Raw genomic sequence first — 253899 nt, 5'->3', positions numbered from 1 at the left:
ACTGGAAAGTGGTCTCAGGTTAAGGGCAAGAAGGTAAAGCAGGAGGTGAACTGGACCTACACAATGCAGAGTCCAGCTGAAGCCTGGTTGTGGGTGAAAATTGGATTCTTCTAGCACCAGATTTTTTGAGCTGCACTTTATTCTAAATTTTGTAAAATGCAATTTTCCATTTCAAACTGGCTGTTGCCCACTCTGCACCCTTTACAATATTTGTAGGATGTCAACTGTCTAAGCTAAAAAGCTTCAGGGATTAAAAGGTGGAAGCTTAAATTGAAACACATGGAAACTGGCTTCTACCAATCAAGGTGACATCCTGGGATATTGCTGACTAGTGAGTCTCCCCTGACATTTCTGCTCTTCCCAAACCTATTGCTTTCTACTACCTTCAACCCTAAAACTCTAAAAGGCAGGTGCAGTATTCCTGGATTTAAATTTGTACGGTGGTACCTCTAGTTACGAACTTAATTCATTAAATGCGGACTAGACAATGCTACCATTCAGTGGATTTGTAACTGGCTGACTGACCGAACCCAAAGGGTGTTCATCAATGGCTTCTCTTCATCCTGGAGAGAAGTGACTAGTGGGGTGCTACAGGGTTCTGTCTTGGGCCCAGTCTTATTCAACATCTTTATCAATGACTTGGATGATGGGCTTGAGGGCATCCTGAGCAAGTTTGCAGATGACACCAAATTGGGAGGGGTGGCTAATACCCCAGAGGACAGGATCACACTTCAAAATGACCTTAATAGATTAGACAACTGGGCCAAAGCAAACAAGATGAATTTTAACAGGGAGAAATGTACTACACTTGGGCAAAAAAAATGAAAGGCACAAATACAGGATGGGAGACACCTGGCTTGAGAGCAGTACATGTGAAAAGGATCTAGGAGTCTTGGTAGACCACAAACTTGACATGAGTCAACAGTGTGATGCAGCAGCTAAAAAAGCCAATGCAATTCTGGGCTGCATCAATAGGAGTATAGCATCTAGATCAAGGGAAGTAATAGTACCACTGTATTCTGCTCCGGTCAGACCTCACCTGGAGTACTGTGTCCAGTTCTGGGCACCACAGTTCAAGAAGGATACAGACAAGCTGGAACGTGTCCAGAAGAGGGCAACCAAAATGGTCAAAGGCCTGGAAACGATGCCTTATGAGGAACGGCTTAGGGAGCTGGGTATGTTTAGCCTGGAGAAGAGAAGGTTAAGGGGCGATATGATAGCCATGTTCAAATATATAAAAGGATGTCATATAGAACTCCAGAGAAGTGGACACGGAGCAATGGATTCAGACTACAAGAAAGAAGATTCCACCTAAACATTAGGAAGAACTTCCTGACAGTAAGAGCTGTTCGGCAGTGGAATTTGCTACCAAGAAGTGTGGTGGAGTCTCCTTCTTTGGAGGTCTTTAAGCAGAGGCTTGACAGGCATATGTCAAGAATGCTTTGATGGTGTTTCCTGCTTGGCAGGGGGTTGGACTGGATGGCCCTTGTGGTCTCTTCCAACTCTATGATTCTATGATTCTGGAGGTCTGTTCTTAACCTGAAACTGTTCTTAACTAGAGGCATGTTTTTGCTAATGGGGCCTCTTGCTGCTGCTGCACCGCTGGCACACGATTTCCATTCTCATCCTGGGGCAAAGTTCTCCTTAATGACTGTCAGTCTTGCAGAGGAAAGTTTTGCCAGGCAAACAACCAAGAATGATCCTAGCACAGGGGTCAGCAAACTTTTTCAGCAGGGGGCCGGTCCACTCTCTCTCAGACCTTGTGGGAGGCCGGACTGTATTTTTTTAAAAAAATGAACGAATTCCTATGCCCCACAAATAACCCAGAGATGCATTTTAAATAAAAGGACACATTCTACTCATGTAAAAACAACAGGCAGGCCCCACAAATAACCCAGAGATGCATTTTAAATAAAAGGACACATTCTACTCATGTAAAAACATGCTGATTCCCGGACAGTCCGCGAGCCGGATTTAGAAGGCGATTGGGCTGCATCTGGCCCCCGGGCCTTAGTTTGGGGACCCCTGTCCTAGCAGATGGGCAACACAGCATTGCTGAGAAATGAGTTCTAGCACAACACTGGGCAAAAAGATTTGCAGGCAGCTGGAGTGGATGAGCCTTGTGGTCCCTTCCAACTCTAATCTGTGATTCTATTCTATGATTCCATAGATGATGGTCATAGAAAGCTGATTTATGGTGAGCTCAGACCATTTACCTACCTAACGCCATATTTAGTACTTGACCTGCAGCAGCTCTTTATGGCTTCCCCAACTCTGGTGCCTTCCTACTTTGAACTTCAACTTCCAGCAGCCCCAACCAACATGGCTGTGCTGGTCGGGGCTGATGGAAGTTGTAGTCCGAAACAGCTGGAGGGTACCCAGACAGGAAAGACTGCTGTTTGGTCTGAAGCAGCTCTCTTACCACCTGTCCTTCACCTTTTTAATGGGGAGATAGGAGATCCTGAGGTTGACGGACTTGTTGTTGTTTAGTCGTTTAGTCGTGTCCGACTCTTCGTGACCCCATGGACCAGAGCACGCCGGGCACTCCTGTCTTCCACTGCCTCCCACAGTTTGGTCAGACTCATCTTGGTGGCTTCGAGAACATTGTCCAACCATCTCGTCCTCTCTGCTTTTTAAGATGCTGTTGACGGACTACAACTCATCCCTGACAATTGGCCATGCTGACTGGGGATGATGGGAATTGGGGTCTTGACAGCTGGAGAGCCACAGGTCCCCACCACTTCTTTTAAACAGAGGTGGTAGGAATTGAACCTGTGACCTTTTTTATAGGAACTACACATTTCAACCTACATGCTAATCTTTCATTGGTTTATTAGATGAATTGGAGAAGGCATAAATGGAGGCTGCTTCAGACTGTGAACTTGCCGGTATGGGGGCAGCAATTCAACCATTGAACATACTTGCACATTGTTGTCGTTTAGTCGTTTAGTCGTGTCCGACTCTTCGTGACCCCATGGACCAGAGCACGCCAGGCACTCCTGTCTTCCACTGCCTCCTGCAGTTTGGTCAAACTCATGTTCGTAGCTTCGAGAACACTGTCCAACCATCTCGTCCTCTGTTGTCCCCTTCTCCTTATGCCCTCAATCTTTCCCAACATCAGGGTCTTTTCCAGGGAGTCTTCTCTTCTCATGAGGTGGCCAAAGTATTGGAGTCTCAGCTTCAGGATCTGTCCTTCCAATGAGCACTCAGGGCTGATCTCCTTCAGAATGGACAGGTTTGATCTTCTTGCAGTCCATGGGACTCTCAAGAGTCTCCTCCAGCACCAGAATTCAAAAGCATCCATTATTCGGCGATCAGCCTTCTTTTATGGTCCAGCTCTCACTTCCATCCATCACTACTGGGAAAACCATAGCTTTAACTATACAGACCTTTGTCGGCAAGGTGATGTCTCTGCTTTTTAAGATGCTGTCTAGGTTTGTCATTGCTTTTCTCCCAAGAAGCAGGCGTCTTTTAATTTCGTGACTGCTGTCACCATCTGCAGTGATCAAGGAGCCCAAGAAAGTAAAATCTCTCACTGCCTCCATTTATTCCCCTTCTATTTGCCAGGAGGTGATGGGACCAGTGGCCATGATCTTGGTTTTTTTGATGTTGAGCTTCAGACTATATTTTGTGCTCTCCTCTTTCACCCTCATTAAAAGGTTCTTTAATTCCTCCTCACTTTCTGCCATCAAGGTTGTGTCATCAGCATATCTGAGGTTGTTGATATTTCTTCCGGCAATCTTAATTCCGGCTTGGGATTCATCTAGTCCAGCCTTTCGCATGATGAATTCTGCATATAAGTTAAATAAGCAGGAAGACAATATACAACCTTGTCGTACTCCTTTCCCAATTTTGAACCAATCAGTTGTTCCATATCCAGTTCTAACTGTAGCTTCTTGTCCCACATAGAGATTTCTCAGGAGACAGATGAGGTGATCAGGCACTCCCATTTCTTTAAGAACTTGCCATAGTTTGCTGTGGTCGACACAGTCAAAGGCTTTTGCATAGTCAATGAAGCAGAAGTAGACGTTTTTCTGGAACTCTCTAGCTTTCTCCATAATCCAGCGCATGTTTGCTATTTGGTCTCTGGTTCCTCTGCCCCTTCGAAATCCAGCTTGCACTTCTGGGAGGTCTCGGTCCACATACTGCTTTAACCTGCCTTGTAGAATTTTAAGCATAACCTTGCTAGCATGTGAAATGAGTGCAATTGTGTGGTAGTTGGAGCATTCTTTGGCACTGCCCTTCTTTGGAATTGGGATGTAGACTGATCTTCTCCAATCCTCTGGCCATTGTCGAGTTTTCCAAACTTGCTGGCATATTGGGTGTAGCACCTTAACAGCATCATCTTTTAAAATTTTAAATAGTTCAGCTGGAATATCATCACTTCCACTGGCCTTGTTATTAGCAGTGCTTTCTAAGGCCCATTTGACTTCACTCCAGGTCTTGTTTTTTCTGACTGTATAGAGCTTCTCCATCTTTGGCTGCAGAGAATATAATTAATCTGATTTTGATGCTGCCCATTTGGTGATATCCATGTGTAGAGTCGTCTCTTGTGTTGTTGGAAAAGAGTGTTTGTGATGACCAGCTTGTTCTCTTGACAGAACTCTATTAGCCTTTGCCCTGCTTCATTTTGAACTCCAAGGCCAAACTTGCCAGTTGTTCCTTTTATCTCTTGATTCCCTACTTTAGCATTCCAATCCCCTGTAATGAGAAGAACATCCTTCTTTGGTGTCATTTCTAAAAGGTGTTGTAAGTCTTCATAGAATTGGTCATTTTCACTTTCTTCAGTAGTTGGTGCATAAACTTGGATTACTGTGATGTTAAAAGGTCTGCCTTGGATTCGTATCGAGATCATTCTGTCATTTTTGAGATTGCATCCCAGTACAGCTTTTGCCACTCTTTTGTTGACTATGAGGGCCACTCCATTTCTTCTACGGGATTCTTGCCCACAGTAGTAGATATGATAGTCATCCAAACTGAATTTGCCCATTCCCTTCTAGTTCACTGATGCCCAGGATGTCAATATTAATTCTTGCCATCTCATTTTTGACCACATCCAGCTTACCATTATCCATGGTTCTTACATTCCAGGTTCCTATGCAATATTTTTCTTTACAGCATTGGACTTTCCTTTCGCTTCCAGGAATATCCGCAACTGAGTGACCTTTCGGCTTTGGCCCAGCCGCTTCATCAGCTCTGAATCTACTTGTACTTATCCTCCGCTCTTCCTCAGTAGCATGTTGGATGCCTTCTGACCTGAGGGGCTCATCTTCCAGCGTCATAACTTTTATATGCCTGTTGTCTTTGTCCATGGAGTTTTCTTGGCAGGGATACTGGAGTGGCTTGCCAGTTCCTGCTCCAGGTGGATCACGTTTAGTCAAAACTCTCCACTATGACCTGTCCATCTTGGGTGGCCCTGCATGGCATAGCTCATAGCTTCTCTGAGTTATTCAAGCCCCTTCACCACGACAAGGCATTGATCCATGAAGGGGACTTGCACATTAGTTCTAGGGAATAAAAAGAATCTGTAACCCAAAGCCTAGAGAGTGGGAATAAGCATGTGCTACAGGTCCACACCGAAAAGAAGGAGGAGGTGGGGAAAGATCTCTAGAGCAAAGCAGAGCACAAAGTCAGGGATAGGACACCTGTCCTATCTCTGACAATTAAACTTTAGAATCCTGTGCCAAGAAGGCAAGAGTCTCACCTGTTCCTTGGTTTGTGATCCAGCAAGGCGTGGGGTTAGAATCATAGAAGGGATCCATGGGTCATCTAGTCCAACCCCCTCTCAGCTAAAGCACCCATGACAGATGGCCATCCAACCTCTGTTTAAAAACCTCCAAGGAAGGAGAGTCCATAACCTCCTGAGGGAAGGCAGAAGAAAGTGGGAATATTTCTTCCCTTGATCTGAGCACTGTATGTCTGTTGATGCAGCCTAGAATAGTGTTAGGTTTTTGTGCTGCTGCTGGATCACACTGTTGACTCATGTTAAGCTCGTGGTACCTTTTCACAGGTACTGCTGGTGTCCCCCATCCTATATTTGTGCATCTGGTTCTTCCTGTTGGGTTTCTTGAATGATCAAAGTTGCTTTTGAGCCGGTCTAATGTCAATGCTGTCTGTTTAAGAAAAACAGGTGCTGGTAATTTCTGTTTAATTGCTCACAGGCGTGGGCTCTACTCCATGTATATAAGGCTCTGTTGGAAAGCATTTTGTGTGGTAGTTGTGTGGGAGTATGGAGGGAGGTTTGAAGGGTTGGACTGTGGGTATGTAAAGTTGCTGGGAGAGAGCGTTTATCTTTAGTTTAAAGTCTCTTCCAAGTCTGTTTGTTTTTCTGTTAAAGAAAGCCAACCTTTTGTTTTTCTTCTGTATACTTTAAACAGTATTCTGCTAGTCAGGGGTTTCATGCTAGGTTGGGAAAGTCTTTAAACTCTTGGTGGTTTATTTTAGCTAAGTCAACTTCTGTTTGCGTATTTTGTTTTTCTATAAACTCTGCGTGAAGCGTACTTTGAAGGGCCACTGGGAAACTGGGGTATATGATTTATGTTAGCACTCTTAATACCCAGTTTTTCCCAATATTATTTTGTGATACTTCCTGCCTAAGTGCAGAACCTTACATTTGTCCCTATTGGAATTCCTTTAGTTAGCTTGTGCCCAGTTTTCCAATCTGTTAAGGTCATTTTGAATTCTGATTCTGTCTTCTGGGGCATTGGCTTCGTCTCCCAGTTTCTTCACATTGCCCTTTTAGAACTCAGCAGAAGACAGATGGGGACCAAGCTAGATTAGTTGGCACGGCCTGTTTCTGGCGCCTACTATGGGCAAAGCAGACATCTTGGGGGCGACTGTTGATCTGGCCAGTTCCAAGTACAAATATTGATGCCCATTTTCACACTGTTTCACCACAGAATGGCAGAATAAGCATAGCTCTAGAGGGGCAGCATGATTTGTGGTTCCATCCATGTTATTAAAGTTCACACTGGAGAGGAGGAGAAATAGCAGCCATTCCTGGCTTACACGAAAGAATAATAAGAATAAAAAACCAGGGGAATTATGCCTAACAAATGGCTGGCTCTGTTCTGTACGGTGCTTAAGGCCACACACATGATCAACGTGCAAACAGGGTTGGCCTAAAAGTATGAGGCTTGGCAACCGAAAGCAACCTCAGCTAGTGAGCAAGCCAGACGAGAGAACAAACTGCACTGCTCAGCAACACTTTTAAACACTAGGTGGAGGCAACATTTCAATAACTGAACATTCCCCATTGCTTTTTATAACATTTTCCACTTTCTTCTTTTGGAGTCTTTGCAGAAGCACATTTCTTTCTGATTCTAATTCAAAGTCATGGTTTTGCATTTTTTTTTTAATCCCACATGGTCCAGGGTATCTGAAGGACAGTTTTATGATACTTTCTGCCCATTCTGATGGGGGGATGGGCTGGGCTGGCAGAGTCTGACCATTTCCTGCCATTGAAAGTAAGTTGGTTGCTACATAGGATCGGGCTTTCTCTGTGGATGTTTTCTCCAGATGTATGTTTGGCCCCTCTGGTTTCCTTGCTGGATGGAGGGGTAAACCCCCCCATGCCCAAACCCAGTTCTAGTAGGCTTTCATTGACTATTGAGCCATTATCCAGCCCCTGATGTTTGTCTATCTCCTGTTTTGGGATGTCAGTATTTAATCATCTTTTAATTTGCTTGGTTGTATTTGGTTTCATTTCCCACTTATGGGTTATGTCTCGTGATAGTCCTGCTTAAAAAGTAGATTGACTGAAATCAATAGACACAGCTAACTTAACTCTCAGCAGCCTTAATGACAATGTAGTCCCCAGGATTTTGGAGAAGAAGCCATGACTGTTTAAAGTGGGATGATACTGATTTAAATTAGTGTGAATGGAGCCTAAAGCATGATCGGATTTGCAGCCAGGCAAAAACACTCAAGGAAGCAGGGCTTGGGAGGGGTGCAGCTCAGGAAGGAATGTAGCCTGGGAAGAGTCCTGAGGGCCAGGTAGAAGGCTACTTTGGTCCCCGAGCCTTAAAAAACCCAACTTTTATCTACTTGCTCAGTTGATAGGAAGATACAAGTCTCTGGTGATTCATCTGTCTTGTGCCATTCACACATGTTTGAGGCCACGTTGGGCAAACGTTTCCTGCATTGCAGGGGATTGGACAAGATGAGCCTCATAGTCGATTCTATGACTGTAGGTCATTCCTTGATGGGTCAGTGATTGATGAGCCCATATGTGTGAACCAACTCTCAAGTGAAAAGGCATCACACAACCTTCCTGGGTTGCATTGTCCATTGCTGAACCGTTTCTGTACTTACAAAGCGATAAATAACAGCCGCTGGCCTTCCATATGTGTGCAAACAGCACAAAATCATTCTTTCTTTAAAAAATACCTGTTTTTAAAGGTTCAAAAGACAAATCTAAAGCCACTTCATTTTTATGCACCTTTTGTTTCCTTTTTCCACTTTATCTTGTTTAACCAAAATATTTTCAGTATTTTTTTAAAAAAATCTAAAGTCACTTCCAATGAACAGTAAAATCTAAATGCAACCCTGCAATATTAAACAATTAAATATAATCAAACAGTAACAAAGTAGATAACAGAGAGGCGAGAATAGCAAATTAAGGCACATCCTCAAAAACGTGCAGGAACATGAAAGCCTCACACACCTTTGCAAATGCATGTAGTGGCAAAGGTTGGCAGGTTGGGTTGTGGAGCCGGTTCCATCCCACTGCTGAGAGGGGCCTGTCCCATCAGCTCATAGACTGAGCTCCCTTCAGAGACCATCTGTCTTCTGTTATGCTCATGAAGAGGTTCCTTTCTCCTGCCTTTCTCATATTTCCCCAGTGGCTGCTGGCAGGCTGCGCTGCCCTGGACCTTGGTGGGATGGCAATATTGAGCAACTGGGCCAAGTCCTGCATCAGCAGGAGAGGTGGGAAGCAGGCAGGGCTCATGCCATCAGCTTTGCCAAAAGACCAGCTCCACCAGGCACCTTCTCCCACTGAACTGTGCTGGCTGGCCAGTATAAGAGCAACTGTTAAAAAAATTGTGCCTGCATTTGATCCCCACTCTGCTTTTCTCCCTATCCCTTTTCTCTGGTGTGTTGTGTCTTTTTAGATTGTAAGCCAGTGGCCAGGGACTGCCTTGTTTTAATGGAAGCCTGTTTTGCTGAAGCGTGGGATACAAATGCTCCAAACCAGCCAACCAACAACAAGTTCTGACTCTGTTGCATAAAGTGCTAGACAACTTGGGACCAAGATACCTGAAAGGTCATCTCACCACACATATACCTCTGGAGGTGGGAGGGTCTCCTGGAGGTACAGTGGCCCCTTGGTTCTCAAACACCTTGGTACTCAAACAACTTGGAACCCAAACACTGCAAACCCGGAAGTGTTCCGGTTTGCAAACTTTTTTCGGAAGCTGAACATGCTCCGTTTTTAGTGTTCCGCTTCCGATTTGAGTGTTACGCTGCGTTCTGCCTGTTTTTGCTATTTATTTTGTGGTTTTGTTTTTGTGACACTGTGGGACCCAGTTCAGCTACTGATTGATTCTGTGATTGCAGTACATTGTTTATTGCTTTCATTTTATGGATCAATGGTCTCGTTAGATAGTAAAATTCATGTTAAATTGCTGTTTTAGGGGTTGTTTTTAAAAGTCTAGAACGGATTAATCCATTTTGTATTACTTTCTATGGGAAAGCGCGCCTTGGTTTTGGAATGTTTTGAAACGGACTTCCGGAATGGATTAAGTTTGAGAACCAAGGTACCACTGTACCAACTTATCAGGCGGTCTGTTCCACAAAATGCAGGACTTGGGCCTTGAGTGTTGTGGCATCTGCCCTTTGGAATGCCCTCCCCTTGAAGATTGTGGGACGCGGGTGGTGCTGTGGTCTAAACCACAGAGCCTAGGGCTTGCCGATCAGAAGGTTGGCGGTTCAAATCCCTGCGATGGGGTGAGCTCCCGTTGCTCGGTCCCAGCTCCTGCCAACCTACGGTAGCAGTTCGAAAGCATGCAGTGCAAGTAGATAAATAGGTAGGAAGGTAAATACAGCAGGAAGGTAAACGGCATTTCTGTGCGCTGCTCTGGTTCACCAGAAGTGGCTTGGTCATGCTGGTCACATGACCCGGAAGCTGTACACCAGCTCCCTCAGCCAGTAAAGCAAGATGAGTGCCGCAACCCCAGAGTCGTCTGCTATTGGACCTAATGGTCAGGGCTACCTTTACCTTCACCCCTTGAAGATTAGGCAGGTGCTGCCTCTGTTGCCTTTTCAGCTCCTGCTGAAGACCTTCCTCTTCCCACAAACCTTTTCTGTAGAGATCTTTCACAGTCTGCACCTGTATTGGAATTGATTTAAATATTTTTAATTTTTTCATCACTCTTGTGTTTGCTGTCCTGGGCTCATCTGGGAGAAGGATGGGATAGAAATTTAAGAGGCAGGCAGGCAGGCAGGCAGGCAGGCAGACAAACAAACAAACAGTAACATTGACATTGACATTGAGATTTTAGCAGTAAATACTGTGGTTAAACCACTGAGCCTAGGGCTTGCTGTTCAGAAGGTCGGCAGTTCGAATCCCTGTGACGGGGTGAGCTCCCGTTGCTTGGTTCCAGCCCCTGCCAACCTAGCAGTTCGAAAGCATGTCAAAAATGCAAGTAGATAAATAGGAATCGCTATAGCGGGAAGGTAAAAGGCGTTTCCACGTGCTGCTCTGGTTTGCCAGAAGCGGCTTTGTCATGCTGGCCACGACCTGGAAGCTATACACCGGCTCCCTTGGCCAATAATGCGAGATGAGCGCGCAACCCCAGAGTCGGTCACGACTGGACCTAATGGTCAGGGGTCCCTTTACCTTTACCTTTTTACTGTGCCTGTCCTTCCTAACTGAGTGTATGAATGGATATTTCCCCAGTATTTTCCCCACAATAGCAGGAGTGAAGAACCTTGTTGAGCCCCACAGGCACATATTCCTTCATGGGCAACTTTCTGGGGGCCGCACACCAGTGGTGGGTGTAGCCAGAGGCAAAAGTGGGTGTAGCAACAAATGTGACTCTTAGTTTTGTACTATAGGCTACATTCCAAACACACAAAAATCCGCAGCTTTACACTTGCTGTTAAGCATAGTTCAACAATAAAGCAACAAAGCACCCGATGTCAGTGGAGTTAACTTTTTATTCAAATAAACAAAACTGCTCAGTCCTAGTGGTCACAGCAGCACCCCTTCCCAGTAGGTCTTGCCCCAGTGAGGCAGTTGTGAGGACTGCCAGTTCCTGCCTTCCCACCACTCTCTAAGTCTCCTCCTCCCCTGGGTCCTTCTCAAGCAATCTGAGACTGTCCATGTGTCTCTCTCTGCTCTGCCACCTTCTTGCCTCTTCTGGTCCTGGGAGACTGGGGGGGGGGAGGGGAGCTGGTCACAGCAGGAGGGGGAGACCCCCCAGATTCTTCACCAGCCTGCCTCTTTGTCTCCTGGTCCCTCTCCTCTCCTGTCTCTTTCTGCTTACTAAACCCTGTGGCTGCAAGAAGCTGTCAGCAGGGGACAGCAACCACACGCTTCAACTGGCTGGCTAAACCAGATGATGTTAGCCGATGGGTCTCATACCCTCGTGAGTGAGGGACTTCCCCTGCCTGCAAAGACTGGCTCAGGCAGATTGAGTGCACAAGGCCAAGAGTGGATCTAATGGTCAAGAAGGCAGTTTCTGCACATGCTGTAGAGGGAAGTTAGGGGCAGATAGGGCTTGTCATCCCCTTCATGGATCACTGCCTTGTTGTGGTGAAGGGGCTTGAATAACTCCAAGAAGCTATGAGCTATGCCGGACAGGTCATAGCCGATAATTTAGACTAAATGGAGAAGGAACTGGCAAACCACTCCAGTATTTTACCAAGAAAACTCCATGGACATAAAAAAGGAGAAGCTTTGAGAAGAAAGTGAGATTTTCCAAGGCATGCTCTAGTTCATGGGGTCACGGAGAGTTGAACACGACTAAGACGACTAAACAACAACAACAACAACAAGGGCTTGTCATGGTGGGATGGTAGCCTGTCTAGAAGAAGGAAAACACTGATCCTAAACTCCCTCTGTCTTGCAGGGTATCTTTGCGAGATGAAAAGTCCCTAAGAGGGTTGGATGGCACCATGAATGCCTCCTTCCAGCAACTTCCGCAGCCAAGATTGTGCCAAAGGTATTGCTTTACTTTCCCTTGGAAAAACCAGCAAGGCCGAGAGCAGGGTCTGGGCAACCCAGGACCTCCAAACATACTGCCCAGGCTTGCACCCTGGGGAGGTCACTTCGTTTGTTGCTATTTCAGCGGTGTGGCTTCATTCCGGAGACGTACTCCATGGTCTCTCCAGACAGATGGATTCCAACAGCATGTAGGCATCCATGATGCCTTTGTATAATTGGTTGCAGCTGGGGTGGAGTAAATCATTGTAGAATGCAATGGCTTTAGGGCCGTGGTCAAGTGATCCTATGCTCTGGGTAAGCCTACTTGCCCATTCAACCCAGGACCATCCACTCCCTTGGGCAGTGCCTCTCTAGCATCTCAGCCAGAGGTCTTCCTCATCCTCCGCTATGTGGGCCTTTATAACTGGAGACGCTGCCAAGAGTTGAAGCTAGGACCTTCTGCATCCCCTCCCACAAGGCTTTGAGCCACCCTAGACAGCCACCTTCTCTGCCTCCTGATGGGCTGGGCTACAACCCCAATCAGCATGTGCTGGTTGGGGCTGATGGGATTTGTAGTCCAAAACATCTGTTGGTGTGGGCTGCTCCACAACATCTGGAGCCGCCTTATTTCAAGCCAGGTCATTGGTCCAGCTAGCTCAGTATTGTCTGCATTGCTGGGCAGTGATTCTCCAGAAAAGGATCTTTCCCATTCCTTTGTGCTGGTGCCAGGGATTGAGGCCAGGACCTTCTGCAGGCAAAGCAGGTGCTCTGCATCTTGACCAGGCCCCTCCTCATTGTAAAAGATACTGGCTGAAAGATACTCCTGTCGGCATCCATGGAATCAGGATGGGAGAGGATGGGATTTGTTTCTGGAATGCCTTTAATGATATTGTTGTTGATGTGTTTGATGCCCTGGGCTTCATTGGGAGAGAAGGTGGGATATAAATTGAAAGCCTTAAAGTGTTCTTCTCCAGTCTGGGATACCTACCTCATCTTTGGGAAAACAAACCCAGAACAGGGAGGCTGTGGAGACTGACTGGGAAGAGAGATGCCCAAAGAGATGACACATAGAGTTGCAATGACGCATTCCAGGGGGTTGGACTAGATGACCCTTTGGGTATCTCTTCTAACTCTACAATTCTGTGATTCCAGGGAGCCTCCTCCTATCTGGGTAGCTGCTTTTGGCTCACAGGAGCGAAGTTATCATTCCATCAATTCATTCCTCATAACACAGTATAGGAATGACTCCTTTAACAGGGCAATGAAAATGTAGTAATGTATATGGGGGCTGATTTTTTAACATAATATTTATTTCAATTTATTTAAATAATAATGATGATGATAAACATAACAGTTATGATGACATGACTTTCAGACAGACCTATCTGAAAACTGATGGAGGGCAGAGCTTAGTTTCACTTCCTTGATTGGAAACTCAGGAATTTTGGAATGGTTTATGGCTCTAGGGCACTGGCAACTAGAACAAGTCTCAATATGTTGAATCTTAGAATTGCAGAGAAGAAGAAGAGTTTGGATTTGATATCCTGCTTTATCACTACCCGAAGGAGTCTCAAAGCGGCTAACATTCTCCTTTCCCTTCCTCCCCCACAACAAACACTCTGAGGTGAGTGGGGCTGAGAGACTTCAAAGAAGTGTGACTAGCCCAAGGTCACCTAGCAGCTGCATGTGGAGGAGCGGAGACGCGAACCCGGTTCCCCAGATTACGAGTCTACCACTCTTAACCACTACACCACACTGGCTCTCTTCCCACACAGAGCTGGGAAGGATGCAAACAGCCACCTCTAGCCCAACCTCCTGCGATGCAGGGAATCTCAGCTAAAGCATCCATGTCAGATCATGGGCGTAGGCAGGGGGGCAGGAGGGGGCAGCTGCCCCCCCCCTAGAAGCAAAAAAATTAATGTATTTTACAGACCATAACCAGCACTTTTCCCCTCCAAAAACTGAAGTGGAAAGGGCTTTGCTTTAGCAAGAGCAGCTAAGTCTCCGCTTGCTGGGGGGGGACGGGGACACAGCAGTAACAAAAACACATCAAATAAATAAAGCAAAGTGGCTACCAGTAGTTAAGCAGTTAAGACAATGGAGCATATATCCCCAGGCAAGATTCGATAGCTGACCATTTCACCCTATTGTTCTTAAGTGGCAGTTGTTAATGAGCATTCAGGAGCATTAAGAGTTCTATTGGCGATTTAATGAGGGTGCAGACTCAGAGGATTCAATTTGAATAAGGTGGCTCTGCAAGGCTAAAAAGAAGTGAATAAGAAAGGGGGGGGCTGTAGCTTTGACAGACACAGTGATGTTTATAAAAAGCATTGGTGTTCTAGTCTGCCCCTCCTCCTGCATCTGTATACTGTAAATCAGGGGTGGCCACCTCCCAAGAGACTCTGATCTACTCAGAGTTTAAAACTGGGGGTGATCTACCCCCTTTTGGGGGGTTCAGGTCAAAGCTATTGAGTTTTTTTTTAAAGGAAGGGAAGCCCTGTTTTTTTGGGTTTAGGTCAAACTTGTTGAGCTTCTTTTAGGAGGGAGGCCCATTTTTGTTTAGGGTTTCAGGTCATAGTTCAACTTTTTTGAGGGAGGAGGAAAATTTTGGGTGAGCTTTTTTTAGGGGTGCCAGTGACCTACCAGTGATCTACCACAGACATCCAGTGATCTACTGGTAGATCACAATCTACCTGTTGGACGTGCCTGCTGTAAATCAAGCAGAGCGAAAGCTGCTTACAAGGCTCCTGTACATGCAGAGTTCCAGCATCACAGCGTCACCCAGAGGCACCCACAAATATGAGTTATCCCTCTCTCTATTTCTTCCTTCCTTCCCTCCCTCTTCCATCCTTAATAAAATACGGGGGGGGGGGCAGATAAGCCCCACATGGGGATGACTCTTTCAAATACGGTATTTACCAGTAATTGGGGGGGGGGGGGAGAGGCACCTAGGCCTCTAGGAGTTGGCTGCTATGCCTAGGAGTAGGACAATTCAAGAAAGCAAAACGATGCATATGGTATGGTAATATATCAATAGAATCGTAGAATTGTAGTCGGAAAGGACCACAAGGGTTATCTAGTCCAACCCCCTGCAATGCAGGATTTTTTCCCTAAGGTGGGGCTTGAACCATGGTTGAAATATTATGCTGATATGCAGCAACGCCTCGGAGCCGTCGTGGCTGCGGCCATGTCTTGCCTCGCCCTCGCCCTCGCCCACCCTGCCACCCCCTCTCGCCTGCCCGACCCTCCCGTCCTCTCCAGCCAAGCAGGGTAGCCGCCAACGCTACCAGCCCCAGAAGCACAAGGTGGCCGCTGCTGCCACCGCCACGATGTCATCAGGCCCGTTGGCCCTTTAGCCCCGCCCACTTTGTGGCCCCTCCCCTTCTGTGCCTTGGCCCCACCCCTGAACGACCATGGCTTGCCCCCCCCTAGTTTTGATCCTGGCTACGCCCCTGTGTCAGATGGCCATCCAACCACCCATTAAGTTTAGCAGGGCTTTCTCCCAGGAAAATTAGTACAGGCTTGCAGATTTCAATGACAGTTTTGCCTTAGGAGGGTTTTAATATTTCTGCAAATATTATGCAGGCATTTTTATTAGCTCCAGTTTGGATGAAAATAACTGGAATCACTCTTCTTCTTTTCTTAAAAAAGACTTTGTTGAGTAATGAAAACATTACAATGCAGTAGAACACAGCAAAGAATCAACAGGTGGCCAACCGTTATAGAACCGTGATACATAATTAGAGAGCACTTCAAAACATAGAAAGGTTCAATCCAGGAATGACTTTTCTTAAGAAACTTCACCCCCCCCCCATATCCATTACAAAATTTGCCTTGCCCCAATAAAAGAATCATTCCCAAAATGTGTTTTGAGGAAGGCACTGATGAAATAAGTTGGCTTTGTTGAGCCAAAAGCAACTACCCAGAGAGGAGGAGGCCCCCGTTGCAATCCTGTGTGAGTCACTGCTTTGGACATTCCTCTTCCCAATCAGTATCCACTGGGAAGTTGGTCCTTTTGCCATATCACTGCAGTGTGTAGGGTTGTCCCTGTCCTGGGCTTGCTTTCCCAATGAAGATGTAGGTAGGGCAAACTGGACAACAGCACTTCATGGTTCTCAGTTTTTGTGTGAGCTGTATACAGTGAGATATTGGACCTCATTCTCCCTTTTCTGTGGTTTAGCGATTTCCCCTTTGTTGCCAATGCTTTGTCTGTTGTATCTCTACATGAGCCAGTGTTTGACACTTACTATGTAAATGGGGTTCATGCTGAGAATGATATGCAGAAACACAGAATATTCTTATGCTTTCACAAACAGGAGCCAGGTACAAAAGAGACATGTAATAAAATATTTCTGATCCCCAACATATGTTTTTATACCTGACTGAACTAGGGTTACATTTGTGATAAATAAAATAAAATAAAATAATAATTAATTTGATTCTCATCCCTGCCCCCACCCTCCACTTTCTTCATTTCAATAATGTCAATTCTTTTGGGGTTTGCCATTATCAAACAGTTGGAAATAAGAAAACTTTGCATCCAGCAATCTACCAGTAGATCCCAATCTGCCTTCTCCCTGACACCACTAAAGAAACCTTTTGCAACAGGAGGAGGTGAAGACTGTTTCCAATTAAAATTTCCAGCATCAGCTATTCAGAAAAAAATCTTTTGAGTTTTTTTAGATTAAAGATTTCAGGTTGTGATTATCATTTAACAAATGGAATACAAATGAAGTTTTGCTCCGTGGTGGCGCCTCACGAGCTAATCAATTTTTGGCAGTCCAAACCTGCACCAACATGCTGACAACTTTTGTGACAATTGTCGTCAGCCCTGAACAATGCACTATAGTCCTCTTCCCATACATCTGCAGGGATTGTTGTAGGCGCATTGATGGAAGGCCCTAAAACATTCTCTAAGGATAAGTTTTGCTTGGATGCATTCATGGTCAAACCATTTTTTATTAATAGGGCACCCACCCATCCTGTTTGGGGCTTCTGGTTCTCAAAAACAGTGGTTGAAGCTTTAAGATTAATAGATTATATTGATCGATTGGGGAGGTCCCTTTGATATTGTCAGAGGTCAAGTTATCTAGGAGAAGCTGGCCGTCTGCTGATTGTGTCCAAAGGCTAAAGTTATCATTAACATGAGAGGACCATTTAATTCTAGATCTACCTCTTTGTTTTAGGTCGTTGGATTTGGCTGCCTGCGGGCTGAGCCAGCGTCTGGGGGATCTTGATAGTTCAATCCTCTTAAGGTTTAAAGGCAAATGGTCACTTACCCTAGGCAATTTTCAAGGCATGCACCAGCAAAGTTAGCAACTGGATCTAGTGATCGTCGTCTAAAAAGAGGCCAGGTTTCAGCATTCACATTTAGGCCACCTATTCCACATTCATTTATCAGCTGTTCGTCAGAGTGACCTAATCGTGCGTTAAAATAAGGAGGCTGAGGACGCAATCTTCCAGCTCATCCCACACATTTATGTTTCATAAGTGGATGGATGTAAACATTAATACATATGATCTTAAAATGGCTAGAAAATAACAACCAAAAACCCATTTTTTGTCAATTCCCAATTGCCTAGGGCAGGACCTTAAGGCGGTCGACACAAAGGTACTCAAACCTCCAGAGGGTCTCCCCCCTTTTGGTCCGACTGAAGCACAGGAGTGGAAGGCAAAATAATTATGGAGTTCAAATGGGGTTTGCATCCAAGTTTCTTGGAGGAGGAGGATCTTAAACTGTGACACATAATTGATGAAATCTTTATCCACTGTTTTATATTGCCATCCAGCAACATCCCAGGACAGAAGGAAGGGTGAGAATCAATTCATCTTGTCAACAGTGTCCAAGGTCTTCTCATAGTCGTGGTGAATACATCCATTAAGTGGTAAATTCTTTAATGTCGGGATGCGGGGCACAACAAGGTTTTCGGTGGGTGCTTCCGTTAGACAAGTCAGACATGTAAATTCAAACAACATCGGGAATTCTTCATGTCCCGTTTTCCGATCTAAATTAGAGGAGGGGTTCATCTTATTTGTATTAGCATGATCTTCTGAGTTACAAAGACAGAGTAGTAACTCATCCTGTCTCTGTTCGTTCAGATTTTGGCAAATGGGAAAAGGATAAGAGTAATTCATCCTCCATAGAATTATCTAAATGAGTGGCCTTCGTCAGAGGAGGGAAGGGGGCCTCTGTCCAACTAATTAAATCTGGGGTCAAAGGTGTTAAAGTCATAGTAGTTGGAGGGTCCTCAGGCTTGGCCGCTTTCCTTTTAAAAGAACAGTTGAGTAAGAGAGGGCAAATCTTAATATTAATAAAAACTCTTGCGCCAAAAATTCCAAAGTTGATTAGAGTGCTTCTTAAAGACATTATAGAAGCTGGGAACATTTTGGATTCAAAGGAGAGTATTACTCTCTGCGTTTGTGGCTTACTGTTGATATGATCAATACAGTTCAAATCGATGGAATGGGGATTTACCCCCAGAAAACCAGCTAAGTGCCTCTTTGCATCGTTCTTGGAGGACTAATTAACCACCTGGCCTCTGAAGGGGTGGACAGTTAAGCAGATTTTAGTACAGGCATCCCCAAACTTCGGCCCTCCAGATGTTTTGGACTACAATTCCCATCATCCCAGGCCACTGGTCCTGTTAGCTAGGGATCATGGGAGTTGTAGGCCAAAACATCTGGAGGGCCGCAGTTTGGGGATGCCTGCTTTAGTAGGTTGCAAGAGGAGATTGTGAGAAGATATATAATGCTGTTCTTCCTTAATTTGTGTATTTTCATATTTGCAGTCAACCTGGGAGATTGGTTGGGTAAAATCAGATGCTCTGGGCATTTGTTCAGTCCAATTATCCAATAAGGTATCTGAAAGTCTCTCTTTGCGATTTAAAGATACAAGAGAGACAATCTTCTCTAGGGATCCTCGGATGTCTCTTATATATTTAAAGATGTAGTCCACAGTTTTAGCAACCAGGTCTATGGTGGCTGAGTGTTCAAATAATATTTCAGAGAGGCAGCTTTCTCGTTCACTACCCTGTTTCCCCTATTTTAAGACGTAGTCATAAAATAAGCCATAGCAGGATTTTTAAGCATTCAAGGAATATAAGCCATACCCCGAAAATAAGACATAGTGATAGGCGCAGCAGCAATGCTGGCCGCGGCAGGAGGAGGAGGAGGAGGAGGAGGAGGAGGAGGAGGAGGAGGAGGAAAAAAATAATGCATCCCCTGAAAATAAGCCATAGTGGGGTTTTTTTTTTTGAGGAAAAATAAATATAAGACAGTGTCTTATTTTCGGAGAAACACGGCAGTAGGGTCTTTGGGCAGAATAACCATAGTTGAATCCTTTTTAGGCCTTTTGATTTAGTGGCATTGTTGCCTGGGGAGTTAGCAAACTGTTTATCAGAGGATTTTTTCAGCATGACCTCCTCCTCAGTCATCTCTGCTATTGGAGAGAAGCTATTTGAAACCGGTATGTTGAAAATATCCTTTGTTTTTCCAGGGAAAAATTCGCTAATTTTTGTTTGCTTGGAAAGGGCCAATTCCTCTAAATCCTCTATGTCCTCAGATTCTCTGCTACATTTCCCAGCTCCTCTCCTCTTATCAGCAGGGCTACCCGGTTGCTGAGTCATCTCTCTTTTTACTCTCAGAGTTACAAAGCCGGGAAATATCTCCCACGCTAGCAAGGGAGGTCCTCCTGATTGTGAATGACTTATTCCAAAGGAGTAATATACTAATAAATTACTGCCGCACTCCTTTATTCTGTACTCTGTCTATGTATCCGAATCCGCAGGGTTAACAGCCAGTAAAACAGGAAAAACTGCGGAATATTTGGATTTATCTGGCTTCTGTGCTCATTAAAACAATCTTTAAAACATAAGACAGTCTTTTAAATTATAAAACAATCTTTAAATTCTTTAAAGAGCTCACAATGACTAAGTTCCATTCGCCATCTCCCCCCCAATAATATTTAGTGATTTTCAAACATTTCAAAATACAAAAATTCACAAAAACAAAAGCAAAAAGCAAAAAGCAAAAAATAAAAATAAAACATAGACAAAAGAGAAAAAGAAAGAAAAATACATATCAATTCTTACATTAACTTGACATTTTGGACTTCTTTGATTCCCCCCATACTGGGTCCATTTTTAAATCTAAATTAAGCAATTTTCATTTATCATCTTAAACCATTCTAGCACAATTTTTCCATTATCTCACAACCAATTCTAATCTACAAAAAAATAAAAAATAAACCCATCAACTATCCTCAACCTAAAATTCATTAATTAATCAAAATCTAAATTTATTTATTTATTTTCAAATAATATTTATTAATTTTCAAACATTTCGATCACAAAAACAAAAAACAAGAAGCAAAAATTAAAAATAAAACATAAATAAAAGAGAAAAAGAAAAAAAACATATTGATTCTTACATTAACTTGACATTGTGGACTTCCTCGATTCCCCCCACACTGGGTCCATTTTTAAATCTAAATTAAGCTATTTTCATTTATCATCTTAAATCATTCTAACGGAATTTTTCCATTATCTCACAACCAATTCTGATCTACAAAAACAACAACAATCATCAACTATCCTCAATCTAAAATTCATTAATTAATCCACTTTTCAGCCCTATCTCAATTTTTATTCCACTTAAGCTCAGGCCCCAGTATGGATCCTGCCCTCCCTCTCTCACTGGGAGGACATTATTACACGCTGGTTCTTCTTTGAGGACTCCTTGAATCGAACATGAGTCTTGTTCCCCCTCTCCCACTGGGGGAACAATGTTCCATACTTCTTCCTCCTCTTTTTTAAGGTCAGTTATATTGTCCCCGGCTGGTGCTTGTCCATCTTGTTTTTCTTCATTCTCTATTGGAATTAATCCATTTTCACTTTATTATTATTATTATTATTATTATTATTATTATTATTATTATTAATTTATACCCCGCCTATCTGGCTGGGTTTCCCCCCCGCCACTCTGGGTGGCTTCCAACAAATACAAAAATACATTAAAATAACACAGATTCACAAATAACACAGATCCTTCATGGATCAATGCCTTGTCGTGGCGAAGGGGCTTGAATAACTCAGAGAAGCTATGAGCTATGCCATGCAGGGCCACCCAAGATGGACAGGTCATAGTGGAGAGTTTTGACTAAACGTGATCCACCTGGAGAAGGAACTGGCAAGCCACTCCAGTATCCCTGCCAAGAAAACTCCATGGACAAAGACAACAGGCATAGAAAAGTTATGACGCTGGAAGATGAGCCCCTCAGGTCGGAAGGCGTCCAACATGCTACTGAGGAACAGCGGAGGACAAGTACAAGTAGATTCAGAGCTGATGAAGCGGCTGGGCCAAAGCCGAAAGGACGCTCAGTTGCGGATATGCCTGGAAGCGGAAGGAAAGTCCGATGCTGTAAAGAAAAATATTGCATAGGAACCTGGAATGTAAGAACCATGAGTGGAGGTAAGCTGGATGTGGTCAAAAATGAGATGACAAGAATAAATATCGACATCCTGGGCATCAGTGAACTAAAATGGAAGGGAATGGGCGAATTCAGTTCGGGTGAATATCATATCTACTACTGTGGGCAAGAATCCCGTAGTAGAAATGGAGTGGCCCTCATAGTCAACAAAAGAGTGGCAAAAGCTGTAATGGGATGCAATCTCAAAAATGACAGAATGATCTCGATACGAATCCAAGGCAGACCTTTTAACATCACAGTAATCCAAGTTTATGCACCAACTACCGGAGCTGAAGAAAGTGAAATTGACCAATTCTATGAAGACCTACAACACCTTCTAGAAATTACACCAAAGAAGGATGTTCTTCTCATTACAGGGGATTGGAATGCTAAAGTAGGGAATCAAGAGATAAAAGGAACAACTGGCAAGTTTGGCCTGGGAGTTCAAAATGAAGCAGGGCAAAGGCTAATAGAGTTCTGTCAAGAGAACAAGCTGGTCAACACAAACACTCTCTTCCAACAACACAAGAGACGACTCTACACATGGATATCACCAAATGGGCAGCATCGAAATCAGATTGATTATATTCTCTGCAGCCAAAGATGGAGAAGCTCTATACAGTCAGCAAAAACAAGACCTGGAGCTGACTGTAACTCAGATCATCAGCTTCTTATAGCAAAATTCCAGCTTAAACTGAAGAAAGTAGGAAAAACCACTGGGCCAGTAAGATACAATCTGAATCAAATCCCTTATGAATACACAGTGGAAGTGAGGAACAGGTTTAAGGATTTAGATTTGGTGGACAGAGTGCCTGAAGAACTATGGATGGAGGCTCGTAACATTATACAGGAGGCAGCAACGAAAACCATCCCAAGGAAAAGGAAATGCAAGAAAGCAAAATGGCTGTCCAACGAGGCCTTACAAATAGCGGAGGAGAGGAGGCAAGCAAAATGCAAGGGAGAAAGGGAAAGATACAGGAAACTGAATGCAGATTTCCAAAAAACAGCAAGGAGAGACAAGAGGGTCTTCTTAAATGAGCAATGCAAAGAAATAGAGGAAAACAATAGAATGGGGAAAACCAGAGATCTGCTCAAGAAAATTGGAGACATGAAAGGAACATTTCGTACAAAGATTACCATAATCAAGGACAAAAGTGGTAGGGACCTAACAGAAGCAGAAGACATCAAGAAGAGGTGGCAAGAATACACAGAGGAGTTATACCAGAAAGATATGGAGGTCTCGTACACCCCAGGTAGTGTGGTTGCTGACCTTGAGCCAGACATCTTGGAGAGTGAAGTCAAATGGGCCTTAGAAAGCACTGCTAATAACAAGGCCAGTGGAAGTGATGATATTCCAGCTGAACTGTTTAAAATTTTAAAAGATGATGCTGTTAAGGTGCTACACCCAATATGCCAGCAAGTTTTGAAAACTCAGCAATGGCCAGAGGATTGGAGAAGATCAGTCTACATCCCAATTCCAAAGAAGGGCAGTGCCAAAGAATGCTCCAACTACCGCACAATTGCGCTCATTTCACACGCTAGCAAGGTTATGCTTAAAATTCTACAAGGCAGGCTTAAGCAGTATGTGGACCGAGAACTCCCAGAAGTGCAAGCTGGATTTCGAAAAGGCAGAGGAACCAGAGACCAAATAGCAAACATGCGCTGGATTATGGAGAAAGCTAGAGAGTTCCAGAAAAACGTCTACTTCTGCTTCATTGACTATGCAAAAGCCTTTGACTGTGTCGACCACAGCAAACTATGGCAAGTTCTTAAAGAAATGGGAGTGCCTGATCACCTCATCTGTCTCCTGAGAAATCTCTATGTGGGACAAGAAGCTACAGTCAGAACTGGATATGGAACAACTGAGTGGTTCAAAATTGGGAAAGGAGTACGACAAGGTTGTATATTGTCTCCCTGCTTATTTAACTTATATGCAGAATTCATCATGCGAAAGGCTGGACTAGATGAATCCCAAGCCGGAATTAAGATTGCTGGAAGAAATATCAACAACCTCAGATATGCAGATGACACAACCTTGATGGCAGAAAGCGAGGAGGAATTAAAGAACCTTTTAATGAGGGTGAAAGAGGAGAGCGCAAAATATGGTCTGAAGCTCAACATCAAAAAAACCAAGATCATGGCCACTGGTCCCATCACCTCCTGGCAAATAGAAGGGGAAGAAATGGAGGCAGTGAGAGATTTCACCTTCTTGGGCTCCTTGATCACTGCAGATGGTGACAGCAGGCACGAAATTAAAAGACGCCTGCTTCTTGGGAGAAAAGCAATGACAAACCTAGACAGCATCTTAAAAAGCAGAGACATCACCTTGCCGACAAAGGTCCGTATAGTTAAAGCTATGGTTTTCCCAGTAGTGATGTATGGAAGTGAGAGCTGGACCATAAAGAAGGCTGATCGCCGAAGAATTGATGCTTTTGAATTATGGTGCTGGAGGAGACTCTTGAGAGTCCCGTGGACTGCAAGAAGATCAAACCTATCCATTCTTAAGGAAATCATCCCTGAGTGCTCACTGGAAGGACAGATCGTGAAGCTGAGGCTCCAATACTTTGGCCACCTCATGAGAAGAGAAGAATCCTTGGAAAAGACCCTGATGTTGGGAAAGATTGAGGGCACTAGGAGAAGGGGACGACAGAGGACGAGATGGTTGGACAGTGTTCTCGAAGCTACGAACATGACTTTGACCAAACTGCGGGAGGCAGTGCAAGACAGGAGTGCCTGGCCTGCTATGGTCCATGGGGTCACGAAGAGTCGGACACGACTAAACAACAACAACAACACAGATTAAAAACTTCTCTAAACAGGGCTGCCTTCAGGTGTTTTCTAAATGTCAGGTAGTTGTTTATCTCTCTGACCTCTGATGGGAGGGTGTTCCACAGGGCGGGCACCACTACCGAGAAGGCCCTCTGCCTGGTAGCTTTGCTTCTCGCAGTGAGGGAACCGCCAGAAGGCCCTTGGCGCTGGATCTCAGTGCTGAACAATGGGGGTGGAGATGCTCCTTCAGGTATACAGGACTGAGGCTGTTTAGGGCTTTAAAGGTCAGCACCAACACTTTGAATTGTGCTCGGAAACATACTGGGAGCCAATGTAGGTCTCTTAGGACCGGTGTTATGTGGTCTTGGCGGCCGCTCCCAGTCACCAGTCTAGCTGCCGCATTCTGGATTTATTGCAGTTTCCGGGTCACCATCAAGGTAGCCCCATGTAAAGCGCATTGCAGTAGTCCAAGCGGGAGATAACTAGAGCATGCAGCACTCTGGTGAGACAGCCTGCGGGCAGGTAGGGTCTCAGCCTGCGTACCAGATGGAGCTGGTAGACAGCCGCCCTGGACACAGAATTAACCTGTGCCTTCATGGACAGCTATCCCATTCAGGACCAGGGAGTCCCCCACCCCCGCCCACCCCCTGTCCCCCCAAAACAGTACTTCTGTCTTGTCAGGATTCAACCTCAATCTGTTAGCCGCCATCCATCCTCCAACTGCCTTCAGGCACTCACACAGGACATTCATTCCCTTCACTGGTTCTGATTTAAAAGATAGATAGAGTTGGGTGTCATCCGCATACTGATGAACACCCAGCCCAAACCCCCTGATAATCTCTCCCAGCGGCTTCATATAGATGTCCGCAACTCATCCCTAATGTCCAAAAGCTGTTCCAGAAGTTCCTTTTGAAAGTCCAAAAAGTCTAAAGAGCCAGATGATGTTGTGTCTACTGACATCCTGCTCGTCTCAGATTCCATGGGAACTGCACAGATTACAATGTAAGAAATGGCGCCGTTCATATTTCCAAACCTCAGAAACAAAGTTTACGTCCGATCTGGTTATCAACTCTCATTTTTAATTCTTGTTCATATTCCCGGGGGACTTTCCCCAGTCCAACTTAAAGATTTTACAGGGATTTTAATGTATTTGACCCTTCTCCCCTTTGCCCTGCCTCAGGGGGAAGGTTTTAAGTCCAATCCTTGGAAGTTAATAAATTCCTGTCAAACTTTCTGGCTGCAGGCATATTAACTGCATCACTGTTCTCTCAATGGGGGAGATCGACTCCCTGTTTTAATCTCCTCTCGTGACCAATTCCTTTCAATTATTTTTTTTTTAAAAAAATTCTTTCCCTTACCCACGGTGTCCAATATCTGCAAATCCTTTGTTTTGAGAAAAATCCACCGCTCCTCCGCTGCCGGCTTGGAGCTTCACTCTGTGAGGGTAGCGATTTGCTCGAAAATGGCGCCTGCGACTCTGCACTCCGCTTGCTCTCGGGGCTCTTAAAAGAGCTTACCGGGGAGCGGAGGAGTCACTTCTGGCGCAGCCGAGCTCTCACGTCCCCAGAAAGCTCAATTTGGGGGTATTTTGGGGGGGTCCACGGTGCTCTCGCGGCTCCCCCCGCCCTCACAGTGCCAGGAATCTCGGAGCTCGAGGATTCCTCGCCGATCAGCGCTGGCGGTAGACTGGAAGTCAGTGATGTTCGCCATCTTGTTCCTTCCGGAAGTCCACAATAATCGCAAATAAATTGGTGGGCTTCGGTCCTCGCAAATCTGTTCGCATATATAGATGCCTCAGCCCAAATTCCTAAAGATTTGGGGTTGGCCATAATTGTTCCTATATTTAAAAAGGGTAACCCCTCTGATCCATCTAATTATAGACCAATTAGTCTCCTGAATGTGATCTGCAAATTATATACAAAACACCTGGGTCTAAAATTGTGTGAATGGTTAGACCACAACAACTTATTAGAGATTGAACAAGCCAGCTTTACACCTGGCCGCTCTACTATTGATCATTGTCTAGTGCTTGACTATTTCATCTACAAATATGTGAAACACTGGAAAAAGTCACTGTATGCGGCCTTTGTGGACCTAAAGGCAGCATTGGATTCCGTGTCTAGGGGAAGGCTTTGGGCTAAACTGGCCGATATGGGCATCAACAGAAGGCTATTACTTCTATTAATTAAATTACATGAAAATAATACCCTTCAGATAAGACTTGCACAGGATGGCAGACTTTCCAATGGAATTCCAGTTCAAAAAGGGGTCAGACAAGGATGTTTACTGGCTCCATTTTTATTTAACATCTATGTTAATTCCTTAATCACATGTTTGCATGTAATTGATACTCACCCGCCTGTGTTTTCTAGTGGCAGAAAAGTTCCAATTTTAATGTACGCGGATGACGCTGTACTTCTTTCTCAAACCAAAGTTGGCTTGAAACGAGCGTTAGAGAAATTCAGTGATCAATGTAACACCGAACTACTAACAATTAACTTTGCTAAAACTAAAATTGTCCGCTTTGGCCACTCCTTTAGGAAACATAATTGGAATATGAAGGGACATGCCACAGATCAAACTAAGAACTTCCAATACTTAGGAATCACCTTCTCTTACAACGCCAAATTCTCAGCACATTTGACCGCATCAGCCACCTTAGCAGAAAGAAGTGCTAATGCCATTCTTAGACTATTTAGAAGGAAAGGTGCTGGTTTCCTTCCTATGGCCCTAAAAGTCTTTCAGGCAAAATCTCTGATCCAACTTCTATACGGTTCACAAATTGGACTCTCTGCCAATCTTAAGATTCTCGAAACAGTCCAATCAAAATTTCTTAGATCCCTATTCAGCACCCCTAAGAGCACATCTAATGTAATATTAAGACAAGAGGCAGGAATGCCCAGAGTTGAATTAAAAGTCTGGGAACAAGCAATATCCCTCTGGTTGAAAATTCATAACCCAAAGGGAAGCTTATCTCATTTTCTGGCCGCAGTCCCTTATCTACCTTGGCTTACGCAAATTACTGACAAGATCAAACAAATTGGCCTAAACCCAGAAGACCTCTTTAATGGAACTTTGAATAAGGCAAAAACAATTATTACTCAGAGGCTTTTCGATATTGAACTGCAAAAAGAAGATGCCTTACTCCCTGAGAACTACAGGTGTCTGAAATCTTGGCATAATTTGGCAGCTGCCTCGTATCTATCCAATATTACTTGTGAATCTTATAGATGGGCCTTATCCAGAGCTTGATTTGATGCAATGCCTTCAGCTGTGTTACATGGCAAATTCTTGCATGTACCAATCGATGAGCGCTTTTGCCCATGCATGTCCAATAATCTGTTATTCACATTCTTTTATTCTGTGAATTCTATAGTGAAGAATGATCACGACTCATTTTACCCCTATTATCAAAATTCACACCTTTGCTATATTATCTGGAATTTCCCCCAAAAACATTATGTAAATTCCCTTTGGAAGATTCTTTGAGCTCAGTATACTACGTTGTGGCCAAATTTTGCACCTTAGCTATTAAAAAAACATAAATCTCTTTTATTGAATAACATAACAATTTGTCCTGCCCTCCAATGATGATATTGCCGATCTTTTGTTTGGAGTTGTGTTGTTTTGTATTGCTGGCTCTTGCTGTAATAAAATTGACTGACTGACTGAATTGTTGTCAGCCTAATTTGGGGTGATACAACCACGGAAGTTGTTCCAAATCTATAAACTGGACGGTAACTTTAGATGTGCTCTTCTTGAGCAAACTCTATAGAAGCTAAAAGCATACTGAGGCAACAAAACCCTTTAAAATGGCTGGGGTAATAAACACGTCTTAACCTGGTGCCAAAAAGGTTTCTAGTTTGGGGAGCCACCAGAGAAATGACTCTCTCCTTTGTACATACATACATACATACATACATACATACATATATATTAGTTGTGCCTTTAGCTCACTGCTGATTGTTATTTGAAAGTTGTTTTATTCTGCTTTTACGTTTTTGGTTTTTTTACAATCAAGTGGTAAATAATTTTTTATTAACTAAATGAGTCTTCTTCTTCTTTGGCGATCACTCGTAGCCGAGTAAGATTGTCTTCCATAAACACGGTTTTAACAATGAGTCCATAAGTGACTGTGGAGGGCAATTCTGGATCCAACACATCCTTCCACAGTGGGGACATTGGTTTCCGGGTGGGAGTTGATCACAGTGAGGGTTTGCCAAGCGTGCCTTCCTCTTAGCATGTTTCTCCCTTTTGTCCTGTGTTTGAGTGTCTTCAAAGCCCATGACACCTTTGGTCAAGGCTGTTCTTCAACTGGAGCGCTTGCAGGCCAGTGTTTCCAAATTGTTGGTGTTTATATTACATTTTAAAGATTGAATTAAATGAGTAATGCAACTCTGCTAAGGGTGGCACTCTGAGAAGGGCCTCAGCAGAAGATAGAACACAGGAAGCTTCCCTCTATGCAATGACTGGTCCATCTAACTCCCTATTACAGTGGTACCTCGACAACCGAACGATTCAACTTCCGAAGGTTTCAACTTCCGAAGTCGACAACCCCGGAAGTCTTTTCCCTGTGTGCGTGTTCTGCACCTGTGCAAAGCGGCGCACGCAGTTGGTGACGCGCAGAAGCAGCGCTTTGACAACCGAAGATTTTGACTTACGAAGACGGCCACGGAACGGATCGTCTTCGTAAGTCGAGGTACCACTGTATTTACTTTGACTTGGAGCTGCCCTCCAGGTGAGGCTTACGTTACAGACCACTTCATGCCCAAATAATATCCTCCTCTGCAGAAAGCTAGCATGCCAGGAAGAAGGGACCCAGCTGAGGCAAGATATCAAGATTTGCAACCCCAAACGAAAAGTAGGCCAGTCTCTCACCAGGTCAGACCCTGGACAGCTCCAAGAGACGCTTAGCTTTTTCTCCATAGCTCAGTGGCAGATTATCTGCTTTGCCTGCTGAAGGTCCCAGGCTCAATCACTCTAATCTCCAGGCAGGACTGCAAGATAGTGCTGCCAAACCCCTGGAAAACTGCTCCCAGCCAGTGCTGCTCCCAATACTGAGCTGGATGGACTACTGAGCCAACTCTCAGCCTACACCAAAGGGGAAGATCTTGTGCCCCCCCCCCAATGTTGCTGACAGGAGTTTGTGTGAGTTTCCATGTGGTAATCATGCATCCTGGGCTCTTCCAATTGGCTGTTCCTACTGCAGATGGTGACAGCAGTCACGAAATTAAAAGACGCCTGCTTCTTGGGAGAAAAGCAATGACAAACCTAGATAGCATCTTAAAAAGCAGAGACATCACCTTGCCAACAAAGGTCCGTATAGTTAAAGCTATGGTTTTCCCAGTAGTGATGTATGGAAGTGAGAGCTGGACCATAAAGAAGGCTGATCGCCGAAGAATTGATGCTTTTGAATTATGGTGCTGGAGGAGACTCTTGAGAGTCCCATGGACTGCAAGAAGATCAAACCTATCCATTCTTAAGGAAATCAGCCCTGAGTGCTCATTGGAAGGACAGATTGTGAAGCTGAGGCTCCAATACTTTGGCCACCTCATGAGAAGAGAAGACTCCGTGGAAAAGGCCCATATGTTGGGAAAGATTGACGGCACAAGGAGAAGGGGACGACAGAGGACGAGATGGTTGGACAGTGTTCTCGAAGCTACGAACATGAGTCTGACCAAACTGCGGGAGGCAGTGCAAGACAGGAGTGCCTGGCGTGCTCTGGTCCATGGGGTCACGAAGAGTCGGACACGACTAAACGACTAAACAACATCATCCATTCTGAAGGAAATCAGCCCTGAATGCTCACTGGAAGGACAGATGGTGAAGCTGAGGCTCCAATACTTTGGCCACCTCATGAGAAGAGAAGACTCCCTGGAAAAGACCCTGATGTTGGGAAAGATTGAGGGCACTAGGAGAAGGGGACGACAGCCGGAATTAAGATTGCCGGAAGAAATATCAACAACCTCAGATATGCTGATGACACAACCTTGATGGCAGAAAGTGAGGAGGAATTAAAGAACCTTTTAATGAGGGTGAAAGAGGAGAGCACAAAATATAGTCTGAAGCTCAACATCAAAAAAACCAAGATCATGGCCACTGGTCCCATCACCTCCTGGCAAATAGAAGGGGAAGAAATGGAGGCAGTGAGAGATTTTACTTTCTTGGGCTCCTTGATCACTGCAGATGGTGACAGCAGTCACGAAATTAAAAGACGCCTGCTTCTTGGGAGAAAAGCAATGACAAACCTAGACAGCATCTTAAAAAGCAGAGACATCACCTTGCCGACAAAGGTCTGTATAGTTAAAGCTATGGTTTTCCCAGTAGTGATGGATGGAAGTGAGAGCTGGACCATAAAAGAAGGCTGATCGCCGAATAATGGATGCTTTTGAATTCTGGTGCTGGAGGAGACTCTTGAGAGTCCCATGGACTGCAAGAAGATCAAACCTGTCCATTCTGAAGGAGATCAGCCCTGAGTGCTCATTGGAAGGACAGATCCTGAAGCTGAGACTCCAATACTTTGGCCACCTCATGAGAAGAGAAGAATCCTTGGAAAAGACCCTGATGTTGGGAAAGATTGAGGGCACAAGGAGAAGGGGACGACAGAGGACGAGATGGTTGGACAGTGTTCTCGAAGCTACGAACATGAGTCTGACCAAACTGCGGGAGGCAGTGGAAGACAGGAGTGCCTGGTGTGCTCTGGTCCATGGGGTCACGAAGAGTCGGACACGACAAAACGACTAAACAACAACATCAACAACAACATTACAAGGGGGGCTCCAGCCAGTATAGCCAATTGACAGGAGTGAGCTGGCAGTAAATCACAAGTTGGAGTTAAGTGTTGGAGTTAACCCTTTATTATCAAGAACACAATCTGCACCAATTTGGCAGAGTATCAGGCCTAATGAGCACAGTAGCTCATACCTGGTAGGTCTTGCCCCATAGTTGCTAAGAATGCCATTTTCATGCCTCTTCTGGTCCTGGGAGAGTGGAGGATAGGGAACTTGTCAGGAGGGGGAGACATCCATGCCTCTCCACCAGCCAGACTCATGTCTGCCTCTTGGACTCCTTCATCCACCTCTCCTGCTTCAGCTTCTGCCTCTGATTCTGGACTTCTATCTGCCACAGACTCTCCCAGCTCACTAAGCCCTGTTACCTCTTCAGCTTCCAACACCTCCTCTTCCCAGTCTTCTTTCTCTAAGCACTCATTGTTGTCCCACTCCCACCACCACGCCACGGGCTCTGAGCTTTCTTCCCTTGGGGGTTCCCTAATAAGTTCTTCCCACCATTCCTTTGCCTCCAACCAGTCCATGACACCAATGCTCAAGACTGATGGGAGCTATAGTCCAGAAACTCCTGAAGAGCAGCAAGGTCCATTTTTCACTGAGGGTTGGGGAAAGACCACACACACCACCTTGCATTCCTGGGAGAAAGGAGGGAAAGAAAGCTGATAAATAACATTTCATCCAATCCCTTTGTGGGCTTCCCCTTCTCCCCCCAGCTGGGGGGCTGCGTGACCCCTGGGCCACCTCCAGCTACCCCTCACCCTCCCACCCTTAAGGGCACAGAGTGGGGCAGATGGCCTCCCATTATGGCTGCCTCTGCCTCTCCAGCACCCTCTCTCCCTTGCCAGCTGGCTGCTCCTGGAAATGACTCCACAGCCCTCAGGTGTAAATAAGCAAACGGTCTGTGAGCACTTAGAAAGGAACACTGTGATCACTAAAAGTCAGTATGATCTCATTTTTTGACAGAATTACAAGCCTGGTAGATGAAGGGAATGCTGTGGATGTAGTCTATCTTGATTTCAGCAAGGCCTTTGACAAGGTGCCCCATGATATTCTTGTAAAGAAGCTGGTAAAATGCAGGCTAGACAATGCTACCATTCAGTGGATTTGTAACTGGCTGGCTGACCGAACCCAAAGGGTGCTCATCAATGGCTCCTCTTCATCCTGGAGAGAAGTGACTTAGTGGGGTGCCACAGGGTTCTGTCTTGGGCCCAGTCTTATTCAACATCTTTATCAATGACTTGGATGATGGGCTTGAGGGCATCCTGAGCAAGTTTGCAGATCACGATCAGGCAGAGCACAGTGTGATCCCTGAAGGCAGGCTTTAGGCTTAAAGTTACAGACATGTACAAACTGTGGGATGGAACACTGGGGCAGACAAGTCACAACAGTTCCTAGAGTGTCCACTAACAGGAACTCACCTGGAGGGACACCTGACTACAGGTCAGTTCCTGTTCCCTCAGACATGCAAATGAGTTGGATTAGACAAAAGCCCTAGCCTGCAATCACTCTCTCTCTTAGCTACTTCCTCCTTCGATGGGAACACATCTTCAGGGAATCTCTAGTTAGCATGGTTCTCACTCTAGGCCTGCAGCCAAGAGTGAGACCAAATGGAGTCTTACTTTACTAAGTAGTCTCTAGATATATATGTACTTGTAACTTTTCTAAGCAAGCCTGCCTTTCTGAGATTATGCTGTAACTCAGGATGAAACTGTAAGTAAACTCTATCTTATTTTATAAACACTGTGTTGTGTATTTCTTTTAAGAGGGACAAAGGGGACCTTTGCCAGGAAGTGTAATATTGAACTATAAAGTGTAATATTGTTATAGAGATTCTAGCGAATCTAACGCACATGCTTTGCTGCGCACAAAAGGGGAATGTCACTCTGCTGATATTGGAAGCTTGCTAACACAAGCTTGGATAGGATCTATCTAATAATATATCCTAATCCACATCCCTAACATTCCCATAAAGGGTTATTATGGCCCAGGACTGCGTATTTTTGTGTATTTTTGAAGGATTGCTTTGGATTGTGATTTTGAACTGAGTAGGATTTTTTCAGTTAGAACTTCCTGGTGAGCACATGGTCTATTGTTCTCCAGTGTGCCTAGGGGATTAGCTACCCCTCCCCTCCCTCAGAGTTTACAGCACTGAGAACTCAGAGGCAGTGAAGATTATTTTGCATTTTGAGATATTTTTAGAGATTTTGATTTTGGAATTTTTGGCAAATTTTTGAATTTTGAGAAATTTTTAGAATTTTGAGATTCCAAGATGGCTTTTGCAGATTTTGATAGTGGAGTTAACCTAGGATTAATGGCTTTAGATGACCACAATTACGTATTTTGGAAACAACGCCTGATAGCATTTTTAGATGCAAGGAATGTTTTGGATGCCATTGAAAATCCTATGCCTACTGGTGAAACAGAAGAGGATTTAGCTAAGATAGCAAGTTGGAAACGCATGAACAGCGAGGCCAGATACATAATTTTGAGTGGACTTCGCAACAGGCATCTAACATCAGTTAATAGCAAATATGATGCAGCTAAAATCTTAAAAGATATTGAGCGCAGGTATGGAGCATCTACTAAGAACTCCTACAGGAATTTGATGAGCAAATTAACTGCGCTGAGGATGAATTCAAGAGAAGAATTCACTGACCATATCAGCAAATTTAGTGAAATTGTTCAGAGGATTGATCTTACTACTAAAGCCCTTGATGAAGAAACAAAGGTTTCATTTTTGATAGCATCTCTAGGACCAAGCTTCAGTTCATTCAAGAGTTGCATGGATCACAAAAGGGACCTGACTTTTGAAGAACTGATTGATCATTTGAGAGAGGAATGCAGAGATTACCTTGATTCTTCAGAAAGGAATACAGGGAGAAAGGACACTAATTATGCTTCCAAGCATTTTCAAAGGTCCAGACAAACGCCAAAGGAAATAATTTGCTTTAACTGCAATTTAAAAGGGCACATGGCGAAGGAATGCCGGGCACCTAGGAATAAATCCCGCCCCTTTCCACCAAAAGGCGAAAAGAAGGGGGGGCGTGGGCGTGCAACAATATTGCAAGAAAGAAATGTAGCTTTCCAGAGCTGTGAAGGAAAGCGCAATAAGTGGCTTCTGGACAGTGCAGCAAGCAGCCATTTCTGTTATAAAAGGGAATATTTCAATGAAATAGACAATAATAAACAGTCTGAGATTGAAATTGCTGATGGAAATGTTATAAAGTCAATAGGTGCAGGATCTTTGAACTTGAATTTCAAAGTGAACAATGAGTCTTTTGATACTACAGTGAGTAATGTTAAGTATGCACCAAAGTTGAACTGTAATCTAATAAGTGTGTCTAGCTTGGACAAGAAAGGTTTTGAAATTATATTTAAAAATGGACAATGCAATGTGATAAAAGATGGTGAAGTGTTTATTCAAGCCAAACTAATCAATGATGTGTATGAGATTGATATTTCAGAGAATGAGTCTGCAAGGGTTGCACAACCCAGCAGAAAGGATCAACCAGATCTGGAACTCTGGCACAAAAGGCTTGGACACAGGGATACCAACCTTATCCTGAAAATGCAGAAGGAAAATCTGGTAAAAGGTCTACAGGTAAAGAATTGCAGTACACCAATGCCAAACTGTACAACTTGCATAACTGAAAAGGCAGTCAAGCCTTCCTTCCCACGTTGTACAGAGAAGAGAAGCACAAAAGTCATGGACACTGTTCATACTGACCTATGTGGTCCGCTGAATGTACCTTCCCTAGGAAACAATAAGTACATTCTGATATTTATAGATGACTTCTCAAGATATTGTGTTGGATATTTTCTAGAAGAAAAGAGTCAGACACCGGAATTGTTCAAACTGTACTTAAACATGGTGAAGAACAAATTCCAGAGAGCTCCTTCCACCTTAATTTCGGATAATGGTGGAGAGTTTTGCTCACGGCAGATGAAGGCCATCATGGCACAAGAAGGCATAGCACATGTAACTACAGTTGCTTACACGCCTCAACAGAACTCCATTGCTGAGAGAAAGTTTAGGTCTATTATGGAGATGACAAGGTGCATGTTAAAAGAGGCCAACTTGTCACAGAAGCTATGGGGTGAAGCGGCGAATACGGCGATTTATTTGCAAAACAGATTGCCTACAAAGGGTGCAGAACGCACACCATTTGAACTTTGGCACGGGAGAGTCCCAAGTCTGCAGCACATACGTGTGTTTGGAAGTGTCTGTTATTACCACGTGCCCAAAGAGCGCAGACACAAGCTTGACTCCAGAGCAAAAGCAGGTATCCTGGTTGGATATGCTCCTGGAGGAAAGGGATATAGAGTTCTAGATCCAAAGAGTGGCAGAGTAGACCCATACCATGTGGTTCATTTTGATGAACTAGGAAAGTTTGATACAAAGAACACTGTTATTGACTGTTCTAGAGAGTCACCAGATGAAGAGTTTATAAGTTTTCCTTTAGCACAAGGAACTAATATACCTTCTAGTGTCACAACACCCCCTACAGGCGACACCCCAGAAGACGCAGAGGTCCAGACCCCTGGCGGCACCAGAGACGAAGAGGAGGAGCTGTACGTGGACATGCCAGCGTTGGAGGAGGATGAGGATGCTGATGCGGTTGCACAACCAGAGGTCAGATGCTCATCCAGAACCAACAAGGGCGTTCCGCCACTACGACTGTCCTACTTTGCAGGGTCGGCGTCTCCACCAGAACCTTCCACTTGGGAAGAGGTAGAGCAGATGCCAGCCACCGAAGCCAGTCTCTGGAGGAAAGCCGCGCAGGAGGAGATTGACGCACTGCACAAGAACAAGACCTGGACACTCACAGAATTGCCTGCTGGTAAGAAAGCAATTGGGAGCAAATGGGTGTTCAAGGTTAAAAGGGGTTCAGAAGGGGAGGTGCAACGTTACAAAGCAAGACTAGTGGCACAAGGTTTTTCACAGCAATATGGCCACGACTATGACCAAGTCTTTGCACCGACAGTAAGATACAGTAGCGTGAGATTACTTTTAAGCATCGCAGCATCTAAAGGGATGGAGGTGAAACACATCGATATAGCTACTGCGTTTTTGCATGGGGAAATTTCTGAAGAAATTTACATGAAGCAGCCTAAAGGTTTTATAAAGCCAAATGAGGCACATTTGGTTTGCAAGCTTCAAAAGGGACTGTATGGTTTAAAACAAGCAGCCAGAGCCTGGAACTTGAAATTGCATGGAATGCTGGTGAAACTTGGGTACAAGCAAGGTGAAGCTGACAAGTGTTTGTACACTAAGCAGAGTAATGGACAATTTTCTTATATTCTTGCCTTCGTTGACGACCTTTTAATCGCAACGTCAAATGACAGGGATTATAAAAATGTAGTCCAGCACCTCAACAAGGAAGTGCAAGTGAAGGAATTAGGACCAGTTGAGTATTACCTCGGGATTCAAGTGGAAAGAGAACAGGATGGTTCATTTCTACTCAATCAGAAGCAAAAGATAATTGAACTGTTGGAGAGTATGCAATTGCAGGATGCAAAACCCGTCGACACCCCGATGGCTACAGACTTCTTAAAGAACCAAGAGGATTCGAAGCTGCTGCCAAACAACACAGAGTATCGTTCAGCAATTGGTAAACTTTTGTATTTAGTTACCACATGCAGACCTGATTTAGCCAATGCAGTAGGGATTCTCAGCAGGAAAGTGAGTAGTCCCACTGAGCATGATTGGGTTGGTGTGAAGAGGGTGGTTCGATATCTTAAGGGTACAATGGATTGTAAATTAAAGTTACCAGCTGTCAGTGACCCTAAGCTCATTGGGTACACTGATGCTGACTGGGCGGGTGACAATTCTGATTATAAATCCACAAGCGGGCATGTCTTTATGTATGGGGGCGGAGCTATCACATGGGGCAGTTATAAACAGAAATGTATAGCTTTATCGTCTACAGAATCGGAATATGTTGCGGCTACAGAAGCGTGCAGAGAGATTTCCTGGCTGAACCAACTCCTAACAGACTTTGGCGTGGAGAGAAAGGAACCTATAAGCCTGCTGGAGGACAACCAAAGCTGTCTAAAGCTAGCGCAGAATGAGAAGTTCCTAGCACGCTCAAAACACATTGGGGTCAGGTACCACTACGTTCGCCAGATGATACAAGATGGACTTGTCGAACTGTCGTACTGCTGCACATCGGAGATGACAGCAGACATCCTAACAAAACCCCTGCCAAGACAGAGTTTCCAGAACCTGCGTGTCAAGCTGGGACTCTTGGGTGGTTGAATAAAGTTGCTTATGTTTTGTTTTGTATGTAATGAATGTTGTGAATTGCCTGAGAAGGGGTTTGTGGGATGGAACACTGGGGCAGACAAGTCACAACAGTTCCTAGAGTGTCCACTAACAGGAACTCACCTGGAGGGACACCTGACTACAGGTCAGTTCCTGTTCCCTCAGACATGCAAATGAGTTGGATTAGACAAAAGCCCTAGCCTGCAATCACTCTCTCTCTTAGCTACTTCCTCCTTCGATGGGAACACATCTTCAGGGAATCTCTAGTTAGCATGGTTCTCACTCTAGGCCTGCAGCCAAGAGTGAGACCAAATGGAGTCTTACTTTACTAAGTAGTCTCTAGATATATATGTACTTGTAACTTTTCTAAGCAAGCCTGCCTTTCTGAGATTATGCTGTAACTCAGGATGAAACTGTAAGTAAACTCTATCTTATTTTATAAACACTGTGTTGTGTATTTCTTTTAAGAGGGACAAAGGGGACCTTTGCCAGGAAGTGTAATATTGAACTATAAAGTGTAATATTGTTATAGAGATTCTAGCGAATCTAACGCACATGCTTTGCTGCGCACAAAAGGGGAATGTCACTCTGCTGATATTGGAAGCTTGCTAACACAAGCTTGGATAGGATCTATCTAATAATATATCCTAATCCACATCCCTAACATTCCCATACAAACAGGTTTACCCCATAAGATAGATGACCTGGGGAACTGCTTGGCTGGCAGCCAGCAGCTCATTCCAGGAAGTTCGCAGGACGAAAAGAAGATGGAAAAGAGAGAGAGAGTGGCAGCATGCCTTGGCCTTTTACCAGGTCTGGAAAGGTCACACCCACCCACTAGTCACATGCAAGGAAGGATGCTCCAGGCCAGGAGGAACAGGGAGTTTCGACTGGCTGGACCAAACATTCCCTTCCATGTCCACTCTAGCAAAACAAGGAATGTTGTATTTGACTGCTCCCAGTGGATTACATCCCATAAATAGCTGCCCCCCCACCTCCCAGTTGCTTTTAACCTTCCAGCCTATTTTGGCAGTCCGAGGAAGCTAGGATATGTATGTGGTTTTTGTTTAGCTTGGTGGGCAAACGACTTGCACAGACTGGCACAGCAAGGCAGGAAGCTGCAGACCATTGATCTGTCTAGCTCAGTATTGTGTACACCTGGAATGGGACACCTGTGGCCCTCCAGATGTTGCTGGACTACAACTCCCACCATCCTTTCTTGCATCAGAAGAGCCTGCTGTATCCAGTCAATGGCCCATTCAGTCCTGCATCACCCAGATTCCTCCCCACCTCTGGAGTGATGGGGCAATGGATTCCAGTCTGGTTTGTGAAGGGAAGAGAAACGGTTGGCTTTGTTGATCAAACACCCTGTAAGATGGCCAGTCTGACTACTAGGCAAAGAGAGACAGCTGATTTTAGTCATGAAAGGGTAGCAAATGGTTAGCTATTTAATGTTGCTCCAATTTTACTTCCAGGGAGAGGGGAAATGTGTTAGGTACCAGTGTGGTTAGGCTTGGGCACCACACACATTGATTTGAGGGTGTGGGAGTAAGGCCATGGGAAGGGGCTCAGTGGCAGAGCATCTGTTGGGCCTTCAGAAGGTATTAGGCGCAACCTGCAGCATCTCCAGGTGGGGCTGAGAAAGACCCCTTCTCTGGAACCCTGGGGACTCTTTTCCAGTCAGTGCAGACAATACTGAGCCAGATGGGGCAACAGTCTCAGTAGAAGGTAGACTCAATGTCTTGGACTGCTCCTGCTGATGTTAAATTTGAACCAGAAAGCCAGGCCCTGAAAGCCATACCTTTCCTTACAATAGCAGTTTTACAGTGCTTTCCCAGAGTGCAACTAGTTCACACATGCAATCTCAGCAATCCTACAACACCATCTCTCTGAGCTAAGCACCAGCATTTATTACCCCCGTGTTGCAAGGCAGGTGCTGAGGATAATGGAACAGCTGCTTGTTGCATCATCCAGGTGAGCTCTGGTGTGATTTCCTGGGTCATGGCACGCTGATGCAGCCCAGTCTGATGCATTTCAACTCACAAACAAGTCCTGCTGAGTAACGTGTGCCAAGGACCAAAGCCACTGTCTGAAACGAGCTCCCCTTGTATTGCTGCTCTCCTCCCCGCTCCCTGTCGCCCAACTGGGTTTGGCCTTGGATCATGTGCCCAGTGCCCTGTTCACACACAGAGAAGAGTTTCCCTTCCTAGGGAGGAACTGGAATACTATGCAAGGCATTTGGGGTCTTTCCTGACTGCGGCTTCTGGACACCTCTAAGTTTCTACAAAAGAAAAACAAAACAGGCATGCCTTTTAGGATTCCATCCCCTCTATAATCTGAAAGCTCTGCCAGGGGGCTCTCTGCCCACAGCCTTGCCTGTTGAAAGCAGCAGAACTCTGCTCAGGGGCCCTGAGTCTGACCCGCAGACCTGCCAGTGGAAGGAAACGTAACTCTGTACCTGCTCAGGGACCCCCTCTTTCCTTCACGATGTTCCAGAGTTGAGCCCATTCATTGAAAAGAGATGCTTAGGGGGCGGGCAGCTGAGGGGGGAGACTTCCTCCTCTCCCCCCTGCGGCGAGCACAGAGAGAGCCCCTGTCAGGTGGATGGGCGGTGGTGGGCAGGAGCCGTCCCCTGCTTAGCCCAGGCAGAGCCGCATCTGCATCGATTCCGATCCCATCTCGCCGCCCCCTCCCGCCGCTGCTGAGCGGTTAGTGGCCGCGCGGGGAGCATCTGAGCCGGGCAGACGCGCCACCGCAGCAGCAGCAGCGGCGGCGGCGGCGGCGGCAGCAACCCCACAGCTGCAGCGGCGGAGGCGGAGGCCCCCTACCTGCCCCCAAGCCCGCCTCGCTTCGCCTGCGCAGGTGGCCCGTCGTAAGCCGCCGCCTCGCCGGAGCCGGCATGCCGGGGGCCACCTCGCCGAGCGGGCCGCCAGGAAGCGCGCACTGAAGCCTAAGGGCAGGAGCGCGCCCAGCCCGGAAGGCGCGCCCTGCGCCCTCGCGCCCCGCTGCGCGCCATCCTCCGCGCCCGGGCCGCCTTGCCCCTAGCCTCCGGAAGTCCCTGCGCGCCGCGGCCGCCGACGCCGCAGTAGCCTCTCCTCCGGCCGCCGGCGCCGCGCCGCTTCCCCTCCCGCGCGGCCGCAGGTGAAGTGTGGCCCCGCCGCCGCAGCAGCGCAGCTGATCGGACGCGGGGCGGCGGGACTGCAGTGGCCGCGTCGTCGGCGTCGTCTCGGGGCCGTCCTGGTGGCGCGGGCCGCGTGCGGGGCTTGTGCTGCGGCTGCTCGCCATGGCTCAGGCGGCCAAGCAGCTCAAGAAGATCAAAGACATCGAGGCGCAGGCCTTGCAGGAGCAGAAGGAGAAGGAGGAGTCCAACCGCAAGCGCAGGAACCGCTCCCGGGACCGCAAGAAAAAGGTGCGCAGAGCCCGGGTGCGCGCGGGGCGGGGGCGAGGGCGAGGGCAGGCTCCGCGCTCCCCCTCTCGGCTCCAGCCCTCCGCGCTGGAGGGGCGGCACGTGGCGGGAGGGTTGGGGCAGGTGGAATCCCCTCCTGCAGGTCCCGGGTGCGCGCGGAATTGGATGGGTCTCCGCTCTGGGGATGGGCCGGGGCGTCCTCCTCTTCCTCCAGCCCGTTGTGAGTAGCTTCTCCCGGGCAAGTTTCTTTGGCGTGGCGGTGTTTTCCGGCGTTGGGATCAGGCGTCGCCGAGCGCGCACTGGTTTTTGATCCGACTCCTCTCCCTGGCCGCGCTGGAGTTTCCAGGCGCGCCGGACAGTGGAGTCCCCGGGGCCGGGAAGGTCTTGGCTGGGGTAGAAGAGGGGCTGCAGTGGTGGGGACCTCTCCGCCCGCCACCCGCCTGTCCGAATATCTAGCCTTCTGTTGCCTCTAGTCTGGCCAGTGACCGAAGATACCCAAAGCTTAAAAGTCCCCATCTCCCGCCAAGCGCGGGGCCTGCGCTGCAGCTCCTGCGGCTCCTTCTTTCCTTTCCAGGGACCCTGAAGCCGGACTTGTGAGGTTGCAGGCGGACTAGGCCAGCCTCCCTCAGCTTGGTGCCCTCCAGCTGGCGGGGGCTGAGGGGAGAAGGAGGGGACCAGGTCCCAGGAACCATAAAGCAGCTATTTGGCCAGAGACAAGGTGCTTGGGTACCGTTCACGGTAGTTCTTTTTGCAGTGGTTCAGGACTCGTCCTGCCTTTGGTCCATTTTGCCCGTGCTGGATGATGTTGTTGTTGCTGTTCCGCTCATTCGTTCTGAAGGACTCTCTAGTCCAGGGGTGGGAACTGGGGAGACTAGTGCCTGTGCCTCTCCAAATGGTGTCGGACTCCACTCCATTGTAGGGGTCTAGACAATCTAAGTTAGATGGAGCTGCTCCTGTTCCTTTCAGATTCCTGGTGGATTATGATCCATGCTAATTAGTATGTGAGGCTGATGCCATTTGAATTTCCAGCTGATGCCTTAGCCTGGCCCTTGCAAAGCATGAACTTTTGAGTTGCACAGAATTGTTCCTTGGCCTGAAGAGAGTGGATGTGGGGAAAAGGAGGATGCAATGTTTGCCTGAAATTTGTTTCAGTCTTAAGATGGTCTTATCTTTGCTGGGAAACATCCACCCCCCCCCCTCTTTCTGAGATCATCCAGGAAGAGGAAGAATTTTGTGGAATCCGAAGCTTGCATCCCATTGTGTGAATACTGGTTGAATCTTATTAAAAGTATTTTAAATCACACTGATTTTTGGCATTGTGGGTCAACACAGCTATCTCATTTTGATCATAGTAGGAATCTATCAAAGTTACTTTAAGAATGAAATACTCTGGTTGAAGACAGGGCTTTGAATTCAGTGCTTATATGCATCACAAGTCTATGAGGATAGTTTGTGCGAACAAGCTGTATTATAGCAAGTTTCTATATACACAGTCTCCTGGTCACCTATGGGGAGTCAGAACCTTACACAGGCAAACAGACTTATTTTTTTAATGGCAAAGAAATCAGTCTCTTTCTACCTGGTGATACATTGCAAATGGCTAATGGGTGTGTGGGGGCAAACAGGCTATGAATAAAACAAGCCCTATATGCTAGCAGCAGTTTTGTAGTTGTACAGGCAATGACCAATATATGTGTGTCCAACTGAAATGTAAGCCCACATGCAAGTATCATGCTGAACCCAGAAGAGAGTTGCCTGGAAGTCTTTGCATGGAGCATACACACAGAAAGGGAGAAAGGTTACAGTTGGTTTTCTTTGTTTCACTAGGTCCAATGTTTTGGAGTCTAGAGGGCCTGGAACCTCATTTCACCCAGTTCTTTCATTCATGCTTAACACTTGAGGCATGCAACATCAAGTAGCCTTTTTGCAAATAGAATGGTCCTCGCAGCCAAAAACCACCCACAGAACTTTCATTACCATCTCATGTGTGCTTTTAAAGGAGTTTGTTCACACAGTCAGTGGCAAATAGCCAAGCAGTGGGAAATCAGGTTATATGTGTGTTTGCATCCATGTGTGTGTGCATGTTTTGAAGACAAAAAACCATTTTATCCATCCTCTGCAGTATTGCATTATAGACTTCCTCTGGCAATCAGGTGCTGCCTGAGAAAATGTGAAACATCTTGGTTAAGTAGTTCATCCTGCCAGTAAAGGGTAGTGAGTACATTTTCTCAGTCTGGGCTCCTTTATTCAGCCTGGTCCTCTCTTTATTTTATTTTATTTAAAATATTTCAATGTCACTTTTAGGGACAAAAAGTCATCTTGAAGCAAGCATATGTGATTAAATCCAATGCAATCTTACATTTAGAAATAAATAATAAAAGCCAGCATTAAATTAATAAAACCCATCCAGCCTGGAGGTACAAAAATCCAGAACAAAAATTTGGTCTAGATCAAAAACAATCCCCTAAAACGGCCTTGCCAAATTCAGGCAAACAGGTGCACACAGAAAGCCCTTTTGGATGCTGCAGATTAGCTTAGTTAGTTTATTCAGAGGGTTAATGTTGTGGAAACAAATGTACTATTTTCTTCATTTTTGCGCCATTTGGGTTGGAGCACATTAGTCAGTTTTCAGGTTTTATTTTTTTTAGGTTATAAATCATACATAATATAGGAACATGAATGTCAATTTATATCCTCTTGCCATACTGTATATTCACGTTATGCTATATTTAGTATTAGCAGCCTATGCAACATGCTGACTTGGCTGGCTTGAGTCTTCTGACTTAAACCAGACACACAAATTGGTCTTTAATGCAAAATAGAATACGAAAACATGGGAAAGAAGATCTGCATCCTGATCTCCATTCTTGGGCATCACACATAAGAAAGGCCATAGGTCAGCAAGCGCTGAGCACCTGCGCTGCCTGCAGTGGCCCCAGGTTTAATCCATGCACTCTCCAGATAGGGCTTGGAAGGTGCCCTGCCTGAAAACCGGTCGGTGTTGGCAGTCCTAGCTCAGTGGATCAATGCTCTCCCTGAGGATTGAGGTCAGGGTTTGCCCAGGACACTTTGCTGCCTGAGGCAGAATTGCAGCTTGTTTCTCCCCACCAACCAGATCAAGGTGCAGATCAAGGTCTTAAGGCGGGACAGGCTGCTTTAGCAACTTGAGGCAGAACATCCTACAAGTGCCTCTCAGCAGGACCACCATCACCATCACCACCTTCTTATTTCATATATCTAATATAAATTTCTAAAATTTTGCTGCCCTTTCATGACATCCAACCACTTACCTGAGGCCACTACCTCACAGCCCTGACACAAGTCAGGATCTATTCCTTGCTTATGTTTATTGACAAACAATGCCTTGGTACGGAGGCAGGGTTTTGGAGGGCCATAGCAAAGCTTATTTGACTCCAGCCAGCTTCTGGGTTCTTTGAAGTTTTTGTCTTTGCTTCTGTCTTGTTGCTATGAGTTCCAGTGACTAATTTCCCAATATTCTTTCTGCGCCAATCACTGTTACACAGTTCCTTCTTTTCCATTTTGTTCTATAAGTCTTAAGAGGGAAGGGAGCACAGCATCCCACTACTCTTCTGGGCAGTGTTCCATACATACAGTTGATGCAGGTGTAGAAAAAGAACCGTTAAGAAAGGCCACACTTTTTCATTAACAGATTGGGAATAGTGTAGAGAAAGCAGATGTGCTGGGGAAGACTTCCATTGTTTTACAACTCACCTAAGTAAATTGATGAACAGAAGAGAAATTTAAATGACATATAGGAGGACTGGTCTAGAATAGCTGATTTTAGCCATGGTATCTAAATAGAGCTTCCATGGTCAGATGCATTTGTTGGCTGAAAGAATTGGCCAGATGCTACTGCATGTGAGCTTCGCATAAACAGCTGGTGAGTTGCTGGTTGGAGTAGGCAATATTTATTTTTATTTTATTTATTTGCAGATATGTAAACTTTCACAACTGAAAGTTACCAAAGTGGTGTACAATAAAATGAGATAAAAATTTTAAAAAGATTCAAAATGCAGTGAACTAAAAGCAGTAAACCCATTTCAATAATTACTGTATTCCCTAAAATGACTGGGTCACACTTCAGGGAAAGCCTTCTTAAATGCAAATGTCTCCAATAGGCATCTAGATCACTAGGCACTTGCCTAATTTCAGTTGGTAACTGATTCCAGAGGGCTGGAGCTGCAACACTAAAAGCCTGGTTTCTAGTGCATATTAAGCATAGTTAGACAGACTGTTGGCTCTAACCACCATGACTACCAGGTGGGTAGCTTCTAAGAGCTGCATTTATTCTGTTGATTAAAGGTTGATTTGCACAACCAGTGTTTCAGTCATTTTGTGTGTGCATGTGTGTGTTTTTGTTCATATGATTGTGTTGCTACATGCTCAAGTTACAAACTTTATTCTGGGCTCAACTTACTTTTCTGCAGGAGGCTGTGAATCATAATTAAGGACTTTCACTACATCAGACTTGCTGAAGCCAGTGGCTTGGAATTATTTATTTTTAAAATGTCTAAACTGTTCTCTAGGGCAGTGGGTACAATAATATCAGTAATAAAATATGATAAAAGCAAAGTATAAGCAATCATAAGGTGACAGTGAAAAATCAAATCCATCCTATTTAGGATATCTGGGCAAAGGAGAAATTATTTAACCCGGTACTGAGAAGATAGAAGAAGAGAAGAGTTTGGATTTGATATCCCGCTTTATCACTACCCGAAGGAGTCTCAAAGCGGCTAACATTCTCCCTTCCCTTCCTCCCCCACAACAAACACTCTGTGAGGTGAGTGGGGCTGAGAGACTTCAAAAGTGTGACTAGCCCAAGGTCACCCAGCAGCTGCATGTGGAGGAGCAGAGACACGAACCCAGTTCCCCAGATTACGAGTCTACCGCTCTTAACTACTACACCACACTGGCTCTCAGTGTTGACATGTCAACTGAAAAAAATAAAAAACGGACGTGTGAGTGGACAGGGTCATTTCCAGCATGTATTGGAAGTGAATTTAAAACAGTTCTGGTCATTGTAATTGCACAGCCTTCATTATTACGGTAATTAAATATGTTGATTTTTTTTTTTACCAAGGTAACTCGAAATGACTTTCAGTATATAAACAATTTTTTTTAAAGGGAGGATTAAAACATTCCACCTGCTCCATAATTAAGAGACAAAGGCCAGAAGCTGCTGGGAGTAGGATCAATGTGAGTCAAAGTAAGTCGACTGCAATCTGTTTCATGATTCTGGAGTCCAGCAGTGACCAGGGCATCCAACTGGAGGCTGCCATGTCACTGGCAAGGACTGGGCTGGTGGTTAGGGGGCCACTGAACCCGAGGCTGGCAGCCAGGATCACCCTGTGAACCTGCTTCCATAGAACTCTCCTAAGTGCCTTGCACTGGGGAACCAGGTGCATCCTACTGTGTTCACTGGGATCATACCAGGCAGGAGGCTACAGAGCACAGGACAAGCGTCCGTCTCCAGGCAGAGGGCTGGCCCTTTAAGAGACTTCAGTTTCCCAAACAGGTGTAGCTCAGAGAGGAGGCAGAGGCTCCCAAGACTTCAGTTCTCTTCTAATCCTTGTTGGAGTGAGTGGGCCGCTGGGCACTCTCTGTGCTTCTGGGCCAGTTGACTTGCTTTGACCTGTGGGCTCCTCTGCAGAATGGGAACAAGTCAGCCTGGAGCTGTGTGAATGTGAGAGAAATCCTGCTTCTCACGGGTAGCTCCATTGTTCTGGAAACTGGAGAAAGAAAGGGCAATGGTCTTCCACACACCCAAAAGCAACCCTAGGAGACCTACGATTACAAGAGTTCTGATTTCAGGTTCTGTGCTTGTTTGTGGCTAAGCAGGTTCTTACCTCCATCAGAAGACCCAATATCCATTTTCAGTTCAGGGACACTTCATTCAGGGACCGTGTGTGTGTGTGTGTGTGTGTGTGTGTGTGTGTGTGTGTGTGGCCTATTCCAACCTGTTTTTCTTAATAGTGACCATTCATAACATAGGGATATTCTTCACAACTGTGAGCAGGGCAGTGGGCTGGGGTAAGTGAAGACAAGCTGAGACAATTAGCTATAACATTGTTCACTACTCCTGCTCAGGCTGCACAGAAAAAGTACTTTGGTTCCTGAAATTCATTCTGATTGTGCAGATAAAATGTAACTGATAGAATTCTACAAGATGTGGCATTAGTGTGTGAAAACAGTTAAGACCCAAAGATTCCCAGGTATGGCAAAATGCACCTGGTACCTGCCTGGCTAATTCTGACCACTGGTTTGGGGAAAAGAAACCTGCAGTTTTGCAGCTGTCAAGTGTATTCTGTTTGATCTGGGCTGATGCTGTTTTGAAGATGACTCCTGTCACACAGAAATCCCATAAATCTCAAAAGCAGTATTCTTATTGAGAAAACTGACCCCGTAGTGTTTGTCCTGGAACTTGGTGCTGCCAGGGGTCTGTGGTACCCAGAGAGGGAAACTTCTGTAAGTTGGAAGAGGGGTGGTCTGTTTTCCTCCCATTTAGGCTACCAGTATGCTGCAAATGGCTAAATGCATCTGTTGGCAGGTGGGCTAGTCCACAACTCCTTTGGAACAAGCTGCTTGGTTGCTTGGTCCTGACATTATGACTGGTGACTGACAGGTGGTGGTCCCGCCCATCTGCCAAAGTTGGTCCCCAGGAGAGAGCAGATAAAAATCAGGCCAAGAAAGTTCTCCACTCATTCAGCAACAGATCTGCAGGGGAAGAGGCCTGTTTTCCTTCTGCACGTTAAGCACTAATAAGTGGCTGTGAGAGTTGGCGTGGCCTTTGGTGTTTGAGATGTGTTGCAAATCCTGGGCACTCAGGTGACTCCTAACTAGGCCAGCAACTCTCTGGAGATGGGCTGCAACGCAGTCAGAGGCAGCATGTGGAGTCCAACCCCCCCCCGGCCCATTTGTAGGAATTAAATCCATGTCATGGGTTCCAGAGAGCTTCGGGAGAGAGAGCAGATCTCTCTGTGGGTTCAACTTATAGCTACTGGCATTGGCAATAAAACATTGTTATCAAGAAGCCCTATTGAAATCATGAGCAGCTGGAAGGGGTGATGCTGGTAAAAAATGGGATGACAAGGTTGCCTTGCCAGAGGGCATTCTGAAGGCGAAGCAGAGCACAGGGTTCCCCTGGCACAGAATAAATTATTCCCAGCAGATTAGAACCCAGAAGAGTTTCTGAGACAGTTATTTTAGTCTGGCTTCCAGGGGGTTGGGCAGAAGAAGGCAAGGTCAGTCTTTTGGTGATGTGTGCAGTGAGATATGCCAAATCAGGCTTCTCGCACCCTCCTGGCATTGTTGGGCTACCACTTCCTCCAGCCACAGGCAGCAGAGCCAAACTACACTACAACTCCCACCACCCCTGATGATTGGCCATGCTGGCTGGGGCTGATGGGAGTTGTAGTCCAAGAATATCTGGAGGTCCCTAGGGCTGGCACAGTCTGTGCTAAATAAAGAGGCACAGGCCATTCCTATGGAGAGGTGCAATCTGCTTCCTGATCTCTCTCCCCCTTAATTTTCGTGTTGCTTTGGCCACCTTAGTTGAAGCTAAAACTTGCTAGTTGCCCAGGCCTGAGTCATGCCCAGGCTCAGGTGCCATCAAATGAAGAGTACCTGGCACAGAGGGGGTGTCATAGAGGCAGATGGCAAGGGAACAGGCAGAGAGAGAACAAGTATTCCCGTAGGGCAAGGGGGGGAACTCCAGCTCCCATCAGCCCCAGCTAGATAGGCCAATGGTCAGGAATTCTGGGAGCTGGAGCCCTGCAATGTCTGGAGCAACAGCAGGTCGCCCCCTCCCCCTTTTGCCTTGCTGTTGAGATTCATTCCCCAGGCTGAGGAAATGTTAGAGACTTTATAGGCATATAGTAGGTAATGATATAGTAGGTAATGAGGGACCCAGGTGGCGCTGTGGGTTAAACCACAGAGTCTAGGGCTTGCTGATCAGAAGGTCGGCAGTTCAAATCCCTGCAACAGGGTGAGCTCCCATTGCTTGGTCCCAGCTCCTGCCCACCTAGCAGTTCGAAAGCACATCAAAGTGCAAGTAGATAAATAGGGACTGCTCCGGCAGGAAGGTAAACAGCGTTTCTGTGCGCTGCTCTGGTTCGCCAGAAGTGGCTTTGTCATGCTGGCCACATGACACGGAAGCTGTCTGCGGAAGCTGTCTCGGCCTATAGAATGAGATGAGCACCGCAACCCCAGAGTCGGACACGACTGGACCTGATGGCCAGGGGCCCCTTTACCTTTACTAGTAGGTAATGATCTGGGGTTGGCTCTTGGGAATCCCCTGACTCCCATGATCAGGAGGGTTCTGACTTGTAAGTGTACCTATAAGAACATAATTACCTAGGTAGATTCCTGGACTGTGGGTCCATAGAAGAGAGGAAGCAGCCTCCTGCTGAACTCCAGGGGTCCATCTCATTCAGTATTGTCCTCACAGCCTGGCCACCTCTCTCCAGGGTTTCAGGCAGGGGTCTCCCAGCCAGCCCTGCCTGGAAATGCCATTGCAGATTGAGCCTGGGACCTTCTGTATGCAGAGCACAGGCCCCACCTCTGAGCTGAGGCTCTTCCTTCTCATCCAGATTTCTGTTTAGCCAGCAAGGTGCTTCTAGTAATCCCTGAAGTAGAGCATAAAGAAACAGCTCTCGCCTGTTGCTTCCTTCCAAACAGCTGGTATTCAAAGGTAGACTGCTTCTGAAACTGATAGTCATAGAGACTGTGCTTTGCATGCAGAAGCTCCCAGGTTCAGTGTTTGGCATCTGTGGTACAGGTAGCCTGGCTGGGCATGATCTGCTCCCCGAGCCCTTAGAGGAGGCACCCCCAAACTTCGGCCCTCCAGATGTTTTGGACTACAATTCCCATCATCCCTGACCACTGGTCCTGTTAGCTAGGGATCATGGGAGTTGTAGGCCAAAACATCTGGAGGGCCGCAGTTTGGGGATGCCTGGCTTAAAGAGCCTTCCCACTCAGCCAGAATAGACCAGATGTCTCCAACCTGGCACCCACCTGATTGGAGTTGTAGCGCAACACACCTGGAGACGGCTAGGGCACCATGCAGTTGCTGCATTGCTTGCTTGTGCCACTCCTGGAACGAGCACTTTGCACATTTATCAGTGTTACTTGACCCACCTTCTCTCCTGCATGTCCAGAGACTTGAGTCCATGGCACAAGTCCCCTTGCCCTCTGCTCTTCTTATTTACATGAGGTCCATGGCACTTCCCCCCCCCTCCCCACCTTGACAAGAGCTGGATCATGCACCTGGCTGGAAGCCCATCTTTTGTGTGTTAAAGTGAGGCAGCTGGTGGGCAGAGCCATCCGAGGGCTTTGAAAGAATGGCAGTGAAGCTATTAAGGCACCAGACAAGTCCCAAGAGTCATGGAAAATGCAGGAGGAACAGAATTTCCTTGTGAATCAGCAACATTTTTATGAACCCTGGCCAACTCCTCCATTTATTTTTTGCAACTGAGTAATTTGCATGACCTGCTCCGGCTGCCCAAGCCATACAATGGGAGCAATTTTTCTTCTTTGAAGCTTTGAAGTTAAGTTGGTATGATAGTTACACGCCTCGTTTAATAGAAGAGCATAGCAAAAGTTGTTTCTGTGTCGCCAAACCCTCCTTGTGCGTGACTCCATGCACATGCTAAATGCACGAGGTGCGGCAGGGGGCCGGCTGTGCCTCCCCCCTGACATTGCTGCATTGGCCTTCTCCCCCCCCCCAGCACATGTGCATTCAAGGGGAATGTGTGGGAAATATTGCCCATGCGCATTTGGTGGTGTCCTTGCAGATGTTGGGCACTCCAGGGGGGTCAGGACCCTGCTGCATGGAGGGCAACGTGTATTGCTCCTTGGCAATGTGAGTGTGGGGGCAGCACTGGTGTGGGGGCAGGTGTGGGGGCTGGGGGGGGGCGCTCAGTGGGGTTCTTTGTGCATTTAGTGCAGGTGTGGGCAGAAGTTAAATCTGGACCTACCAGGAGATTCACAGCAGATCAATAAGGGTTTCTGGCTCCCAGTTTCTTTAACAATGGCAGCAATACAATGACTCCCTGCTCTCTTATGTGGTGCAGATTATACTGTGGAAAGGAGAGCAGCTTGGAGTTACTGGCAGATGAGTTTTTGAATGGAAAGACGGTGAGCTCACCTCAGAGTCCTGGGCTCAGAATTCCCTATTTCTTCCTGGGTGTGGCTTGCACCTGGCTCTGCTTGGTGGATCTTGCAATTCTGAGGGGGAAACCTAGTAGATTCCACAGGCACCATAGTTTAGTGTATGTGTAGAGGCACATGAGATGAATTCTGCTCCCCACTTCCCCCTCTTTCACCCTGAAACACCGCACCCCAGACTCCATCATTGCAGAATGAGAGGACTTTGGTACATGGATCCAGTAGCAGACAGGACAAACTGCTTTCTTCAGAGAGAATAGCAGAAGAAGAGGGAAGGATAGGGGAAATGTGTTGTTATTATTACTATTACTATATTTATTGAAATTTATGACATGCCCTTCACCAATAAGGTCCCAAGGTGGGCTATAACAATTTGAGAATTCAAAATAGTTATAATATTTATCACATTCACAAGAACAGGATGGGTCCCGAAAACACACATCTCGGGTGTCAAAGGTGGCAAAGAGACGTGTCTTCAGCATTCTCCAGAAGCTGTGGAGAATCCAGATGCACCTCTGTGGGGAGGGCATTCCACAACTTAGGGGCTCCACAGAGAATGTCCTCTCCTGGGCCACCCCTCCCCCCAAAAAAACTTCTGAGGGAGTTGGAACTGCCAAGAGCTCTCCCTCTGTTGATCTTCCTACTCGGGGGTGGGGGTGGGGGTCTGTAGGGAAGGAGACTGTTAAGTACAGGGGGCCTAAGTCATTGAGGGCTTGGGGTGCTAATCATAGCTGCCAAGTTATCCCTTTTTTAAAGGGATTTTCCCTTATGCTGAATAGGCTTCCTCGCGAGAAAAGGGAAAACTTGGCAGCTATGGTGCTAATGTGAGCACTTTAAATTGGGTTTGGAAATGTGCTGGCAACTGATGAAGCTGCTTGAGAAGTGGGGTTACATGAGTTTTTAAAGCAACCCTGGCCAATAATTTGGCCACTGCATTTGGACCCGATGAAGTTTCTGAGCTGTCTTTAAGGCATAGCTGCCAAGTTTTCCCTTTTCTCGTGAGGAAGCCTATTCAGCATAAGGGAAAATCCCTGTAAAAAAGGGATAACTTGGCAGCTATGCTTTAAGGGCAGCCCCACACTTAACATTTCTGTGAGCCAGGTTGGGGAAGGCTGCGCTATAGCTGACCAAGGTGACGGAGGAGGGGGAGTCTGGTCTGTGCTGCTATCCATATGCCCCTTGATGAGTTGTGCTGGCTCAAGTAGGAGGGCAAGCGCTGCCCCTGGCATGGCTGCCCCTGGCATGGCTGCCTTGGCTGGTGTGCTGTGCTGCTCTTGGGTAGCTGGCTTGCCCAGGCCTTGCCTGTGCTAAGCAAGTTCAATGCCCACCAATATACTTCCGGTGAGCGGCGGCCATCGTGTGGAGTGCGGAACGCTCTCTCAGCGGGAGGTTCCGAGAAATACGGAGGATTTAGGGGTCCTGCTAGGACTAAGCGGACCCGGTCGCTTCAGGGGGGATTACCCTGAAGTTCGGGGTTCCCAGCGGCACCCTTGGCTGCTCTCCCTCCTTTCGGCTTTCTTGTAAAGACCGGGGAGGGATTGAGCGGCGGGCGCGAGGGGGGAGTATCTCCGACTCCGTACTTCGCAGTCTCAAGCTCCTGATGTAAGCAGCTTGCCTCTGTGAAGTTAAAAAAGCTGTGCCATAAGAGAGACAGCTTAAACAGCCTGGTCGGCTTATTATCATCTGTGTCACAGCGGTGAGAAGTGGTGGGGCGTGAAAAGGGGACTTTACATCGTGCTGGCTTGGAAAATGGCGCTCGGCGTGGTGTTGTAGAAAACGAAGGAATAGAACTTACCTGAGGAGTGTGAGTATCGATATTTCTATACAACTTACCCCCAAAGACTTTGTGACAATCTGGAGCTTTGTAAACGTCGTTGCTGGTGAACCCACCCCACTAAGCTGAGGGTGTGAGGAAAAGCAGCTTCCAGAAGGTTTGGAGCTTATGGAGAACCTTGGGGGTGTTTGGAAAAAAGATTGCGGTTCATGAACTGAAGAAACTGATGATAATTGAGTTGACACCGTTTAATCGGCATCTAAATAAATAAATAAATAAATAAAAAAGAGGTCCGAAAGGACTGAAAAGGACTGAAAGACTGAGGGTTACTTTAAAGTGGAAAGGATTTGGTGGTGGTTTTCAAAACCCCACCGAGATTAACAATCACTTCATATGCTGAGGCGTGTAGAAGAACTTTAAGGGAGAAGCGTGAACTCCCCTTTCCTTTGCCTCTATTTTGTTGACTTAAAAGAACCCTCCCTCGACTCTGCTTGTTTGCCTCTTGTGTGAGGTTTATCGTCTGGACTCCGCTTATCTGCCTTTTGTGTGAGGCTCACTGTCTGCCTTCAAGGCAGTGGGCTTGGAACTTTGTTAAAAAAGAAAAACTGCTCACTGAAAATGGCAACAAAGTTACGGTAATAGAAAGACCTGACTGCGTTAAAAGGGACTGTGCGCTAAAGAGGGACTGTGCGTTAAAAGAGACTGTGTGCTGAGAGGAAGGGGAAGGAAACAGAGATACAGAGAAAGAAGACTGAGAAGGAGGACGACAGAAAGAGACTTGGAAAAGATACAAACTACTGCAAGGAAAAAGCGACTGGGGGGGGGAACATTTGTATTATTGATATTATATGTAATAACTGCATCTTTACCAAGTGTAGAGTGTGGGTAACAAAGTTAGAATAGTGCTATATGGTAGAGTTATATGGTTACTCAAAATTCTGTCTAGGGCAATAGTCTTGATAAGAGTAACAGGGGGGGGGGAAGAAAAAGAAAAAGATACGGACTAATTGGTCCAGACAGAGGAAATAAGAGTAGAGGTGTACAATAGGTAGAGGTGTACAATAGATAGAGGGTAGTGACCCCTGGTGGCAATAGGAATAATTGCACCTAAAACTTTAAAACCTCTCCTTCCTAGAAAATACACAGGAAGTTAGTTAAAAAACCAAGATGAGAGGCGCAAAAGCAGCAACCCCTGGAGAAAGAAGGGGATCTAAGCAGGAGGAGGGCAAAGAAGTCAAGGATTGGGAAGGGTTTTTAGGAGAGATTAAAAAAGAAATCAGACAAAGTGAGCAGAACATAGAAAAGAGATTAGTGGAGATGCAAAGTTCTATTGATCAAAAGTTTGAGCAGGTGGTGGAGGAAATGTCTCAACAGATTAAAGACCTATCAGTGAAAACAAAGACAGTGGAAGAGACCACTAAAAAGGTTCAAAAAGAGATAAGAGAAAACAAGAAAGAAACAGAGTGGGTTAAAGGAGAAATAGAAAAATTAGATAAGATGAAGGAAGACATCCTGGACAATTTAGCCTTTTTGGAACAAAGACAGAAACAAATGAACCTAAAATTTAGGGGGATAAAGGAAGAAGCAAATGAGAATATTAGAGAAAAGTTATGTGTAGAGATTGCTAATTGGTTGGGTTTGAACAAAGAGGAAGTAGAGGCAAAAATTCTGAATGCATTTAGAATTAAGGTGAAGTCCCCCAAAGTGAAAGCCAAGAAGTTGCCGGGGGGATTGTTTGGTGATGTTTAACTCTATGGATCTAAGAAATGCCATCCTAAGTCAGAGCTTTGTAAAAAAATTGGTTATAGAAGGGAGAGAGATTATTGTGTTTAAAGAGATCCCAAATAGAATCCTTCATAAGAGAGAAAAATATCGTGAAATTGTTGGAGTTTTAAGGAAAAATGAAATTAGCTTTAGATGGGAGATCTTAGAAGGGATCTCATTTTACTTCAAAGGGAAGAGATTCACACCTAAAAGCTCTCTTGACATAGAAAAATTTAGAAGGAAATACAAGGAAATGTTAGGATGGGTAAGAAAGGAGGAAGAAGGGGCAACTGGAGGAGAGGAAGAGGATGCAGGGGGAAAGAGTGGAGAGGAAGAACTAGAAGACGAGGACATAGACAGAGAATTAGAAACAGAAGATAATAAGGATAAGGAAAACGAAGTATAATAATCAAACAAATAAGAAGGAAAACAAACATAATATTGATATTAACTGAATAAAAAATATGGCATTGAAAATACAGTCTTGGAACATTAATGGTTTGAATAGTAAAAGCAAAAGGAACAAATTTGAATATGTATTAGGAAAACAAAAACTAGATATTATTTGTTTACAGGAAATTCATATCTCAAAAAAATCACAAAAGAATTCTTGTTAATAAAAAATTAGGCTTAGATTTTGCAACATTGGATGTGAAAAAAGAGAGGTGTGGTCTTATATATAAAGGAGAAATACGAACCCAGTTTGATTTACAAAGATGATGAGGGAAGAGTCATAGCTGTTCAAATAACAGTGTTAGGGGAGAAAATATTGATTATAGGAGTCTATGCTCCCAATCAAAGGAAAGCAGAATTCTATAAAAAAAATGGAGGAAAACCTACAAGAGTATGTGGATCAAAAAATAATTTTGATGGGCGATTGTAATGGCGTGGTGTCCCCAGAACTGGACAGAACTGCTAGAAGTAAAGATATGTTTGAAGGGAAGCTACCCAAAAGTTTCTTTAGGATGGTAGAAAATATGGGTTTGATTGACATTTGGAGGTATAAACATCCTAATGTAAAAGAATTTACTTACTACTCCAATTCAAATCAGAGTGCAGGGAGAATAGACCACATATGGGTGTCAAAAGAACTGATACCAAAAATACACAAAATAGAAATTCAGCCAAGAACCCTCTCCGACCATAATCCTATATATTTAGAACTAAAAAGAGAAGAGACATCTTATAGATGGAGTATGAACGAAAGTTTATTTAACGATCAAACTGTGGTGGAGAAAGCGAGAGAAATGATAAGACAACACCTGGACTTAAATTTAGACAAAGGAACAGATCTGAATATCGTGTGGGACGCGGGAAAAGCGGTCGCAAGGGGTTTTCTAATTCAGCAAAGCAGTATTAAGAAAAGGGAAAGAGAAAAGAAAAAACTAGAAATAATGCAACAGTTGAAAGAAAATGAAAAAAATGCTAGTTAGCAAGCCGGGAGATTCTCAGATAAAGCAAAACATTGTAACATTGCAAACACAATACTCAATGCTTGTAAGTCAGGAGCTTGAGTGGAAATTGAAATGGTTAAAGCAAAGAAATTTCGAATATGCCAACAAGAGTGGTAAACTTCTAGCTTGGCAACTTAAAAAACAACAAAAACAAAATACTGTGAATAAAATAATGAAATGTGGTAAGATCACTGAAAACCCCAAAGAAATCAGAAAAGAATTTCAGAAGTTTTACAAAGATTTATATCAAAAGGGCAATGAGGCAGAGGAGGACATAGAAAAGTATTTAAAATCTCATATGCTGGAAAAAATATCAGAAGGTCAAAGGCAATATCTAAATGAACCTATTGAAATGAAAGAACTTCTTGAAGCAATTGTAAGGCTAAAGGTAGGAAAGGCCCCAGGGCCTGACGGCCTTTCAGCAAAATTTTATAAAGAATTGTCAGAACAATTAACTCCAACTTTGCTGAAACTAATGAATGATATTTTTAGAAGGGGGGAGATTCCGAATTCTTGGAAAAGTGCCTTTATTACACTGATCCCAAAAGGAGATACTGATTTGATGAATGTTAAAAACTATCGTCCTATTTCGCTGCTTAACACGGACTATAAGATCTACACAGATATTCTGGCAAACAGGTGGAAAAAGGTACTGAATGAAACTATACATAAAGATCAATCGGGATTTCTGCCTGGGCGCCAAATGAGAAATAATGTAAGAACTGTGATTGATGTAATTGAATATCTAGATAGAAGAATCGATATACAAGCTGCCTTAATTTTTGTCGACGCCGAGAAGGCGTTCGACAATATCTCATGGAAATTTATGGGAAAAAATCTGGAGGCAATGGGTGTGGGAGAAAATTTTCTGAAAGGAGTCAAAGCTATCTACAAAGAACAAAAAGCCAAATTGATAGTAAATGGAGTGTTAAGCGAGAAATTGAATATTGGTAAGGGCACCCGACAAGGATGCCCCTTATCACCTTTGTTATTCATCTCAGTATTGGAAGTGTTATTGAAAAATATAAGGGAAAACAAGAGCATAAAAGGTATAAAAGTAGGGCGAAAGGAATTTAAACAAAAGGCTTTTGCCGACGACCTTGTTCTGATGCTGGCGGACCCACAAGACAGTATAAAAGAGGCTCTGAAAGAGTTAAATGAATTTGGTAATCTTGCGGGCTTCAAACTGAATACTATAAAAACGAAAATGTTGGTAAAAAATCTGAGCAAAAAAGAGGTGGAAGAATTACAGAACAACTACGATATCATGGCAGTAAAAAAAGGTCAAATACCTGGGAGTGTGGTTAACATCTAAAAATATAAATCTATTTAATGATAATTACGAGGCACTGGGAAAGGAGTTAGATAAAGATTTTGAAAGATGGAAAAGCATGAACCTTTCACTATGGGGCCGGATAGCCACGATAAAGATGAACTTGTTACCTAGAATACTTTTCCTTTTTCAAATGCTTCCGGTAATTAAGGGGACGAGTTATTTTGATCAATGGAGAAAAAAGATCTCAAGATTTATCTGGCAGGGGAGGCCTCTGAGAATAAAACATAAACTATTAATAGATAAAAGAGAGCGAGGAGGCTTCGCTCTCCCAGATTTAAGAACATATTATGAGGCGGCCTGTCTGATATGGGCTCGGGAATGGATGGTGTTGAAGGACACAGATCTTTTAGATCTGGAAGGATTTAATAATAGGTACCTATGGTATGATAAAGTTAGAGCGCATAGAGGTTTTTTGTCACATGTTTTGATAAGGCCGATATATGAGGTCTGGGAGAGGTATAAAACTCTGTTAGAAAGGAAAACGCCATTGTGGTTATCCCCAACGGAAGCACTGACAATAAAGAAAAAAAATATGGAAGCCAACTGGCTGACATATGGGGAAATAATAGTAAGATCTGGAAATGAACTGAAAATAAAATCATACGAAGAGTTGAAAGGTAATATGACAAGCTGGCTCCAGTACCACCAAATAAGGGACCTGTTTAAAGAAGATAAAAAAAATGGCTTTAACAACAGCAAATCAAAATTCCAATTAGACATAGTGGAGGGAGATAAGAAACTATTATCAAAAGCATATGATTATATTCTAGAATGGAACACCAAAGATGAGGAGACTAAAGATGCAATGATTAAATGGGCCATGGATGTGGGCCACAATATTGAAATAGACCTATGGTTAAAACTCTGGAACCAAAATCTGAAATTCACTGCTTGTACGATACTTAAGGAGAACATCATGAAGATGATGTATCGTTGGTACTTGACCCCAGTCAAGCTGGCAAAAATCTATAAAATAAAAGACAAAAGGTGTTGGAAGTGTAAGGAGGAAATGGGCGATTTCTATCATATGTGGTGGCAATGTAAAAAAGTGAGACCGTACTGGGAATCAATATATAACGAGATCAAAAAAAGTTACAATATACATTCCATAAAAAGCCAGAACTGTTTCTATTATGTTTAATAGGGAATGAAGTCAAAAAAGATGTAAAAATATTTATGTATGCCACCACTGCGGCTAGAATCCTACTTGCACAAAGGTGGAAAACACCAGAAATACCATCAGTAGAGGAGTGGAGAGGAAAGATGACTGAATATATAGAACTAGCCAGGCTGTCTGGAAGGATAAGAGAACAAAAAGATCAAAAGACCTTTAAGGAGTGGAGCAAATTCTGGGAATATCTTAAAAGCCATTGTAATATGGGAAAATCACTTACAGGAACGACATAATATCTACAACTGTTAAAATATGCCCTGATTAGAAGACAGGATCATATACGATGATATAACGTGTAAAAAAGGTAAAAAAGCGGATAATTAAGATTTTGACCAAATAAAACCAAAACGATGTAAAGGGGAAGTCAAGTTCGGCGGAACGGATTTATGGGGAATGTGTAATTAGTTGCTGTATTTATGGGATTGGTTTGTAATTTTGTGTTTGTATTGAGTTGACCTATATTGATGTAAGAAAAAACCCCAATAAAAATCAATTAAAAAAAAAGTTCAATGCCCACCTGATGCTCCTCCAGGTTCAGGACCAGCCTGATTAGTAGTGAGTTGGAGAGTAGGGGGCAGAAGATAAAGGGGAGGGGGGTCTCCAGTGATAGGCCCTCTCCCCCCTGACACCAATGTCTAAAGGTGCGTGTTAATGTCATTTCGGAACAAGTTTCTGTGCATCTATTTTTATTGCCTGGAAGTGAGTTTGCAAAAAGAAAGAGAGAGAAACTCGTGCTGGAAACTCATCAGCCAAATGCTTAATTTGGCAGCCAAACCAATGCAGGAAAACCCATTCTTAAATAGTGCTGCTATTTATATATGGCACTCTAAATCGGCTGTATGTTAAACTATCCCAGGGTTCTCCCTCTTGCTTTTCAGATTCACTCTGACAAGTAAAGACATGAAACTCTACCACCCAGGGTTCCATCCTTTCAAAAAGCTATGGCAGATGAATGAGAGTAGACTGGGTATACGTAGAATAGCCTTCAATGAGGCCTGTGCATAGGGGACAGTTGACACGATTCAGTTGCAAGGCTGCCTCTGCTGGAGTGTCTGCTTTGGTTCCTAATGCAAAATGCTTCTGAGCATAGGCAAAGTGACTTTCCTTTGTATAGGAAATGTTTCGTTGCCTTTCAGGAGACTCAGTGTGCTGAGGAAGATGTAACCTGCACACACGCCCTCCGCTGGGCTGCTTGAGAGGCAGCCTGGGAGGAATAATTAGGGGAAGGGCAGTGGAACACCTGCCATGCAAACTGTAGGTACCAGGATCAGTCTCTGGCATTGCCAGGTAGGGCTGGGAGAGATTCCGTGCCAGAAACCACTGAGTCTTTCTAAAGTATCAAGAGAGGCTTGACTTCCCCTTTGAGTTGGCTTGGTTGCCTGTGCTATTAATGGGAGCCCTCACCCCAGACACATCCATACCGCTTAAGGAGCAGAGGCACACCAGAGCTCAAGAAGAAGTTTTGTGTGTGGTTTACAGTGTGCACACATATTCTGCACCACAGATACATCCAGGGCTTGTATGCTGCCTTAATGCATATGTGTACACTGTGGTAAAATGCATATGCACACAAATGGCAATAATCGATTAGTTAAAATTCACCCCACACCCAACCCAGATGTTGGTTTTGAATCTCTCTGATCTGCAAACAGCCCCCAAAGCAAAACTTGGCAGGTATTAAAATTCTGCCTGTGTGGCATCTGTGTGCAAGCAGCAAAGTTGTGATTGCACCATAGATCGCACCTGTGTTGTGCATAGGTCACATGACTTGGTTGCACACTGAGCCAAAGGTGGTGTTTAGCTGAGGTGCTGTATGTTCGAGATGAGGCCCATTGAAGATGGGATGACGAAGGTGGATTCTGGTCTGCGTCCAGGGCAGCTGTTTCTGTGCCTCTGTGGACACAGAGGTGGCCCAAAACGAGCTTCTGCCAACAGTTGGTCATAGGTTAGTTTCAGACTAGAATTCATGAAGAGATAAGAACCTTATCTATAGCCCAGCATTAAAATATGATACTGTCTTGTGACTTTTCCAGACACACTGAATGTGCTCTGAATGGAGATGTTAAAATACTCGGAGAATAAGCAAATGGTAGCTCCTCTGTATGGAGGAGATGAAGAGATGCTCTTGGGTGACAGAGAAAAGGCAGAATTACTCAACACCTACTTTGCCTCTGCCTTCACCCATGAGGAAAGCAATGCTGAACCTGGTGATATAAGGAGGGAGCTGCAGCCCAATACAGGAAAAGAGGGGCAAGGGAACATCTACTTACTTAAAATGAGTTCAGATTTCCAGGGCCTGATAAGCTGCATCCAAGGGTACTAAAGGAGTTTGCAGGTGTAATCCCAGAATCTTTGTCTTTGATCTTTGAGAATTCTTCCAGAACTGGTGAGGTCCCTACAGACTGGCGGTGGGCAAATGTTGTCCCCATCTTCAAAAAGGGGGGTGGAGGGAGAAGACCCAGGGAACTACTGTACTGACTGGTGAGCTTGCCATTGATACCAGAAAAGGTCCAGAACAGATAGTTCAGCAGTTGGTCTGTGAGCACTTAGAAAAGGATGCTGTGATTACTAAGACCTAGCATGGGTTTCTCAAAAATGTCATGTCAGATGAATCTCAATTCTTTTTTTTTGATGGAGTTACAAGCTGGGTGGATCAGGGGAATGCTGTGGACATACTGTATCTTGATTTCAGTAAGGCTTTTGACAAAGTTCCCCATGATATTCTTGTGAGGAAGCTAGTAAATGTGGGTTGAACAAGGTAACTGTTAGGTGGATTTGTAGCTGGTTGACTGACTGAACCCAACGAGTACTCATTAATGGTTCCTTGGCATCCTGGAAAAAAGTGACAATTGGGGTGCCGCAGGGTTCTGTCCTGGGCCCATTGTTGTTCAACATTATAAATGACTTGGATGAAAGAAGTGAGGGGATGCTCATCAAATTTGCACATGACATCAAACTGGGAGGGGCAGCAGAAGACAGAATCAGAATTCAGAATGACCTTAAAACAGATTGGACAACTGGGCTCAAGCTAACAAAAGGAATTTCATTAGGGGCAAATGTAAGGCTCTGCACTTAGACAGGAAGACCCAGATGCATAAATTTAATATGGGGTGTGCCTGGATTGTGAGTAGTACACATGGCAAGGATCTAGTAGACCACAAGCTTAACATGAGTCACAGTGTGATGCAACAAGGGGGGGGGGGAGCTAATGCTATTCTAGGCTGTATCCACAGAAGTCTAGTGTCCAGACCCAGGGAAGTAATAGCCCCACTCTTCTGCCTTGGTCAGACCACACCTGGAATACTACTGTGTCCAGTTCTGGGCAACACAATTTAAGAAGGATGTTGACAAGCTGGAAGGTGTGCAGAGGAGGGCAACCAAGATGATCAAGGGTCTGGAAACCAAGCCTTCTGAGGAATGCTTGAAGGAGCTGGGTATGTTTAGCCTGGGAAAGAGGAGACTGAGGGGAGATAGGATGATAGGATAGCCATCTTCAAATTTCTTAAGGGCTGTCACATGGAAGATGAAGCAAGTCTGCTTTCTCCTGCTCTGGAGGGTTGGATTCAAAGCCATGACTTCAAGTTACAAGACAGGAGATTCTGACTAAACATGATTAAGAACTTTCTGATGGTAAGAGCTGTTCAACAGTAGGATGAACTCCCTCGGGAGGTTGTGGACTCTCCTTCCTTGGAGGTTTTTAAACAGAGATTTGATGGCCACCTGTCATGGATGGTTTAGCTGAAATTCCTGCATTGCAGGGGGTTGGACTAGATGACCCTTGGGATCCCTTCCAGCTCTACGATTCTATGATTTGATGCATGCATCCTGAACCTGAATGGATTGTGTGGAAACAAGTTCCAATAAAAACAAATATGACTTACTTTCAAGTAAGGCTGCAGGGTTCAATTGGTAGGTTAATCAGCTAAAGTTTCCACTGAGTAATCTGCCAGGGCCACTTTTCACCAGTGTGGCTGCAAAGTTAGGGCACACCTCTTGAAACTGCTGTGTTTCTGGTCTGTGGTTGTAATAAGGAATGAGAAGATATTTAAAGTGGCCTTCTTGTCTAAGAAGAGTAGCTTTTCTTATTTGTTGAAATCATGGCCAAATATAGAAATCTTTGGCTGCGTACACTGGGCTCATCTCTTCTGTATCTGGGCTGATTCACTTCACAATGCAGGGATGGAGTTCACAAACCTGAGTGCTCATCCGCTTTCTCACACAAAAGAATCCTTGAACTTAGAAAATGAGTCTATCTAATAATAATAATACTTTATTATTTATACCCCGCCCATCTGGCCGGGTGTCCCCCGCCACTCTGGGCGGCTTCCAACACACATCAAAATACATTAAAATATCACATATTAAAAACTTCCCTAAACAAGGCTGCCTTTAGGTATTTTCTAAATGTCAGGTAGTTGTTTATCTCTCTGACCTCTGATGGGAGGGCGTTCCACAGGGCGGGTGCCACTACCGAGAAGGCCCTCTGCCTGGTTCCCTGTAGCTTTGCTTCTCGCAGTGGGGGGACCGCCAGAAGGCCCTCGGCGCTGGATCTCAGTGTCCGGGCTGAACGATGGGGATAGAGACACTCCTTCAGGTATATAGGACCGAGGCCATTTAGGGCTTTAAAGGTCAGCACCAACACTTCGAACTGTGCTCGGAAATGCACTGGGAGCCAGTGTAGATCTCTCAGGACGGGTGTTATGTGGTCCCGGCAGCCACTCCAAGTCACCAGTCTGGCTGCCGCATTCTAGATTACTTGCAGTTTCTGGGTCACCTTCAAAGGTAGCCCCATGTAGAGCGCATTGCAGTGATCCAAGAGTGCACTACTCTGGTGAGACAGTCTGCAGGCAGGTAGGGTCTCAGACTGCATACCAGATGGACACAGAATTAACCTGCACCTCCATGGACAGCTGTGAGTCCAAAATGACTCCCAGGCTGTGCACCTGGTCCCTCAGGGGCACAGTTATCCCATTCAGTACCAGGGAGTCCCTAACACCCGCCCGCCCCCTGTCCCCCAAAAGTCTTGTCAGGATTCAACCTCAATCTGTTAACCGCCATCCATCCTCCAACCGCCTCCAGGCACTCACACAGGACATTCACCACCTTCACTCCCCATTTAAAAGAGAGGTAGAGCTGGGTATCATCCGCATACTGATGAACACCCAGCCTAAACCGCCTGATGATCTCTCCCAGCAACTTCATATAGATATTAAAAAGCATGGGGGAGAGGACGGAACCCTGAGGCACCCCACAAGTGAGAGCCCAGGGGTCTGAACACTCACCCTCCCCCCACTTTCTGGACATGACCCTGGAGAAAGGAGCGGAACTACTGTATGACAGTGCCCCCAGCTCCCAGCTCCCAGCCCGTCTAGACGGTCCAGAAGGATGTTATGGTCAATGGTGTCAAAGGCCACTGAGAGATCCAGCAGAACTAGGAAACAGCTCTCACCTTTGTCCCTAGCCCACCAGAGATCATCGACCAGTGCGACCAAGGCAGTTTCAGTCCCATGATGAGGCCTGAATCCCAACTGGAAGGGATCCAAATGGTCCGCATCCTCCAGGCGTGCCTCGAGTTGTTCAGCAACCACTCGCTCAATCACCTTGCCCAAGAATGGTAGATTTGAAACTGGGACTTGACTCTGGCATGTTAGCTTTCTGGATATCAGAAGTATTCTTTTTCATGTGCCTCGAGCACTCAGTGATATGAGTCTTCACTCTTAGGATTTGCGGGGATCTGTGTATAGATGCCTTGTGTGAAATTGTTTTTATAGATGTGATTGATTTTACATATGTAATCCTTTCAGTTTTATAATGAATACAATTTTTAAACTGTTTTTTATAACTGAAAGTGCTTCAAGATGTTTCATTAAGAACTGGTTCATAAGCGAAATAAATAATAAAGATAGCTTTTAGGGGCTCCTAATTGAGGCTTTAGGGACCCAGGTGGCGCTGTGGTTAAACCACTGAGCCTAGGGCTTGCTGATCAGAAGGTCGGCGGTTCGAATCCCTGTGACGGGGTGAGCTCCCGTTGCTTGGTCCCAGCTCCTGCCAACCTAGCAGTTCGAAAGCACGTCAAAATGCAAGTAGATAAATAGGAACCGCTATAGCGGGAAGGTAAACGGCGTTTCCATGTGCTGCTCTGGTTTGCCAGAAGCGGCTTTGTCATGCTGGCCACATCACCTGGAAGCTATACGCCGGCTCCCTCGGCCAATAATGCGAGATGAGCGCGCAACCCCAGAGTCGGTCACGACTGGACCTAATGGTCAGGGGTCCCTTTACCTTTAATTGAGGCTTTAGGGTCTGTCCTGAGCTTTCAGGAACAGCTGAGTGTAGCTTGTCTTCAGGTCAAGGCTTTTAAAGTGCCCATCCATGCTACTCTTGGCTAACCTTTGACTGTTTTCATTAGATTAGCATGGCTGGGCCACACTGGAAGCATCTGTGCTTCACAGTCCTAATGTGTTTTATGTAGGAGTGCAGTCATTAAGTGATAGATTCATCAACTTGAAACTTTGGTTGACTGGCTCACTGAGGCCAGTTTTAATCAATGGAACTGTGAGTTAAGTCAGCACTTGTTTATAGTTTCTATTTTGTTTTTGTTCTTTTGTGTTGCTGTAAAAGACAGCAAAACATCTTTCTTTATTAAATTATGAGTTAGCTCACACTTTCTTCAGGATCTCATAAAGGCAGTCGCATTTCGGTTTGGGTAACACAACGTTTTCTTTAATGTTCTTGAAGGTGCTGGTTTTAGTAACTGTTTTTGGACTTTGAGGTTGTCAGGGAGGAATTGGATGTTGAGATGCATTAAGCAAGGGGAGAAAGAGGCAGGTTATAAATGCTTCAAATAAAACCTCACCTTGATTAATCAACTGCCTTTTCATCAATAAATCACAAATATAAGCCACATTTTAACTTTTCACAGTTGGAATTTGGGGAAAAAGTGAGGCTTATACTCAGGCCAGTACGGAATTTATATGCTTACATTTTATTCTATTTACATCCCTTACTAGCTACCCTAAGAGATTTTTAAACTGAAGAGAGGTACAGAATCTTTAAAATACTGTACCATTCTTCCATATATATATATATATATATATATATATATATATATATATATATATAGCCATGCACACTGATCATGCAATTTGAGTGATAAGTAATCACATCAAAGTACAGGTGGGCTGTTAACACGTGTGTGAACTCAAGTGCCACTCCTGAAATGAGAACCAGAGTGACTCAGTGCCCTCCAACCCAGGCCAGCATTAGCTCCTCTGTGTCTCCCTTCTTTTTGAGACTCCATTTGTTTAGGACAGGAATGAGGTGTCTAATGTGGCCCTTCAGCCCTCTTTATCTGGCTCTCAGGACTCTCCCCAGGTGACTCACCCACTTGAGTCACATCCCACGCCTGCCCTGCTTTGCACCCTCCTGGGTGGTGCCTCTTGTTCTTCTGATGGGTGAGCTACAGGGGCATGTGAGTGTGTGTAGAAGCTAGCCTACTGTCCAAACACTGTTTCTGAAACTTGGGTCCCCAGCTGTTGCAGGAGTACAGCTCCCATAATCCCTGACCCATGGTCCTGCTAGCTAGGGCTGATGGGAGTTATAGTCCAACAACAGCTAGGGGCCCAAGTTTGAGAAACACTGGTAAAGGAAAATATTTTCAGCTATTGGTCTGTCCACCATGAGCACCTGGCTCCCAGAAGGCAGCTCAGAAAGGATTGTGATTCTCATACTGTAGGAAGGTGCTGAATCAGCTGCATTTCTGTTTCAGCCTCAAAAGGAAGCTGCTGTCTGCTGGGCCAGACCACTGACCGTCACCCATCTAGGCTCAGTTGGAGGTGTCTCTCCTGGTTTCAGGCCACAGCCCTTTCCAGTTCTACCTGGAGATGCCAGGGACTGAACCTGGGACCTTCCTTTCATATGGTGCAAAGGCTGAGCCAGCTTGCCCCGTGTGACTTCTGGAGTACAGAAGGAACCTTTTACCCCCAGAGTTGCCAACGTGGTGCCCCCCCACTGCCCAAATTAGGTTTGAAAGAAGCATTCTGCCATGACCCATGGAATAGGCTGTGGGGTGTGTGCCTATGACAGTTTCTGCAGTTTGCAAAAGGTGCTTGCAGGCCCCCAAAAGGTTGGCAGCCCCTGCCAAAGGAGGGCAATTCCCTTCTTGGGCAGGAGGAATTGGCTGCCAAATGAAGTTTCCTGAAACCAGCTCAGTCACCTTGTGTCATGCAGCCTTTGTGCAGGAGCACCTGAATAATTTAACAGCCTGCAGAGCAGCAATGCAGCTTGGCTCCTGCGCTGCGGCCCACCCTGTGACCCTGCAGGAGTCTACGAAATGTTACCTCCTTTCTCCCTTCCTCTCAGTTGGCAGTCTCGACAGAGCAACTCACAGACTGAACAGACGGTGCTTCTTCTAGAAGTAAAATGCGCACTGTGAAGGTTGCTAGCATTGCATATTATTTGCAAGAAAAATGCCTGCGGTCATGATGGGTGTGTGTATTGGGCCAGGTGGGCACTGTAGATATAGAGTGAGGGTCTTAGAGTGAGGGTACATGCATTGCTTGCAAAGTGCCTCCATGTGACCATTTGGATCTGGGCTGTATTCCCTCCCCAGTCAGGTCGCCTGCCCTGAGAAATAGTAGACAAGTCAGGGGAAGGGCCTCAGCTCAGTGTTAGAGCACCTGCTTTTATTGCAGAAGGACCAACATTCGATCCCCAACATCTGGGAATATCCTTGCTTGGGACCCTGGAGATTGCTGGATCTCAGCTAGATGGGCCACTGGCCTGGCTTTATATCTAAGGCAGCTTCCTATCTGCTTTGCGTGAAAAGGGTTCCCAGTTCATTCCCCTGGCAGCTCCTGGTGTGGCTGCGAATGGCATCTGCCTTGAAACGCTGGAGAGCAGCTGCAACAGGATCAATAAATCAGTCTACCTTACAGGGTTGTTGGAAGGATGACTGAGATCATGTATAGGGAAAGCGCAACATCTTGCATTGACTTCAGTGCACTCCTGTTGAGGGTTTGTAACAAATTAACTTATCAGCTTAAAAGAAACCATGAATTGGTTTGGAGGGCACCAGGTTGGTGACCGCTGCTACAGCTGCAGCACAGCCATGTCCCGATAGGCGGCTGGTGAGTGGCGCCTTCCTTCTTGCAAACTGCAGCACACCGATTTGAGAGCCAAAGGAAGGCTCCTGGGCAGTTCTTGTTTTTCGGGGTTTCGTTTTGCATCGTATAATTAGGTTACAGCGTCCTCCAGCTGCACTATCCTATTTTGGAGGCTGGCAAAAATAAATATAATAAAATAATAAAATAAAACGATGAGTAGCCAAAACGCAGAGAGCGGGATCCATAAATATCCATGGAGGAGAAACGGGGCCGTGTGCTTTAAATCTGGGACTTGGAAGCTCTGCAGTTCTTGTCTTTATTACGGAAACGTAACACGCTAAAGCGTGGAGCAAAAAACCGGGGGTGGGGTGGCGGCAGGCGGGCGGGCAGAAGGGGAAAGAAGGCACAGGCAGAGTTGGGGGCGGGGGGGCAGCAGCTAGAGAAACGGGACAGGATCTTGTCCATCTGTGCAGGCAGCTGCCTTTTTGCGTGCGCTGAAGTGGGACTGCGTCCAGGTAATTTCGTGGGCTCCAGCAGAAGCAGCAAAGCAAAGCGCTGCAGTGAGGCAACTCAAGCGGGTGGGGGGCGCGCAGTTGCTGCAGCGGCCACGAAACCTCTTTCTTGGAGTATTGCTCATGCGCTGGGAAGCAGGAAGACTGCTGGCCTGCCCCCACCCCGCCCAATCCGTCTGCTACTCTCCGACAGCAAGGGGCGCCCGGGACTTGGGACAGGAGCAAGATTGCGCTCGTGCACTAGCCCAAGTCAGGGACAGAAGCATAGAATCATAGAATCATAAAGTTGGAAGAGACCACAAGGGCCATCCAGTCCAACCCCCTGCCAAGCAGGAAACACCATCAAAGCATTCTTGACATATGGCCATCAAGCCTCCACTTAAAGCCCTCCAAAGGAGGAGACTCCACCACACTTCTTGGCAGCAAATTCCACTGTCGAACAGCTGTTACTGTCAGGAAGTTCTTTCTAATGTTTAGGTGGAATCTTCTTTCTTGTAGCTTGAATCCATTGCTCCGTGTCCGCTTCTCTGTAGCAGCAGAAAACAACCTTTCTCCCTCCTCCCTATGGCATCCTCAAATATATATGAACATGGCTATCATATCATCCCTTAACCTTCTCTTCTCCAGGCTAAACATACCCAGCTCCCTAAGCCGTTCCTCATAAGGCATCGTTTCCAGGCCTTTGACCATTTTGGTTGCCCTCTTCTGGACACGTTCCAGCTTGTCTGTATCCTTCTTGAACTGTGGTGCCCAGAACTGGACACAGTACTCCAGGTGAGGTCTGACCGGAGCAGAATACAGTGGTACTATTACTTCCCTTGATCTAGATCAGGCATCCCCAAACTGTGGCCCTCCAGATGTTTTGGCCTACAACTCCCATGATCCCTAGCTAACAGGACCAGTTGTCGGGGAAGATGGGAATTGTAGTCCAAAACATCTGGAGGGCCGAAGTTTGGGGATGCCTGATCTAGATGCTATACTCCTATTGATGCAGCCCAGAATTGCATTGGCTTTTTCAGCTGCTGCATCACACTGTTCACTCATGTCAAGTTTGTGGTCTCCCAAGACTCCTAGATCATTTTCACATGTACTGCTCTCAAGCCAGGTGTCACCCATGCTGTATTTGTGCCTTTCATTTTTTTTTTTTGCCCAACTTACATTTCTCCCTGTTAAAATCCATCTTGTTTGCTTTGGCCCAGTTATCCATTAAGGTCATTTTGAAGTGTGATCCTGTCCTCTGGGGTATTAGCCACCCCTCCCAATTTGGTGTCATCTGCAAACTTGCTCAGGATGCCCTCAAGCCCATCATCCAAGTCATTGATAAAGATGTTGAATAAGACTGGGCCCAAGACAGAACCCTGTGGCACCCCACTAAGTCACTTCTCTCCAGGATGAAGAGGAGCCATTGATGAGCACCCTTTGGGTTCAGTCAGTCAGCCAGTTACAAATCCACTGAATGGTAACATTGTCTAGTCCGCATTTTACCAGCTTCTTTACAAGAATATCATGGGGCACCTTGTCAAAGGCCTTGCTGAAATCAAGATAGGCTACATCCACAGCGTTCCCTTCATCTACCAGGCTTGTGACTCTGTCAAAAAATGAGATCATACTGACTTTTAGTGATCACAGTGTTCCTTTCTAAGTGCTCACAGACCGTTTGCTTATTTACACCCGAGGGCTGTGGAGTCCTTTCCAGGAGCAGCCAGCTGGCAAGGGAGAGAGGGTGCTGGAGAGGCAGAGGCAGCCATAATGGGAGGCCATCTGCCCCACTCTGTGCCCTTAAGGGTGGGAGGGTGAGGGGTAGCTGGAGGTGGCCCAGGGGTCACGCAGCCCCCCAGCTGGGGGGAGAAGGAGAGAGATGGCGACCAGTCCAATGGTGCCATGCTTTTGTTACCTGTACAGGTGAGGCCACACCCACCTCTAGTCGCATGCAGAGAAAGTCTGTCCCAGCCCAGGAGAAACAGAAAGTTCCGACTGGCTGGTCAAGACACCCCCTTCTGTGTCCACTCTAGGGATGTTGTACTTGACTGCTCTTGTGTTTCACACCCCACACAATTAATTAATTAATTCTTATTTACATTTCCAAATAGCCTTTCCTCCCAGGGCAGTGTAGCACAGAATACGAAACCACAACATACTTATCATAGCTAAACATAACAACAACCACTATAACTGTAAAATATCTGTAAAGCTCAGAACCATTCAAAAACCCCTCCAGAAAACCTGCAGCTGTTTGTACTAAAGCAACCTGGCCTCAATTTATAAATGCCTAAGGAGAAAACAAAAATGTTTTCAGCTGAAGCTTAAATCTGTAAAGTGAAGAAGTGGAATACATCTCCAAGGGGAGGCAGTTCCGCAACCAGGGTGCCAGCATGGAGAAGGCCCTGTCTCATATCCCTGTAGCCTGATTCTTCATGGGGATGGCAAACAGAGCCTCTCCTGACCCAGGAATGTCTCCAGTCTAAAACCTTCAAGAGCTGCAGCTGGTCAGTGTATATGGTACTGAACTTGATGGACCAATGGTCTGACTCAGGTAAGGCAGCTTACCTTAGCACATCCTGAAGTGGCTTCTGCCTGTAGGATAGTGTCTGAATCAGTGGCATCGCCACCTCCCATTTGCATCTCTTCCCTTGCCTTTCTGGTCCACAGTCAAGGAATTTTTTCAGCCCAAGGGTCACATTCCCTATGGGCTGAGTGGGTGGGGCAACACAGGTGCCTTCTCCCTGTTGCATTCCAGCCAGGTGACTCCTTCATGAGAGGCCCGGAGGGTGGTAACAGGAGAACGGGCCTTTTCTGCAGTGTCTCCCCATTTGTGGAATGCTTTCCCCACGGAGGCTCACCTGGTGACTTCATTACATATCTTTAGGTGGGGGTGGGGGAAGATTGCTGTATAACCAGGCCTTGGGTTGATTAACATTCTATGGCCTTTTAAATGTGCTTGTGGGAGGGGTTATTGGCTTGCTTTGGTTTTTGTTTTATTATGTATTTTGTGTTCTCATTTTGTTATATTGTGAGCCATCCTGTGAACTTTGGATGAAGGGCGGTATACTAACTAACTAACTAACTAACTAACTAACTAACTAACTAACTAACATCTCTTGGTGGTTTCAATACCATTGACCATGGTATCATTCTGGACCATCTAGAGGGGCTGGGAGCTGAGGGCACTGTTATACAGTGGTTCCGCTCCTTCCTCCTGGGCCGTATCCAGAAAGTGGTGGTGGGGGATGAGTGTTCAGACCCCTGGGCTCTCACTTGTGGGGTGCCTCATGGTTCCATCCTCTCCCCCATGTTTTTAAACATCTATATGAAGCCACTGGGAGAGATCATCAGGGGGTTTAGGCTGGGTGTTCATCAGTATGTGGATGATACCCAGCTCTACCTCTCCTTTAAATCAGTGAAGGCGGTGAATGTCCTGTGTGAGTGTCTGGAGGCAGTTGGAGGATGGATGGTGGCTAACAGATTGAGGTTGAATCGTGGCAAGACAGAAGTCCTGTTTTGGGGGGACAGGGGGCGGGTGTTAGGGGCTCCCTGGTCCTGAATGAGGTATCTGTGCCCCTGAAGGACCAGGTGTGCAGCCTGGGAGTCATTTTGGACCCACAGCTGTCCATGGAGGTGCAGGTGAATTCTATGTCCAGGGCAGCTGTCTACCAGCTCCATCTGGTATGCAGGCTGAGACCGTACCTGCCTGCAGACTGTCTCGCCAGAGTGGTTCATTCTCTGGCTATCTCCCTCTTAGACTACTGCAATGCACTCTGTGTGGGGCTACCTTTGAGGGTGTCTGAGAAGCTACAACTAATCCAGAATGTGGCAGCTAAACTGGTGACTGGGAGTTTCCATCGGGACCATATAACAATGGTCCTAAAGGATCTATACTTGCTCCCAGTATGTTTCTCAGCACAATTCAAACTGTTGGTGCTGACCTTTAAAGTCCTAAATGGCCTCGTCCCAGTATACCTGAAGAAGTGTCTCCATCCCATCATTCAGCCTGGACACTGAGGTCCAGCGCCGAGGGCCTTCTGCAAGAAATGTGGTTACAGGGAACCAGGCAGAGGGCCTTCTTGGTGGTGGTGCTCTCCCTTTGGAACGCCCTCCCATCAGATGTCCAGGAGATGAGTAACTATGCAACTTTTAGAAGACATCTGAAGGGTTTAGAACTGCCACCACTCCTGGGGGGGGGCAGAGATAAGGCTGGCAACTAAGACAGCCTTCAATTAGCTGGTATGAAACAAAATTTGGAATTGTGTTAGGAAACAAATGGCCATAGAGGGAAGAGCATCATCTGTGTGTGTCATTCATAACTTATTTGCCATGCTCAGGTCTGAAGTGCGGCTCCATGGAACGACACCTGTATCGCATGCAGAAGGCCCCAGCATAGCTGTTGCCAGTCAGCAGTCTTGTGGGTCTCCAGGTGTTACTGGACTACAAGTCCCATCATGCTGTTGGCCATTCCAACCACACCAGGAGGGCACCAGATCCCCTACCCCTGATGTAGGTGGACCAAGGTCTGACTACGTTCCTTTCTATCAGCCAAGCAAGAAATCCCCGCTTTTCTGTCTGTGGTTTGGAGGATGGTTTCTCGAATCAAACACCCCTTCTTCCAGATAAGTGGGCATTGCAACACTGTTACTTGTGTTAGCTGTGGCACCTGGGAACTCTTTCTTTCTTTCTTTCTTTCTCCCCTTAGTGGGCAAGCAACAATTTCATTCTGTTTGCAAAGCTGCTCAGCTGGGAGGTGGGGGCTGTTGCCTCGAGGCCATCTGCTACAGGCTGGCATTGGCTTCATCTAGGCAGAGCTCTCTCTGTTGCTCTGACAAAATTCTCCAGAGCTTGTACCATCAGATCAGGTTGGAAAGCTTGGCAGTGAGTTTCTCAAGCAGGTGTTGGAGGGTGAGGTGTGTGTGTGGGGGGGAGAGACAGAGAGGTAGTTGATTGGTAGTTGATGGTTTTAAATCTTACACATATATTTTTAGAAATTTATTTTTGTATGCTTTTTTTTAGAAAAAGCAAACAAACTTATAAACAGCTTGAAATTTTGGGATGACAGGGTTAAGAACTGAAGGCAGGAATATAGTTGTGTGCTGCCCTATCTGCAAAGATATCACATGGGGTCAATCCACTGGGAAGATCTCCTGCACATGCCTCCTTGAAATAAATATTGTGGCTACTAGCCACAACAGCCATGCTTTGCCTCTAAACAGCTGCAGCTGAGAATCACAAGTAGAGAGAGCACAGCTCCTCCTTGTGGGCTTCTCAGAGGCATCCAGTTGGGCACTTGGAGGGCAGGATACTGGACTAGGTGGGCCTCACCCAGCACAGTTAGTGTTTTGTTCTTAAAAGGAGCTGTGTGCAAGCGTGTGCAGCTCCTGCTCATGACTTCCCAGTGGATTGAGCCAGTTAGGTCCATCCTGCCTGGCTTTTCCACTCTGCTGCCTCCTGAAACCACCCAGGCCCTCTCCCATTGCACCGTGGCTTCCCACAAGCAGGGACCCTGACAAGAGCAACTTCAGTGTGTGCTCTCCCTTTGAGAGGTGGACCTGAGTCCTGTCCCAGGAGGACAGCAAAGGCACTTCCAAGGACGATGTCTTCTTGGACTGCTCTGAAGGCCGTTGCATGGAGCTGGCTCTGAACACTCCTAGTGGCTGCTGGAGACAGTGGGATTTGAGTTTTAGCCTAGAGAGCTTGGCTGGGGGAATCTAGGACTGAGCTGATGCTGATAATAATAATAATAATAATAATAATAATAATAATAATAATAATAATAATGCATTGGCTCTCTGCAGTTTGGTATGCTTCCTGTCCAGGAAGCAGTGGTTTGTAACACTGCTTTAAAAACTGCCACCACCATGATTTGTGCACTCTATGTACCAAGAAACCTGCTAAATTCATGTTTTGTTCTGAACGCTTCTATCTGAAATAGTACATTTGAGTACAGTGTATTGGTATGTGTGTGCACATGAAAAGAATTAGGTGCTAATAGAGAGACAAGCGAGCAAGAGATCACTTAGAATCCTAGAGTTGGAAGAGACCACAAGGGCCATCCAGTCCAACCCCCTGCCAAGCAGGAAACACCATCAAAGCATTCTAGAATCATAGAATCATAGAGTTGGAAGAACACTTGCTACATGCAGATCTCTGTTTTATAACCAATGAACTGTTATCATGGCTTCTCTAAGAGAATCCCGGAATGGTGGTTTGCTGAGACTGTTGCACATCCTCTCTTAAGAGGTTATTCCTCGGGCTGTGTGTGCCTCCCCTCAGTTCAATCCAGGTCCCAGGAAGACCTGGGGCTGTCTCAACCTGGAGCCAGGCTCCTGCAGGTTGCCTGTGTGCATCCTCTCCTCCCTGCCCCCTGGCCCTCAGACTGCCTCTCCCTTCTGGCAGCTCTTGATCACTCTGGGGGGAGCCGACTTGACCCTGCCCAGGGCTGCCTCCGCCTGCTCCCGTTGGAATCCAGGTCAGCCAAATTGGCCTGATGCTCTTTGGGGTCTGGGGTTCCTGTTGGAGGCCTTGGAGCCAGCTTGGTGAGGTCAGGAGGATTGGGGGGGGAAAGAGATTTTGCTGCAGCCCAGCACCAGCCCCTTTGGGCTGTGGCCTCACCCTGCCTCATTGTGGAGCTGGCCCTGAAGGGGAGACTTTAAAGCTGGGGCTATTTGGGGCTCAGTCTGTGCCAAAAAAAGGGAGATAAGCACTGCCTGCCCCCTTCGTTGTGATGGGATATCTTATTTCACTCCCCTCCCAGGTCTTTCCAAAATGTTTTCCTCTGTGAATTCAGTTGTGACACTTGGCCTGCGGAGAGCGGGGGAGAGGAGTTGCTCTACACACCAGATTGAGTGGTTCATCTGTTTGGCACGCGAGTGAGGATGGGGAACAGGGACAAACAAGAAGGCTGCTTCAGCGACAGTGTCTGTTTCACAAAGAGCCCCGGGGAGCCTGGGACTTGAAATGCTTACATGAAGCGGCTCCTTTGATGGGGGAAGCAGTTCAGCAGCCCCCTTTCCAATGCCTGAAGGTGCCCTTGTTGCCTGCCGTGCTCTCCAGAGTTCCTGAGCAGAGAGCGAACAGCCTCTTTTCCTCCCTGGTGCTAAGAGGATCTCGGCTCCTGCTTTGCTCTCTGCTGTTGGCTCTTCTCTTTGATACACTGTACAAGGAAAGATATACAAAGGCGCAGTTGTTAAGATTCCAGCAAACGGGATGTGGGTCTACCTAGGTGGCAATGTTGTGCCCCTGAGGGGCTTCTAGATGACTAGTTGGTTGAGCATTCTCCCCTCACTTGTTGTTTGAGGTTAGATGTTGTTTAGTCATTTAGTCGTGTCCGACTCTTCGTGACCCCATGGACCAGAGCACGCCAGGCACTCCTGTCTTGCACTGCCTCCCGCAGTTTGGTCAAACTCATGTTTGTAGCTTCGAGAACACTGTCCAACCATCTCGTCCTCTGTTGTCCCCTTCTCCTAGTGCCCTCAATCTTTCCCAACATCAGGGTCTTTTCCAGGTAGCCTTCTCTTCTCATGAGGTGGCCAAAGTATTGGAGCCTCAGCTTCACGATCTGTCCTTCCAGTGAGCACTCAGGGCTGATTTCCTTAAGAATGGATAGGTTTGATCTTCTTGCAGTCCATGGGACTCTCAACAGTCTCCTCCAGCACCATAGAGGTTAGATGACTTTATGGCAAAACGAGTGTTATCCCACACTTCCCCCCATCTATTCCCCATCACCTTCCTCATTGCAAAAAGTCTGAATTTGGGGGGGGAGGGGTTTGTTGTTCAAGAGTGCAAAATCTGCTATACAGTAATTCCATAAAATTTAGTTGCCGGTATGTAACGGGATCCCACCTGCAAATAACACTAGTCTGAAGCTGTCCAATATTTGGGCTGTGGCAATAAGACCACAAAGCTTTGACAGACCACAACAACTTCAACTTGGCTACAAATAAGTCATTTGTAGCCAAGGGCTGTAGCTCATCTGCTTTGCATGCAGAGGGTCCTGGGTTCAATCCCTGGCATCTCCAGGTAGGGCTACTGCCAGTTAGTGTAGGCAATGCTGAACTTGATGGATGATCAGTCTGATTCAGTAAAAACAGCTTCCTAGTTCCACCAAAATGCAGGGTGGCTGCCCAGGGGCGTCACAATAGGAGGGCGGGGGGGGCGCCCCGGGCTCCACTTTGCGGGGGGCAGCGCGGTGCCCCCTCGCCACTTCCACCGATGGCCGCCGCATGCGCCCACCCCTTGCCTCGCCCGATTGGGGGCTTGCTCGGCTCGCGCTTTGATTCTTTCTGCTTGGGCGGAGCGAGGGGTGGGCCGCTGACGCGCTCTCTGGCCCGCCCCTCACCTCGCCCGAGCAGAAAGAATCAAAGGGCGGCCCTGTAAAACTCCCTCCGCGCCGTGGCTTGCTTGCAGTTTGATGGCGGCGGAGCTCCAGCACCGCTGCAGCCAAACCCGCTCCGTAGCGCACGTGCGCGCAGCGTCCCTCCGTCCCACTATGCAGCACGTCACTATGGAGGGGCGCTGTGCGCCAAGGGGCGGGGTGCCGCCCCCAGTACCAGGGGGGCTTGCGACGCCGCTGTGGCTGCCCATTGGAACCTGTATTTCTGCATGAAGTTTGGTGTTTGAATTTTGTAGGATGCCCACTGCCTAATGTCTAGAGGACCCTCAAACCTTACTCTGGTGGTGAGGGGAGGGATCATGACTCAAGATGTAGAGCCCCTGTGGTTCATGCAGAGGGTCCCAAGTTAAATCCCTAAAGGCATCTCCAGTTAAATTGAAGGTGACATCCTTTGATTCTTTAAAATAAAATTATAGTCAGAACTGCAGGCTGGGAAAGTACATGGTTACAGATGCTCTCTTTCTCTCTCTTACTTTAAAAATAGATTTCCCCCCATAACAAAATGTTGCTTAATCCCAAGTAAATGGGTTTAGCAGCAGAAACAAACTCAATATTATTCCTGAAGTATTGGTGGAGTTTATGATTATATAAGTATATAGGTGGCGCTGTGGGTTAAACCACAGAATCCCCGTAATGGGGTGAGCTCCCGTTGCTCGGTCCCAGCTCCTGCCAACCTAGCAGTTTGAAAGCATGTCAAAGTGCAAGTAGATAAATAGGTACCGCTACAGCGGGAAGGTAAACAATGTTTCCGTGTGCTGCTCTGGTTTGCCAGAAGTGGCTTTGTCATGCTGGCCACATGACCTGGAAGCTACGGTATACGCTGGCTCCCTCGGCCAATAATGCGAGATGAGCACCGCAACCCCAGAGTCGGTCACGACTGGACCTAATGGTCAGGGGTCTCTTTACCTTTACCTTATGATTTTAGAGCAGTTTAAAAATCTGAACTGCACATCTTGGAATCTTTCTTTTGTTTTTAAAATCAGGCTTGGCGCACTGTTTTTGCACTACTATATTAGGAAACTAGGAGCAGTTGTAAAGCATGGAATGGGAATGGGGATCTCTTAAGACCATTAAATGTGGGTTCTAAAGCAGCCTTCTCAAAACTTGTTTGGATTATAAACCCCACCAGCTCCAGCTGGCTGGGAGTTGTAGTCCAAACCAGCTTGGTGAAGGCACCAGGTCGATGAAGGCTGGTCTAGAATTACCTAGCTCCACCACTGATGATGTCAGACATTTATTTGTTTATACATACATACATACATACATACATACATACATACATACATACATACCACCCTTCATAATGAGATCCCAGGACAGTTCACATAATAAAATACAAAATAAAACACAAGTAAATAATTAAACTAAAACAACAAAACAACAATGCCCCCTTCCCACAGATACATTTAAAAGGCCATAGGATATTAATCAGCCGAAGGCTTGGTTGAAGATATCAGGTGATGGGGAAGAGCTTTCTCTGCCAGAGACCCTGCCAGTCCATGTAGACAACCTTGGTCCAGATGAACAAATTGCCTGCCTTGCTCCAGGACAGGCTCCCTGAAGATATTTTGGTGCTTGGGAAGAGCATCCAAATAATGCTTCCCTCACACTGATAAACACAGAGTGCAATCTGCCAGGATGTCCTTGTGCTGCTCCTGTTTATTTTGGCAGGAGAGCAGCCTGTTTCAGGACCACACAGGATCTGCAAAGTTCAGTTTCTTGTGAGAATTCTAGTCACTATGGGAATTTCCAGCCTGAAGAGGAGGGAGTGAATTCTGGAGGGAGAGAATCCCCTCTTTTCTCTCTGTGAGCCTCCTCCTCTCATCCTCCATAGTCTGGGAAGGAGCAGCCCCCAGATCTCCTGCCTTATTCGTTCCAGGCACGTCTTGGGGGCACAGGGGGGCTTCCTCAAGCAGGCTCTGCAGCATAGACTTCGTCTGCCTGACACCCACTTGTTGTCCTTGCATGCCTCCCACTCCTGGTGTGAATCACAGAATTGTAATAATAATAATAATTTATTATTTATACCCCGCCCATCTGGCTGGGTTTCCCCAGCCACTCTGGGCGGCTTCCAACCGAATATTAAAAACAGTACAGCTTCAGACATTAAAAACTTCCCTAAACAGTTGTCTTCTAAAAGTAAAATAGTTGCTTATTGCCTTGACATCTGATGGATGGGTGTTCCACAGGGCGGGTGCCACTACCGAGAAGGCCCTCTGTCTGGTTCCCTGTAACCTCATTTCTCGCAATGAGGGAACCGCCAGAAGGCCCTCCGTGCTGGATCTCAGTGTCCGGGATGAATGATGGGGGTGGAGACGCTCCTTTGGGTATACAGGACCAAGGCCGTTTAGGGCTTTAAAGGTCAGTACCAACACTTTGAATTGTGCTCGGAAGATCTCTCAGGACCAGTGTTATGTGGTCCTGGTGGCCACTCCCAGTCACTAGTCTTGCTGCCGCATTCTGGATTAATTGCAGTTTCTGGGTCACCTTCAAAGGTACCCCACGTAGAGCGCATTGCAGTAGTCCAAGCGGGAGATAACCAGAACATGCACCACTATGGCGAGAGAGTTAGAAGGGACCCCAAGGATCATCTAGTCCAACCCCTGCTTGAATCCATTAGCCTGGGTCCTAGAGCAGGAGAAAACAATGCCCTTTAAAAATGTTCGGGGGGGGGGTGTTATTGGGTTGCTTTTGTTTGTATTTTGATTATGTATTTTGTGTTTGTATTTTGTGTTTTTATATTGTGAAGTCCCTGAGACCTGTGGGTATAGGGTGGCATATAAATTTTAATACTAATTTTATTAATACAAATAAAATTAATAATACTAATAATAATCTTGTTCCCTCTTCCGTGTGATAACCCTTGAGATATCTGAAGATATCAATCATATCTTCTCTCAGTCTCCTCTTTTCCAGGCTAAACATGCCCAGCAACTTCAACTGCTCCTCGTAAGGCTTAGTTTCCCTTGATCATCTTGGTCTCCCTCCTCTGCACACCTTCCATCTTGTCAACATCCTTCTTAAATTGTGGTGCCCAGAACTGGACAACTGGACCCAGGATTCCAGGTGTGGCCTGACCATGGCAGAATAGAGTGGGACTATTATTTCTGGACACTATACTTCTGTTGATGCAGCCGAGAGTAGCATTAGCTTTCCCCCCTGCTGTATCACACTGTTGATTTATGGTAAACGTATGATCCACTAAAACTCCTAGATCCTTTTCACATGTATTACTCACAATCCAGGCACCCCCCCCCCCATATTAAATTTGTGCGTCTGGTTCTTCCTACCTTACATTTGTTCCTATTGAAATTCATTTTGTTAGCTTGTGCCCAGTTCTCCAATCTGCTAAGAATCCTGATTCTGTCTTCTGTGGCACCAGCTACCCCTTCCAGGATGGTGTCATCTGCAAATATGGTAACCGTCCCCTCAATACCTTCATCAGAGCCGCTAATACAGTAAAGACATTGAACAGTGGGCTCAGAGGGAGCCATGGGAAACATGTCTATCAGCATTAGTAGCAACTGACATGAATTTGTCTAATCATCATTTTAAGGCATCCAAGCATTTTAAGGCATCCACCAAGGTCATGTTGGCCAAACATGTAAGCATAGTTTCTTTCACCAACTTACGGTCACTTGCAGTGGTTCAGAAACCATGACCCTCATTCTTTGCCCAATGGAGAGCCTAACGTTTACTGGGCAGTGCAGATATCCACCTGCCTACATGCTGAAGTGCCCATTCCACCCAGCCCTTGCAATGGGACAGAGGCTTGGAGCGTCCAGAGCCAGGCTCGTCCCTTTGCCACAGAACCAACTTGGCAGCTGGCCCAGCTGTTCCCATCGCTGGTGTCCGTTTCCAGTGGAGTGTGTCCTGTAAGCCCTGATCATCCCTCTTGCTCGGTAGACGCCATCTAGCGGGAGACTTTGCCTCTAGCGCTTGCCAGGTGGCTGGCTTGCTGCGCAAATGGATCCAATTCCCTCACTGATGTGGGGTTTGTGTGCAGTGGAGAGGACAAGAAAAGCAGGCTGATCCTGCATAAGGGACTCCACAGACCTCTAAATCCTGGGGGATTCCTTGGCATTCCAGTGCTGAATTCCAGGTGACCCTCCGGTGCACAGAAATGTTTTGATTGTCTCAGCATGCTGCCAGACTCAACCCCCGCAAGGCTTTCTGTCGCTCTCTTGGAGTGGTTAATACACTTTTAAATAGGGTGACACAAATTTTTCAGCAGATTATTATGGATGAGAGTAATGATTTACCCCCAAACATTTTGAGTATGCAAATAATCATCCCCCCCTGATTCCCCTGTGTGCTGCTTCCTGTTTGTTGAACTCGTTACATAGGTGATTTCAACAGATCAGGGAACCCATAGGGAAGTGTATGGTGTCACAATGCCACACCTGACATGATGAGTGGCTGTATTAAGAGCATGCAAGTTCCCACAATACAATTTGGCTACGTGATCAAGTCTCCAAGGGATACTGTGAGCACCACTGATTTAAATGAATAAGCTAAATTTCTGAGAGCAGTCCCAGAAATTATGCAGAAAATAGAGAGACACCAAACTGGAGTGGGTGAGCAGTTAAACTGTTCTGGTTTAATATTTGAATTGCACACCATACACAAGGAGAGTCTGTCATTGTAGAATGGTCCCATCATCCTTCCATCCCAATCCTATGCAACTGCCTGGCCCTTTGGTCATGTGCCAAACTTGACACAGATCGACAGACTTCTCAGGCACAGCAAGGTCTTGTGCACTGAAACAACAACAACAACAACAACAACAACAACAACAACAACAACAACAACAACATTAATTGTACCCCACCCATCTGGCTGGGTTTCTCGCTGGTCCTCTAGAGCTGCTGGGAATGGCAAGATACCCCAAAGGGCATCTATAGGAACATGTGACCTATTTTATTCTTTTTATTTCAATGGAAGACATAAGACAGCTTTTTTTTTAACCCTGGGATCTACTCAACCTGCAGCCTACTATTTCCTATCCCTCCCCTCCCCTGTCCGTATCTGTCTTGTGTAGGTGTGTGTGAGTTTCCTATCCCTCTGGCTCCAGCCTTTCGTCATCCGCCCTTGAAAGAAGCAGGAAGACACTTCCAGCGGGCTGATCAGTAGCTTCCCTCTAGAGCCCCCAGCGAGGCCTCATTTTTGCCTTTGTTCCTAAAATGGCCTGCTCTTTCTTCCTCTCATTTGCTCTGCCCTGTTGGTTTAATCTCTCTCTTTCTCTCTCTCTCCCCCCCCCCCATTAGCTGTTATTTATTTCATGCATTTGTATCCCTGCTCTTCAGGCTTAAAACACAAAACAAAAACCATGATACTCAAGGGAAAAGGAGGGAAGAGGAAAAAATCAGACCCAGCCAGTCACCAGCTCTAAAACAGTCATTCTAGCCAAGCTGGCTGTTCCCAGGTGACACTGCTGGGAATTCCTTGCCTTGCATCCTGATCAGTTGGTCTAATGATTTTGCCTGCAAGGCTGTTTGGGGCAAGACATGCCCACCTTCCTGACACTTGACGTCATATTTGATGCTGGGAGGCGGGCAGGTAATGGCAGCACTTGGCCCAAAGGCAGCAGCTGCAAATGTCCTGTGTGAGTATCCGGAGGTGCTCGGAGGATGGGTGGTGGTTACTGTTTTTGGGGGGGCAGGGGGCGGGCAGGCATGGAGGACTCCCTGGTCCTGAATGGGGTAACTGTGCCCCTGAAGGACCAGGTGCGCAGCCTGGGAGTCATTCTGGACTCACAGCTGTCCATGGAGGCGCAGGTCAAATCTGTGTCCAGATTGTGGGTGCTCAGCTCCCACCCACTGCTGCCTGCCTTACCTCTCTCTGGTGTCACAGTGGAAACTGGACCGGAGCCTCCGCCTCTGCTGCAGGGCTTTTGTTGGGGCCTCCCTGAGGCTGTGACAGGACCCATTGGGCCCACCCACAGCCACAGTGGGCCGCATCAGGCCTCTTCCTGACGTGTGACGTCACCTGTGCATGCTGGGAGCCCACAAAGTGGTGCAGAATCCACCGCACGTGCTTGGACGACTGCAATGTGTTCTATGTGGGGCTACCTTTCAAGGTGATTTGGAAACTACAACTAAACTGGTGACTAGGAGCAACCACTGGGACCATATAACTACTTAGGGAAGTTTTTAATGTTTGATTCTGTTTTAATATTCTGTTGGGAGCCGCCCAGAGTGGCTGGGAAAACCCAGCCAGATGGGCGGGGTATACATTTATTATTATTGTTATTATTGTTGTTATTATTATTGTTGTTGTTATTATTATTATTATTACCATCGTCATCTATACACACTCCCAGTACGTTTCCGAGCACAAATCAAAGTGTTGGTGCTGACCTTTAAAGCCCTAAACAGCCTTGGCCCAGTATACCTGAAGGAGCCTCTCCACCCCAGACACCGGGGCCCATCTCCTGAGGGCCTTCTGGCGGTTCCCTTGCTGTGAGAAGCCAAGTTACAGGGAACCAGGCAGAGGGCCTTCTCGGTAGTGGCCCCCGCCCTGTGGAATGCCCTCCCTTCAGTTGTCAAGGAGATGATTAATTATATAACATTTATCAAACATCTGAAGGCAACCCTGTATAGGGAAGCTTTTTAAGGTTTAATGTTTTGCTATGTTTTTATATATACCGTACAGTATTAGAAGCCACTTAGAATGGCTGGGGCAACCCAGTCAGATGGGCGGGGTAAACAAACAAACTTGCAGCATAACCTTGTTATGGGTCAGAAGCACAGCTTACTAAATATCCCCTGGTTTCATATTTGCGATAGAAACCCCCCCCCCCCCCCGGATAGGAATGATGGGGAGGGTTTTGCTTCTCCCAGCTGCTCTTTTCCTCTTCCTGCTTCAATCCCGGGTTCAGTCCTGCCCACCAGGACTGGGAGGGGGATGAAGGACAGCCTGTTACATGTTCCCCCTCTGCAAGATCAGTGAGGGTGAGTCAAGGTGGGGAAGTGAGGGCATTACATGAGCAATTTTGCAAGGCCTTTTTGAAAAATTGCTGAAAAGGGGAAGGTGTTTGGGCCCTGCAATCACCTGTGTGTGGTTTTGTTTTGGCTCTGGTCATGAGCCTCTGGGGGCTGCAGTGAGAGGTGTTGCAGTGCAATGAATGTATGATGCGCACTGGAGTGTGTTTTTTATCGAGGAAATGTACCCATTCTGGCAGCTGGGGCCAGAACAAGGGGAGAGTGTGTGGCTTTGTGGTTAGAGTTTTGGCCTGGGACTTTGGGAGGCCATGAAGCTCCACTGTCAGCCTAACTTCCCTCACAGGATTGTTGTGAGGATTAAAAGAGGAGGGGGAGAACCATGGATGCCACCCTGAGCTCCTTGAAGAAAAAGGCAAGAAAAAGATTTCCAGGCACGAAAAGGGTTGACGTTTGCTTTAAGTAAAATGCAGTCTCCTGAGCCTTGCTGTGCCCTCCTCCTTCGTAGCTGCTCATTACACACATCTTTCTGACTCGCATCCAAGCCAAGGAGTTTGCTGCCTGCATCCAGAGGCATCTTACATAATTCAATTAGGCTTTGGACAAAAAATAAATGAAAAACTCCAACCAGCCTCCCCTCTGAAGTGCTCATAAGTGCTGATGAGTGAGCACGGAAGAGGCAGGCTCGCCTCTTTCCTCTCTCAGATAACTTGGCAATTACCCTGCAGTGGAAGTTGTGCAGTTTCACTCTGGCTCCTGGAATGTTTCTCTTCCCAAAATTGTGAGCCGCTCGCCAGCATCGTCCTCATGGCAAGCAGGCAGGAGGAGAAGCTTTGACCGATCAGGAGACCTGAGACTCGGTCATGCCAGAGTGTGACAGAATCCTGGAAACGGGCATTTCTTAAAAAGAAAATCATCACCGAAATTATGCCTTGGGTTTTAGCAAAATATATGCTGCAATGGACTGTGTGTGCGTTTGTGTGTAGAGAGAGATAACCCTCTCTCCTCCGCTTGTCTGCTGCATGGAACAGGGCTTAGATTTTCCTGCTGCAGTTTTTGTGGCATTGGAGTGTCTGCAGTGGGACTCATTCCTAAACTCTCCCCCCTCCTTGCATGCCACCCACGGAACGTCCCAGGGCATTAAGTGGTTTAATTATAGATGGCAGAGCAGCCAAGAACATGAAAGGGGTGGATTCTCCTCTGTGTGCCCAGTTTCCTCAGGTTGGCTTCATTATGCATGGATGTTAATATGCCTCATGGCAAAACGGTGTCTTCAAAGGCAGCCAGAGCAAGAGCGCTGCTGCTTGTGGGGGCAAGAGGGGCCCCCGGTTTGCTCCAGGCCCAGGGCTGTCAGAGGAGTCTGGAGCCAGAGGTGGAGTGGCGGATGGCCAGAGGTGGCCTGGGATTGGATCCCCCTCAGCTTGGCTTACTTTACAAGGATGTTGTGAGGATAAAATGGGATAACTCCAACTCCTGCTTGGCTGACGGGGGGAGGGGCAAGATGGCGGAGTATCAACATCCTCCCTTCTGACCTCCGTACTTTACTGGTCTGTTTTTTAAAGGTTTTTTTTTACTGTTTTATATCGTGTTTATATTTTATTTTCGCTTTATTCTTATCTGCTTAATTTAGCTTAGCTTTAAGCTTCCAGTTTCAGTCATAAGTTTTAAGGAATTAAAGTACAGTAGGGACTTTTTTAAAGTCTTCCTGACCTTCACTTGGGGGAGTGTCTGGGCCTCAGCGGTAATTAAAGAAGAAACCTTTCAAGTTGTGACTGCTCTTCTCGTTATCTTCCTGCATTTACTCCCTGCTCTACCATTCTACTATTCCAGCTAATGAACCGAAGCGAGACTTTTACCAACTTGATCTTGACCAAATAAATAATGGTGACGATCCGGATTGGCTGTAAAACCTCAGGCTTTCTTTGGAGTGATCTAAGACCTCTCTCTAAAAGAGCTACTCTAAAGGAAGCACAAACAAAAGTCACTCGGCCCTATAAGAATAGGGGTAAAGTGGAGCTGATTGAGAATCAGCAGAAAATTGAAACTTCCCCCTTCCGCACCGAAGAAGAAGAAGAAGAAGAAGAAGAAGAAGAAGAAGAAGAAGAGTTTGGATTTGCTATCCCGCTTTATCACTACCCGAAGGAGTCTCAAAGTGGCTAACATTCTCCTTTTCCCTTCTTCCCCCACAACAGACACCCTGTGAGATGGGTGGGGCTGAGAGACTTCAGAGAAGTGTGACTAGCCCAAGGTCACCCAGCAGCTGCATGTGGAGGAGCGGAGACGCGAACACGGTTCCCCAGATTACGAGTCTACTACTACTACTACTACTACTACTAATAATAATTCATTACTTATACCTCACCCATCTGGCTGGGTTTCCCTAGCCACTCTGGGCGGCTTCCAGCAGATTAAAAATACATTTAAACATCAGTCATTATAAAAGCTTCCCTAAACGGGGCTGCCTTCAGATGTCTTCTAAACGTCAGATAGTTGTTTATTCCTTTGACATCTGATAGGAGGGTGTTCCACAGGGCGGGCACCACCACCGAGAAGGCCCTCTGCCTGATTCCCTGTAACTTGGCTTCTCGCAGTGAGGGAACCACCAGAAGGTCCTCGGCACTGGACCTCAGTGTCCAGCCAGAACTATGGGGGTGGAGACGCTCCTTCAGGTACACTGGGCCGAGGCCGTTTAGGGCTTTAAAGGTCAGCACTAACACTTTGAATTGTGCTCGGAAACGTACTGGGAGCCAATGTAGGTCTTTCAAGATCGGTGTTACGTGGTCTCGGCGGCCGCTCCCAGTCACCAGTCTAGCTGCCGCATTCTGGATTAACTGTAGTTTCTTGGTCAACTTCAAAGGTAGCCCCACGTGGAGCCTGTTGCAGTAGTCCAAGTGGGAAATAACTAGAACATGCACCACTCTGGCGAGACAGTCCGCAGGCAGGTAGGGTCTCAGCTTGTGTACCGGATGGACACAAAATTGACCTGCACCTCCATGGACAGCTGTGAGTCCAAAATGACTCCCAGGCTGCAGTTTAATAACCGCCTCTTTCAGTGGGTCTGGGAATGCTCCTTCACAGAGGAAAGCATTTACTACCCCATAGAGCTTATCGCCCAGCCCAGCCCTTCCCAGCTCGCTTTTATTAGCCAGGATGGGCAAAGATCAAGGAGACAAGTGGTCGGTTTTGCTCCTCCAAGCAGCCTGTCCACATCCTCGGAGGTAACAGATTGGAACTGAGTCCATGCAACTTGACTAGACAGGAATCTAGCACTCTCCTGCCCTGCCCCTTCTCCCACAATGGAGTCTACCCTTTTCCGAATCTGAGCAACGTTATCTGCAAAAAAAACCTTTGCAAAATTGTTGCAGGAGATCTTGGGGTCTTTACAAGGCCCCAGTGGCAAAGGTGGTTCTGATCAATTGCAAACCACCTGAAAGAGTTTCCTGCTGCTGTTTTCTGCAGATGCAATAGAGGTGGTGAAGAAAGTCCTCTTTGCCGTCGCTATCGCCACTTGGTAGGCTCAACATTGAACTCTAACCCGTGTCTGGTCCGATTCAGAATGAGTTTTCCACCACTGGCGCTCTAGCTGTCGCAGCAATTGTTTCATCGCCCCCAGCTCCGGGGGAAACCACAGGGCTGTCCGGGCTTCATGCAGTCGGAGAGGGCACTTTGGAGCCAGACAGTGAATAGCCCTGGTTAACTTTGCATTCCAGGGACTTCCGGTCTGCCGCCATCAGCCGCCGGCGGGGTTCGTTTCGGTCTCCGAGACACCCGCCGCTACCGGGGAGGGGGAGAGTCGCGCGGGCGCCGCGACCTCCCGGAGAATCCCCACATTGTGCGTTCTGGGGGCCGATACCCAGGAGCGCTCCAAAAAAAACCATGGAAACCGCCCGGAGAGCCCCCGTTGGAGCCTCCGAGAGCAGGCTGTACATGGCGGAGCCTTGGGTCCATTGCTACCCCGGTAGCGGGAAGCTCCGAGCCGGAGACAGAGGAGCGGCAGATACCTTCAAATCAAGATCTGGACTGTGAGTAAGATACTTCAATTTGATTTTAAAAGAAGAATTTGGACTTGGGAGGGGAATAAAAAACGGAGGTCGTTCCCCCCCCTACCCGGAAGGCTGTGCCACAACTAACTTGCCTGCAGCCGATTGAAGAGAAGGGGCGCGGATCCCCCTGAAAATTGAACTTGTATCCCCCCTTAGAAGGCAGAACTAAGGGGGGGAATATATATTTTAGACTGTGTTGGTAAATTTGATATCGTGATCAAGAACCCCCCTCCCGGAAACCGGGGGCAGGAGCCTAAAGCCGCGACCAGTTGACAACATAAGGATTTATAAAGAGTAATTGCTGTGATTCTGTGATCTTTTTTTTGGATTATATTTTGGACTATATTTAAGTTGATTGACGTGACAAAGTGGAGAATTGGAAAATTTGAGTTAAGAATTTGAATTATAAATGACAAATATGGTTGGAAACAAACAAAGGAATTAGTTTGGACATTACAGCACCATCTCTGGCGGATCAGGTTATAATTCCCATGGGAACATAGAAGGACAAAGAAGGCTGCCAGCCAAAACAACCCGCTTACAAATGGAGGAGGTCGAGCTGCAACATATTTTAGACTTTATTAGAGAAATGACAGAGGAAGTACGTTATGGCAAAGTTAACATTCAGACTTTAAAAGAAGACCAACAACAGATATCCCCAACGGAAATTTTAGAAATGGAAGAAGAAGAAGAAATCATTGAACAACGGACTGAAAATAAGGAGCAATGGATTGAGAAATCAATGCAACCTGTGAGAGAGGAAGCATTGACCACCTACGTGACTTTGGATGCTAAGGACCAAGATGGACTCTGGGACCTGGTCTGCCCAGTGAGAGAGGGCGACCAGATCCCAGAAAGAAACAAAGAAACTGAGGAGGGAGGAAAGAGTCTGGCCATTGCCCCCCCAGTGAGAGTGAGGGGACGCAGACCAGACAGAAGATTGGAAATAGGGGATACTGGAAATAAAGATGAGGGTGGGAGGCTGGTGGAAGAATTAAAACAACGGAAGGGGAAGAAGGAGGAATGGGGTGGTTTAGAATGGCTAAGAGTGGGTGTGGGGTAAAGAAGGAATATAAAGTAGATGAATGGATGGATCAAAAGGCTTGAAATTGGACAGTATGAAGACGCTGGCTGGGGAAAAGGGGAAACTGCTACCTGGGGAGGGAGGGGGTGGGATTTGAGGTTTAGCTATAAGATTGGATAGAATCTGAATCAGGAAATGGTATATCTTTTTAGGGGGAAATTATAGGCTAAAGGAAATTATTAGAAATAGTTAAAAGCAATGTAGTTTAAAATTTAATAGAAATTGTTGTGTGGGGTAAAAAAAAGAAGTTGTGAAATTTGATTTGGAATAGACCCGGGAGGGGAGGGACGGGGAAGTCGGGGACAAGATATTGTTAGAGATATTACTTTTCTTTTTTCTCTTTTTTCCTTTTTGTGCATTTTCTTTTGTTTTTCTTAATTTTTCTTTTCTACTTTTAAAGCTTTTGTATTTTTGTGTGGTATTTTTTTTATTGCAAAAATTTCAATAAATATAATTATAAAAAAAAAACTTTGCATTCCAGTGGGCCACCAGGGAATCAGCTGAAAGGCCATCAGCATGGGATAAAGCATCCCCTACCACTCTCTGGAAACCATTTGGATCCATTAGGTGGCGGGGTGGACCATCAGAATTGGTCTCACCTCCCTGAAGAGGGGAAGGGTCACAGAGAAGTCCAGTTGCACCAGGAAGTGATCTGACTATGGCACTTCTTTTGTTTCACTTTTACTTAATGTTAGATTACCCACGTCAGTAGAGGTGAACACCAGGTCTAAGGCATGCCTGTGACTATGAGTTGGGCCAAACTTATTCAGAGACAGCCCCATGGAGGCCACGCTTTCCATGAAGTCCTGAGCAGCCCCTTGTAAGGTCGCGTCAGCATGGATGTTAAAATCCTCTAGGACAACCAAACTAGGTGAACATCTGCCATGACCTGAAGCAGCTTGGGCAGGGAATCCTTGGTGTAGCGGGTACACCAAAAGGAATCCTATACTGCCCCTATTGCCCAACTTCCAGAACATGCACTCAGAGAACTGGGTCTTCCCAATAGGACGCCTGGTGTAAAGCAGTGACTTCCTAAAAATCACTGCAACCTCCCCTCCCTGCCCATATGACCTGGGTTGCTGTGCATACAAGAAACTTGGTGGACAAGCAGCGGCAAGGACAGGCCCATCTGCTTCATCCAACCAAATCTCTGTCACACATGCCAGGTCAAGTCCTCCATCAGGGCCGGTGCTAGGGTTTTTTGCGCCCTAGGCAAGATCATCTTCTGGCGCCGCCCCGGCCAATCATATTTCAAACACAGGGCGCTGGCCCCCCAAGGGCGCCCCAGCAAGTGCAGCCCTGCTGGCGGCCTCCCCCCTCCCTGCACACCGCCAGATGGCCGGTGGGGCGCAACCAGCCACCAAGCCCCACAGCTCCGCCACCCCCACCTTGATTTGCGCACCTCCCTCCCCAACCCTCCTCGACCTGCCCCCCTGCGGGCGGCCGGGCTGCGAGCTGCTCACCTTACTTCCCGTCCTGTGCGGGGAGTCCCAAGGCAGCGGGACCGGGGCGGCCGGGGGCGGGCAAGCGCGAGGGTCTAGAACCGGAGTGCTGGAAGGGCGCACAAAGTCCTGCGCTGCTCCAGCGCCGTGCCCCTCACCCCTCGCTCGCTCTCCTGCCATCGCCCCGAGGGGCGGCCAGCGCAGGAGGTAGGCGGTCCCAGAGGTGGAGAGGTGTGAAGGCGGCCCTGCCTGCCAGGTCCCTTCTCCAGCCCTGGGTGGGGTGGCACGGGTGGTGGGGCGTGGCGCTCCCAGCCTCCGCGAGCGCCTTTTGCAGCCCAGAGCTTCCGGGCACCACGGCAGGCACTCTCCTGCCTGCCTGCAGCCCCGGCGGCGCGTTGTCGCACTCTTGCTCACCGTGCTGGCAGAGAGGGAAGGCGCTGCCGGAGCCCTCGCTCTCCCTTCTGGGCACAGTGGGCGAGTGGCGGGTGGCGGCGGGGGGTGGGGGGCAGGCTGGCCAGTGCCCCCTCCATTTTGGCGCCCTAGGCAACTGCCTAGTTTGCCTTAATGGACGCGCCGGCCCTGCCATCCATGATCAGGATTCAGGTAGGTAGCCGTGTTCGCCTGACACAGTCGAAATATATATATAAAAATAAAAAAATTGTCCAGTAGCACCTTAGAGATCAACTAAGTTTGTTCTTGGTTTAAGATCTGAAGAAGTGTGCATGCACATGGAAGCTTATACCAAGAGCAAACTTAGTTGGTCTCTAAGGTGCTACTGGACACACACACACACACACACACACACACACACACACACACTCACATATATATATATATATAATCCACGATCAAGTCGTGGATGGCTGTGGTCTTATGAATCATTGACCTGACATTGCACAGCAGCACCTTCAGGTCATGTGGGTCTCCTTTGTTGATTCCAGTATCCTTCCGGTCAAGACCTTCCAGTCTTCAAACAATGACTAAACCTGCCTCCTCGGTAATGACGTGGTCTGGTCTTAGCATAACTCCTCCTCCTACCCGTGATCTCTGAGATCTGGTGTCCCAGTGCACCCCCCCCCCCCGGGAATCCGCCCCAGCCGTTCTGTGGGCTGGGGCCCACTCCCCGGCAGCCCTGATGGCATTGAGACATATGCAAATCGGAGTCCTCTTTCTAGTTGAATCACCCCCTCTTCTGGAGGATGATGGCTAAATGTCTGCTCTACTGAGGACTGATACGTTTACTGTCGCATCATGTGCTCCTCTGCACAAGGTTTTGGGTTTTGTCACTGCTGCTCTTGGAACATCCGCCCAGCAAGGAAACAAAAGCCCTCTCTTTCTCTCTCCAGTCACAAACAGGGTCAATGGATCCAAGCCAGATCGATAGCAGGGGTCAGTTAACCACGGGCAGAGCTGAGGGCCTTGGCACGTCCCCGGGGCTGGCAGCAGCCCAAGCCGAAGCAGAAACCTGCACTGTAAGCAGTAATTAAGAAGTGATTTGCCCTTGGGCACGGCCCCAGGTACCTCTGATGCTTGGTGCCAGTATCGCTCAGTTGTGAGCCTTGCTTGAGGCAGGTGACAATCCAAGCAGCCAAAGATCTGTGTGGCAAGAGACTCAGACTCAGTGCCAAGGACATAGGTGTCCTGGGCAAGGCGGATTTGTGCCACTGGTTCCACTGCCAAATTACCCCCTACCCAAACCCCTGGAATCAAAGATGGCCGACATGATGACTTCCAGGTGTTGTAGAGGCATGGCCAGGGGCCAGGAATCCTGGGAGTTGTGCTGTGCAAAATTCCCTGGTTGCCAGTCGCTTTTTGCAACTCACGACCATCCACTTGCGACCAAGTGGAGATTTATGCTCTCCAGGTTTGGTGACTGACATCTCCGCCATCTCATTGGCTGGTGGGCAGCAGGGTCTTTTGCTGCTGCACGACTACACTAGTTGGCTGACTCACGTGGCAGCACAGCAGCAAAAGACGCAGAGTTAAAATGTCTTGAGAATTTTTATTTTTTTTACTCTAAGTGGTAAAACGTGTGACTGAATTGGAGTTGTGGTTCAGCTGAAGAGCATCATGTTGGCTACCCTGTGGCCCTCCAGATGTCACTGGACTGTGACTTCCATCACCTTGGACTTTGGATGGTGCTGGCTGGGGCTGATGGGAGTTGGAGTCCATCAGCATCTGGGTGGCCACACGTCCCCCATTCCTGCCCTAGATTGTTTATGCTGGGAATCTGCATCTGTCTTGCACATGACGGCTGCTTCTGCCCTCCTCCCTTCTGTGAGTTACTCTGAGCTCCTGGTTATGTTCTCCTTTAAATGCAAACGGAGTTGACTCTCCTCCCCACCTTTCATTCCAGTCTTTCCTGGGGACCATGTCTGTAGTGACCTAGTTGTCCTTTGCTTGCCAGCCAGCAGCTTCTCCTGGTTGCTGTGTAACCGAGAGAAGAGCTGGCCTGGAAATGCTTGTGGGATTTTTGTTTTGTTGGATGCAGAGCCTGGGCTGTTCCCTGGGGCTTTCCTCACACACAAGGAGAGGTGGAAGCAGCCTGTAAGGCCTCCAGATTATTTTAAGCACAGCAAAGGGCACTCGAGGTAGGAGAGGCTGCTGGGAAACAGCCCCTGCTGTTTGTGGGCGATGGATGGTTACTGAGATGTGGTCACAGATCTGTTGCTGTGGACTGATATCTGCTGCTGTCTCCCCTGACCTAAAAGGAGGCTGGTTCTCCCTCTCCACCCCACAAGAAGCATTCACATTTCAGCCAATGGTGTGTTCTTGCTAGTTCAGAATGAAGCAAGAGGCAGGCTTGTATTGTTTTTGACTTTTGTATTTTCTCGGTGTTCTTGAAGCTACGAACATGAGTTTGACCAAACTGCGGGAGGCAGTGGAAGGCAGGAGGGCCTGGCGTGCTCCGGTCCATGGGGTCACGAAGAGTCGGACATGACTAAACAACAACAATTTTCTCAGTATTTTTCCTTTAAGGAAAAACCAAAACCTTCACGTTTCTGTGGATGCAGATAGAATTCAGGTGTCCTGCTTGACAGGTAGATGTGAGGGCAATTGTGCATCACTTGAAAGGAGGATGAGAGAGGGCACAGGACATCATACCATTTGCATGTGCTAATTTATGTGAATGGATGCATGTTTAGAATTAATTTATTATATGTACAATACATCACTCCATAGCAACGTAAAACTGCAGTTATATGAGGTGGAAATTGTTCCAGCGATTTATTTTTTTTCCATGGAATGTTTTCCATTTCATAAGTTATTCATAGATTAGTCTTTTTTGTTTGTTTATTGCATTTCAATGTGGCATATATGGTTCTTTTCCACCCCACTTTATCTTCACAACAACCCTGTGAGGTGCATTAGGCTGAGAGGCAGCCCAAGGTCACCAAGTCAGTTTCCTGGCTGAGTGGGGATTTGAACCCTGGTCTCCCAGGTCCTAGTCCAACTACTGCACTGTGCACTGGGATACAGCCCATGTGTAACCATGAAGGGGTACCAATTGCAAATCAAGATGAGGCAAGCTTGGCACGTTCAAAGGTTTCAGTTATGCTTGCGGAATACAAGTAAAATGAACATGCTAAATGAGGATCACTCTCCAGGACATTGGGAAATTTACCAGGGCAAACTGAAAATTTCCTGCTGCAAATTACCCTGTGCACATTACCTTGACTTGCACAGGAATCTTTTCTGGAAAATCCACGTCCCCTTGAACTTCAGCCAGGTGAGCCCCACACCTGCTCTTTCTGTGCTCCAGATCCTAATGGGCAACATGAACATCCTCCTGCTGTACCATCTTACGGTTCTTCATCTTTTGACTGGACTTGGACCAGACAGTTTTTCAAGCAGAAGATTCCTTCCTCCATAGAAGGCTGCCCTGCAGGAATGGCTGCTGATGGAAGGCTTCCCTGCTCCCTGCCACTGCCGAGGCATCCCTTGCATGAGGCAGGGTGGAGCACCTGCCCCAGGTGATGGATTTGGGGTACCAGCATCACCTCCGGGCAGCCAGTGTTTCACAGAATGAACTCAGTCGCATAACAGGTTTGTGCATTTAAAGTGCTCTGTTGTCCAGGCACAATAAATGCACATTAAAAAAACCAGAGGCTTCATGTGGTTAGGAAACTGTCAGGGAAATGCCCCCCCAAATGATGAGATGAACAATTTATGAACGGGAAGACTTGTGTAACCTTCATGCAAACGATTTGGGATGAATACTCATCTTTGTAAAAATCCCATACATAAGAAACAAAATCAATGCCCCATGAAAAGTGGATGTTGCATAACTCTCCCACAAGCCTTGTGCAAGCAAATCAGGGCAAATTCACAATAAATAGGTCATCTGGAGGAAGGATCTCGCCTATTAATACAGCCCACTGGGAAGTTCTCCAGATCATTAGCCAGAGTCAGGATCCAGCAAGTCAGGTGAAGTTAGCCAGAGGCTTGCAGGGATCAAGTGTAGCGCAGTGATCACAGATAGGGAGGAGGAGCACAGACAGAAGCCTCCTCACCCAACAGGATGGGGCCAGCAGCAGCTGGGCATGCAAACGGCCCAGTCCCCCAGCCTGAAGAAGACAGAGAGATGCTGTCAGCCAGTGTAGTCAGCATTGAGCTTGGTAGGCCTGGGTCCTGGCAGCTCTGGGGCCAGGGTTCTGCAGGACCTGATGGACAGGGACTGACATTGGGGCACCCCAGATGGCATCCTTTGCCCCTGCCCTTGTAGTGGAAGCGCTGCAGATGGACTGGGCAGGGAGCTGAATGGTGGGGGACTCAGAGCAGATGAGGGGAAGTCTTCACACAGCGCACTGTTAAACCATGGAAATTCACTTCCACAAAATGGTTGCTAGTTGTGATGGGTGACACAGTACCTCCAGGATTGGAAGAAGCCTTATGAGGAATGGTCAAGGGAATGGAGAATGTTTAGCCTGGCAAAGAGAGGAGATGTTCATAGAGTCCTCTTCATCTATCTCAAGGGCTGTCACATGGAAGAGGGAACTAGTTTGTTTTCTACTGCTCTGGAGGACCTGAACCAATGGATTGAAATTACAAGAAAGGAGATTCCGACTTAACTTTAGGAATAACATTCTGATGGGAAGAGTTGTTTGATAGTAGAATGGACTACATTGGAAGATGGTGGACTCTTTCATTCTGGGTTTTTAAAGAAAGGTTGGGTGACCATCAGTCAGGGATTCTTTAGCTGTGATCCCTGCATTGTGGGGGTTGGACTAGATGACCCTCAGGGTCCCTTCCAACTCTACAGCCCTATGATTCCATGTCTCTGCATAGCAATTGCTGGGGGAAATGGGTAGGGAGGGCACTGCTCTTGTACTCCTGTCCCGCTGGGAGGCTTCCCAGTGGGGCATTTGGTTGGCCCCTGTGAGAACAGGCTGCTGGACCCTTTGTCCTCTTCTTAGGACAGCTGGGAGCCCTGATGCCAAGAAAGGAAGGAAAAGAGAGGCAAAACCCAACTTCAGGGTAGTGTCTGATGGCATAGCAATGCGTATTTCCGTTGTGGGTGTGGCTGGATGCTGCTGTCCGTGGCCACCCAATGCTGCAGCCTTATCTGACAACAGCAGCTGGGTTGGAAAGCTGCCCACTGTTTACATTCCCCGCAATACCATGGATGTTTGCTCATTTGGGGCACGGTGGGAAATGCAACACAGGTGCATTGTGGGAAATGCAAAATAGGGGCATGGTAGGAAATGCAACACAGGAGCATAGGAAGCTGCCTTATACCGAGTCAGACCATGGGGAGCCAGCTAGCTGCACGGTATGGCTGCACAATTGCTGTACCACAGCAAGGACAGCAGCTTCATGTCTCTATCTCTGTCTCTGCCTCTCTCTCTTGGGGGGGGGGAGTGCAGCTGTTGTGGAGTGACTCCAGATGGGATAGATTGGGGTCGGAGAAGCTGCAGCGCTGCTCTCCCTGTGCCAGTATACCAGGGCTGTGTGTGCCTTGTTTCTGCACTGGAAGGAAGCAATTCTTTGAGCTGAATCAAGGATGCAAATGTGGCTGACTTGCAGGTATCTGCTTACCTGCAGAACTTATTGTGCTGCTGCTCTGAGTGGTCCCTGAGATCCAGTCCTCCTGATGAATGCAAATCCTGCTCCCTTGCTTCTCCAGCTCTTGGAATTTGGCCAGATGCACCATAGTCTACTGCACGCTTAGGTCTAAGCGGTATAGTGTACGTGGTTAGGAGACTGAGCTACAACTCTGTTCAAATCTGATTTTCACGAGGACATCGATAGTTGGAATGGGTTGTCTAATACTTTCTTAGCCTCTGCTCCCCCACCTGCAAAATGGAAACATTAATTCTGACCTACTTTACAAGGTTGCTGTAACGAGAAGGAGGGAACATATGCATGTGACATTATTTGAACATTTGTGGGCCTTCTGTATTTATTGTTTCTCACAAACAATAGATGAGATGGGGTCCCACTCCAGACTGCAAGAGGATGCCCTGATATAAAAATATCCTAGCACATAAAAAACTAGCATGTCAGAATTCTTCTCTTCAGCATGCCAACTTTCTAGATGCAGGGATTTTTACTTTTACAAAAAAAATGTTATGGACACTCCTTTGCCACTGGCCAAGCCCAAGGTTCACCACGGCAACTGTTACAGCCACTCTCTTCACAGCCTTAAACGTGAGAAATTTGATTTTTGTTTTTTCAGGTTGATGTTCCCAAGAATTATACTCCCATCAAGTGATCCATGCACCTAGCAGACCTTTATTTTGGAACTAAGCTTTTCCTCTGCTGCCTTTTTCTTTAAATGACTGTGCAGATGCTCATTCTGCATTAACTTGCCCCCCCCCCCCCAAACTCCCAGTGCATAGATAGTACTTCTGCTGTTGCATTAGAAAGACAGCCGGGTGCCTTTCTCTCTAGAATATTAACCCATCTCTCAGTCCTGCCAGGGGCATTTCTGTCCCAAAGAGGATGCCATAGCTACCTGCATGTGATGGAGGAGGCATTCACTCATTCCTCCAGCCCTGACAAGAAAGAGTGATGGGTTGAGGGAGGTGAGATGTAACAGGCCAGCCAATGGGAGAGTGCATGGAAGGATGTGATTAAAGTAGCAAAGTAATTGATGGAGCAAGACAGATAAATCTCTCCAGGTTGGAGCCTCTGCCATCTGCAAATAGCTAACAAAAACAATTAGTGATCCCTGTATTAAATAATCAAACCCTGCCTGGCTCTGATGCCCTGATGAATGACAGCTAAACTAGGCCTTAGCCTGAAGATGTGCAAACAGTCTCCGTGCGAGGTCTGTATGTGGGTGTTTTCACTCTGAAAAGGGATGCAGCGTGGCGTTAGGTGGTCAGAGTCTTGGATTGGGACCTGGGAGGCCTGGATTCAAATCCGTGTCCAGCCATGAAGGTCTGGTTGATCGTGCGGCAACAGCAGTCGGAGGTCCGTTCGTCGGAGCAGACTTTGGTGCTTCAAAAGCTGGGGATACCGCTTTAGCGCAGCGGATTACCCCAAGAACCCCAAATTGAGTGTTTTGGGGATGTGGACTTCTGGCGGGCACAGTTTGCGGGCTCCCCCCTCCCTGGCAAGGCTCTGTTTTGAGCCCCCGAGAACGAGGGGGGGTAGAGCTGCAGCGCAACAGACATATTGCTTCCTTTGACAGTGCGAAGTTGCAGGACTGTCTGCACAGCGGTCGATTCTTCCAAAAGGAATTAAAAGGACTGTACCATGAGTACTATTTGATTTGGATTAATCTGAAGAAAAATTTGGTCACAGGAGTGGGATTTAAAGTTACGGAAGCTGGTCCCTTCCCACTGATTGACTAAGAAAGCAAAGACTTATACTTGAAGCCAGTAAAGAATTATTTAAGTATTAAACTTCCAAAAGAAGATTGTCAACTTCCCCCCAGATGTAGGGGAAGGGGGGAAAAATTTAATTACATCAGAAATCCCTGCGGCGTTTGAGGAGTGGAACTTTGCAAGTGACACCCCGGTCAGCGCTGCAGGAAATTATTGTGACATTACAATGGAGGATACTTTGTACTTTTTCTTTGCATCTGGATACATTGAGTGCAGCCCTCCATTTCCTGTTGTCGCTCTGCTGTGACCTTCAAAGCAGATGGAAGCCATAACAATGGATTCTTTCTATGAGAATGTGTTACAATTAATCTCGGAGAACAGACAGGAACTGAAAACATGCATCCAAGAGGTGAGAAAATTTAGGGACTGCTTCAAAGTTTCTATAAAACACACGGAAGAAAATTTGGAAAAAGAAGTAAAAGACTAAGATTTGGAGGAGGGAAAGGTGGAATCTGAACAGAAAGAAGCAGGGAAAGACTGTGTCTTTATACAGAAAAGTGGATCTGATCTCCAGAAACAAGAAGCCTTGCAAGAGAACTGTAGAATTAAAATGTTTTTAAGTGGATTTGACTTCCAATGGAGATGGGAAGAAGAGGAGAGGTTGGGGAGGTGGCAAGGGGTCAACGTGGGGGATGGGGTGGTGAAGCGGAGAAGGGGAGTGGGATGAATAAATTAAGTAATATTAGAGGATGGATAACTATGGCCAGATTGAGAAGTAATTATGCGATATTAACGTTGAAACCTGCAGCAATGAAGGGGGTGGAAGAGAATTATGATTTTTAAATGCAATGTAATGTGGATTAAGATTAAAATATTGAAGCTATGGAGGAATTTGGAAGGGGTTTATAGGCGGAAGGAGATGAATAATATAATTGTGTAAGAGTGAGATAGATAATTAAGTATTAAAGTAGAACAGTTAATTTGTGATATTGTAGGGCAACCCTCTGCTCCTACCTGCCCCCTTATTTTGCACCCTCTGGTGGCAGGTTGTTGGGATGGGGTGGGTGGGGGCTCAACTGTAATAAAGATTTTTGTTGTTGCTCTGCCCCATCCTAGATTTCCCCCGTGGCAGAGGGGTGTCTGGGAGGGGTAGGATTTTAAAGTAAAGGTTAGGAAAATGAAAAGGATTAAAGAATTAGGAGGAAGGAAAATTGCTAAAGAGGAGAATAAATTGGAAATTAGAAAGGGGGGGAGGGGAAGTCCATAAGACAATGATTAGGAAATTGAGGTTAAAATTATAAGTGTAGTGTTGTTATTGAGTTGAAGTGTTTGTTGCGATATTGTATGTTTTTGTTGTCTTGTTTTTGTATGTGGGTGTTTTATAAAAACTGAATAAAAATTATTATTATTTTTAAAAAGAAGGTCACTAGGGTGACTTTGGGCCAGTCACTCTCTCTCAGCCTAATCTGCTTTACAGGGTTTTTGTAAGGATAAAATGGGAAAGAAGGGGAGAGCCATGGATGCCACTTACAAGTCAATTGAGGAAAGGTGGGATATAGAGATGTGAGGATGGATGGATGGAGGGATGGATAGATGAATGAATGAAGGAAGGAAGGAAGGAAGGAACGAACAACGAACAAACAAATGAATGAATCCCTCAAAATCCCTCGTTTCCTAGCTGGAAGGGGTAAGATGCAGGACCGTGGCAGTCCAGGACAAGCCATTGTGAGTGAAGAAAATAATAGGGAGTGAAAGGGTTAAGTGCTCCAACATGCCATCGTCACTGAAAGAAGGGGCAACTCCCACAGCTGCTTTTGTGGTAATAGTACCGTTCTATTCTGCCTTGGTCAGACCACACCTGGAATACTGTGTCCAATTCTGGACACCACAATTTAAGAAGGATGTTGACTAGCTGTAACATGTGCAGAGGAAGGTGACCAAGATGATCCAGAGTCTGGAAACCAAGCCTGAAGGTTGAAGGAGCTGGGTATGTTTAGCCTGGAAAAGAGGAGAGTGAGAGGAGATAGGAGAGCCATCTTTAAATATCTCAAGGGCTGTCACATGGAGGGTCGAGCAAGCTTGTTTTCTCCTGCTCTGTAGGGTAGGACTCGAACCAATGGCTTCAAGTTACAAGAAAGGAGATTCCAGCTAAACATCAGGAAGAATTTTCTGACAGTAAGAGCTATTCAACAGTGGAACGGTCTCCCTCCTTCCTTAGAGGTTTTTAAGCAGAGCTTGGATGGTCAATCTGTCATGGATGCTTTAGCTGAACTAGATGACTCTTGGGTCCCTTCCAGCTCTAAGATTCTATGCTTTCCTCCAAAAGTCAGGTGTTTTTTTTTTGCAATAAGGAAAGTGATGGGGAGATGATGGGAAGTGTGGGATAGAACCTCTTTTGATATAAAGTCCTCTAATCTTCCTGCAAGCAAATCAGGGTTAAATGCTCAGTGAACAGGTCCTCTGGAAGCACAACCCTGCCCGCCCAGCTAGGTCTGTATCTGAATTCCCAGCATTGTCAGACCCTTCAACTTATAAATTGCACAAGCGTGTAAAGAGGAGGACCACCAGCAGGGAGCAAAGGGAGAGCAGAGGTCCTCTTAGCATCACTAATCTGTGTCCCTTTGTGCAGGAGAATCTTCATGCATCTTTTGTATAATGTCTAATTTTGCACTCAGAAGGAAGTGGAGAAACATTTTCCTGGGGTTGAGAAGGTGGACAGGGAGAAAGAAGCTTTTCTCCCAATCATCATATCAGAGCTGTGCCTCTTTTTGCCATTTTGATTTCTTGAGGGCAGATAGCTGGAGGTTTGGTCTTCGTAGCTTTCCTGGTAGCTCTTGGAATTGTTGTATGAAGAGAAAATACGGTAAATGTGGGTGGAATTTCAGGAGTCTTCAGGAAGATTGCAGAACATTTCAGGCAAGCAAATACTGTGTGCAGTGCAAACTCCTTTTCCTTACTTACTATGGACAAATAATCAACCCATTTCCTGTCTTTGCCAGTTTCAGAGGTATTCATTCCTAAGTTTGTTCCTTCCAGCTTCTGTATCATTACGCATTTTTTTAATGCGCAGAAAAATTCACATTGTACAGCAAAATTTGGAAAACTGCATTCCGACCTACATATTAGACCAGGAAATGTGAATCTGGTTGGTTCACTTAAACATGCAGACTGGAATTAAATCCTGTTTGAGTTCTGTGGCCCCCGGATCTGCTATTCAACTCTGTGCTGCTGTTTTATATTCCCCTGTTTAAATGGCTCTTGTCTGTTCTCCCTTCCTGCCCTTTCTATGCTTTGGGGCTCTTTCCCTTGGTCAAAGCGGGAAGTGCAAACAAGTAAGCAAAAACAGTGGGGAGAAGCCTTTTGGACAGTGAAAGGCCAACGGTGATGACCTGGTAAATCCAGACCTCAACAAAAGCTTGAAGATTAGTCATGCTTTGGCCTGAGCTGTGCAAGGGCCTCTCTCTTGTCTTTATTTTATAATCTTTGTCAGTCTCCTTCCCCACGCAAGGAGACATAACAGCCACTAAATCATTGCTAAGAATGAGTGAAAATAGTGCAAGACTTGAAGGCGAAGATACTTTGTGTTTGTGATGATGCTGTGAATACTAGAATGCAGATTTCTATTGAGAATTGCAGAGGTGCATTCAGAATACTGAAAATTATCATTTTGTTGGAAGCAAGGCTTCTACTCCCCATGGAAAATATACATACTGCCAGTTTCTTTATAAGGCTAAGGGACTTGAGCTGCAGTCTAGAAAGTGCTTCAGCCACTGGGGTGGAATTTCTTTGCTGCCTCCCACTAATGATCAGTATGGGACACAGTCCCTCAGGATATTCTCCCATTACTGCCATGTTGAAATAAATGCGAGTCACTGTTCTGGAGCTCCCCAGACTACTCAGAGCTTTGCCACGGAAGCTGATTCATTAGGGCAAATACGTTGATGCAAAGGACATACAGTGGTACCTCGGTTTATGAACACAATTGGTTCCGGAAGTCTGTTCATAAACTGAAGCGTTCATAAACTGAAGCGAACTTTCCCATTGAAAGTAATGGAAAGTGGATTAATCCGTTCCAGACGGTCCACGGAGTAACCGTTCATAAACTGAAGCGAACTTTTCCATTGAAAGTAATGGAAAGTGGATTAATCCGTTCCAGACGGGTCTGTGAAGTACTTAAACTGAAGTGTTCATAAACTGAAACATGGGTGTAATTGGTTCCGGAAGTCTGTTCATAAACTGAAGTGTTCATAAACTGAAGCGAACTTTCCCATTAAAAGTAATGGAAAGTGAATTAATCCGTTCCAGATGGGTCCGCGGTGTTCATAAACCGAAAATTCATAAACCGAGGTGTTCATAAACCGAGGTTCCACTGTAAAATAGATATATAGAAAGGAGAATTCCCTGGATGCCAAGATCCAGGTTTGGGCCAACTACTCTTGGGTGAGAAAAGCCCAGCAGAGATTTAAAATCACAAAATATGCAAAGTGGTAATATAGGCTGTTAGACCTTTAAAATATGAGTTCCAAAGTTTCCCTCTTCCCTAGCATAGGAAAAGATCACATGTTTGGTAAGTTAAAAATGGTTTACTTACAAACTCCCCATAGGTCAGATTTGTAGACATATCTATACAGCATTCAGAAAAAGTTGCACAGACAGTAAAACTTGGTTTAGTTCCAAAGTGCTGAAAGTTATTGCAACAGGAACTCCAGAGTGGCTTGTAAGAGCCATGCAGTCTGAGGTTGGGGCAACTAGTTTAGAAACTCAGGAAGCTGCCATATATTGAGCCAGATCACTAGTCCATCTAGCTCAGTGTTGTCTACATTGGCTGGCTGGGGTTTTTAAGCAGGAGTCTTTCTCACCCCCACCCCCTGGAAAGGTTGCCAGGGATTGATCCCTGGACCTTCTGCATGCACAGCAGGTGCTCTACACCTGAACTACAACCCTTCCCTGATTTACAAGACCCTTTGCAGACAAAGATAGGGACCTTGTAGGTAACAAGCAACTAAGTGGTTGGGGCAACCCAGTCAGATGGGCAGGGAAGAAGAAGAAGATCATACAGTGACAACAATAAAAGCAATAGACTATTTGCAGGGCTGTTGTGAAGATTACTGGGCTAATGTATGCAAATTGCTCTGTACACTAGGTATGCACTCTACGTTAGGCTAGGAACGTGGGAAGCTACCTTAGAGCAAGGTGACAAAGGGTGAGGTGTAACACTTTTTTAAATTAAAAGAGCGCTACGTCAATGCCAAGGCTTATTATCTGCTTGGTCTCCTTGCTACATCTGCCAGTGATGCTTTATTTAATGGCTACAACGAAATCATCCCAAGCGGTGAGCTTGTTTATGGACTGTGTTCTGTGATAAGGCAAAGTTCATGAGCTCTGGTGTCATGCCTTCTGTATAATCTCACAGTCCCAGAAGGTGGGCCCTCTCAGCAGGCGCTGCAGCATCTATGTGCATCCTGATTATGGTGTGCCTCCTCTCAACGATAAAGGGGCAGCCTGGGCTTCTATCTGCCACTCTTGGTGTTGAATGTCTGTGTGGCTGAAGAAGGTTCGGCAGTGAGCCCCATCCTTTGAGTGTGCTGCCTGAAAGCATTTGGGGGATCCACTTGCTTTCCAGGAGCAAGCAACGGCGATGTCAGGTTCCATATGGCAATGGAGGCAGTGGAGAGTAAGTATTGGCACAGCAGATTTTGTTTGGGTGTCCTTTCAATCCTAGACTTGACCTAGAGGCAGGCAGGCAGGCAGGCAGTAAGCAGTGCTTTTTCAAAGAAAAGAAAAGAAAGAAAGGTGCCAGTATTCAGCAGGCAGTTGTTGCAGTAAGTGCCACACTTCTAACATTTGGGAGGGGGGGGGGTTAGGTGCCAGCACGGTGTACCCTTGAGTACCCCCAGGAAAAAAAGGACTGGCAGGCGGAACCTCTTTATAGTAGCAAACTGATTTTCTGAGGTTGGACTCTAATGTAGCCCAAACACTCAGAGGTGTCAGCAGGCTTCTTGGGAGGAGTCTGGTTTCCCTTGGTCTACACAACACCACTCTTGCTAATGGTCACACAGGCTCTGCAGGCTTTTGAAATGCAACAGAAACCTACAACACCTGCTGCCAGTTTCTGCACTTCTTTTGCTAGCTGCTGTAGACAGGTTTGGGTGCAATCTGCTCTGTGTCTGAATGATGGCTGCTTTTGGGGGTCCTGGTGCTGCTGCTGGCAAAACTTGTGTTTTACCATTGATCGGAACAAACAGCAATCCACAGAAAACCCAATTGCCATTTGTGCCAATTCAACAGTAAAATGCTGGTTTTTCTGAGAGGAGCACAGAACATTAAAGCATGGACCTGTGCCTTAAAACACGGCACTAAAGGAAATCTGGATGAGCTGAGAGAGAGAGAGAGAGAGAGAGAGAGAGAGAGAGAGAGAGAGAGAGAGAGAGAGAGAATTAGGGACTCCCTGCATTTCTTGCATTCAAAACCGCATTCTCCAGAGTAGCTGGCAAACCTTCTTGAATGCAAGACCCAGGGCTGGTGCCTTGAAAGCCTTGCTGCCTGGCCACCTGCCTGGGTATGCTGAGCTGCAGGAAAGACTCTCTGCTCTTGCTGAATCCTTCTCGTTGGTTTGCTGCCTTGCCAGAGTTCTCTCTTTGGGCTTGGATAGATTGCAGCAGACAGTTCTCTGCTCTGAGCCTTCTTTGTCCAGCCAAGCAGGTGTGAACTTGTCTTGCTTCCACCCGGCTAAAAAAGCTGAGTGGGAACAGATTGGTAGAATTAATGCTCCGTTAGCAGGCTTTTGCTGGGAAGCTGGAGGGAATGGCTTCTGAAATGGGTTCTCTCTCTCTCTCTCTCTCTCTCTCTCTCTCTCTCTCTCTCTCTCTCTCTCTCTCTCTCTCTCTCTCTCTCTCTCTCTCTCTCTGTGTGTGTGTGTGTGTGTGTGTGTGTGTTGTGGAGGTGCTCAGCCTCACCAATTTCAGTCTGTGTTGTGGCTTTGCTGGTGGTGCTAAAAATCCAGGGTCAGAGGACATGACTGCTAAAACTGCCACTAACTTGCTCCAGGGCATTTTGCAGTCTATTGGGGGTATATTTTTGCTGCTTTCTTGATTGGATTGTTTTGCAAGTTATTGTATGACCCTAATTGCAATACATTCTCCCCTTTTCTGATATTTTTGGTCATACTTTGTGCTTTCAACATTTTGTAAGTCCATCATAAACTGTGAAAGCAACACCACAGAACCCTGGTGGCTGCGCCACTAAATCAGCAATGGAGGATTTTATGAGAGGCTGGCACCACCATAAAGCTTTGATTGCAGAGTGCGTCAGAATTGCTTGCCTCCAGAAAAGCAGCCTTCAAGTCCAAGTCAAAAGTTATTCAGAGATGCGTCAGTCAGACTCAGCTGATGGTATGTAATTCTGCAGCATCTTTACACTGGCCAGGGCAGGATGATTCCTTCTGCCCAATGCAACAGGATCACGCAGAGATGTAGCAGGAAGCCTCTTCTACAGAGGAGCAGAGAAAGTACATGCAGTACATGATGAAGGGCCCAGGCTGAATCCCCAGCAGCATCTCCAGGTAGGGCTCAGAGAGAACCCTGCTTGAAACCCCAGAGAGCTGCTGCCAGTCAGTGCAGGCAATACAGAGCTAGATGGATGAAGGGTCTGACTCAGTAAAAGGCACCTTGCTATGTTCCAATATGGTTCCTCTGCGCTGCCTGCTCCCTGCCTCCCCTTGTGGCCCATCCTGTCTCCTGGTTGATGCCTGAAGCCCTGAGCCCGTTTTTTTACTGGGGAGGGCGGGGTATAAATAAAAATTTATTATTATTATTATTAGAGGAGGGTTGGATGACTAGGCTGGCTGGGGGCAATGGGCAGGGAGAGCCATGGCTTGCCTTACGTCCTGCAGTGGGGGGGGGGCGTTTTCTGGGATCCAGCTATTGGCCCAGGTTGCTGTGGCCTTCTGGAGCATCTCCTTACCTTGCTATTTGGAAAATGCCACCCATGTCAGGATGGGGGCCAGGGGGGGGCGGGCGGGCTTGCTGCTCAGAGATTAATGAGCAAGAACTCCTTATCAAAGTTCTAGGAGCTTTTGGGTGTGAGGGCGGCCCCTGCATACACTCCAGCATGGTGCTGAAGACTGATTAACGTCACCACCCTTCTCTAACCTTGTACTTTCCAGATGTTTTGGACTAGCACTCTTCCTCTTCTTCTTCTTCTTCTTCTTCTTCTTCTTCTTCTTCTTCTTCTTCTTCTTCTTCTTCTTCTTCTTCTTCTTCTTCTTCTTCTTCTTCTTCTTCCTCCTCCTCCTCCTCCTCCTCCTCCTCCTCCTCCTCCCTTGCCTTCATATTTTCTGCTAATTATTCAGAGTTCCTCCTTTCCCTGGACCCGATGCACAGATTCCGCAGACACCTCCCCCCCCCATTCCTACTTTCTCTTTAGTTCCTCCTTTCTTCAGTTCCCTGACTCCCAAGCTCCTTTGCATGTCTGCTTTCTGGGCCACTGCCTGCTTTGCCCCAACTTCCTTTAAGTGCCTTGTCTCTTAAGACACCCCCCCAGCCCCAACCAGGGCATAAGAAGCCTGTGTTGTGGGGTGGTTAGAACTATTAAATAGTGGGTAGACGACACAGCAATTCTTCAAGAAGCTCTTTATTTGGAAGCCAGAACAGAACTGGGATGCACTGCTCAGCTGGCCTACTTTGATAGCCAGCTGGCTCAAACAATGTAACAATCATAATTCAAAGTCCCCTCCTAAAGGTCCCTCCTAAAACAACTGCTGAGGACCTGAGGGAAAACTATGTACAGTGACTTCAATACATAACAAGAACAGCCTTGCTCAGCCTTCGGTTCCCAGATGCTGTTGGACTAGCACTTGCATCCAGAGCTGGCCCTACGGCAAGGCTGGGTGGTGCAGGGCACCAGGGGGGGTGCCGTGCTGGGAAATGGGGCGGGGGGGGGGCGTCGGAGGGATCTTCGCGCCAGATATGCTTAAGACGGCCCTGCTTGCATCATCCCTGCTTGCTGCCCCTGCTGGCTGTGGATGATGGGCTTTGTAGTCACAACAAGATCTGGGAACCTAAGGTCGAGAAAGGCTGGGTCAGAGTGTTGGACTAGGACCTGGGAGACCAGGATTCAAATCCTCCCCCAGCCACCTGAAACTCACAGTCATACTTTCTCAGCCTAGCCTTCTTCATAAGATTGTTGTGAGGATCAAATGTGGGGACGAAGACACAAGACATACGCAACACGTTGAACTCTGTAAAAAGGTGGGGTAAAAAGACAATAAATAAACTAAAGCTCCTTCCTGAGTTTGTGCTGTGAGGTTTCTTCACAGCCTCCTCTTTGATTTTCGTGTTTTGGGGCCCTTTCCCCCATCTTCCAACCACCCTCCCTTCAAGCTTCTCTTTTCCAGTCCTCTGCCTGCTCTGCGTCTTTCCTCTCAGACTCTTTGCAGGTACTCCTTAGGTTCCCTACATTCTGAGACCTCTTCCTAGTTCCTCAGCTTCCCATTGTGTGAGGTGTTAATTCCCAGCCAAATGGACCACTTTCCCTCGCCTCGCAAAAGTTGGACTGCAAGCTGCTAGATTCTGTGAGCAACGAAACATTCTGAGCCTCTGCACCAGCTCACCCAGCCCTTCTTGGGGGGGGGGCGCTCACAAGTGTGTTCCTGTGTAAGAACAGTGGCTGTGACCTTGGTGCAGGAGGTCAAGGGCCATCCTGGGATGCACCACAGGGAGACTGTCCTTCGTGACTCCAGCTCTTACTCTAGGAGGCTGGCTCTTTCTAACGCGAAGTTCCCTCCACTTTGCTGCCTGAGCAGCTTCAGCATTTGTGTCAAACTGCAGCAAGGGAGTTTTGTGTTTCTGGAAACAGGCCTCCATGCCAGTAGCTGCCTGGCTCGTTCAACACTCATTTTTCCCACCATTAAATTTGCTAAAAGTGGGAGATCAAGAGACAGCTATATGGAGGTTTCAGCTGGCAGAGGGGATGGCAGAAAGGAAGCCAGACGGTTGGGAGAAAGCTCTGCTGGCTGCTCTCTTTCAGGTTTGTTGGAAAAAAGAGGCACTTCACACATTGCAAAGCAAACACAAGAGGCTCTTCTGTGCAAGAAACAGGCAAGCATTCACCAGCCTTGGGTCCTCTTGATGTTTAGGACTACAGCTTCCACTCATCCAAAACATCTGCAGGGGACCAGACGGATGTAGAACGTCACGTGTGGCAGTCTTTTGCACACACGTTTTAACAGTGTGTGCATGCTGGGGAAAACGTGTGTGTTGCATGTGGCAATCAGCAGACACACGAATTCTTTTAATGAAGGATAGCAGTGGCTTCTAAGCATGGTGGCTTCTCTCTCTCCTGTTGAAATAGATCTGCCTCTGAGCACACATGGGGAAAGCACGGTTGTGCTCAGGGATAGAGAGTATGCACAGGAAGTCCTTTGGGTGGCCATTCTGAGAAGAGGATGCTGCACTAGATGGAGCATTGGGCTGATCCAGCCAGGCTGATGCTGATGGCCATCAACCTGGATGGCTTTCAAGGAGGGTGAGGCAGGCAGGGCCTGTGATTCCCAACAGCTGGTGCCCAGAGGCATCCTGCTTCCAGCAGTGGAGATGGGACAAAGCAATAGCAGCCGTTGATACCCTCCATGAAAAGAATCAAACTGCCAGGGAAGGGACTCACTAGAGTCACTAGCCTAGAGCTGGCTAGAGGTTCCGGCCCCTCTCTGGTGGGTGCCATCAAGGGAGGTGTTCCTGGTGAGTTCTGGCACCTCTTTTTCTGGATAAATAGCACTGGCCCTATCTCAGCAGCAGAGCCTGCCTCCCATGCAGAAGGTCCCAGGTTCAGTCCCTGGCGTCTCCAGGTGGGGCTCAGAGTGTCACCTGCCTAAAAGAACCATTGCTGCTCAGACAATACTGAGCTAGATAGACCAGTGGTCTGATCCAGTATAAGACAGCCTCCTCCTATGTTCCTGAATGTCCCTCCCTGACTTGGTGTGATTTGTTATTATTTATTTACCATATTTATATACTGCTTTTCAGGTGGATCTCACCAAGCAGTTTATATCAGATTATTATTAACTATAGAGTGGATGCAATGTAGTAGCAAATGCTGCAATCCTAGGCAAGTGTCTCCAGACATTAGTCTCTGTTAGAAGAGTAACTGGAATAAGGCAGACATAATCCAAGGAGAAAAGAAACTGACAATACTTTACTGAGGTAAAACTGAAGAAAACAGTATATAAAACAAGGTGAAATAAAACAGAGTTTTTCTTAGGTCAGGCCTTAGAATAGGAAAAAAACCCAAAACTCATTTAGAATCACTTTTTACTCCAACTTCTCCAGTTCTTTTCCTCAACAACAGCTAACCCCCAACAGACTAAAATCTCCAGCCAGTCAAAGTCTGCTTCCAGTCACACCAGCAACAGAATTAACCCCATAAGCCACCTGCTGTTGTACTTCCAACTATCTCCCTGTGCTCAGTGGGGCTTACTCCTGGGCAAGTGCACACAGAACTGCTGCCTGGGAGTCTGAGCTGTGGACCAGGAAGTCCCTGCTGGCTGGCGCTGATGGGACTTGTCACCCAAAGCCTCCTCAGGGCACCACGTTGGTGGAGGCTGGAGCAGACAACACCAGGCTGGAGGGACCCATGGTCAGATTCAGTCAAAGGCAGCTTTAACTGTTCATACCCACAAGAAGATAATGAACAATTCCTATTATGGCTTTGAAAAGTAACAAAAAACTAAGTACGCTTGGCTGCCTCTGCTTGCATTCATCCCTTGTTGCTGTTCCCCCCTTGCTGTCAGGCTTTAAACTGTAAGGGCCTTGGGGCAGGGCCTCCACCAGGGATCTATCCACCTGTCTTCCTGTCTCTCTCTTTACGTTTGCTTCTCCTGCTCTGTGAAAATGACTAAGTGCATTAGAGGCTCTTCAGTCAAATGCCCGCGTCTCATCTAACATCAGGTTCATTTCTTAATTCCGCTGGCAAGAAATAAAACAGCAGCAACTGATGGATACTTGTGGAGTAATTCTGATTTTGGAAGCTGGGGTGAGGGGGAAAGAACAGCACAAGACTCACCTCAAGGAAAAGACCTGCAGAGTAGGCAGCTGTAAAATCTTGGCCAGGGATGAGATGACACTTAGCAATGCGCCAAGCTACACTCGGTGCGCCGAGGGGTCTTGATTGTAGAGGCGCCATTTTGCCATTAGGTGGAAGTGTTGAGTTTTCTTGGTTTGAGGAAGATTGCTTGGTGCTAAGACATCAGGATGCACTTCTGAGCCTGCTGACGAAAGGAAGCGGCTGGTTCCAGGCTAGATCCAGGGGCTAATTGTCTGTGAGTTCAGAGCGGCATTGAGGCTGGAAGAGCCTTAGCTCATGGGGAACATCTGCTTTGCATGCAGAAGGTCCCAGCAGGTTTAGTCTCCGCATCTTCTGGTCCAGCTGCAAAAGACTCCCTGTGTAAAACCTGGAGGGCCACTGCCAGCCAGTGTAGGCAGTACTGAGTTCAATGGGGGAACGGTCTGACTCTGAATAAGACACTGAACGCTGCTATTGGGTGGGCTAAGCTAGGAGTCAGGCAACTTCCTGATGGGAAGATGGCCGTTGTCTCTGGGGACAGGCAGGAGAACAGGTGGCAGGAGTTGGCTTTGCTCTGGAAGTGGGTTGTTCTGACTTCGTGCTTTACTTTAGACTGGATTTTTGTGTAGTAAGGCTGTGATCTCAGCTTCTGGTTACTCAAACCGCAACTTGGGGCTCAGGATTCTTTAGTTCTGGGTGTACAGTATGTCTTTTGCACCAGGCACCTTTCAGAAGAGCTTGGGGTAAAGAACTTAAGAAGAGCTCTTCTGGATGCAGCCGTCTTGCCCAGCATCCAGCCAGATGCCTCTTTGGAGTTTGTGGCCTTTGAACTCAATGTGTCTGTGCTCAGCTCTTTGCTGCAGTCCCAAAACTCGGGAGTTGACACACTGCTGAGTACAGCACCAAACATCTTGTAGCTGATAAATTTGTCTGCTTCGTGAAAGAAGGTGGATTTCTCTAGAACCTTTCCTTATCAGCCCAGTGCATAATTATGTGGAGTTGGGTGGAGCTGCTGGGTGATGGCATCCGTCTGGCCGAAAAGGAAGCAGCCTGAGCTATGTCCATGCTATGTCCATTGCGCTTTGCAGGGTTTACGTGCTCTGATGCACAGAGGGGTTGTGGTTTTTATTTTATGTTATTTCTTGCTGTTCCATTCCAAGGAGCTTGGGATGCAGCTGGGGTTACTTAAAGGGTGACTTGGAGCCCCTGATTCTTTAGGTGTTTTGTTCTTTCCTCCCCTTGATCTAAAATATAGTTCAGGACATCAGGGTGGGGAGGACCAGGGGGAGGAACGCTGCCACCCCCTGTCAGATTTCCTGTCTGCAGCCAATATCTGCCCCCCCCTTGCTTGCTATTTCACTTGTGGTGCCTGCCTGCATCATCAGCTTTCACGTGAACTGAGTTTAGAAGGCTGCTGCCTCTGTGCTACAAACCCTGCTGCTGGTCTGCTGAAGGAACAAGCCTTAAGGCAGCCTATGCCTACCCAGCACCTGCAGGAGTTTTGGACTACAACTCCCATCACCCCATAAAGGAGCTGATGGGAGTTGCGGTCCAAAACAACTGGAGGGTGCGCTAGGTTGACAAATGCTGGCATGCTGTGGCGGGTAATGCTGGGTCTCTACCCTGAACCCTCCGGCTTTCTCCAGGCTCCCCCAGCGCCTTTGCCACCCACGGGGCCATTTTTAAAATCCCACTTTAAAAGTCAAGGTTGGCACTGATGCAAACCCAGAGAGTGTTGCTTTCTAAAATCCTGCAGAGCAGTCCAGAGATCCAGATGCTAAATTGCTTCCATTACTGGTTCCCTGGAGTGCCCTCTCCTTGCAGAGAGAGCGGCTCCCTTGAGAAGTCCATCACTAAAGGCCATGGCAAGGTCCTTAACATGCTGTTGCATCTCCAGCTTAGACTGGAACAGACCCTGGAACCTCAGGTCTGCAGACGGAATGGGGCAACTGGGGCTCCCTCTCCAGCTCTGGAGACTCTCCTTCAGCCCCACCCTTTCTCCCAGGGCACACTGGCCCTGCCGCCTGTCCTTTCCCATGCTCTTTGCCAGGTTGCAACATGCTCTGGAATTGTGATGTACGATGTTCTTCATCTACATGCCTGGGATGTTGATGTGCATGTCTGTGTGCACACAAGCACCCCACACTGCAGGGGCAGCAACTGTCATGCCACCAGGTGATGCTGGGATCCCCCTCCCCCCAGCCCCAGTCAGCATGGCCAGGGGTCAAGGGGGATCAGTGTTGTGGCCCACCAACCTCTTTCCCTTTCCACACTGCAACCCCCAGGTCTGTGGAATAATGGAGCAAGCACCATCCCAGTTCTCCAAAATGCTGTTCTGGACCGCAGTGATGCAAGAGTTTGCCAAGTCTGTGTAGTGGAGAAGAACAGAGCCAGCGAGAAAGCCCACGTGGCATTGGGCTATTTTTGGGGCGATTCTTGGCCAAATCCCTCCTCCTCCAGTAGTGCTGACTGAATGTCCATGGGCTATTCACTGCCTCTCAGACTAACCTACCTCACAGGGCTGTTGTGAGGAGAAAATGAGGGAGTGGGAGAAATGTGTATGCCACCTGGAGCTTGGAGGAAAGGAGCATACAAAGATTTATTTTTATTATTATTACAGCATTATTATTATTATTATCTCCTTGTACATACATTTCATGGCAATGTACAAAATATAATAAAAACAGCCCAAAAGCAGTTTAAAACAGCACAGGAATTAATGGCAGATAAATTAAAAACCTTTCTTTCTTTCTTTCTTTCTTTCTTTCTTTCTTTCTTTCTTTCTTTCTTTCTTTCTTTCTTTCTTTCTCGATCCCTCGTAGCCGAGTAAGATTGTCTTCCATAAACACGGTTTTAACAATGGGTCCGTAAGTGACTGTGGAGGCCAATTCTGGATCCACACGTCCTTCCACAGTGGGGACATTGGTTTCCGGGTGGGAGTTGATCACGGTGTGGATTTGCATGTTTCTCCCTTGCGTCCTGAGATCGAGTTTCTTCAAAGCCCATGACACCTTTGGTAAAGGCTGCTCTCCAATTGGAGTGCTCACAGGCAAGTAGTGTTGTTGTTGTTGTTGTTGTTGTTGTTGTTGTTGTTGTTGTTCTTGTTGTTGTTGTTGTTGTTGTCTTCTTGTACATACTTTACACAGCAATGTACAAAATACAATAAAATCAGCCCCAAAACAGTTTAAAACAGCACAGGAAATAATGGCAGATAAACTTAAAAACAGTACAGAGCTGACAGCTGGGGCAGAGAGTCAAAGTGAGACAATCTGTTGGAAGAAAAACGTCTTCAGCTGGAAAGTGCAGTTTGTGGGTTCCTGTCACACCTGGACAGGAATGGTGTTCCACAGAACAGGGGCAGCAACACTAAAAGCCCTGCTCTGAGTTACTGTAGAATAACCGCTTGTAGGATCTTTGGAACTTGCAGGAGAAACTTTTCTCAGACCACAGTGATCTACTGGGGATAAAAGGGATAAGTCTCAAGTAACCTAGTCTTGACCTGTATAAGTTAGTATCAACTTGACCCAGTAGTGCATGGGGGGGGGATATTGCCTATAAATGCATATTTTAAGGACATTAAAAACACATTTTATTGGGGGGGGGAACGCTTGCAAAAATGTGTACATTAGGAGAAACTCTAAGCAGAAACTTAAAGAATAAATGAATCACAAACTGATGTGTAAATGTAGGGAACTACACTGAAGAAATTGGGAAAAGGAGGAGTTGGGAGAAGCCAAAATTGACCGATTTTGCCCATTCCTGTTTGTGCAGGAGAGTCTCCCCTGGACAAGAGCTGAGCCCCTTGCCTGCCCCTGTTTGAGGCACCAGAATGCCTTGGCCTGGCTCTGTTCTGCTTGTGGCCATTGATTCCCCTGCCTGCTGACGGGCATCATCCCCCCCCCCCTGAGGCTCTGGCACCTGCATCTCTGCTGACACCCCCCAATGGGTTGGCAGCCAGCAGCCGCTTGTTGCTGAGAGGCAGGCAGCTATTAAATATCCCTGCCTGACATAATGATGGCAAGAAGGAGAAGGAGAAGCGGAACATCTTCCATTAGCATCTGGCTTACCCTGCAGCGGCCACAGAGGCAGGAGGAAGGCAGCCTGTATTTTTAGACAGGATGCAATGCAACTTTCCGGCTCACCCAAAGGTGGGGAATAGCTAAGGGAGGAAGAGCGAGAGAGGGAGAGAGAGGGGGAGATTGAAGCTCAGGTTTCGGCTCAAGCGCTGGGCTATGGCAGCACGGCAAGGGAAGTCTGGGCCAGGCAGTGCTGTGAGTATAAAATGTGCTTCTCCTTCGCACACAGCCTCCCATCCCTCTGCTTTCACCCCCCCCCCCGCTTCTTTCTGTCTCTCCAGCACCTCTTGCTCTGGAAATTGCCTGCCTGTCAGAACTGGGGGGGTGGAGTTGGGGTAGCATTTCAACCCCCAAAGTTCAGTTTGCATGTTGTTTCTCTTGAGGGCAGGGGAAAGCTCACACAGAAGGGGGAGAGTCCCCCCCTCTCTCCCTCCCCCCCCCCTGCCTGACATACCCTTTCCCCATTTCTGAGTTGCCTTACAGGCCTCTGGAGTGAGAAATTCCCTTTTGGCTCTGCCTAGTTGTTTGGACCTGAGGATAACACGTAAAGTTCAGGCCAGAGGGTGGTGGCAGCTGCAGAGTCCTGTCCTCCAGCAGATTAAAAACCTGAGTAAGCCGAAGGGCACACGCTCCTAAATCTTAGACAAGCTCCTAAATCCACTTCTGCACAGGAAAAACAAGCAAACTGATGTCCTCCTCCGCCCACGTTTAGCGAGCTAACGACTTTATTTCACTTTTCCCTTGTGCTCTTTCCACCATCTCTCTCCACCATGTCAAAGAGATAAATAACTATGGTACCTGACATTTAGAAGACATCTGAAGGGAAGTTTTTAATGTGTGACATTAATGTATTTTAAATATTTGTTGGAAGCTGCCCAGAGTGGCTGGGGAAACCCAGCCAGATGAGCGGGGTACAAATAATAAATTATTATGATTATGATTATCATCTCTCTCGTAGTCGCCCTTTGTGGGGCCACACTCACTACTCTGCATGGAACGGCCAGTGTCCCTTGGTAGCAGCTGTTCCAGTAAGCCTGAGCAATGGCGTGCAATCTGTGTGTTTGCCTCCAGGTGGCTGAACTGCATGAACTGCAAGCCATCCTGCCCTGTGGTTGCCCAGCGCAAAGTGAGAGACACCCCCTCCTCTGTGCATTGCAGAGAACTTGGGGGCAGGAGAGGTGTGTGATTTGCATGGAAACTTCTGCTTCCTGAAACAAATCACAAACCAAAACACACACTTTGGCAGTTTGCAATGCAGTTCCCCAGACAAATAATGTGTACGGCGATGCATACATACGTGAAAGTGTGCATGTAAATGCATATACTAGTAAGACTAATATACAAAAAATGCATTGTGGTAGGAAATTTTGTTTGCAAATTTTGTTAGACAAAATTGCATACAATTATGCATATGATGCATATATACAAAGTGGTATATACAAATTGTGTCATAGTAAAATATATATATAAAGGTAAAGGGGCCCCTGACCATCAGGTCCAGTCGTGTCCGACTTTGGGGTTGCGGCGCTCATCTCGCTCTATAGGCAGAGGGAGCCGCCGTTTGTCCACAGACAGCTTCCGGGTCATGTGGCCAGCATGACAAAGCTGCTTCTGGCAAACCAGAGCAGCACACGGAAACGCCGTTTACCTTCCCGCCGGAGCGGCCCCTGTTTATCTACTTGCACTTTGATGTGCTTTTGAACTGCTAGGTGGACAGGAGCTGGGACCGAGCAACAGGAGCTCACCCCGTTGCAGGGATTCGAACCGCCAACCTTCTGATCAGCAAGCCCTAGGCTCTGTGGTTTAACCCACAGAGCCACCTGGGTCCCTTTATATATACTGTATATTAAAATGCTGATGAATTTGCATGAATAATCTTTTTTAAAAAATTGCAAACTGATGCAGAAGTGTTGAGAAGAAGCTGGAAAAATTAGGTGAAATAAAGGGAAATTGAGATGCTCCTCCTCTTACGGCCAGAGACCTACCTTCCACCAAGTGCTCTAGCATACTCTGAAAGGTGCAGGTGGGACCAAGCTCTCTCCCCCCACACCTCCGCCTTTCTCTTTATGCCACAGCCTTTGGAGACATGGAAGCAGCTGGAGAGATTCCTGCCACTTCTGAAATAATCTGAAGCGAAGGGAGAGCCTGGTTGCTGTCTTCTCCTGAGTCCATTGCAGGTGCCAGAGGACTTGGAGGACTTGGAGCAGGATGGAGTGGTCATTGTTGACCCACAAGTAATGGCTTCAGTCGAGGCCAACCAAAAGGTGTGAGGCCTCTGGAGATAGATGGATGCATCCCGTAGGCCTGTAAGAGGTAGACCGTTCACTGCAGAAGGCATTCTCCCACATTTGCCACTGTGGGACTTTGTGATGCCAGAACAATACTAGGGTGGCACACCTGCCATCATCTCACAGATGCTGGCATCAGAGGCCTTCTCTTGGGTACTTATAATGCCCCAAGGATCACTCACTACGCGAGCACCCTCCCTCCCCCCTCCCCCCTGCAGATTGCTACACACACACACACACACACACACACACACACACACACACACACGTTTAGATATGTTTAAGATGGGATGCTTCATGGGATGCTAAATTTGCAGGGGGCCCTCCTGCACTTCGTAAATAGCAGCTGAAGAGCTATAGCTCAGAGGTAGAGCATCTGCTTTGCATGCAGAAAGTCCCTGGTTCAATCCCTGACATCTCCAGGGAAAGCTAGGAGAGACTGAAGCTTTAGAGAGTCCCTGCCAGTCAGTGTAGCCAATACAGAGCTAGATTGACTGACGATCTGACTTTGTATATGGCAGCTGCCTGTATTTCTGTGCTGGAAGGGTGTGCATCAGGATGGAGAACCTCAGATATCAAGGAAGTCCTGTGCCCCTTCAGACCAGATCCCCTCCCGGCCGGCCATGGCCTCTCTTCCCAGGCCACACCATCCTCAAGTCTTGCTTCTCACCCTCCTGGATTGCTTGTTGTCAACTCTGGCTTGCCTCAAAGAGGGTGGGGGTGTATAAGCTATCCTACTGTACTAAAGTAATGTTTTAATTTGTTGCTGAATCCATGTTTGCCTCTGGCTTGCCCAACACTGGCATGTGGCCTTCAGAAGATTGCCTGGAAGAGAATGTGGCCCTTTGGCTGCAAAAGGTTCCCTACCCCTGGTCTGCAGGCTAGCACCATTTCTTCAAAATACTCAAAATAGTAATAGTGGTTGACTGGGTACCAGCGGAATAAAACAGAGGAGGGAAGGGATCTGGACACGTCGTTCTGGAACATCAAAGGGCCATTTTATGAATGACCCAAAGAGACTGGATTGGTTTGTGCCAAATGCTAATTGGCAGCGGTGAGGCTCATGCACCCAAATGCCTTCAGCTGGCCTTAGAGGTTGTCACTTTTTAGGAATATGGGAAGCTGGTCCCTCTGCTGCAGGGATAGCAAGACATGATGCTCCCCAGATGTTGTTGAACTCCAGCTCCCATCAGCCTCAGGCAGAAGCCCATGGTCAAGGATGATGGGAGTCCAGGAACTGCAACAGACTGGCTGCCATGGATTTGGTCTAGTGTTGTCTATTCTGAATGGCTGCATCTCTCCAAGGATTCAGGCAGAGTTCCTTCCTTTCTTAGGAGAAGAAATGAGGCTCAGTAGCAGAGCATCTGCTTGGCCTGCAGAAGGTCCCTGATACAACCTCTGGCATCTCCAGGCCAGGCTGGGGAAGATTCTTCTCTGAAACCCAGCGTGGATTATGAGGAGCTACCCTGTGGCCAAACTCCCACCAGCCCCATTCAGCCAGCGTGGATTATGAGGAGCTACCCTGTGGCCAAACTCCCACCAGCCCCATTCAGCCAGCGTGGATTATGAGGAGCTACCCTGTGGCCAAACTCCCACCAGCCCCATTCAGCCAGCGTGGATTATGAGGAGCTACCCTGTGGCCAAACTCCCACCAGCCCCATTCAGCCACTGGCCAGGGAGTTTGGAGCTGTAGCCTCGCAACATCTGGAGGGCTGCAGGATAGCCAAACCTCATGTAGGCCATAGTGAGCTAACCAAACCAGGTATCTGGCTCAGTGTGCAGCAGCTTGCTATCACCACCTGCTTCCTGATCCTTTTACCTGGAGATATCAAGAGTTGAATGTGGAAGCTTCTGTTTGCAAAGTGGGCTTTCCACCACTAAGTCAGGGCCAGTACCCAAAGCTGAGAGAGCTTTGATTGTGGCTTTGGAATGGATCTTGTGCCCTCACTTTGCCACCTCTGGTTTGTTGCCCCTGGCTACATTCCAGGAAAAGTCTACCCCACCTTTGCATATTTCACTGTATTTCCACCCCTTCAAACAGTGGCAAGGAGACAGTTCTTCTGCGCAACCCTCTTGGTTACTATGTTGCCGCTAGCAGAAACCCTTTAGGGCAGTGGTCCTCAACCCCCGGCCCACGGACCGCTACCGGTCCATGGATCAATTGATACCGGACCGCCCAAGGTACATTTAAATACAATTAAATTAAAATTATTAAATCAAAACAATCTAAATAAATATAAACAGTCAACGTCCTCCCCTTAGTGGGCTGCGGTAAAATTATCAAATGTTGACTGGTCCGCAGCGATAAAAAGGTTGGGGAGCACTGCTTTAGGGTACAGTCTCTGCCAGCAATGGCCTAAGATGTTTCATTACCTGAGGTGAAGCAGGCGATGGTGCCATCCCACGACTAAAGAGTGGTAAAGAGCAGGGTTTTTTTTGGGGGGGGGAGTGGTGCAGCAAAGGCAGAAATGGTTGGACTCATGCCTGGAAAGCATAGGACAAGCAGAAGCCTGGATGAGCCCTAACAGGAGACATGGCAGAGGTGATGTGTGGTGTGGAAAAAGTGGATGGGCAAGCAGAACTGTGGGCTTCACTCCCATGGGAAATAGAGATGGTCACCAACTTGGATGGCACTAAAAGAAGAACAGACAAATTCTTGGAGGATCAAGCTTTCCATGGCTTGCTCTCAGGCTTCTCATAGGCATTTGGTTGGCCATTGGGAGAAGAGAATGCTGGGTGATGTGGGCCATTGGCCTGATCCAGAGGGCTCATCTTATCTTCTGACGACTGAAAAGATGCCATGACAGGACAGCGTCCTTCATTGTAATGTAGGCTAGTGCAGGGCAGGCTGGGTGGCACAAACAGCTCTGCCCTCCAACATCTTGCCCCCAGTCCTCCATCACTTGGTTGCCCTCGCTGCCTGAGGTGGCTGCCTCACCCTGACCAATGGCAGGGCTGGTGCTGTTGTCCGCCATTCAAGACCAGGGGGACCAGTACTGGCATGAAATACCATGGGGCCACAAGGCTCTGTCTCATGCAGAGTCAGGCTGTTCTTTCATCTAGCTCAGTATTTATCTGCACTGACTGGCAGAATGGAAGGTGGTCTTTCTGCATGCATAGTCAGCAGCCCTTAGCTTTTTGGCATGGAGGAAGCTGCCTTAAAGAGAGCCCAGACCATTGGTCCATCCATCTCTATAACTGAGTAATTGCGGGGGGGGGGGGGAGAGGTCATCAGGATCTCAGTTGGGGGATCCTTTCCCAGCCCACCTGGAGATGTCAGGGATTGAAAGCCGGGATGATGTTCCTGCAACAGTCGTGTGCTCTTCCTACTGAGCTGTGGCTTTCGAGGGCCTCTGCACGGACTGCTTTGAGGCTGCACAAGGCCTGGCTCCATTCACAAATCTCTCCCCTCCCTGTGGTGCCAGCTCTCTTTTGCTGCTCCCCTCTCCTGGACTCAAGAGGCCTCCTTCTCTGGGCCAGGGTCCCACATAGGAAGTGTGCAGTTAATTATAGCGAGAGCATCTTGGTTATCTCATCTGCTCGGACACCTGCCTGCTCTACTTTCCTTTTGAGAAGCGTAAGGGGGGGGGGAGGGGGGTTTCCATTCCCAAAGGCTTATGCAAGAGTTCAAATGTGGGTAGGGTCAAGCTAAGCAGCAGAGAAAGGACCCACGTCCGTTTTCAGTGCTAAATGCCGGTTGCTGCTCTGGTCTGTGAGGTCTGCTCCTCCCAGGTCCAGAGAGGGACACTGTTTCCCTTTGAAGGGAACTGAAAGTGGCTCTGGAGCTCCTCCAGATGACCTCTGATTATGGGGCATGACTCGCTTGCATAATGCCTGTGTCCAGTTTTGTCTGTGTCCTGAGCATTTTTTCTGATTTGTTGTGGGGCAGACATAGGACAGCAAGCCTCCGTCCCTTTTTGCCTGTGCTGGGGTTGTACATCTTCCTCTTAACCATTCATTAACTCCACACTTATCAGTGCATTTCCTTGTCAGTTTTCTAACAGCAAAGAGTCCGTTTGTTTGTTTGTTTGTTTTAAAAAGTGGATTTGTTGTGACAGAGCACTTTATTCCCCTTTGAATTGCACAAACCTCAATTTCCCAGCGTGTGGTTGAATACCTCCAGCAAAGTACTGACAGTCTGGAGGCGACCTCAGACTCAGAGAGACTTTGCTGCCCATGCTGCGCAGGTGCTATTTCCTTTTGTCCTGCTGCTGTCTCTGGACAAACTGACTTTGCAGGTGTCTGAAGTGCCAGGGGGGGGGGCTAGAGCATACTGTAAAACAAAGATCAAGCATGAGGCCTCTCTCAGGCCATCTTTTCCATCCACTTAAAGAAAACAAAAGGGTTTGCTCATAAGCATATTGTACAGCTTTCATGTTTGCCAAGGGCTCCAACAAACAAACAAATTCCCTGCCTGCAATCCTGGAGAGCTGCTGCCTGTCAGTGTAGGCAGTGATGAGCTAGATCAGGCATCCCCAAACTGCGGCCCTCCAGGTGTTCTGGCCTACAAATCCCATGATCCCTAACTAACAGGACCAGTGGTCAGGGATGATGGGAATTGTAGTCCAAAACATCTGGAGTGCCGAGGTTTGGGGATGCCTGAGCTAGATGGATCAATAGTCTGACTCAGCCAGATCTAATCAGGCAGATCTATGGTTTCAGCTGAAAATCTATTAAGTTGTTGTTGTTTTTTAAACACCCAATGGGAAAGGAGGCACGAGGCTCTGGCAGGACCCTACCTCCTTCCCAAACCTGGGCAAGCTCTTACTGGGCTTGGGGAAGGAGGCGAGAGGCCCATGTCCCAACCTTTCTTGGCAGAACTTTGGAGGGTTTGCTGTAGTCAGATATGATGCCTCTACCTATGAGCGCCTGGGGAAAGCTGTAGGCAGGCTGAATGTGATATTTGTGGAAGAGGTGAGAATTACAGAACAGATACATCACTAAAACTTAATTTAAAAAACATGAGATTTGGATATTATATCTTTTTTATAAGAATGTACCAGTATTATTTTTGTTTTTTTGGAAAAAGATCTGGTCATGTTCACGAACTTACATGCTAACTTTTCTATTTACCCTATCTTGTGAGCTGCTCTGGGCAGAATATAGGGACATATTGTGGGATATAAATGCAAAAAACAGCCAAAAAAAAGAGCAAATGCATTTGTGGAAAGGCTGTAGTTTAGAGGTGGAGAGCTTGCATTGCACACAGAAGGTTCCTCATTGGATTCCCAGCATTTCCACATAGGGCTGAAATCGGGGTGCCCTGGGATGTCCAAGGCACCCCCAAAGAAAGTGGGGCAGTCCCACTTAAAACAGGGCAATTGGAAGGTCTGCTACAGCATGTCATTTATTGACTGCATTGTGAGTGCAAAATCAGCCCACGGTCAACTCTTGCAACAAAAACCATCTGTTGTGTCCCCCTAAGATGAGGGCTCCCCATGCTCACCCCAAAACAGGACATTCAGCTCCTCCTCTGCTTAACTGGTCCTTGTGGCCATTCAGAGTCAGACGGTCCTTTGGTGGACCTGGCACAAGGCAGCATCTATCTCCCTATGTGTTTCTGAGTTAGGAATACTTAGGCTGGCATTATGGATGTTGTTGGATTTAGGAGCTTTGGAAGGGGAGAAATCCCTCTGAGATGTAAAAGCACAGGGATCAGTTGCAATATTGCCTTCAGTTTCATCAGCATTGAATGTTTTTGTTTAAGGCATCTGTTGGGGTTTTTTTAATAAATAAAATGTTACAACTTGAAAATTTTGCCAAAAACTAAAAAACAAAAGAACACAACCTGTTTTGTTTTAATTCTAATTGGATACTCTGAAGGAGGAGGTGGGGAGCCCTACAGATGTTGCTAAACTACAACTCCAAGCATCCCTGGCGAGCCTGGCCAGTGGCCACGGATGAGGGGAGCTGTAGTTCAACAATGTCTGGAGGACTAAAAGGTCCCCCTGCTTGTTTTGAAGGGAAGCCCCTGACCTCCCCAGGGGAGCCGAGGAAGGACACCTCTTGTGGAGCTTCATGTCATAAGATATGCAGCGCTTCTGCTGAAAATGGAGAAACTAGAATCAGTTCACCTTTAATAGTAGTAAACCTACCAAATACACACTCTGTGAAACAATATGCAAACTGAAGCACAGCTGTTCTTTAGCATTTGTACTTTTCTGAATGTCCTCAGTGCAGTTCTCCAGACAAGGAATGCATGCAAAGATGCTATCTTTGAGATCTACAGGAATAGGTCGGTATACAAATTTAATAAAGAAATAAAAATAAATATTGTAGGGTAAGTGTAAATAGCATAGAAAAGTGCATTATATTTGGAGAAATTACTTTGTAAAAATGTGTGTTTTAGTGATGTGGGGCAGAGCAACTTGATGCTTAGTGATATCAAGACATACAGTGAGTGGTGCCACGTATTACGGAGGGGGAGGGGCGTTTGCCATTTTGGGTGGCAGGTCTGTGCTTCTTTTAAGAGTGTTCTGCCCTCAGTCAAAATGCTGGCTAGACTTAGAAGGGTTTGGCCTCGCCTTCCCATGGTGCTGGCTGGCACCAAATCCTTCTCCCTGACACGCTAACTTTCTGTGTGCAAGGATTTGTTCATTTTTGTGTGGAGGAGCAATCAGGTGAGCCCCCACCTGCAATCGGAATCCCAGACACAGCTTAACCACATCAGCGAGAGCTGCACCTCAGCACAACACACCCACTAACAAAGCCTCTTCTCTTTCCAAGGCTGATGCTGCGACCAGCTTCTTACGGGCGGCACGATCTGGAAACCTGGACAAGGCTCTGGACCACTTGAGGAATGGTGTGGATATTAACACCTGCAACCAGGTAGGCCTGACACCCCCTATCCTTGGTCCACCAGCTTTTGGCTTGGTCTTGATTGGTCCAGCCATGGGCTTGCATTCTGCCCTTGGTATCTAATCAGATGCTGTTCAGGTGGCCTCATGGCCCTCCAACTTGCACCAGCTGCTGTGCCAGGTAAGAGGCAGAAGATCAGCTCCCTCATTTTTTAGAGCTCTTGAATTTCCCTCATTCTTCTGTCATGCAGAATTTTGCTTGCAGTCTAAGCTCCAGAATGTGTGAATAATAAAAAGAGCACCCCTGGGCATGTGTAGAATGTGTTTCACTCACTGCTGAATAACCACAGCTTGTATTTTGTATTTTCATGTTGTGAACCGCCTTGAGATCTATTAAATACAAATTTATTAAATATAAATAAATAAAATATATAATATAATTAGTGCACATCCAGATGGCTTGAACTTTAGGGATGGTGTGGAGGGAAGAGAGAGCTTTCTTGCCATGGAATGCTTTCTGCCTTAAATAATCATTTGTTAACATATTTACATACCACTATGCATAAACTTTTTAAAAAAATGACAGCTGTTTATAATTGTACATAAAACCAGGCGGTAAAAACCATATAAAATGTCGAAATCAGAAGCCAGCTGGCCATTGTGGAAAGGTGTTTTCTTAATTGCCTGACGGAATAGAAATGTTTTCACCAGGAGGTTAAAAGTGGAAACAGAAGGCATCTGCTGAATCTCTATGGGCAGATAATCCCGCAATCCTGGGCCCAGGACCCTAAAGGCCTGGCTTCCTGCTCTTGTCAAATGATCCCCACCCACTCGGGAGACGACCAGTGACGCTCCTGCAGATGAGCTCAGTGACTGGGCTATAAGGGTTCAGGCGGCCCCTGAATTCTTCAGGGCTTCCAGCACCCAACCAGGAGACGGTGAGGTGGCATAGCCTCCTTCTGCACAACAGGTTGCACAACTGCATGGTGGAAGTGGAGTACAGAATTCTGCGTCTTCATTTCTTGAGCTGAAGGAAAATGTCCAGGATTCCTAGCCTGAAAGAGGGAACCTTTTGGATCTGTGTGGAGCTGCCTAGTGTGATGAACAGTCAGAGCTGCTGGTCAAAGGGTGTCACAAGATTCCTAGGTTCCAGAGTGACCTTGCCCACCCATTAGCTCTTCTTGACCTGGATCATGGCCTGGGCAAATGATGTATTGCAGGGGTCCACAAACTAAGGCCCGGGGGCCGGATGCCGCCCAATCGCCTTCTAAATCCGGCCTGCGGAAGGTCTGGGAATCAGCATATTTTTACATGAGTAGAATGTGTCCTTTTATTTAAAATGCATCTCTGGGTTATTTGTGGGGCATAGGAATTTGTTCATATTTTTTTCCAAAATATAGTCTGGCCCCCCACAAGGTCTGAGGGACAGTGGACCGCCGCCCTGCTGAAAAAGTTTGCTGACCCCTGATGTATCAAGTATAGAAACAAGGGAGTCGTGCAGCAGCCAAATGTATCCCTCACCACATCCCTCCACTTTTACAGCTGGCCCTGCCCACCCTGGCATGTGGACCCAGAAGCTTATTCAGAGGGAAAGGTGGCCTTTTGTCTGAAAAAAGCTCCTTACTATTGCAATATGCCCCTGGATGTGAGAGGGCCTTCCTTCTTCCTGCCTCACCTGTGAGCTGTGTGGTAAAAGGTACAGGTAAAGGGACCCCTGACCATTAGGTCCAGCCGTGGACGACTCTGGGGTTGTGGCGCTCATCTTGCTCTATAGGCCGAGGGAGCCGGTGTACAGCTTCCAGGTCATGTGGCCAGCATGACAAAGCTGCTTCTGGCGAACCAGAGCAGCATACAGAAACACCGTTTACCTTCCCGCTGTAGCGGTACTGTAAGGGTGACTCCCTACAGGGAGCCAGCCCCCATCATCCTAACGTCCACCTCGCCAAGCACAGGGAGCAGCAGTGGGTCTGAAGCAGCCAGGGGGGAGGGGAAAGACTCGGAGGGAGAGAGAAGCCAGCGTGCGGAATGATGGGAAAGCTCAGGGGAGGAGAGATGTGGGGAAGCAGGGCTGGCCCTACGGCCAGGCTGGGTGGTGCCAGGGCGCCAAATATACTTAAGACGGCCCTGTAGGCAAGGGCTCAAGGATGCTGGAGAGCCCTTCCACCGCCTTGACAGGGAGGAGGCTGAGAGGGCATCGCTCCTTCCGGAGCAAGAGTTAAGGAGAGCACCGTGACGCAGGTCAAGGGGGAGGTGTTTTGGGGTGCCCCGACTACTTTGCTGGCGTAGGAAAAGGCGTACACCATTGCCGGATTCTGATTCGGAATGAGAGGTCATATTTTAAGCTGTCTCTGCACTGTAAATACTTTGCACAATAGAAGTATTTAAAGACAAACTGGACTCAAGCGGAGTTACTCTAGAGTAGCCACAATGACCCTCTGACAGGTACCTATTTATCTACTTGCAATTTGACATGCTTTCAAACTGCTAGGTTGGCAGGAAGTGAGCTGTGTGGAGGCTCAAGAAACAGGATGCCGGACTAGACAGGCCTTTGCTCTGTTCCAGCAGGGCTGCTAAGAAGACACCTGGCAATTTGTCTTCTTCCTGCCTGCATTTGCTTCTAAGGCGTGTGTGCAAGAGAAAGTCAAAGCTACAAGGTGACTTTTGCAGTGGAAGGATTTGGGCTATTCTACCTGCTGCATAAAATATTCTGGAGAGGGCTCTTCCTATCTCCCAGAACTGAAACAGACAAGCCAGAGCTGTTCATTAAGGGAGAGGACAGGATCCAGTGCCCTTGGGAAGTCCATTTTGCATTCCCCACTGGCCGGCTTGCAGGCGAGGTGGGGGAAATACCTCCACAGGCAGACGGTGACTCACCTGGCTCATCCAAATGCACTACATCACGGCGAACAAAGCCCAGAGCCACTTCTCTGGCCTGCTTCAGCCTGCTGGTGGAGTGGGCTTGCATAGAAACCAGTTCTCTGGCATCTCTGCCCGGCATGCCCAGGCCCTTGAGGCTCTTCCAGGGAAATAGTTGCTGGAACTTACAAATAGGAATCTTGGTGTCACAGCGCAGTTGGGCACGGAATGCCCAAAGTGAGGAATCAGCTCTTTATTGTCAAAAGTGCACTCAGCATGTTAGGGAAAGGCATGTCCATCCCATCTCTCAGCTCCTCCCAGGTGTGCACCCAGTGAAGCAGCTGCCGCAGCAGAGAAACCCCACCTCCGACCTCAGCTTATGTATCTCCCCCAGCTGAGCTGTGTGCAAGCAGGTGAAGGGTGCGTCGCCAGCGTGCAACCTGTTTCTGCTCCTCCCTCTTCAGTCCTTGCCTGGTCCTGGGAAACAGGGAGCAGGAGAGGTGGGGGCATGATCTGACTCGGTGGAAGTAGCAATCGGGCTGAGTACGACCCCTGCTTTCACAAAAGCAAAATTCCTAGTTATTTTCAGACAGCTTCAGGTGTGCTTACTGTTCCTTATCAGATGATGCAGCAGGAGGGGTGTGTGTTTTTTTCCTTCAGTAAAAATTGCTATGTTCTTTTGCCCCACAGCCCCTCACTGTCCATTCCTACCTTCAGAACTCTGTGGAAATGTTTAGGCGGCAGTACTAGGTATAACTAAGGACTGACGCATCCTTCCTCTCGCCTGCTGCTTTCCTTCTTCAGCGCTCAGTTGACACAAACTGCAAATTGAGGATTTCCACGAATTGCTGCTTGCTCTGATTTAGCCCTAAAGAGTGGGTTTTCCATGGGAAAAGAGCAGGGCAAGGGGGAAACCAGTCACACCTCTGCCTGGAAAGCGCAGGGCAAACAGAAAGCTGTCCTTTCTTGGCATGGGACCCACGGAAGTTTGGGCAAGTCCTAAGGTGCCTTCTCTGTTCCTATGATTGCTATGATTTATTTTATGCTATTTATTTATTGAGTTTGTATAGTACCCTTCATCCATAGATCTCAAATCTGTTCACAACATAAAAAAGCAAGATAAAAAACACAAAATACAATATGAAAACAAAAACAAGCCAATAACGTCGCCTCCCCTATCTCTGGGCTCTCCAGCTCCCTGGAACAACATCAAAACCTAGCCAGAAATCTGCTGCATCACCCAGACCAGCATTTGAGGCCACCTGCAGAGCCAAAGACCATATGAAGAGTGTCCCTGGTTCAGGACAATGGACAACTTGATGTCTATGGGGTGCCTGCAAGCTTCTTTTTCTTCTTTGGCGATCACTCGTAGCCGAGTAAGATTGTCTTTCATAAACACGGTTTTAACAATGGGTCCGTAAGTGACTGGAGGCCAATTCTGGATCCACACGTCCTTCCACCACAGTGGGGATATTGGTTTCCAGGCGGGAGTTGATCACGGTGTGGATTTGCCAAGCGTTGCCTTCCTCTTAGCACGTTTCTCCCTTGCGTCCTGAGATGGAGTTTCTTCAAAGCCCAGGACACCTTTGGCCAAGGCTGTTCTCCGGTTCTCCTGCAAGCAGGGCCTGAGCAGCCCAGCAGTCTTCCCACTGGTGTTTGCTGGCAACTGGTACTCCTACACATGCTGCCTCCAGCAGTGGAGGTAGAAACATAGCCACCCAGGCTAGTTGCCATGAGTAGCCTTATGCCCCACGAAGGTGTCAATTAAGGCCACCCAGGTTGGTGTCCACCACTGCCTCTTCTGGAAGCCCATTCTGCAGTAGGAGCTCTACAGGATCAGGCCACTGGCTCACCTAGTCCAGCACCCTGTTCTCTGAATGGCCAGCCAGAGAGATGCCCATGGCATGCCCACAAGTAGGACCTGAGTTCAGTAGCTCTCTCTCTCCACCTGTAGTTCCCCAGTGCTCTGATAGTGGCTGGAATATATCCCCCATGGCCACTAGACATGAATCTGTCCAATCGTCTTCTAAAACCATCCAAGTTGGTGGGCATCACTGCCTCTTGTGGGAGGGAGTTCCATGGTTTAACTCTGCACTGCATGAAGAAGTCCTTCCTTTTGTCATTTCTGAATCTTGTAGTTTGGTGAAGTTGCTGAGAACTCTTTCTTGGAGATCCCTTGTCCTCTCACACAACTGCATATCCAGGAGAGGGGGAATGACTGTGAAACCAGGTCTTTGTGTCTGCTGTGTGGAGATGCGGTTGCATGTTTTTTACTGAGTGGCACAGTATACGAGGGCACGGCTCACTTCTCTTTCCCTTGCAGGCTTCCTAGAGTCATTACTCCCTTGGCTCTGCTAGGGAGATGGTGTTAGCATTTCACACCTCTGGTGTGTAATTAACCTGCTTCTGAGCTCATGTCATGAACATGTCTGCCCAAAGTAGAGAAGTACAGCATGAGTTAGAATGCAGTCAGCAATGGAGAGGCTTGCATTTCTCTCAGACAGCTAGAACAGTGTTTCTCAACCAGTGTGCCTCCAGATGTTTTGGGACTACAACTCCCATCATTCCTGACCACTGGTCTTGCTAGCTAGGGATGATGGGAGTTGTAGTCCCAAAACATCTGGAGGCACACTGGTTGAGAAACACTGAGCTAGAAGCAGTCGGCTGTCAACCCCACCCCCCTTGACAAGGAACTGAATGCAGACAAGCCATTAGCAGAGGGTGGGCTGGAGAGAAACCAACTGTATCCAGAAGCACAGGCAGGCTTGGAAGGCAGGAGGGGGAGAATTTCCTTACCAGAAGAGGAGGCAGTTAACCCCATGAGCCCAAGGGTCATAGAAACATAAGGGTCATAGGTTCAGGATATTCTGCAGAAGCAGGAGGCAGTCTTCAGAAGGGTCAACTGAATCGTAAGACACGGATGTTCGGCTAAAGCATCAGAGTCTAATTCTCTGCAATAAATCTTCAAGCTAATTACGACTTGTGTGCTGTGTTATCAAGACAGCAGCCTGGGCTCCTGACAGCTCAGAGGTTATGTGATTCTCCTTGACCTTAATGCTAGGACTTTGGGCTGCTTTGGGCCACAGAGGTGCATGTTCTGGACTAGCTCTGATCAAGCATCTTCACTAAGGAGAAATTCCCATTCAGAACACACGTGTGTCTATGGCAGCTTCAAGATGGTGGCCTGTTTAGTGGTGCATTCATTTGGATTTGTTTGTACAAAGTTTATGGGGGTGGGCTGTGGTGTTGGCTTTTTATGAGAAAGTGTTGCATCAGACCATTGTTATCTCATACTTTCTGGTGCATTATCCTGTCACTTTCCTTATTGCAGAAAAAGTTGAAGGGGAACTTCTTTCAAACTACAAGAAAGAAGATTCCACCTAAACATTAGGAAGAACTTCCTGACAGTAAGAGCTGTTCGGCAGTGGAATTTGCTACCAAGGAGTGTGGTGGAGTCTCCTTCTTTGGAGGTCTTTAAGCAGAGGCTTGACAGGCATATGTCAAGAATGCTTTGATGGTGTTCCTGCTTGGCAGGGGGTTGGACTGGATGGCCCTTGTGGTCTCTTCCAACTCTATGATTCTATGATTCTATTCTAAGTGGATTTGTTGTCCAAGTGTGCCAGATCACTTTGATGATGCAACCTGAATTTGTCCAGATGCAACTGAATCCCTCTTGCAAAACAGCAGCAGTCTCAAAGTGCCCTGTGTCAGAGGTGTTGTCAGGTCAGAGGTATGTCTCAGCAGTGGAGCACATGCTTTGCGTGTGGAAGGTCTCAGGTTCAATCCCTGGCATCTGAAACTCTGAAGAGCTGTTGCCAGCAATGCTCAGCAGATTTCTATATTCTATATACTTTGGAGCAGAGCATCAAGGCCCAACCTTAGCAGAAGAAGCAGGAGACGCTCAAACACAGCAGGATTGGCCTACTTCATTCAAGAAAAATTATTGTATTGTTTTATAAATGAAGGTTACACTTGTATACCAAACATATGATTAATAGCACATCCAACTACTATTTAAAAAACCAAGCTCCTCCCTCCTCATATAGCCCCTTAATCCTGGTACAATAGTCCCCATTCACTTAGGGTTTTGGCCACTAGTACAAACACTATGAATTGGGTCTGATAGCTGACAGGCAGTCAGCACATTGCCTTGAGGATGGGGGTGACACCAGTATCATCTCTTGCCACACGGTGGCTCTTGCCACAGCTTCCAAAGAGCTGCCCACGTAGAGTGCTTTGCAGGAAACTATTCGGGAGGTGGCTAGAGCCTGGACCACAGAGATGAAATGCTCTTGGGCTAGGAATGGGTGTAAGTGGCTGCAAGCTCTCCTTGCAAGTGACATCACCTGTGTCTCCCCCCCCAATGTTTTTATTCGTTTTATAATAACACAACATAAACAAATAAAAACATAATACAACAGAATAAAATTAACAAATTAACAATACAACAAAAACAATACTAAAAATTCTTAATTATCCACCTCTTTTCTTAACATTGTAGAGTGACTTCCTCAGACCCCCCCTTTCTGAGCTTCACTGTAAAACATCTTTAGCAATTTCTGAATCATGGTTTTTACCACATTGTATATCTTGTCTTTACATCATTTCTTACTTTAACTATTTAATTCATTTATATAAATTTTTCTTACTTACTAACCACTACTTCTACACCTACAGCCAATAACAACTTCCAAATATAATCCATAATATCAAATATTGCAATATTTTTTAAAGTATATTTTAAATTTATTCCCTGGTCACACAGTTTCCCGGTCAGCTCAGCCAGTTCCATAAAGTGCAACATCTTCATTTGCCATTCTTCCACAGTTGGTCATTCTTGTGTCTTCCAGTTCTTGGCTATCAAGATTCCTGCTGCTGTTGTGGCATACAGAAAGAAAGTAACATTTCTTTCCCTACTGTACCAAGTAAGGCTTCTGGTTTTTTAATAAATGTGTTTTTCAACACCTTTTTCAATTCATTATAAATCTTTTCCCAGAAGTCTTTTACTTTAGGGCACATTCACCACATATGGTAAAAGGTTCCTTCTACATCTTTACATTTCCAGCATTTGTTATCATGTGTATGATATATTTTTGCTAACTTAACTGGAGTTAAATACCATCTACACATCATTTTCATCATATTTTCTCTCAATGTATTACATTCTGTAAATTTAATATCTTTTTTCCACAACCTCTCCCAGTCCTCCAACATAATGTTGTGCCCCACATCCTTAGCCCATTCAATCATTACATATTTCACCTGTTCATCTTTCGTGTGCCACTCAAGCAATGAATTATACATCCTGGAAATATATTGTGTTTTTGGCTCTAACAATTCCGTTTCCAATTTGGATTTCTCCACTTGAAAACCTATTTTTAATCCATTTTATAGACTTCATTGATCTGTTAATATTGAAGCCAATCATCTACATTGTCTTTCATCTGTTCATACGATTTTAGCTTAAATGCAGAATCTCATTACAGTATATTTCAACCACTTGGTTTCCATATTTAACCTTTTGGGGGCCTTGGCCTCCAAAGGTGAAATCCACCTGGGTGTCTTCCTTTCTAACAAATCCTTTTATTTGCTCCAAACATTATACAATGGTTTTCTAATAATATGATTTTTAAAACCTTTGTGGACCTTTATCTTATCATACCATAGATATGAATGCCAACCAAATACATTGTCAAAACCTTCCAAATCTAATACATCAGTATTTTCCAACATAAACCAATCTTTCAACCAACAAAAGGCTGCTGCTTCAAAATAAATCTTCAAATCTGGCAGGGAGAATCCCCCTCTGTCTTTTGAATCTGTTAATAGCTTAAACTTAATGCCACCTGTGCCTCCTGCCACAGAAAGCTTTGCATTGAGGAGCACCTCGCAAGCCACGTTCCTGCTCTCTTAGGGGGAATGCTACCTTGTCTAGAACAGGCCAACATCCCCATACCTAAAACTGAGCACCACTTACTCACAGGACCGCCATCTTGTCTCGATTTAGCTTTAGTTGATTGCCCACCTTCTCCAGGCTTGTAGTTTCAGCACTCAAACAGCTTCTCCTGATTTAAGCGGAATGGGGAGAGAGCCGGGTGCCTTCTGCATGCTGATGAGACCATGCTCCAAATCCCCAGTTGACGGGTTCCAATGGCTTTATATAGACATTAAACAGCACGGGGGACAAGATGGACCTTTGAGGGGTCCCACGGTTTAAAGGCTGTGGCTCCAAGCAGTTGTCGTCCCCCCGTGCTGTTTCCTGCCAAATACGCTGAAGATAGAAGTGAAACCACTGCAGTCCAGTGCCTCCAGCTTCCTCCCACCCCTGGAGTTGTTCCCTGAGGACACCATGGTTAATGGTTTCAGAAGCCACTGAGAGATCAAGGAGACCCAACAGGGTTGCAATTCCTCCCCGTCTCTCTCCTGATAAAGGTCACCAGTTAACCCAGCTTGCTCCCTTACCATTCCTGGGCTTGGAGGAAAGTTGTGTTTTGGTTTGTCTAGAGCGAATTTGGTAAGTTCCAGTTTAAAATGCACACAGAATGAATTCCTCCCTTATCCCTAATTTCACCACACAACCTTCCCTCGAAGCAGCCACTTCACTTTGTGGTCACGTTGGGTGATTTTGTATCTCGCTGCACCACTGTTTGATCCTATTCTGTTGCAGAAGAAGACATGTTCCTCTGGAGTCTCTCTTTTCCCCCATCACATGCACAGGCACAAATCCAGCCCTTGATTCTGGAGGCAGCTGGCGTTTGTTCTTAATTGGGAAAGACTGTTGTGCTCATTATCACGAAGTGCCGCTGTCAAGCCGGGCTCCCGCCCCAGAAGAGGAAGGGAGGCCTTGTGGTAATGGAGCTACAGATGCACACACACAGCTCCTGGGTAGATTTTCTTCTCCTTCACTGATCAGAAATAAATACTTATTCAAGGTGCCCCCACCCCAGCTCTTTTAGAGAACTGAGACCAAAAAAGGGGAGAAGTCTAATAGGATCACATTCCCCCTGGACGTGTGGAATTGTGTCTGTTGGATATTATCTGGACTTAGGAGAGGCAGGGTGGATCCAACCACCCTCAGTTTTCCCAGGCTGTCTGGTTTAAGTGAGAAAAGCACAGGTCAGGGGAATAGTTGTGGACACTATTTATACATTTGTACGCTTTCATAATGCAAGTCAGCTCTTGGATCCTTCAGGAGGATGGTCACATTAGTCCAAGCATCCCCAACCTTTGGCCCTCCTGATGTTTTGGACTACAGTTCCCATCATCCCTGACCACTGGTTCTGTTAGCTAGGGATCACGGGAGTTGTAGGCCAAAACATCTGGAGGGCCACAGGTCGGGGGTGCCTGCATTAGTCTTTGTTGCAGGAAGTTTATTAAAATGAGTATACAATTGCATCTTTGACGACTAACTGGGTTGCTTCTTTTTCAAAGAGCACCAGCTTGTTAAGGAGTTAATTGCCTACATAATTGGAAAATTACCATCCAGAAATTGGTAGCAACAATGGAGCGCTCACATGCAAGGCCCTTGGAGCAGGCTTTCTGGAGCCTGTTTCTTTTAAAAGCTTTCTCATGCCTCCTCCCAAGCCTTGCACTGATGCTCCTGGCACAGAGCTCTGTCTTGGAATTCCCGCTCCTCTGTCAGGTAGATTGCGATCTACTGGGAGAGTTCTGTGTCGTTTGCAGCAGATCAGCAAGAAAGGATTTTAACTCCTGGTTGCCTCACAAAAACAACACCTCAGAAGCTTTCTCTCCCTTCCATAAATTCAGTTGCTGAAAAACAATACTTGCAGAAGGTGGGGAACCGGAGTGGATTTTTGTGGGAAAGGAATTGTGAGCTTGCTGCTGGTCCTGATCACAAGTTCCTGGGCTGAGCATGTTCTCAGACACACACTGAGTTGTATCCAATTAATTTCTGCTCAGAGTAGACCTACTGAAATAAATGGGCCTAAAGTTAGCCATGTTGACTTAGAACTAGCATTGGATAAAACCCCCTCTTGATCAATTCTTCATGTGTGCCCACCTGCCTGACCCAATCTTTTGCACCTGGCTCCAGTTGGTGGATCTTAGGGCTCTAGAATGAGCCTACTCCAAAGTATATCCTGCAAGTGGCTGCCTCTCATGAACCCTGATAGCAGGCTCAACAATGAGGGCTGCCACTTTAATTTCCCATAATATCTTTGGAGCAACCAGTGCCAGATTTAGGGTTGTGCGGGTGGTTCCCCTGCACAAGGGGGTGTAAATTGAGAAGATCCATTTGGGCTCGCCAAACATTGGCCTCACTCAGGGTGCCAAATTATGAAAGATTACCTTACCAAAGACTGCCTCTGGAGCAAGGCATCAGCCGGGACTTTGTAAGAAACTTAAATGGTTTTTTGAGGAACAAGGGCACTCAGAAGACCCTTTCTTTGGCCCCTGGACAGAAGTCAGCATGGAAAACATTTCTCCCCACAGTCTTGGATCCAGAACATAGTTGTGGGGTAGCCCCTGTTGGGGGGGGGGGTGTATGTTGCAGCACCAACAATCTATTCTGTTCCTGCCTTAATTTCTAGGCATGTTGGGGGTGAGTACAACTTCTTTTCAGGAGGGAGCCAAGGGAGCCATCACAGCTGGCTCAGTGGTGCTGCTGCTGCAGCAGCAGCTGCTAAGAGCTAGCAAATGCCCTGCCGCCGCTTTCACTTTATCGATCTGTTCCCAGACACGGACCTCGGCTTCCTGTTGCCTTAGAAGGTTTCGCTTATTCCTTGACTTGAAAGGACAGCAATTGCTCTGGCTAATAGGCCTCGGTGTCATTGTGGCTCCCATGTTGAGGGCCTGTTTGTCTAAGCCACTGAGGAAGCTTTTCCTGCCCTTGAGTGCCCCTCCCAGGCCACAGGCGAGGCATTCTGTGTTGAGGTGCTCCCACATTGCAAGGTGAGTTGTGTGTCAGACTGAACCCCCTCCCTGTTCAGGAAGTTTCATTCATGAGGTGGAGTGGTAAAAATTGGGGGCAAGGAGGGGTTGCTACCAGAAGCTATAAATTTGTCTTCAATGAAAGATAAACAGGCAGTGGCATTAACAGTTTATACGTGTAGATTATCTGCATGTTGTGCCAAGGGAAATCAAAATTCAGTACCAAGACCCCATATTCCGCTCCAGGAAAAGCCGTGATCTGAAACCTTAAACGATGCAACTGTGCTAGTTTTTCATTCCCTTATGTTTCCCCCCCCCAACGACTTATTCAGCAATCTTCCTCTTCTACATAATTTTCTCTGCATTGCTACACAAAAAGGGTGGTGTCAGAGGGGAGACTCCATGCCTCACCCCAAGCCAGCTTTTTCTCTCTCCCCACGTTACTCAACCCCCCCCCCTCGCTGTCCGCTTCACTTCACTTCCTGTCTGATTAAGAGTTCTGGAGAACTCAAAAGCTTGCTTGCTATTTTGTGCCATTTTGGTTGGTCCTAATAAAGGCATCTCCACCTCCGCTGTGGATTTTGAAGTACCGTATTTTTCCGTGTATAAGACACCCCCATGTATAAGATGCCCCCTATTTTGGGGGACTCCAAATTAAGAAAACACCCCCTCGGCACTACCCGTGTATAAGATGAACCCCAACTTTAAAGCAATTGTTTTGGTAAAAATAAAAAAACCCTAGTCTTATATACGGAAAAATACGGTATTTCTGCATTGCTAGCTGTGACGGAAAAGTTTGTTTTTGCTGGGGCAGGTTGGGTCCCCAAGTATTTCTGAGCCAGTGTGGTGTAGTGGTTAAGAGCGGTAGACTCGTAATCTGGGGAACTGGGTTTGTGTCTCCGCTCCTCCACATGCAGCTGCTGGGTGACCTTGGGCTAGTCACACTTCTCTGAAGTCTCTCAGCCCCATTCACCTCACAGGGTGTTTGTTGTGGGGGAGGAAGGAAAAGGAGAATGTTAGCCACTTTGAGACTCCTTAGGGTAGTGATAAAGCGGGATAGCAAATCCAAACTCCTCCTCCTCCTCCTCCTCCTCCTCCTCCTCCTCCTCCTCTTCTTCTCCCCATGCCAGAAAAGGGTTAATCTACAGCAGCCTCTGATTGGCTGAGGTTCCAGGAGGGGGAGTTGAAAAGGAGAGGATTTGGAGAGACCGGGAGGGAGTGTTGGGAGGAGGTTTTGGAGCAGGTTGGCATTGAGGTTGGGAGGATAGGTAGGGAGATAGGGAGTGAGAGGAGAGAGAGTTGGTTCTAGGAAGAAACATCCACTCTGAGGAAATATCACAAGCTAGAGAAAGGCTCTGAGCTGAGGGTGAAAGACAGTGTGTGGTGTCCTGTGAGAGTAATTAGGCCAGGAATTGACTGGGAGGCTGGAGCTGAGCCTGGAGAAGTAGAAGCTGGAAAGAGACCATCTACTTAGGTCTCATTCCAGTCAGGAGGGGAGAGTAAGAGAAGACTCCCAGACCAGTGAAACCTTGGGTCTGTTACTTGGAGTACCACAGGAGTAGGGTTGTCTATGGGGTGTGTAACTGACAGAAAGTACCACCTTGTTAAGAACCAAAGTACAGTGGTGCCTCGACTTCTGAATGCCTCGACTTCCAAAGGTTTCGACTTACGAAGTCCGGAAACCCAGAAGTATTTTTGCCGTGCATGCGTTCTGCGCCTGCGCAGAAGCGGCACACGTGGTCTGTGCATGCGCAATATGGGTGCCTCGACATCCGAAGGTTTCGACTTACGAAGAGCGTCACGGAACGGATCGCCTTTGTAAGTCGAGGCACCACTGTATTAAGTGTGAAACCTTGAAGTGAAATAACATTGTAAACTGAAGTATCTTAAGTTTTATCCACCTGTGCCATAAACTTCCTTGTAAAATAAAACCATTATTGTTTATTTGAACAAATCCTGCCTGAGACTCCAGATTATTAAGTTTACCTCACACAAGTCCCCCACAAGATAATCTGAGGTGGTCTGTGGGAATTCGTGGGATTGGTGTTCTGTGAGTTGGGTGCACACTCTCATTTTTAAGTGCCATTGCGCTGTCGCACTAGCCCCCCCCCCCAAGGCAACTGTGCTTGAGCCTCTAAACCCTGGATCCTTTGCCTGCCAGCCCCTCTACTATTTCATCCACCCTTCTTTTTTACAACTATAACGACTGGAAACTTGGCCTTTAATAAATAATAATGTAGACATCCAATGAAGCTGAAGGTTGGAAGATTCAGGACAGATAAATTCAGGACAGATAAATGTGAAGAAGATACATGGCGCATAATTAAGGTAAGGAACTCGCTCCCACCAAAGGCAGGGATGGCTCCAGCAGGTGGCTTTGAAAGAAGACAGGACAGATTTGTGGAGCAGAAGCCTCTCAGTTGGAGGCAGAGATGCTTGAATTCAAACAGAGGTCTGCCTACAATTCTGATATTTCATTACCTGTTCAGAATGATTTTGTTATGCCAAGAATTTTTAGATAAATAAAATTCAGTGTTGGTCTTTTGCTCTGTCATTTGTGATACAGTGGAACCTCGGTTTACGAACACCTCAGTTTACGAATTTTCAGTTTACTAATGCCGCGGACCCGTCTAGAACGGATTAATTCACTTGCCATTACTTTCAATGGGAAAGTTTGCTTCAGTTTATGAACGCTTCAGTTTATGAACAGACTTCAGGAACCAATTACACCCATGCTTCGGGTTAAGTACGCTTCAGGTTGAGTACTCTGCCGACCCGTCTGGAACGGATTAATCCACTTTCCATTACTTTCAATGGGAAAGTTCGCTTCAATTTATGAACGCTTCAGTTTATGAACAGACTTCCAGAACCAATTGTGTTCATAAACCGAGGTACCACTGTATTGTAATTTTATGATGTTTTAATGATTTTATTGGGTTTTTTAATGAGTTGGCCATCTATAGTCTTATTAATGAATTGAGTAAATGGAAACGTGGCTTTCTGGGATGAACCACCGGTGAAAATTGCTTGCCTATGAGTCGAATGGGCATGGGGGGGGTGCACTACCTGATTCTCGGTCAAATGGGACATTTGCTTTGGGACTGATCATCTGCCAGTCATGACAAATTCTGGAGCTTGTTAAGTGAAGACCCAGGTGCCCGTCCACTGCTGGCCTCTCATGGCCTGATACCCTGGGGAATATCACACTTGTGGTCAAGGTCCAACCTCACATGTCCTGTATGAGATAAGAGAGGGATGCGTGTGGTCAGACCTAGCCCACAAGCCTTGTCTTCTCACACAAAACTGAGCACAGCCTCTTAACCTACCATCTGATCACCATCACCATCTGCACCAACCTTGATTCCATCACCACCATTCTCAGAGGAGCTGCAGCTGCATCTTTCATCTGTCATGTGCCACATTAGATGCCCAGCAGAAAAGAGAAAGAGGCTTGGATTGCCCTGGGGTGCCAGTGTGGTGCCTAGCTGAAAAGGAAGAATCCACATGGTTTGGGGTGGGTGGGGGGAGCCTGTGGGAGTTTGGGGCTTTCAGGGCAAAGATGTTATTTACCTGTATGAGTTTAGGGACCAGTAGGATGGCCATCAGTCTTGGGCCACACATAGTACATACATTTAAAGCACTATGGTATTTATTTAAAACAGTTGTGTGTGTGCCCCCCCAATAATAATTCTGGGAACTCTGGTTTGTTAAGGGTGCTGAGAATTGTTTGGAAACTCTAATTCCCCTTCCAGAGCTGCGATTCCCAACGTTCCCTGGGAGAAGAGATTGATTGTTAAACCACTCTGAGAACTGTAGCTCTACCTGTAGGGGCATAAAAGGTAAAGGGACCCCTGACCATTAGGTCCAGTTGTGACCGACTCTGGGGTTGTGTGCTCATCTCGCATTATTGGCCGAGGGAGCCGGCGTACAGCTTCCAGGTCATGTGGCCAGCATGGCAAAGCCGCTTCTGGCGAACCAGAGCAGCACATGGAAACGCCGTTTACCTTCCCGCTATAGCGGTTCCTATTTATCTACTTGCATTTTGATGTGCTTTCGAACTGCTAGGTTGGCAGGAGCTGGGACCGAGCAATGGGAGCTCACCCCGTCACAGGGATTCGAACCGCCGACCTTCTGATCAGCAAGCCCTAGGCTCAGTGGTTTAGCCCACAGTGCCACCTGGGTCCCTACCTGTAGGGGCATAAGGGCTTCCTATTAACTCTCCCTTATCACCCTGAACAAACTGTGGTCCCCAGGATTCAGGGGGGGGCATGACTGTTTAAACCAGTACAATGTTGCTTAAAAATTTCTGGTGCGGATGTGGTGTTACTTTGGGCTTCTCATCCAGATGACCTATTGATGGAGCAGGCATACTGATTCGCTTGCACAAAGATTACGCAGAGCTTAGACTTTATTGAGCATTCATTCTGATTTGCTTGCAGGGAGGTTATACGGTCATGAACTTTCCTCCCGAATTCATAATGATTTGTTTCCAGGGTGTTTCCACATCATTCATTCATCCCACACTTTCCCTCTTAACCATTCATTCATCCCAACAGGTTGTTGCTGTTGCTGTTAAGTGGTTTTGTTGTGCCAGCGTGACAGACTAGCTTTCATCCACTTCAGTTGCACAGACCTAAAGTACACCCTTGGATTCCTCCTGTGAAATACTGACAGTCTAGAGGTGACCCCCCGCCCAACCTGTGCATAGGAGTTTCAAATGTCTCCCCTCTCACCTGGCCGCTTTTCTAGGGTCTCTCCGTTGTGCTTGGGAAGGTGGTGAGCCTGGATGCTGTGCTCACTTGCTCTGCTGGCCTCTTGCTCAGGGGGGCAGCAGGGGGGCTGGCAAGGCGGAGCCATGTTCTGCTCACGGCCGGTTCTGCTCACGGACTCAAACTGATTCAGCCTTTGCCAGAAGAAACTTGGAGTCTTTATTGGCGCCATTGTTAGGACCCAGTTGGAAGATGAATCAATGACCCACTAAAAGCTTAATCTAGAACCATTACCGTGGAATTTCTTCTACCTGTAGTTAGTAGGATTAACAGCTGCGACTAGTAGCAAACTAATATTTTTTAATTATTGTCGTGTAGATATTTGTGGCTATTCCTGGATGTTTTCAACTTTATATTTTAGATATTTTAGATTGATCCTGCATAATTATATATGCATGTGGCAGAACTATAATAAAGAGATCACACACACCAGAAATGTTGCAGGATACCTGCAATGCCCCCGTTGATGAAGCATGTGGTGTGTGTGGAACAGTTGCCCCTCTCCCCAACACTTTGGGTTGAACAACTGAGCCCTTGCCCTGGCTGAATCTGAACTTGTTGCAAGGCAGGGCCAGTGAAGAACAAGCAAGCTCACCTCCGGCCATGGTCTCATGGAGTCTCTCCTTTTTCCAGAATGGGTTGAATGCTTTGCACCTGGCCTCCAAGGAGGGACATGTGAAGATGGTGGCTGAGTTGCTGCACAAGGAAATAATTTTGGAGACCACCACCAAGGTAAGCCCCCCCCCAAGGTTGGGGTGGGAATGGCTCTTGTGAAACTGAGGTTGGAGACAGACAAAGATGGCCTGCAACCAACAAGAAGAGCTCTCATAGTTGCTGGGGCCAGCAAATAAGCCTCTCCTGGGCTAGAATCCCATATATATATATATATATATATATATATATATATATATATATATATCCTTTATAGAGACCAAACAGAAATCTCCCCACAAAGTTGCTCTTTGCTGCCCTAATGGGAAAGGATTTCTGCTGGAAATACAACAGAGAGAAAGGGTTAAACAGTGCACAGTTCCAATCCTGATTTTTTTTAAGTGCATGTTGATTGGTTTCCCATAATTAACAAAATGTTTTGTTTGATTCAAAGTAAATCCCACCAGCCTGAAGTCTAGCCACCAGCTTTATTTAGAGCCTGCAGAATCCTAGCAATTGTGGACTTCACTTATGATCATTAACAGCCCCTAATTGTGTGGTTAAAATATGTGGTTAATTGGGGTGGGTTAAAGAGTGGCTGTCCGCCCGCTCAGCTGACTCTGTCGTCACATTCATAGAATTGAACAATGGAGGTGGAGACGCTTCTTCAGGAGAAGAAAAGGCTAAGGACTAAACCCTACACAAAACTGGAGTGGAGTCCCTAAGAGGGTTGGATGGCGCCTTGAACACCTCCTTCCGGCGACTCCTGCAGCCAAGTTGGTGTCAAAGGAATTGCTCTGCTTTCCTTTGGACCACCCAGGCCGAGAGGGGGGGTCTTGTTGCCTGGGCAGCCCAGGATCTCCAGACACACTCCCCAGGTTGCGCCCCAGGGAGGTGACTTCGATGCTACTAGCACAGCGGTTTGATTTCACCCCCAGAGGCATACTCCATTGTATCTTGAGACAGATGGATGTCAACAAGAACAAAATATGCTAGTGATACGCTACCCAACTTGGGGGGGGGGGTGTCCTGCTGTTTTCTCAGTGTATAGATCCGTAGGGGTTTGTTTGTTTGTGGTTTGTTTGTTTGTTTGTTTTTAAAGGTGTTTTCTTCCTAGCCTGCTTGCAATTTGTACCCTGCTTGACCCTTTTCTTCCATCTGGCTTTTTCAGAAAGGGAACACAGCCTTGCACATCGCTGCCTTGGCAGGACAAGAGGACGTGGTGAGGGAGCTGGTGAACTTTGGGGCAAATGTCAATGCACAGTCCCAGGTGAGTTGCCTGCCTCTCCCTCTCCCTCTCCCTCTCCCTCTCCCTCTCCCTCTCCCTCTCCCTCTCCCTCTCCCTCTCCCTGCAGTGGCCTCGCCTGGCCAAGGAGCTGGGAGGCTCTGGAGCTTCAGGGCTTTGGAGACTCTGCGGGAAAAGACCAGCAATGGGCCAGGCCCCTTAACAAGCAGGGCGCAGAGAGTATTGGGCGCGCAAGGAAACCGATGCCACATGATCCAGCTGTCCTTTGCCAGACTCAGGCAAGCCAGCCAAGCCGTGGGCCTTTTTTTTGTTTTAAGTAGTAGTAGTAGTGGCGCTGTGGGTTAAACCACTGAGCCTAGGGCTTGCCGATCAGAAGGTCGGCGGTTCGAATCCCTGTGACGGGGTGAGCTCCCGTTGCTCGGTCCCAGCTCCTGCCAACCTAGCAGTTTGAAAGCACGTCAAAGTGCAAGTAGATAAAGCGGGAAGGTAAACAGCGGGAAGGTAAACGGCGTTTCCATGTGCTGCTCTGGTTTGCCAGAAGCGGCTTAGTCATGCTGGCCACATGACCTGGAAGCTATACGCCGGCTCCCTCGGCCAATAATGCGAGATGAGCGCGCAACCCCAGAGTCGGTCACGACTGGACCTAATGGTCAGGGGTCCCTTTACCTTTACCTTAGTAGTAGTAGTAGTAGTAATACTAGAACAGGGCTAGGGAACCTTTTTCAGACAAAGGGCCACATTGCCTTCTGAATAAGCATCCAGGGGCCACAAGCAAAGGGTGGTGGTGGTGGGGAGCCCAGGCAAAAGTAAGCATAGAAGCAAATGTTGATGTTCCTAAACCCGCCGGCCTCCGTCCCTCTCTGTTCTGTCCTCCTTCCAAGTGAGAGAGAAGCACCGCCTGCCTGGCAAGAAGCGCTCCAGGAGAGTGTGAAGCCATGGCTGGACTGTCTGCCACTGTCCAAACAGATGAGTTCCATCTGTTGCTCTGCCTGTTCTGCCCACCCGCCACCATTATGTGGTCCCTGCAAGAGAGATTGTGGCTCCGGATCTATTTCAAACCAATCACCGATGGTGTTGGCTGGCTGATTAATCTGCCCATTTCAAGTTTGCAGCATTGTAAATATCGCTTGGCTTGTGTCTGCCTGGGCTGGGTGAAGCTTGTGGATTCAAAGCCATCCAAGGTCTCTTTCTTGTGTCCCTCTGTGTGTATCATGTAGATGCTTCTGAGCAGCTTCGGTCCCTGGCTATCTCCCTGCCAGCGTCACTCTTTCTGCCAGGCAGCCAACCACCCTCATGTCACCTGTTCCGGCAGAGCTGCGGGGGGGGGGGGGCAGTGTGGGTCGTCATGTCTCTGTGTCTGTTTGGATGGAATAGGGACTATCATTTGGCACAGGAGCCCCCTGCTGGCCCTGGGGAGGCACTGCCCCTCCGTGACAGTCTGCTGTGTCTTTGAGTTACATAAGCAGGTATCTGAAGGTCAAACAAATGCCAGGGAGTTGGAGAGAAATTGGGTAGGGAAGCACTGAGGCAAGGTGGGGGGTGGTGGAATGCAGAATGACAGGCTTAGGGGGCCTAGAGGGCAAGCTCTCTGTTTTCAGGACTCACTGCTGTCCGTCATTCTGGCTGAGATCAGCAAGCAGACCCCTCCCCCTCCCCCAAATCCTTCTGATCCTGTTTGCAATTTGTACTTTTGAGTCATTTTCCCAAAGCAAGGAGACTGAGTATGCTTGCCTTTGGTTGCATAAACATGAAGCCATGCTCATTTTGTGAGTGCTTTAGAGCTAATGCTCAGCCTCTCCGCTTATGCTGGCGATACTTTTGCTAAGCAGGTGAGTAAACAGCTGGTAATTCCAACCATTTGATTTTAATATGCACAGAATGAGATTTGCATTGGGCTAGCAATTTATTTGTTTCCTTTCTAGTTTGTTCTTTGCTAAGCAGGATCTTGAGTGGAAACTGAAATGAATAAAAAATGCAGAACTGTTGTTTAAAATTTCATCGTTGATAACCTTCTTCCCTTTCCAAATCCTTCCTCCCTCCCTCCCTCCCTCCCTCATCCTAAATCCTACTCCAGCCCCACACTGTCTCCTTCTCTGTTATTTTATGGGTGGTCCCAAGGCATTTTGGTGCCTACAGTGGAGAATCCAAATGATGCCCCTAACCCAACCCACCTCCCCATACCAATTAGCCCAGGGGACACACGGGGAAGTTTCCTTGTGTTGGTTTATTTGGAAGCAGAGTGGTATTGCTCTCTTCTCTTTGGGTCCTTGCCTTCCAGGGACAGGTTTCCTTCTGTCTCGCCATCCAGAGGGACGGGGGCGCTTTTCCAGACATAGAAGGGAAACTTCCAAAAGCAGAACCAAGGGCAGGTTCCCCTTGGCCCTACTTTTTGTGCCAGTTTGCAGCCTTCTCCCTGTAAAGTTCAGCAGGAGCTGCTGATAAGCAACCCTCTTTCTCTCTGCATAGCACCGCTCTGGTTTGCATTGGTCATCACGCCATGTGCCAAAGATCTGGGACTCAGAAACAGGCTTTTTGCTGTTATGTTATGTGACCATTGAGTATTTCCCTTTGCCCCATAAGCCAATCCATTTCACCCCTTGTGCCTCCCTCACCTTCTGTGATCAGCAGCAATCAGTGGGGGTTGTTTTGTGCAGATGGCAATGCAGGTTCTGATTCTGTGTTTACAGAAAGGCTTTACGCCTCTGTACATGGCAGCGCAGGAGAATCACCTGGAAGTGGTCAAGTTCCTGCTGGAGAACGGTGCCAACCAAAACGTCGCCACGGAAGTGAGTAGCTCCCCCTTTGTCCAGCGTTCCCACTCCATGCTCTGACATGGACCCCTTGGCTCACTCTGTGTCTCTTCCTTCTTCCCTGATCCACGGCAGGATGGATTCACACCTCTGGCCGTGGCTCTGCAGCAGGGCCATGAAAATGTGGTGGCTCACCTGATTAACTACGGGACCAAGGGCAAAGTGCGGCTGCCAGCGCTGCACATAGCTGCACGCAATGACGACACTCGGACAGCGGCTGTGCTCCTGCAGAACGACCCCAATGCGGACGTCCTGTCCAAGGTAGGCAGGGAGGTCCAGTAAGGGCCATAGCTTGGAAGGGCCAATGGCTGCCTTTGAGGGGCTGCCTTAGACTGAGCAAGGCTTAGTTTCCAGGCTCAATCTCTCCTAGCCCAGCCACCTAAAGAAAATGGCTGGCAGTAGAGCCAGCTTTGAAGTGCTTCCTGCATTCTGCAGATACTGTAGGTCATGGCATTATTTTCACCTGGAGTCTCCCCACCCTCTTCTCTCCCACAGACTGGTTTTACCCCACTGCACATTGCTGCACACTACGAGAACCTCAACGTGGCCCAGTTACTACTGAACCGAGGCGCAAGCGTCAATTTCACTCCCCAGGTGGGTGTCCAGAGTCCTCTGTCGGCTCTTGCAGGAGGCCCATTGACATGGCCCCCATGGTTACAGAAGGATAAGTAAGGGAAGGGCCACAGCTCGGCATAGAGCACCTGCCTTGTAGGCAGAAGGTCCCAAGCTCAATCCCTGGCATCTCCAGGTAGGACTGGAAGAGACACTTTCTTGAAAGCCTGGCCAGTGTAGACAATACTGAGCTGGATGGATCAATGGACTGACTCTGTTTAAGGCAGCTTCCTATGTGCTACTTCAGATTGTTCCAGGGGATGGCTTGCATGAATGGTTGAATGCTTCTTTGTATAAAAATGGAAAAAGAGATGTTTTTTAAATAAAAAAACCCAGCACATAGAACGGGACGTGGGTGGCGCTGTGGTCTAAACCACAGTGCCTAGGGCTTGCCAATCAGAAGGTCGGCGGTTCAAATCCTCGTGACGAGGTGAGCTCCCGTTGCTCGGTCCCAGCTCCTGCCAACCTAGCAGTTCAAAAACACGCCAAAAAAAGTGCAAGTAGATAAACAGGTACAGTTTATCAGTCAGTCTCAGCTTAGATGCGAGACCTCATCTCTCTAGTGGATGCCCATCTGCAAGTGGCCCTGCCTCTGGGGCTGTAGCAGAGCTGGCTGTTGGTCCAGTGGGACGGGAGGGAAGGCCAGGAGAAACTCAAGCCCCATAAGCATTAACCGAGGAGTCAGAAGAGCAAGACGCAGGTCTTTCCCCCAAGACAGCATTGAGGCAGCCGTGGGAGACACAGTGAGATGAGTTGCTGGGTCTGAAGATCAATGGATGTGTGAGGGAGCCAGATTGCTCCTTGGGAGTAAGCTGACCAAGTACTAAGTTAGCTTTGTGGTGTCCTTGAGGATCACAGCCAGCCTATAAGGCTTGGGGCAGAATTGGAGTGCTGGTGGTGCGGGTGGGATCGGGCTGGAAAGCTTTGCTGAAAGCTTTGGGAAGCTTTGCTGAAGAGGCACTCGCGCCCAGAGGGCTTTAGAGACCCTTGCAAAAGGGAGCCCTGCAGCCGAGTGCCTGACCGCTGCACAGTGGAACAACACAGAACAGAGGTTGGGACCACAATCCTAGGGTGCAAATGTGGCCCTCCAGGCATCTGTCTGGCCCTCTTCCAAGGCCACACCCTTTCCCCCAGGCCACACACCCTTCAGCATGCCTGACAGACACCCTCCATAAGTGTTTTTGCCTGGCTAGAATGTGTCCTTGAGCTGCTTTAATGCCTTTTGGTTGCCTGGATGGGGGAAAGCGTAGGGACATGTAGAAACCATCCTGCTCTACAAAGGTGGCACTGATGTTTGTTGCTGCACTCAGCTTTGCCTCTGGTCCCACCCACCTCTGGCGTTTCGGAAGGTTGTCCAGAAAGGTTGGAAATGGCTCCACATGTGTTGCTAGGAAAGGGCTGGCTTGCATGCAGAAGTTCCTGGGTTCAATCCCTGATTGGGATCTGGGAAAGCCATAGCCCATCAGAAGAGGCATTGCTAGGCAAGATGAGCCAGTGGTTTGGCTGGGTATGAGACATCCCCGTCTGCTCTTCTCTCCACAAACACAGAATGGCATCACCCCACTGCACATCGCCTCCCGCCGGGGCAACATCATCATGGTGCGCCTGCTGCTGGACCGGGGAGCCCAAATCGAGACCCGCACCAAGGTAGGGACATAAGATCAGGCCAGTGGCCCCTCTCATCCAATATCCTGTTCTCACAGGGGCCAACCAGATGCCCCAAGGGAAACCTGCAAGCAGAATTCAATGCCCTCCTTTGGTTGGCAGCAACTGGTTCCCATAAGCCTTGCTGTCTCCAACTTTGGAGGCAGAACATAGCCAGCCTGGCTAGTAGCCATCAATAGACCTCAGTCCTCCTCCATGCATTTGCCTCATTTTCTTTGAAAGCCATCCAGGCTGGTGGCCATCACTTCCTCCTGTAGGAAGGAGTTCCACGGTTTAACTCTGCACTGCGTGGAAAAGTCATTTCTTTTGTCTGTCCTGAATCTTCCAACCAAGACAGGGCCTTGCATCAGGAGAGGCAGGAAGGAGAAAAGGAGGGCAGCCCTGTCGTGCCACCACCCCGTCAGCTATGTGGTCCTTGCACCCCCTCAGCTTCCCCTTACTACCTCTTGCCCTCTGTGAGGTCCACAGCCCTTCCTTTTCTCTGCTGCCAACACAGATGCTATGTTTTTTAAGAATTAAAATTGTAGAGTTGGAAGGGACCTCGAAAGTCATCTAGTCCAACCCCCTGCAATGCAGGAATCTTTTGCCCAGGCGTGGGGCTTGAACCCACCACCCTGAGATTAAGAGTCTCATGATCCACTGGCTGAGCTTATCCCTAAATATCTCCTGCCTCTAACATAGTCAAATGGCATGAGTGCACACTACAAGCATTTATTAAAGCAGAAAGAATAAACAAGGGTGTTACAATCATTGAGCAGACAGAAGCCTATAGGTTCGGTTTTGTATTATCTTATTTGTTTCTTTGTCCTGTATAAGACAATGGCGAACAACAAGACTGTCCTTATTCTATCAAACTAACTCTGCCACCACCCACACTCTCCCTCCAGCGACCACACACTCCCAACCGGACCCTCTCATCAGTATTCAAACTCCCTTTCAAACTCTCATCCAATCATCACTCACTACCAACATCGCAAGCCAGAGGCGCCATCTTGCCAGGGAGATTGCGGGGGCCAATGTCATGTGTGTGACGTCCCATCATCCTGACGTCAGGAGGAGCCAGGGGGCAGAGCCAAACCAGTGGCAGCGCAGTTTAATGGCCAGCGGCTCCTCCTCTTGCCACCACCACCACCAGTTGGGGCTGCTTCCCCTCTGCGGCAGGAAGAGGAGGAGCCGGCCACTGAAGCCATGCGGCGCTTGGCCTCTTGCAGTGCTTTTGAACATTGGGGGTGGCCCCATCTCCAAAATATTGGGGATCCCAAAAGAAGAAGAAGAAGAAGAATAGTTTGGATTTGATATCCCGCTTTATCACTACCCGAAGGAGTCTCAAAGCGGCTAACATTCTCCTTTCCCTTCCTCCCCCACAACAAACACTCTGTGAGGCTGAGAGACTTCAGAGGAGCGTGACTAGCCTCCCAAGATAACACTTAATTCCTCTATTATGCTTACCAGCGCCTTTCCCACATTCTATTCTACCTTAATTACTTTTAATGTGCACACAACATTACTTACCTAAACATGAGGACATCATGGGCACCAATCTTCAGACCAAAGAGAAAGGTGAACCTCAAGAGGTGCTGGCAGGAGATTGTCTGCTCTTTACGGAAGCCCTCCAGTGACTCTCTTCTCTGTTTGGAGAGCTCTCAAATTTGGTACTCATACGTAGTGAGATTGTAGTGCAGAAATCCTTTTAGCACCTTTGGGCTTTCCCCCTTCTTTCTAATGACTCACAGGAGAAGCCAGACATATTCAGGCCCAGAAGAGGGTGCCGTGCCCCCCCCCCAAGAGTCACTGCTCTGGATTTGATCTCCTCTTTGTGAGGATATAGGCAGCCCAGACAGGGCAAAGCCCCTTGCAGCTTTTGGTTGTAGGGTGAGCTGCATACTATGAGAAATGGGAGACCTCTCCCTTCTCCCTTTTGTGTGGCTCAATGACTTCCCCTATGTTGCTTATGAAGGAGGAAGCTGCTGCATCTCTGCATGAATTCGTGCTCACCCACAGAGGGACGGGTGTCTCAAAGAGAAGCCACTCCAAAGGAGCCTGGCAAAGGAGTTTAGTGAGAAGGACTTCTTCAGAATTATACTGCAGCTTAGTGAGAACTCCAGGCATGAGAAGTGCAAGCATAGAACATGGGAGGGAGGAAAATCCTCACTTTTTCCCCAACAGGAAGAAGCAGAAACTGATAGTGATAACTCAGAAAATGAGACTGATTAAGTTTCATGCAGTATTCGCTGAGGTTTTTTTTTTAAAAAAATAGGAATGAGTGCTTGATGCCTGCTTGGCCCAGTGGACTCAAGGGGCATTGGGTAGTCTTCAGCACTAATTCTAATCAGAGTAGACCTGCTAAAATTAATAGATATGACTAATTTAGCTTCGTGTACCCTAAGTAGGACTTAATAGAATATGACCCATAATAGTTTTCAGAATACATAATAATTTTATTTCTTTTTTACCATACCGGTAATGTTGACGGTTTCATTTGCTTTTATTGTTTTTCCCTGCTGCTCATAAATTGGCAAAATGAAAGACATGCACAGTTCCTTACAGTTCAGCATCTTATAGATCCATTTCTAATCAAAAATATAAAAAGGAATGACTAACTCAATACGCTGTATTTTTAATATACCAGATAATTTAATGTCAAACTAAGTAATACATAATACATTTTATGTTCCTGAAGTAATAATGTAATTTTCGATCTGTAAAAGTGCTTTTAAAAGTATTGCATATTTTTCAGTTTCCTCGAAAATTTCTGGGTTTTTGTCCAGGGGAGGTAATACCACCTTTCCTCCGAGTAACTCAAGGTGGCACATGTGGTTCTTTCGCTGCCAATTTGCACCCCTGACTCTCATTCTATTTTAATATTTTGTTGGAAGCCGCCCAGAGTGGCTGGGGAAACCCAGCCAGATGGGTGGGGTATAAATAAATTATTATTATTATTATTACTATTATTATTATTATTGTGCCCCATTGTTGCAGGATGAGCTGACACCGCTGCACTGCGCCTCTAGGAATGGGCATGTGCGGATTGCGGAAATCCTGCTGGATCACGGTGCTCCCATCCAAGCGAAGACCAAGGTGATGGGCAGTGGGGCAAGCAAAATCACATTCCCCAGAGACAGAGGTGGTTTCCCCCTTTGCTAACACCCACCCTGGCACCGGACTGTGGCTCTTGTTTCCCAGCTACCAGGGTCACCTCCACACCACATATTTAAAGCACTCTTATGCCATTTTAACAGTCATGGTTTTCTCCAAGGAATCCTGGGAACTGTAGTTTCCTAAGGGTGCTGGGAAATGCATCTCTGTTTGTACCCTCAACAAACTGTTGTTCTCAGGATTCTTTGGGGGTGGGGGTGGGAACCATGAGTGCTAAAGTGGCATAAGAGTGCTTTAAATCATAGAATCATAGAATTCTATGGGATCCCTGAGAAGGTCCTCCAGCCCAGCCCCCTGCAGTGCAGGAATCACAGCTAAAGCATCCCTGGCAGATGGCCATCCAACCTCTGTTAAGAAACCTCCAAGGAAGGAGACTCCTCTCATGGGAGTCTATTCCACAGTCGAACAGTTCTTACCATCATAAAGTTATTTCTAATGTTTTGTCATAATCTCCTTTGTGGTCATTTAAATCAGTTGGTTCAGGTCCTACCTTCCAGAGCAGCAGATAACAAGCATGCTCGATCTGATATTTGAAGACAGTTGTAAGGTCTTCTCTTCTCCAGGCTAAACCCACCCACCTCCCTCAACCATTGCTCCAGATCCCTGATGCTCTGGGTCTCCCTCCTCTGGGCCATGCCAGGCTCTATCTAACCTTGCATTTCCTTGCCACAGAATGGCCTGTCCCCCATCCACATGGCCTCCCAGGGAGACCACTTGGACTGTGTGAGACTTCTGCTGCAGTACAATGCTGACATCGACGACATCACGCTGGACCACCTGACACCGCTGCATGTGGCTGCCCACTGCGGCCACCACCGAGTGGCCAAAGTCCTGCTGGAAAAGGGGGCAAAGCCCAATGCTCGGGCGCTGGTGAGTGGGTGGGCAAGTGGCAGGAGGGTGGGCCACCTGTCTCTCTTCCAGGGAGACTGAAGGGCCTCTCTTTTTCTCTGTGCCTGCAGAATGGCTTCACCCCTCTGCACATCGCCTGCAAGAAGAACCACATCCGGGTGATGGAGCTCTTGCTGAAGACGGGAGCCTCCATTGATGCTGTCACTGAGGTACTGGCACCCCCTGTGTGCAGCACAGGAAGCCGTGAGGCACACTGGCGTGACCATGGCCACACATGCAATTTGGATTAATTGGGACAAACATCATGACGGATATCTAGAGGGCGGCAAGGTTAGGCACTTGCCAGGGCACCAAGCCCAGCAGAGGCCTAGACACGAAAAGTGAAGTGTAGACCCCACGGAGCCAGACTCTAAAAGTGCCCCCTTTTCCATTGGCACAGAGCAGCCAAGGAGAGGCGAAGTAGCCCTTTTGAATCCTGAATTTGCACGACCTTGCAAGTTAAGGGAACCCCCCGAATCCCGGAGCCAATCCTGCAAATACTAATTCACAGGATTTCCCCCCAGGGAAACCACCATTTAGATGAAGACCACACAACATGTTCCCCACCAAGCCAAACACAGCCAATCTTTCGTGTTGAGCCCCAAAGCTTATCTCTGGTCTGAAGTCCAGCATCTCCAGGACAGGTGCCAGGCACTGGCAGATCAAATGCCCTAACTTGTGGGTCACTGTGTTTGGCTTGGGAGGGGCAGGCCTGGTTTCGATACAATCATAGGACCTTTAGCATTTAATATGAGGAACTCTTGGAAATAACTCATTCTAGCCCAGAGAAAAACAGTCTGCAATAGTTCAAAGATACCTTTCAGCAATTCATCACACCTTTTATTCGTCATATTACGCCTGGAGTGTATTGGGGTGTTTTCTGGGCTGATTTCTTTTTTGTGGCCATAGGCAGAATTTTCACCTGACTCCCATCCATCCATAAGAGTGGAAATGGAGGTTCCAAGCCTCTTGTTTCCCCAAGATCTGACTCACAGTTTGGCTCATGGCAAATAGAAGCCTCTTGGCATTTGTGGGAGATTTTTTCAGGGGGGGGGGTCTGACTGATTTTGGAATTTTCAGTTGATTAATCACCTACCTTTTAACTGAAACAGTTGTGTTTAAATGCCCCATTTAGCTTGGCTTATAGAAGCCATTTCAGAGGTTTTCATGCCTTAAGTAAATGCATGTGCTGGGCCGGGCCAAGGGTCTGTCTAGTCCAAGATGATCCTACTTCCAACTACGGGCAGCCAATAAATGCTTTCGGGAGGCCCACAAGCAGACTAAGGAAGGGGTGTGTGTCAGACACAGCCCTTTCGCTTTCTTTACTTTTTTGCCAGGTCCTCTGGACATGGAGATTCCATCCAGTTGTCCTGGCTAATAGCCATGGATCAACCTCTGCTCAGTGAAACTGTAGCAATGCATTTAGTCTTCCTACACTGGTGTCTGAACCAAGGCTGTCCAAATACTGGTGACTCATTCTGGCACAAGGTCCATGGACAGGCAACATTTTCTTTTTTGTCCCCCAATTGCAATAGCCCAGCCTGAGACTAGAGGCAAGGGTGCGCTTGGCTGCTTGGGTTCTAGAGCTGCAGCCCTATGCATGCTTGCTGGGAAGTAAGTTCCATTCAATACCTTGGAACTTACTCCCCTGTAAGTGGGTTTATGATTTATTTAGTTAGTTAACTTTTCTGTACTTTATATAAACCTTAAAGCAGTTTACTGAAAGAATAAAACAATGAAGTTATCAATACAAACAACTATTTAAAACATATTTCAGAAATAATCAATGCTAAGCTAAAAACAGATTAAACACATGTCAACATTTTACATATCTGGGTAGACTTGCTTAAAGAAGAATGTTTTTAGCTGGCACTGAAGAGAGCACAGCAAAGGTGCCTCTCTAATGTCACTAGGCAGGGAGTTCCAAAGTGCAGGTGCTGCCTCCCTAGAAGATGGGTTTCTTATAAATTGCAGCCTACATCTTTAGTTGATCAGTCAACTGATCAAGACATATTTAGTAATTCATGTATATTTTGGATTGTTATCCAAAGATGCTGACTGCAGACCCTCCAAGTGTCCCTATTTTCCAAGAACAGTCCCAAATTCACAGAAGCTGTCCCGGTTTCTGATTTGATCCTGGAATGTCCCACTTTTCCTTCGGACGTCCCTGTTTTCATTGGAGGAATGTTGGAGGGTATGTGGCTGGGTAGCAAAAGGGTTGCAAGGCAGAGTTCTCTGTGTGTTGTGGGATCCAGGGCCAGGGGGCCGTTCTCCGCTGACAGCATCCTGCATCTCTTTGCTCCCTCTCTCCTGTCCGCAGTCTGGGCTGACCCCTCTCCACGTGGCCGCCTTCATGGGGAACCTCCCCATCGTCAAGATCCTGCTGCAACGAGGAGCCTCTCCCAATGTTTCCAATGTGGTGAGTGGGGAGAAGCGCAGAGGGCAGGTGGGGAAGACGTGGACCCCCGCAACTTCTGGGGACCCCTGAGTATTTGTGCTGAGGCTTTGATAGCCAAAGACTCAACCCTGAGAGCTTTGGCTCTGGGGATTTGTCAGAGATTTGGGACTGGAACATTTCGCTTGGGGCTTTGGACCGACTTGTGCCACCATCTAGAGAGCCTGAGTTGCACAAAACAAATATTAGGGTGGGTGGAAGGAGGGTCATCAGAATACCATAGGGCGGGCAAGAGGTGGCAGCTCCTTTTGCCCCCCCCCCACACATGTGCACATGTGTTTTAGGTGATGACAATGATGACATTTATTTCCCTCCAAGGAGCTGAAAGTGGCATGCATGCTTCTCCTCCCTCTCACAACAACCCTGTGAGGTAGATTAGGCTAAGAGCCTGCAACTGGCTCCAGGTCTCAGCCAGCTTGGTGGCTGAGTGGGGATTTGGGTCCTGCTCCCCCAGTTCTTCATCCAACAGTCCAACCAAGCAGGAGGGTGGCAGGGAGATTGTGCCCCGACTGCACCGCTACAGGTTTGGGCTCTCATAATGGAATGAGACCTCTGGCTATAGGGCAGTATATAAAATCAATAATAAATCTCTCTCTATATATAAATGTAGAAGGTCCATGTTTGTTAAAGCCCACTTTTCTCCGAAACCCCTTGCCCGATCGCATTCAAATTTGGCCACAACATCACATGGGAATACGTGTGTGTTTGCATGCAGATGTCACACCTATGGCAGGTAAACCAGGTAAAACCCACTGTTCCCAAACACAAAACTCAGACAGCCAGGGATGCTGGGAGCACAGGAGAGGTTACAAAACAGTGCCCTCTAGTGACAGCTACACTGGTACTGCAGCTAGGAAAGCTTCCCTCTCCACAGCATCTCAGCTCGCCTTTGCAGACTGGACCGAGTGGAGGTGCGGGCTCGCCTGGGTGGGGGATGGGGGGATGGGGTGGCATACCTCATGGGTCGGGACAGGGTGGGGACAACCACAGGGATGAGCTGGGGGTGGGGGGAGGAGATAGTGGGATAGCTCATGGGTGGGGGGAGTCACAGGGATGAGCCTGTGTAAATAGAACACGCGTAAAACATTTCAAAAAAAATGAAGGGGGACTCTGAAAGTGAGGGGAGTCTGAAGGGGGACTCTGAGGCTCCATTTCACAGACTGAGCCACAGCAATGTGTGGCCCGGCCAGCTAGTACAATTAATAAAATGTCCTGCAGAAAATAGCCTTATAATGCCTGCCATTTCAGGGAGGACACAAAGCAGTCTTCCTTGAAACGTTTGTTTTCTGTGTGTAGGGCTTGAAATAATTATACAGAGAAACATTCTCTTAGGTGAGCCCTCCGTCTGGGTAGAGCTCAGACAGGGAGAATTTGGCCAGCTCTCCGGTTCTTCTGTGCCAGATTCCCCTTGTTTTGAACAGTGGAATGGTTCTTTTTACAAATCCCTTTGGCCTCTGGACATGCAGGGCATTATTCCCATCAGAAATGGCACAGCTGGCTTCAGGGGCTGAGGAGCAAGAAATCTCCTATTTCCATTCCAGGACTTTAGAATCCAACCTGGAGCAATTTCCAAGCCAGGTTCAGATCTGATTTACACATCCAGAAAGATGTGTGTATAAACAAGGGTTCATTCCTTGGTATCTTCAGTAGAACTAGGAAAGACCCGTCTTTGAAATCCTGACGAGGCCTTGCCAGTCCAGGGTAGACAATGCTGAGTTAGAGAGACCAGTGGCTTCTTTGAGATAAGGCAGCTTCCTATGTTCCTCAACCTTCCTAGGTCACACTCACACAGTACATTCAAAGCACACGTCTTTCCCCAAGGAATCCTGGGAATTGTAGTTTGTCCCTCCCAGAGCTAGAGTTCCCAGCACCCATAACGAACTACAGCTCACAGTATTCTTTGGGGGAAGCCATGTGCTTTTAGTGTCTGACACAGAGGTTATCTTACACTACACCACTTCAAATTGCATGTGGAACACGCAACATATCTGAATGCTCTATCTCACCTCAAAACACCCTGGTTTGTGGAAATGGAGCATGGCAGTGAGATAGTTCTTACCTAGCCTTTATCTTTATGTGCTAGCTACTACTACTACTACTACTACTACTATTTGAATTTTATTTATTACATTTAGACATAAGACATGCAACAGCTAGGTGAAATGAGAACAGTCTATGCTCAGATAACATTCTTAATATCATAATTTTTGCAGATATGAAATGGTTTGTAATAATGTGTATGCTTAGATTGTGGACCATTATTAAAAGGTATTTTGCATCAATAGCAATTTTAATTTATGGGAATTTATAGGGAGTAAGATGTGCTTGTTTTCTACCATCAGGGAGATTTTTAAAGGGGCCAGGGGGAGCGTGGGCAGTTCTCCCATCCTTTTGGGCTTGGGTCAAGCCTTTGTTTGCACTGCATGAATAGTACAGGGTGTAAGAATCTCAAGCCCCACTGGCTTTTATAGAGATTGATCAGATGGTCACAGAATGAGATCTTTCGAAACAGCTGACATTCCATGCAACCTCTTTTTTCCCTTTCCAAAGAAGGTGGAGACCCCCCTACATATGGCAGCCCGGGCTGGGCACACGGAAGTGGCAAAGTACCTGCTGCAGAACAAGGCCAAAGTCAATGCCAAGGCCAAGGTGAGAGCATCCTCGTCTTTCTGGGCCAGACTCCTGTCCCCATGAGTGGCCCACACTTGCTTGGATGGAGGCATCATCCCATGCCAGGGGAGGTGGCATGGCGCGCATGGCGGGGGGGGGGCGCTGTGGAGGAGAAGGTGGATCCCGTATCCAAGGAGGGCACTGCAGCTGTTGCAGCTACCATGGCGGTGGCAGCAGCGAGCAATGCATTCCTTGGAGGTGGAATCTGCTATCCCTGCGGATCCTGCTGCCTGAGGCAGCCTCCTCACCTTGCCTCAGGGTTGGCCCTAGACAACAGGTGCACATTCTTGTAAGTAAATAATTGAACATTTTTTATTGTGGGCTAGTGCTTCAAGCTCAGTATTTCAGAAAGAGCAGGCTCCAGTCCAGCTGCTCTTATAAGGCAAAAGGGTAGCAACCAGATCACTGGGGCAGCAGATCCCCATGTAGATCTTTAGATTTCGCTCAGAATCAAGGCCCAGGCCCAGGTGTTCAAGATCAGGAACAGGGTTTCAAGACTGCACAGGAACAGTGCAGTTTTTCTGGTGAGTCTTTGTGCCTCCCTGCCAAGCTTTTAAGCAGCGGAGGAGAACACTTGTGACAATCAATCCCTGTCCCTGCGACACTCTGCCCAGGGAGAAGAGTCTTCTCTGTTCTCCTGCTGGTGCCACCTTTCCCTGGGAGACGTCATCAGACCGTCTCACCATCTTCCCGTGGGGATACAGTCTCCCCGTCTTTAATAGTCCCCTGCTCTCTGCAAGTGAGGGAGAGGCAACCTCTGGGACTCCTGCCTCATCTGTAAACTGGGCACATCTGGAGGTGTGTCTGTGTTGTCTAAAGGGTCTATTGTATTGTCTCTTCCTCCCACTCCTTGTCGGACGGCCCAGAGGGTATCATGACACGGATTTTCCCTTCCTGGAATAAGATGCAAACCCAAATGCACACATCTCTCAACTTTGCGGTGCAGCTGTCCAACCAAGTAACACGTACAAAAAGGCATATACTGTACTATGTAGAGTGTGCATACACATTTCTTTTGAGGATGGAGTGCTGTTGTCTTCATCTGAAGTGCCTTGTCCTTCTTCCCCATCGTAGGATGACCAGACTCCCCTGCACTGTGCGGCCCGCCTTGGCCACTGCACAATGGTGAAGCTGCTGCTGGAGAGCGGCGCCGACCCCAATCTGTCCACCACAGCCGGGCACACGCCCCTGCACATCACAGCACGCGAGGGCCACCTCGACTGCGCCTGCGCCCTCCTGGACAAGCAGGCTTCACAGACGGTCATGACCAAGGTAGGGAAACGGGGGCGCTGGGTCATGTTCCTTCCGGACTGCTGAAGCAAGGTCCCAGACAACTCCCCGTGGGTGCTGCTAGCCCAGTTTGGGAGGATCTCACCTCCCCAAAGACTTGGAGCTGCCTGAAGCCTTAGGAAGGCTGGCAGAGGCTTGACTTGGCAGTGACTCTGCCCCCATGAGGCGCTGTGTGCAATATTTAAAGGGCCTGTCCTGCTGCCACAAGTTGCTCTGGGGTTGTGGAGCAAAAGAAGCTGCAGGGGGGTGCCTTTTCCTACTCTGAGGGGGATGGAAGAGCCTCATCCCCAGGCCAGGACAGTGGAGTAGGGCAGGGTGCCTCTTGTGGGGTGGCTGGTGCATCAGCCTTTGGCCAAAACTGGGGGACCTGAGGCAGGAGATATGACATGCTCCCCTGCAGTCTTGACCAAGCTATACTGTGTGTTAATTCTGTGTTAACACTTGTTTCTGCTTTAGATCTCTCTCTCTCTCTCTCTCTCTCTCTCTCTCTCTCTCTCTCTCTCTCTCTCTCTCTCTCTCTCTCCTGTGAGTGCTATGGGTCTTGGGTGTTGGGATAGGAGTGAGCAGAGAAACCTGGACCACTGCCTGGGTTGCCTCCCCCCTTCATGACCCCACTCCCCCTGACCCTGCTTGACCTGTTTTCTTCCTCTCTGATGCTCCCTGTTTCTCCCCAGAAAGGATTTACCCCTCTGCACGTTGCTTCCAAATATGGGAAAGTGGATGTCGCCAAGGTGCTGCTGGAGCACGAGGGCCAGCCCAACACAGCAGGGAAGGTATGTATGTCGGGGGCCTTGGCGGGAGATGCAGTGGCCCTGAGGAAGTCAGACCTGCCGATGGTCACATGTGTCTTATGGCATGGGGACATAAGAGTCTTTGGGTGCTTCAGTTGGTGGTCCAGAATCAGCAACTGCAATGAGCCCCCCCCCAATGATCCACAAAGGGGAAATACTTGGGAGGTAGTGATCCTGTCCTCCTGGGTTTCATAATACAGAGGCAAGGGAAAGCTGAGTGTAGCCAGACCTGCACTCTGGACTTTAAGAAGGCCAATTTCAAAATCTTAAGGAGCTGCTGGGTGAGATCCCAGGGTCAGAAATACTCATAGAGAAGGGAGTCCAAGAAGGATGGGAGTTTCTAAAAGGAGAAATATTGAAGGCCCAAATGCAGACAATTCCAACAAGAAAGAAAAGTGGGAGACATCTAAGGAAACTGATGTGGATGCCAAAATCAGCAGGAAGAATTCAGTGTCTTCTTCCTCTCAAACGGGTCCAAGTCTGAGTTTCCCTCCTCACAAACACCCCTGACATGTACAGTAAGCAGATTCCCCTACCAATATACTTTCACGCCCTCTTTGAACATCCATTCAATGTATAGATCAGGATGCTCACCTGCTACAAAATCAAGTCGGAAATCCTTGTCTAAAATAAAATGCTCAAATGCCCCCTGCTCCTCTCTCTGCAGAACGGCCTCACCCCCCTGCACGTCGCTGTTCACCACAACAACTTGGACATTGTCAAAGTGCTGCTGCCCAAAGGAGCGTCCCCGCACAGTGTGGCCTGGGTAAGGGGCAGGTTTCGCTTCCATGCCACACTTCTGGCTAGGATTTAAAGATTTGAAGGGCAGTGCCATGGAGGGGAGGGCAGGGCAGAGGAAACCTGAGCACAGCTGCCCCTTTCTCCTGCCTGCATGGAGCAGCCTCAGGTGGGAGTCAAGGGGTTGGCAGGAGCCGCCGTTGACTCAGGCAGATCAGACTCTGGGGCATGGGCTTGACTTGCCTCTCTCCTCTGCAGAACGGATACACCCCCCTGCACATCGCTGCCAGGCAGAACCAAATGGAGGTGGCCAGCAGCCTGCTGCAGTATGGCGCCTCCGCCAACGCCGAATCCACACAAGCTGTGACCCCGCTGCACCTGGCAGCCCAGGAAGGCCACTCGGATATGGCGGCCCTTCTCCTCTCCAAGCAGGCCAATGGCAACTTTGGCAGCAAGGTGAGTGGAGCAAACGCCTCCTGTGAGGACAAAGTCTGCTTTCCAAAGGGGGGTAGAAGAACACAACCCGGATAAGGCAGGAGTGGGGAACCTCAGCAAATGGCACCACCTGGGCCCCTCTGTCTGGCTCTTGGGGGGGCTCTCCCCAGACCCTTCCCCACACCTTTCTCAGCTATTTGCAATGGAGCTTCCCATCACCCTGTGTGTCCCCACCACCACCACCTGAAGCAGACTGGGGTGCAGGGTGCCTTGGAAAGGATGGGGGAGGTCTGTTGTATGAGCAGAAGTTGTTCCTTCTACACAACTCAGCCCAATGGGTATTTGAACCAGGATTGTGACTGTTGCTTGATAGGATGGAGAGGTGTGTGTGTGTGTGTGTGTGTGTGTGTGTGTGTGTGTTGTTCACACATGTGTATAGAAACCTCTGGCTTTTGCATTCTTGGCATGTACCCTAATGTGCAAAGGCACCTCAGAATCTCGGAAGAGCCCTGCAGGTGCTGCCCCCCCCCGGCCCCTCTAGCCCAGCATCCTGTTCTCACAGGGACCACCCATATATCTGGGGCAAACTAGGGAGCAGCACCTGAGCCCCCGAGCGAGCGCTCTCCCCTCCTGTGTATTCAGAAGCATCCCTGCCTCTAGCCATGCACACAGGATATAGCCATCCTGACTAGCAGTTCATGACTTTGTCCAAACCTCTTTTGAAGCCACCCATTACTGTACCAATTGCTGCACCCACTGCGGCCTCTGCCTCTAGTTCACTTCTGGCCGTGTGACTCTGGGGTGATTCCCCCTGGGGAAGGGGACCTGGGCTGACTCCCCACCCTGGTGACAAGGCAAGGAGAGAAGAGGGAGTCAGTCCCTGCCAGAATAAGCCAAGAAGCTGTTTTATTTCATCTTCTTCATGGAGGCTATTTCTGCCAGTGGCTTTCAGCCATGGAAACTAAATAGAGCTCCCATGTTTGAGAGCAGTTTATCGGAGAGGTGCTGGGGAAGGGGCAAACCACAGGAGGGGATGGACATAGGACCTGCTCTTTAACCAGCCACCCCAGGATTCCACTGAGCTCAGTACCAGCTGACTGAGCAGGAGTGATGTTCTAGGGTTTCAAAGTGTTTCCCAGCCCAAGCCAGAGGTGCTGGAACTGAACCTGGACCTTCTGCATGTGACCAGATGCTCCCTGCTGAGCTGCAGACTTTCCCTGTTTGCCATCCTGCTCTTCTTGAGAGAATCTTCTCTGCTCCAGCAGGGCTGCCATGTGGTGCCACCCCCAAAGACGGCACCAGGATGAATCTCTCCCCCCCTAAACTTGCCAAGCAGCTGTTAGGTTTCTATTTCTACCAGTGACCACTAGGCGGCACCAGTGTGTTGCCTCTTTTTGTGGGAATACTAGAGCATGGGTAGGCAACCTAAGGCCTGGAGGCCAGATCTGGCCCAGTCGCCTTCTAAATCCGGCCCATGGATGGTCCAGGAATCAGCGTGTTTTTACACGAGTAGAATGTGTCCTTTTATTTAAAATGCACCTCTGGGTTATTTGTGGGGCATAGGAATTCATTCACACCCACACCCACCCACCCACCCATATAGTCCGGCCCCCCACAAGGTCTGAGGGACAGTGGGCTGGCCCCCTGCTGAAAAAGTTTGCTGACCCCTGCTTTAGAGCTCAGCTTGGGGACCCCAATTCCCAGCTTGGGGACCCTGAGGGAACCACTAGTAGGGCCCTGAGAAAGGACTTAAGCAGGCAAATAAGGGCTCCTGTGAACCCAAAATGGACATCCCCAGAAGGGGCTGTTGGCTCCCCCTCTCTGCATGGGCCAGTAGGGCATGCAGAATTTTCCAACTTTCAATTTCAAAAATGAGGGGTGGTAAAACATTGTAGCATGGCTTGGGAATTCAAAAGATACCGTATTTTGGTTAAATTAATATAATTTAGTTTTGCTTGGTAAGTAAAGAGTGGGTAAAATTGCACAGAAATTGCCAAGTACTTGCAGTTCTATTGTGTATTCTCTCTTATCTTTTATATATTTTTATTTATTAGGGACCCAGGTGGCGCTGTGGGTTAAACCACTGAGCCTAGGGCTTGCTGACAGAAGGTCAGCGGTTCGAATCCCTCTCTCTTGAGAGAGAGAGACTGCAATCCAAGAGTCCAAGAGTGTAAGAGTCCAAGAGAGTAAGAGAGGGAAATGGCTGCTTCCTTCAGAATTTATCTACCGCCTTTCCCATCTAATTAGCATGTGGAGGAACAGGAAACTAGCCTTAGTCATGTGTTCCTCCTCAGTCCTCCAAGTGGACTAGGTATTGTTGTGACTTGACTGCACTTAACCCTTTGCATCCCACAGTTGTTTATTTACTTGACATTTGATGGGAGGGCATTCCACAGGGCGGGTGCCACTATTGAGAAGGCCCTCTGCCTAGAAAGCCGGGAGTGCCCTAGCAGTGGTTCCCGGTGTCTGCCCACCTCCCCACGGGACCCTCTGTGGGTAACCTGGCTCTTGCTTGTCTTCCAGAGCGGCCTCACCCCCCTCCACCTGGTGGCTCAGGAGGGGCATGTCCATGTAGCAGATGTCCTCCTCCGGGCCGGAGTTCGAGTGGATGCAACAACGCGGGTGAGTCCCCTCAAATGCCATGGCATCCTCCATCAGACAGATAGGCCCAGAGTCGAGAGTGTCCTTTGCTTGTCTGGCTGGCACTGGTGGTCATTGTGGTCCAGAACATCTGGAGGGCACCAAGTCGGGGAAGGCTGTTGTCAGGGCAGTTGCTGGCTACCCTCGATCAACGACACACCAAACCACCTTGTCTTTAGTGCTTTTATTGCGAAAGCTATTTACAATGCAAGAGCTTCATGAAAACATGTCTACTCAGTGCTATCAGATTCTCCCAATGGCACTTTTCGGCTCCTCCCCCAGCAGAGTAGTTTGGGGACCCCAAATCTCCTCCCCCTGTGTTTGCGAGCCGTTGATTGTGGAGTGAATTTGAAAGGATGCCCCTCTGATGTTTCCCCGCTGGAACTTTCTGCTGGCCCCTCCTTCCTTGCTGATATCACAGGCTGCAGGTAGGGCTCTTGGATGCTGCCTGAGCCCCACGGGGCCCGCTCCTCTCACTTCCTCCTTCCTTCCTCCTTTCCTTCCGCTGCTGTCCAAGCCGTTTGAGGAGCTGGATTTGATGGGGGGTGGCTGCTCCCTGTAAGCCCACCCCCTTACAGCCCCTTACAGCTGTGCCATTAATAGGCTCCAGGTATCTCCTGTGCTTGGGAAGTGGAAGGGACTGTAGAATAGTGGGTAAGAAGGATGAAGACACAGCTCTCAAAACAACCAGCTCTTTATTCTAGCTCTGAGTCCAGACTGAACAGTACCGGTAGCTTAGCCAACTGGCTTATATAGTATTCAGTAACTTGCAACAGTAACAAACTTCTCCTAGCTACCCAATCCGTGAACAGCACTCTCAATCCTTCATTTGCATGTTGTGGACCTGAGTGAGAACGGCAGCCACGGTGGCCAGAAGGAGTACTGCAGTTACCTTAATACATAACAGGGACCACCACCAGAACACCATAGCACAGCTTTCCAGGGTGCTTCCCAGATGTTGCTGGATTACAGCTCTCATCATCATGCTGCCTGTGGCTGATGAGAACAGTAGTCCAACCACACCCAGAGAGCGCAAAGCCAGGGAAAGCTCCTACAGCACATGCCTACAGGACCTTAGCCAGCCAGGGTTGCTGGTGACAGAGTGACAGGGGCAAGCCAACAGCCAGCCACACGAAGCAAGTGGAATTAACTCTTTATAAGGAAAAAACAGGATCTACACAGGAGTGTCAGGCCTAAAGAGCACAGCAGCACATCCTTGGTCAGTCTTGCCCTCATGAAACAGTTGTGGAGACTGAAGCTCCTCACCTTCCCACAGCTGCCTCAGTTTCCTCCTCCGCAGGGTTTTCCCCAAGCAATCTGAGACTGTGCCTGTGTGATGCCAATTTCTCCTCTGCCCTCTTCATGCCTCTCCTGGTTCTGGGAGATCAGCAGGGAGGGAAGCTTGTTGCAGCAGGAGGGGGAGCTACTTGTTAATCCTCACCAGCTGGACTCCTCTCTGCCTCTGGAGCTCCTCCCTCCCTCCCTCCCACTTCAGCTTCTGCCCCTGATTCTGGACTTCTCTCTACCACAGACTCTCCCTGCCCACTAAGCTCTGTACCTCTTCCACTTCCGACCCCTCCTCTTCCCAGTCTGCTCCCTCTTCTCCCTCTAACCATTGTCACCCCACCACCAAGCCTTGACCTGAAAGTCTGCCCTCTTTTTATATGTGCCTCACAGATGGGCTATACTCCGCTGCACGTGGCTTCTCACTACGGGAACATCAAACTGGTGAAGTTTCTGCTGCAGCACCAAGCGGATGTCAATTCAAAGACCAAGGTATGGAAAGACTCTCAAATGCATCCTTTCTCAAGCGTCATCCCTGAGTGCTGCTCCTGCTGGTTATGGATGATGGGAGTGGTAGTCAAACAATATCTGGGAACCCAAGTTTGAGAAAGGCTGCTATGATCACTTGTTTGTCTTTCTTATTTTTATTTCTGCTCTGTTTGGTTTATTTGTTAAGAATTCTGTTATTATTTGTTGTATGGTCACTCATCATTAAATGTCCCAAGGATGGCTGACAAGCAAGACAAATTCATTTCATTTATTTATTTTAAAAAAATTGTACACCATTTTGATTGTAAAACAAACAAACCTCACAAAGTGGCATATGAAATCAGTGATAGACTAAAAACAGATTAAAACACATTCTACACATCTGGTAAAGGTAAAGGTACCCCTGACCATTAGGTCCAGTCACGGACGACTCTGGGGTTACGGTGCTCATCTCGCTCTATAGACTGAGGGAGCCGGCATTTGTCCACAGACAGCTTCCAGGTCATGTGGCCAGCATGACAAAGCCGCTTCTGGTGAACCAGAGCAGCACACGGAAATGCCGTTTGCCTTCCCGCCTATTTATCTACCGGTACTTGCACTTTGACATGCTTTCAAACTGCTAGGTTGGCAGGAGCTGGGACCAAGCAACGGGAGCTCACCCTGTCGCAGGGATTCAAAGGCTTGTCTAAATAAAAATGTTTTTAGCAGGCAGGGCCATCTTAAGCATATCCGGCGCCCCCCCCCCATGGCGGCAGTAGGCTGTGGCCATTGAACTTCCTCTCCTCCTCTTCTTACCCATGAAGCAGAATCAGCGAGACTCCTGCCTAGAGCGGCAGTAGGCGCATGATGCCGCTCTAGGCAGGAGTCTTGCTGATTCTGCTTCATGGGCAAGAAGAGGAGGAGACACCAGCCCATGAAGCAGAATCATGAAGCAGATCGGCGCCCCTTCTGCACCCCTGGTGGCCAGGCGCCCAGGCCCAGAGACGGCCCCTGTTAGCAGGTGCCAAAAGGAGTGCAGTGAAGGTGCCTGCCTGCCTGCTGTCAATAGGCAGGGAGTTCCAAAGTGTAGTTGCTACCACAGTTAAATATTGATTTCTTACAAATGTGGAACATATATTATGTGGTGCCTGTAACAGTGCCAGTTCTGTATATCAAAGCGGTCAAGAAGGCATCCATGGGGTAAGGTGACCTGTGCATGCTTGACATGAATTACACACAGGTCTTGCTCTCGAAACACTCGTTATCCAAAACTTCAGTTGTTGTTTTTGTAGTTTAGTCGTGTCCGACTCTTCGTGACCCCATGGACCAGAGCATGCCAGGCACTCCTGTCTTGAACTGCCTCCCGCAGTTTGGTCAAACTCATGTTCGTAGCTTCGAGAACACTGTCCAACCATCTCGTCCTCTGTCGTCCCCTTCTCATTGTGCCCTCAATCTTTCCCAACATCAGGGTCTTTTCCAGGGAGTCTTCTCTTCTCATGAGGTGGCCAAAGTATTGGAGCCTCAGCTTCACGATCTGTCCTTCCAGTGAGCACTCAGGGCTGATTTCCTTCAGAATGGATAGGTTTGATCTTCTTGCAGTCCATGGGACTCTCAAGAGTCTCCTCCAGCACCATAATTCAAAAGCATCAATTCTTCGGCGATCAGCCTTCATTATGGTCCAGCTCTCACTTCCATACATCACTACTGGGAAAACCATAGCTTGAACTATACGGACCTTTGTCAGCAAGGTGATGTCTCTGCTTTTTAAGATGCTGTCTAGGTTTGTCATTGCTTTTCTCCCAAGAAGCAGGTGTCTTTTAATTTCGGGACTGCTGTCACCATCTGCAGTGATCATGGAACCCAAGAAAGTAAAATCTCTCACTGCCTCCATTTCTTCCCCTTCTATTTGCCAGGAGGTGATGGGACCAGTGGCCATGATCTTGGTTTTTTTGATGTTGAGCTTCAGACCATATTTTGCGCTCTCCTCTTTCACCCTCATTAAAAGGTTCTTTAATCCCTCCTCACTTTCTGCCATCAAGGTTGTGTCATCTGCATACCTGAGGTTGTTGATATTTCTTCCGGCAATCTTAATTCCAGCTTGGGATTCATCCAGTCCAGCCTTTCGCATGATGAATTCTGCATATAAGTTAAATAAGCAGGGAGACAATATACAGCCTTGTCGTACTCCTTTCCCAATGTTGAACCAATCAGTTGTTCCATATCCAGTTCTAACTGTAGCTTCTTGTCCCACATAGAGATTTCTCAGAAGACAAATGAGGTGATCAGGCACTCCCATTTCTTTAAGAACTTACCATGGTTTGCTGTGGTCGACACAGTCAAATGCTTTTGTGTAGTCAATGAAGCAGAAGTAGATGTTTTTCTGGAACTCTCTAGCTTTCTCCATAATCCAGCGCATGTTTGCAATTTGGTCTCTGGTTCCTCTGCCCCTTCGAAATCCGGCTTGCACTTCTGGGAGTTCTCGGTCCACATACTGCTTAAGCCTGCCTTGTAGAATTTTAAGCATAACCTTGCTAGCGTGTGAAATGAGCGCAATTGTGCGATAGTTGGAGCATTCTTTGGCACTGCCCTTCTTTTGGTTTGGGATGTAGACTGATCTTCTCCAATCCTCTGGCCACTGCTGAGCTTTCCATATTTGCTGGCATATTGAGTGTAGCACCTTAACAGCATCATATTTTAAAATTTTACATAGTTCAGCTGGAATATCATCACTTCCACTGGACTTGTTATTAGCAGTGCTTTCTAAGGCCCATTTGACTTCACTCTCCAAGATGTCTGGCTGAAGGTAAAATTGTATACAAAAGACCCTGTATATTAGGGAAGTTCCCCACTAAAATGTTAACAAGCCTTATTGACTTAAAAAATAATAATTGAAAGGTGATTTGGATATTTGGATAACTGAACATAAGACTGCGGAAAAGTAGAAATTGAACAAACTCCAAATAGGCAGTATCCCTGCCTGTGTGCATTGAAGGTTCCATCTATTTGTTAGGGTTCAGCTGATCTTCTTCTCTATAAATTTGTCCAGTCCTTCTTTGAAAGCCTTCTAAGCCAGTGACCATCACCACAAATTGGTGGCAGCGAATTCAAAAAACCTAACTCTCTGTTGTAGTGTGAAGCACTTTTCTTTCACCTACTGCCAGTCATATTTTGTTGGTGTCCTGGGTGTTAGGAGAGAAGCATGTCTGCCTCCCTTCCCCCTGCTTGGTCGCCTGCTTTCTGAATAGTGGCACCCCAAACCCTTTATCTTTTGGGGTGAAGAAAGTGCTCCAGCCTCTTGATTATATTGACTACCTTGGGATGAGGCATTTGTCCCCATCCTGGTTCATTTGAGTTTGACATTCCTGAAACAAACACAAAATGAAACCATCACTCACATCGGTTAAGTAAAAAGTAAAGTTGGCCACATTTGTTCCTAAGATGAAAATCCACAGTTAGGATTCAGCCATCAATCTCCATTTTCAACCTGCATCTACAAGCTGACTTCATGGGTACAATATCATGCCTAATTTTGCCGCCCCCCCTTACTTATTTGTTTTCCTTGAAACCCCCCCCCCCCTCACTTCTTGCTTTGTGAAACATCTCCCCTGATGAAGAGTTCTGGAGAACTCCAAAGCTTGCCACCCTTTGGGGGGAAGGAGGGACTGCAGCCCACTGGTCGAGCATCTGCTCTGCCCACACACAGAAGGTCCCAGCAAGTTCAATCTCCACCTGGCATCGCCAGGGGTGGCTGGGGGGACTCCTGCCTGGATCCCCGGGGAACCTCTGCCAGTCAGTGCAGACAATACTGAGCCTTGCTGAACCAATGGCCTGACATAGTTGCCCACAGTTTTCTAGGTTCCTGCCATCATTGGTCCTTGTAAAGGTGTGTTTACACTGTGCCTTTAAAGCCCTTTCTTTCCCCCAATGAATTCTGGGCCCTCACAGAGCTAGTTCCCAGCAGCCCTTAACCAACTTCAGTGCCCAGAATTATTTGAGAGAGAGAGAGAAAGGCAAGCTGTTCCTGGGGTGGACTTTAGTTTTCTTTCTCTTTCCCTCCCAGCTGGGATTCACTCCTCTCCACCAAGCGGCCCAGCAAGGCCACACCGACATTGTGACCCTCTTGCTCAAGCATGGCGCCTCGCCCAACGAAATCAGCTCGGTGAGTGTGGGCTACGGAGGACCTGGGCTTGGGGGCTGCTGCTGCGTTGTCCTCTGCATGGATGGGGGGGGGCTGCCATCCATTCAGAGCCTGAGGATGCTCTGAGTCCTTGGCGTCCCATGGAGCTGGGATTCCTGCCTTGCAGGGGGTTGGACTGGATGGCCCTTGGGAACCCTTCCAACTCTACGATTCTGTGATTCCCTCCTGCCAAGGAATTCTGAGAGCTGTCATTTGTTAAGGGTGCTGAGTTAATTTAGGAGACCCCTGTTTCTTTCACTGAGCTACACTTTTCTGAGTCCCCTGCAAAGGGGGGTGGGGGGGTTAAACCACTCTGGGAACTGAGGTTCTGTGAGGGGAACAGGGGCCTCTCTCAGCACCCTTCACAAACTATAGTTCCCAGGATTCTTTGGGGGAAGCCACGGCTGTTGAGGTGGCTTCATGGTGCTTTAACTGGATGGGTGCTGGTCTGGCCATGCTGGGGTCACCTGGCGCTTGTCCCAGTGTTGCTGCGATTGCTGCAGAAAGAGGCAGTCAAATCCTGGACTGCAATACTTCAACGGGGAGGGGGGGCATAATTTTGAATGCTCACACATGAACAATCCATGCATGCAGAAAACTAGTACTGTATAAGGTACACCTTATATAGTGTAAGGTAGAACAGTTAAGTTTAGCCTTCTCCCTGACAAAGAGGCCATCTACCAGCTCCATCTGGTACACCGGATGAGACCCTGTCTCTCTGTGTACTGTCTTGCCAGAGGCGGCAGAGACCACAGAACACTGGTCCCAAAGTATCTTCACTGGCTCCCAAAGTATCTTCACTGGCTCCCAGTATGTTTCCGAGCACAATTCAAAGTGCGGACCTTTTAAGACCTAAACGGTCTTGGCCCTGTATACCCGAAGGAGCATCTCCACCTTCATCATTCAACGATAGTCACCAGGGTGTATCTCTGAGGGCCTTCTGGCAGTTCCCTCACTGAGAGGGAACCAGGCAGAGGGCCTTCTTGGTAGTGGCACCCTCCCTGTGGAACAGCCCCCCTTCAGGGAAATAAACAACAATATGACTCTTAGAAGACATCTGAAGGCAGTCCTGGAGAGGGAAGTTTTTAATGATTGATGTTTAATTATGCCTTTATACCGGTATGTGTTTGGCTGCGGCAAAATATGTCAGATAAATAGGATAAATGATGATGATGATGATAATAATAATAATAATAATAATAATAATAATAATAATAATAAATTTATTAGAGGCAGGAAGAATCCTTGGTCACATTTGTAGCATACATTTAAAATATATTGATACAACTTTTAAAAATTGGAAATTGCTACCAAATTGGAAATTTGCTACCAAGGAGTGTGGTGGAGTCTCCTTCTTGGGAGGTCTTTAAGCAGAGGCTTGACAGGCATATGTCAAGAATGCTTTGATGGTGTTTCCTGCTTGGCAGGGGGTTGGACTGGATGGCCCTTGTGGTCTCTTCCAACTCTATGATTCTATGATTCATGGCTCCTGCTCCTGCTCCTGCAAAGAATTCTGGGAGCTGTAGTTCGCTGAGGGTGCAGAGAGTTTTTAGGAGCTCCCTAATCCCTGTTTCAGAGCTACAGTTCCCTCTGCACTGAGATTTTCAGTGGCTGGAGTGTGGGTTTCACTGCCCAGAAAAGCTCCTGGCCCTTCCCCATTGGCTAGTTAAACCAGGATAAATTATGCAACTTGAATGCAAGTGTGCATACTTTTTGCAAATCACTAAATTCAGCTTTTTGGTGCAAAAAAAAAAAATTGTAGATATTTACACACAGGCCTGACCTGAGGCTTGTATGCTGTTGGCTGAGTGGTTTTCTCCCACCTGTCCGCTTCTCTCTGCAGACTGGTGCCACACCTCTGGCCATTGCCAAGCGCCTGGGCTACATTTCTGTGACCGATGTGCTGAAAATTGTCACTGATGAGTCCAGCTTCCTGGTGAGTCCCTCAGCCAAGCCTGACCTGGGGTTGGGGGGTGGGGTGGGGTGGGGGGAGCAATGCTGGGGTCACCTGGCGCTTGTCCCAGTGTTGCTGCTATCGCTACAGAAAGAGGCAGTCAAATCCTGGACTGCAATACTTCAATGGGGGGGGGCATAATTTTGAATGCTCACACATAAACGATCCATGCATGCAGAAAACCCTGAAGCTGTGCTCCCTCCCTCCCTCCTGACCTGTTGCCTCTTGCAGTCATTCAGTGACAAGCACCACATGAGTTTACCAGAGACGGTGGACGAGATCCTGGATGTGTCAGAAGACGAAGGTGCGTCTCTGGCTTCCCCTGTGCTTGGGGCTGCTCTGGGAGGGAGATATGGGCACGAGGGGGATGGAGGCTGTGCACAAACCATATCTTTAAAGCGCATTCTCCACCCACCCCAAGAAACTTGGGAACTGCAGTTTTCCCCTCACAGAGCTATAGTTCACAGCACCCCTTAACAAAGGACAGCTCCCGGAAATCTTTGGGAAAGTTGTGTGCACAGCCTGAATCCTGCCCTCGGGGAAAGTCCTTGCACTAGGTGCCAGCCTTTCCTGTTTAATGGCTGCACTGGGTATTTTCTGGTAGAAAAGAGGAGTAAAAGTCAATGGACTGAACTGAAACGGAACATTCCACAACCTTTCTCTCCCTGCTTGATTTTAGATGCCACTTCTCCTCCCTGCCCTGATCCATTTCCCTATCTGCCCCCCTAGCATAAGTAGCCTCCATTTTTCAAGCCTTCACAGATTATTTGGAAATAAGTTTGTGATGGTGCCTCCACTTCCTTTTTGAATTCAGCTTCCAGTAGCTTGGAGAACATGACCAGCAAGGCTTGCTTTCTGCACAGCTTAGAGCACTTCAAGCCCCTGCAAAAGGAGGCACCACCAGCAGGTCTCTGCATTTGCCTCAATCCCAGGGGAGCACATCAAAAGCACAGAATAGGGCAGTGAGAATCCTGAGAATCTTCGGCTTAGATTATTGTTTTGAAACAAGTTTCTGGCCCATATGAAGGCCAAGATTTTATGTTGTGAATCAAATAAATAAGATGTGCTTGAAATTGCTTGAGGAAGTGCCTGCTGAATCTCAGAAGCCAGAGGCAAGGCTGCATAGGAGCGCTCAGTGTTCATAGACCTGTGGAGCTGGAAATGGACCCTAGCGACCATCTAGTCCACCCCCCTTCAATGCAGGGCTCACAGCTGAATAGCAGGCATGGATCTCCTGCCTAGCTGCCATCAGGGACAGGGGCTTCTTTCCCCAAGATATCTGCCTCCCGCCTCTCTCAGAATGATGCCAAACACCAGCCCACTTTGGGACAGGCGGCCTGGCAGATGTTTGGTTTTGAGCTGAGGCACAGAGGGTGCCTGGCCCGTGACCGTGTGCTTGTGCGTTTGTGCCCACCAACCTGGAGCGCACAGTTCAAACCTGCTCTTCTTCTTTTTTCTTGCTTTCCAGGCACGGCTCACATAACTCTCCTGGGTATGGACTGTGTGTTGCTGTTGTGGGCTTGGCTCGCCTGCTCAACCCATCTGCCCCATTCCACCCCACGCGGACCCACCAGGCCTCACATGCCTCCATCCCATGCTGCCCTTGGCTTCCCAGGGGGCCAGCTCGCTTACCTGCCCACTCATTGTGTCTGTGGCTGTGAGGATGGTGGGGGAGAGGGTGGCGTGGGGAAGGGGCTGCATGAGAGAGCCGTCACCCACATGGCTGCTGAGCTCTGCTGCACACTGGTCTACAGGTGGGAGGCACGCCAGGGCATCTGTGCCAGGGCTTAGAGAACTGTCCCAGGAAGAAACCTGGGCTTTTGCCTGTCTCCCTCTTTTTGCTCCTGGACTCCCCTTGCTGCTGACCATCACTCCTGAACCCCCTTCTCCCCCTCTTTCCACATTTGCCTTTCCAACTCACTTTCCCATCTCCTTCAAGGATCTGAGGAGGCGTTTAAGCAGGAGGGAATGCAAGCACAAAGATCTGAGCCATCCCCCCCCCCAAAAAAAACCCCTCCCTGCTTTCCTTGAAGTTGGTGAAAAGAAACAGCCCATCCTTCCCAGTAACTGACCAGCTCTCAGTGGCTCCTCCTTCCTCCACCCCCACCCCCGCACTGTGGACCAAACAACATGTGATCTTAACTGCATCCTTTTGGCCATGAATGCAGGGCACCCCCACTCCACTCCCAAAATTGCCAGGGCAGATTCAGATTGTGCTGATTCAGATTAGGACCCTAGCAGAGTAGGACAGTTTTACTCTAAGTGGAATTAGTAGTTGATACAACCCTTGTGCCCTCCATGCCCATTAATTGTCCTGTGCCTGCAATTTGCACTCAGCGAAAGGAACCCATTTGCTTCCATTTCAGGTACAAGGGCTGGTTGGGTCGGGATTATGACCAAGGGTTAAAGCACCCTCCCTTCCTTTAATGTGCTGGGGTGAAATTTGAAACAGCCCGGCAATGTTAGACCTGTCTATGCTGTGAAGGTCAAATGTCATTTGGCCCCAAACCTCTTTATCAGGCACCTGGCTTGGTTCTCCAGGCACCATTCACAGGCATCAAGGCAATGGTGCTCTAAGTTGGTGAAAGAGTGGTCGCTCCTTATGGTGTGGACACTTACCCCACTTTTGCTTCTGGTCTAGGAGCATCCCAGTTCCTGAGATTTCCATGTCACTAGGTTAAGCAAAATAAAAAAATTCATTCAGTAGCACCTTAAAGACCAACTAAGTTTTTATTTTGGTATGAGCTTCCGTGTGCATGCACACTTCGTCTAGGTTAAGCATTAACCACAGTCGCTGAGAGTATGTCATTCACACAAACAACACAAAGTCTAACGAATGAGGCAGGTATGCATGCGGACTCATTCCCCTCTCCTCCTCTTCAGCCCTTTGTGCTCCCTCCCACCACTGAGTCCTGGAGATGGAGGTTAATTGGGAGAGCAGAGGAGGGCTAAGGCCCCAAGAGTCTATAAATTTTTGCAGGGGGCTCCTGCTGGGCTGAAGCTTGCAAGCTGCATGCACAGTCTTCTTTTTATAATCCATTTTTTCAACATAAAATACAATAAAAGCCAGACTAATCTAAAGAAGAAAATAAAGAAAGAAGCAAGAATAAGAAAAGGAAGAAAATAAAGAAGAAGAGAAAGAGAATAAAAGGCCCTTTATGACCATTGTGCCTTGACGTTTATTCCCCACAGAGAAGAATGAGCCTGGGAGCTTCCCCCTCCTCTCCCCCCCCCAGCCTCCCACCCTGGGAGATCCTCTCTGCTCTGCCCCTCACACACAGCTCTCCATCTTCCAACCATTGCCTTCCTGCATTTATCTTCATTAGTCTAAGATAGGGAACTTCAAAACAAAGCATAAATTAACCAAATTTATGGAATTAACCAAAGAGCAAGAACAACAAGAAGAATGAGAGCTCATATATAAAGAAGATAAGAGAAATTTTGAAAAAGAAAATAAGAAAATAAGAAGGGCTTCCGCTTTTCTGTTTGCCAAATATGATAATTATTCAAAATATGCACTCCAGGATAACATCTAGCTCTAATAACTTCCAGCTATTTCCCAATCTGCTTGGCATTGTTTTCTCAATCGTCAATCCCAAGCACCTGAAATTCACCTTTTTCCGTCAAAAAAGTCCAACAGGAGCTCTCCAGCTACTATTACCATTACATGTCCACAATAGTCTTTCCAACTAATCTTAATAATGTAGTCGTCCTTCCTTATTGACTTGTTGTGTCTTCATTAATTTCTACCCAATTCCATATGTTCCAGTCCTATTTCCTGTTGACCCTGCTTCGTCTTAGTTGAAAGGGAAAAGGAAAATCCTTCTGATCCTCCACTTTCCCCAGGAGCTTAGAGGTTTTTTCTTCTGTGTTCCCTTTAATTCGTACCCAAGGCCTTTTCTCTCTCAGCTCCATCCCTGCCATCTCCGGTTGCCTCTTAATGCCTCTGTCCACAATTCCCTTCACCCCCACTTTGTCTGTTTCAGTCCTCCAGACAGCTGTATGGATGTCATCTTATGGTCCGGCAGATCTGGGCCCACATCTTCCCCCAAAGGCCCTGTGCATTCTTTCATTTGATGTATCTTTGATCCCATCTCCTTTAACGTTCTGCGCATCTCAGCTCTTGGTTCTGTCTGCTGTTCCTCCAGCCCACGGCACAGGACACCATTGAGGGAGGAGGCATTCAGCATTGCCTTTGCCTCAAGGACCTTGTGTCTGCTTCTTTAAACGCTTGTTTAAAGATAAGGGACTCAGCTATACAGCTGCAAATAATACTTTTACATGCAATACACAATGTGACACTAGATGGTGATGGTGAGCCACATGGAAAATGCAATGTATTTTTAAAAACGCTTTTTAAAAAGGCATTTTCAGAACGGTTTTTATATGTGCGTCGATTCCACCAAGGTTCAGTTTTGCTTTTGCAGCCAACACAGCATGTACAAGATGGAGACTTACGGGCAGTATAAAGTGAAGATTTTAAACAGATTCAGAGCCATATTATCAGTTGTATTCTTTCTTAGTTGCCAGTGATTAAGATAAGCTTTTTGGTTAAATTTTTTTAGCCTGTTAAATAATGCTTTTTCATTCCCTCTTTCCACCTAAACATTAGGAAGAACTTCCTGACAGTAAGAGCTGTTTGGCAGTGGAATTTGCTGCCAAGGAGTGTGGTGGAGTCTCCTTCTTTGGAGGTCTTTAAGCAGAGGCTTGACAGCCATCTGTCAGGAATGCTTTGATGGTGTTTCCTGCTTGGCAGGGGGTTGGACTGGATGGCCCTTGTGGTCTCTTCCAACTCTATGATTCTATGATTCTATGATTCCCCAGCAGTCCATTTGTCATCTGGGTGCTGATTAATTGGCAATAGAAAATCCAATTTATAGTTATTTCCAGGTTTCAGAAATAGTTAAAAGAATCTAATCTAAGGGCTATTATGCGGTGCATGGGCCCATGAGTGTTCCTCACTTGAGACATTCCTCCACCCCCCCCCCAAAAAAAACTTCTGTCTCTGGTGTGATGATTTTTTTCTTCTGGCTTATCTTTGAATTCCCTTATCTCAAAAAGGAGTTTTTGTAACCTTCATTATCTTGAATCGCTGCATAATTGTGTCTGCTGAGAGGATTGCCAGCCTGTTTGCCATCTCCCCCCTCCCCCCGCACAATCTTCTTAATTAAAAAAACAAATAAAAATAAAAGGCCTTCTCTCCTACCTGGGGATTCAAGCCCCTCCCCCCCTGCCACCTGGGGGATGCCAGGCAAATCTGGAGACTTCAGCTTCCTCCTGGGGGTCTGGCAGCCCTTCTCCTTTCCAAAAGGCTTGTTGAGTTTGGAGTTGTATCCACAGTTAATTCTGCTGAGAGTAGACCATAGCTGTCAAGTTCTCCCTTTTTTAAAGGGAAATTCTCTTATGCTGAATAGGCTTCCTCGCGAGAAAAGGGAAAACTTGACAGATGTGGAGTAGACCCATTGAAGTTTCCCAGCATGCCTAGCTTAGGCTCATTCATCTCAAGGAGTCTACACTGAGTAGGACTCAGCTGCATACAACCACCCCAGTTTTTATAGCTGTGCTGGGATCCTGGTTTGGATGCCAGTCCATGAGGTTTTCATGGGGATTATTATCCGTCTTTTAATTGTCTTGTCTTGTGGGTAGTAAGAAGCCTTCAGTTTCTTTGAAAACCACCCTTAGCAAAAGAGCAGGAGAGAGGGAAAAGGTGTGCAAGCAGCATGGGAAGAGCAAAGCTCATCTGGGGGCCACATACTGGAATGGGCAGGGGCCAGATACAAAAGCGGGCCAAGCCATACATGCAAACTCCCCCTCTCTGTACAGCCGACTTGTTACTCCTCCTGCCCCCCCTGCCCCCATCCGGCAAGTGCTTTGTCTGCCTCCAAGGGCACATCCTAGCCAAGGGAGACCCCACAGAGGGAGGGTGGTTCTTAGGAGAAGAAGTAGCCTGGGGAGGCTCCCGAGTGTCTGGGATAGAGGCCCGGGGAGCCCCCTTTGTGCCTCCCCCCTCTGGGCCTGATGTCACCCACCTCTGCCCCATTTGATACATTGCTGTGGGTTGATGTTGGCTATTCGGTGTGGCCAGATCCCATGCCCTTCCCAGCCGCGTCATGCTGGAAGGATGGAATAGACCAATCTCCCCAAGTCAGCATCTCTTGCCACCTGGGTCTCTAAGGGCTCATGCATTCTTGTTTTGTGGCACGTTTAGAGGCACACGCCTATGCCTTCCTAGTTTCTGTCTGAGTTTTTGTGGGGTTTTTTTGCCTTGGAGCTTTCCTGGCAAGAGCCTGCTTTTTACTGCTGAATCAGAGCATACGGGAAGCCACAGAAAACTCAAATTGCTGTTTATTCTTGGGAAAGCACTCCGACACGGAGTTTTAAAGGGTGGAGCTGAGTGAAAAAAGTGTGGGGTGAATGGTAAGTGTGGATGAGCCCTAACCCTGGCCACAGGTGTTGCCCCCGTGAACCATCTCCTCTCATGTCACTGCAGCCCTCAAACATCCATGGGGCAAAGTGGGGTCCTGTCCAAATGGAAAACAAGAGCCTGCTCACCCCCAGTGATTCCCTCGGCCCCTTCCCCAGCCTGCATCTCAAGCAGCAGGAGGGCCATTGCCCAGTTGGCTACAAACGCTGCTGTGCTGCTCAATTTGGTTCTGAGCCAAGTGCCCCTCATCGTGCTGCTGGTGGGGCTTGCTTCCCCCCTTTCCTTTTCAGCCCTATCTCTTTTTCAGGCGATGAGTTGCCCGCTCCAAAGCCACAGAAGCGGGACTTCCAGTATCAGGAGGACGAGAGAGAAATTTTGGAGTTTGTCCCCAAACTGGACCACACGTAAGACATGCTGGGCAGGGCAGGGCAGCAGCAAGGTGGGAGTTGTCCTTTCGGGGGAAACTGGGCTCAGCCCCAAGACATTTGGGTCCCCCAAGCAGAGAATTCAGCTGGCCTCCCTTCCATTGGGGTGAATTTAACAGGGGGCAATTATTGTTTGAATGGTAATAAATACACACACAAATACGAAATTTATACTGTATGCCTCTTAATTGCCAATGTGACTTCTAAGCAGTTTATGAATGTAAAACCAATTACAAAAAGTGTGCACAATTGAAATACGCTGTTTATTTTCTCTCTACGAGAGGTTTGGTAACTTTCAGCTGCTGATGTTCCTCCAGAGTTTTGAGAGGAAATGGGAAAGGCCAGCCTTTCCTACAGGAAGTCCCAGGCTGCTCTCGCCATAGGAAAGTTCCGTTTCAAACAATAGTGTTTTCCCTTCTTGCTCAATGACTTCTTAGACGGTCCCAAAGTCTACTTTCTTTTACTCTCCTCCCGCCCCATAGCCTCTACCTGACATCTTTCCCCACAGAGTCCAGATTACTTCTCTTTTTTGTTTAGCTTTCCTCCGCACTCTCCATGGCCAGGAAAGAATTTTCGCTGACAGCTTTTGTATTCTTTGGAAATTCCCAATTTTCTGGCTGCGGCTTCCACTCTCACCATGCCACACATTTAAAGCTCATGACTTCCCCCAAAGAATCCTGGGAATTGTAGTCTTCCCCTCACAAAGTTACAGTTCCCAGCACCTTCAACAGACTACACTCCCCAGGATTCTTTGGGGCAAGTCCCATGCTTTGAATGTACGTTGGATGTGGTTGCGCCAGTTTGGCATAATAGTTAGTGTCAGACTATGACCTGAGAGATGAATCCCCATTCAGCCGCGAAGCTCACTGGGGGATCTTGGGCCAGTCACCATCTCTTAGCCTAGCTTACCTCACAGGGTTGTTGTGAGGAGGAAATGGGGGGGGGGTAGGGTTGGAAACCATGTATACCACTTCGAGCTCCAGTGCAGGAAACGATAATAAAATGCCCAATTAGGAAATGAATGGGATGGTTGCAAGCATAAAACCGAAAAACATAGAAACAGTTTTTTAAAGTTCCATACGCAAAACAGCTAAGAAGAATTCCACATATAAAAGCAGGTTTTTGAACAATAGTTGCTTGACTGTGTTCTGCTTCTCAGGAGGGAAGAGTCTCCCGCCATCCCGCGAATCCCTTGTGTGACGCCTGAGACGGTCCTGATCCGACCCAAGGAGTCAGAACAGGTGGGTGGGTGTCTGTCTCAGCAGAGCTGGAGGGGCAGAGCCGTAAAAAGGACCTGGAGGGACCCCCAGGGGCATTCCTGACTCCAGTGTCCATCCACAGTAGCCCTTGGCCCTTGGCCCGTCCCTCTTTGGAGGCTAAGCCACTGGCGACCAAAATGATGCCTTTGCAGCAGGGGTGCCCTGAAACTGACATGCCTGTCCCAGAGAAGCTCCCATCATGGCAGGCTGGATCTCTTTGGGGCACCAGTTGCTGGAATCCACAGGAGGGAGAGGGCTCTTTGCAGGTGGTTGGCTGCTGGGCTAGAGGGGCTGTTGGCCTGATCTAGTGGGGTCTTCCGAATCCGATGATCCCATGAAACAGTACCTTTCTGTCCCCATTGAGTCATCTCCATTGGCCTCCATGGCTCTGAGGTTTGGGCAGGGGGGCAAAGCCCACATGCTTTGAGGACATGCACCTCAAGCAGGCTGCTGCCCAATGTCCTCTCCCAACCCACCCCTGGCTGCTGAGGGAGGGGCCCTGAAATTGTATGGCTGGGATCTGGAGGAAGATGGACCACCGTAGAAGAAGAAGACTGGTGTAGGGGTGCAGAGGTGGGGGTGGGGGGAGCCCTCAGTTTCCACAGAGGTCATCGGTGGAGGCATCTAGGCTTGTGCTTGAACGGGCCCTCTGATTCTGTCCCATGTAGGCTTCCAAGGAATTTGATGAAGAGTCTCTCATCCCAAGCAGCCCTGCCACAGAGACCTCCGACAACATCAGCCCTGTGGCCAGCCCAGTCCACACAGGGTGAGTTCTTTGCCCCCAGGCTCCTCCTGCTTCTCACATCCCCACTTGCCCTGGGATGTTTCCCTGCAAAACCCCAAAGCGGAGCGTGTCCTTCAGGCACCAGGGATGTAAGACAGATCAGCCCCTGCAGCTACCCTGCTGACGTATCCTGAGTCAAATCAAGGAATGGCCAAGCCCAGCTCTGTCTTGCATGCTCTGACTGGCAGCAGCTCTCCTGGCCAAGAGACCTTCTGCCATCGAGGCAGATGCTCTTCCCCAATAAGGAACATAGGAAGCTGCCTCATACAAAGCACTCAGCCACACCATTGCTTGCCACACCCCTTTCCCCTGGGAAACCTGCAGCTTAGCACAGAATCAGAACAAATGGCAGCTGGGTTCCCCGCAGATCCTCCAGCTGAAGAGCAACCACTGGGGTGAAGGGGGTGCATTTCCAAGCTCCTCTGCCCCCAACTTCTCTGCTTTGAGACTCTGAGGAGCCCTGCTGTGACCTGTGCATTTGACAACTGAATCCTGCCTTTCCCCCCCCTCCCCAGATTCCTCGTCAGTTTCATGGTGGATGCCCGTGGCGGGTCCATGCGCGGGAGCAGGCACAACGGCCTGCGCGTCATCATCCCACCCAGGACGTGCGCAGCACCCACACGCATCACCTGCCGCCTGGTCAAGCCCCAGAAACTGCAGGCCCCGCCTCCTCTGGCCGAGGAAGAAGGGTTGGCCAGCAGGATCATTGCCCTGGGCCCTGCCGGAGCACAGTTCCTCAGGTGAAGAAGGCTAGACACAAGTGGGTCGCTGGGCCATTGGCACTCTGAGGAGAGCTCTAATCCCCCTCTGCCATGTGTGCTGGGGGCAGGAAGAGGAAGGGGGCAGGTGGTCCTGCTGTTCTGCATCAGGAAGACATCAAAGCCCTCATGATACCTCTAAGCGCCCAATGCGTATAATCTCAAACACAGGGCTTGGGGCACATCCAGACTAAAATCCCAACATCCTATCTCTCTGTGTATGTGATATGTCCATAGCTTTCAGCCTAGAGATGCTGTGGAGCAGAGCAGGGATGGGAGCCCGTGGTCCTCCAGGTGCAGCTGAAGTCCAGGGTCACTGGATGACCTCCAGGGTCCCTCCAGCTCTGTGACTCTGTGGTTCTCCACAACACTTAAAAATAAATATTATAAAGGTTTTTTATTAACGTAAAATCAAGAGTACCCAAAACCAACCAAACCCCGAAATTTAAATTACAAAACATAGGAGGAGCAATATAGAGGTTGTATTTTCCAAAGAAACAGAAAACAGATAATGTAAAACAGTAAGAAGAAGCAAAACAGAGAATCAAAGCCAAATATCACAATCTGAATCTGACACATAAGAAATGAAATCCCACCCAATGGCATAAAAACGTTCCAAGTCTTCCTTAACTTTAAAAGCACATATTTTCTGCACTAGCCAGAGTCTACATAGAGCTTCATCACACTTCCTCTTCTCCTGCTCTTTCCCCTGGAGAAAACCGCTCCTTAGGGCTCAGCAAATGGAGCAAATGGCAATTTGGGTTTTCTCCAAATTGACATTTGCTCAGAGGAGCGGGGAAACCCCCTTGGCCCTGTGCATTCCAGGAATGGAACAAGCAGAAGTGTGGACAAGAACATATTCTTGTACCACAGCAAGAAGTTTAAGTCCTATAGTTGAAGCTTCCATTTCCAGGCCAAAGAAGTTTCTTGCTGCATCCATGGAAGATGTTTCTTAGATCGGAAAGTTGCCATTTGACCATCCCACAAGTTTGAAAGTGTGGGTTGAGAGGAGGCTTGGGTGGGGCGTTTAAAATTTAAAAAGATTTCTTGAAAATTGTCTGTCCAGAATTTGGATGCCAGAGCATTCCCACCAACACAATTGTCCTCCTGCTTGCACAGCAGCACCCACAATCCCACGGGGCATTTGATGTCATGTGAGAAAGTTGCACAGCAGTGGTGCTTCTCCCCAACTCTTGGGTGAGCATAATGGCCACCCGCTTTGGGCCCTGACACTCGACTCTCCCACAGCCCTGTAATCGTGGAGATCCCTCACTTTGCCTCGCACGGCCGCGGTGACAGGGAGCTGGTGGTTCTGCGCAGTGAGAATGGATCCATATGGAAGGAGCACCGCAGCCGCTACGGAGAGAGCTACTTGGACCAGGTCCTCAATGGCATGGATGAAGGTAGGAGTCCCTGGCAGGAACAGGAGAAACCAGTTGGGGAAGAGGCTCAAAACTGCCCAAGGAGCGAGGAAGTGGTTTCCAAGCCTCAGCTCAGGGGCAGAGGGATCTTCTTCAGCGCCCTTTGCTGAAGCCCCCTTCAGCCCCTGGGCAGCCTCCCAGAGGCCAGAGGCAAAAGCAGGCAGAAAAATGATTGTGAATTTCAACTTGGTGCAGTAAACTGGTTTCTTTGCCCACTCTCAGCCCGCTCTGCCCCTCATTCAGGCAGGCAAGAAGCATGATCTTCAAGGACACATTCCAACGTGGCAAAAACACTCAAGGGTGTGTGTGGCCTACAGAGACTTCCTAGGGCCAAGAGGAGAAGTCAGGAGGGCTGCTTGTGCCTGCCCCCCGGGCCTGAGGTTTTCCACCCCTGCCCTAACCACCAGCGGCGTAGCTAGCCACTCGGGTGCCCGGGGCGGCGTGTGCACCCTGCTGCTGGGGGTGGAGCGAGCCACCCATGGGAGTGGGGCGAGCCAAGGCAGGGCGCACTGCATGAAGCCTCTCGGCAGCTTCCTCCTCAGCTGTAGGGCGGCTGAGGCAGTGGACAGACGCAAGCCCCATGCTGCTCAAAAAGCAGCGCTAAGTTTGCAGGCAGTCCGCCCGCCACCTCCCCCTCAGGAGAGATGTGTGGTTCAGGCACGCTGCAGGCCCCACAGTGTGGCGCCCAGTGCCCCCCCCCCGCCTCACCCAGCTGTGCCTCTGGATTAGGCAGCTTCATGGAGGAGAGGGCTGTCAAAGGCTCCTAGCCACAAAGGTTGAAGGCAGTAATGCTTCTGGTTTCTGGAAATCACTCGCGTGGAGGGTGCTTCTGCAGTGGTGTAGGAAGGGGCATGCGGTGGGTGCGGGAGTTATTTTTTCAAGAACACATATTTTTGCCATTTTGTCACCCTCCTCAGTGATGACACCCAGGGCGGGCGGCACCCACCGCACCCCCCTTCCTACACCACTGCTAACCTAAAGGGCTTCCTCTGCTTGTGCTCTGCAGGTTGCTGGGGAGGCTCTTCTCTGGGGTGAGGGAGGGGGCCTTTGGGGGCCACCCCTAAGCAGTCCAACTCCCTACCTTGGGAAATTGCTTTGTCCCCTTCCGATGGTTTTGACAGACATTTGGCCTAGCAAGTTGCTGGTGCCTGTTTTATGCTCCCTGATTTTTTGGTGTGACATTTTTCGCTGCTGTTCCTGTCTCTCTTAGGCTGCCATTAATCCCCATCACCTCCAGTACAGTTTCATCTGTCTGCTGGTGGTTCTACTCAAAAGGAAAATGTAAATTAAAAAAATTATTCCGATTGCAAGGATCTATATTGATTTATTGCTCGTGGCACACTATCAGCAATATGCAGTTCAGGAAATCCTTGCTGTGTGCTCTTACTATGCCACTGCCAACTCTTACAGAGCTGGAGAGCCTCGAGGAGCTAGAGAAGAAGAGGATTTGCCGCATCATCACCACGGACTTCCCTCTTTACTTTGTGGTCATGTCTCGTGTGTCCCAGGACTGCGACCTGATTGGCCCAGAGGGCGGCTGTCTGCAGAGCACGTTGGTGCCTCTGGTCCAGGCCACATTCCCAGAAACGGCAGTCACCAAGAAGGTCAAGCTAGCTCTGCAGGTACAAGGACAACCTCCTGTCTCTTGCACCAGAACAGTCCAGGGAGACCTGGAGCAGGAATGGTGTGGACATGGGAGTCTGTGGGTGTAGGGTTGGGGGGCTTCGTAATAAGGAGACACAGCTGAAAGAACCAATGCAACTTCAATGTGCACATACAGTACTTCATTTTGCAACATAATATAGGCGATCAAAGAATATGGAATATAGACAACCCCCGATTTGTGCAGGGGTTGCGTTCCAGGTCAGAGTGCATGTTGACGGAGGTCGCATAAGCCTGCCCCACACTGTTATGCCCTCTTCAGGCTTCAAAAATGGCACATGCGTGCGCAGTTGCATGTTCTTAGAACGCACACAAAACGGGGGTTGCCTGTATTTTGGCAGGGAATAATAGAAAGCCATTGAGGTCCAGGCAAGGGATCTGACTGAGTGCTGGGTTTCAGGAATAGCAGCCAGGGCTGGGCAGTGAAAACTGGGGTTGTGCTTCAACATCATTCAGTATACTGAGCAACTTATTTGTTTGTTTAGCAAAACAAGTTTCTTGACCTTAAGGTAATGAATTAAACGTTTACAAGGTAATTGTAAACGTGTGAGGGAAAAACACTTAAAATATCAGAAACCAGAGGAGGGGAGGAGTGGGATTTGCTATGTCTGCCATCTGCAACCAAGTCTTGACTGTGTGGCTGCCTGGGGCTCTGCTGCTAATAGAGTAACAAAACCCAGATCCATTCAGTGCAAGCACACATTAAATGCATTATCCAGTCTGGTCCTCAGAGTGACAAATGCTGGACTGCTTACTGGATCTCCCACTTTTGCAGATCTCTGATGAACATTTTGGCTATTCAGGGGGCTGGCTCTGGAGTTGCCTTTGAAAGAGGCCACAGCAGAGCACATGGCTGGCATCCTGGCAGCAAGGAGGGCCCATCTTCCAGGAGCATTGTGACCCTTTTGGCATGTCTCCCTGTGGGAATGTTGGAAGACAGTAGGAGAGGATATATTGATTAATACAGGGGTTGGCAACCTAAGGCCCATAGGCCACAAGCGGCCCATGGAGGTTGTTTAACTGGCCCTGCAGCCAATGGGAAGCTGCACACACCTCCTTCGCGCTGGAAGGAGTGCCGGAAATAGCGTTTGCACATGTGCATGCGCGTGCGCGCGCACACACACACACACACACTGGACCACCGCGGTGTCTGTGGGACTGTGAATCGTGAGAATCACTTGAGTTAAGCAAGTCAGTCTGGCTTATCCAGATTGGATTTGTTCCTGGTAAATCCCCTTTTGTTCCCTCTTAAAAACAATAATGGCACAATAGTCTTCTTCAAGAAAGTAATGATAAGGTTTACTCACATTCAGTCCACAGTGTGATCCTGAAGGCAGACTTTAGCTTGTAGTTACAGATACAGAGAAAAGTGTGGGTTCAAGACATCAAGAGCAAGAGGAAGGTGGCTGCCTGATTGGCCCCTTTGTAGGGTCTGCCAGGGTCATGCCCATCTACCTGGTCACACATAGGGGGAGGACACTCCAGACCAGGTGTGACAGGAGTTCTCCTGGCTGGAGCAACATTCGCCTGCGTGTCCACTCTGGGCAAACAGGAAATGTTGTACTGGACTGCTTATGTTACATCCCACACTCCCTGCAGGCGCAGCCAGTGCCAGATGAGCTGGTGACAAAACTGCTGGGGAACCAGGCAACGTTCAGCCCCATAGTGACAGTGGAGCCACGCCGCAGGAAATTCCACCGCCCCATTGGGCTGCGCATCCCCCTGCCCCCTTCATGGAGGGAGAACCCTCGAGACAGTGGAGAGGGCGATACCACCAGCCTGCGACTCCTCTGCAGCGTCATAGGTGAGTGGAGATAACTGGTGGGGTCTTTAGGGCTGGAGCACAATCCTGCCTCCTAGTCTTGCTCACTTTGCAGGTTCCAAAGCTGCAGCTTGAGGCGGGTGGCGGAGAGATTTCAGGGATTTGGTGGGGGAGGCAATGGAAGGGAGCAAATGAACCACCACTGTCATCAACTGCCCATGATTTCACCCCTAGGGCGAGGGCAAGAAGATTTGCCCTCACTCTGCTTTCAGAAAGATGCTCCTTGATGGCAGCAGCACATGGCAACATGTTGAAGAGTGAGGAGAAATGCTTTCTGCGCTCACTTTAGGAGGAAATCATGCGGAAGAGGGAACGGTGGTTGGGGGGAGAGCCAGGAGTTATGGCACCGCTAAGAATGGAAAAGAGGAGGCAGTGGGAAAAGGTAAGCCAGGCAGCACTTTCCAGGAAGCTCCTCTCCCCCACTTGCAATCGTGCTCTCCCCCAAAATCTTTTAGTGTTGTCTCTTTCTTGGGTGGGCTGCTCTTTCAGGGGCCCTTCATCAGTTTTGGTCTGCTGGCTGGCTCTTTTTAATGGCTATGGGACTCAACTATGCCCTCTGCCTCCAGGGAGTCTTGCCCTTTTGTCATAGATGTTTTTGGATGATAGCTCTCATTGGCCCTGCCTTGTATGGATGGGCCGAAAAACATCTGGAGGGCACCAGGTTGGCGAAGGCTGAGGTAGGGAATCCCCCACAGGTGGCTGCCCAGGTGGATGTCTTCTGTGCTGGAGATGCAATGCATTTCCCCAGCAAGGTATTTATTCTTGCTTTGTACTTGGGAAAATATCCCCCTATCCATCTTTTTTGTAGTTATGTACAGTGATACCTTGGGTTACAGACGCTTCAGGTTACAGACTTCGCTAACCCAGAAATAGTACCTCGGGTTAAGAACTTTGCTTCAGGATGAGAACAGAAATTGTGCTCCGGCAGCAGCAGGAGGCCCCATTAGCTAAAGTGGTGCTTCAGGTTAAGAACAGTTTCAGGTTAAGAACGGACCTCCGGAATGAATTAAGTTATTAACCCGAGGTACCACTGTATTTTATCATTTCCATGCATAAAGCAGTTTACTATTAACAATGCAAAGTTAACAGCAAAAATTTGCACACCCCAGAATCGAAGCAAACTTTTAAAATAACTGATCCAAAAGATTCCTAATCATAATTCTTCCAGCACCAAATCTCCATGCCATCAATTTTGGATCAGCCCAGACAAGATCTTAAGTCTGTAATAAAGTGAAGTCACAATGACAGTGCTAAGATTTGCTGGGTTTATGAACAAGCTTCTACATAAGCTGTGTTTGTTTCATTTATTTAGCAGATTCATACCCTACCTTGCAATCAGGTAAGAATGCAAAGAACCCTGAACTCACACATGCCAGGGTGACCCAACAGCCTTCAGTTCTGCAGCTGATGGAGTGGGCCAGAGCAAGATTCCCTTCGGCTATCCCAGAGCAGCCGGCAGTTGGAACAGAGTGTTCTTTCTGGTGGAACAGTGCGGTGTAATGGTTAGAGTGTTGGACTAGCACCTGGGAGCCCAGGTTTCAAATGACCACTCAGCTGGGAAGGTTGCTGGGTGTCATGGGACCAGCCTCAGCCTCAGCTACTTCACGGCAGTGGCGTCGCAGGGGGCGGTGCGCCCCGGGTGCCATGTCTGGGGTGTGTGTGACAGAGGATCCTGCCACCGTCCGTATGGCGTTCAAGCAGCGCTGGTGGCAAACTGCTACGTACAATGCATGTGTGGTGTCGCACGCATCCGCTGTACGTAGTGATGCCACACATGCACTGTACATAGCGGTTTGCTGCCAGTGCCGCTTGAGTGCTGTACGGACAGCGGTGGGATCCCTCCGGCACCACTACAGCCGCAAGTGGAGGATCCCGCCACCGTCTGTACGGCGCTTGGGCGGCTCTGGCAGCAAACCGCTATGTACATGCAACACATGTGCGGTGTCGCACACATGCACTGTACGTAGAGACGTCACACATGTGCCCTACGTAGCAGCGCAATGCATGCATCATATGTAGCGGCACAACGCATGTGTAACCAGCGGTTTGCCCCGTCCCGGGTGTTGCTTAGCCATTGTTTGCCCCTGCTTCACGGGGTTGTTGTGAGGTCAGATGGAGAGGGGTGGGGAGGGCGACACCATGACCTCCTTTGTGGAAACGAACAAATACAGCAAAGTTTCCTGCAGCTGCTGCTTCTCTGCCTGGTGCTTGAGATCAGGCCAGTCTTTCCCTGGTGGTTGTCTTTGTTTTCATCCTCAGTAACTCAGTGACAGTGCATCTGCTTTGCATGCAAATAGTCCCACCCTCCATCCTTGGCATCTCCAGGGAGAGCTGGGAAGGCCCCTTGCCACTCAGCGTAGGCAGCTCTGAGCTGGTGGGACCAACAGCCGGGCTCAGTGCAAGGCAGCTTCCTGTATATGCCTGTGATCTCAGGTGAGCAGCAGAGCAGCAGCGAGGAAGGTTGCTTGGTGGTTTGGCAAGAAATTATGCATGGTAGTGAGCAATGGGGGGGGGGGAATGCTGCTTGGGAAGGAAGCAGGATGTGCTGGAAGAAGAGCAAGGTTGACTGGAATAAAATGTTGTTGTTGTTGTTACATTTATATCCTCCCTTTTTCTCCCAGGATCTCAAGGTGGCATATGTGTCTCTCCCTCCACCCCCACCCCCACCCCCCGTTAATCCCTACAACAACCCAGTGAGGGAGGTTGGGCTGAGAGGCAGAGACTGGCCCAAGGTCACCCAGTGAGCTTCATGTCTGAGGGGGAATTTGAGCCCTGGTCTTCCAGGTCCTAGGCTGACACTTAACCATTACACACCACACTGGCTGGAGAGGTGGCATATAAATATATTATGTAAAGATTAGAAATAAATATCAACACAGAGCTCACAGAATATTCTCCAACTGCAGAGCAGGCCCTTTTTCTTCACGACTTTGCAGCTGAAGTGGCAATTGAGCATGCCAAAGGAATGAAACACTGGCTCAGTTCTCCCCCTTCCCCTGGTGGTTTCTGCTTTTTCCATTTTAAGTGCTGAGTGAACATTCAAGTGTTTAAAAGTTCGCCTGTTACCTTGTTTTTCCACTTTGTAATTCATGTACTTTAATGCCAAACTGTGCTGTGCACCTGAGGAGGTTCTTGGGGCTTCTGCTTAGAGCCTCCCCCTCCCCGGCCCCCAGAGCTCAGGTCCAGGGATGGCCTGGGCCCGCTGGGACTGCTAAAGCAGAAGGTAGCCAGGCCAGTGCCAGGCAAACCCAACTTCCTCCCTGCGGAGTTCTGCAAAGGCAATGCTGGAGGAGCCTGGCTGGTTGTAGAGCAGCATGAGGATTGACCTCCTGGACCAGCCTTCCCGGCTCAAATCTGGGAAAGTGCATTTTGGACCCAAGGCTGTGAGGGCCCTTCCAGGTCAAAACCCTCCTGTGCACACCTGTGTGCTTTCTCCCCACTCTCTTGTCTCAGGAGGAACAGCCCCAGCACAATGGGAGGACATCACGGGGACCACAAAGCTTGTCTATGCCAACGAGTGTGCAAACTTCACCACCAACGTTTCTGCCAGGTGAGCCTGAGGAGCCATTGGGGGGAGTTGTGTGCATTGCACCTTGAAGGGCAGCAGCAGCAGCACTGAAAACGGTGACAATTAAACTGGCATAACTTTGGAACATACGAAAAGGTTAACCGGAGTCAGCCCTGTTTAGGGAAGTTCCCCAGAGTGACTGGGGAAACCCAGCCAGATGGGTGGGGTATAAATAAATTGTTGTTGTTGTTGAAGGTCTGGGAAATAGCTCAGCTCCCTGAATTTCTGGTTACGGCCGGGTGGTGAGCCTGTGGCTTCTTCCATGTGCCCCTTTCCTCTTCCCGCCCAGGTTCTGGCTGGCAGACTGCCCTTGTACAGCCGAAGCCATCCATTTTGCTATGCTGCTTTACAAAGAGCTGGCGGCTGTGCCCTACATGGCCAAGTTCGTGGTGTTTGCCAAAATGAACGAGGGCCGCGAGGGCCGCCTGCGCTGCTACTGCATGACCGACGACAAAGTGGACAAGACGCTTGAGCAGCATGAAAACTTCACTGAAGTGGCACGCAGCCGGGACATTGAGGTAGCTCCCCTTGTACCAGGGGCCCTGCCCTGCTGAAGCTGACCACTCGTGCTCTTGGCTGAGGGACAGGCCGCCGTCTAGAAGGAGCTTTTAAAGTGGTGTAATTGCCCTTGCATATTGTTAGTAGCATTAGAATTGTACATTGCAGGGGTTTCCAGACAGTGATTTGTGACCTTCATTCAAGTAGTTTGAATGCAATTAAAAATCATACAGCGCCTAGCACAGCTCATTACAATTGCTACAACAGGCAGAAAAATTATTTAGAGGCCAGACCCTCAGCAATTTTAAAGGGGTTTGCTGGGGAGGAGGAATTTGGCTCAAATGCCTCCTTATTGATTGATTGATTGATTTAAAAAACAAGCATGCCAGAGCAAACTACCTGCCCAACATAGCTTCTAGGGTGCCCTTAAACGTGTGCCATGACAGAGTTTCATGATGAACTGCCATTTCTGGAGGTGAAGCATAAACTTTTCAAAGGCTGACGGACCTTACCGCCTCTTTCTGCAGGTGGTGGAGGGAATGCCTCTGCACACAGAGCTGTCTGGGAACCTGGTGCCCATCAAGAAGGCCACCCAGCAACGCAGCTTCCTCTTCCAGTCATTCCGGGAGAACCGCCTGATCATCCCTGTTAAGGTAAGAGGCAAGGGGCTTAGCAGGATGTTTGGGGAGTAAAAGCTGCTCTCACCTGTGATGCCACTGAAATTCATCATGATCTGGTTGGCAATCATGTTTTCCCAGCTTGTTTGCTTATTTGTTTGTTTGTTTGAATTTATCTACTGCCTTATATACACAGGTCTCAGGGCAGTTCACAAATAAAATCATAATATAAAACCACAAAATACACAAAATAAAAACAACAATAACCCAATAATTCCCCCAAACCCCACACTTCAAAAGCTTGTGGTGCCCAGATCCAGGGCCCAGGCCTGTTGTTGGATAAAGTGGAGCAGCTGCTTCAGGTGGCAGGAGCTGGAGGGCAGCACACCCACACCCTATTTCCCCTGACGCCCTTAAAGTGGCCTGCTTCCTGCTGCACAGTGGACAATGCCCTCCCATCAGCAGGGCTGAAGCACAAGCCAGTGGTCTGTCCTGTCCCTGCAGTGGGGAGCAGGTGCCGTCTTTTCCTCCCCCTCAGAGAGCACATGGCTCCAATACATCAGAAGTCCCACATTGCTTTGGCTCAGGACCAGCGCCCCACCTAGTCTTTCTCTTGAGCCCAGCTGTAGCTGCATAGGCCAGGAGAAGCGCCAGGAACCCGCGTCCAGTTGGTGTTGGCCTCCCCATCTGTTCATCTCCGCAAGGAACTTGTAGCTCAGTGAAGGGAACAAGGTGTGGAGAGGGCCAAAAAAAGACATCACAAGCTTGGAGTAAACTTAGAATCATAGAGTCGTAGAGTTGGAAGAGATGGCCTATAAAGCCCTGTGAGGCTTAGGTCCAAGCTCTCTGAAAGACCATATTCCCACCTACAAAGCCGCCGGGGTTTGGGGGAGGCCCTTCTCTCGGTCCAGCCACCCTCACAAGCCCACTTGGGGGGATGTGGGAGAGGGCCTTCTTGGTGGCAGCTCTCAGATTGGAACTCTCTCCTGGGAGAAGTTAGACAGGCTCCCTCCCTGCTGTCCTGGAGTCCCTTTCTGAGAACAGGGCAAGGTATAAATGAATAAATAATTGTTATTATAATAATTCTCATTCCAGGAGGCTTTTAGGGAACTGACTGCATTTAATGAAAGGGCTGGTACTGTGCTGTTTTTATTGTAATTTGCTGCATGTTTTTAATCTCTCTCTCTCTCACACACACACATAAAGTTTTAGTTCTATAAATGTACAATTGTTTTTAAATTATTGGGTTTCAAAAAATGTTTTTAGTTGTTTCTGTTTTATTCATAAGCCTGAGTCCTTGTCAGGAAGAAAACCTGGGTGGTGGTAGTAGTAGTAGTAGTAAATAATAATAATAATAATGATAATGATAATAATAATAATAATAATAATATTGGGGGCAGGTGCGGGACAGCAGCCGGGAAGCCAGCGGCTCCTTGTCCTTCCTCCGCAAAGCCATGAAGTACGAAGAGCTCCAGCATGTCCTCTGCCACCTGAACATCACAATGCCGCCCTGTTCCAAGGTGAGTCCCGCCTGAGCATGATATTTATTTAGTCATTAAACGCAGGGCTTTTTTCCCAGGAGGAACTTGCTGGAACTCAGTCCTGGCATCTCTCAGGTGAGTTCTGGTGGCTGTCAGGTGGGCACATCACCATCATAAGAGAACAAGGGAGGCATTCTTGGTAAGTTCCGGCCGTTCTTTTTCTAGAAAAATAGTACTGATTAAACTTATTACCCACCTGTCACCCAGAGGGTCTCTAAGCAGCTTACATCGAATATATGTATGCATGAATACATCACCAGATAGAAAAGGGTTGGGAAAAAGTCATATAACACATTGTCTAAAGAACTGTTAACATTTTCACTAATTGAAGCTGGATGGGCCCTAGCACAGCATGATAAGGAATTAGACAATCTATCCATGCAATTTTTGTATAAGAACTATTGCTTTGTTGTGGTCTCAGAAAAGACAACATTCAGTTTAATACTGACACAAAGTCAAGCAAAACTGCAAGATTTCAGTGCACTAAGGCAGGGCTTCCTCCAATTTGCCATGTGTGTCTGCTCCTCCCTCTCTCAGTGGCCCCTGGAGGTAGGGAAATCACCAACCTTTCCAGACCCCCCAAGTGTCCCTATTTTCCAGGGACATCCCTGATTTAGAGAAGCCTTCCCGGTTTCTGATTTGATCCTGGAATGTCCCACTTTTCCTTAGGACGTCCCTATTTTCATTGGAGAAATGTTGGAGGGTATGGAGTTATCTGACCCCCCCCCCCCGAGCCATCTGAAGGCAGCCCTGTATAGGGAAGGGGTTTTCTGGTGATACATGTTTTATTGTGTTTTTATATATGTTGGAAGCCGCTGAGATGCTGGCTGGGGCATCCCAGTCAGATGTGTGGGGTATAAATAGTAAAATTATCATTATGGAATGGGCTGTCCCTATTTTCATTGGACAAATGTTGGAGGATGTGCCTTTCCTTGATGCCCCCAGAGTTCTGGCAGTGAGGAGCGAAGGAGGACGTTGACGCCGTTAGCCCTGCGCGAGAGATACAGCCTCCCCAGCGACAGCACCCTGGGTAAGAGTCCTGGGCCAGAAGAGTGGGCTTGGCAGGGGCAGCTCAGGGGCCAGGAGACAGAACTGGGATTCAAGGCGACCTTTTGCCATTAGTCTGAAGGGAGACATTCTGATGTCTCTTAGTGAGATGGGATCTGTGCACCCTTTTATCTCTTCAGCTGTGTTTTTAGCTTTTTATTGGATGTTCTTAACTGGTTTTAATTTAAGACGCTTTCAGTACAACTAAAAAGCAACTGATGATGATGATGATGATGATGATGATAGGAGCTTTCCGCAGGCATGGAGTTTATATGTTCCTCCGTCTCCTTTGCTTGGGGAAAGCTAGCATCCCAGGTGGGTTGGGTGCCAGACTACTTGATGGTAACAGCTTCTGGCAGCATAGAAATTTTAATAATAATAATAATAATAATAATAATAATAATAATAATAATAAAGGGCAAAGTTGGGTAAGGGACAATCAGCCTCTTGACCAGAGGCTGCTAACAACCTGCACAATGCTAGAGACCCCAGCAGTGACCGTGAGTTTTGTGCCCTGTCTTTGCCCCAAACTTACTCTGCTTCCCCCTCCCTGCCCCCAGGCTCAGTAAGCAGCACAGAGAAGGACAGAACAGACATGAAGATGGCTGTCATTGCAGAGCATTTGGGCCTCAGTTGGGCTGGTGAGTTGACACTGGTCTCCTTGCAAAAAGAGGAGAGGCTCTTCCAGGCATCCCTTTCCTTGTACTTTCATGATTTGTTCTTCTGGAGGCGTCGGGGCGCTTATGCACAATCCTGCTGCCAAGACTGTTTCTGCCTGCAGGTGTTTTGGGGCAGACCTACGGCCTCATTGTTGCATAACTTCCTGCTGGCATCCTGCCATTTTCCCCATTTGTTTTATGTCCTGCTTTTGTTGCACTATAGCAGGGGTTCCCAAACTAAGGCCCGGGGGCCAGATGCGGCCCAATCGCATTCTCAATCCGGCCCGCGGAAGGTCCAGGAATCAGCATGTTTTTACATGAATAGAATGTGTCTTTTTATTTAAAATGCATCTCTGGGTTATTTGTGGGGCATAGGAATTCGTTCTTTTTTAAAAAAACAAAAAACAAATACAGTCCGGCCCTCCACAAGGTCTGAGAGACAGTGGACCGGCCCCCTGCTGAAAAAGTTTGCTGACCCCTGCACTATAGCACAAAACACTATAGCACAGACCCCTTTGGCCCCCAGTTCCCACAACTGACCTCAGAAGCTCTGTCTTCCTACCACCCCGGGCTTGCTTTCCTGCTATTATCCCACACACTCCCTGTTTTGTTTTTGTTTTTTTGTAAACACCCACCTGGCAAAAAGTCTCCAGGGTTAGTCGACAGCCAGGAGAACCCTTGTCTCCCAGCTCTGTCTTGGGGACCTTCTGCAGGAGCCTCTTGCTGGCCGTTCCCCAAGTTGGTGAGGCTCATTTGGCAACAGCAAGAACTGAGCCTTCAGTGTCTTGTAGGGAAGACTCTGCCGGGGGAGATTCAGCAGGTGCCTCCTGTGCCAACTTGGAAATGCATGCTAGAAATGTTTCTGCTCCATTAGCCCTCAGCAATCAGGAGTACATCTTTCCATATCTGATTACAAGTTTTGTATGGTTTTTCTTGTGTACACATAGTTGCTGTAAACCTTTATGAATAATAATTAATAATAATAATTTATTACTTGTACCTTACCCAACCACTCTGGGCAGCATTTTAATATTTTTCTAAATATATAACTAAACTGCGCCAAGTGTGGCATACCCAACAGCAGGGAGGGGTGAGGAACTTCAGGCCTTCCTGTCTGACTCTTGGTGCTGCCCTCACTAGCCCTTGCTTTGCATGCAGAGAGTTTTGGGCTGGCTGGGATGTGTCCCTGGATTCTGACAATGCCGCTTGCTTGCCTGGAGACAAGGCAGAGAGGAGCACCGGCCCCCTGTGCAGCCGAAGAGTCACTTCCATTGCTCTCCCCCCACCGTGACATGTGGCCCTTGGAAGGTCGCTCTGAATGCTGGCCCTCGGGCTGCAAAAGGTTCACTGCCGCTGGCATAGAGGGCAAGTTGCAGGGGCCTTCCTGCTTCCACCCCCTCCATGTCTGATGGCTGCTGTGCTTTGCGTCTCTTTCCTGGCCCCTCCACCCACCCCCCTCCAGAGCTGGCCCGGGAGCTGCAGTTTGGTGTGGATGACATCAATAGGATCCGTGTGGAGAATCCCAACTCCCTTCTGGAGCAGAGCCTGGCCCTGCTGAACCTGTGGACCAGCCGTGGTGGCCAGAGTGCCAACAGTGCGTATTAGCAAGGGGGCTGGGGGCACATGGGCTTCATCTCTTGCTGTTCTGAAGAGGGAGGGAGGCCACACACCACCAGAACTGAGGATCCCCCGGGGGGACTGTTCCTTTGCTCAAAGCCACATTTGATACATGGCATTCCTTCACCCTCACCCAACAAAACACTGAATGCATCACACATTGGAGCAGCTGGCTATGCCATGACTCTCCTCAGGCCTCCTCTTTCCTGGTCTGGGCAGGCAATGAGGGGGTCAATGTTCCTTGTTTGTGCATGGCTAGTCTCCCTAAAGGTACATTCTTGGGATCTTCTCTTAGCATTCATTTCCTCCCTGGTTGTGAGGAGGGTTAATTTTTTTCCTTGAAAAGTACCCAGAGTTGAAAGGAAGTCCAAAGAGGATCAGTCTTTCCTACGTCTTCTTCCAGCTCTATGTGCTTTTCAAGGCACAAATTAATTCCACCGGATCCAACTGTTACCAGTATCTGGACAAGTGAAGCCTGTTTTGTGGAGTTTCGTGAAAACACAAATAAACCTCATGGGATTTGGTGACACTTTCTGCCGAGGAATATAGGCAATCTATTCAGAACAAAAAACGAAACTCATTATAAATAGCAACATCATGGAGGAATGCAATATAAGGGAACTAGGCAAGGCTGCCCCTTGTCTCCATTATTATTTATTTTAGTATTGGAAATCCTGAATAAGAAGAGAAGAGAAGACAGGGAGATAAGAGGTATAGTGGTGGTGGGGAATCTTATAAACTCAAAGCCTTTGCCAATGACCTGATAATAATGACAGAGAACCCAAAGGAAAGTCTATTGAGAACACTAGAGTTGATAAATTAATCCGGGAGAGTGACAGGTTTTAAACTTAACACAAATAAAACCAAATTGTTGGTGAAAAATATGGATGTGCAAGGAAAAAATGAATTACAAGAGATATGCGGCCTGGAAATTAGGAAAAAAGTGAAATATCTGGGCATATGGCTCACAGCTAAGAATATCAAATTATTCCAGGATAGCTATGTTAACACTTGGAAGGAAATCAGAAACAAACTGGAAATTTGGAGCAGGCTAAATATCTATTTTGGGGAAAGAATTTCCATGATAAAGATGAGCAAACACCCATGAAAATGCTTTATAGGTGGCACCTAACACCAGTCAAATTGACCAAAATGTTTAGATCTAGAACAGACATTTGCTGGAAATGCAGGGAGGCTGAAGGCACATGAATCCACATTTGGTGGAACTGTAAAAAGATTAGACAGTTCTGGGAAATGATTTATAACGAGCTGAAGAAAATGTTCAAATGTTCCTTCCCTAAAAAGCTGGAAGCCTTCCTGCTAGGAATTATGGGTAATGAAATTCCAAAAAAGTTTAGGACAGTCTTTATGTATGTTGCTGCCAGAATGTTAATTGCAAACGGCTGGAATGCAGAAGATATCCCATCCAAATCAGACTGGCAAAAAAACCTGAGAGAGTATGCCGAACTAGTGAGACTATCAGCAAGGTCACAAGACGTTACAGATGAAAAATTTAACAGAGAGTGGGACACATATAGAGTTTGTGTAAAGGAACATGTCAAAATATTAATCCGTTGGCAGGTATTGATTGAACTTCTGTGGGTAAATAGGATAATGTTATAAGACTTAAAGTAAGCCAAACAACATGGAGAAAATAAAGTTAAGTGCGCATCCAAGAAACATACCGTAATCTGGGAACATAATGGGAAAATGGGAGGTCACATTGAATCAATTGCAAAATGATGTAAAAAGCAAATAACTGAGGAATGAACGACACTAGAATTTTCTTTCTTTTGTTACTTTTTATGCTGTCTTTAACCTAATGATCATTTTTGTTATACTGTTTTCAATTAATAAGGCATGGGGGGGGGGGCGTAGAGGGAGAGAAAAGAAAGAAGAAGCCTGGGGCTGGGCAACCTGTTCCTGCCACATTCCATGATAGGATGGTTGCAAAAATGAATCCCCTGCTGTCTTGCCTGGCTGATAGGTCTCCTTCCTCTTCTCCTTTGGCAGTGGAGAACCTGTACACGGCTCTGCGCAACATAGACCGCAGTGAGATCATCAACATGCTGGAAGGCTCCTCCCGGCAAAGCCGTAGCCTGAAGGGAGACAAACGCTACTCCAATCGGGATTACTCCCTGTCGCCCTCCCAGATGAATGGTGAGTGCCGGCCCAGCTCCTGCCGCAGCGGAGCCTTGCCTGGTGTCTCTTGTGAAGCCGGAGTCATGTGCCCAGGCTAGGCTTGTGCAGGTCTTTTCAGTGGCACTTCACTGACCCTCCCTCCCCACCTCCCTCTGGATTTCTGCTGCCCCCTTCAGCCCGTTGAGATCAACCAGCTACCTGCCTGCTAAGAAGCCCTTCTGGCTGGCAGCTTCCTTCCCCTTTGGCCTCAGCTAGAACCAGCCAACACAGAGTTCACACCCTGGCGGGGTGGAATAAATCCACAAGACCCCCAGGGAATGCCATGGTGGGATCAGGTGTTGGGGCATGCTGGGTGGCTCTGGGCAAGAGGGGCAAGAGCCAGCGAGGGCCACAGCCAGGTGTTAAAGAACAGTTGGGGGTGCAAGGGGCGAGAACACTCCCACATTTCCACTGGTCTCCTGCCAAAAAACACAAGCAGTTTTCAATTTGCCCCACCTCCTTCCTTGGGGAAACCCGCTCTTTATCACTGAAGCAGAACAAAGACCCATCCCTGGAAAACCCAGCTGACATTCAGTGATGAGGAGCAGCTTTTCCTGGGGGGAAGCAGTGAGACAAGCAGAAGTGTGGGCGAGCCCAGGGTCCTGGAGTTCAAGGGACAAAGTGGCTGTGCTGTCATGTGCCACGCTGCATACAGAGGGCGCTGGTGGTCCATAAAGTGAATAGCCGGGTGGGGGTGGGGTCCAGACTGGGACCCTGGCATTAGGAAGTGGCCTTTGCAGAAAGTTAGGCAGTAGTTATGCAGGCTTGTAGTGATGCAGGGGGGAGGGTTAAGGAGCACACCTTCTGTGGTGCACAAAGATAGGAAAACTTGCGTAGATCCAGAGAGAGGCTGCCCTGAGAGAGGGAATTTGAGGTTGGTGCAGAAAGAGAAAGAGGCACTGCAATGGTGCAGCTCAAATGGCCTCTAGGGATCAGGCCTTGGGTGGCGCAAGGTGTGACTGGAGATGGGGGCAGAGAGGTTCTGGGCTTTGAAGCCTGGACCCTGGGCTAGATCCATAAAGCATAGCGCATGAGCAAGAGGGTGTGCGCTGGGGTGGCTTAGTGGGCCCTGGGAGCCAGAAGCAGCAGCACACAGGGAGGGGCTCAGAGGTGTGGGCTCTCCTTTCCCACCCCCCTTTCCCATCCCAGTTCAATCTGCGTGCTTCCACATGCTATCAGCCTGAGTTGGCTGGCCAGTTGGCGCCTATCCTGACCGTTGTCCTCCGTCCTCGTCCTGACCTCTCTCCTCTTCCTCCTTTTTCTCCTCCACTGCCTGTCTCCACTGTTTCTCTATCTTTCTCTCTCTCTCTCATTTGACCTGAGCTGTCCGTCCGAGAGCTTTTGCCCTGCTGACGAATGCATGCTGTGCCTGGCCGGACCTGGCAGGCCATGCCAGGCTGAATGTTGCCACTTTGCCCTTTGCTGCTAGCTGCCCTCCCTTCCTGGCTTCCCTTCCTTACCCAACGGCTGCTAGCGGAGCCTGGTGAAATGGGAAGGGCTTCCCTTCAGCCTGCTGATCCCGAAGCCCCCCTGGGCAGCTTGACTCTCCCAAAGGACAACCCCACCCTCACCCCCACCCCCGCACGGCTGAGCAGGCAAAGTCCAGCCGCAGCAGCTGTGGAAAAGCTGCATGGAGCAAGAGTCCCCCTCACACACAGCACACCTGGGGGAGGTTTTTGTCCCCCTTGTTCCTCTGCCAGCGGGTGAAGCAATTGCCCTTTCTGTTGCAGTTTATCCATTACACAGCACTATCAATAAGCTACATGGTGCTTTATAGAGCTTCGCCAATAAATAGGTCTTGGCCCCCAAATGTCTGTTGCAGCCTAAATGTCAATAGTGGGGAGGCAAAGAAGGGAACGGGGTGGGAGATCAGTCTGGCAAGGAGTGAACATGAGCAGATTAAAGTTACAAACGTTGCTTGCAGTTTGGTGTAGGGCTCTTCAGAATCCAAAACTCACCTTTCCTATGAAGTCTCAGAGTAAGCACTTTAATTCTCATGCCCAACTGTAGCCAGGTGTATATAAGTGGAGCTGCCACTGCTCTCCTACATCCCTGGTTCTCCTTGACTCCTCCCTTCCCTACTGAGATACACTGAGGTACGTCTCACACTTTTTCCAGGCTTCTTGCCAGCTGCTGTGGCCCAGATGCCTCTTTCCCCCTTGCAAAATTGCAGCAAGGGGTGGCTCAGACCTTGGCTGCCTGAAACCTGATGGGTGCACCTGGGAGCAGCAGATGCCCAAGGGCTGCCCAAGGTCAAGAGCAGCTGTAGGGAGCAAGTGAAAACACTGGCTGCATTGATGTACTGTACACACTTTGTACTAGTACAGTGGTTCCCAACAGGTGGTCCGGGGACCCCCAGGGGTCCGCGAGCTATGCCAGAGGGGTCCGCAAGATGCTATTAGAATTAAAAAAATATTAAATATATTTCATATGATAACAGATTTTTTGTTTTGGCCGCTTCCTGCATGAGCAGAGTCTAGCGCAAAACTAAAATTAGATAGAGGCATTAGTTCTGCTGTATGCCGCAAGGACTACAAGAAACTTGGAGATAAGGCAATGAAAAAGATCCTTCCATTTGCAACCACATATCTGTGTGAGCAAGCATTTTCTTCCATGTGTTTCATGAAAAACAAATATAGGAATTGGCTCGACATGCGGTCGGATTTCAGAGTGAAAGTTTCAAATTTGGAACCTAATATTTCAGAAATAATGGACTCAAAGGACAGATTTAACTCATCTCATTAAGAACTGAAAATTAAAACTAACTGTATACTGATGGAGTACTCTGTTGTAACTGTAAAAAACGTATAAATATAAAATATAAAAAGACTTAATTTGGCTCTCACTTTTTAATTTTAGGATTAGGAATTAATGGGGGTCCTTGTCACAATAGCGGCACGATGAGGGGTCCTCGAGAAAATTTTGTTGGGAACCCCTGTACTAGTATATGCATTTCTTGCACATTCCTTGATTGGAGAACTGCCTTGGTAAAATCAGAGAGGTGCTCATTTCAGAGAATGCTTCTGTTTCCATTCCTTGTTTTGGAAATGGAATTTCTCCTCATCCTTAGTGGGGAATAAGCACATTTTGTGCATTGTGCGATTTTGGAGCAAACCTTCCCATTTTGCCCCAGCAAACCCATGCATGTTTAATACATTGCTCTGGAGATGAAACCACAGAGGCACCAGCTTCCAAAGGAGAAGGGGGGGCAACATCATGCGGTGCATGATGTCACACGTATGACATCAGGATGTCGGAGGAGCCAGGGGCTGCTTCCACTGCAGCAGAAGGAAGAGGGCGGGGAGTTGGCCACTGAAGCTGCAGCGTCCGCAGCCTCCTCTGCCACTTTTGAACATAGGGGAAGCCCCTCCCAAAAAACAATGGGGGGCCCAAAAGGGCTTGGGCCCTAGGAGATGGTGCTCTTTCCACAGACCAAGCTGCCCACGTACTTCTGTACTTCTGAGGTGGTCCAAGAGCTCCTTCTTCCCTCCAACCCTTTAAATGCTTTGAGCTGGAGAAGGGAGTGTGTCGGTGCCCTCTGGGTGCAAATGAGCCAGCACAAGGCCAGCACTGTTGCAATTATTTACTCCATAAAATGGACGTACCACTGGGTTTTAAGAAAAAACATTTAAAGCAGGTTTTTTTAAAAAGCAATTCAATTTTAAATAGAAACAGTTTAAAACAGGTATCATTTGAAATTATTCAAAATCATTAAAATTCAAAAGATGATTAAAATCAACAGTAGCTAAAAATTCAGCTTCTACAGGTCTGGACAAGGTTGCATAAGCAAAAAGGTTTTTAGCAGGCACTGAAAATAATATGGCAAAAGTGTCTACCTGATGTCAATAGGCAGGGAGTTCCAAAGTTTGGGTGCTGGCATATTAAAATATAGATTTCTTATGAATGCCGAACAGGCATTGTGTGATTCCTTTTGATGCCTGAACAGGAAAATTCAAATCATAGAATTGTAGAGTTGGAAGGGACCACATGGGTCATCTAGTCTAACCCCCTGCAATGCAGGAATCTTTTGCCCAATGTAGAGCTCAAACCCATGACTCTGAGTTTACGACTGAGCCATCCATTACACCCACTTCCAGGCACACGTATTTAAGGCATATGGGGCATAACTTACTGGGAATTTCCCTGCCGCATGCCCCATAGGAGCTGTGCCAGAGCACTGTGAGATGTTCCCCACAGCTCCATTTGCCTCCCGCTGAGTGACAGCAGGACCCCAAAAGAACAACACCAAAAGTACTGTGGCAAAGAGGACTCTAGTCCACGAAAGCATAGAAGATGCCCATGTGGTATGCTCTTCGGCTACTTCAGCACACCTTAATTAAAGAGTGAGTCTTTAAAATTCTCTGAAACTCTTCGTGTGCTTTGGACTTTGGGCTACAGTGCAGCATGTGAAACAAAGCACCCTGTTTTCGGAGCTGGTCATTTTGCACTTGGGGACCTGATCTTGGAAGCCTCTTCTGTCTGTGCACTTAAGTGCAGAGCCATAGGCAACCTGGCTTAGCAGCACTCATTCCCCCCCCCCCCTCTCAGTCCTTGTTCTTTCCAAGGGCAAAGTGTGGGTTGGAGCAAGGCTCTGCCCTTTGGCTGAGCCTTGAGCCTTCTTGGGAACATGTGGGAGAATTGCTCTCCTCCACACCAAGTTCCCAGAGAGAGAGAGAGGTGAAGCTGCTTTGAATGAACAGCAAAGGGGTAAGAGTATAATTATAGTACCTAAGATCTTCAGGGAATGCTTTTGAGTTGCTTAGATTCTTCACAGCCATTCTCCCCAATCCCTGAAGTGCAAGACTGTTCGCAGCTACTCAGTGTTGACAGATGTTCCTTTTGCATATGGTCAGAGGCATATTTTTCTCTACCTTTGAGCCCCCGTCTCAAAAACATGGTTCCCTCTCAGGCTTAAATGACAGTCATTTTGAAGAGAAATGAAAGTGAGGTTTGAGAGAAACTCTGCTTCCCACAGCATTTACACACATTTTAATTTGTCTGGCTGCTGCCTCTGATCAAACAGGTATTTAAACAATACTCAAACACTCATGTGGAGCTAAGTTAAAGCCAATTAGTGGTATATTTGTTCCACTGAGAACTGTAGTACTGGGAGGGGAAGATGACCCTACTCTCGGCTCCTTTAGCAAACTACAGCTCCCAGAATTATTTGAAGGAAGCCATGGCTGTTTAATGTGGTTGGTATCATAGTGCTTTCATAGAATCATAGAATCGTAGAGTTGGAAGGGACCCTGGGGGTCAACTAGTTCAACCCCCTGCAATGCAGGGATCTCAGCTAAAGCATCTATGTCAGATGGCCATCCAGTCTCTGCTTAAAAACCTCTAAGGAAGGAGAGTCTGCAACCTTCCGAGGGAGACCGTTCCACTGTTGAAAGTTCTTCCTGGAGCTTAGTCGGGATCTCCTTTCTTCTAACTTGAAGCCATAGGTTTGAGTCCTACCCTCCAGAGCAGGAGAAAACAAGCTTTCAATGTATGGTGTGAATGTGGCCTTAGTTGCACAACAGATTGTGCAATTTGTGGCACAGCAGGCTTCTGCTAGTGCAACTGTTGCCTTGAGTTCCTGTGTTGTGCAATATTAAAACGGACTCTTCCACTTGTGCAAGAGACCTTGTGCTGGTGGACAGAGGTCATTGGATAGAGCCCTCAGTTTCCAGATGCAGGAGTGGGAGAAATGTGTTCGCGTCTTTCAAATCACCTCCAACTCCCCCAAAGGGCAATTGTCAGTCTTCAGCTATTTCTTCATACTCAAGGCCAAGATGGCGCTCTCTCTCATCCCATGTAGCCAAGCTTATTAACTGACCACTGAATCTTGCCACAGCTTTCTCTGCATTTGAGGGGAGGAAGTTAGCATAGGGCTAGGGTTCCTGTATTTCAAACAGTGAAAAGGTTTTAGCTTTTTTTGTATTATTATTTTTTGAACATCAGCAAAAATGGCACTGCCAGCATGGTCTGCCATGCGTCTGGATTTTCCAGGACATTTTACCAATTTCCACCCAGGCACTGCAGCTGACAGCACACCATGGGACACTCACACATTCCATTCTCCAGGATCTTGGCACCACTCCCTCACTGGTTTAATGATAGGGCCGGCCCTGATTTCATCTGCCTTACAGGGCGAGGCCAGTTCTTTGAAGCGGTGGGTTCTTGGAAAGGAGTGAGGGCCTCCCTTCACTTTCTGTGAACAGGAGAGAATCAAAAACCAAATGAAAGAAAACAGCTTTCAGTGAAACAAAGCATATAGATAATCCCAAAGTCTTTAATATTAAAATGAAATTTTTAGTAGATCAGCACATTTCAAGTCAAAAAGCTATGCTTTGGAGAGTGACAGAAAGTGAAAGCAGTTCAAAAAATGAATGAAATATTGTTTTCTATTTCATTGTTGCCTCTCATATATAAAGACAATCAATATGTTTGATATATATAAAATAAGAGGGCATGTTGAGGTGCTACATTCTGGACTTTTTATGTTACTATTAAAGACTTGAAGGGAGTTTTTGTACATAAGGCAACAAGGTTTGATGCTTTTTGGGTTTTTTAATACCCCTTGGAAGCCGCCCAGAGTGGCTGGTATAAGTAATAAATTATTATATTATTATATTATTATTACAAGGTGTTTTGTCTTGTTTTGTTTCTAACTTCTGCTGAAATAGAATTTATAAAGCAATTGGAAAAGACCTCCATTGCACAAAAAGGCTTGTTTGAGTTACAAGTCCCTCTCCTGATCTTCATTTTTGATACCGATGACTAATCAGTCATTTGCATAAACTGAGTGAAGGTGAGAGAGAGAGGCATCAATGCAACTTGAGCCTTATGTACGGTAGTGCTTGGCTAGGTGACATTTGTTTCCTGATCAGGTTTTCTTTTGAACACTCCCCACTGCCCCCTTTCTGCTCTCCTTTACTCCTGACAAGGGACCCTCCATTATTCTCTGGGAAACCAGTGCTAGGGGGAGACCCAGGAGGCAGCTGAGGGCAAGGGGCTCCAGGGCCCACCAGAAACACGGCACAGAGCAGGGCAGGGCAGGGAACCTTTGGCCTGCCCTGCGATGCTGGACTCCAACTCCCATCAGTCCCAGCCAACATCATGGCCAGAAGTCCAGAACGATGGGAGCTGTAGCTCAGCAATATCGGGGAGGCCACAGGTTAGCTGCTCTGGCGTTGGTAAAGACACGGGGCCTTGGCTCCCCATTTCCATTTGAAACCTGCCATTTGGGTGGCAGCCCAACAGCGCTGCCATTCATCTTTGGGGGCGCTCTCTCCACCTGCCCACCCCCAATGGTTTAGCTGGCTTTGCTCACCACCCCAATGGCTGTGTTCTCTTGGACTGACACGCATTGGGATGGAGACCTTCACCCCGCGTGCCCCGACGGCCAGAGGGCCGGGGTCGCCTGTCCTGCCCTGCAGCACCTTAGCCTGTCCCCCTCTGTCTGCCCATGCAGGTTATGCTTCGCTGCAGGACGAGCTGCTCTCCCCCGCCTCCCTGCATTACGCTCTGCCTTCCCCGCTGCGCGCTGACCAGTACTGGAGCGAGGTGGCCGTCATGGATGCCATCCCCATGGCCGCCAGCGAGCAGGACGCCCTCATGGAGATGTCCGACATGCAGGTGTGGTCCTCGGGGCTGACGCCCTCGCTGGTGACTGCCGAAGACTCCTCGCTGGAGTGCAGCAAGGCCGAGGACTCGGACGCCACGAGCGAAGGCCGGTTCCCGGGGCAGCTCCTGGAGGACGCACATGGCCCGGACCCGCTGGGCTCCATGGACCTGGTGGAGGACGACACAGTGGACTCAGACGCCATGAATGGCCTGATGGACATGCTAGAGCAGGAGGAAGGTCAGAGGTCAGAGGGGAGGAGGCCAGACGGCGAGCGCCAGGGGGGCCTCTAGGCGGGAAGCCAGGTTCCCACAGTAAAGTCTCTCTTGTTTCAGGCCAGCAGAGGGTGCAGGCCCGCATCACCGAGTCGCCTACCGTCAGTCGGGTCATCGACAAGGGCAAAGAGAGGTAATGCGCTCCCCGCTTGCAGGGATGCCAGCCGTGGGGAACGTCCTGTGTGAGTCTCTGGAGGCAGTAGGAGGATGGATGGTGGCCAACAGATTGAGGTTGAACATTTCTGGGGGACGGGGCAGGCTGGTGTGGGGGACTTCCTGGTCCTGAATGGGGTAACTGTGCTCCTGAAGGACCAGGTGCACAGCCTGGGGGTCATTTTGGACTCACAGCTGTCCATGGAGGCGCAGGTTAATTCTGTATCCAGGGCAGCTGTCTGCCAGCTCCATCTGGTACACAGGCTGAGAACCTACTGCCTGCAGACTGTCTCGCCAGAGTGGTGCATGCTCTAGTTATCTCTCGCTTGGACTACTGCAATGCGCTCTACGTGGGGCTACCTTTGAAGGTGGCTCAGAAACTACAACTAATCCAGAATGTGGCAGCCAGACTGGTGCCTGGGAGTGGCCGCGGTGACTATATAACACCGGTTCTAGAGAATCTACACTAACTCCCAGTACATTTCTGAGCACAATTCAAAGTGTTGGTGCTGACCGTCTTAGCACTAAATGGCCTCAGCCCAGTATACCTGAAGGAGCCTCTCCACCCCCATCACTCAGCCCAGCCACTGAAGTCCTCCTCCAAGGGCCTTCTGGCGGTTCCCTGACTGTGAGAAATGAAGTTACAGAGAACCAGGCAGAGGGCCTTCTTGGTAGTGGCGCCTGCCCTGTAGAACAGCCTCCCTTCATGGAGATAAACAACTATTTGACTTTTAGAAGACTTCTGAAAGCAGCCCTGCATTGGGAATTTTTAATGGTAGATGTTTAATTGTGCTTTTTTATGTGTTGGAAGCTGCCCAGAGTGGCTGGGGCAGCCCAGTCACATGGGCGGGATACAAGTAATAAATTTATTGTTTTTATTATATTATTGTCTCTAGCTCAGTGTTGCATGCCTTGCATGTAAGTGACCCTAGGTTCAATTCCCCGTATCTCCCCTCAAAACACACCTCGCCTAACACAGACAGGAAAGGCCTGGAGATCTGCTGCCAGTCAGAGTAGACCAGAGGCTGTTAGACCCATGGGCACCACGGGATTTTTGAACTTTACTCTGGGTGCCAACCCCTCCGGTCACTCCTCTCCTAACGGGAACCCATTGGGTACCAGCTGAAATTTCCAGGCTAGTTTGAAAGGCCCCCTGCATAGAGAGCATTGCAGCAGTCACTCCAAGCAAGGGGCTACTAGGATATGAGACACAGAAGTCCCCCCTCTGTTCTGCAGATCATTGGTCCTTTGCTGGGGGCGTGCATTGGGGGCGGGGCTCAGGAATGGGGTCCATTCTGCAGTTCAATGTGGCCTGTGGTGTTGGGCACCTCTGTCAGTGTGGACCAATCAAAGCGCAGGGTTTGCAGTACAAAATGGTACAAAACTATTGTAAATGTTTGGCACCAGATTGGAGTGAATCACACAATGTTTGATTTTTAGATGTTAACTACAAACCCCGGTTGGGTGTATCAATTACTCAGTTTGGGTGGATAGTACAAAATGTGAGGCTCACAGTACAGTTTAGGGATGACCCCAAATTGTGGGGCTCGTAGTTAATAAAGCTGTCTTGACTCAGAATGAGGCAGGTGCCTAGGCAGCCCTGTGTTTTGCCTCCCTTTGCTTGCCTGCATTTCCACGTCCTTCTGTCCTTGCTCCCCAGGCTGGGCAACTGGGCTGTGGAGAGCACCTTCATCTCCAGTCTGTCGGACCTGCCCAAGGGAGTGTCCTTGAGCCCCCCAGCACTGCGGCAGTCGGTGCCCTACAGAGTGCGGGGCCGGGAGAGGGAGAGGCCGGAGCACACCCGGATGGACTCGTCGGAGGAGAGGGAGTGGGGGCTCCAGCCTGGGAGGCGGCAGGGCCTGGCTAAGTGGCTGGAGGAAGCGGACAGTAGCATATTTGGACAAACACAGGTAGGAGAGTGCAACATTCCTTCATGATTCCCATCCAGACAAAGCAATACCCCTCTCTGATCAGTCCATAGAGGCAAAAGAATAAACCAAGTCAAGGCACTAGATAAGCATTGTGGGTGGGAGTCACCAAAGGAGCTCCACCCTCAGCAGCCCTGCCTAAGGACAGAAAATTGGCTGGGGGAGGAGAGGGGAGAACCCTCAGAGCAACATGTGGAACAAACATCACAGCATGAGATTAAATTTCACCTAATGTATATCTGTAGCAAAGATTTCAAAGCTTTACAAACAAAACAAAGCTATGGCCGAGAGAATATACAACAATAATTCAACACTCTTACGTGACTTCACACTGCTGAAATGCAGGCACTCTGGGGAATATTGCATCCATGTATTCTGAAATATCTATCTGTGCTGACGGAATGCATCGTTCAAATGCTGGCGGCACTGGAGCCATGAAATGCAAAAAAAATCAAATTTGACCTGTAACCAAAAAAAATCAAATTTGACACACCACTAAATCGTTTTTTTAAATGAAACAAAACATTGTTGATAACATGGCACCCATCAGGTGCGTCAAGCAGTGAGAGAGTCACCTGACCAGTACAGTATTTCATCGCACCCATTAAAACCATGCTGTCTCTTGGGGGAAAAACAGCACAGTAACACTGCAGTCTCTATTTGTAGTAGGGATGCAAAAAACCAGGCCTCCTTTGCTGGGTTGTTGTAAGAACTGGTCCAGCAAAGTAGCTCAGTTCAAGCATCCAACACGCTCTTCATGCTTTAGCTCAGTATATCTTACCCAGTGAAGCAGACGGGCTGGGTAGGTGGGTGGGGGACCAAGGCTGCAGAAATCTTCTGCCAAGATTTAGCTCTTGGGATCCAGAGAGATCTATTTCAGGGGGTTCAGCATCACTTGAGTTGCCTGCTGACACTCTGCTGGGATGTTTGGCTTCCAATTTGTTTCGCTTGTTGCTTCTTATTTGATATGGTAGCAATAGTTACAGTATTAGCTTTTGCCAGCTGCTTTGGGGGAGATGCCTTTGGCTAAAAAAAGGTGGTGGTGGTGGGGGAGTATGTCAGCTAAATGAGAAGGTTGCTCTGCTGACATTTGCACTCCTGTGCAGAAGAAGCTCACTTGGCCCCCACCTCTTGCTAGGGGGGAGGGGGCTGGCCCAGCAGCCATGTTCAGCCGCTCTGCTCTATTTATATCCTGGCCAGCCGGCCTCTTCACTTGCTTCCTAATTGGGTAGCGCCTGGTTCTCACCCAGAGCCAGGTATGGAGGGGCCAGAAATAGAACTGCTCAGGATGCCAGAGAACAGGGGGGGCAGGGGGCTGCCATGCAAGACATAGGTGCACAGACCTCTCCTAGGTGGCTCAGGCAAGGCGTGCTCCTTGGCTCTTTGTGCGCATCAGGAGACACCAGGCTGGGGCAGGCCTCGTGCCAGCGCCCCCCCTGCCGCATCTTTGTGGCCGAAGGAGGGGGCAGGGAGGGTTGGCCAGAGCCTCCAAACAGCTGGTCAGGGGGAGGCTAAAATTAAGCAGCCTTTCCTACCCAGCCCGGCCCCTTCCCGCTTCCCAGTCGTGAGCCAGAGGCTGCTGCTGCCAGTAGCCTGGGCAGTGCCCTCATGCCATGAGGGAAGGCCAACGTTAGGCCAGCGGCTCTCTGGGCACTATGTGGGGCTTCCTGACCCAGCTGCTCATCAGCCTGGTCCTGCTTGGCTTCTTCTTGGTCAGCTGCCAGAACCTGCTGCACTTTGCCCAGGGCTCCTTCCGCTTCATGCTCAAGCACATCCACCAGGAGCTGGACAAGGAGCTGGGCGAGAGCGAGGGGCTGAGTGATGATGAGGAGCCCGTCTCCACGAGGGTGGTGCGCCGGCGAGTCATTGTCCAGGTAGCTGGCCGGAGGAGGAGGCTTCCCCCAGACTGGCCAGCTTGGTGCCCACCCACGGGCCCTTGATGCCACTCAAGGATGCCGTGCCAAGCTTCCCTGACTGGTAGTGTGGCGGAAGGGCACCTGGGACCAGGGCAGGCAGGGCCTGGAGAGAGAGGGAGAGCCCTGGCTTTGCCCCAAGAGCTGACTTTCTTTGAACCCCCCATGGGGCTTTGAGAGGATGTCTGCTGCTCTGTGCCAGTTCTGGGAGGGCGAAGGACTTGGTGGTCCCCTAGCAGACTTGCTCACTCTCCTTTCTGCTTTCCCAACCCTCCAGGGGAATGAAGCGCTGGATATTCCAGGGGAACAAGTGACTGAGGAGCAATTTACAGACGAGCAGGGCAACATTGTCACAAAGAAGGTGAGTAGCCTGCCAGGGGGAGAAGGAGGGCAGAGCAGGAGGCGGCAGCTGGGCCCCCCCAGAACATCCTCCCCCCTCAAGCTAGAATCCTGCTGGGCTCCTGCGCCTCCAGGTTCCTTTCCTGTGTGCAAGAGTTTTGCTCCTCATATTGCCTGCTTGCGCTCAGTGTGACACACTTGCACTTTATCCCAGAGTGTGCTGGCAGGAAGCCTGGCAGGTAGGCTTGGTTGTTTGATGGGGTCTCACTAGCAGAAGGTGAAGCAATTTCCGTCAGGACTAACCAGCCCAAGAGAGTTTGTGTTGGGGTTTTCTTTTGTGGGGGGTGGCTTCTAGTATTCGCATGCAGGGGTGGGGGAGGGTGACCTTGGTTTGCTCTGTAGGATGCAGCTGGGCTGACTTGCTTGAGTCATATTCTGATGCAAGGTAGCTCTTGGTCCAAATTTTGAGGGTAAATTGGGATGGATGTGCAAATAAGGTTGGGTGATGGAATTAGCCTGCGGGTGAATTCCTGATCGTGATTTTCCACCTGCTTCACTAACAGATGATGATGATGATGATTGCAAAAGATCTAGTTATAAGGGTCCTTATGTGTGTACATCTCAGTAGTGGTGTATGGAAGTGAGAGCTGGACTATAAAGAAGGCTGATTGCCAAAGAATTGATGCTTTTGAATTATGGTGCTGAAGGAGACTCTTGAGAGTCCCGTGGACTGCAAGAAGATCAAACCTATCCATTCTGAAGGAAATCAGCCCTGAGTACGCACTGGAAGGACAGATCGTGAAGCTGAGGCCCCAATACTTTGGCCACCTCATGAGAAGAGAAGAATACTTGGAAAAGACCCTGATGTTGGGAAAGATTGAGGGCACAAGGAGAAGGGGACGACAGAGGACGAGATGGTTGGACAGTGTTCTCGAAGCCACCAACATGAGTCTGACCAAACTGTGGGAGGCAGTGGAAGACAGGAGTGCCTGGCGTGCTCTGGTCCAGGGGGTCACGAAGAGTCGGACACAACTAAACGACTAAACAACAACAAATGTCTGGTCATCCAAAGGAATGTATGTCGGAGGCTGAGATGAGAATGAGATAGGAATGGTGCTCTGACCTTGCCAATCTGACTTGGCTTCAGCCACACTGGCCTTTGCTCCCTGCAAACCTTGTTGTGGGAATTTCATGCAGGAGCTGAATGAAGAGGGAGGTGAATGAGCTGCCACAGCACTGAGTGGGAGAGTGAGATTGTAGCTTTCTGCAAGGTCCTAAAAATACCAGTTGGTCTAAATCGGGCGTAGGACCAACACCAGGTGCTGGGAGGGGGACAGAGGTCAATGCTGAGCAGGGAGAAGGAGAAGGTATCTGAAGAAGTAAGGTGCTACTGGAAGGAATTTTTTTATTTTGTTTCGACTACGTCAGACCAACATGGCTACCTACCTGAAACAGGGAGAAGGAGAAACCCAAAGGGTGTAGGACCTCTTTTGCTGAATTCCTCGCTCCCTTGTCTTGTGGCGAGGGGGCACCCGGACTCAGGTGGCCAGATGCAGAAGAGGGGAAGGCCTCCTGCACCTTTGGGTGGGGGTGTGCAGAGGAAGGAATGTCAGCCTGTGTCACATGTCATGCAAGATACGCCTCCTGAGGCCGACATTCCATCCTCCAGGCAATTGTCTTCTTTTGCCACCTAGGGAGAGGGGAGATTGCATTGCACAGGTCTTAGCAATGGTTATTGTGAGGGACAGGGGATATCGCGAAGTCCCTCCCCTCCTGAGTTCAAGCCCGTCCCCGAGCAAAGGGGAAAGCAGGGAGAGTTCCGATTCCAGTGGGGAAGCAGGAAGTCGTGTCCGAGGCTCAGGCAAGGTAGAGGAGCCAGGGTCCCAGGTGGGACAGGAAGGGGCAAGTAAGGGGGGAAGACCCATCCCCCCAACTCCAGAATTACGCAGGAAGAGGAGGGGCAAGAGGATGGGTCTGCCAAAGCTTTTGTGTTGGAGAAAGACGCGCCAAAAGCCATTAGGAGGTTCTGAAACCGACTGACAACATCGCTCCGTGTAAATAGCAATGACTTGAGCACTGTAAATACGCAGCACCAATAAAAGAATAAAATGCAGAGCTGCGTAGCGTCGTTACTCTGAAGTAGTCCACTCCGGCCACTGTGACAGCAACCTCCTAATCATTTTTGGGCTACTTTGGAGTTGCCGGGATGAGCGTGTCAGAGGCGGAGAAGTGGCGGCAGATCGCTGAGCAAGCCCAGCTAGAACTGCAACAGCTGTCGCTGCAGGCGCAGGGAGAATTGAAGGCAGCTAAAGAGGAGACTAAGAAGCTCCAGGACGACCGGCTACAACTTGCGGAACAGGTGAGAGAGCTCCAGGAAAAAGAGCAGCATTTAAGGGCGGTGGCGGTAGACCTCCAAAACAAGCTGGATGCAGAGAAAAACAAGGCGGGAGGGGCACCCCAAGTCCAAGTGCTGCCAGGAAGGAGAGCCGGGACCCTAGTAAGCAAGTTCAATGGAGACCCGAAGGAGTTTCAGGGCTTTGAGACTGAGATTGTGTATGCTCTTGAGCTGCACCACGATGAGTTCCCTGATGATGAGCACAGAGTAGCGTTTATTGTGGAGCACCTTACAGGGGCGGCCAGGGAGTGGCTAAGACCGTTAATTGCAACAAGGAATCCTTGCATGAAGAATGTCAAACTATTTCTAGAAGGTTTGAAAACGATGTATTCGTCCGATAGTCATATGGACCAGACTAAGGAGGAACTTCATAATTTACGCCAAGGAAATATGACAGTTCGCGCGTATTGGGCGAAATTCACCATGCTGGTGCACAGATTGGGGTGGGATCTGGAGTCTGCCCCAATGCAAGCGGCGTTTTACTTGGGGTTGCATGAGGAGGTGAAGGATGAGCTCTCGAGAGGTCCAAAGCCCAGTAATATGGATCAACTGAGCAAAGCGGCTCTGGCGGTGGGGGTGAGGCAGGAATCCAGATGGAGCGACAAGCAAGCAACGCGCGCAAAGCGGGCTTGGTTCCCACGGTCGCAGGAGAAGCCACTCCCTCAACAACCCTTTCAAGCCACGCCTGGGGCCAGTCAGGACCAGGAACCCATGCAGATTGATAGCGCGCGCGCGCGGGCTTTTCAAACCCCAGCGGCGCCAAGACGCAAGGAGGGAAGGGGTGGGAATTGCTTTCTCTGCAACTCCCCCCAGCATCTCGTCAGAGACTGCCCACATCGCAGGGAGTGGCAAGGAAAGGCGGGAACGGTTGTGCCCTCCCCCACTGACGCAGCACCACAGCAGGGAAACGGGAAAGCCTGGCTGCAGGAGACAAGGGGCGGCAGCCAGGCACAGTCAGCAGACAACAGCCCCAGCCCACCCACCCGCACAGAGAGGAGCAGAGCCAGCCCACCCCTCCCAGAGCAGGAGTGGTTCTAGAAGTGACGCTCACGCTCCCAAATGGCTATCCATTGACGGTCCTCGCCCTAATTGACAGTGGTGCCTCAGCCAACTTCTTCTCGAGAAACTTTGCAGAAGAGCACCAGATCCAGCTTCTGCAGCTGGATTTTCCTCTGCACGTGGCAACCATTGACGGCAGAGAGCTGCTGGGAGGGGCCATCACTCATCAAACCCCCCCCATGAGAATGACGGTTGGAAGGCACTCAGAGACACTGGCATTCAACGTCACCACCATCTCAGACCCCCCAATCGTTTTGGGCATGAGCTGGCTGGCGCGCCACGACCCCTCCATAAGTTGGCATCAGAGATGCATCACTTTTGGATCGGACTTTTGCCTGGAACATTGCATGCAGCACCAACCAGGGGAGGGGCCTCCGATAGCCACGGTGGCCACCATGCACGTCAAAGGGGGTGAGGCGATACCCAAACCATACTGGGACCTGCAGGAGGTCTTCAGTGAAGCGGAGTCCGACCACCTGCCCCCACACAGGCCTTTTGACTGCCAGATCAACCTGGTGCCTGGGGCAACTATACCCCCAGCCAAGCTGTACGCCATGTCAGACCAGGAACTGGAGGATCTGCGCGCTTTTATCGACAAGAACCTCAAGCGGGGGTTCATCAGAGAAAGCAAGGCAGCAGGGGGCAGCCCGGTCTTCTGGGTGGACAAGAAAGACACGCAACAGCGCCGTCTTGTGGTGGATTTTAGACGGCTGAATTCGGTGACAGAGCCAGTGGCTTTCCCCATGCCCAGAGTGGATGATCTCCTGACAGCGGCACGCAGAGGCAAGATTTTCACCAAGCTAGACCTGAGGGGGGCGTACAACTTGATCAGGATCCGGGAAGGCGATGAGTGGAAAACCACGATGTTCACGCCTCTGGGCTCTTTTGAATATCTGGTGATGCCCTTCGGGTTGCAAGGGGGCTCAGCATGCTTCCAGGCCTTCATGCACCACGTCCTGGGGTCCCTACTCTTCAGGAAATGCTTGGTCTTTCTGGATGACATCCTTATTTACTCCAACGACCCAGTGCAGCACGTGCAGGACGTCAGGGAGGTGTTACAGCGCCTGAAGGAGAACCACCTGTATGTGAAGCTGGAGAAGTGCAAGTTTCACACCAAGGAGGTGGACTTCCTGGGCTACAAGCTGTCAGACAAGGGGCTGGCAATGGACAAGGACAAGGTGCAGACCATCCTGGACTGGCACAGCCCCAGGACGCGCAAAGATGCCCAACGCCTACTAGGCTTTGCCAACTTCTACAGGAAGTTCATCAAGAACTTCTCTCGAGTTACGGCTCCCATCACTGACTGCCTGAGAGGCAAGCAGAAGTTCCGGTGGACACCAGAGGCGCAAGCAGCGTTCGAAAGCCTCAAGAGGGTGTTCGCCTCAGACCAGAACCTGTTCCACGTGGTTCAGGACGCGCCCCTACGCATTGAAACAGATGCTTCTGATAAGGCTGTGGGCGCCATTTTGTTGCAACTGGACGCCAACAGAGAGTGGAGACCCTGTGCCTTCTTCTCCAGGAAGTTGACCCAGCCCGAGCGAAACTACACAGTTTTTGATCGGGAACTTCTTGCGATCCACGCGGCGTTCCAGCACTGGAGACACTTCCTGGTGGGCGCCAAGCACCCCATCCAGGTGTGCACAGACCACAAGAACCTGGAGTTCTGGAGAACTGCCAGGGTGCTCAACCAGCGGCAGATACGGTGGGCGGAGTTCTTCTCGAACTTCAACTTCTCCATACACTACATCCCAGGAGAGCAGAATGTCAGGGCGGATGCCCTCTCCCGCAAGCCAGAGTACATGGAGGAGGAGGCGCCACCAGCCCCAAGGCACATTTTCCCCCCGTCGGCATGGTCCTGCGGAGCAGCAGTGGTGAGCGAGGCAGAACTCACAGCACTGACGGCAGCGGATGAATTTGCCAACCGCATCTTCAGAGAACTGAGAGGGGGGAGGGAGCAGGCAAAAGACTTTGCAGAACGCAGAGGGCTGCTTTTCTACAAGGGTGCGCTGTACCTACCCACCACCCAGCTTCGACGTACGGTCCTCAAGCAGATGCACGACAACCCTACAGCGGGGCATTTTGGAAGGGACAAGACCACTCACCTAGTCATGAGACACTTCTGGTGGCCAGGGGTGAGGGAAGATGTTCGAGACTATGTAAGGGGCTGTACCACCTGCCAGCGGGCGAAGGTGGTCAGAGCAGCGCCACCAGGGTTGCTGGAGCCCTTAGCCACACCACACAGGCCGTGGGAAGTGGTGTCCATGGACTTCATCACAGATCTGCCTTCGTCCAGGGGTAAGACTGCAGTGTTGGTGGTGGTGGACCTCATGTCCAAAATGTGTCACTTTATACCGTGTGCCAGGGCAGTCTCGGCAGAAGAGACAGCCAAACTGTTTGTTGATCACATTTTCAGACTGCATGGATTACCTTTAAGGGTTATTTCGGATCGTGGCCGCCAATTTGTTTCCAGGTTCTGGCGGCGGCTCATGAACCTCCTGCAGGTGGAGGTCAGCTTGTCGACGGCTAGACACCCGCAGACCAACGGACAAGCGGAGAGGGTCAACGCCATTCTGCAGCAGTACCTGAGATGCTACGTCAGCCAGCGGCAAACGGACTGGGTGGATCGCTTGCCACTAGCAGAATTTGCCTACAACAATGCAGTGCACGTCTCCACAGGGGTGTCGCCCTTTAAGGCCAATTACGGGCGCGACCTCAGATCTTTCCCAGAGAGGGAGAGGGAGGAGGAGGAGGAGGGCCCACAGGCTGAGGATTGGGCAGAGGAACTGGAGACGGTGCACCAGCAGCTCAGAGAACACTTGGAGAGGGCCAAGGAAGCGTACAAAAAGGGGGCAGATCGCCACAGGCGACAAGGGGAGGTCATCAGGGTGGGGGACAAGGTGTGGTTGTCCTCGGAGGGCCTTCCCACCAGAGGGAGGTGCAAAAAGCTGGCACCCAAATGGCTGGGCCCCTTCACGGTCACGCAACAGGTCAACCCGGTGGCCTACAGGCTGGCACTGCCAGAGGACATGAGGGTGCATCCAGTGTTTCATAGATCGCTGCTGTCGCCGTACAGGGAAAGCAGCAGGCTCAGAGACAGCGAACAAACCCCCGAGGGAGGGGGGGAGAGGGAAAGCAGGGAGCAACTCAATGAGGCCACGGCCATCCTGGATTCAAGGTGGGGGGTGGGGGGCCTGGAGTACCTCATGGCATGGGAGGATGCTCCACCGTCCCAGAATGAATGGGTTCCCGCCACTCAGATACAGGAGGAATTCTTGGTGGAAGAATTTCACGCCCTCTTTCCCCACAGACCCAAGCCCTGGCACATGGAAAGGGAGGGGGAGGAGGAGGAGGCACGGGAGAACAGCTCACCATGGCGCTGGGAAGCGGAGTTTGAGGAACCAGAGGATGAGGTATGGGTGTCGCCAAGATCCACCCAGTCAGAGGAAGGAGCAGATTGGCAAAACATTTTTACCCCCACCAGCTCTGACGCCACGGACTTTTTGGGATTCCCGTCCTCCCAGGCGGAAGGGGGGGGCTCGCAGGACTGGGGGGAGGTGTTCACACCAACGGGCTCGGAGAGCACCGAGTTTTTAGGCTTCCAGTCGTCACCGACACATGGGGGGGGCCTGGGGAGGGGTGAAGGAGAGCTTGGGAGGGGGGTGGATGTGAGGGACAGGGGATATCGCGAAGTCCCTCCCCTCCTGAGTTCAAGCCCGTCCCCGAGCAAAGGGGAAAGCAGGGAGAGTTCCGATTCCAGTGGGGAAGCAGGAAGTCGTGTCCGAGGCTCAGGCAAGGTAGAGGAGCCAGGGTCCCAGGTGGGACAGGAAGGGGCAAGTAAGGGGGGAAGACCCATCCCCCCAACTCCAGAATTACGCAGGAAGAGGAGGGGCAAGAGGATGGGTCTGCCAAAGCTTTTGTGTTGGAGAAAGACGCGCCAAAAGCCATTAGGAGGTTCTGAAACCGACTGACAACATCGCTCCGTGTAAATAGCAATGACTTGAGCACTGTAAATACGCAGCACCAATAAAAGAATAAAATGCAGAGCTGCGTAGCGTCGTTACTCTGAAGTAGTCCACTCCGGCCACTGTGACAGTTATTATTATTATTATTATTTAGTAAATTTGTATACCGCCCTGTACCCGCAGGTCTCAGTGCAGTTACAATATAAATCTGATTATGATGTTGAGGGTGGTTATTTAATACAGCACTATCAATGCACACTGCACTTTTTTGAGTTGCAAGGGCAGAAATAAATGTTTTTGCCCAAAGGACTTTGCAATCCAAGTCAGCCTTTCTCAACCGGGTGCCATCCAAACCTTTTGGACTCCAGCTGTCATCAGCCATGGCCAGCACAGCCAATGGTCAGGGATGATTGGAGTTGTGGTTCATAACATCTGGAGGGCACCAGGTTGGGGAAGTCTGAGTGTAGTAGCTCATGCTGCCATCCTAGTTCTCCTTCCTCCCTGCACTCAGTGGGAATGACTCCCAGGCAAGGGCACAGAGAACTGCTACCCAAGAGACTGAGCTATGAACCAGGATATCCCTAGATCAAATCTCTCCTTTCCCCCAAACTCAGCAGGTGATCTTAAGCAAATGGCTGGCTCTCACCTGCAGTTCATCTGAGATATGGAGACCATATGTTGGCCTGCCTTATAGGGGCATCGTAAGGCAGCCTTCACCAGCCTGGTGCCCTCCAGATGTTTTGCACTACAACTTCCATCAGCCAGAGCCATATAATACTGGAGCTGATGGGAATTGTAGTCCTAGAGCACCAGGTTGAGGAAGGCAGCTGTACACATTCTTGCAAGATAATGTATTTACGCCTTAGTTCACAGAGGGAAACCTGATGCCCTCGGGGTCTTTCATCATTCCAAAGGTGTCCTATAAGTGATGGATAGGTATTAGTGTACTGCTATATTATTAAATTGGGAGCTAGTGGAGTTTTTTCAAATGGGCAGGTCCAGGCTCTAGGACAAGAGATCAAGGGCTGTGCCTCGTGGGAAGGCACTCCAGGCATCCAGGGCCAGAAGGGAGAGGGGGAGGACTTTCCAAGGGCTGGTGGACATTACTTGAGGCAGCAGCAGATTGTCTAAAAGTGCTGCACTTAATTTTTGCAGATTGTCCGGAAGGTAGTGCGGCGGCTGGAAACGGACGGGACGGGTGATGTACGGCAGCATGAAGAGGTGATTATGGAAGGCTCCCTGCAGGAGCCTTATGCGCTGGAAGCCCAGGCTGGCCGCTTCCTGGCACATGCCCCTTGGCAGCAGGAGAGTGCAGGCAGCAAGGTACCCAAGCCCCATGGCCTCCAAGCCCCAGGGCTCCAGCTGCGTCGTCCTCTCTGTCGTCTGTCCCCTGCTCTCTCTCTCCCCCCTCCACACCCTTTGCCCTCGCCTGGCGCAGCAGGACCATCTCCTTCTGCCAATGCCAGGTACTTTACTGCACAGGTCAGCTGCCGCCATCTGACTCTCCTTCTCCTTGTGTCTCTCCGTCTGTCCGTCCATCTGTCTGCCACCCCCTCGTGGGTTTCTCTGTGACCGTTTGCCGCTTTCCTGTCTCTCGCTGCCGTTTACCCAGGAGGAGGCTCAAGGGAGTGTCTCAAGATCGGAGCTTCTCGGGGGCAGGATGGGGGCTCAGATAGTGAAACGAGCCAGCCTGAAAAGGGGGAAGCAGTGACACCCCTCACCCCCCACCCCTCGAGTGGCCTCTTTGGAGGTAAACACCCCTTTGTTCTTACTAGCAGCTGGGGGGGTGTGGCAGTTTGTCAACTGTGGTAGCACCTAGCAGTTTCCCTTGGAGTCCCTCCTCTCCTTTGCCTGTACAGTGGTACCTTGGTTTAAGAACAGTCCGGTTTAAAAAACAATTTGGTTTTCGAACTCCACAAAACTGGAAATAGTGTCTTGGTTTGAGAACTTTACCTCGGTCTAAGAACAGAAGCTGAAGAGTGGAAGGGCACCGACGGCAGGAGGCCTCATTAGGGAAAGACCGCCTCGGTTTAAGAACGGTGTTGGTTTAAGAACGGACTTCCGGAATGGATTAAGTTCGTAAACTGAGGTACCACTGTATATTATTATTATTATTATTATTATTATTATTATTATTATTATTATTATTATTATTATTATTTCAACTTGTATCCCACCCTTCCAAAGAAGCCCAGGGCAACAAACACATTAATACTAATAACAAATTTCAAAGAATTATAAACAGGGTAAACCTTTCAGCTATCAAATCCCTGGAATGTTTTTGATTCCTCCTGAAAGTTAATGAGTTTCTGGGCCCAATTCCAAGTACTGATAAAGCCGTACACAGCTCAGGACCTCAACACCTGAAGACCTGCCTCTTCCCATACAAACCAGCCATACAAACTTGTCAGCCAAGACCCTCCTTTGTGTGCCCCTCCATGTGAGGCCCGGAGGGTGGCAACAAGACAACGGGGCCTTTTCTGCAGTGGCTCCCCATTTGTGGAACGCTCTCCCCAGGGTAGCTCGCCTGGTGCAATAACTGCATGTCTTTAGGCACCAGGCAAACTCTTCTCCCAGGCCTTTGAACATTAAACTGTTGCTGTGGCTTTTTTATGTAATTGCTTTATTTTATTATTTTTATTATGCTATGTAAATTATGTTTTTCAATGTTGTACACCGCCCTGGGATCTTTGGATATAGGGCAGTATATAAATTGAAATAATAATAATAATAATAATAATAATAATAATAATAATAATAATAATAATGGCGGCTGCAAGTCAGCAGGGAGCACATTCCACAAATGGAAAACCACCACTAAGAAGGCCCTGTCTGTCCTGGGTCGGCACCAACCAGGCAGCCCCACCTCCCAGGCCTCAGCTGCCGATTGTAGGACCGGAGATGGTTGATACTGGCAAAGCTGCTCTGTATCCCGCCATTTAGGGCTTTATAGGCCAATATAACACATTGATTGGCCCCATTGAGCCACCCCACTTAGCAGCCCAGCAGCTACATTATGGACTGGCTGCCACCTCAGCACCATCTTCAGGGGCAGCCCTGAACACATCTATCTAGGACTCCACAAGGGACAGGCCCACCTCTGTTCTGGACCCATCCCTTGTTGCTGTGACGCGCGTGTTAAAATGGGAGTCTCAAAGGACCTTCAGGGCCTCTTGTGGGTGTACAGCTGCTTTGGTCCTCAAACTGTGCTACTAGCCTGCCATATTTTAGTGCTGGTCTATTCAGAGGATAGCAGCTTGTGTTCCCAGGCAAATGTTGCCTCTTAGCCTCTTCTGTCCAGCAAGCTGGTGGAGAAGGGGCAGAGTCATCTGTCTCTTCTGTGTCAGCCTGCATAGAATTCCTTATCATCCATGCCGGCCTTTGTTGGGCCCCAGCAAGCATGGAGCATCATCAGGAACAATGGGAGTTGTAGTCCAACAACATCCGGAGGGCATCAGCTTGGCACAACCTGGCACAGCCCACGTCGTCTCCACTGCCTGAGCCTTTTTTCTTTTAACTGGAGAGGCCAGTGATGGAACTTGGGACGGTTTGCATGCAAAGCATTTTCTCTAATGTAAAAAGAGAGGAAGGGCTGTTGGATGAGGCCAGTTGCCCCTTTAGTCCAGCACCCACTTCTCATCCTGTGTCTGACCAGATGCCAGTGGGAAAGCCATATGCAGGATCCGAGCTCAAGGGTACTCTCCCTTCCTGCCGTTTCCAGCAACTAGTATCCAGAAACATTATTGCCTTCAGCTTGTAGAATGCAGATCATTGCCTTAGAATCATGGAATTGTAGAGTTGGAACACCAAGGGACATCTAGTCCAACCCCCTGCATTTGTGGCTAGTAGTCACTGATAGCCCTCCCCTTCATGAGTTTTTCCAATCTTCTTCTCAAGCCATCCAAGTTGGTAACCACCCCTGCCTCCCGTGGGAGGGAGCTCCACCATTCAGCTAAGCACTGCCTTAAAAAGGACTTTTTTTGTCCATCCTAAATCTTCCAGCATTCAGCTTCATTGACTGCCCATGAGTTCTTGCACTGTGAGAGTATTATATAATGTATCTCAATATTTCTTGCTGCCGGTCTTTAAAGCAGTTCATCCCACCCAACGCTGGTTTGGCTTGAAACAAAAAAATCATTCTGGGCAAAACGTTCATTTTAATGGTGTAAATTATTCCCCAAAAGGTGAGATGTAGTCTATTCCAGCTTGCCAAATTCCCTTTTATCTCATTCCAGGTTTTCAAATAATTAGAATCATAGAATCATAGAATCCACAAGGGCCATCCAGTCCAACCCCCTGCCAAGCAGGAAACAGGGCCGTCTTGAGCAGATCGCGCGCCCTGGTGCTGAGGGGCGGAGATCGCTCCGCCGCTCGCCCCGCCCTCGCAGGGCGCAATTGGTTTCCGCGTGGCTTTGCCCAGCTTACCACCCCCCCGCGCCATGGTGCACTGCGCCACCGGGGGTCTATGAAGAGCCGGCCCTGGCAGGAAACACCATCAAAGCATTCTTGACATATGGCTGTCAAGCCTCTGCTTAAAGACCTCTGAAGAAGGAGACTCCACCACACTTCTTGGCAGCAAATTCCACTGTTGAACAGCTCTTACTGTCAGGAAGTTCTTCCTAATGTTGAGGTGGAATCTTCTTTCTTGAAGTTTGAATCCATTGCTCCGTGTCCGCTTCTCTGGAGCAGCAGAAAACAACCTTTCACCCTCCTCTATATGACATCCTTTAATATATTTGAACATGGCTATCATATCACCCCTTAACCTTCTCTTCTCCAGGCTAAACATACCCAGCTCCCTAAGCCGTTCCTCATAAGGCATTGTTTCCAGGCCTTTGACCATTTTGGTTGCCCTCCTCTGGACACGTTCCAGCTTGTCAGTATTCTTCTTGAACTGTGGTGCCCAGAACTGGTAAAGTTCTGGTACCAATTATCTTGGTAAAGATGCATACATTTTGACGTTAACAGAATTTCTAAGTATTTGACTCTCTTTTTCATCTCCAATCTTTTGAATCTCATTTCCCCCCCTCTGTTCCCATGTTTTTGACTAACAAGTTATTATTATTATTATTATTATTATTATTATTATTATTATTATTTATTTTAAACCCAGCCACCTGTCCAAATTCATTTATCACCTCTATCACTTTAAGTAAACTTTCTTTGGGGTTTTTGGTAGTAATAATAAGGTCATCCGCGTAAGGCCGTAAGCTCTCAACTTATAGGATGTCACTCCCACCACTATTCCCTTTATATTTTCATTCTTCCTTGTTTTCGTATTTAAGATTTCCAACATCAGAATAAACAGCAAAGGCCACAGCGGCACCCCGTCTTGTACCCCTCTCTATTTCACAACTTTCTGAAATGTTTCCATTAATTATCAATCTCACACATTGTTTGTAATATATTGCCTCTATTCCTCTCACAAACAGCTCTCCAAATCCCATTAACCTAATTTGCTTCTTCATAAAACTCCAGGAGATGTTATCAAATGCCTTCTCGGCATAAACAACATCAGAGCTGCAGGTTTGTCACTTCTGAATTCCAAATATTCCAGTTTTATCAGTAATGTTTCGTATATAACCCCTTAACCAAGCTGCCCCCACCTGCCCTACGCCTAAGGTCCTATATGACACCACGTGGGATGATAGGTGAAAACCTCACTCAGCCAAAAGGGAGTGCAGACCCCACCAGTCTGTTGATTGGCAGCTCCTGCCAAGGGCTGCATGAGGCAATCAGCTGCCTTATGGAGAGCCTGGCAAAGCTCTCTCAGGATGCATGGGTCGCCTGACCCCACCACCACCACCCAAGGGGTTGGGGAAATCATGATCCAGCTCACCCGCCAGATCTAGTTCCTCTCCCTGATGTAGTGTGTGTGTGTGTGTGCGTGTGCGTGTGTGTTTATAGAATCATAGAACAGTAGAGTTGGAAGGGACCCCAAGGGTCATCTAGTCCAATCCCTGCAATGCAGAAGTCTCAACTAAAGCATCCATGACAATCTTACTGTCTGCTCACAACTTGCCAAAGTCCAGTTAAGGTGCAGTCTCTCTGTCTTTTTTTTTTTAATTATTATTATTATTGTCAAGTTTGGCAGAGGAACATTTTTCCTACTCCACATCTGCCAAAACTCCTTCCTTTATGCAAGGGCTGAAAGTGTGAGGCTTCTGCCTTCATGCAATCTGGCAATTCTTGGCAGGGCCTGGTTAGCAACTTCTGTGGCAGGACTGACCTGTGGCTCCTTCCAGTCTCTGATGCAACAGAAGCTACATCAGTTGAGCTTCTGCCTGCTGAGCAGATCTGAAGGCTGCCAGGAGTGGGGGAGCAGCCCTTGGTTCCTGGGCCTTGCTTGGTTGTGCAGAAGGGCAAAATGTTCCCAGGGCTTGTAGCGCTATAGCAAGAGAAGCCTCAGCCACCCAAATTCTGCCTTTCTACTTGCTCTTCAAGCTGGCAATCCTCCTAGATGTGTTTGGGAATCAGCAGAGGCTTCCCTGTGCTCCCCAGGCCTGCCTGCCTGCTTGTGTCACTGTCTCTCTGCGTTGTTCTCACAGCTGCTTCCTTCTGCCCTGCTGGGAGCCCAAAGTCTGCGCACTTAAACAGGGCTTGTCATGAGCAGCACAAGGCTTAGTTCTCGTCTGCCTCTGGGTGGGAGGGAAATAGGGACAGGAAGGCCTCCTCTTGCCTTGCAATGCCTTGAGTGCTGTCGCCATCCTTCACTATAGAATCATAGTCATAGAATTGAAGCGTTAGAAGGGTCCTCTAATCCAACCCCCTGCAAGGGGGGCGGGAGGGAGGGAGAGAGAGAGAGAGAGAGAGAGAGAGAGGGAGGAGCTTTTGCATGCTCATATGGCATTGCTGTCACCTGGAAAGACCTGAGTTTCTGCAGATGTTGTTGGACTACATCCCTGGCCATTGGCAATGTTCCATGAGGCTGGTAGCATAGGAGCCAACTCCTAGAGGGCAAGGTCCCTTCAGCCCCCCTCCCCCCGTAAAATATTTGAGAGGGCTGGACCCCCAAGGCTGGTAGGCATTCAAATGGGGTGCATGCACTACGTATTGTGATTGATTATGCAGGACGGGGCTTCCTTGCACCCCCCCCCCTGCAGTATTTTATTCCATGGCACCCTTGGCTGGTAGGAGCTGGACTCCCACAACATCTAGAGGGCCACGGGATTTGCAGAAGTATAGGTAGCCTCCATGGAAAGTGCAGTCATCCTTAAGGACTAGAAACTTGGCATCCAGGAGCAGTTTCTCCTTTTTGCAGTTGTATGATAATAAGAAATGCCAGTGCATGAATTATTAGAGAGTGGGGAAGCCCCTTAAGGAAATCCACAGGTCTTACCCTCTGACCAATTTTAGCCAAATTGTGCCCCCTGCTGGCGTTATTGTAACAATAGTTTGGAGGCTGGGCCCGGAGCTGGAGTACTGAGTGTCCAAAGAGCTTTCCCTAAGTCTGACTGGCTCCTCTTCAGATTATCGGATGCGTAGCTCAAATGAGAACTTCCAAACTTCACGTAAATTTGGCAACAAGGTGAAGGTATTCCTAGAAGGAATTAAAGTCTACCTTCTTCAGAAGCCTTTGCTCTTGCCGAAAACCTTCACATTTGCCTTAAGCTTTGTTTTAGGCAAAATTGAGCAGAAACTTCACCTAAGGCCCCTCCTGTGGGCTGTGGCAATGGCAAGTTGGAGGCCTCCTTACGCTAGCATCCCCCCCCCCCCCGTGTTGAACCAGCTTAACTGTCAGGATCCCCCTACCCACCCACCCACCCACCCAAATCACCCTGGGAAGTGCTTTATTCAAGACTTTGAGTTACCATTCCCTGGAGACAGTGGGAATGAGCCCTGACACTGGCTTTTGGGTGGGCCCAGGTGGGTGTGCTGTGTTCGAAGTGCAGTGGCAGAGATCATTCTGTCTGCAGCGAAAAGGGTTCTTCTGTTTGCACTGAAGCCCTCGAGCCAAGAGGAGGCCCGGGCGGAGGTGCTTTGCTGTGGCCTTTGCATGTTTCTCACCCAAGCTTCCTGTCTCCTCCTTCCTCTCTTTCCACCAGGGCTTCACGTCGACACCAATCCACTGACCTCCACCTCCCCCTTGTGCCCCCATGATGGCCAGGCGAGCGGAGCCAGGAGCTCACTGGGGCAGGACTGGCTCTCCATGACTCTTTAGGTTACATGGCATGATTTCCGTAAGAGACCTAACTTTACTGTCTTATTCGCATGACCGACTGACTGCAGACGCATGAGCTACAGTTCTTCCTCCTGACTTAAACTGAGGAGGGGAAGCCGTGCGATGGTGTGTCCTTCCGGAGCCCTCTTCTTCTGACGCAGCACGCCTCGGCCTCCAGGGGAAGGAGTCAGCCGGATGGGACTCGGCAGCCCGCCCACCCTTGCTCAGCCCTCCCTCATGCCCAGCATGGGCTTTCGGTCCAGGTCTGCAGGCCTGGGAGATGGATGGGAAGCAGAGCAGGGCTGCCTGGGGGCAGGGAAACCCCGCCCTCTGGCTGTTCTTGCCCAGTTTGGATGGAAAAGCGCGACCTGGACAGTGGCTCAAACCTTGTGTATACGATGCGAACAGATACCTACTATGCAAACACAAATAGGGACGTTCGGCAGGATTGCATTGGCACGGCTCCCCGAGAAGCCTCCACAGGCTGCCAGCCCTCGGCAGGATGGAGGCAGGGAGTGTAAGGATGGTGCCAGGCAGAGCAGATCTCTCTCTCTCTCTCTCTCTCTCTCTCTCTCTTTTGCAAAGACACACACACACACATTTGGGGGGTGGGGTGAGTGGTGGGTGGAAGAAGAGAGGGGGGAGGAAGGGCTAGCGCATGAGCCTCTGCCAATCCACTCGTGCCAGGTCCACGGGCACCAAACCCTCGGGCTGAAAGAGTGCAGCGTCCCGCTTGCGTCCGATGCCCAGCTCCACCCAGCACAATCTGTCGCTCAGGAGAGGTGCAGAGCTACGTTGCAACCTTACCTGCGCTTCTACACTAGGAGGACCCGCAAAGGCCTCCCAACTCAGCACAGACGTGGCATCTGCCAAAGTTTTCTGGACTACTCCTAGCTGGGGAGTAGCTGAATCTCTCTCTCTCTCCCCCCCCCAACCCACTTACACACTCCCACACCAAGGGAAGAGCAGTGCACTCTGGGCTTTTTTTCTGCCAGAGGATACTCTACTGCAGCCAGGCCTGGCTGCCCCCTCCCTGCCCCTTGGTGCTTGGGGAATCCTCCCCCTCCCTGTGCCACTTCTTCCAGCCAGGCCAGAAGCCTGAGACTCCTTCCTTGAGCAATAGGTCCTTCCTTCTAGGAGGCATCTGCTCTGGGATTCCAAAAAGAGCGGGGGGGGGGTGTTGGTGGGGAGTTATGCTGGCTGGTTGCCATGTGACCCCCCCTCCCCGCTTCAGTCTTTGGACCCAGAAGAGATGCCAAGGGGCACCTGCTTCCTGAGAAATGCACAAGTTAAGCTCTTTCCCCCAGGGTCCCCCCCCCTCCAGGCCTTCGGTGCTGTTGCTGCCAACCCATATGCAGCTGCTCTGCTGCTACCAGCAGCCCCGGGGTCATTGACACCCCCCAAGCAATCTGGGGCTGGGCAAGCATGTGGGTCCCACTCACAAGGGGCAGGGTGAGGGGGTGAGGGAAGAGAAGCTGGGGAAAGACCCCAAAATGTGGTCCAGGCATCTCCACAGAAAGTATCAAGAGCTGCCCCAGTGACAACCATGCAAAGTACACAGCAGCCCCCACCCCACCCCCCCACCTTCATGCAACACATGCCCTGTATGCCCGCCCACCCCAAATTGCTGACACAGCCTTTGCCATAGACTCTAGTGTGGGCCCCCCCATGCTTTGGCCTCCTGTAGTGCATAGGAAAATGAGCTGCAAACTCTGCCCCCCTTGCCTGCCTGTGGGGCGACGCTTTGCCCGCTGATTGCTAGTAGGAGCTGTGGGGAAGGGTGATGCCTAGAGAATGCTGCCGTCTGCACTCTAGATGCTTTTTAGAAGTTTATGAGATTACTTTTAGTTTCTTTTTTATTGTTATGGGAATTTTTGAGCCTTTTGGCTCCTCCTCCTCCCCTCCCTCTTCCTCCCCACCTCCATCCCTCACCCCTGATGTATAGACCATCCTCCCTTGTCCACCTGCTACCAGAATCCAAGTTAATAAAGAAACCAACACCACTTTGTGCTGCCTCGGCTTCTGTCTCTTCTTCCTCTTCCTTGCTAAGAGGAGCGCCAGAAATCCAGCTCTGGCCTGAGGTCTCCTGTTTTGCCTGGCCCCCTCCAGGTGGCAGTTGGATCTCCAGGTGGGTGAGAGCGCCTTCAATAAGAATAAGAAAACAGCCAGAAGACTCTGCCTGCAGCTTGCATGCTTCAGCCCAGCAGGAGCTGGCTTCAATTTATAGCATGAACCCTTGGGGAAGCAGGGGCAGGCCTTCTGACTCCCCTGCTCCCCTCTCCCAATTGACCTCTGTTTCCAGGGCCCAGCATGACATCATCAGGTCTCATTGCTGGGCCCAGAAATCTCAGGGTCTGGGATACTCCTGACCTGGCAGCCCTACTTACTTAACTTGACTTCTCTCTTTATTTGTAAAATAGTTTAGATAACAAGGAGGTGGTAAATGGGGTATCAAAGGAAACATTGGACATGGAGATTTGCAAGGACTGCTGTAGTTTTGCCAGTTTACATCTAAGGAAGGGGGAGAAGTTTGATGCTGTTCACATTTAAAGGCAACTGTCATCATTTGCCCTTTCTGAAACAATACGCTAAACAAAATCTAGCCAGTCTTCTAAATTCACTCTCTGAATTGTGCAATGCAGTCCCCCAGCATAGAAATGTTAATGAAAATAACATACAAAAATGCATTGTATTAGAGTAAATTGCTTTGCAAAAGTGTATATTAGGCAAAACTGCATACACAAAATATGTATATTAGCAGAAATCCTGCCATGGACGCAGAGGAGTGGGGGGGCACCAGCTGGAGACCCCCCAAGGGAAGAGCCTGGAGAGAGGCGGTGGGAGGCCATGGGTGGTCAGAGGGAGAAGACTGGGAGGAGGAAGAAGAAGCTGAAGAGGTAACAGGGTTAGTGAGTAGGGAGAGTCTGGCAGAGAGAAGCCCGGAAGGGGGAGCTGGAGAGGAAGGAGGCCAAGGGGCAGACATGAGGCAGGCTGGTGAAGAATCTGGGGGTCTCCCCCTCCTGCTGTGACCAGCTGACCAGCCCCCCCCCCAGTCTCCCAGGACCATAAGAGGCAAGAAGGTGGCAGAGCAGAGAGACACATGTGGACAGAGTCTCAGATTGCTTGAGAAGGACCCAGGGGAGGAGGAGACTTAGAGAGTGGTGGGTAGGCAGGAACCGGCAGTCCTCGCAACTGCCTCACTGGGACAAGACCTACTGGGAAGGGGTGCTGCTGTGACCACTAGGACTGAGCTGTTTCAGATTCTTTGAATAAAGAGTTAACTTCACTGGCCTGCTCCTAACACCCGTCCTGATAAAGGCACACTAAAATGCTAATGAATTTTTGGGGTGGGTGGGTGTTAATACAGCAAACTGATGTAGATATGCATAGAACTGAAAAATAATAATGGAATAATTAGAGAGCAACTGAAGTGGTCAGATTTGCCCATCCCTCCAGATGTTGTTGGGTTGTGGGTTTCCTGCAGCTTCCACTGAACTATATAGCTATTTTTAAAAAAATAAAAAAAGCCAAGTCAGACAAGGGCAAATCACATGATTGATGTGTCTAGCTTTGCCATTAGGTAATTTTCCTTTGGAGCTGATCCCTGCACATGCATTTCTGTGACCCCAAGAAAGAAGTTAAGGGTCCATTCCCTAAAGCAGCAATGGGGAGCCTCTGGCCCTCCCAATGTCCCACCTGCCCATCCCACCTGGTCAACACTAATTACAGACATTGCATTTCAGTGCAAGGTGCTTCTGGCAGTAAGTGCTGCTGGTTGCTGTGGGTGTTTCTTTAGTGAATGAGGCAAAGCCATGAAGGAGAATTCTGTCTCCCGAAGGGTGCAACATGTCACCTGGGGTGGGGGGTGGGGGGCAAAGAAGCCAGTGGGAATTGCCTGGAAAGTTAAGGGTCTAGTGAAAGAGGGGGTATCCCTCTGCATAGGGATGATGTGGATGACCTGTTAAAAGCATAGGCTATTCATTCTCCCAGTGCCATCCAGGCACCAGGGGGAGGTGTGCACAGTCTTGCGGGAGCCCCAGGGCTTGCAGAAGTAAAATAAAAGAACTTGAGAAGGGGCACCCAGCAAGGTCTTAGCATGCTTGGCAGCCACAAAAATACTGTTAAGGTGGAGCTAGAGTGGAATGGAACCAAATGGATTGTCCTGGGAAAGGGCATAGTGGGCTGGTTTTCTGAGCAGGACCACTCTAGACATTTGGCTGCATGTCCCAATTATTCCTCCTGAAGCCAAACCTAAAACACAAGCCCTTCATCTCAAGTTGCCTGGCCGTCACTTCTCCTGCATTCCCAATGTCTACACTACACAAAGAGTCCACACCTTGTACTTTTTATATGGTTTTGCACACAAAATTTGGGCATGATGGGGTTAAAGGCACCTGCTCCGTGTTCAGTCGCATGACTTTTGACTCCTGGAACAAGGAGGCCCTCCAGGCTGGTGGCTTTTCCCCAGGAGTGTTTTGCAACTTGTTGTTGACACACTAATATGAAAAATTACAACATTTCAGCAGGAAGCTATGGATTACGCACTGACTGGAAGCCAAGCTTCATTTCCACCCTGAAACCTTCGCAGGCACCAAAACCTTGAAAGCTGGATTGTGGATAACTGCTCTGACATCATCATGCACACAAATCAAAAGGATGCCTGGAGAAGCCCAATGATTATTTATCTGTTTATATATTTTGAAACTTCTACACTGCTTTTCATTTATAAAATCTCAGAGTGGTTCACAGTAAACAAGAAAGTCTCTAAAAGAGGCAAGTGACAAGCATTTAAAGCATCCAGATAGTCATAAAATGTAAATACAGGAACTTACAGCAACAAACAGAACCAAGAATCGCAATATCAACAGCCAGGAGAGGCCAAAGTAGGCAGATCTTTAACTCCTGGAAAGCTCCTCCACCACCCCTGGTGCTCTCCTGATTTCCATGGGGAACTCAGTCCTTAAAGTAGGTGCTACAGGGGGAAAGGTCCTCTCTGCACCCTGACCAGCCAAACTTTCTGTAGCTTCTGAAGATTTCAGTGGCCTGGGCAGACTGTCCGGTTGGGCTTACAGCACTGCTTGAGGAGGAAAACCCCGCCTGGCAGAACTTTCCCGTCCATTTCAGGACTTATGCACACATACCTTTTGCCCTGCTCTTTGCAGGCAGGGTCCACACTTTAAAGCTCTGTGTCCAGACAGCCTTTGTTTTTGCTCCAAAGGTTTCTCAGTGAAAACCTGTTCTTTAAAGCTCAGCTGGAGCGAATAGCAATCTGCAGAAAACCCAAGTTGACATTTGGTCTTATTGAGTGTTAAAGAGCATGTTTTCATGGGGAGAAGTCAGGGCAAAAAAAGAAAATACTCTGACACAGAGCTTTTAAGAGTGGATCTGTACTTTAAGAGAGCAGGTCAAAAAGTAAGTAAGCCCTAACTCTTAAGGCCCAACAAGACAATACACAGGAAATGCATGCCCTCATCATGCAATGTGGATCTGTGCTTTAAAGGAAAGTATCAATAGGATCAATAGGACATGGATGCAAAGCTTAGTGCCAGGAAGATAACTGTCAAGTTTTCCCTTCTCTCACGAGGAAGCCTATTCAGCATAAGGGAATTTTCCTTTAAAAAGGGGAGAACTTGACAGCTATGGCCAGGAAGGAGAAGGGTCGAGCAGTTCCTCCAACCCTTTGCCTTTCTTGCTGTCACAACCTCCCAAGTCTGTTTTACTTTCTTTTAACAAATGTGTGACAACCACGCAGAACTCTCCATCAGTTTGGCCCTCAAGAATGGGGAGGGGGGATGTGGGCTGGCAAGCCAGTGAGTGGAGCTGGGAGAGAAATCCAGTCTCATTCAGATTTTAATGTGAAACTACCTAATCTGTGCTTTTTGAAACAATGCGAATCAAAACAGAGAAGTCAACTCTTCTCCAAATTTTGCAATGCAATTGTCTAACCAAATAATGTCTCTAAATATGTTTATATTAGGAAAAAATGTGCACAAAATGCATTTAATTGTGAAAACAACACATAAATTGCATTGCCGGTATATTTGGGGAAATTGCTTGCAAAAGATATGTACATCAAGAAATTTGTGCTGAAATGTAAGTGAATTTTCATGAGGTTTTTTAAAAAATGCAGATTGATGTAAAAATATGGAGAATTAAATGGAAGATGGGGAAAATGAAAAATTGAGGGAAATCAAAACAGATAGATTTTGTTCATCCCTACCCATGATGCCATATAGAGGAGGGTGAAAGGTTGTTTTCTGCTGCTCCAGAGAAGCGGACACGGAGCAATGGATTCAAACTACAAGAAAGAAGCTTCCACCTAAACATTAGGAAGAACTTCCTGACAGTAAGAGCTGTTCGACAGTGGAATTTTCTGCCAAGGAGTGTGGTGGAGTCTCCTTCTTTGGAGGTCTTTAAGCGGAGGCTTGACAGCCATCTGTCAGGAATGCTTTGATGGTGTTCCCTGCTTGGCAGGGGGTTGGACTGGATGGCCCTTGTGGTCTCTTCCAACTCTATGATTCATCCTAAATGTGTGCTTTCAGATGGGTAGCTCACAAAGCATAAGAAGAGCTGTGTTAGGTCAGACCAAAGACCTGGAACTATTCTGTTCCCACTGGGGTCAACCAAAAGTCTTCAGAACATGCGGGCAACCCTAGCTCTCTCCTGATGGGTGACATCCAGATACCAATATTGGATACGGATACTCTGATACCCGGCAAGTAATAGAGTGACCATGACTAGTAGCCACTGACTACTTGAGTTTGTATGACCCTCTTTTAAGGTATCCAAAGTGGCTGCTGTCACTACATCCTGTGGCAGAGAATGCCATAGTAACTATGCACAGTATGAAGCAGCACAGCCTTGAATCTCCCACCATTCATTCTTTGCTCACTAGATTACTCCTTTGGGTTTCTTGTACAATGAGAGAGGAAGAAAAATTTCCTATCCACATTCTCCATACTGTGTAAAATCAATACACCTCCAACACACTCTCCTTAATTGCCTTTTTCTAAAATAAAGAAACCCCAAATGTTGTAAGCTTTCTTCACAGGAGAGTCACTTCATCCCCTTAATCATTTTGACTGCTTTTTCTGAAGCTTTTCTGACTCTACAATATCCTTGTTGAATTTGGATGCCCAGAACTGTCCACAGTATTCCAGGGGTGATCAGATTTGCACAAAGCTTTACTGTTTATCCTTTTCCATGACCCTGGACACTGGATTTCCATTTTCCCTTTCCCTTTTTCACTCCTGCTGCTGCACACACCAGCCTCAGCATTTTCATTAAGCTGCCCACCATGACCCCAAAATCCCTTTCCTGGTCAGTCAATCAATTCAGACCCCCTCAGAATTGATTCTGAATTTAGGATTTTCCTACCCCAGTCTGCATCACTGTACTTACCTTGAATGATGCCTGGCATTTTATTGACCACTAGCTGCCCCTGCCACGCGTTGCTGTAGTAGGCTATCCCTGTGGCTGCCCCTACCCTGTGACGATCCATGACGCTTTCCTGTGCCTGACTCAGGTTCCTTGTTTCCCAGGAAAGGGGGGGGGAATGTACACATCCTGGACTATGTGTGTTCCCCCCCCCCCGTTGTGTCTCATCTCTGTGATTCCTCCCATCCTGTCGTGACCCATGAGGTATCCCGTCCCCCCCGGACTATGTGTTTTTTCTACCCCCCCATCCCCGTTGTGTCTCATCCCTGAGATTACTCCCATCCCATGAGCTATTTTGTCCCCCCTCCCCCCTCCCCCCCACCCCTAGGTCATCCTTGTGACTCCCTCCACCCTGTCTCAACCCATGACCTATTCAGGACCCTCCCCCCCACCCAGGGCTCCACTCGGGATATTCGGTAAAGTTGAGCCGAGGCCTAGTATGTAGAGCCAAGGCTTAGTCTGTATGCTGTAAAGTAGAGCCGAGGCCTAGTCTGTCGGCCTTGGCTTGGGCTAGTATGTGTCACGGTCCGGTCGGCGGGCGGTTGAAGCCCTGGCTGAGGACGTCAGGACCAGAGGCAAGATGGTGGTGTAGAAGCAGGAACAGGTGCAGAGCTGAGGGTCCAGCAGCAGGCAGTCGCAGGGTCAAGGAGCAAGGCGGAGGCGAAGGTCTGGGAGTCAAGGAGCAAGGCGTCGGCAAGGCAAGGGTCCAAGGAGCAAGGAGGAAGGCGAAGGCTCAAGGAACAAGAAGCAAGGCGAAGGTCCAAGGGTCCAAGGAGCAAGGCGTCAGCAAGGCAAGGGTCCAAGGAGCAAGAGGCCAGATGCAACAAGGCAGGGATAGTGTTGCTGTGGCCAAGAGCTGAAGGGAAATGCTGAGCTTTTATCCCTCCCAGCTCCTGCCACCAGGTGCAGTGAGGTATCAAGTGGCCTCACCTGAGTGACCACTCCTTGCTTCTCCAGCACAAGCTGAGGCAGGCCCCAGTCCTGCAAAGCACTACAGGCCCCAGAGCCTGACTCCTGCCCATACTCCTGACAGTATGTAAATGTGAGCCAAGGCCTCCACCCTGTATCTCCATTCCTTGGCCCTGGCCTGACTCTTGCGGATGAGGGTTTGGGCTAGTTACGTTGCTTGTTGTGTGAACGTTTGCAGGGTGTGTGTGTGTGTGTGTTTTGGGGTTGCAGCCTGTGGCTGTGGCTCTGGGTTTGGCCGTTTGCCTTTGTCTGGTAATGGCCGTCTTGGTGGTTTCAGTCCTTGGGCTTTGACGGGTGGAATGGCCATTGTGGCTTTGACGGGGGTGGTGGGGACGTAGGGGTAAGGCCTGGATTATGGGGTGGGTGTGGCGGTGGCGGGTTCTGTCCTTGGGCTTTGGGTGTGCAATGGCCATTTTGGCAGTTGTTGGACGGTGGTTGATGATGTAACGATTTGGCCCCACCCTCGGAGATCTGCCTTTCTATTGGATGCTGCTGGAGTTTTCAGAGCTTTTGCTGGTGATGTCTAATTTGGGCGCCACTTTTTTGTGTGTTTAATCATTATTTTAGGTATGAAAGGTGTGTGGTTTTTTTTTTTTTTTAAAAAGCCAGATCTCTCCCTGATGGGCAAAGTGTGCTTTGTCCTAATTTGATGCAATTTGGTTCAGCGGTCACGGAGGAAGGGTGTTACATCCACGCACGCAGTGGGAACATTTATATATAGATAGATTCACCCAGTTTGAAAACATCATTTTGGAGCTTTGCAGAATCCCTTATGGGCTTTGTTGTTGTTTAGTCGTTTAGTCATGTCCGACTCTTCGTGACCCCATGGACCATAGCACGCCAGGCACTCCTGTCTTGCACTGCCTCCCGCAGTTTAGTCAAACTCATGTTCGTAGCTTCGAGAACACTGTCCAACCATCTTGTCCTCTGTCGTCCCCTTCTCCTAGTGCCCTCAATCTTTCCCAACATCAGGGTCTTTTCCAAGGATTCTTCTCTTCTCATGAGGTGGCCAAAGTATTGGAGCCTCAGCTTCACGATCTGTCCTTCCAGGGTGCACTCAGGGCTGATTTCCTTAAGAATTGATAGGTTTGATCTTCTTGCAGTCCATGGGACTCTCAAGAGTCTCCTCCAGCACCATAATTCAAAAGCATCAATTCTTCGGCGATCAGCCTTCTTTATGGTCCAGCTCTCACTTCCATACATCACTACTGGGAAAACCATAGCTTTAACTATACGGACCTTTGTCGGCAAGGTGATGTCTCTGCTTTTTAAGATGCTGTCTAGGTTTGTCATTGCTTTTCTCCCAAGAAGCAGGCGTCTTTTAATTTCGTGACTGCTGTCACCATCTGCAGTGATCAAGGAGCCCAAGAAAGTAAAATCTCTCACTGCCTCCATTTCTTCCCCTTCTATTTGCCAGGAGGTGATGGGACCGGTGGCCATGATCTTGGTTTTTTTGATGTTGAGCTTCAGACCAGGTTTTTTTGATGTTGAGCTCTCCTCTTTCACCCTCATTAAAAGGTTCTTTAATTCCTCCTCGCTTTCTGCCATCAAGGTTGTGTCATCAGCATATCTGAGGTTGTTGATATTTCTTCCGGCAATCTTAATTCCGGCTTGGGATTCATCTAGTCCAGCCTTTCGCATGATGAATTCTGCATATAAGTTAAATAAGCAGGGAGACAATATACAACCTTGTCATACTCCTTTCCCAATTTGTTTCAGTTGTTCCATATCCAGTTCTAACTGTAGCTTCTTGTCCCACATAGAGATTTCTCAGGAGACAGATGAGGTGATCAGGCACTCCCATTTCTTTAAGAACTTGCCATAGTTTGCTGTGGTCGACACAGTCAAAGGCTTTTGCATAGTCAATGAAGCAGAAGTAGACGTTTTTCTGGAACTCTCTAGCTTTCTTCATAATCCAGCGCATGTTTGCTATTTGGTCTCTGGTTCCTCTGCCCTTTCGAAATCCAGCTTGCACTTCTGGGAGTTCTCGGTCCACATACTGCCTAAGCCTGCCTTGTAGAATTTTAAGCATAACCTTGCTAGCGTGTGAAATGAGCGCAATTGTTGGAGCATTCTTTGGCACTGCCCTTCTTTGGAATTGGGATGTAGACTGATCTTCTCCAATCCTCTGGCCATTGCTGAGTTTTCCAAACTTGCTGGCATATTGGGTGTAGCACCTTAACAGCATCATCTTTTAAAATTTTAAATAGTTCAGCTGGAATATCATCACTTCCACTGGCCTTGTTATTAGCAGTGCTTTCTAAGGCCCATTTGACTTCACTCTCCAAGATGTCTGGGCTTTATCACCCTGAATAATTCACTGTTGTCCATAATCCTGACTCTATCTGGGCCTTTTCGGTAGTGGTGCCCACCCTTTGGAACGCCCTCCCATGTCAAGGAAATAACCAACTGACTTTTATCTGAAGGCGGCCCTGTATAGGGAAGTTTTTAATGTTTGATGTCTTTGTTGTCGTTTAGTCGTTTAGTCGTGTCCAACTCTTCGTGACCCCATGGACCAGACCACACCAGGCACTCCTGTCTTCCACTGCCTTCTGCAGTTTGGTCAAACTCATGTTGGTAGCTTCGAGAACACTGTCCAACCATCTCATCCTCTGTCGTCCCCTTCTCCTTGTGCCCTCCATCTTTCCCAACATCAGGGTCTTTTCCAGGGAGTCTTCTCTTCTCATGAGGTGGCCAAAGGTCACCAAAGGTATTGGAGCCTCGGCTTCAGGATCTGTCCTTCCAGTGAGCACTCAGGGCTGATTTCGTTAAGAATGGATAGGTTTGATCTTCTTGCAGTTCATGGGACTCTCAAGAGTCTCCTCCAGCACCATAATTCAAAAGCATCAATTCTTCAGCGATCAGCCTTCTTCATGGTCCAGCTCTCACTTCCATACATCACTACTGGGAAAACCATAGCTTTAACTATACGGACCTTTGTAGGCAAGGTGATGTCTCTGCTTTTTAAGATGCTGTCTAGGTTTGTCATTGCTTTTCTCCCAAGAAGCAGGCATGTTTTAATTTCGTGACTGCTGTCACCATCTGCAGTGATCATGGAACCCAAGAAAGTAAAATGTTGATGTCTTACTGCATTTTAATTTGATGGAAGCTGCCTAGAGTTGCTGGGGAAACCCAGTTAGATGAGCAGCATATAAATAATAATAATAATAATAATAATAATAATAATAATAATAATAAACCTCACTCCTCGCTCCAGATCATTGGAAAAAAAAATTAAAAGTACAGGCCCCTTTATAGATGTTTGGGAGGGCATACTTCTAATCATGCTTTCCACCAATTTTCCCAGAACAGATGTTAAGCTAACTGGCCTGTCATTTTCTGGATCCAAAGGTCCAAATAAAATAAAATATTGTAACATCACCCACTCTCCAGTCCAGATCAGTCCTTGAACAGAGGGATGGTTTTAGATATAATAATAATAATAATAATAATAATAATAATAATAATAATAATAATATTGTTAGAGATCAGCAACTTCACCTTTGCATTCCTGAATAACTCTTGGATGAATAACATTCAGGCATGGTGATTTGTAAATTTGTTAATGAGGCCTAGACATCTGTCTTTTGTCACTACTATTTCCCTAAGTTCACTGAACTCTCTTAGTGATAATGTCAGTTCAGTCATTGGTTCCTGCTTGCATCTCCACAATCTCCTTCTCTTTCTTGGCTCCAAGCTAAGCTCCAAGCAGAATTGCAATGGACTTTTCATCACTTTGGGAGGTGGGGAACCTTTTTGGCTACATGGGTTGGGTCCTTATCAAAATCACACACCTGTCAATCACATGACATCATTATGACATTATGTGATTGACATCATCTGAAAATCTCTTTGGCGGGTCTTGTCAACAGCAGTTGGGAACCTGCAGCAGCTTCAAAGTACTCTTCCTGATTGCAAAGAGTTTTAAGAAAGCCCCCACTGTGACATCGGCTGGTGGGAAGACACCTTGGTTTGGGGGAAATGGCCTCATGGGTCACACCTGAGCTGGAAGGCCAAAATTGGCCCACAGACTGCCACCTCAACCCCCCTGGCAGAGGCTTAGGAAGGTCAGGTGGTCCCCGGTGCGGAAAAATTCTTGCCACCCCCCCCCAATTTATTTATTTATTTATTGCCTGCAAAAATGCTTTTACATTATTTCATATTTTCTTACAAAGGGATGTGGATTCTGGGCCTCTGATAACAAGTAGGCGACTGTGCAGTGAATTGGAATTTCAGCCTTCACGACATAGGTAAACAGCTATTTTTGTGGAGGAGGGTCAAGGTATGAACAAAATTTCATATATAATCCCTATTGTAGTAAGATAAGACCTTTGGAGCAGGCATTTTTTTTTAAAAAAAGTTTTTTATGAACCACCCTAGTAGGGCAGTAATTGTTCCTTGATAATTTGTCACCATGATGGCACCCGGATCAGCCTGCCCCCACCGCCGCCCCCCCATTCCTACCCCCCTGCCCCCCGGGACGGTCCTTTTGTGTTCATTTGTGTTCCACTGTTTTATATCCATGCTAGTGGGCATGGAGGCAGAAAAGATACCTAAGCCAGACTTTTTTCCTTCTGATTTTTAAAATCTTTTTAAAGAAATGAACTTGATAAAATATTTCCCTTTGCAGAGCATTTTACTGGTAATCAATAAAAATAGAAGTAACATTGCTGAGAAAGTGAAATGGACAGGTCTGTCAATCCCCAGTCCCAGTCCCCCAGGATGTTCCACAACAGGCTTTTTTAAAAATAAATAAAACAATATTCCCTACCATGCAGGAGCAGAATCTCTTGCACAGATTCCCACAGAATCTCTTGCACAAATTCTATTTCCAAAGGACCAGGGCTCAGGCCTGTCTGCCCTCCCACTTTGTGCCTCATCCTGCTCCTTGGAGAGCTGCACCTGCGTTTCCTATACCTGGTCCTTCTGCTGCACTCGCCCATATTCAGAGTCTGTCTCCTACAAAGGTGCAGAGTCTCTCTCTCTCTCACCACACACAAACATACCCCCACCCCTCCCATTCTATCATCCATCACACACCCCAGGCAAAGGCAGGCTCTCCCCCCCCCGCCCCCCCCAGTGCTATCCAAGCGTTAAGGTTCTGGTGTTGACCGTAGATCTTTCAAAGGGTAATTTGTCTGGGAGCAGCCAATCCAGATCCTGTCCTTGGCCCGGCCAATGAGAGCTAGGGGACCCAGCACATCAGCCTATCAGAGGCCCAGTATTCTAATAAGCCCCATCTTTTATCAGAGGGAATGAAGCTTCTCTTGAAGTTAAACTTGGTGGCTGGCCAGTCTTGGCTTCAGAATCTCTGGGGCACAGGGAGGTCCGCTAGCCAGGCACCCAATGGACTTGAGCCGCAGTTCCCTTGGCCAGCAGGAGCTGCTCCCGACTGCCAGCTGCCTCTGTGCTGGCAGGGAGGCTGCCAAGTAGAAGCAGGGTCTCTGTGAGATGGCACTGCCAATGTGCCATGCACTTCTGGGAATCTAAAAGCTGCAGGATTGACCCCCAAACCTCATCTCCCAGCAGGCAGCCTAGCGATGGACACCAACCTCCAGGGGACATTCCTTCTCAACAACCCTCCTCTGCCCCCTTTCCCAGAGGTGAAGGCCTCCATGTGCCAATATACAGTGCAAAACTCCTTCTACAAGCTCAGCCCCCCTGGGTTGAGTGCCCAGCTGGCTGCTGGCACACCGCATGGCATCAGCGACATCCTAAGCAGGCCAGTGGCTCCACCGAATGGGGGCCTTCTCTCGGGCTATTCCCACGTTGGGGGGTTCAACGGACTGGGCACCCAGAGCCTTTACTACGGGTCTCAAGTGGGGAACTTCTCCAAAGCCGGAAGCGAATACTCAGCCAGAGGTCGGAGCTGCTGGGCAGACACAGGGCAGGAGTGGCATGGAGGTCGGCCATGTGGCAACCGTGAGTAGCAAACTAGCCATGGGGTTGGGGAGGGTTTGGGGGGACAGGGGTGGGAAGTAGCCAGGAGAGGTCTCTGTAAGTGTGAGGTGATGGTCTTGGGTGGTGAAAGTAAGCTCGCAAGTCTGAACCCAGCGCAGAACGTGGTCCTGGAATATGCAAAGTAGTTATGATTGTTCATCGTTCAAGTATGTGGAGCAACTTGGGCACTCCCTGCCTCAAGGCGCTTGCAGCATGCATTTGAACAGCAGGTGAAAAATCACAGTGAAGAAAAAGGAGAGAAAGTTGAAGGATGAATGAACACAGGCAAAGGCAGCTAGACATGCTGGGGAAGTCAAAGGGCACCAGAAAGAGGCCGGTTTGTATGCAGAGTGATCGGTGTTTGTAGTGCTTTCGAGTTACATGCAGGAGGAAAAACAGCAGATTTTGGAACCAGGAGTTTACAGGTTTCGAAAGTGTGAGAGACAGCAATGACAAACAAGGAAAAAGTAACTAGAGATAACATAGCAAACAAGCAGACCTGTATCCTTGAGCATGTGCAGAGTTTTAATAACCACAGGCAGCCTTTCACCTCTTGGGACAGGCCTTCTAGGTCAGAGAGCCCTGGGATCCCTCATGTATCTCTCACCCCCACCTCATATTTGTCACTGCAGAAAGTGGGGGGAGGGGAGGTTACCTGGTTTTCTGGAACAGGTGCCTGAGAAAGCTGCAGGAAGGTGCCTGGCTCCTTTGCCCTCCCTCTGCGTTGCTTTTCCTGGGCAAAGGGAGCGGTTCTCGGAATCAAGCAAAGTTTATCCTTGGCTGCCACGAAAGTGCCCCTTGGAATGACAGACGGCGCCAGGTAGCCGGTTGCTGCTGATATGGGGCTCCATAAAGAAGTGTGCAAAAGGCCAGGGGCACCAGTGTGGCATGGGCACAGGCGCCAGGGAAACAGCCCCAGTGGAGGGAGAAACACGTGGCAAACCCACCCTCCGCAAAGGGAAGAGCTGTGCCCCATCGCATCCTCTAGGGCAGCGGGTGGGGAGCCTATGCCCCTCCAGATGCTGATGGACTCCAGTTCCCATCAGGCCTAATGGTCAGGGATGGTGGGAGTGGCAGTCTAGCACCATCTGGTGAGGCAGAGGTTCCTCTGGGGCAGCTTCCCCCAAACCAGGGGGGGGGGGAGCATGTTTTTGGACCACAACTCCCATCGCCCCTAACCATTGAGGCTGATGGGAAGTGGAGTCCAACAACATCTGATTGGGCACTGGTTGGGGAAGTTGGGGAATAAAGGCTGCCATGGAGTCCAACATCACTTTGCATTCCCCACAGCTGCTTCCTGCTTCAAGGGATTGAACTAAATGGGCCTCATGATCCCTCCCAGCTCCACAGGTTGGGGAAGACCAGTTCTAACTAGTCTTATGCAAGTTGTTTGGAGGCAGTAATGCTTCTGAATGCCAGTTGCTGGAAGCTGCAGGAGACGAAAGGAGGTTCCTTGCCCGGGTCTTGCCTGAGGGTTTTCCATAAGGACCTGGTTGGCAACAGGATGAGAAGAGGGTGCTGGACTGATCCGGGGGCTCATTGCAATTGAGCAATTGCCTCTTCTGCAGCGGAAGTGGGGGTAGAGATGGGGGAAGGATCAGTCCCTGCAAAATTTCTTTTTGCAACAATAAAATATCAATACAATGAACCAAAGTATCTAAAGCCCCACTGCCTGATTATTATTATTATTATTATTATTATTATTATTATTATTATTACCACTATTAATTAATTAAATTTATATACTGCCCTTCATCATAAGATCTGAGGGGGGTTCACAGAATAAAAAGGGTCGGCTGTGCCCTTGTCCCCCCCCCCCCCCAGGTGCACCTGCTTGTGGGCTGGAGTGCAGAGCAAGCCCTGGGAAGGTGACTTTAGCTGATGGGCAGGTTCATGGGGAAGGAGAGAGAGTCACACCAAGGCTCCTTTGCCCCCTTAGCAGCTCCTATAGCTCTGGCGTTGGTGTTTTGAAGGGAGGGGGCTGAGAAGGCATGCTGCCACAGTCCCAGCCCAGATTTGCACCCAACCCGAGGCTGCTAGGTTAATCAAACACACACAAGCCACCCAGATGTGTTTGGTAGACCAAGTTGTCTGGCTTTCTGGAGTAATCATGTGCCAAGTAATAAATCGCACTATTAAATAAGAAGACTGTCCTAAGAGCACCACTGGGGACAGGCAGAGGAACGAGTGTTGGGGCAGAGAGGGGTAGGCTGAGAGTGGGGGACCTGAGGCCATGCCCACCTCCCCTGGCCCTGCTAGGCCCCCTAGAGAGGTTTACCTGACTGGAATGCGTCTTGACATCCGATGAGGCATCTAGGTTGCCCAGACAGAAAACAGAAAGGGCCCCGTGAGCATGAGCAGAGAGCAGTGCACTTTGCAAAGGGAGACATTTGCCCAGCTTGCTCCCCCTGCTGCTCCCACCGGCATTTGGCTCAGGAAGTGTCACTCTCGGGGGGCTCCCTCAGGGGCTCAGGCCCCAGCAGCAGAAATGCCAACTTTGCCAGCATAAACAGGATTTCTGGTGCACTGCAGTCCAAACAAACCCCTTTCTCATGAGTAGCCTGCCAATTCTGCACCCATGGAGACCTCCTGAGCTATTGTTCTTCATCCCTGGGCCCGAAGGTTTTGCTGTCTGCGCTCTCCACCCCATCCTCTGGCATGCCCCAAGGTTCTTCCTCTGGGGTCAGACCAGGGGGCACCTCAAGGGGAGCCTAGGTATGGGACTTGGGGGGACCTGCCTGCTCCCCGAGGTCCTCAACCTGTGGGGTGTCTGGTTCATTCTCCTTGCCCAGCACCAGATGAAGAACAGGCCTGACAGAACTACCCAGAAGTGAATCTTTTAGCTAAAAAAGGTCCCCCTCCCAGAAGAGCCTGTGGGATCAGGCCCATGGCCCCCCTTGGCTTTGCACCCTGATCTCACAGTGGCGAACTGGACGTGAGCACATTCTGCCTGCCTAAGATGCCCAGCAGCTGGCATTCGGAGGCACAATGCCTTTGATGGTGGGGGCACAGCATAGACATTGTGTCTAGTAGCCATGGCTAGCCTTGTCTCCCATTAATTTTCCCACCCAAGTTGGTGGCCGGCTCTGCCTCCTGTGGCAGTGAGTTCCATAGTTTAGCAATGCACTATGCTTCTGTCCTCGGTCTCCCAACATTCAGCTTCATTGGATGTCCACAAGTTCCAGTGTCAGGAGAGAGGGAGATAAACTCTTTCTCCACGCTGGGCATCATATTATAGACCTCTACCATGTCAGCTCGTATCGTCCTTTTTCTAAACTAAACTTTTTCTAAGTCCCGAATGCTGCAACCTTTCCTCATGGCAGAGTCTCTCCATTCCCTTGGTCAGTTGGGCAGCCCTTTTCTGAACCTCTTTCTGCAAGGTCCTCTTTGATGTTAGGCGAGCACAAACTGCACGCAGCCCTCCAAGGACAGTCATGGCGCAGACTGGCCAGGGCGTGATGAGAGGGGCAGTTTTGGTTTTGATTGCTTTCCTACCATAGCGATGGCTGGCTGGCATAGATTTTCCTTGGTGTGTGTCTGGGGCAGGGGCGGCTAGAGGGCTCATCCTGCCTGGTACACAGGGAACGGAGCACTAGCCAGCTTCAGTGCCCCTCAGGCCTCATGCTGCCCATCTCCCTCTGCACAGCTGCAGGGCCCGTGGGCGACAGCCTCCACAAGAAGAAGCACACGCGGCCGACCTTCACGGGCCACCAGATCTTTGCCCTGGAGAAAACCTTTGAGCAGACCAAGTACCTGGCTGGGCCTGAGCGGGCCAGACTTGCCTATTCCCTTGGAATGAGTGAATCGCAGGTGAAGGTGAGCTCCCTGTACCTTTGTGAGACAAGCTGGGAGAGGGCGGGGGCAGGGAATCTGCAGCAGCACCCATAGGCTCTGCTTCACCCAGGTCAGCAACTGGCAGCGCTTGGGCCAAATCCAGTCTCCAAAGAGGCACTGCCAACTGTGAGGTGAAAGAACAAGCTGGAGAAGAGGCATTGATGGGACATCAGTTTAAATCTGGGGCTCACAATGTGAGCACCAGAGCACCCTCAGGCACATGGCTGAACACCCATTCATCCCAATTGTTGGGAGGATTTTTTTATTTTTTTGCTTGCAGAGGTTGCCTTGGGTTTCCTTGGTTTGTGTGTGTGTGGGGGGGGTGGGGGTGGGGTGTTTCCTGCTTTTTTGTCTCTGCTTTCTTTGGTGCTGAGGGAGGGTTAGGTTCTGTGTGCTCTGTATTTTGTGGTGCTCACAACAGTTTCTGAGATTTTCAACGATGATTCTGGAAACCCCAAAAAGTTTGAGGGCCCATGCTTTAAGGGGTGGCCAATGAGATGTTTGTTCTCTCAACATCTCAAAGTGTGCCCTATCCCCCAATGCCAACTTGCTGATCAGGGCTAAAGATGCATAACCAGCATGGGTGTAGCTTGTGTCCCCTTCACTCATGTGGGTGAGTTATTCCCTGGGCTATGCCTCAAATGGCCCTGGGACAGGAGCAGGAGAGCTGGAGCTGTTTGCCTCAGCAGGGTTTCTGCCTGTGTCACACCACAACAGGCTCCAAAATGGAGGGGTGCATGTGTGTGTGTGTGTTTACATGTGCTATAGAATTAAAAACACGCTCTCCTGCTTTCAGAGTCACCAGCTGAGCAGGACAGGGGAAAAGGACTGGCTTCTGTCAGCTTTTCACAAGCACTGGATGAGCAGAAATCAGCAGGTAGAGCCTGGAATAATATGGTCATAGGAGCAAGCTGAAAAGCTGGCAAACAATACACTTTGGACCTGACTCTGCAACGACTCACGTGCAAAAAGGAGCCCCCCCCTGTGATCTAACTGCCCAAGGCCCTTTCCCCACAGAGAGCTGCTGCCGAGTGCGGAAACGGAATCTTGCTTCCGTCTTGGTAAGCAGCCTTGGCATTTGCCGCCTGAGGTGGTTGCCTTACGCTGCCCCACAGTAGGGCTTGCCCTGTCTCTGCCACAAGCTTCCCTGGCAGGCTGCTGCTTCAGGTTTTCCGAAGCTTGGCCAAGCCATTAAGCATTGTCTCATTGCTAAATTCTTAGTGGCAGATTTATTTTGGTTTTAAAACTATGCTACTATTGAGGTTTTTAGAAGTTCAAGGATTAATAGTTTATTAGCAATGAATAGCAGTTTATTAGTGATCGACTTTTGGAATATTATTCTTTTTCAAAATTGCCATTACCTATTGCATCCAAATTATTTTTTTGAAAATGGCTGCATGTCTAAGCAGACTAATTAACCTGCCACCCAATTAAAGAAAGCCAATGGATTGTATGTGTTTTAGTTCACCAGTTACATGGTCAAATCTGAATGCATTTGCATATGACTATAACAATATTTCCAAAGAAAGAGGCACATTTTGTTTTTAGATGGCACATGAGGCAGTGCCGTGTAGTGGTTGGAGTGTTGGACTAGGAGCCAGGAGACCAGGGTTCAACCCCACTTGGCCATGAAGTTCACAGGGTGACGTTGTGCCATCACTCACTCTTGGCCAATCGCAGGATTCTTGTGAGGATAAATGGAGAGGAGTAGGAGACCTCTGCAGACCACCTGGAGCTCCAAGGAGGAAAGGGGGTGGAGGACAACTGTAATAAATGGAAATGGAAATGAATGGCAGCAGGGCACAGTCTTAGAAGAGGCATTCTGTGTGCGAGACTGCAACCCAGGTGTAGTATTGAAAATATCTGACTTCTAAAAGCAGTTCTGCTGGCCCCTTTTAATCAAAAGATCTTTAACAGTGTTGTGGCAGAAATTTCTTCTATTTACCTTTTTTTAACCATTAATGAGAAAAGAAATTCTCAAAAGGAAGAGAAAATTTTGGTTAATTTGTCACGTACATGTATGCAGTTTGTGGTGCTTATATTATATCCGAAGTGATGAAAGGGTCTTTCTTTCTTTCTTTCTTTCTTTCTTTCTTTCTTTCTTTCTTTCTTTCTTTCTTTCTTTCTTTCTTGCATCCCTCCAGCATTCTGCACTCTGCTGTCTTGGGTGTATGCAGCAGGGGAGGCTGCAAACCACTAGAGAAATATTTACTGGACTGAAAAAGGCAATATTCATGCCACTTTAAACACTCACAGCTCCCCCTCCCCCCAGTTCTGGGAGCTGAAGTTTGTTAAAGGTGCTGAGAGTTGCTAGGCAAGCCCTATTCCCATCCCAGAGCTACAATTCCCAGAGTGGTTTAACAGTCAATCCCTTTTCACAGGGAACTCTGGGAATTGTAGATCCATGAGGGGAATAGGGGGCCCCTAAAAACTTTTAGCACCCTTAACAAACTACAGCTTCCAGAATTTGTTGGTGGGGGCCGGAAGCCATGATTCTTTAAAGTGGTATCATAGCACTTTAAATGTATGGTGTCAACGTGGCCAAAGAAACTCCACACATAACCACCTTGCAGGGATGCGCTAATCTCAATCCCACACCCATTAAAATTACAATGAATTCTAAAGCAGCTTGAGAATGAGGCAGCGGCCAGGGGATCGCTTTGTGCAGGATTGATTCCACTGGGACACCCAAACTGCCCCAACCTTATTTTATTTTATTTGTTTTCATAAAATTTATACACCCCTTGACTGTAAAACAAAAACAAAACACAAAGCAGTTTACAAAAAGAATAAAGCAATATGAATACCAGTAAAAACAGCTATTTAAAACATTCAAATAATAATTGAAGTAAGTGCTAAGCTAAAAGCAGATTAAAACACACATCAACAAGCTAGATATCTGGGTAGTCTGGCCTAAACAAAAAGATTTTAAGCAGGAGCTGGAGGTGACATTTCCATTTTGGAATTCCCAGCCTATTGACACTAGGCAGGTGCCCTTACCTGTATGCTTTTCAGGCCCTTACCTGTATCCTTTTCAGCACTGTCGCACTGAGTGAGGATTATGTAGCCCCAGATCTAAGCAGTCAAGAGGACATACCTGGGGCAATGCCATTTCCCAGGTAAACTGGTTCCCGTGTTGTTAAGGGCTTTATAAACCAAAGTATATTTGTCACCCTCCTCTTCCTCTGGGCAGGACACCCTGGGAAGAAATCTCTCCAGAAACAGAACAGCAGGGTTTGGCGCAGCACCAGTTTTTCACCAATTGATCTAACAAATGGATGACTTAAATGTTGTAGCCCTAAAATCAATATAATTTAAACTAAGAGAGCTAGAATGGCCTCCCAAAACTCTCCACACTATTTGTGGGTGGTGAAATTGTGTGAGGGGCATTTTGCCATATATACTTGGAGGGAAGTGAAAGATTCTTTAATATTTTTCTTTGAAAACTCTATTCTGAGAAATGAATTTTAGCTCACTTGATGGCAAATGAAATTATTGCTTCTTTTCTCTATATTAGTAGAGGAAAGAAAGAAGCTGTGGGCCAAGAAGAAAGGTCTAGAAACCCACCCACCCCTGGTCCTTTCAAGAACATTGAAATAATATTTAAACAGTGGTAAAACTGGATCTGCAGTTGTATTCAAAACTGGGGAGGCCATTGCACTAAAATTTCTCTAGGCTAGGACTGAAATGCTGCAGGAGTTTGAAAAGGGGGAATTTCTTTCAAATGTCTAGTCCTTTTACCAGAGAACTCTTGGCTTGTCCATAATTTAGTGCAACAAAAATGGGAACCCAAAAAAGCAAGTGGAAGTGAAAGCAAATAGCAGAATGGAAAAAATGAAAGAGGTTTGTTGAGCCAGAGCACTTCAGACCCCTCTCTCTGGTCTGTTGTGGAGAACAGCGATTCTAAATTCAGATATGCCTAAGAAACTGAAGAGACACCGCTGGATCAATAAACCTCTTTTTCAGCCATCATTTAACCAAACCCTGCCAGCCTCCTTTCCTCCAACCCCCAATTCAGAAGTCAGATTGCCATCTTTCCCTTTGCCTTCAAGAAAGAGCATGCTGGCGCGCGCGCTGCTGGCCGCTTCCTTGGCTGGCGGAGCTCGGCAGGGAGAAGCCGGGCGCAAAGCTGGCCTTGGTGGGCTCCTGCAGCTGGCCTTGCGCGCTCCCCTTCCCGACTCAGGCGCCTGGCCTGGCTTGGGGGGACGGGGGACGGCAGAGAGGCATCCCTGACCCGCTGCCCGTCCGCCTCCTTGCAGGTCTGGTTCCAGAACCGGCGCACCAAGTGGCGCAAGAAGAGCGCCCTGGAGCCGTCGCCGTCGTCGCCCCGCGCGGCGGCCGGAGCGGGCGAGCGCCCAGCCTCGGATGAGGACGACGAATACAACAAGCCTCTGGACCCGGACTCGGACGACGAGAAGATCCGCCTGCTGCTGCGCAAGCACCGCGCCGCCTTCTCCGTGCTCGGCCTGGGCTCGCCCAGCGGATGAGCGGCAGCCGGCGGAGGGACCGGGACCGGGAGCGAGGAGGAGCAGTCAGGCGGCAGGACTGGAGGGAGGGGGCTTAAAGGCTGCTCCCCGAGCCGACCCTCAAGTCCTCTCCAGCAGCAAAGGGAAGTTTCATCATATAGGCTTTAATTTCTCTGTTTATAAAAAAAGAAAAGCAAATATTTTCAAACACTTACAAAATGACTCCCAAGGGGTTGCGGGAGGCACTCGCTGTCAGGTTGTGTCACAGGCAAGAGTCACCTTTCACAGCCAGTTTTTCCTGATTCAAACTGAATCATGCAAAAAACATACAGATCTGTTTCTCTCTCCCTGCCCTCAATTGCTCAAGATGTGCTAGTACTGTATTGAGGAGACTGACCAGCAACACCCTTCAAAAAACGTTACACCTGTCTTCACCCTTCATTTGAGCCAGAGCTCACAAGGGCTGGGCCCCAGCATCCCGCTCTGAAAGCTGTGATGTGAAGCAGATACAAAGGAGAGTGCTCCTGAACATAGGCAGAGTACACTTCAGTTGCCACTCAGGTGTCACAGCCTGCCCTCCCACAACCTGTTGGGGTTGGAGCTGCAGGTCCAATGTGAATCCCCTTAGGCTCAGATCAGCCCTTCTTTCCACCTAGTGCACCCTGTATAGATTAAAACACCTGAAGGGCACCAGGTTGGGTTCCCCTGGCCTAGATCCTGGCAACACTTTGAGAGTATCTACCAGTACACTGCAGGCTTAAACTGGGTCTGCATTATTCTGTTTTCTCAGGGAAGGCAGAAAAAAATCTATTCATTCTCAGCAACACCAACCAGCAATTCCTATGCTGAGGTGAGGCTGCCAGTACAGTGAAACTGATGCAGAACTGATAAATGCTTTTAATGTAGCTAAATGTTAACCACTGAGAACCTAGCAGGGAGATGTTTGGCAAATGCAGCTTCTCCTGTTCCAATACTGTACTCACAAGAAAAGCTCCAATTAAAAAACCAAAATCCTGTACCAGGACTCCTTCCTGTGCCTAGTGCTGCTCCAAACATTTTCCCTGCATTTCTTTCTTTTCTTGTTGTCCACTCTCCACCAATTAATGAGAAAAGAAAGTGCATTGTATAATTCTCACAGGAAAGAGGAAATGTTGGGGAAATGATCATGGGGTTTTTGTTGCCCTTAGCTTCCTTTTGAAGTGGCTGAGGGGCTTCTTCCTTCTGCAGATGTTCTGTGGTTCTGCACCCCCCACAGCCTCCCCGAGGGACTGCACTTTCTGAAAGCCGTGGCTGAGCTTTCATGGAAGTGCAGAAGGCAGGGGTCCTGTCTACTGCTTCCCAGACCATGGTTTGTGGGCATTTTTTTAAAAGCAAAGTCTTTTATTTTTAAATAAATCAGTGTTGAAATCTCTCTCTTTTTTTTAGGTAAAAGGAACAACTTCCGTTAAAAACAAAATCAGTTTCCAAGAGTCCTTATAAGTCTTCCTCATAACAGCTGTAATTGCTTTCTTGCCCATACAAAAACAGATGAATACAAAAGGGTCTAGGGTTTCTATGATAATTACACCAGTAGCACACATTTTAAAATGTTTCCAGTACATTTAAAAATATTTATTCCCGTGGAATCATTAACATTTTGTATGTGTAAATTGAAGGTGTTTGTCACATTGAAATCATCAGATCTTCATTTCTGGGCTAAGATTGGGCTGCAAAATTATGAAGAGAAATAAACCCTAACCCTTCAAAACCCAAGATGGAGTTTCCTTGCGCAAATACCCCAAATGGATAATACAAAAGTAGGAAGGGCTTTGGGACTTTCACATGCAGAGATATTCTAAGTTTCTGGATTAAATCCATATAGATTTAGGGTTCCCCAGCTCACCTGAATGAAGGAGTGGTGCTTTACTTACTTGATGTCCACAGATGACCAAGCAAATTCAGGAGAGACCTTCACCAACCTGATTAAAAAATTATTTCTTCCAGTAGCACCTTAGAGACCAACTAAGTTTGTTATTGGTATGAGCTTTCCTGTGCTTGCACACTTCTTCAGATACACTGAAACAGAAGTCACCAGACCCTTATATATAGTGAGAGGGTGGGGAGAGGCACCACTCAAAAGGGTGGTGGGAAACCGGACTGTTTATGACCACATTTGGTCTTGCAGGAAGAATTTATGACTGTTTACTACTGCAAATTGGTTCCACAGGAAAAGCAATGGGTGAGATGGCTAAAGATAGCTTTGTCATGTATAATGAAATAAGAATCCAATGTCTTTATTCAGACCAGGTTTCTCCATGGTTTTAAGTTTGGTGATAAATTGCAGTTCAGAAACTTCTCTTTCCAATCTATTTCTGAAATTCTTTTGTAATAAGACAGCTACTTTGAGATCTTGTATAGAATGTCCTGGGAGATTTAAGTGTTCTCCTACTGGTTTCTCTGTCTTGTGATTCTATCCTCTGGTGTCTTGTGATTCCTGATTCCTGATGCTGGTTTCCCACCACGCTTCTGAGTAATACCCCTCACCACCCTCTCACTATATGTGGGGATCTGGAAACTTCTGTCTCAGTGTATCTGAAGAAGTGTGCGTGCACATGAAAGCTCATACCAATAACACACTTAGTTGGTCTCTAAGGTGCTACTGGAAGAAATTTTTTTTTTAATTTTGTTTCAACTACACCAGACCAACACAGCTACCTACCTGTAACTTCACCAACCTGCTTTAAGACTATCACTCCCGTCTGCCTCAGCTGTGGGAGTTGCAGGCCAAGACAACTGGGGCACCAGGTTGGAGACCCAGGTTGGCTCAAGCGTGCTGGAGGTGGGAAAGCTTTATGTATGCTTTTAAATGCTTTTAGCAGCTTTGTTTGAGGGAATCATCTGCTGATAAAGAGGATTTGCCTTTGGAGGAAAAACTATGGGTTAGGAAATCACACAAAAACAGACAATGCAAAAATAGAAGCAATTGGCATAACCCACAAAAAGCTGCAATGCTCACTGAAAGCATTTCTGGGGATGCTGCTACTTAAAGGGCTGAGTTGGCTTAACCTAGCCCCCCCCCCCACTTGGTGCCCTCCAGATGCTCTGGGCCAGGCATAAACAAACTCGGCCCTCCAGATGTTGACCAGTTCAGGGAGAGTCAAGGAGCTGATCCTGGCATTTTCCTCTCTGAGGCAGCAAGCAGGTAAGCAGGTGGGAGGAAGAGGGTGGGGAGACTGAGGCATCCGCAGATGGCTCCAGTATGGCTGCCTGGCTTCCTGCTGCATCGGGGGATCTGGTGAAAGAGGTGGGAATCTCAGAATGAAGATCTCCACATTTTCTATAGCAATCGTTAAGAATGTTTTTGTATGTTTTTGCATGTTTGAGCTGGAGCAGAACTTCATTGCCTTCTCGCTGCTGGCTTTTCCTTGCACATGCAGGCCAGCTGGAGAGAACAGAATGCCACTGGGCATATGAAGAGTATTTTTTGCACCACTTTCCTTACCCAGCACAGACATAAACCGGGACTCTAAGCAAAGCTTCCCATTCAAAAGGGTGAAGATTGGGCAAAATTGCATAGAAAGATGTGTATATTGGGATTAATTCGTGTTAAAATGCTGGATAATTTTCACGAGGACTTTTTAGGAAATGAATTTAAGACTGAGGAAATGAAAAATGGAGAGAAATCAACATTGACATATTCACCAATCCCTGCTTTGGACAGATTCGACTCTGCCTTGCAGCTTTGGGCAGCCCAGGAGCACCTTTCACAGTGAGGTGTTGGTGACCCTAAGGGCAGAGGGACGTTTTGGTGCTCGATGGAAGGTGGGACGTGCTGTACATACAAGTCATAGGCAACCTGATCAATAAAGGCTGTTACCTGGATGTGCTTTAGGTCCAGTTCTTTCTCTGAGGTGCAATGGGAAAGATCTCACCAAGGCAATTGTGGGCGGGGCGGAGAAGCTTTCTGACTGAAGTCCCCGTCTCTGCCAAGTTTTTTGCTGCCAGCATTTTCATACCGGGGCTGGCCTGATACTCTGTTGCCTGAAGCCATGAAAAAAGTGCACCCCCTCCACTCCCCACCACCTGCAGAAGCCGATTGACTAGGGTGTTAATTCTTACTTCAACACTTTTCTTGCCACCCTGCTTCAGACCTATTACCAGAAAAGCAAACAGCAAGACCAGCTGGTTAGTTGGTTGGTTCAATTCCCGCAGCTGTTTTAAAATCTGCACACCTTTAAGGGTCTACACCCAGAATGTCCACCAAAACAAAGACTCTGTGCTCTGTTTCCCCTACTCTCCTATCCGTCCCCCACCCATTGCTGTCAACCCTCCCTTTTTTTGTGGGAAATTCCCTTATTCCAGCGCCGTTTCCCGCTGCTATCCTGGATTGTTAGCTATACCGTAGACTGTCCCTGGGACAGGTGAGGCTGCTGATCCCTTATTTTCAAATCCGAAAGTTGACAGCTATGCCCCCACCCTGCTGGTGTCAAGACGGAGGAGGTTTCTGCCAGGTTTTGAGGGGCCAAGGAGGGGAGGAAGAGATTTCAGAAGGCAGTGCACGTTCAGAACCCTATTCTTGCATCTGGTCAAACGAAACTGCCAGGTGTGCTTTTCACTGCATAATAACCAGACTTCAGGGCTTCTGGGGAATTTGGTATGAAATGAAGCTGGGGACGCTGGTGATGGAGACAACATTCCCTCTGTCTTCTTTGGCAATTAGGGCGGTTATGTAACTTCCTTTATAGTGACCAGTGCTCTGAGGCTCCTCTGTCTGAAAGCATCCTCTCTTTCAAAGGTTGTCCAGTCTAATGATGATGATGATGATATATTACTTACATTCCTCCCATCTGGCTGAGTTTCCCCAGCCACTCTGGACGGCTTCCAACAGGAGATTAAAAATACAGTCCAAGTCTAGCTTAAACATCAAGGACTCTGACAAGGGAGCAGAGGAAGGTGACTTGAACTTGCCCAGGTACAGGGAGCAGCTAGACAGCAAATGGAGATGCCTGCCCACCCACATGCCACCTGGGCACAGCCTTTTCCGCAAGGGCAACATGTAGTCCATTGTGATTTAAATTGTAGCAATTATTTCTAAATGTGCATTTCAGTTAGAATATGTGATTTTTAATGCAAATCACTGTCCCTTTTCATCCTTTCATTTTTGATTGTTTGGCTATGAAAAATGGCCTCCCTCTGGGCAACTCAAATGGCCTTTTAAATGGTCTGGCCATCAGCAATGAAGGGACTGCTTTTCTGGAAATATTCCAGTCAAAACCACCTGCCTGTGTAGTCTCCACTTGCAACAGCGGGGGGATGCGGGATAAATTAATATCCATTTGTAAAAATTAATGTTTTTAAATGGGTGTAGCTCCAATAATTTTTCAAAGATCACTGGGCAATAAATAAATTTCTAGCAAATTTTAAAATAGACCTGTCAACCTTTCAACTAGCCTGATATTCTCTCCCTCCCCTTCCCTTTGGTCTACTATGCGGTAGGGTTGTGCATTGGCCACAAAATTCAACATGTTTCTGTAGGTTAGGGAAGCAGTCCAGTCTATTTCAGAGCTTGTTATTTGACTTGTTATTTGGGACTGAATTTGATCTGTTAAAGACAACCTTCTGTTTTCTTGCCATTCACTATAAAGTAATGGGCAATCTAAAAATGGTTTTTTGTTTTTTTTTCTTGTCACAGAATTGGATGGAATTTGTAGGCATAGCAGCCCCTCCAGAGTAAATTAAGCCTGCCAAATCATAGGTAGATGTATTAAGGGGTTTTCATGCACAGCATGAAATGAGGTATTTTTAAAAACAAAGGAAAAGCCTATAGTATCTTTTTTCATTTTCTACCACAATTGACTGAAATTTGCACGCATGGCCACGCCTTCCGAGGGGAATGAATTTCTCACTGTGCAAAAAGTAAAATTCACATTCTTTGTTCTGCCCACTTTTGCCTCTTGTCTGCTCCTGGCTTGTGGCCTTCTGAGAGGGTAGTCCAGAAGAGAAAGTGCCCCTTGGCTAGGAAAAAGTTCCCTGCACCTGTCTCAAGAGAGGTCTCAGCCCTTTCCTTCTGCCGTTCATTTTTGCATTGCCTTCAATCCCATAAAAGATTAAATTCAGCTTTGGCCAAGAAAAGCAAAGGAAGATGCACTTTGTGTTTTTATGGGGCAGCTTGAGCCGTGCCTAGAAGGAATTTGGTTTGTAAATGGCTAACTGAAAAATGGGCTTATAAAGGAAGCAGTTTCACTGATAGGAGCTATGAGCCCAAAATAGAACTACCGGTAAGCCTGTATACACATTACCAGCTTCTTTTTAATGGTTTGGATTGAAGCTGTTTCGGGGAGGGGGAATGAATCAAAACACACTATTGCATCACGACCAATGGGATGGGTATGGATTGTGGCTGATGTTGTGTGTACACAGCTTCCCAAACCCGCACTGAATGTGGAGTGTGTACACAGTCTGATGGTTGAAACTGTTGCCAGTTGAACTTGATATTGGGGAGGCTGCATGGAAAGGGTGTCTTGCATTTCTGGAATGGGCGAATCCCCTCCCTCCAAAGAACTCCCACTTGGATTGCATGTTCCCATGTGCACAATTTGAAACACTTTATTGTTCTCAGCTGAATATGTGGACATGGAGAAGAAATTAATATGAGGCAAGGTGGCATGACAGTTGTGAAAGAGCGTTGACACACAAGATGTTCCTGCAGCATAAAGGATGCTTAAACATGCATTTGTGAACGTCCCCAGTGAGGCTGAACTTTTTCCGACCAGGAGGGAGATGTCCTGGACTGACATCCTGGAAGGGCACAGCCCCTCCGTGGGGACAATGCAGAGCTGGGTTGTCTGATGGCCTGACTCAGTAGAAGGCAGCTCCCTAGGTTTCAGTGTCCCTCAGTCCCCCCAGCCTGAGAAGAGGCCATTTCCTTGCCCCTGGTTCTGCACTCCTGTGGTTTTCCTTGCACCTTGTCAGAGCCACCCAAAGTGCCAGTTCAAAGGTTACTCATTAGGCCTCTTACTAAAATGTATGAGCACACAATCAATCTCAATTTATCTTGGGTCGAGGAGGAAAAGCCCATTGAGCTGTCAGGGCTGCAGGATTGATGCTCTGGCAATAGCAGTGGTGTGTTTGCTCCCACTTCTGCCCTGCCTGCGGAGCCATGTGCCAGCAGTGTGTGCACAAGATCATGCGCTTGTGCCCAGATAGCCCTGCACTAATCCCAGCGGCAGGGGGGTAACTAAGGTGGGGCAACAGAGGCATCTATCTGCTGGGGGCACAGCAGCCTGGACATCAGAGACCAGGCAGGACATTTTGACATTGACCAGCATCATCTTTTAAGTTCTCATGTTCATTTTCTCAGAGGGTTAGGGAAGGCGGAGGACAGGCTATAAAGCACATTCAGTTACTAAATACTGCCGACAGATGATCTGAGCCATGCTGCACAGGACAGTAGCAGGACTAGTTTGGGTCTGTTTTGAATTCTTATATTTAAACCTTGGGGAGATGTCTTGTACTCCTATTTAAAGTTTACAGGTGCCCCCCCCCCCCACTTAAGGAGGGGTTCCGCTCCAGACCTCACTTTACAGTGAGGAGCACCCTCTAAGAAGCCTCCGAACACCCATTTTTTCTGCTCTCCATCTCTCTCTCCTGCTTTCTCTCCACACAACTCTCTCTTCTGCTAGAGTTGAAGCTCTGGGGCCAGCAGGAGGATGGAGGACACTGCTGCTGCTG

General features: G+C 48.1%; 2 protein-coding genes across 3 annotated transcripts; both read left to right on the top strand.

Moving 5' to 3' along the window:
- The first annotated feature begins 40699 nt into the window (after nucleotides 1-40699).
- ANK1 (ankyrin 1) lies at nucleotides 40700-225556 on the top strand. The gene is given in 44 exon segments (XM_035119972.2): nucleotides 40700-40845; nucleotides 122955-123056; nucleotides 140173-140271; nucleotides 141362-141460; nucleotides 144124-144222; nucleotides 144322-144507; nucleotides 144742-144840; nucleotides 146407-146505; nucleotides 149503-149601; nucleotides 150352-150549; nucleotides 150639-150737; nucleotides 152888-152986; nucleotides 155573-155671; nucleotides 156767-156964; nucleotides 157657-157755; nucleotides 158441-158539; nucleotides 158770-158967; nucleotides 161470-161568; nucleotides 163264-163362; nucleotides 167399-167497; nucleotides 169359-169451; nucleotides 169701-169773; nucleotides 170938-170961; nucleotides 176201-176297; nucleotides 177478-177559; nucleotides 178246-178343; nucleotides 178877-179101; nucleotides 180368-180522; nucleotides 181951-182162; nucleotides 183802-184006; nucleotides 187478-187574; nucleotides 187882-188110; nucleotides 188618-188743; nucleotides 190108-190227; nucleotides 191194-191278; nucleotides 191856-191936; nucleotides 193417-193548; nucleotides 195585-195731; nucleotides 203209-203637; nucleotides 203640-203766; nucleotides 205447-205696; nucleotides 207905-207988; nucleotides 216538-216705; nucleotides 223428-225556. Coding segments are annotated over 44 exon segments (5760 nt in total). The 5' UTR covers nucleotides 40700-40719; the 3' UTR covers nucleotides 223455-225556.
- Nucleotides 225557-237205: 11649 nt separating this feature from the next.
- On the top strand, nucleotides 237206-248256 carry NKX6-3 (NK6 homeobox 3). Of its 2 annotated transcripts, none has more exons than XM_035119975.2 (3): nucleotides 237206-237871; nucleotides 241542-241705; nucleotides 245983-248256. In XM_035119975.2, the coding sequence occupies exons 1-3, from the start codon at nucleotides 237490-237492 to the stop codon at nucleotides 246208-246210; spliced, it is 774 nt and encodes a 257-aa protein (XP_034975866.1). In that variant the 5' UTR covers nucleotides 237206-237489; the 3' UTR covers nucleotides 246211-248256. The 2 variants fall into 2 exon arrangements, with proteins under 2 accessions (XP_034975866.1, XP_034975864.1); XM_035119973.2 differs by having other exon boundaries at nucleotides 241536-241705.
- Nucleotides 248257-253899: the final 5643 nt, after the last annotated feature.

The sequence above is a fragment of the Zootoca vivipara genome, chromosome 6 (assembly GCF_963506605.1).
Source record: "Zootoca vivipara chromosome 6, rZooViv1.1, whole genome shotgun sequence".
Classification (NCBI taxonomy): domain Eukaryota; kingdom Metazoa; phylum Chordata; class Lepidosauria; order Squamata; family Lacertidae; genus Zootoca; species Zootoca vivipara.
This window is presented reverse-complemented; position numbering and strand designations above follow the sequence as displayed.

Bases quoted from the DNA above. Each gene is read 5' to 3' on its own strand.
- NKX6-3 (XM_035119973.2), top strand. From the start codon at position 237,490: ATGGACACCAACCTCCAGGGGACATTCCTTCTCAACAACCCTCCTCTG. The intron at 237,872-241,535 runs GTGAGTAGCAAA...CCCTCTGCACAG, and splicing joins AGGTCGGCCATGTGGCAACC to CTGCAGGGCCCGTGGGCGAC. The intron at 241,706-245,982 runs GTGAGCTCCCTG...GCCTCCTTGCAG, and splicing joins TGAGTGAATCGCAGGTGAAG to GTCTGGTTCCAGAACCGGCG.